This window comes from Anas platyrhynchos, chromosome 21 (assembly GCF_047663525.1).
Source record: "Anas platyrhynchos isolate ZD024472 breed Pekin duck chromosome 21, IASCAAS_PekinDuck_T2T, whole genome shotgun sequence".
Taxonomy (NCBI): Eukaryota; Metazoa; Chordata; class Aves; order Anseriformes; family Anatidae; genus Anas; species Anas platyrhynchos.
Genome location: NC_092607.1, coordinates 17,280,322 through 17,540,416, shown reverse-complemented (window position 1 = coordinate 17,540,416; position 260,095 = coordinate 17,280,322). Strand labels below are relative to the sequence as shown.

General features: G+C 60.0%; 26 protein-coding genes and 2 long non-coding RNA genes across 67 annotated transcripts in view; 9 read left to right on the top strand and 19 right to left on the bottom strand.

Moving 5' to 3' along the window:
- Positions 1-2,152, bottom strand: part of TBC1D20 (TBC1 domain family member 20) — a 7,563-nt gene extending 5,411 nt beyond the window's left edge. The window contains exons 1-3 of one of the 2 annotated variants that reach the window (XM_038166197.2): positions 1,976-2,152; positions 992-1,177; positions 144-224 (exon numbers count right to left, since the gene is read on the bottom strand). In XM_038166197.2, the coding sequence (XP_038022125.1) occupies positions 144-224; positions 992-1,177; positions 1,976-2,018 (310 nt within the window). In that variant the 5' untranslated portion in view covers positions 2,019-2,152. Of the gene's footprint in view, positions 1-143; positions 228-991; positions 1,178-1,975 lie in introns of both variants that reach the window. The other variant, XM_072026382.1, reaches the window with a different exon arrangement.
- Positions 2,153-2,385: 233 nt separating this feature from the next.
- CSNK2A1 (casein kinase 2 alpha 1) lies at positions 2,386-21,167 on the bottom strand. Its single transcript, XM_027473009.3, has 13 exons — positions 21,022-21,167; positions 11,793-12,004; positions 10,698-10,809; positions 9,684-9,785; positions 9,241-9,291; positions 8,588-8,647; positions 7,862-7,945; positions 7,390-7,500; positions 6,552-6,653; positions 5,886-5,986; positions 5,062-5,210; positions 4,172-4,258; positions 2,386-3,682 (listed from the first exon to the last, which is right to left on the bottom strand). The coding sequence occupies exons 2-13, from the start codon at positions 11,891-11,893 to the stop codon at positions 3,567-3,569; spliced, it is 1,176 nt and encodes a 391-aa protein (XP_027328810.1). The 5' UTR covers positions 11,894-12,004; positions 21,022-21,167; the 3' UTR covers positions 2,386-3,566.
- A 6,897-nt stretch (positions 21,168-28,064) lies between these two features.
- On the bottom strand, positions 28,065-32,081 carry TCF15 (transcription factor 15). The gene is made up of 2 exons (XM_027473326.3): positions 30,470-32,081; positions 28,065-28,500 (listed from the first exon to the last, which is right to left on the bottom strand). The coding sequence occupies exons 1-2, from the start codon at positions 31,253-31,255 to the stop codon at positions 28,426-28,428; spliced, it is 861 nt and encodes a 286-aa protein (XP_027329127.3). The 5' UTR covers positions 31,256-32,081; the 3' UTR covers positions 28,065-28,425.
- A 3,726-nt stretch (positions 32,082-35,807) lies between these two features.
- LOC139999214 (uncharacterized) lies at positions 35,808-36,228 on the top strand. The gene is made up of 3 exons (XR_011804475.1): positions 35,808-35,892; positions 36,005-36,052; positions 36,149-36,228. It is a non-coding gene; the product is annotated as an uncharacterized lncRNA (long non-coding RNA).
- A 296-nt stretch (positions 36,229-36,524) lies between these two features.
- Positions 36,525-37,119, bottom strand: SRXN1 (sulfiredoxin 1). The gene is made up of 2 exons (XM_027473315.3): positions 36,896-37,119; positions 36,525-36,742 (listed from the first exon to the last, which is right to left on the bottom strand). The coding sequence occupies exons 1-2, from the start codon at positions 37,067-37,069 to the stop codon at positions 36,539-36,541; spliced, it is 378 nt and encodes a 125-aa protein (XP_027329116.1). The 5' UTR covers positions 37,070-37,119; the 3' UTR covers positions 36,525-36,538.
- A 612-nt stretch (positions 37,120-37,731) lies between these two features.
- On the bottom strand, positions 37,732-43,588 carry SCRT2 (scratch family transcriptional repressor 2). Its single transcript, XM_038166254.2, has 2 exons — positions 41,986-43,588; positions 37,732-39,880 (listed from the first exon to the last, which is right to left on the bottom strand). The coding sequence occupies exons 1-2, from the start codon at positions 42,971-42,973 to the stop codon at positions 39,165-39,167; spliced, it is 1,704 nt and encodes a 567-aa protein (XP_038022182.2). The 5' UTR covers positions 42,974-43,588; the 3' UTR covers positions 37,732-39,164.
- A 2,069-nt stretch (positions 43,589-45,657) lies between these two features.
- On the bottom strand, positions 45,658-53,610 carry SLC52A3 (solute carrier family 52 member 3). 7 transcript variants are annotated; one of them, XM_038166249.2, is made up of 5 exons: positions 53,470-53,610; positions 48,452-48,599; positions 46,249-47,315; positions 46,014-46,137; positions 45,658-45,917 (listed from the first exon to the last, which is right to left on the bottom strand). In XM_038166249.2, exons 3-5 carry the CDS (start codon positions 47,265-47,267, stop codon positions 45,705-45,707), a joined length of 1,356 nt encoding a protein of 451 aa, XP_038022177.1. In that variant the 5' UTR covers positions 47,268-47,315; positions 48,452-48,599; positions 53,470-53,610; the 3' UTR covers positions 45,658-45,704. The 7 variants fall into 7 exon arrangements, with proteins under 7 accessions (XP_038022177.1, XP_038022175.1, XP_038022176.1 ...); XM_038166247.2 differs by lacking the exon at positions 53,470-53,610 and adding an exon at positions 48,859-49,097; XM_038166248.2 differs by lacking the exons at positions 48,452-48,599; positions 53,470-53,610 and adding an exon at positions 48,293-48,445.
- FAM110A (family with sequence similarity 110 member A) lies at positions 51,472-56,508 on the top strand. 3 transcript variants are annotated; one of them, XM_027472777.3, is made up of 2 exons: positions 51,472-52,477; positions 54,730-56,508. In XM_027472777.3, exons 1-2 carry the CDS (start codon positions 52,169-52,171, stop codon positions 55,822-55,824), a joined length of 1,404 nt encoding a protein of 467 aa, XP_027328578.3. In that variant the 5' UTR covers positions 51,472-52,168; the 3' UTR covers positions 55,825-56,508. The 3 variants fall into 3 exon arrangements, with proteins under 3 accessions (XP_027328578.3, XP_071882420.1, XP_071882419.1); XM_072026319.1 differs by lacking the exon at positions 51,472-52,477 and adding an exon at positions 52,506-52,969; XM_072026318.1 differs by lacking the exon at positions 51,472-52,477 and adding an exon at positions 53,599-53,737.
- Positions 56,469-66,812, bottom strand: ANGPT4 (angiopoietin 4). Its single transcript, XM_027472766.3, has 9 exons — positions 66,311-66,812; positions 62,839-62,994; positions 62,581-62,702; positions 62,072-62,304; positions 61,448-61,563; positions 61,214-61,315; positions 60,970-61,136; positions 60,384-60,514; positions 56,469-60,288 (listed from the first exon to the last, which is right to left on the bottom strand). The coding sequence occupies exons 1-9, from the start codon at positions 66,605-66,607 to the stop codon at positions 60,128-60,130; spliced, it is 1,485 nt and encodes a 494-aa protein (XP_027328567.3). The 5' UTR covers positions 66,608-66,812; the 3' UTR covers positions 56,469-60,127.
- Positions 66,813-68,479: 1,667 nt separating this feature from the next.
- RSPO4 (R-spondin 4) lies at positions 68,480-75,811 on the bottom strand. Its single transcript, XM_072026456.1, has 5 exons — positions 75,391-75,811; positions 72,642-72,830; positions 72,323-72,466; positions 72,048-72,233; positions 68,480-69,505 (listed from the first exon to the last, which is right to left on the bottom strand). The coding sequence occupies exons 1-5, from the start codon at positions 75,662-75,664 to the stop codon at positions 69,432-69,434; spliced, it is 867 nt and encodes a 288-aa protein (XP_071882557.1). The 5' UTR covers positions 75,665-75,811; the 3' UTR covers positions 68,480-69,431.
- Positions 75,812-94,518: 18,707 nt separating this feature from the next.
- On the top strand, positions 94,519-100,853 carry PSMF1 (proteasome inhibitor subunit 1). The gene is made up of 7 exons (XM_027473279.3): positions 94,519-94,803; positions 95,543-95,695; positions 96,157-96,239; positions 96,722-96,904; positions 97,748-97,801; positions 99,481-99,639; positions 99,774-100,853. The coding sequence occupies exons 1-7, from the start codon at positions 94,675-94,677 to the stop codon at positions 99,823-99,825; spliced, it is 813 nt and encodes a 270-aa protein (XP_027329080.3). The 5' UTR covers positions 94,519-94,674; the 3' UTR covers positions 99,826-100,853.
- Positions 100,854-104,603: 3,750 nt separating this feature from the next.
- Positions 104,604-122,527, top strand: RAD21L1 (RAD21 cohesin complex component like 1). 11 transcript variants are annotated; one of them, XM_072026332.1, is made up of 15 exons: positions 104,604-104,743; positions 106,094-106,277; positions 109,408-109,778; positions 111,300-111,429; positions 112,780-112,879; positions 113,295-113,401; positions 113,778-113,963; positions 114,492-114,593; positions 115,451-115,564; positions 116,896-117,125; positions 118,456-118,558; positions 118,871-119,010; positions 119,684-119,770; positions 120,513-120,590; positions 121,843-122,527. In XM_072026332.1, exons 3-15 carry the CDS (start codon positions 109,635-109,637, stop codon positions 122,029-122,031), a joined length of 1,710 nt encoding a protein of 569 aa, XP_071882433.1. In that variant the 5' UTR covers positions 104,604-104,743; positions 106,094-106,277; positions 109,408-109,634; the 3' UTR covers positions 122,032-122,527. The 11 variants fall into 11 exon arrangements, with proteins under 11 accessions (XP_071882433.1, XP_071882432.1, XP_038022236.1 ...); XM_072026331.1 differs by having other exon boundaries at positions 104,607-104,743; positions 105,954-106,277; XM_072026330.1 differs by lacking the exon at positions 104,604-104,743 and adding an exon at positions 106,909-107,048 and having other exon boundaries at positions 105,269-106,277.
- Positions 122,528-124,769: 2,242 nt separating this feature from the next.
- SNPH (syntaphilin) lies at positions 124,770-137,604 on the top strand. Of its 6 annotated transcripts, none has more exons than XM_027473272.3 (6): positions 124,770-125,043; positions 125,156-125,213; positions 132,140-132,217; positions 133,007-133,207; positions 134,384-134,533; positions 135,155-137,604. In XM_027473272.3, the coding sequence occupies exons 3-6, from the start codon at positions 132,174-132,176 to the stop codon at positions 136,281-136,283; spliced, it is 1,524 nt and encodes a 507-aa protein (XP_027329073.3). In that variant the 5' UTR covers positions 124,770-125,043; positions 125,156-125,213; positions 132,140-132,173; the 3' UTR covers positions 136,284-137,604. The 6 variants fall into 6 exon arrangements, with proteins under 6 accessions (XP_027329073.3, XP_071882586.1, XP_071882585.1 ...); XM_072026484.1 differs by having other exon boundaries at positions 124,773-125,043; positions 133,106-133,207; XM_072026485.1 differs by lacking the exon at positions 133,007-133,207 and having other exon boundaries at positions 124,772-125,043.
- An 82-nt stretch (positions 137,605-137,686) lies between these two features.
- Positions 137,687-143,129, bottom strand: SDCBP2 (syndecan binding protein 2). 2 transcript variants are annotated; one of them, XM_027473267.3, is made up of 9 exons: positions 143,070-143,129; positions 140,944-141,024; positions 140,790-140,859; positions 140,401-140,504; positions 140,037-140,198; positions 138,903-139,078; positions 138,656-138,827; positions 138,252-138,343; positions 137,687-138,134 (listed from the first exon to the last, which is right to left on the bottom strand). In XM_027473267.3, exons 1-9 carry the CDS (start codon positions 143,112-143,114, stop codon positions 138,080-138,082), a joined length of 957 nt encoding a protein of 318 aa, XP_027329068.3. In that variant the 5' UTR covers positions 143,115-143,129; the 3' UTR covers positions 137,687-138,079. The 2 variants fall into 2 exon arrangements, with proteins under 2 accessions (XP_027329068.3, XP_071882587.1); XM_072026486.1 differs by lacking the exon at positions 143,070-143,129 and adding an exon at positions 141,688-141,749 and having other exon boundaries at positions 137,688-138,134.
- Positions 143,130-144,292: 1,163 nt separating this feature from the next.
- FKBP1A (FKBP prolyl isomerase 1A) lies at positions 144,293-152,501 on the bottom strand. 3 transcript variants are annotated; one of them, XM_027473270.3, is made up of 5 exons: positions 152,350-152,500; positions 152,158-152,205; positions 146,375-146,487; positions 145,475-145,627; positions 144,293-145,025 (listed from the first exon to the last, which is right to left on the bottom strand). In XM_027473270.3, the coding sequence occupies exons 1-4, from the start codon at positions 152,489-152,491 to the stop codon at positions 145,499-145,501; spliced, it is 432 nt and encodes a 143-aa protein (XP_027329071.3). In that variant the 5' UTR covers positions 152,492-152,500; the 3' UTR covers positions 144,293-145,025; positions 145,475-145,498. The 3 variants fall into 3 exon arrangements, with proteins under 3 accessions (XP_027329071.3, XP_038022250.2, XP_027329072.3); XM_038166322.2 differs by having other exon boundaries at positions 144,890-145,058; positions 152,350-152,501; XM_027473271.3 differs by having other exon boundaries at positions 144,890-145,021; positions 152,350-152,501.
- A 231-nt stretch (positions 152,502-152,732) lies between these two features.
- On the bottom strand, positions 152,733-161,178 carry LOC101804470 (sodium-dependent lysophosphatidylcholine symporter 1). 8 transcript variants are annotated; one of them, XM_072026378.1, is made up of 16 exons: positions 160,864-161,178; positions 160,410-160,497; positions 159,181-159,300; positions 158,741-158,889; positions 157,962-158,094; positions 157,553-157,631; positions 157,015-157,172; positions 156,847-156,937; positions 156,497-156,618; positions 156,316-156,399; positions 156,110-156,193; positions 155,747-155,859; positions 155,468-155,611; positions 155,050-155,226; positions 154,817-154,867; positions 153,491-153,889 (listed from the first exon to the last, which is right to left on the bottom strand). In XM_072026378.1, exons 2-15 carry the CDS (start codon positions 160,476-160,478, stop codon positions 154,822-154,824), a joined length of 1,569 nt encoding a protein of 522 aa, XP_071882479.1. In that variant the 5' UTR covers positions 160,479-160,497; positions 160,864-161,178; the 3' UTR covers positions 153,491-153,889; positions 154,817-154,821. The 8 variants fall into 8 exon arrangements, with proteins under 8 accessions (XP_071882476.1, XP_071882473.1, XP_071882479.1 ...); XM_072026375.1 differs by lacking the exons at positions 153,491-153,889; positions 160,410-160,497 and adding an exon at positions 152,733-153,367 and having other exon boundaries at positions 154,817-154,864; XM_072026372.1 differs by lacking the exons at positions 153,491-153,889; positions 160,410-160,497 and adding an exon at positions 152,735-153,367 and having other exon boundaries at positions 160,864-161,177.
- A 7,032-nt stretch (positions 161,179-168,210) lies between these two features.
- NSFL1C (NSFL1 cofactor) lies at positions 168,211-175,024 on the bottom strand. Its single transcript, XM_005025410.6, has 9 exons — positions 174,888-175,024; positions 174,446-174,543; positions 173,403-173,477; positions 172,140-172,305; positions 171,685-171,777; positions 170,896-171,005; positions 170,300-170,437; positions 169,629-169,793; positions 168,211-168,598 (listed from the first exon to the last, which is right to left on the bottom strand). The coding sequence occupies exons 1-9, from the start codon at positions 174,987-174,989 to the stop codon at positions 168,436-168,438; spliced, it is 1,110 nt and encodes a 369-aa protein (XP_005025467.2). The 5' UTR covers positions 174,990-175,024; the 3' UTR covers positions 168,211-168,435.
- Positions 175,025-175,219: 195 nt separating this feature from the next.
- Positions 175,220-180,850, bottom strand: LOC113839659 (signal-regulatory protein beta-1-like). Its single transcript, XM_027442883.3, has 8 exons — positions 180,125-180,850; positions 179,394-179,756; positions 178,228-178,334; positions 177,723-177,864; positions 177,004-177,351; positions 176,520-176,834; positions 176,081-176,413; positions 175,220-175,991 (listed from the first exon to the last, which is right to left on the bottom strand). The coding sequence occupies exons 1-8, from the start codon at positions 180,366-180,368 to the stop codon at positions 175,888-175,890; spliced, it is 1,956 nt and encodes a 651-aa protein (XP_027298684.2). The 5' UTR covers positions 180,369-180,850; the 3' UTR covers positions 175,220-175,887.
- Positions 180,851-182,232: 1,382 nt separating this feature from the next.
- LOC119712985 (signal-regulatory protein beta-1-like) lies at positions 182,233-184,825 on the bottom strand. Its single transcript, XM_038166029.2, has 5 exons — positions 184,559-184,825; positions 183,839-184,189; positions 183,355-183,669; positions 182,916-183,248; positions 182,233-182,841 (listed from the first exon to the last, which is right to left on the bottom strand). The coding sequence occupies exons 1-5, from the start codon at positions 184,623-184,625 to the stop codon at positions 182,738-182,740; spliced, it is 1,170 nt and encodes a 389-aa protein (XP_038021957.1). The 5' UTR covers positions 184,626-184,825; the 3' UTR covers positions 182,233-182,737.
- A 101-nt stretch (positions 184,826-184,926) lies between these two features.
- LOC101804301 (uncharacterized) lies at positions 184,927-192,367 on the bottom strand. The gene is made up of 10 exons (XM_027473257.3): positions 191,442-192,367; positions 190,727-191,074; positions 190,242-190,556; positions 189,823-190,152; positions 188,327-188,938; positions 187,615-187,959; positions 186,983-187,342; positions 186,498-186,812; positions 186,059-186,391; positions 184,927-185,984 (listed from the first exon to the last, which is right to left on the bottom strand). Exons 1-10 carry the CDS (start codon positions 191,683-191,685, stop codon positions 185,881-185,883), a joined length of 3,306 nt encoding a protein of 1,101 aa, XP_027329058.3. The 5' UTR covers positions 191,686-192,367; the 3' UTR covers positions 184,927-185,880.
- A 74-nt stretch (positions 192,368-192,441) lies between these two features.
- Positions 192,442-195,091, bottom strand: LOC119713019 (tyrosine-protein phosphatase non-receptor type substrate 1-like). The gene is given in 6 exon segments (XM_072026682.1): positions 192,442-192,863; positions 193,171-193,509; positions 193,616-193,930; positions 194,101-194,200; positions 194,202-194,452; positions 194,820-195,091. Coding segments are annotated over 6 exon segments (1,176 nt in total). The 5' UTR covers positions 194,887-195,091; the 3' UTR covers positions 192,442-192,759.
- Positions 195,092-197,107: 2,016 nt separating this feature from the next.
- Positions 197,108-199,719, bottom strand: LOC113845767 (signal-regulatory protein beta-1-like). Its single transcript, XM_027473262.3, has 6 exons — positions 199,579-199,719; positions 199,233-199,371; positions 198,514-198,864; positions 198,040-198,354; positions 197,604-197,933; positions 197,108-197,529 (listed from the first exon to the last, which is right to left on the bottom strand). The coding sequence occupies exons 1-6, from the start codon at positions 199,717-199,719 to the stop codon at positions 197,426-197,428; spliced, it is 1,380 nt and encodes a 459-aa protein (XP_027329063.1). The 3' UTR covers positions 197,108-197,425.
- A 131-nt stretch (positions 199,720-199,850) lies between these two features.
- Positions 199,851-202,669, top strand: LOC101803870 (signal-regulatory protein beta-1). 2 transcript variants are annotated; one of them, XM_072026683.1, is made up of 5 exons: positions 199,851-199,971; positions 200,684-201,040; positions 201,176-201,371; positions 201,779-201,818; positions 202,095-202,669. In XM_072026683.1, the coding sequence occupies exons 1-5, from the start codon at positions 199,893-199,895 to the stop codon at positions 202,215-202,217; spliced, it is 795 nt and encodes a 264-aa protein (XP_071882784.1). In that variant the 5' UTR covers positions 199,851-199,892; the 3' UTR covers positions 202,218-202,669. The 2 variants fall into 2 exon arrangements, with proteins under 2 accessions (XP_071882784.1, XP_027329070.1); XM_027473269.3 differs by having other exon boundaries at positions 201,776-201,818; positions 202,092-202,669.
- A 6,999-nt stretch (positions 202,670-209,668) lies between these two features.
- LOC101800841 (tyrosine-protein phosphatase non-receptor type substrate 1) lies at positions 209,669-223,426 on the top strand. Of its 2 annotated transcripts, none has more exons than XM_027473266.3 (9): positions 209,669-209,724; positions 213,396-213,481; positions 219,075-219,425; positions 219,596-219,910; positions 220,017-220,355; positions 220,589-220,690; positions 221,113-221,134; positions 221,245-221,284; positions 221,981-223,426. In XM_027473266.3, the coding sequence occupies exons 2-9, from the start codon at positions 213,409-213,411 to the stop codon at positions 222,233-222,235; spliced, it is 1,497 nt and encodes a 498-aa protein (XP_027329067.3). In that variant the 5' UTR covers positions 209,669-209,724; positions 213,396-213,408; the 3' UTR covers positions 222,236-223,426. The 2 variants fall into 2 exon arrangements, with proteins under 2 accessions (XP_027329067.3, XP_071882782.1); XM_072026681.1 differs by lacking the exon at positions 209,669-209,724 and adding an exon at positions 212,902-213,050.
- A 642-nt stretch (positions 223,427-224,068) lies between these two features.
- On the bottom strand, positions 224,069-229,191 carry PDYN (prodynorphin). 4 transcript variants are annotated; one of them, XM_072026684.1, is made up of 4 exons: positions 228,481-229,191; positions 227,238-227,316; positions 225,599-225,746; positions 224,069-225,383 (listed from the first exon to the last, which is right to left on the bottom strand). In XM_072026684.1, exons 2-4 carry the CDS (start codon positions 227,279-227,281, stop codon positions 224,820-224,822), a joined length of 756 nt encoding a protein of 251 aa, XP_071882785.1. In that variant the 5' UTR covers positions 227,282-227,316; positions 228,481-229,191; the 3' UTR covers positions 224,069-224,819. The 4 variants fall into 4 exon arrangements, with proteins under 4 accessions (XP_071882785.1, XP_071882786.1, XP_038022373.2 ...); XM_072026685.1 differs by having other exon boundaries at positions 227,238-227,288; XM_038166445.2 differs by lacking the exon at positions 227,238-227,316 and having other exon boundaries at positions 228,481-229,186.
- Positions 229,192-232,217: 3,026 nt separating this feature from the next.
- STK35 (serine/threonine kinase 35) lies at positions 232,218-244,969 on the top strand. The gene is made up of 3 exons (XM_038166444.2): positions 232,218-232,662; positions 236,778-237,528; positions 241,457-244,969. The coding sequence occupies exons 1-2, from the start codon at positions 232,233-232,235 to the stop codon at positions 237,491-237,493; spliced, it is 1,146 nt and encodes a 381-aa protein (XP_038022372.2). The 5' UTR covers positions 232,218-232,232; the 3' UTR covers positions 237,494-237,528; positions 241,457-244,969.
- Positions 244,970-245,529: 560 nt separating this feature from the next.
- LOC139999252 (uncharacterized) lies at positions 245,530-249,681 on the bottom strand. Its single transcript, XR_011804595.1, has 2 exons — positions 249,434-249,681; positions 245,530-247,750 (listed from the first exon to the last, which is right to left on the bottom strand). It is a non-coding gene; the product is annotated as an uncharacterized lncRNA (long non-coding RNA).
- Positions 249,682-253,719: 4,038 nt separating this feature from the next.
- On the top strand, positions 253,720-256,849 carry FNDC11 (fibronectin type III domain containing 11). The gene is made up of 3 exons (XM_072026464.1): positions 253,720-253,877; positions 255,254-255,384; positions 255,835-256,849. The coding sequence occupies exon 3, from the start codon at positions 255,864-255,866 to the stop codon at positions 256,824-256,826; it is 963 nt and encodes a 320-aa protein (XP_071882565.1). The 5' UTR covers positions 253,720-253,877; positions 255,254-255,384; positions 255,835-255,863; the 3' UTR covers positions 256,827-256,849.
- Positions 256,850-260,095: the final 3,246 nt, after the last annotated feature.

Here is a 260,095-nt window from a genome sequence, read left to right as displayed (position 1 = left end):
GAGGGAAACCCAACTCTGAGCCCGCTCTGAACCAAAATTTGCTCTGATCACCCAAACCACGGCTTCCTAGAAGCTCTAAAGCAGAATTTGCTCCGATCACCGCCCGCAGGCAGCCCCTCTGCCCCCCCGTGTGCCCCTCTCACCTGGGGGGAAGCGGCGCAGGGAGCGCCGCACGTCCAGCAGCACCTGCTGGTAATCCTTGTTGTCCTCTCGCAGCTCCTTTCCTGCTGGGAAGAAGAGGAAAATGGTTAACAGAGAGGGGAGAGGGAGCAGGGAGAAGCCTGCAGGAGCCAGGAGGACGAGGCCGTGCACATCCCCTTCTCCCCACGTCACGCCAGCCCTTGCTGCTGCACGAGAAGCACTCAGTGTGAGGAAACCAAACCATTATTTTGTGAAATAACACAGGTTAGGACACTTGGACACCGCTCCCAGAGCCCCTGGAAGCATTCTGGCTCCAGGTTCCCAGCAGCGAGGCACACCATGGGGAATGCTTTGCTAAAAGAAGAAATCCAGGGGAAAAAAAAAAAAAAAACAACTGGTAGCTGCGATGGCTACAACAGAAGGGAAAAGAATTTGCTGGCGTTCCAAGTTACCTCTGCTGGCATAAAAATGAAACAAAATGAAATTAAATTCTCTTCTGACCAAACGCCACGCAAGCTTGGTGCAAACTCTTTCAGCTACGCCTGGCAGAGACCCCTCGGGGTATCCCGGCCCGCCTCGGGGCTGGAAGGACAGAAATTAAGTCTGATACTTTCCACAAGAACCCCATCGAGAGCAAATTTGTCTCCAGCGCCGTCCCTGCAGATAACAAGGCCCCCGCAGGGTTGTTTTAGGAAGCTGAGCACCTCCTGCTCAGCCCTTTAGGTAGGACACGGAGCGTGTGAGGCTGCGGTGCTCGTTCTACAGCACAAATCCCCTTCCCACGTGGGTTCAGGGGGGGAAATACACGCGGGGGGGAGGTGAGGGAGAGCCTCTGAGCCCCGCTCCGTACCTGGCAGCGGGGGCAGCTCGTCCGTGTTGACGCTGAGCAGCTTCGGCCACACTTTGCAGCGGATCTCATCCGTCAGGAGCCCCCCCTCGCTGATGGCCATGCGCCTGAGGGCGGCCACGTCGATGGGGTCGCTGTTCAGGGCCTGGTAGATCTCCGCCACTTTCCTCTTCTTTTTGGCGTCAAAATCTGCGAGGAGAGAACGGGGAGGGGGTCAGCATGGGGGAAGGGACAGAGGGGGGGGACACACCAGGGGGGGAGGTGGGCACAGGGACACAGCGGGACGGGCCCTGGCTGCCCCCCAGACCCCGTACCGGGACCCAAAGGGACAAGGACCTCAATGGGGGGTGGGGGGATCGGGACGAGCCCTGGGGTTTTTTGGGGGGGGTCCCATCGGTGCCCGCTGCCACCCGGTGCTCTGCTGGGTGGCACCGGGGGCAGGGTCCAAGCCTGCCGTCCTGCCCCCAAAATGGCCATTTTTAGGCACTTTTTGGGTGAAAACCACCCAAAGCAGCTTGCTGCAGCCAACAGGTGCCGGTGCAGCCCCGGGGACACCCCCAGCCCCCGGTGCGCCCCCTCCCCCCCAGCAGAAGCCCCGGGAGCACGAATCAGCCCCGGTAGTGGGGGGGGGGGGGGTCCCGTTACCGGGCTGGGGGCAGCCCCGGGGGGGTCTCCCGGTAAAACGGCGGCCGGGCCCGGCCCTCAGCCCATTAACGGCGGTCGGTACGGGCCTCAAGGCCTCGGGGGGGGGCCTCGGGGGGGGGGGGGTCGGGCCTCAGGCCCCCTGTCCCGGGGCTCGGCGGGGGCCGGGCCCGGTCCCACCCCCGGTACCGGGCGCTGCCCACGGTACCGGGTTCCCCCCAGGCCCCCTCCCCCCCATCCCCTCCCTGTCAGCCCCGTGCCCCCCTCACACACACACCGCCCCCCCCCCACCCCCCCTCCGGTATTACCGGTACCGGAACCACCAAGGCCCAGCCCGGCCCCTACCGTGTCCGCCGCCCCCGTTCCGAGGCGGGCTCCTTCGGGCCATATCCCTGGGCTCATACCGGGCCGGGCCGGGCCCAGCACCGGGACCGGGACCGGGACCGGGACCAGGCCGGGGCCTCTCCCGGTGCTCCCGCCCCCCACCCCCGCCCCTCCGCCACCGGCGCGCGGCCTCGCGTCACGGGGCGGCACCGCGCATGCGCCGCCGCGTGGCGCCGCGCTCTGCGCATGCGCAGTGCCCACCCCGCGCAAGCCCCGCCCCCTCCCTTCTCCCTCCCCCCTCCCCCCTCCCCCCTCCAAACTCCCCTCATGAGGCGACCGCGCCCCCCCCCCCCCCCCACCCCTCACCTCAGTGTTTGTGTGTGACGGGAGCCGCCCCCGAGACAGGGAGCCGCCAATGTGACCTCGATAAATAAAACCAAATGTTTATTTACACCAAAATTCCAACACTGGAGCTTTCACATATGAAGGACAAAGAGATTATATACACAGCGGGGCCGGGATAAAGGGGGGGGGGGTTACTGAGGGACCCCCACCCAGGGCACCCGGTGGCTGCTGCTGGCTCCTGGCCCCCCGGGCACCGTGAGGGGACTGAAAGGGGACACTGAGGGGACACCCAGGGCACCGGTGGCCTCCACCCGTGGCACAGGCTGGGATGGGGGCGAACAATTTGGGGGTGCAGAATTTGGGGGGGTTTGGGTCTGACCCCGGGTGCTGCAGCTCTCAGGTAGCCACGGGTTCAAAACCTAGAGAAATGGCTTAAAAATGAGATTTGTTGAGAAGAAATGGGGAGCTTGAGGGGTAGGAAAGGTCCTGGGGGGGGGGGGGAAAGGAGCAGAGCAGGGCGCTGCCTCCTCCCCCCGAGCAGCAGTGGGATGAGGAGCGTGGTGGTTGAGGAACCTCCTGGTTCGTAATTCCGTGGTTTTAAGACTAAAATTACATGCAAAGGGGTGAGGCGGCACCGTGGGGGAGCCAGGAGTCAATCTTTTAGAGGTTTAGAGGCATCTTTTAGACTTAAGCCACCTCTCTGTGCACCGGGGGTGTCTCCTCAGCGGGCCCCGAGCAAAACCGGGGTGCAGGAGCCCCCCCCTCCTGCCTCACAGAGACCTGGGGTGGGGGGCTCCGGGCAGCACGAGCCCCCAGGGCCTTAGGCTGGTGGAGGAGGAATGTGGGAAGGTGGAGAGATTTCCAGCAGGATGCAAGAGCTGGGAAATGCTGTCGATTCGGCTTTGTTCTTAAATGAGGAGTTTTTTGTGTTTTTTTGTGTGTTTTTTTTTTTTTTTAAGGGGGGAGGGGAGTGGGTGAGGTGGGGTGGGGTGGGAAACTGTCCAAGAAATATTCCATCTGTAGGTATTTTCAGGGAATCCCCTGAGTTACGAAAAGTTCAAGTAAAAAAAAAAAAAAAAAAAGAAAAAAATCAGCCTATAATAATTTTGTATATAATGACTGAACTACTATAAATCCACAAGCAACAGTTCAGACACGGTGCCTCCAAAGCGTTCATCCCCTCCCTTCCCCTGCCAGGCACGAGCTGCGTCCTGAGGAGAGGCGGAGGGGGAAACCTCTTCCCCACCTGACTCGGCAGAGCCCATCACTACTGCTGAGCGCCGGCAGCAGCTGGAACGGGCATCCCCAGCGTGGTGGTGGCAGAAATGACGGGCGAGCCTGCTAGAGGTCCAAGGGGCGAAGGTGTTGGCACTGAGGAAATCCCTGGAACAGAGACAGGTAAGGAAGAATTAGAGGGAAACCGGCGCGTGGCATCAGGACGGGCTCAGCTTCCCAAAGGCTGGTGGCTTTGGAGGTCAGTTTGGTGGCACTTGGTTGTATTTTCAGAGCTTCCAAAATTAGCAGAGATTAAAAGATCTTTTACTGCTCTCTGCAGCTCAGATTTGTGTACGGTCAAGCGTCACAAAGGGCAGATGTGGCCCTGCGTGGCAGGATCACTGCCCTTCAAGCTACTGCCAGAACATCCACCTGCAAAGCACTTTTTACAAGCAAGACCAGAAAAGCAGGTCAGGCTGCGGTGAGCCCTCATTTCTCTCTCCCACCTGCTACTTCACGGCCCTCCTTGCCCTCGTCCCGAGTCCCAGGAGCTCAGCCCCAGCTGCAGAACTCACCCTCTTGGATCCCTCCACCCACACAGCTCGTACGAAGGCTTTAACACGCCACGCACCAGGAAGAGTCAATGGCAGAACTGACCTGACATCATACTCGCACTGCTGACAGGAGTGCTGCCACCCGGCATGTTGGAGGAGCTCATCCGAGCCTGGTCTTTCACAATGGGATCTAGGAAGAGCACACCAACCACCCTTAGGTGCCGCCTTGCCAGACAGCAGCTGAAGCACCCTGCCCGTGAGCTCGGCGCACAGCCAGGGCTGGCAAGCTGCCTACATCAAGTAACACCAACCGTCATCAACCCCTTTCCCCTCCCAAAACCACTGGAGCAGATGAGGGAATTTCGGATGTGTCCTTCCCCATACTGAGTTCAGTACACCCTGCATCTGTATTTTGACAAATTCAGCTGTTTCTCCAACTCTCACTTTCAAAGCTTTCAGCTGAACCGAGCAAATGTTCATACTGGCATTGCTCCACAGCTGTTCCCAGAAAGCCGCATCTTGAGATTTGTGAGGAATCGGCAAACATTTGAACGTGTTTACCAGTGCAAGTTTCATTTTCACATGCAAAAGCAAGATCTCGATACACCATCCACTAAGATGCATATTTAGCCACAAAGTGAATTAACAAGGCCTGTTTTTCAAACCAGAGCTACCTGGTTTTATCCAACACAGGAGTCGGTACGCCCAGACACCTGCTGAAATTAGCACGGGCTTAGCACCAAGGAGTTTTTAACACCGTGCTGCTGATTCACTGGCCTGACACAGGCACATCACAGTTTCCTCAGCAGCTGCAGGTGGCAGTGGCCTACTTTGCCCACCACAGAATCAAGTAGTTTCAGCTCCATCACAATTATTCACAAAGCCCAGGCTTATTATGTTGCCCTTCTTGGCTCTTATCTGCACAACTGACTGGAATGGAGATTTCCCAGAGGCAGAGGAGGAGCTGTTTGCACAGTAAGAGCTGCTACTTACAGAAGTAGGGGTGTTCCATGGCTTCTCTTGCTGTGAGTCGTGACTGGTGATCATATCGCAACAGCTTATCTAAGAAATCCAGAGCTTCTGGACTCACCAGGTGCTGGTTCTCGCTATGAACAAAGCGCTCCCATCGCTTACGGGAGTGTCTGCAGGAAAACAAACGGATACCCGAATGAAACCAGGCAGAGGACTTCACTTTCGAAAAGCAAGGACTGCACCAGCTGCCCACCTCCCAGACGGGAGCTGCTTGGTGTGGCAGCAAGGGGGCAGAGGCAGGGAACAGCAGAGCAGCAGTACGCTGTGTCACCACGCGGCGGCACAGCGCCACAGCTGTGGCAGCACGGGAAACCTTTAGAATGAAATTATAAGCCTGAAGTCTCAGGTTCTGCTCTTTTATAACCCCCCAACATTTGTTCCTTGCAGTTTTGCCACATGTCACAAGGAAAAAGATATAGAAATGCTACCAGCAGCAACTGGTTTTCTGTACCGCAGTCCCGAGAAACATAAATTTCTCTTATTTTTTCTGCTGCAATTCTGAAAGTAGTGTTTGCTCGTCATGGTCCATACTCTGGCACGTCCATTATTACCTAGATGATATTTTAAAATCTTTCCTCAAGCGCATCTGCAGCTAAAGGCCCACAGGCAGCACTGGCAAAAGGGACTGAAGGCACAAAGTACCAGGCCTTAAGGGTCCTGGCTCCAAGTTCTCCCTTCAGCAGAAGTTTTTTTTTGTTTCCTTCAAGCTCTGCTGACAAAGCAGCAGATGTCCAGGTCTAATTAAGAACTCACAAGGATTTAGGCTACTTCAGAATTTGGCTCACCTGCCCAGGATGTCATTGAAACGTGGATCCAGTTCGACGTTGTATTTATCAATGTAGTCATAGAGGTCTTCTGTGCCCAGCACTTTGGCTATCCTCACCAGCTAGGAGCAAACAGAAACGAGTCACTGCTGTGAGGGAACGCCAGAGCCAGCATGAAGACACTGCAGCACATTCCCCTGGAGCTTGAATGCGGTCTCAGTGGTCCCAGCCAGCAGCCACGGGGTCATCTCGTGGCTCCGACTGCTCCAGCAAAGCAGTCACAGGCACCAGAAACACGGCTCCGCTCAGCTGGGGCTCAGGAAGCCAAGGCAGCCAGGAGGGAGCTGAGTTCTCTGGACACTAAAGCTTAAAGGTGGACAGGGCAGGGGCTTTTCACGTAATATGTGACCTCAGGAGGAGCAGGTCTATATACCAGAACACACCAGCCTTAATATAACTACGGTTATAACTTTTCCAGATACCTACTGAGTTCATAAATACAACACAAATCTATTTCTATTTACTGGATTAGACAATATCACATGCTTTTAAGAAGGAACGTGGCTTCAAACCGAGCAAAAAAGCCATTAGAGAAATACTTAAATTCTTCTTTGGATCCCCTGATAGAAGCACGAGCAGAAAACCTTCCTTCCCAGAGAACAGAGATTGAACATGACCAGCTCTCACCTGATCATAGTTGTCATGGCCATGGAAAAATGGCTCCTTTCGGAATATCATACTAGCCAACATGCAACCCAAGCTCCACATATCCAGACTGTAATCATACATCTGTACAAAACCAGAAGGACAATTCAATTTCTAATGAATTAAGCAGAAAAGACTTCCAATACTAACAGCCCCCCCTCCCTCCCCAGTGGTACAAACGTGGCATGTGACACTGGGAACAGACTGACACATGTTTATCACCAGACCTCTGCTCAGCTCGCTTTCCCAGTCACTCAAACTGGGATTACAGCAATTAGCAGAACCACAGGGATCCCATTTCCATCATTCTCCATAAAGATATCAAAGACCCCGTGCCTCTTCCTGCTCTCAAGTGCAGCCTTCAAATGTTATCAATCACTGAGAGACACGGGCGGAGAAGGGAAGCCTAATGGCAAGCACCAGAAAGTGCTGACTCCACAAGGTCTAACACTAACACTGACATTTCCAGCCCACAGCATTTCCATAATGCAAGCTGCCATCAGATTATGGGATGTTTTTATAGCTTTACAAGTTCACACAGCAGTAGCTATTCTCCCGAGGACTTTGTTTCATTCCTGTCACTTACTGCAAAAGCGGCCTTGATAAAAAAAAAAAAATCCAACAGTTGTATTCCAGGATCCATGACAACAGTTCTGCAGTTCGTCCTCATATAATTCACTGGTTTCTTTAATCAGTGGCTCTAAAGCCTTTTAAATATATTTTAGAATAGGTCTCTAAATATCTGAATTTCTCGTTCACTGCCTTGAAATGGCACGGGCTTTCTGTACACACGTCGGTGATAAATGCTGATAATTCTTACCTGATAATCTACCAGGAGCTCAGGTCCTTTGAAATATCTGGAAGCCACTCTGACATTATACTCTTGGCCAGGGTGATAGAATTCAGCCAAACCCCAGTCTATTAGTCTAAGCTAGAAACAGCAGAAGAAAACAAAGAAAAATGGCTCAAGGGATGCACCAGCTCTCCATTTTCTGAACCACACTACAAATGAGTTTAGCTGGAAGCTTCATTTACAAGTTTTCTATTTTCGGTTACTTTAAAGCAGATTGGAATCTCTCTTTAGGTATTCTCCCCACACCAACATCAACTGGTCTAAATAAAATTCCTCTCCTTACCAGCCCTCTAGAAATCCATTACAGGATTTAAGTTTTTTCACATGATAGAAGCGCAGTCTCCCTTGAATTTATCTGCTAGTACCTCTACACAGCAGTACCCAAAACGAAGCCCTGGTCTCCCCAGAGAAAAAGCAGGACCCCTCCCTGCCCCGTTACCTTTCTGTGCTCATGGTCAATCATGACGTTGTGAGGTTTCACATCTCTGTGCATGATTCCCATGCTATGGCAGTAATCTAGAGCCTGTAAGTGAAAGCAAAGGACTTGAATAGCAAGAACCTTGCAGGTTCCATCGTATTCAGAAGTGAATGTTCCACATATATCAAGGCTAACTAGGTAGCACGACTCTGCTGCCCAGGGTTACATCCTTGACTAGACTCACAGACAATACCTCTAAAGCCCCCTCTCAAAATTAAGCACCAGCAACAGACGCGTTTGGCTTCACCTCATCTGCTTCCTCATAAAAATGGAATTCCAGAGCCTCTAATAGGCCCTAGTGAAAAAAAAAAGCATCCCCTTCCCCAGACTCCTAAGAGGAAAATAATTACTTCAGAGGAACAAATATACCCGACCCACATGACATTAAAGCAAAAACCCAGCCAGTTACAGTTTACAGTTTTCTGTTTTCAGAGGCTTTTGATTTAGGATCCAGAGTTATCTCAGTGTATCCAAACAACAATTTCCTATCCTCAAAAGAGGACTAGAATTTGTTGCAGAAACAAGGCTAAACAATTGATATTTGACTCGATGTAGATTTTTCTATGCAATTCTTCCATAGGCTCTCTTCCCTTTCCCCCATTAGTGTGACAACACAACCATCCCTATAGGATTAGCTGAGTACAAATCCTAAAAACAACCCGTTGAAGCAGCAAAACACCAACTTACCTTCAAAATCTCATACATGTAGAATCGAATATCATAATCTGTTAATGTCTGGTATAATTGCTGTGGGAAACAAACACATTACATCAGCGCTCAACACTGAGGACAAACACCACGTCCGTGCCAATCCAGAAAAACCCAGCCCTGTTCTCTGCTGCTGCAGTCCTCCAAGCCCACTTGAATGGCCAGTAAACATTTCCCCCAGTTACCCTGATCCCACAGACGTTCAGTCTGTTCCTCTCTCCTTACAAATCACATACACAGCTTACTTCCCTCGGGCTGCACTTGCCCACCAGCAGCACGAGGCATTGAGCCTGCAGACGGGGTCTCAAAAAAAGCCAAGGGTGCTCTCAGCCCGAGTAAAGCTACGACAGGCACCGGCGGGCCATGAGGTAACAGGAATTTGCTCCAAGGGTTACAATACCACTTGGAATCCGGATTCTCATCGTGTAACTTCTGTGGCAAAATGGTGCTAAGGGACTAATTACAAACTTCTACTTTACTTCCCAAGTAAATTCATCTTTAAAGACAGCTGGTATGGCGGAAGGAAGTGAGTAAAGAACTTGCCTGCCCCCTACGTACTTGCCTCTTCCCAGAACAAGATTACAAGTGGCTTTCGAATGGAAAATATTAGAAGTGCACAACCCATACCGTACCTTAAAGTCTGTGTTGTTTACATGTTCAAAAACCAAAGCAGGGGTCCGAGACTGAAACAGAAAAAAAGTCTTGTTGAGATAAATTGCTTTCATTTAGGATAATTCAATCATTTTTACTCTAAAACCCCCCTCTGCCTCAGACATGGTTGCAATTGCCCTCAGATAGGGGGAACAGAGCCAAAGCCTGCAGCAGTACTGCCTGCAGAACAAATGAACATGTCTCAGTTCACTGGTACCTCCTCCTTACAGAGCGAGGGGCTAAAGTGACCCACAGGGGAAGGGCCTCTACAAGGAGTTAATCAGATTAAGGGGTGATCTGATTACGGGATTCAAAAGCACGATTTAAGAGCAGGAGAAAACAAAAAGCCAAATCAGAGCTGAAGCCAAACACAGCAACTTCACCCATGACCCCAAGGAACCCTCTGGGTTCCTTCCATACTCACCACAGGGTCTTTTACTATATCTGCAAGAGTGATTATATTGGGACCGCCTCGCAAGTTTTCTAAGATCTTGATTTCACGCTTGATTTTCTTCTTTTTAACAGGCTGAAGAATAGAAACCCAAAGCATAAGACAAAGTGTCCCAGTAAAGTGAGGCAAATAGCTCAACATCTAGATGGCAAAGGTATGTGAACGTAAGGTCACAAAATACATCAGAAGCTTTGCAAATTAAGTTCAAACAGCTGGATTTGTTACCTGACTATGCATCATTCCAGTAAGGGCTCAAGCATCTGCAGTCTCTTTTCTTATGATACATTCTTGACAGCCAGAAACATCAGTTTCATGTGAAAAAGGGTTATGAATTTGGCTTTTTAATTTTTTTAAAAAAAGAAAAGTTGTCTGAACATGATCCAATAGTCAAAAACTTGTTAACTGGCGTGTGGTAAATGTCTAACTCTGAGAAGTCCTCCAGCTACCTGAGGGCCACTAAACGAAGGCATTTCACCAATCCCGTCTGTGGAACAACCCGTTTCCAGGAGACCCTAACTCAGTCTGGAAAGATATTACGGCTACAACGGAACGTGCAGAGCAGAAATGAAAAATTTCAGGTTAGCAGTCAGTGAGTTTAATCGCTGGCTTTAAAGGACAACGATCCCCTTAGCTCAGAGGCCTCCATCCACCTGAAAGCACGCCAGGGCACTGGTGGTTGGAGGAGGTGAGAATTCTCTGGTCAGCTCTTGAAGACTTTTCTAGCTCCAAGTAAAAATGTGTTGCACATCAGGGCTTCTTTACGATAAAGGCTAATTCCTTGCAGGCAGAAATTTAACTCAGTAACGGAGCACAGGGTTTCTTATTAGGAGGTTAAAATAACAGCCCGTTTCACCGAACGAGGCTCCGAAGCCAGACTTTAAGGATTTCAGTTTTAGAACATAAAAGCATTTTAGACCAAATGCTGTATTTTCTGACCAACCAAACACCTCAAGACAGACTCCACGTTTTGCCCAAATCCCTGCTCACCTTCAGAATTTTAACAACTACTTTTTCATTATTTGTTATGTTGATGGCTTCAAATACTTCACTGTATTTGCCCCGGCCTAACTTGCGAACTAGCTGGTAGTCATCTTGATTCCTGCGGAGATAAAAAGGTAAAGTTCCCAAGAGTTCATCATTTGCATCAGAGTTCACATGGCACTCCTCAATCACTGACTCACCTTGCAGACAAGGTGGCTTAACGAGCACCTGAAATCGGAATGTGATGATTAAGAATTAAGAAACAGGCAGCTTCTCTTTGCCCAAGTCAGATTCAATCCACAAACTGTTTCTTTTGCAGTAAGGGACACGAGCCCATCTGCATTTCAGCAAACTTGAGCCATGCCTTTCAGCAGTCCGTAGATTTGGAAGCTACGTTTTCCCTAACACAACGTTAAAATATCAATAAAGCCATTAAGGCCAAAACTTCAGGGCTGGCCCACTTAGAAAGAGACTGGGCACGAGGCACCACAACACTCAGAAGCCAGCTCGCACTTCAGGAAAGTGGAACTGCAGCAAAGCTGAGGCCAGGCCTCAGCCCGAGCCCTGCTGCACAAAGCAGGAGCACAGAGCTAGGAAACTGGCAGCGCTGCCATCTGATTCTTGGACGGTTCAGTCATGAGATCAATTTAGACGCCTCCTTCCTTTAAGGAGGAGCGTACGTATGTCTTTTGTAGTCACTTGCAGAGAGCAGAGCAATAAGTGAAAAAACACCATGACCTAATTCAGTTTGCTGAGCCTCTTCACTCCTCCAAGTCAGAAAAAAAACCTTTTCACTTCTTTTCGGCCCTACACCCAGGACCATTTAGTGTGTTTCAGAGAAAAAAAGACTTCTTTCCCTCTGGGAGGACAAGTTTCCTGGCTACCTGGCAAAAACTCCTCAAACCAATCTCTCAAGGGAGATGCTAAAAATGCTTTCACACTGCTGGGGATCTAAAATTTTGACAAGAAACACTCTCAGGTACGCAACAGGTTATTCTACCATCTGCGATCCCAAAGAAAAGCTGAGATCCCAACACGTGCCACGCACACACGGCGTCTGCCAGAGAGCACGAAAGAGCCCGGTGCAGCCCCGGGACTTACCCCCACTCAACAACATGCGACTCGTAGTCCCAGTACTCCCGGGGTCTGTGTGTGTTCACATCCGTGTAAACCCTGGCCCTGCTCGGCACGGGTCCCGACATATCAGACAGGTTGGCAGGTGGGAGTGAGGAGATGTCTGAAACCAGGGGCTACCCGAATTCCGAGGCTGGACAGGGGAGAAAGGCCTCAGGCAGGCCTCAAGATTCTTCCAACTGCAGAGAGAAAAATAAAAAAACCAAAGGTTAAAATCTCAAGATACTATAAAAATACTGAAGTTAATCATTAAAAGCTGCTGAAAAGGAGAAGCTGGAGCCCAGCCACAGGTCTGGGATCGTTCGTCGGGCCCTGGAAGCCGCCTGCCTGCCCCCCCTCACACAGCACAGCACCGCTGGGCCCCTCCAGGAGCAGTAACACCCCGCGCACATCTCGCCACTTTTGGGCACCGAGTTCCTGGCTTATGGCTGCAGAGATAACTTCCCCCAGGGGAAGGAGCGCGGCGTGCTCCCTATCAGCTCAGGGCCTCCTCCCCTCGGCCCCGCAGCGAGGGCTCCTCCCGCAGCGCGTGGGGCAGAACTTCCACGACCCGTGGCCCCTCGCACGGCGCTAGCCATCGCCGCTGCGAACAGCTGACGGATTTACAAGGTCACCCGTGCGGCCTAAATTAAGCACATCCCCAAGTCTCGATTTCTGGAAGCACCACTTTGCGTTTAAAGCAGAGCCCTGGGAGTCAGCTTGGCTCCCCTGCTATCCCCACGTTCATTTTTTTGTTAAAAATTCAACAATCGGAGCTCAGGACCCTGGGAAGATCTCACCGAGGTCATTACAAACCATTTGGGGCCTGAAGACGCTCGGAGGACTTTTTGGCAGAGGCAGCCAGGAGCTGTGCTGGTGCTCCCCGTGTGACAAAGAAACGCCCCAGTTTGTGCCCATTTAAGACTGGGACGCACTGGAAGGACACCGGTCACAGAGCAGCTCTCTGCTGGGCCTCCCCAAGACCAGGCTGGTGTCAGTTGTTGAGGCTGCACCACCCATTTAAGCCTCCTACTTTTTATAAATCCAGCCTAGCTACCAAAAGCACGCTTGCCATCACTGGTAAAGTCAATAAAGCCCACTGAAAACGGGGCAAGATGTCTGATTTTTTAGGGCAGACAGCCCCACACTTCAACAAACGGTGCTGAGAGCTCTGATCTCGTCCCAGAGGCACTGCCCTGCCTGACAGCAGGTCCCTCACACCCCTCAAATCCCCCACCAGATGTGGAAGCTGACACGGGCATAAAACATTTAAATACAAGGCTGTCAGCTGCCAAATCCACTCGTGAGGAAGGAAGCCGTGCTGCGGGGTGGAGGAGCTCGGTTGGGGTCTGGCAGGGCCGTGCAGGGGGCAGAGCTGGAACCGAAATCCCCGGGGATGGTTTGCTGGAGGAAGTAACAGCACCATTCATCAGAAATTAATCAGAGAGAGCTGGAAATGGACTCGGAGCGGCTCGTTGAGGCTATCGGGATGTACTGCATGAGAAAATTCCAGGAGAATCCTGCTGGTGGCAGCTTCCTGCTGGTCCCTTTGGTGCCTGCTGCAAGGACCCCGGTGAGAGCTGCTGGTTACGAGGGCAGGGGGTGACCCAGGGGCATGGCTCTGACGTCCTTCCCCATTTCACGCTGCTCCCCCAGCAGCTGGTCCCGCATCCGGACGCAGAAACATTCCCATTTCTCTTCCTGGCACGGACTAAGCCTCCTCTAGTGGCACAAAGCCTGGTAACGGGGCTCATTTTGTGACCGAGTGACAGGCAAATCTTTCGAGGGCGGCTCCAGGTGGGGCAGGGCAGCAGGAATCCAGCCCTGGGGGCACGAAGGGACACAAAATCCACAGGGACGGGACTGGGGTGAGCACAGCAACGCACGGGACGCTTCAGCCAGGCGGTGGGCAAGCAAAGAACATGAAATATTAGTAAAAATCAATTCCCAAAGCATTATTCCCCTAAAAAGACACGTTCCTGAAGATGAGGCAATCACCAAAGACCTCGCAGCATTTGTGTCCACGACTCGGATGCCCAGGAGGCAGCCGGACACCCAACAGCCACCCGTGGAGGGCAGCAGAAGGGGCACCTTTACCAAAACACTCCCGATTTCAACATTTCATCCTGGTTTTGTTTTTCCTCGTCCCTTGTGCTTCCAGCTCGCTCTTTCATCTGCCCAGTGCTCGGGTGGGAAGTAAGGGAGGCCACGCACGCCTCAGATGACTTGGCAGTTTTGCCTTCTGAGCGTGATTCGGTATCCAGAAAGCACACGGCTGCTCCGCGTCGTTCTGCTGAGAAAGATCATTGTTTCAGCAGGGGGAAAAAAAAAAAAAAGGAGAAATCAATCTCATTATCTAAAGATAGATCAAACTTCAGAGCGGATATTTTCTTGTCATGGAGCTGCAGCCTCGCACAAGCTCCGTGCTGTAACAGACAGCTCAGAGAGGGTTTTTTTGTTTTTTTTTTTCAGGAAATCATCGACTGGAGCTTCTAAGAATGGCACCCAGCGCCCCTGAAGGCAGGTATCGCCGTCTGCTGCTCCTGACGGGGAAAGAGGAAAGAATCTGCAGAGAGGATTTGGGTTTGAAGCCGTTACTGCCATGCACAAACTTCCTGGCCTCACAACTTTCCACTTCGTCTACTCCAAGTGCTAAGGAACCGATTCTGCTCTCACTGCCCCTGCAGGGGGATGATTTTGTAGTGGATCCCAGCTCTCTGAGATGAAGGACAGCTGAGGACGAGTATCAGGTACAGGTGTGGTCACACAACGTCAGTTCAGCTTGCAGATTTCAGGCCAAAAATCTACAGTAGGAGTGGCAACTACACCTGAACAAACCGAGTGTCCTGGGCACATTAAAGGGTCAGCTGTGCTGCTGCGGTCAGAAGCTGGAGAGAAGAGGTCATTTATTAATTCCTGCATAAATGACAGCATCAGAGGATAAGTTACGGTGGCAGGGACTGCTCCAAGCTGCTCGGCAGCACCACGGCACCCGCTGCACCCAGCCAGGAGCCGTGCTGCACCCACACGCAGCTCAGGTGCCACCAAGGGGCTGCCACCAGGAGATGCCCCAGCGTTTGGGGTGATGTGGAGCCAAGCTGAAGTGTTCAAGGCTCAGGGGAACACAACATGCCTCTGAAAATCATCCTCTCTCTCTGGCAAAGTGCTCCGCTGAGGAATAGGACCACGAGTGCTACACGGCAGGGAGCAGCGAGGACAAAGCCCTCGGTCACCCGCCTGGCACCACCAGGGCACGGAGCAGCTCCTCTGCTCGGGGTGATGCCCCTGGGCACACCAAAGATGTTTCTGGGTGGCTCCTGGCGGCAGCTCTGCCACATGAGTTCATGCAGGAGGTGCTGGGGGTGGTTTAACTCAGACCTGTCATTAGAGAGGCTTCGAAGGATCAGCGTGAGCTCGTTACCAGACCACGGGCAGTCAGCAGCCAGGGCATTTTGGGCAAAACCTCCCCAGGCAGCCCGGAACCAAGGGAATATTCCTGCCCCTCACCTCTCACAGAAACAGCCCAAATCCAGGCTCTGAAATAATAATTACACAACGTGCTTCGTTAGTGGGGAACGTTCCAGTTACCAGCCATGCAGCCCGCTGATCCCTCGCCTATGAAGCCACCCAGGGACGGCGTGCTCGCTTCTGCAGCGCTCAGAGAACCTCAAACCAGGCAGGTGCCCCTGAAATTAAAAGCTCAGGACATGTTTCAACACTCACAGTGCAGCCGACCAGCAGCCAGCATCAAGCAAATCCCGCGTTAACCGTAAAGGAAGAAGCAACAGTAACAGACTTCAGCAAAAACCTGTGCTCTGTCTCGCAACAGAAACCCAATTCCTGCATTTTCCTAACGCTGGATCTGCAGCACGACGAGCACGGAGCAGATGACCTCCAGAAGTCCCTCGCAGCCTATATTTTTCTACGATTTTATAGCCGAAATAGAAACAAGCCTGGATTAACAGAGCTGACATTTTACATCCTTTCCCGAAACCCATTTACCTACTAAAGGGACAGCATCAGTCGAGAAGCAGATTTTAAAAACCTAATGGAGCTGAAAAAAAAGCTGAGGTTCGAGACCAAACTTTTCTCTTGATATTTTCTGGAACGGCGCTGTCTGCTCCAACTCTGTTTTTTCCACCAAAATTATTTTCCAGATTTCTTTTAAATAGCTGCCTGTGTCCGGCTGCGGAGAAATAATAAAGGCTAATGCAGAAAAACCTCAAATTTTCCCTTAAAAAAAAGAGACAGAAAGAGTTGCTTCTGAGTTGAAAGGAAGACACGATCAGGAATTGAGGAGAAGAGCTGACAGGCTGAGAAACATCTTGGAGCAATTCTGTGCTAGCGAGCGCGGCGCTTCCCCTACCCGCGTTTCTAATTCCTCCCCCAAATTCCTCGCGGCGCCTGCCAACGACGAAGTCACCCCTTGTAGGGGGGGCCACGAGCTGAGGGGAGCCACAGGACCATGAAAATGTTTTTACTTTAACTCCACGTTTGATGGCAACGCCGCAGAGCTGGGTGAAACTCAGCTCTGCTGCTCCACAAACCCGGCAGCAGCTCAGCCCCAACCTTCCCGCTCTGAGCTCCACCAGCTCCGTTTTAGGGGAGCTCCCAGGGATCCCCCACAGGTTCCCGGAGTCCCAGCCGAGCTGGACAGCCATCCCCAAAAATTCCTCACATTTCCAGAGCTCTGGGGCTGCACGAGTACCTGGGCCAGGCGGCCGGGGTGTCCTCCAGCAACAGGAGGCTGCCAGGGATGGGGAGTTTCCTCGCCGCATCTCCTCGGGGTTATTTGTAGCTGGGCAGCCCTGAAGCTCTTTTCTTCCCTCCCTCCCATAAAATCATGACCTCTCCCTCATATCTGAGCACCAACCCAGCTCACAGACCCAGGGAAAGCTTTTCCTGACACACTGTGACCGAGGCTTGCCTGACACCGGGCCCTTGAGGCTCCCAGCCCCTCAGAGCAGGGGGCTTCGGCACTGCCACCACGCCAGAATTGTTCCACAAGCAAAGAAAAACGGCTAAAAAACCAGCTGGGAACAGCCAACAAATAAAAACGGCATAGCCAGGAGTGGCCAAACGGTGCTGCTGGCAGCCCTCTGCCCTCGGGGGCTCCACCTGGGGCAGGCAGAGCACCCTGATCAACTTCTCTTTAAGTTTTAAGCACACCACAGCAAGCTGCCTTGCGAGAATTTGAGCGTGGAGAGAGGCAGTTCCCTTCCTTCCCAGCACAGTGCTGAAAACCAGAGCCCCCACTGCTGGGGGCAGCGTTTTCCCAAGCAGAATCACCAAACCCACTGTCTGCGGGACGCCAGCAGCACCGGGCAGCTCCTCCTGCCACACCGGGAATGGTTCGGCCTCAGCGCAGGCTCCGACACGGGGTGAGCTGGCAGCAGCCTCTGGAAAGTTCAACCTTTGTAATTAGTGGGGGGTTGTTTCCCCTCCCTAATTAGCACGGGGAGTTCTGCCAGCCCCATGGCTCAGCTGACTGAGCCCCGTGGCTCCTGGGCGCTGTGATGGAGCAAAAAACTCTGTTCGGCCAGCCCGGTTAGAGGTTGGACTCGATGATCTTGAGGTCTCTTCCAACCTAGAAATTCTGTGATTCTGTGATTTTGTGGCCGTGCCGTGCCCGGAGGCAGAAGTTCCTGAGGCTGGAGGATAAAAACGGGGCTGTGCTGCGTGGAGCTGCTTCAAGAAATCCTCAGATCCGCTGTGCCCACCATGCAGGCACCGTTCTGCGTCCCTGCACCCCGCAGGCTCAGGAGGAATCGCTCAGAGAAGCCCCCGGGCAGCATCCAGAGGTGGCTCAGGAGGAGGATGCGTCTTTGTGGCTTGCTGGATGCACTCACAGCTTCTGAAATGCCCCAAATTTGTGGTTTTTTAGTTTGCAGCTTGCTTGGTGCTGATGTAGGCTCCACACAACTCCATCAGTGAGCGAGGGGAGCTCCTGGCAGGTCACTCGGGTGGTGTACACTGCACGAGGCAGGGCTGAAACGTCACGGGGAGAGAAATCTGGCGAGGCTGTAAGAAAACGAGCAGTTCCCGAGCTTTTCCTTCCCACACCTGAGGTTCCTTGGCCGTGCTCATCCTCCTCCGGCCCACGGAGAAGCCCCAGTGGTGGCTGCAGCACCCCCAAAGCACAGCCACCTCCCAGCCCAGCACTTCCCAGCTCCATCCCTGCCCCTTTACTGGTCGCTACTGGTGAATAATTCATTTAAAAAAGGGAGAAATCGGCTGTAAGGTCATAACCTACCGCTCAAACAACAAAATTCTGTGGGAAATTACTGAAATCTCCCCTCCCCAGTAGGAACCTGAGTCAGTGTTGGCTGCACAGAGCCCCGAGGGGGCCCCTCAGCTCCCCACAGCAGCCTGGACAAGGGGGCAGGCACACGGCGGGCTCACTTTGGGGCTGAAAAGCAGAAATCCTTGCCCCTACAGATGCACAGAGAACCCCATTTCTCCTCAATCCTTCCTGCTGACGGGTCTGGCACCTCGACGGAGCCCAGGACCCATCCCCAAGGCTGGGGTCGCTCTGTTTGCAGCGCCAGGACCACCGCCAGCTGCGGGCGGCCGCCGCCTCCTCTTCCAAGCAGCTTCCCCGGATCCCAAAGCAGCTCGCCAGCCCTGCAGTCGGGTTCTGCAAATTCCAGGCAAGTCAGCTCTTGGAAAGCCCTGGAAGGAGATACCCAAGCTGAGGAGAGTTATCCAAGAGGCGTCTCGTGCTCACAGACAACGTTTGCAGCCAGCCCGGGGCACAGCAGCCCCTGCTGACCCTAAAACCCGTGGGGTTATTCTCGCAGGACCAGCAAACCCAAACAGCTTTGGGGTTTTCTCACCCCTCCAGACCCCAAAGTTGATGCCTCAGGGCACGGGGCTCAAAAATGATGATCCGTGGAGGGGGTGGGTCCGGTAACCCACAAACAGTCCCTGCCCCGCCAGCGATGTGGCACGAATGGAGCCCGGCTGCCACAATGTCACCCACACGCTTCTGTCTTCCTCCCGTGTTCCTCGGGGGACGCCAGGGAAGGCAGGAAGAGAAAACGAGCTCTGTGAGGAGAGAACGCAGCAAAACCTCGGCTGGAAGGCGTGAGGAGACCGAATTCAACAAGGTTGGGAGGAGTTACCTCCCCGTGCCCCTCACCGCTTCGGAAATGGTTTTCTGTTAACATTTCCCTGTCCAAATTCCCCAAATTCCCCCCAGGAACCCGTTCCACACCCCCTGAGCGGCACTACCTGGAAGCCACCTGAAATCTCACTCTTTTTCTCAAAAACAGGAGCTTCATCACCCCCCCTGCACAGGTCCCACCTCCAGGACATTTCCCAGAACGCCCCTTGAGCCGTTTTCCTTCACATTTTCCAGAATTTGGTGCCAGTTTCACCGTCCCTGGTGCAGAGCTGTACCCCCAGACCCTGCCCGCCGGGCTCCCGAGCGCAGCCCCCCCTCCCCGAGCACCAACTTTGCCATTTTCTGCACCGTGCCCACGCCAACAGCACTCGGGGGGAGCAATTTTTCTCTTCCTACGTGCCCTACACCCCAAACCATGCTGGCAGACTCACACCCAACACCTAAACCGACCAGCAATACAGCACAGACCCCAACCCTGCAAAAAAAACCCAATATTTTCCGCAACTATTGCACTTTTAAGGAGCCTCCTGAGCACCAGGAGCTGCTGCCTGCCCCGACACAGCACCACGGCTCCCTCTGCATGCCTGGAGCAGCCCCCAAAGCCCCTCCACAAACGGTGCTGCCACCCCCAGCAGGGTCTGACCCCAAAACCACACACCCAACCCCCCAGGCAGGTCACAAAGCACCCCGAGGACCAAACTGCCGTGACCCAGGGGGCCCCTCCGAGCCCCCAGCACCCCACAGAGGGTGGCTCTGCTCCCCGACACGGCTCAGGACCCGCAGCAGGGACTCAGCAGCCCTCGCGAGCTCTGCCCAGCCCCACCGCTGCCGTCAGCAGAAAGCCCAGCAGCGGCTGTTTGTAATCCAAACTTCACGGGTCGGGCCCCGAGCCCTCGCTAAGGAAGCGTAATCTGCCGGGCGGCACGCACGGGGTTTCATAATCCGAGCTGCCCTTTCCTTTACAGAGCCCATTTCACCCGCAGCCTGCTGCCCCGGGGCACAAGGCGCTGGATTACAGCACTGGGGGGGCACCGACCCCCCCCCGGGGGATTTAGGAGAGGGGTGGCTGTGTGATCACCCCCCGCCATCAGCCCCAAGCCTCTCCTCGCCCCTCGATTTAGGGTAAAAAGGGGGGAGCCCCGCCGGGGGCAGGCAGGGGAGGGGAAGCCCCGAGGGTGAGGAACGCTGAGAGGGCCCCTCGGAGGGCTGGGGGAGGGGAAAGCTGCCTGGGGCCTCCCTGTGGAGATAAGGGGGAGCCTTGGGACTGACCCCATAAGCAGCCTCATAGCCTATCCCACAGCCTGGCCTACAGCCGGCACCATGGGCAGCCCTACAACCAGCCCCATAGACTACCCTACAACCAGCCCCATGAGCAGCCCCATAGGCAGCCCTATAACCTGCCCTACAACCAGCCCCATGGGCAGCCCTACAACCAGCCCCATAGACTACCCAGAACCAGCCCCATGAGCAGCCCCATAGGCGGCCCTACAACCGGCCCCAAAGCCTTCCCTATGGGCAGCCCTATAGCCTGCCCTACAACCGGCCCCATAAGCAGCCCTATAACCTGCCCCATAAGCAGCCCTATAACCTGCCCCATAAGCAGCCCTATAACCTGCCCCATAAGCAGCCCTATAACCTGCCCCATAAGCAGCCCTATAACCGGCCCCATAAGCAGCCCTATAACCGGCCCCATAAGCAGCCCTATAACCGGCCCCATAAGCAGCCCTATAACCGGCCCCATAAGCAGCCCTATAACCGGCCCCATAAGCAGCCCTATAACCGGCCCCCGGCCAGCCCCACTCCCCCAATGCCCTCATCCCCTCCCAGCTCACCCCCCAGCCCCCCCCTTCCCCCCTCCCCCCCCAACTTTCCCTCACACCCCACCCCCACCCCCTCATCCCCCCTCCCCCCCCCCCTCAGCTCCTCCTGAGGCGCTCCCCCCCCCAGGCCCGGCCCCACGGCGCGGCCCGTGCGAAGCGGGGAGCGCGGCGGCGGCTCCTCCCCCCTCTCCCCTATGGAGCCGGAGAAGTTCGGGGCGAGCCTCGGAGCCTTTCGGGGGCCGGGCCGGGCCCCAGCGGGCCCCGCCGGTACCTGCCGGAGCCGCCGCCCGCCGGGCGCACACAGACAATATGGCGGAGGCACAAGGCTCGGCCGCCAGCCGCAGGGACCAGAGCGAGGCAGCGCCGGAAGCGGAAGTTACCATAGAGAGGAGCTGGGCGGGAACGGAGGGGGTGCGCCGCGGGGGATTCTGGGGGTTGTAGTTCTCAGAGTGGGATTTTGGGGGGGGGCTAAAAGGGGAGGCCGAGATGAGCCAAAGGGGGTGGGGGGGGTGAGGGGGGTCCCGAGGGGGTGAGGGGGTGAGGAGTGGGGGGGACAAGTGGAGGGCTGGGTGTGAGGCGCGGCCTGTGCGCGGGGCCCGCCGCCAGGGGGCAACTGAGGCCTGTGAGGCCTGAGGGGGGGCCCGGGAACGGCCTCGGGCCTGCTCCGGGCACGGGCGGGGCCTCCCGGGGAGCACCGGGCAGGGGGGGGGGGCTGCGGGCACGGGGCTGGGGTGGGGGAGCCATGGGGGGGTGCTGAGGGGTGAGGGGTGGGGGGTGGGGGAGGCAGCGGGGGGGCACAGCCACAGGGTCATGGAAACGCGGAGTGACGGTCCCAGAGTCATAAAACCGAAAAATCCCAAAATCACAAAAATGCAGAGTCCCAGAATGACAGAAGCACAAAATCACGGAATGACAGGCACAGAATCCCAGAACCACAGAAACACAGAGTCACAGAAACACAGAATGACAGAATCCCAGAATCACAAAATCCCAGAATCCCAGAGTAACAGATTCCCGAAATCACAAAATCCCAGAAGCACAAAATCCCAGAATGACAGAATCACAAAATCACCGAATGACAGAAACACAGAACGACAGAATCCCAGAAGCACAGAATCACAAAATCCCAGAATCCCGGAATCACAAAATGACAGAATCCCATAATCCTATAATCCCAGAATCCCAGAACCATAGAACCCCATAATCACAGAAACACGGAATGACAGAATCCGAGAAACACAAAATGACAGAATCCCAAAATCACAGAATCACAAAATCACAGAATGACAGAATCCCATAATCCCAGAACCACAGAATCACCTAATCACAGAAACCTGGAATGACAGAACCTGGAATCCCAGTATCACAGTATCACAGAACGACAGAATCTTATTTTCACAGAATGACAGAATTCCAGAACCACAGAATTCCAGAACCACAGTATGACAGAATCCCAGAATCCCAGAACGACAGAATCCTATAATCACAGAGTCACGGAATCCCAAAATCCCATAATCCCAGTATGACAGAATCCCCAAATCCCATAATCCCAGCACCACCTAGGCCAGAAGACGCCTCCCACCTCACCCCGTCCCACCACCCTCACACCAACCCCTCCACACCTTAAACCCAGCCTGGCCCCCTCCAAAACCACCCCGAGCCCCCCCCACACCCCCACCCTTATAGGGCCGCACCCCAACTCCTGTCCCCTCCTTGGGGGGACACGCGTGGCCTTGTGCTGGAGCACACCACGGAGCCCACCTGGCAGCCATCTTATGGGGCCGGGGGGCTCGTGCTCAGCCTCACCCCCAACCCCCTGCCCTTAGGACCCCCCCACTTGGCCCTACCCCGTGTCCTCGTGGCGGGCCGCACACCCCCGGGTGTCCCCCCCTCCCGCAGCCCCCCTCAGCCCCGGGGTCAGTGCCATTAGGTAAAGGAGCAGCTCGTTTTGGCGGGGGTATCTCCCTCGTGTGCTTTCCTTGTATTGTACGGCTTTAGGGTCATCGAGGAAATCTTACGGGGCCTTCTGCTGCCGAGAGCTCACGGGGGGAAGCCCGGCCCCCTTCCCCCCATTGTCAGCGGCCGGGCTGTATCCTCGCTCCGAGCCCCGGCCCCTAAAAATAACCTAAAAATAACCCTTTGTCAGGCGATTGTTCCGACACCTTCGCGGCCGCATTGACGTGGGCCGGAGCGGGAGAGAGATGGGGTAGGTGGAGGGGAAGGGCTGGAGGTGCCCCATGGGACCGCTCCGGGTCGTCGCCGCTGATAACGGCTCCTGGCAGGGAAAAAGGGGGGCGGGAGGGGGCCGAAAACGGGCTCCAGTGCCCCAGGGCTCCATAACGCCACTGCCCTGCTGCTCACCTCTCCCCCACCTGCCCCAACCACGTTTTGGGGTCACCCCGGGTGGGCCGGTGGTGGCCGAAAAGGGGACACCTTGCTTGGGGGGTCACAGAATCAAAGCACCCCACGGGATCCCATAGCACAGTGCCAGACCCCATTTGGGGGCCAGCCCAACACCCCCAAACCATCGCCACGATTTGGCCAAGCCAACCCCGGCCCCACAGCGCTCTCCCTGCCCCCTGACCCCACAAGAAGCCCCTCGTGGTTCCCCACCCAGCTCCTGGCCCAGCACGCTGCATTTGGGGTGCCCACAGCTCCTGGGGCTGGGGTCCAAGGGGTCCCTTACACCCTGGGGGACCCCCACCCTATTACCCGTCCTCACCCCGCTCGCCATCAGCTGGAGGTGCCCGAGCCCCCCGGGGGCCCACCCCAGCTGTAGGAACGGGGCTTTTATTTCCCATGAGCTGCAGCAGGTCTGGATTAAAATAACCCGCTTGGCCCCGATCCCTTTTCTCGTGCCTGCACCACCCCGAACCTCGACCCCGGGCCCCACACGGGACCCCTCGGTACCCTTAGGGACCCCCAACCCCCTTCTACCTTCCCATTTTGGCCAGCCCCAAACCCAACCGAACCCTTTGGGGCCGTGGTGCGGGGGCACGGGGGCCAGCCTCTCTCTGATTACCCCCCCGAGCTCTCTTTTTCCTTTTTTCTCCCTTAATTTACCCAGGGTTAAATCCAAATATTACAACTTCCCCTCCTCGCCGCTGCTTTACGCAGGCGGCCCCCGGCCCGGGCATTGTCTTATTGTTTGCGGAGGGAAGCTCCAGCGGGACATTAACCTGGCGTTCACCCCACAGAGCCTTCACACCCTGTCCCTGCTTGAGGGGGGGGGGACGGGGGGGGACACGAGCCCCCTGGGGAGCACGGGGGGCACGGGGGGACACGGGGACAGGGAGCCACGGGGAGGCTGAAGAGGGGGAGGTGCGGGGTTTGGGGGATTTGGGGGGTTTGGGGGGGTTTGGGGGATGCAGGGAGTTTTGGGGGATGCGGGGGATTTGGGGGATGTGGGAGATTTGGGGGATGCAGGGGGTTTTGGGGGATGCGGGGGATGCAGGGGGATGAGGGGTTTTTGGGGGATGCAGGGGGATTTGGGGGATGTGGGGGGCTTGGGGGATGCGGGGGGTTTGGGGGATGTGGGCGTTTGGGGGATGCAGGGGATGTGGGGGATTTGGGGGATGTGGGGGTTTGGGGGATGCGGGGGGCTTGGGGGATGTGGGGGATGCGGGGGATGTGGGGGGCTTGGGGGATGCGGGGGGTTTGGGGGATTTGGGGGGTTTTGGGGGATGAGGGGGTTTGGGAGTGTGGGGGTTTGGGGGATGTGGGGGGCTTGGGGGATGAGGGGGTTTGGGGGATTTGGGGGATGAGGGGGGTTGGGGGATGTGGGGGATTTGGGGGATTTGGGGGATGCAGGGGGTTTTGGGGGATTTGGGGGATTTGGGGGATTTGGGGGATATGGGAGATTTGGGGGATGTGGGGGGTTTGGGGGATTTGGGGGGTTTGGGGGATATGGGGGATTTGGGGGATATGGGGGATTTGGGGATGTGGGGGATTTGGGGGATGTGAGGGATTTGGGGGGTTTGGGGGATGTGGGGGATTTGGGGGATGAGGGGGGTTTGGGGGACAGGGGCTGTGGGGTGGGTATCCCATCCCATCCCATCCCATCCCATCCCACCCACCCACCCCTCATCCTCGCCCCCCGTTCCCCTCCCCACCACCCCCCGGGGACCCTTTTATGGGGCCGTTTGCCCCCAGGCCCCACTCGGGCCGTGGCTGCGGCTGCTGCTATGGGGACGATTTCGGAGCGAGGCAGCTTCGCTCTGGGGCCATTTAGGACACGATTGGGGGCTGAATCCTAAAACCTCTGCTCCGGGCAGAGCACAGGGGGGCTGCCAGGACACAGGGCGTGAGGAGGGATGGATCCTGGGGGTGGATCCCAGGGGTGGATCCTGGGGATAAGCCCTTGTGGATGGATCCTGGGGGTGAAATCTGGGGATGGGTCCTGGGGGTGGATCCTGGGGTGGATCCTGGGGACAGATCCCAGATCTCGATCCTGGGGATGGATCCCAGGGCTCGATCTTGGGGCTGGGTCTTGGGGCTAGAATCTGGGGGAGATCCTGGGGACAAATCCCAAATATCGATCCTGGGTGGGGCTGGATCCCAGTGCGTGATCCCAGGGATGGATCCCAGGGCTGGATCCCAGTGCTTGATCCCAGGGCTGGATCCTGGGGTTGGATCCTGGGGCTGGATCCCAGATCTGGATCCCAGGGGTGGATCCCAGCCCCTTCCAGCAGCCCCCCCGGCCGCAGCCCCGCTGCATTCCTGCCTCTCCAGCCCAGCAAGGTTCAAGCGCCGAAACAGAGGCAGAAATATTTGGGAGGGGAACGGAGCAAGGGAAAATAATAAAAAAAAAAAAAAAAAAAAAAGAGAGAGACATCTATAAAAAGCCCGTTTAAAAACACGAGTTTAAAAAAAATAAAAAAAAAAATAAAAAACCCTAAAAAAAAAATCCCAGCAGCAGGCGCGGCGGCGTGCAGCTGCGCTCCCGCTTCCAGTTCCCAGGTGATGTCAGGCCTGGAGCGCCTCCAGCCCCGGCCCCTCGGAGACGGCGTTTTTGGGTTCAGCGCTGAGTGTTTTTCCTTCCTGAGCCTCGGGGACACCTTCCTGCCCCACAGCGAGCGGCCAAAAATCCCAAAAAAACCATTCTGAGAGGGGTCCGTGCTCAGGAAGAGGGAGAGGATGGGAGGGGGGCGCGGCGCGGGGCTGGTGGCACCCATGGGTGCCCCCCGCTTGGTCCCCAGGGCGAGCACCCGGCTCCCGTCAGAGCCTCTGAGTCACCGGTTCCCTCTGGTTGTACTGGGAGGGGTTGGAATGCACTGGGACGGGCGGGCTGCTGGCACTGGGACGTGCTGGGAGCCGTGGTTGGGTACTGGGAGGTGCACAGCTCCTGAACTGGGAACTGCTGGCGCCCCAGTGCTTGGCACTGAGAGGTGCTGGGACATACTGGGATATGTGGCACTGGCACTGGGATGTGCTGGGACATACTGGGATACATGGCCCTGGCACTGGGATGTGCTGGGATGTGCAGATTTTGCACTGGGAGACACTGGGACCCAAGGACCCAGCACTGGGACATGCTGGGATGTGCAGATCTTGCACTGGGACCCAAGGCCCTGGCACTGGGACGTACTGGTATGCGCTGATCCTGCACTGGGACTTGCTGGGATCTGAGACCCTGACACTGGGACATGCTGGGATGCCCAGATCCTGCACTGGGACACACTGGGACCCAAGGCCCTGACACTGGGACGTACTGGGATGAGCTGATCCTGCACTGGGACACACTGGGACCCAAGCCCCTGGCAGTGGGACATACTGGTTCCCAAACCCCAATCCCTGAGAGCCACTGGGACGCTCGTGCTCAGCCCTGACACCCACCGGCCCCAGTACTGGGGACACACTGGGACCAGTGCTCATGCTGCTGGGACCCCCGGGACCCCCGGGACCCCCACCCTCAGCACGGGGACATTGGGGGGGGGGCACAGCGGGACCAGCCCCGAGCTCAACACCGCAGGGACCGGGGGGGGCTCACGGGGGGGGGTCCTGGGGACCGAACCCTTTCATCTCCGGGGCTGTTTGCAGAGCGTGGCCCCCCCCCCCCCCCTTTGCCCTTGCCCCCTGCCCCCCGATAAAGCCGAGGGCAGGGATTTTGTGTCCGGGGGCTGTTTGGAGAATCTCACGGCTGTTTTTTTTGGGGTCTGGGACGCATTAGACACGCTGAGAACAAACCTCTCCCACCCACCCCGCTCCCCGCCTGGGACTTCGCTCTCGCAGCTGCGCCGCGCTGTCAGCTCCATAAATCAAACCCTTGGGGGGGGGGGGGAGAGGGGAAAAAAAAGGGGGGGGTCACAGCCAGCCCGGCTGCACGGGGGGCTGAGGGGTGCCCGTGGGCTCCCACCGGCACCCCAAACCTAAAGCAAGACCCTCGGGGGGATCCCCGATCCTCTCCTGCACCGGGGTCGTGCCCGGGGGACCCCCGGTGTCTCCAAGCCCCCGTCCGCAGCTGCTTCGGCTCCGTGGGATGTGGGGTCCCTGGGGGCTGCGTGCCCCCAAACCCGGTGTTGTTCCCAGGCTCAGCTCCCCGTGGTGAGCAGGGTCTTTTTTGGGGGGAGTTGGGGAGCAGGCTGGGAACCCCCCCCCCAGTGTCCCCGCCTGACCCCGTGTAGGTGCTGCTGCTGCTGCGGTGGTGGTGGTCCCAAAAAGAGGAAGGGGTGTCCCAAAAAGCAGTGAGATGAGCCCCAATGCGTCGCCTGGGCACCACGGGGCTGGAGCAGAGCCGTGGCACAGCCATGGGTCCCACGCATCCCAAATGTCCCACGCATCCCAAATGTCCCACGCATCCCAAATGCACCACGCATCCCATGCGCACAATGTGTTCCACGCATCCCCTGCATCCCACGCGCCCCAAATGCCCCATTCATCCCATGCATCCCATATATCCTATTCATCCCATGCACCCCATGCATTTCATGCATCCCATGCACCCCATATATCCCATTCATCCTATTTATCCCATACAACCCATGCACCCCATGCACCCCATGCACCCAATGCGCCCAATGCGCCCCATGCGCCCCATATGTCCCCTCCATCCCCTCCATCCCATGCATCCCACGGCACAGCCCGGTGTTGCCCACCTTGGGCCTCTCCATAACCCAAACCCTTTTAGGATCAGAGCCATCTGCAGGGTTTGGGGCCACGGGGACGGCTGTGCCGGGGGTCTCACACCCCCAGGACCACGGGGACAGCGCGTGGCTGCGCCCTACCCACGGCACAGAGTCACGGAGCTGCTCTGGGCGCAGGACTTTGGGGCCGTGGCCGTTTTGGGAACCGGGGCAGCAGGCAGGCAGCATCCCATCAGAAAAATAAGAGATTTTGTTTATTTTCCAAGCTGCTGCGTGTGCACACAGAGCGCCCGCGGGGCCGCGCCGCCGTCCCCCCTTCTCCCCGAGCGCATCGCCACCACCGTCCACGCCACGGGCTGCTCGTTGAGCCGGGTCCCCCTCCCCTTTTCCTTTAACCCCAGGGGTTTTGGGACCAAACAACCCCCCCCCAACAAGTTCTCTCCCGGCCACGGTGCCGGTGCCGGTGCCGGTGCCGGCGTTGGTGCGGTGCCAACCCGCGGCCCCGCCGGGCTCCGTCGCCTCCCTCCCCGCTGCGGTCTCTTGGGGCTTGGCTGTGCCACCGCTGTCTCCGGTGGGGTGCCCGCGGCCCCGCTTCATCTCCGTGCCACCCGCAGCGGGGGCACCCCCCGAACCTTCAGGCAGTTGCCCCCGAGGTCCCTGCGGCCACCCTGCGGAGAGAGGAGGGGAGAGCTGCGGGGCGCCGGGGCAGCGGGGTGCCCGGGGGTCCCTGGGGAGGGGGGTGGATTTAGGGGAGGGGGGGTGTAGGGATTGGGATTGGGGTGCACGGCTCCGGGGAAGGGGGGGGCACCGTGGAGGAATTGAGTTGAAGTGGTTGGGGGGGACGCGTGCCAAAGAATTTGGGGAGGAACCGTGCCAAAACGCTGCCTGGGATGGGCATGGGTGGACGGACGGACGGACGTGGTGGTGCCCGGTGAGCAGCCGTGGGGTCGGGGTCCCAGGAAGGTCCCCACGTCCCCATCACCCACAGGGACACGGCCCCAATGGGGTGAGGGCTTGGCCCCGGCCAGCTTGACCAGCACAGACCAGCATGGCCCAGTATCACCCAGTACTGCCCAGTAGCCCCAGCACAGCTCAGTATGCCCCAGCACATCCCAGCATCACCCAGCACGGCCCAGTGTCCCCCAGTTCCGCCCAGTATCACCCAGCACAACTCAGTAGCCCCCAGCATATCCCAGTATCCCCCAGCACAACCCATCAAAGCCCAGTATGGCCCCAGCACGGCTCAGCCCAGCACCACCCAGCATGGCCCAGCCCATTTCCAGCCCAGCCCAACCCATTTCCAGCCCAGCCCAGTACAGCCCATTCCCAGCCCAGTACAGCCCATTCCCAGCCCATTTCCAGCCCTGCCCCAGCGCCAGGAGGTGCAGAGCGGGGGGACCTTGGGGACCCTTGGTGACCTTGTCCCCAAGGTCCTGGGTGCCACCAGAGCTCCCAGCCCTTGCAGGGGATCCCAGGACAGCGGGGGGACACCCAGGACAGCCTGGGGGGGCTGTGGGGTCCAGCCAAATGGGGGGGGGGAAGGGGAAAGGGGACAGGAATGGGAAAAATAATTAAAAAGGGAGCAGCAGAAAATGAAAGGGCCCTGATGGCCGCTGCTCCGGGTGACCCGAGGGGACAACGAGGGTCCCGTGGGGACGGTGACAGGTCCATGGCCCCTGCCCCGGGGCTCAGCAACCCCCCCACACTGCCTGGGGGTGTCCTGGGGGCTGTGGGGGGGCACCAGCAGCAGGGGAATGGTGTGGGTGGCAGGGTGGGCTCTGCATGGGGACGGTGCCCGCACCCATGGGTGCCAGCTGGGGACAGCACCGGGGTCACCCTGCAGCCCCCGGCCCCGTGCTGCTGTGCTCATGGGGGGGGCACCGAGCCCCCTGCAGGGGCGTTCAGGGCGCCCTGAGCTCTGCTCCATCACCGCGACCAGGAGGGGCTGGAGGGGCGTGGGGATGGGGATAAAATGGGGATGGGGATGGGGAGGGGATGGGGATGGGGTTAAAAAGGGGTTGGGGATTAAACGGGGATGGGGATGGGGACAGGGATAAAAAGGGGATGGGGATGGGGAGGGGATGGGGACGGGGATAAAATGGGGAAGGGGATGGGGTTAAAAAGGGGATGGGGATAAAATGGGGATGGGGATGGGGAGGAGATGAAGACGGGGTTAAAAAGAGGATGGGGAGGAGACGGGGATGGGGATAAAACGGGGATGGGGACGGGGATAAAAAGGGGATGAGAATAAATAAAACGGGGACAGGGCCAGGGATGAGACGGGGACGGGGACTGGGATAAAACAAGGATGGGGACGGTGCTGAGCCGGGCACAGCCCCCCAGCCCCACGCTCCCATCCCACCCCATCCCATCCCACCCCATCCTCGTGCCCCCAGCCCCGGGGTGACTTTAACCCCCCGAGACCCCCGTGGCCTGGCCGGAGGTGTGGGAGCAGCCTCAGCCCTCTGACGCCAGCGGGAGCTGTGGGCGTGCGGCTCCGATTTGGCCGCGAGCTCCGGCGGGGGCTGGAGAACCGGAGGCACCGAGCCTCCCTCCCTCCCTCCATCCTCTCCCTCTCAGCCCCCTTTTTGGGGATGGGGGGGCCGTGCCGAGCCCCTAAACCCCCCCCCAGCTCACCCCTTTGCGCTGGTTGCTGAGGCAGAAGGTGCAGATGCTGCGGGGCTGCTTGCTCTCCAGCTCGCCCTTGGCACCGTAGATGGCACTGAAGCAGGGCTGCCCGTCCTCGCAGCCCTCGCCCAGCAGCAGCACGTTGGCCAGGTGCGAGATGTAGCTGGAAGCCAGGCGCAAGGTCTCGATTTTGGACAGCTTGCGGTCCACGGGCTCGGTGGGGATGAGGGTGCGCAGGGCGGTGAAAGCCGTGTTGACGCTTTGGGTCCGGTCCCGTTCGCGGGCGTTGGCCGCCTGCCTCTGCTTCACCATCACCACCGGCCCCGCTTTTCGGGCCACTTTTCGGCGCGCTTCCACGGCCTCGTAGCACCCCAACGACTGCTCCGAGGTGTCGCTCTCGCTGCGGTTCTCCTCGTCCTCCGACAGCATGGCCAGGTCCGGGTAGAGCACGCGGGCGGCCACGGGGCGCAGCATGGTGAAAGCCATGACCGGAGCCCCCCGCCCCGTTGGGGGCAACCCCCGAAACCGCGGGGAGCCCTCGTCCCCCGCCGGCACGGCCGCCTCTCCGCCAGCTGCTGCGTCCAAGCGGGGCTGGGACGGCCGGCCGTGGGGGGAACCGGCATTTATATGGCTGGGGAGGGGCTGCAGATGGAGCCCACCCCCAGCCAGCCCCCAGCTGGCCGCCGGACCAGGCAGGAGGCCAGCGTCCTCCTCGCCCCGGCTGGCCGGAGCCAAGCGTTGGCCGTGGCCACTGCGCCCTGGCCCTGCTCCGTCTCGCCGCGGTGCCACGCTCATGGTTGTGCCATGGGGGGGCACCGGACCCCGATCCCGGACCCCCTGGGGGTCTGCGGGGTGGTGCCTTGATCAGGGTCCCCCCTGGTCCTTGCTCAAGGTGTCCCCTGCCAGCAGCGGGGTGGCACCAGGGCGCGGGAGCTGGGATGGGGCTCAACCGGGAGGATTGGCAGCGGGTTCCTTCACCAGGGGGACATCAACCGGGGGGGGCACAGCCCACGGGGACAGGTTTGTGCCCTGGGGACGTGAGGTGAGGCTGAGCCCCGCAGCCCCTCGCCCTCTGTGTCCCCAGGGCTGGCACCACGCGTGCCGAGCGGGACAGGGACGAGGTCCCCTTGGACCCCGCACCCTGCCAGGCGCACGGGCAGCGGAGCTTTTTCTCCTGTTGGCTCTGGGAAAACCAAATCCTGAGCTCCGGGGGGGCAGCAAGAGGGGGGAGGCAAAAGGGGAGAAGGGCCCGGCCCTGGGCAAATGGCCCTGGGCTGCTGGGGACGTGGCTGCAGGAGCTGCTGGGCTGGGATCGGGGCCGCAGAGCTGCCCTCTGCGAGCCGTGCTCCCCGTCTGGCCTCCAGCCCCGTGGAGGAACGAGGCAAAAAGGGGGAACTCCGGGAGCTGCTGGGGGCTGGGGGCACAGAGAACAGGCTGAAAATACCCAAGGAGAAAGGGATTTGGGGGGGGGGGTCCTGGCACCCGGAGCCAGGGGACGAGGTGACACCACGTCCCGCTGCGCCCCACGGCCAAAGCCCTAAGGATCAGGACAGGAGCTTGTGGGGCAGCAGGGTCCCCTCCGGGCTGTCCCCACGTGTGCTGGGGGGGCTGCGCTGTGTGTCCCCCCCCCCCATGGCAGCAAACGGCCCCTCTGCCCCCCGCGGGGTGCGGGCAGCCCCTCGCCGTGGGGCCCCAGCCCTGTTTTCCTTCACCATTTGTCCGCCTGCGCAGAGCCTGTAAATCACGCTGTGGGGGGGGGGCGAGGGCCACATCGGGGGGCTGGGAGGGCTGGGGGGGGGGCGTGCAGACTGATTTGGGTTTCTATGGGGGCACGGGGACGTTGCCCTTGCCAGCTCCATGCCCTACAGCCCCTCATGGGGCATGGGGAGCGGGCAGGTGCCTGCACGGGGCAGGGAGACTGGGGTGGATGGATCAGGGGGGGGGCTGAAAATAATCCCTGGGGGGCTGCAGCCTCCTGCAACGGGGGGGGGGACACAGCTCTGGCTGTGGCTCCTCTTGAGCAGAGCATGGAGAGAAAGACCCCACAGACCCCTCAGAAGCCCCCATCTCCATGCCCACCCCCCGACCCCCCCCGGGCGCCCTGCCTGCACCCCGCTGGGTGTGAGCTGGGGCCCCCCCGCCCCGGCCCTGACAGCGCCAAGACGGATGGCAGGGGCTGTGTACTCAGGTGCGGCCGCCCACACATGGCCACCAGCTGACGGGGGGGGCAACAAGGGGGGACGACCCTGAGCCCCCCAAACCCCGCCGGGTGCCCCCGGGGGCACGGCCACGCGCGGGGTGCCGGTGGCCGGGAGCGGCCTCGGCGGATGGGGCACGTGGGGACACGGGGAGGGAGGGAGCAAAAGGTTTTGGGGCGGCTCCGTGTGCAAGGGGGGCAGTGTTTGAGCGTGCACGAGTGTGCACGAGTGTGCACAAGTGTGTGTGAGTGTGCATGGCACGGGTAAGTGGCCGTACACGCATGTGTGCGCGCGCACAATGGTGCACGGACGTGTGCGCACGGGTATGTGAGCGCGTGCCCGTGTGTGTGTGCACTTACACGCCGCGTGTGCGTGCGTGTGCACGGCTCTGGGTGCACACCCGCAGCCCCACGCACGCTTCCGAGCCCCGCAGCCCCCCCGGTTGCTGGTTTTGGGGTGTCCCAAAAGGCCAAGGGGCCGGCAACCCCGAGGGTTGGGTGCCCCCTGCGCTCGCTGGGAAGTGCCCCCTGCCCTCCCCGCTCTGGGGAGTGTTTATCCGGGAGGTGATAGTTAAGTGGAGGAAAATAAACAGGGAGCAGATGGCACGGGGGGGCCGGGGCTGCCCCCCGCCCCACCGGGCTGCTCCAGCCCTGCTGGGAAAACACCGCTGCCGGCGAGGCAAATGGATTCCAGACCCCGCGGCCGCGCCGAGCATGTGGCTGCCAGGATGCTGCTGTGCCTGGTCCTGCTGAGGGATGGAGGAGCAGCAGCCAACCTGCCCCATCCCATCCCAAACCTCCCCATCCCACCCCAAACCTCCCCATCCCATCCCCAAACCTTCCCATCCCATCCCCAACCTGCCCCATCCCACCCCAAACCTCCCCATCCCATCCCCAACCTGCCCCGTCCCACCCCAAACCTCCCCATCCCATCCCATCCCATCCCATCCCCATCCCCATCCCATCCCATCCCATCCCATCCCATCCCATCCCACACACCCCGAGCACCCCGTGAGCCCCCCCTGCAGCAGGGGGTGCCCAGGACCGACCCCTCTGCCTGTTCCCGTGCCCCTTTTCCCCAATTTAGGGCCCAAACTGGGCAGTGCAGGGCAGCGAGGGCCGGGGTCTCACCAAGGGGACGCTGCCCCTGCTTGTGAACAGGGGGACACCTCAGCGGGTGAATCCGTGGGTCCTTGGAGACCCCATGGGTGGACAGAGGAGATGGGGACACTGGGATGGGGATACGGAGATGGGGACACGGGGATGGGAACACTGGGATGGGAACACTGGGATGGGGACACTGGGATGGGGACACGGGGATGGGGACACTGGGATGGGGACACTGGGATAGGGACACGGGGATGGGGACACTGGGATGGGGACACGGGGATGGGGATATGGGGATGGGGACACTGGGATGGGGACACTGGGATAGGGACACGGGGATGGGGACACTGGGATGGGGACACGGGGATGGGGACATGGGGATGGGGACACAGGGATGGGGACACTGGGATAGGGACACTGGGATAGGGACACGGGGATGGGGCTGCTGCTGGTGGCAGCGGTTCCCAGCAGGTCCCCAAGCCGGTGGCCGTGCCCGGGGCAGCACGGGGTGCCCTGTCCCCCACCCGTACCTGCGGGTGGGTCTGGAAGGCATTACACGGCTGTCGTGCGGGGAAGTCTGTCCCAGTTCCGGAGCCGGGACCCTTCCCCAGCATGGCCCAGAGACGGAGCGGGAGGGGAGCCCCCACAAAGCGCCTTTGTTCCTGCCCTGGAACGAATGGATTGGAGGCAGCCGGGATCGGCTGTCAGCCGGCGACACCGGAGCCCTCCTGGAGGGTCAGGCAGAGGGAAAAGGGGGGACAGGTGGAGGGACGGATGGACAGACGGACGGACAGACAGACGGAGACACTGCGGGGATGGCAGCCCCAGGGCTGATCCATGCTCCCCGCACCGAGCGGTGCCACCGGGCACCCTCTGGCCTGGCAGGAGAGGGTCCTGAGGGGGGGCTTCCAGCTTGGAGAAGCCCCCGTGGGGTGCAGGATTTTTGTTTTTTTTTTTTTTTTGGGGTCGCAGCTCTGAGCTCTGCCCCCCACCCCGCTGCCACTTGCGCAGGGCGCAGCTCCTCGTGCCGGGTGAGCAGAGCCCCCACCAGACGCCCCGGGTGCTGGGCGAGGACCCCTCCCCACCCACCCTGGGGGTCTCATTTCAGCAGGTTGGGGACACCCCATATCCACCCCATATCCACCTCCTGCGCTACCAACGGAGCTGCCACCTCGTGTCCCGTCCCCCCCCCTTGCGATCTAAGGAGAGGAAACTTTTTAGCACGCCACAATTCTTCGGAGAAATTTATAGCCCATGAGGGACCCCCAGCCCAGGGCTGCTCTCGGCGCGAGCGCTTGCAGGGCTTCCTCCCGGCGGGGGCGGCTTTGATACGGCGCATGCAGCCCGGCCGTGCCCTGGCCCCCCCCCCACATTGACCCAGGCCCTTGCCCTCGTGCAGCCCCCAGCCCACCCTGCCCTTCCTCCCCAGGGGCTCCTGCGGAAACGCAAAGCGTGCCCTGCACCATGGGGCAGCGCTGCCCTGCCCGTGTCCCCCCCCCACCGCTGCCAGGCTCATTTTGTGCCCCGGGGGGGGCAGGATCCGGCCGGTCAAGGGGGCAGAGCGAGGGCAGAGGCGTCCGGACGCGGTTCCTGTCCCAGCGCCGCGGCTGAGTCACGGCACGGGGGGGGGACTCAGTGGCCTTTCCCCTCCCTGGACCACGGCTCCCGGCTCGGAGGGATGCCGAGGTGCCCCCGGGATGCTCGCAGCGGCTCCTCCAGCCTGCACGGGGGGGGCAAAGAGGTGGTTGCAGAACCCACAGCATCCCGGCCCCCAGCTCAGCCCCCGTCCCCGTTCCCAAGCCATCAGCTGCCTGCTGTCACCGGTGCCACTCCTGCCCCGTGTCCCCGCTGCCCCGTGCCATCCCATACCTGCTCCTGCCCCCCGCTGCCCCCCAGCACCATCCCACAGAGCCACGAGGCTTTGAGCACCTTTATTCCCAGAGCACGAGTGGGGGGGTCCCCAAACGCTGCTCGGAGATGCGCCCCATGGGGAAGGGGGCGCAGGATGCGTCCGAGGATGGGGCAGGCGGATGAGGGGGGCAGGCTCAGCGCAGGCTCTTGTGGGGTCAGCCCGGAGCTGTAGGGTGAAGCTTGGGGACGTGGTTTGGCTGTGCTATGGCACAGCTCGGTCCTGGTTTGGTGATGCCCCGATTTGGTGAGGTCCTGGTTTGGTGAGGTCCTGGTTTGGAGAGGTCCTGGTTTGGTGATGCCCCAATTTGGAGAGGTCCTGGTTTGGTGAGGTCCTGGTTTGGTGACGCCCCAATTTGGTGAGGTCCTGGTTTGGTGAGGTCTTGGTTTGGTGATGCCCCAATTTGGTGAGGTCCTGGTTTGGTGAGGTCCTGGTTTGGTGAGGTCTTGGTTTGGTGATGCCCCGATTTGGTGAGGTCCTGGTTTGGTGAGGTCCTGGTTTGGTGAGGTCCTGGTTTGGTGATGCCCCAATTTGGTGAGGTCCTGGTTTGGTGAGGTCCTGGCTCGGTGTTGTCCCATTTCGGATCTGTCCCATTTCGGAGCTGTCCCGGTTGCGCCCCACCCGGCCCCATTCCCGCAGCACAACGCCGCCACCTGCCGGCCTTCCCCCGGAGCCAGGACCCCCCCCCGTGCGCCCTACCGGGACTGGGGGTGCGCCCACCCCGACCCCATCCCACCCTGACCCCATCCCACCCCCCCCAGCAGGGACAGGACCGGGGACGCTCACCGCGGCTCGGACGCACGGGGGGGACCTCAGGGGACCCCCATGGGAAGGGTCCCGGATTTTTGGGGTGGGGGGGGTCCCGTTAGAGCAGCTGCGGCGTGGAGGAGCCCAGGTAGGTGCGGAGGTCGCTGAGCGTTGTCGGGATGATCTTGGCGGGGATGGTGTCCCGGTTGAGCTCCCGGTGGGCGGCGTAGCGGTGGCACCCCCCGAAGGAGTAGAAATAATCCCCCCCCTGGCTGCCCTTCACCCACAGCACATCGATGGGGGGCACCCGCTCGGGATCCTCCTGGGGATGGAGAAATGGGAAGGGGGGGGGGGGACACACAGCCCCGTGGCCGTGAGCTTCCCCAGCAGTGCCCCGGCACCCCCCCGGGAGGGGTATGGGGAGATGGGGAGGGGGGCTCAATGCGCCGTGCGCCCCCCCCACCCCGGTGCCCACCTGCAGGGTCTCCACCAGGCTCCGCACCTTGCCGGGGTCCAGCACGGAGGGGAGGGGGCGGATCAGGACCCCCATGGGCACGTTGTGCACGGCCGCGATGTGCTGCGTGTGGATGCTCCCGGTATCGATCCCGGTATCGATCCCGATCCCGGTCCCGGTGCCGGTCTCAGCCATGGTCCCGCTGCCCCCCCCCCCCCCGGTGCCTCTCAGCCGCTTCCTGGCCCCGCCGCTCCGCCCCGGCCGCTCCCCTCCGCCCCCCCCCGGGGTTTTGCAGAGTCACCGTGAAGCGGCAGCACCGGGAGCACCGGGGGCACCGGGCCCCCCCCCCCCCCGGCCGCTCGTCCTGCTGGGGTCCCATCCCCTGTCTGCGCCCCCCCCCCCCCCCCGCCACCTCCAAATATTCCGAGCTGGACGCCCCCCCCCCAGGATCTCCAGGTCCTGCTCCCGGCTGCGACGTCTGAGGGCGTTTTTTTGGGGGGGTTCTGCAGCACTGTGCCCCCCCCCGGGGGGGTGAGACCCCAGGTGCCCCCCGGTTCTGCAGCCCCTGCCCAGCTCCTGGGGGCCACCAGCCCCAGCACCAACTGGGGGGGGGGCTTCTGCCCACTGGGGGGGGGCTGCTGGTGATGGGGAAGGGTTTGAGGGGCTCTGGGGGGGGCCCTTCACTGCTTGGGTGCTGCCGGGGTTCCCCCCAGGACTGACCCCCCCCCCTCTCTGCTTTCTGCTGCTCCTCCCCAGCCGGGTGCTGTCGGCTGCTCTGGGGGCTCACCTCGACCCCTGCCCCCCCCAGCTCCCCTGTTGCCCCCCAGCCCCGTACAGACGGCCCGAAACACCCCCGGTAGTGGCAGAAATCCCTTTTATATCCCTGAATTGCATTACAAGTAACACCGCGGGCGGCATGGAGCTCGGTCGGGCTCGCCTCGCCGCGGCCGCCCGAATCCAAAAAACCGGGCAGAAAAAAAAATAAAATAAATAAAAAAATTAAAAAAAAAAATCAATCATGCACGGAAAATTATTGCTGTGGTGTCCGCTATGTACACACCGGGGACGGGCGGCACCACCCCAGGGGAAACCTCGAAACGATGTCCCCCTGCGTGGCACGCGGCACGTGGCCACCGTGCCCGCGGGGTGGCCACCGCGGTGCCCTCGGGACCCGCGGCCACGGTGAGAGGAAGACTACGTGGGGAGGAAGACGGCGTGGGGGGGGCACCCCGAAGGTATCGGGGGCCAGTAGGGGTTGGGGGGGCCGTGGCAGCTCGCGGCCCGAGGTAGGAAGCGGCTACCGGGGGGGGGTCCGCGGGGAGGTTGCATAGAATCGCTGGGGTGCCCCCGCGGCTCCGAGGAAGACGAAGGAGAGCGGTTTTGGCCTTGTTGGGGGGCTTGTGGGGTGTAGAGGGGGGGCTGCTCAGCCTCCTCGTGTCGCCCCCCGCCTCCGTGCCCGCTTTTCGGTGGCTCTCGGGGTCCCGTCCCCGTCCTTGTCCCCGCGGCTCGGTCCCGGGCACGGGGGCGCCGCTGCCTCCTGTGAGTTGTGCGGAAGGGCTGGTGGCCCCCCCCCCAAAGTCTTGGCAAATAAATAGTGAAAAGGGTAAGTAATAAATAATATAAATAAGAAGAGCAATTAAATAGACTCACCCGAGCTCTGCGGCACCACCGACCCGCTCCTCCTGGGGGGCTGGGGGGTGGCCGGGGGGGGGCCAGCAGTAGCCCCAGAAGGGGATGGGGGGGGTGTGGGGCCGCGATTCGGGTGCGGGTCCTGCCCCGGGGCTGCTCCTATGAGGGGGGGGGGACAGCAGGGGCCGAGGCAGGTGTCCGTCAGTCCTGCCGAGCCATCAGTCCTGGCTCTTCGGCCCACGGTCCCATCCCTGGTATGGACCAGGGGAGTTTTTTTTTGCTCCTGGGGGGGGGCGGAGGAGGGGGGAGCAGCGAGCGCCTTTCCTCCCCGGCGCTTCCCGGGAGGAGGAGAAGCAGCAGCTCTAAATAAATAATAGTAATAAATTAAATAAATAGCGGTGAGCGTCGGGAGCTGGGGGGGGGTGAGAGGGTCCGGGGCGAGTCCCCACAGAGAGACCCGCCTGGCTGTGGGGCACGGGGCTGGGGGGGCACGGGGGCGCAACCCAGCCCTTCCCGGGGATGTGGGGGCACCCTTCTCCTGGGGGTCCTGGGGGGCGGGGGAACTGGGAGCTGGCGGCACGCGTCCTGCAGCCACAGGACGGCACAGGGATGGGATGGGGTGGGTGGGGGTGCCGGGTTCGGGGTGGGGTGTCGGAGGTGGTTAGTTCCCTATTGCACAGCTGTGCTCGGAGCCCTTGAAGCAGGCGGACTCGTGGTGCTTGTTGAGGTACGACTTGAGGGCGAAGGTCTTCTCGCACTGCTTGCACTTGTAGTGCTTGAAGGCCGAGTGGGTCTGCATGTGGGCGCGCAGGTTGGAGCGGTCGGCGAACGCCTTCCCGCAGTGGGAACACCCAAAAGGTTTCTCCCCGGTGTGCGAGCGCATGTGGCCCTGCAGCAGCCAGGGCCGGCTGAACGCCTTGCCGCACACCTCGCACTTGTGCTTCAGGTTGTGGGTCAGGACGTGCATGGCCAGGGCGGGCATGGAGACGTACGCCTTGCCGCACGTCGGGCATTTCCTTGCCATCTTGCTGTCCAGGCTGCGGTGCGTCTGCTTGTGCCGGCTGAGGTTGGAGGAGGTGGCGTAGGTTTTGCCGCACTCCGGGCACGAGTGGCGGTGGCCACCGCGCCGTTGGCTCTCGCCGCGCCGCCGCCTCCTCGAGCGCCCGTCGGTGATGAAGAAGGCGTCCATGGAGTAGCTGTCCGTCACCGCCGCCTCGCCGTGGAAATAGCGGGCGGAGAAGCTGGATTGGGGGCTCTCGGGGTCGCTGTACTCCTCCTGCCCCGGGGCGTAAGCTGGGTCCGCTGGTGGTGCCGCCGGCAGCCCCCGCTTCTTGTCCGAGTCGTAGCTGGAGGGAGCCAGGCAGTGCTGGAGGTACCCTGAGGGGTGACAAAAAGGGGTCACCGTCCCCCCCAGGGAGAGGTTCTGCCCCTGTACCAGCCCTGCTTGGAGCCAAAAACACCCAACGGGGGTGCAAAAGGAGGTGCCCCCCACCAGGTTCCCCTGTCCTCATCTGGGGATGCCCCAAAGGAGTGGGGCTGGTGGGGTTTGGGTGCCCTGGGGGGGCTGCAGCCCCACACAGCCCCCAAGCCCCCAGCTCCATCAGCCTCTGAGGGCTGTCAGCCCCCATATCCACATCATCCCACTGGGGCAGGCAAGCACAAAAGGGCCTGGGGAGGTCACCCCCATGTCCCCCCATCTTCCCCATCATCGCCCCCAGGGCACGTGGCACTGGTGGCACCCGGAGGCTGCTGCGCCCTAACCCTGGGTTCCCCTGGGGACAGGGACCCCCAGCCCGCTCCCAGGGCTGGGGGGGCTCCGTGTCACCCCGTCTGGCACTGCTGCACGTGCAGGTGCCACTTTCCCCGTGCCACAGCAGGCGCCACGTGGATGTCCCCATCCCCCTGCTGCCAGCACACCGTGGGCACCGCGCCGCGCGCTCCGGGGGGCTCCCTGCTGGGCCAGTGGCTAAGGACGAGGGGGGGGGACACAGCTGCCACCCTGGGGTCCCTATCTCGGTCCTGGCAGTCACCTGCATTGTGTGCAGGGCCAGCTGCAGCCCTGCTGCTGGGGACAGCGGGCTCTGCCATGGGCAGGGGCTCGGTGCCGATGTGTGCCACCAGGGCACCGTGCATGCCCCCCCTCTGTGACCCTGCAAACCACTCCTGATCCCGGCCCCCTCCTGCCCGTGGGACCCCCCCATCGCGGCTGCTTCATCCCCTGGATGCTGGGGGTCCCCGTGCTGCGGTGGGGAGGGGTCCGTGAGGCAGCCCCCCCCCCCTTCTCTCTCCCCGCGCCGTGCTGACAGTGCGCTCGCAGGGGCTGTGCAGAAAGCGCTCAGCTCAGCAATTTCTCCCGCTGCCTCCGAGCATGCAGCAAGGTTATTTCCAGGAGAGCAGCGTCGGCAGCTTCTGCCCAGCTGCAGAGCATCCCTCCCCCCACCAGCTTCGGGCTCCCCACCGGGCTGGGGGGGAGCTGAGGACCCCCCCCCTTTTCTGGGTGAACATCGCGCCCCTGCCCTGGTGGCTGAAGTCCCTTTTTTGGGGAGCAGCGAGCAGCAGAAAGGGGGGGGCTCAGCAGCCCTGCATGGCAGGATCAGGCCCAGCCGTGCATCCAGAGGGTCCCCGAGCAGTTGTGGGACCAGGGGGCATGGCCTGGGATGGGATTCCCTGGTCCCTGCTCCCAGGACAGACCCCGGGGCTGCCCCTCTGGGGGGGCTCTGCCAAGCACCGGTGGCTCCCAGAGCCCCCTGCCCGGTGTCACCTCGCAGGTCGGGGTTTTGGGGACCCTCTGGGGACTCAGCACCCCTCCCAGTGTGCTGGGTGTGTGTGTGTGTGTGGGGGGGGTGCTGCCCCCTCCCCACACCCCCCCCTTTTCCCGCTGTGCGCCCCGGGAGGTGCCAGCCTGCTCCGAGCTCTCCGAGGGGCTGGGGGCACCGCCGCGAACAATGAAAGCCGCAGGCAATGCGAGCAGCCTGCTCCCAGCCCCCTGCACACCCCCGGCTGCTTTGTGCCCCCCCCCCAAAAAAAAAATAAATAACTTGAGGTGCGAAGGAACCAGTCCCACAGCCCCCCAAATGTGGGGGGAGCCGGGTCCAGCCAGGGGTGCCCCCCAAGGTGCCGCTGTCACCGAGGGGACGCGTCCCCAAGGACCAACTTGGGGGGGTGACCCCTGGCCAGGGCTGGGGGGGGGGCACAAACCCATCAGGACCGAGCCCCCCCGATGCTGTCACACTGCCCCCTGCCCCCCCCCGACCCCCTCCCGGCTCCCACCCTCGGCACACAGCGGGGGGACCCCCTCCCGTCACGCCCCCATCACCCTGACCCTGCCGTGCGTCCCCGCGCCCCGGAGCCCCCCCAAAACCCCAAAACCACCCCCGGCACCCCCCGACCCCCTCGTCTCGCCTTCCCCTCTGCCTCACACAATAGCACGGGGAGGGGTGGGGGAGCAGCCCCGGAGCCCCCCCCCCCGGCCCCGCACTCACCATCACCGGCGGCGGGGCCGGGCAGCGCGTAGGGGGGCTCCAGGGGGGCGTAGGGGGGCGCGGGGACCCCGGCGATGGGGAAGGCGTCCGCCTTCAGCTTCTTCACCAGGAAGGAGCGGGGCATGGCGGGGCCGGGCCGGGAGCCTTCAGCACCGGACAGCACCGGGAACCGGCACCGGGACCGGCACCGGGACCGGGGGCGGGGGGGGGCTCCGTGCGCCCCGCTCCGCGCCGGGCGTGCGGGAGGCGAGGAGCGGGGAACCGAGTGCGAGGGGAGGGAGGCGAGAGGAGGAGGAGGAGGAGGAGGAGGAAGAGGAGGAGGAGGAGGAGGGGGAGGAAGGCAGGCAGCGGGGGGGGGGTGGGTGGGGAGGGGGCCGCTCCGCCCGGCCGCGCCCCGAGCCCCTCCGAGCGCCCCCCCCCCCCTCCAGGGTGCGCCGGGCGCTTTGGCACCAAAAAGGGGGGGGGGGTACGAGGGAGAGGGGGGGGGGTCCCCGGTCTCCGCCTCCCCCCCGTCGCGGACAATGGGGACACGCGGGGCCGTGGGGGGGGGGGGGCGGGGGGCGGCTGCCTCCTGCCGCCTTTGTCTCCCCGCCGCCAGCCCCCGGGGCTTGCAAAGGACACGGGTTGGAGATGGGGGGGGGGATGCGGGGGCGTCCCCGTCGCTGTCCCCGTCCCCGTTCCCTGTCCCGGTTCCCGTCCCTTGTCCCCATCCCCGTTCCCTGCTCCTAACCCTGTTCCCTGTCCCCGTTCCTGTCCCTGTCCCCCCCCCGTGACCCCTTTCCCTTTTCCCCATCCTGGTCCCTGTCCCCATTCCCCCCTCCCAGCCCCTCGCCCCTTTCCCCTGTCCCCATCCCTTTTCCCCATCCCTTTTCCCACCTTCTGCCCCTTCCCCATGCCCCTGTCCCCATCCCTGTCCCCATTGTCCCCCCCCGAGCCCCCCGAGCCCCCACTCGCTGCGCCCCCCCCGGCGCAGGATGAGGCTCTCCATCGGGTGACACGGGGGGACCCTGCTGGAGGGGTTCTGCCCCCCATTGTGCCCCCCCACCCCAGACCACCCTGAGCCCCCCCAAGCTCCCCAGTGAGCCCCCGGAGCGTCCCCAGGGCTTCTGCACCAGCTGGAGGTGGCCAAGGGGGCACGTCCAGGCCCCGCTGGTGGCCCCCCCGGAGCCCTTTGGCTGGGGACACGGTGTCGGGGGGACCTTCACCTGTGCCAGGAGCTGGGGGCAGCTCTGAACCTGCTTTGTGTGGCACCCCATAACCCAGGGCATCCCCTAGCCTGGTATTGCCCCATATGGTGCAGCATCCCATAGCTCAGAGCACCCCACATTATCCCACAGCCCTTGGCACCCCATAGCCTGCAGCATCCCATAGCTCAGGGCACCCCATTTCCTGCGGCACCCCATACCCTGCAACATCCCATAGCCCAGGGCACCCCATAACCCACAGCATCCCATAGCCTAGGGCACCCCATAGCCCTGGGCACCCCATAACCCACAGCTTCCCATAGCCTAGGGCACCCCACGACCCTGAGCACCCCATAACCCACAGCATCCCATAGCTCAGAGCACCCCATAACCCACAGCATCCCATATCCCAGAGCACCCCACGACCCTGAGCACCCCATAACCCACAGCATCCCATAGCCCAAGGCACCCCATAGCCCTGGGCACCCCATAACCCACAGCATCCCATAGCCCAAGGCACCCCATAGCCCTGGGCACCCCATAACCCACAGCATCCCATATCCCACAGCACCCCACAACCCTGAGCACCCCATACCCCGCAGCACCCCACAACCCAACACCTCCAAAGCCACCCCACTCCCCCCACAGCCCCAGGGCTGTCTCCCCTCGGCAGCCTGACCCCATTTGGCCCCGTGCACCAAGTCCAAGGTCCCATTTCCCCGAGGCGCAGCCCCGGCCCCGCTGCGCCCCGATTTATTTCCCCTTTCCTCGCAGGCACGGACGGGCGATTACTTACGCCCTAGTTGGGCCCGCCAGCCCGCTGCCCTCCCATTTTTTATATATTTTTTTTCTCTCTCTCTCCAGGCCGGGGTGTAATAAGGGAGGTAATTAAGTGTAAAAGACCAGGGGGGGGGTGGAGAAACGGGGAGGGGGGGTTGGATAGGAACCGGCTCCTTTCAGAGGCAGGGGACTGAGATAATGTATGGTAATAACCCGCAATCAGCCCCGCGGAGCTGTGCTAATATTGCTGACTGCAGCACGCCTGGGGCCCCCCCGGCCTGCCCCCACCACGATTTTTTTTTCTTTTTTTTTTTCTTTTTTTTTTTGGGGGGGGGGGAGAAGCCAAGAAGAAAGGGCTCGGGCGCACTCCTGGAGCGCGCGCCTGGGTGGTGAGGGTTGAAGCCGTCCCTTCCCGAGCAGCTGTATGGAAATAATCCTGCGAGCTCGGGGGGCTGGGGGGGGGACTGATCCCCCCTGGAGATGGGGGGGGGGAAGGATGGAAGGAGGGGGGGGCAGGGGGTCCGATGGGCGAGGGTCTCCGAGGGGTCCTGGTTGTGGGGTTGGGCTGCGCAGGAGCATCCCCAGGGGGGTGCGGGGTACAGGGAGGGGGCTGGACCCCCCCCACCCCGTCAGCTCCTTGCACCCAGCTCCCAGGACGGGACGAGCCCCCCCCTCCCCGAAGTGCCCCCACACCTCCTGCTGCTCCTCAGCCCCCTCCTCAGTTTCCTCACCCCCCCTCTCCGTGCCCACGGGGCCGGATCCTGAAGGCCACACGGAGCTGGGAGGGGGGGGGGGGCTGCGGGACCCCCCCCCCCCCCCGGGTGGGCAATTATCAATTCCAGCCTCGTCCTTCTCGCAGCCGGGGGGGGGCCGGGAGCTGGGATCTGCATGGTTAAGGCACAGCGGAGCGGGGGTCCCGGGGGGAGCAGATTGCCAGACAAAGAGCCGGGGACAAAGGCCCGGCTGCCTCGTGCCCCGGGGAAGGGGCGCACGCGCGTGCCGCCCGGTGTCCCCCCCCCCAATCTCCCCTCCTCGGTGCCCCCCTCCCGGTTTCCCCCGTTAACGGGGTCTGGGTGCAGCCGGGCACCGGGTGGCACGGCCCTGGCGTCCCCGGCCGTGAGGGCCCCCAGCTGTCCTTTGCCTCGCTCTGTGCCCCCCCCCGCCCCGTGGTGCCCGTCTGGGTGCAGGGGGGGTGCTGGGGGTGCTGGGGGGTGCAGGGTGATGGGGGGTGATGGGGGGCATGGTGGGACCCCAGCAGAGGATGGAAACCCCTGGGCAGCTCATCCCGACCTGCTTTGGTGCCCCCCGGTGCCATAAAAGCTGCTGTCTGCCCCCCCCCGACAGCAAATCTCCTGGTCTCTATGTCCCCGGGGGGGGCACATTTATCCCTGCTCTCCTCAGCCCTCTGCAGCCCCCCCCCATCCTGGGAATGGGGACGGGAATAGTGCCGGGGACAGAGCCGATGGCACAAAGGGTGCACGGGGTGGGCACCCTGGGGGGGGCACCGTGCCAAACACCACCCAGACCCCCCAGGGAAGGGACGAGCGGTGACCCCAACACCTCTTCACACCCAACACCCCCCTGCTGATTTAGGGGAGCACCCGAGAACCCTAGGGGGGGTGGCACATCCTGGGGAGCCCCAAGGTGCGCAGGGTCCCGGTGCCGCGGTGCGCTCCGGGGGGCGTCAGGGGGGGTTCAGAGGCCAAAATACTGAGCAATCTCCTTCTATTTGAACCCGAGAAGAGGACGAGGAGCTCAGGCCGGGCACTGCAGGCTGCAGTAGTCGGCGGAGGTGAAGAAACCGTAGATGTTGACGAGGGGGAACATGAGCAGGGCGCCCAGCAGGGACCCCAACTGCTCCAGCGCCCCGTACCACACCAGCGCGCTGTGGCTGCGGCTCCGCAGGATCACCCCGGCCATCACCTTCACGTAGGACAGCGTCCCGGTGAACAGCACCCAGGAGAGGACCTGGTGGCACAGGGGAGAGCGGTCAGCCGGGGGGTCGTGGGGTGGGGTGGTCCCCCCCGAGAGCTCTCCAGGGTTGAGGGACCCCAAAGGACTTACGATGACGACGTCGCCCCACTGGGACTGCTGCAGGAGCGGGCAGGGGCTCATCACGGCGATGGCCATGTTGTAGGCACCAAAAGCTGTCCCTGCCAAGGTGAGGGCGCCCAGCAGGACCAGGGACCTGCAAGGGACAGGCGGGTGACACCGGGGAGCACCAGCCCAGCTCGGGGAGGAGGCACCTTTTCTCCCCTAGAACCCCCAAAAAGGGGCATTTTTGGGGCTCCGTACCCACCTGCTGGGCAGGAACATGGCCACGATGCAGGCGAGGGGGTTGGCCATGGAGCTGAGCGTGGCCGAGAGGTGGTAGGCGGTGTTGCCGTAGGGCAGGCAGGAGTAGGATTGCACCGACGGCAGGACCCCGTTGGTCAGGGAGCTCACCCAGGCGATCAGGAGGTAGATGAAGGCGAGCTTGGCCAGCGGGTGGGACGCCGTCTCCAGGGGGTCCTCCATGGGCCGCTTGGTTTTCTTTGGGCACGGGTAGCCACCGCCTCGCCCCGAGCCGGCTGCGTCCTCGGGGATCTGGTCGAAGGAACTGAGGATGATGGTGCTGGGGACGAGCTGCTGCTGGGACAGTTCCCAAACTTTAGGCTGCCTGGCGAGGAAGAAGAAGGCCACCAGGCAGGCCACCATCATCCCAGTCATGAGGAGGAAGAAGAGGAGGGTGGAGAAATTGGCCGGCAAGTAGCGAGTCTCCATCTGGAAGCCGGGGCTCCCCGTCGTGTTGGTGACGTTGTCCGGGAGGGTGACGTTGACGCAGCTGGAGATGCCGGAGCCCTGGCCCAGGGCGATGAGAGCGGGGATCAACCCGCTGAGCCCTTCCCCGATGAAGAAGGTGGTGAGGTACTGGGGCTCCAGCTGCATCATGAAGGGCAGGAACGTGACGGAGGAGGTGCAGTCCACCAAGGCCAGGAAGAAGGTGAGGATGAGGAAGGCGGTGCTGTGGGGCGTCCCCGCGATGAGGGATGTCTGGTTCCAGAGGAAGGCCAGCAGCAGGCAGGCCACGACGCCCAGGGACACCACCACGTAGATGACGGCCACCTCCTTCAGCGAGCCGGGCCAGAAGCGGTGCATGAGGGTGACGAAGAGGGGCCCCACGTTGGCCATCTGGATGATGATGGTGATGTAGGAGGGCAGGTCCCACTGCTCCGGCAGCACCCTCACCAGCAGGGGCAGCTCGACCCACAGCCCGTTGATGGCCACCCAGGACCCCGTGCCAAAAACGCAGGCCAGGAGGTGGGTGAGCAGCGCCATGGCTCAGCAGCGCCCGGCGCCCCCCCACTCCAGGGCGATGCCGCCGTGCTGTGGGGAGAGGCTGGGCTCAGCGACACGGCTCAGGACCCCCCCGGACCCCTATCCCGACCCCCCCTGCCCGTGTCACCCCCCTGCCCGTGTCACCCCCCTGCCGCTCCTCTTTTATTGCCAGGACGCAGGGAGTGGCACGGCGCAGCCCGGCACCCCCCTGTCCCAGGGGTGAGACCCCCCCCAGCACCTCGGGACCCCCTCCTGCTGCCCGCAGCTGGTGCCACGGGACCCCCCCTTTGCCCTGCCTGCGGCACCTGCCCTGTGTTGGGTTGGGCCCCGTTCCGGAGAGCCAAGGCCACGCCGCGCCAGGCACGGAGCCAGGATGGGGACCTGGCAAGGTGTTGGACCTGGCCCTGCTTATGGCACAGCCGGGCACGGCACGGCACAGGAGGCACGGGAGGCACGTGGATCTCACCTGGGGGCTGTGGGGCTTGTGCAGCCTCTCTCCTGGGACCCCAGACCCCGTCCTTCCCACCGCACCCGCGGGCAACGCCGAGCGGCGCCCGTCTCCTCCCCGCCGGTGCCGTACGAGCCCGGCAGGCTCCCCGGTGGCCCCGGGGGAGAGGGGGCCCCACGGCCTCACCCGCAAAACTGGCCCTGGCTCATACCAGCCAAGCTGAGTCAGCCCCACACCTCATCCCCTGCCCACCCCGGCACCTGCTGCCCTTCCGTGCGCCCAGGCTCCTGCGCCCGCTCCCCACCGGCTTCCTGGAGACGTTGGGGGACCCCCCAAAATCCGTGCCCCCGAGCCTCGGGGAGGGCAGGGGGGTGCAGGATGAGCGGCCACAACTTCAGGGCGGAAGGATCCTGGTGTCCAGGGGCTGAACCCAGGCAGGGTAACGGCCCACAAACGGCCTCATCCTGGCCGGGAAGTGTTGGGGACGTTGGGAGGGAGCGGAGGTGAGGAAGAGTCGGGTTCCTGACCTGAGATGTCCCCGGGGAACCTCCGGGGAACCTCCCCTGGGGAAACTCACTGTGCTTTTTGGGAACCGGAGGCAGCACGCTGGCTGGCGGCAGCGAGTCCTTGCTGCCTGCCGGGGGCCGTGACGTGAGCCGGGCACGTCACTGCCTCCGGATGCAGATGGGTGGCAGCACGGTGAGCTCCTGCTCCTGCTCCCAGCGGGCAGACTCACCCCTGGCTCGGGGAGCAGCTGGCGGGGGGTCCCGCGGGTCTCCTGCCTCCCGCTCGGCTCCAACGCCGCGTTTTCAGGGCACCTGCCCCAGGTCGGGGGGGCGCAGGAGGTCCCAGGGGGGCTCACGAGCCATGGGGACGGTCGGGTGCTGGTGCAGGGCGAGGTGAGACACAAAGCAGAGGAGAGGATGAGGGAGAATCGCGGTGGTCCTCGGAGAGACGAGTGCCCGGGGGGGGCAGGGGGATCAAATCCCACCCTGCCCACCCACCCCAGGGACCCCTGCCCACCCTGAAGGAATGGGAACAGCCAGAGGGGGCTGGGGCTCAGGGACCCCTTTCCTTCTCCCCCCATCCGGCATTTTTGGGTCCCCTGGGCCACCACGGCACCGGCCACCGGGTCCCCCTCACCTCCGTGCCACCGAGCCCAGCTCGCCCCACGCAGCCTCTCGGGGGCCTTTAAGCTCCAAACCCAGCCCCGGTGGCCAAAGTCCAGCTGTGTCCCCTCCTAACCCTGTCCCTGGCGGCTCGGGGACAGCCCAGCCCTCGTCCTGCCCCCGTGGGCAGCTGTCCCCTCGTGTCCCCACGTGCTGCCAGGGCCAGCCCCGTGCTCGCCGCCTGCCCCCGCGCACCCTTGCCTGGTGCCGGTGATTATTCCTGGATGTGTCACACGCTTTGCCCTTGTCCCCAGTTGAATGGTGTCCCACCTATTTCGGGCGTGCAAATGTCACCGAGAGGTGGCTGGGATGGCAGCAGGGCCACGGGCTGGGCCGGGTGGCTTGGGGACACCGAGCACGGCCACCACGGAGCCGTCCTTGCAAGGGGGTGCGTGGCCGGGATGTGGCCGTCCCACGGGGCGCACGCCACCCATAAATGCTCCTCTGGCACCTCCACCTCACCCTGGGGACCCTGGGGACCCTGCGGGATGTGACCACGAGCTGTTGGATGAGATGCTCGCATCACCCAGGAGCTGGAGGGGTGCAGGGGACAGAAGCCAGTTGGTTTTTTTTGGCAACCTGGCGCTGGCTCGTCCCAGCACCCAGCTCCCCGGGACCCCTCGCTCCAGCTCTTCCCCCAGCACCCACAGGGTGTCGCTGGGCGAGCGGGCTGCAGCAGGCTGCAAATACCTTGTGCAATGCCCTGCCTGGCCCCTGCCTGTCCCCTGCCTGTCCCTTGCCCATCCCCTGCCTGCTCTGCCCATGCCCAGCCCCGCTGGGGTCCTCACCAACCCCTGCACCAAGCTCAATCCTGCCTCCACCATCCCCATGTGGGATCCAGGAGCGGTGGGGGCCCTTTTTTTGGGGTTCCCATGGTCTCTTGGCCACGTTTTGGGGGTGGCAGCTCCAGGATGATGCGCGAGGGCTTGTGCTGGCGCAGCTGAGCCCCCAGCTCCCGGTGGGGCCGGCGATTGTCCTGGGTTAATTCGGCAGCACAAAGGAGCCGCGCAGCCTCCGCCAGCCTTTCCCCAGGGCTAATTGGCTTCGTCGCAGGGGCTCGGAGGGGGGGCACAAAGGGGGTGACAGGCGTGGGACCGAGCTCCGCACCGCTGCTCCGTGCCTCTCGCCCAAAATCCTGCCGGCACGTGCCGCCTGCCGTGCCTGGGGAGGGGTGGGGGCTGTCCCCCCCACCCCGTGCCGTGCAGCAGCTGAGCCCCAGCCCCAGCCCCGGCCCCCTCTGCACCCCCAGCAGATGCGAGCGAAGGCCCCGGAGGCAGATGGCAACATTTGGTCACCGAGACGTCCTCCACGGGACTTCACCGGGCTCGGGCAGGCCCACCGGGAAGCCCCCTCCATTTCCCCACGTGCCCCCCATGGGTGAAATGGCACCGGAGGGTGCAGCGGGGTGCCGTGGATGTGGGTGATGGGGAGGAGGAGCCAGGGAGAGTTTTGGGTCTGTCCTTGAGCCCCAGGACCCCCCGCACCCCAGGGACCCCCGATTCCCCCAGGATATCGCGTGCACCCAGCGGTGCCCCAGTTCTCCCAGTCCAAGGGTCCAGTTGGATGGGCACTGGGGGAGCCCAGGGGGGGCGCAGGGACCTGCTGGCGGGTCACCACCCATGGTCCCTTCCTCCCCTCCATCCTCCTCCTCCTCCTCTCAGCTCCCCGTCCCCATTTGCATCCCATTTCCATGTGAATGGAGCAGGTCAAGTTGAAAGTTGAAAGCTGGCGCGGGGGGCGCCTGGGGAAGGGGGCCTCTGCCCGAGGTGAGAGCCCAACAAAAGGGGGCCGCATCCCCAGGGCACGGCGCTCGCCAGCCCTCGGCCACGGCCCCGGCCCCGTTGCAGCCCAGCCACCATCTGCGGGCCTGGAGCTGCTCAGACAAAAGCCTCGCACCCGGCACGGCCCCATCTGGCGGGGCCCCCGCACCCGGGCACGAGCCTGGCTGCGGGGAGCGATGCGCAGAGCCGGGCAGCATCCAGCCCTCAGGGTGATGGGGAGCGAGGCTGTGACCGTGGGACCCCCCCCTACCAGCCCCGCAGCCCCCCAGGCAGCTCCCTGCGCCCACCCTGGGCAGGGATGGGAGTGGGGAAACTGAGGCAGGGAGCAGGGGGTGGCTGGCACGGGGCCGCTGCGCGATGCCGGGTCCCTTTCCCAGCTCCAGAGCTGTTTGTAGCCTGGTCTGGGTGAGTGGCTGTAATTAACCGCCAGCAATTAGCACGTGCCAGGTGAGCGTGGCAGCGGAAGGAAGGTCCCGTGGGGGGCACAGACGAGGAGCCCAAACCCCTCCCCGGATCCGGGGGCTGAGCCGGGCCCCGTGCCAGGCACCCGCCGCCCCGCGGGGCGATGCCAGGCACCCGCAGCCACCTCCACCCAGCTCCTACAGGGAGGATTTGGCCTCTGAGCCCTCTTTATTCTTATTTTTTTGGCTCTTTCATGGCTGCCTTTCACTCCTGGGGGGTCCTGGAAGCTGCACGTGCAGGGACCCAGCCCCGAGCGCCCGTGGGAGGCGAGCACGGAGCCAGCACCGGCACCCACCCACCCCTGCCCCATCCCTGCCCGCTGCGGAGCCGCGGGACGGGCGGTGAATGGGGCGCTCAGGGCATGCTCCTGCATTGGGCTGCCCTCCCCAAATCCATCCCCGGTTTCCCCCCGGGGGGAGGGCGAGGCAGCGGGGCGCTGTCTGGCTGCAACGCCCTGCTCCGAAAGCACCCGGCGTGCCCGGGCAGCTGCCTGCAGCCGCCTCCTGCAGCCCTCGTGGGTGCTTTTGGCACGGGGACGGGGGGGGGACACGCAGCCTGGTTGCTCCCACCGGGCAGATGCCCAGGGCTCTGCCCCCACCTGTGGCACCCGGCGGTGCTTTTCCGCGGGGACACGCCGGGAGCTGCGGGGACACCGCTCTGGGCGCAGGCCAGCAGCTCCCTGTGGCCCCAGGCTCGGTGTCCTTGTCACCTGGCTGAGCCGCTTTGTTTGGAGGCACAGAAACCTGCTGGACTTTGGGGACTTTTGGACTGTGGGGGCCAGGGGCTGACCGTGGTGGCAGTGACCTGGGGGCCGGCACGGGCACAGGGGACCCGTCCCTGCGGAGGCAGCGGGTGCCCACGCACACCCTGTGGGGCTTTGGGGAGGGTCCGAGCCCTGCCTGGGCGAGGGCAGGGGGTGGTTTGGGGACGTTTTAGCTCGGGTTGCAGAGCTGTGGTGGGGCCCTTCCCTCCTCCCCGACCAAACCACGAGCGTGCTCCTGCATCCACGCTGCCCAACCGGCACTGCCACGGCCACGCTCCATGACGCAGCCGCAATTAAAGCCTGGCCTGGCGTGGAGGAAAACCCCGTGCCTCCGCGGGCACGCTGGCAAGGAGAGGTGTTTTCAATCCCTTCCGAGCACCACCGAGCTGCCTCGGAGGGCGTCTTCTTCTCCCGGCGGTGACTCAGAGGGAGCCGTGAGCCACCTCGCCAAGGGCAGACCCGCTCCAGTGCCGCCCCGCAGGGAGCAGGAGAGGCCACGGTGTGGGGACGCAGCAAACACGGGGCCACCGAGCCACCAGGGGACAAGCACGGGTCAGGGAGGCTCCGACGGCGCAGGGCAGATCCAGGTAGGTGGCGGAGGTGGTGCCGTCCCGTGCCGGTCCCGTGCCACCAGCACGGGGCTGGGTCACCGTGGCCGGGCATAAGTTGGGTGGCCAGCTTCTGTGCCGGGGTGGCCACGCTCCATTTAGGTTGGGGATAACCTGGTTTTGTTTTCCGGGCCGTTTGGAGGGTGGCTCGGCTCAGTTTGGGGCGGCTGTGCCAGGCTGGCAGCTCCCCATCGCCAGGAATGCGGAGCAGCAGGTCGTGCCCGGCCGGGCCGTCCGTGCCAGCAGGGAAATGGGAGCCCACGGTGGGCACGGCAAGTTTGCTGGGGATCCAGACCCTGCGTGCTCGTCCCTTCACCCATCAGGAGCTCCCCAGGGTGCTCCCAGTCCCTGGCACAGGTTGAGGGGCAGCAGGGGGGGCTGCTGGCAGGGTGGTGCGGGACACGAGGGGTGCTGCGGCACGGGCACCCCACTGACAGCTTCTCCCCGCAGCCTGGAAAGCACCCAGAGGGGGTGAGTCAGGCTCTCGTGTCCCTTCTCCACCAGGGCTGGGTGACGCAGGGCCTCGGGGGAGCCTGGTGGTGATTTCCTCCCAGCGGGGTTCGCCCCTGGGCATCTCCCCTCTGGGCTTCGGTGCCCCCGCTCCCTGCAATTAGCCCCGTTTTGCCATGGGGTGTGTGGGCAAGGGGGGACACCAAAATCCTTGCCCAGCGAGGATTTCGGTGCCTGGCACTGCTGGGGAGGAGCGCTGGGCTCCCCGTGGAGGGGTGCAGAAAGCCCCCCCTGGATCCGTGCTGGTGCAGGGGCTCTCCCCAGCTGCCCATGTGCCTGCCCAGTCCCCACGGACACTTTTTGGGTCAGGCAGCAGTGCCCCCCCTGGGGCAGGAGACGGGAACAGGGGCAAGCAGTGACCCCCATGGTGCAGGAGACGGGGACAGGGACAGGAACGGGGACAAGGTCGGGGACAAGGACGGGGACAAGGACGGGGACACCACCCTCCCCTGGCTGCTCACCCATCGCGGCGCACCCGGGGGCTGCACCAGGGACCCTCGTAGGGCCGGGGGGTCAGGCTGGTGGGCTCGGGCTGGCGGCCACCGTGGGGCCGTGGGGCTTTGGGGCTTTTGGGCCGGTTCCTGCCGCCCGCAGCCGCTGTGCCGTGGGGCTGTACCCAGGAAGTTGTGCAAGCAGGTGAGCGGCCACAGGTGAGGCAGCCAGCTCGGGGCCGCTGGGGGAGGAGGAAGCGGGGCCGTGCTGGCCCCACTGTGCCCCCCTCCTGCACTGGTGAGTGCCTCGGCTCGCCCACAGCTCCCCCAGGCTTGATTGTGCCCAAAACCAGGCCCTGTGGGGCTGGGGGGGCTCGGTGTCAGGGGGGGTGCAGCCAACTTGGTGCTCGGCCGGGTTGGAGCGTTGCCTGGGGGGGCGGATGGCAGAGCCCCAAATTGCAAGGGGGGGACCCCGGGGGATTCTTGGAGCAGCTGGGGAAGGGTTGGAGGGTGCCAGGGCTGCTCGTGGCTGCGGGGTGGGAGGGCTTGGGGAGGGTGTGGGGGGCACGGGACAGGCTGTGCCCCCCCTCCTATGGGTGGGGAAGCTGCCTCAGTGCAACCGTTGGGGCAGGCGGGTGCTTGCTGTGCCTGGCGGGCTCCCAAGGGTGCGGGGTTCACGGGCCTCCAGCGCGGCTTTTGGCAGGGGAAATGTGGCTGGGAACCCCCCCTGGGCTTTTTTGGGGGGGGGCTCACAATGGGGAGCTCCTTGCTCCCCATAAACTCCTTTCAAAGAGGAAATAGGGGCAGGGGGATAGGATAAGGGGGGGCTCTGCAGTGGGGCTGAGCACCGGGGGTGCTGCAAAGAGCGGGGACCCCCAGGTTCCCAGCCCGGTGGGGTGCTGGGCGCACGGAGCCAGCGGTACCCCCCGGCAGGGTGATGCCCCCCCAGCACGGCCATCACCGAGGGGCTGCTCTCCCTTCCGGGGCTCCCCTTGTGCCGATGTCGGGGCGCCCTCCCCGCGGCCCCATTGGCCATGGTGCCGTTTGAAGCAGGCTTTGCTCCGCGGATTGGCCGGGTTTCCTTGCGTTTCGGGGACGCCAGCCGGAGGCGTGGTCCCTTGCCTTGAAATAGGAAGCTCGGCGCAGCCGGAGCAGACAGCGCGGCACCGCACAGCCCCGCGCAGCCGCTCGGGCCTTTGTCCGCCCGCGGATCCCCCCCACCCCGGGGGCACGGGCAGGAGGCCCCCAGCGCCCCGCCGACAACCCCTCACCCTGGTCCCTTCCTTGCAGGTCGCGGCGCGTGCCCCCCGCGCCCCCCGAAGCCCCCCGCAACCCGCCCGGACGATGCCCGTCGAGGCGCTGAGCGCCGGCGATGCCACCAAGGGGGCGGCGGTGGCGGCGCCCTTCACCTCGGCCATGCCCATCCGCATCCTCAACAAGGGCCCCGAATATTTCCGACGGCGCCTGGAGCCCGGCGCGCGGAAACCCAGCGCCGTGGAGAGGCTGGAGGCCGACAAGGCCAAGTACGTGAAGAGCCAGCAGGTCGCCAGCACCAAGCAGGAGCCGGTGAAGCCGCCGCTGCTCAAGCAGCCCCTCTTCGCGCCGGCCGTGCGCCGAGCCATGCTCACCCCGAGCCGTAAGACGCCGCCGGGACCACGCCGCTCGGAGGCCGGCGCGACGAAGACCTCCCTCAACCTGGAGATCCTCAACAACCTCATCAACATCTGCGACAGCCCCTTCCCCAAGGCGGAGAGCCCGCGGGGCCGGGAGTGGCAGTGCAAAGCGGAGGCGCCCAGCGCCGTGGCGGAGGGGGCCGGCAAGGCACCGGAGAGCCCCGCCGCCACCAAGCCCCCCAGCACCGTGGCCGTGCGCAGGGTGGACGTGCGGCCCTGCGGGGCTCTGCCCTCTAGGGTGGCACCCACCGGCCAGGTGACACCGGTGGCCTTGTCACCCGCCCCGGGCAGGCTGCCTACGGCGGCGGCGACGGCGGCGGCGGCGCTGAGCTCGCCCAACCGCCCGGAGAGCGCCCGGCGGCAAACCCTGCTGCACCGCTCCAAGTCGGACCTGAGCGACCGCTTCTCGCGGGCCACCGCCGACCTGGAGCGCTTCTTCAATTACTGCGGCCTCGACCCAGAGGAGGTTCGGGACATGGGCGCCGAGCATTTTGCCCGCGCCAGCTCCGACATCGTGTCCGTCAAGTTTCACAGCGTCAGCACCGCCAGCTCCGAGGGCGGCCGCTCGCCCCGCAGCGCGGCCACGCCGGAGGGCCGGCCGGCCGAGCGCATGCCCTACGGCATCTCGGTGGTGGAGCGCAACGCCCGCGTTATCAAGTGGCTCTACGGGCTGCGCCAAGCCCGCGAGCCCCAGCAGGTCTCCAACGTGTAGCGCCGCTGCGCGCCGGCGCACGGTGCCGATGCCGGAGCGGTGGGGACATCCGGGACCCTCGGACTCGGGCGCCGTGCCTCGTCCCTGCTGCTCTTTGGTACTTCGCCTCCTGATGGAGCTGGCTCTGGGGGGGCCCCAAAAGCAGCAGCCAGGTCCCCGTCAGCCCGCGGAGGGCTGGGGGTGAGGCTGAGCCTGCTGGCATCCTGCTGGTCGGGGCTGTGGGGTGCACGGCCGGTGCCACCCGCACAGAGGGGGCATCCCGGCTGCACCCATGGGTGCCAGCGTGCAGGAGCGCACGGGAGCCCTGAGGGGCACTGCTGGGGACCTTGCATGTGGCCAGGGGGTGAGGATGCATGCGGCTGGGGGGGTGGTCACAGGCGGCCCCCATCCTAACGTCCTGGTGAGTGTCCTGGAGGAGCTGGGTGCTCTGCCAGGGGGGCCAGAACCGAGCTCCCCTCGGAGCAGCCCGGGTCTCGGTGTGTGCGTGCGTGTGTTTGTGTCTCCCTTTTTGTCTGTCAGCAAGAAAGCCCAGGCATGCTGTGCCCTCTTATTTATGAAGACGGTTTTATCGGTCTCCTCCTCGTTTCTACTGGTTTTCCTGATGCGTGATCTGTAAAAGAAAAAAAAAAAGAAAAGACAAGTGATAACAACGGAGAAGGTTTTATTAAATTTCTCAGCTTTGGATGCCGCGTGTGTGGCTGTCTCTGGATGTGGTGGGGAAGGACAGCCCTGCTGCTGCCTAAGGGCCTGGCCGGGGAATTACCCGGGCAGAAAGGGGCCAGGAGAAGGGCTGGGCCTTGGTGCTGGAGGAATTCATGCGTTTGGGCATCCCCAGAGCGCTGGGGACCGGGGAGAAGAGGGTCACAACGTGCCCCTTCCCTGCAAACCTCTCCTGGAGTCACCAGCACGAGGCGCGCTGCCTCTGGCCCTGGTGGTGCCAAGCCAAGGGGTGCCAGGCAGTGTGCGTGCCGTGCCGTGCCGTGCCGTGCCGTGCCAGCGCGGGGCCCGGAGGGTGCGGCGGGGTGGTATTTGGGTCTGGCAGGTCCCGGCAGAGCCCGGCTGCGGGATTCCCCTCGGCACCGCAGTCAGCGCCGCGCCAAGCGCGCAGCCCTGCCGGGCGCTGCCTTCGCGCCCTCTGCAGCGAAACTCCTCGGAGCTTGGCCGTGTCCTCGCTGCTCCGGGGTTGCGAGATGAGGAGGAGATAGCGGAGACCTCCCAGGCACCGGGGAGGCGAGGGGATGAAAGGCGGCGCAGGGAGAGCTTTGAAGATGAAAGCGCCCCGCGTGTTCTCCCCGGGCAGCCTCGCGCGGCTGCGGGCTCCTGCAGCCCCGGGTTCCTCGCGGGAGGAGAGGCAGGAGGGGGTCCTGGTGCCGTGCTGCTGGGGAAGGGGGCTCCAAGGGCACCCAGGGAGCCCCCACTTGGGACACGGGGGGCGCGGGAGGGCTGCGGGATGCTCGCAGGAAGCAGGGATTTGTGCCGCGCACAGCACGTGGCGGCGGGGCTGCAGCAGCTCCCGGCCCAACCCCGCTCCCTGCAGGGTGCCCAGAGCCCCCACCCCACACACAGAACCCGCTCGGCTCCTCCAAAAGAGGCCGGGCAGGTTTGGGAGAACCCCACCCAGGGCCGTGCTGGCCACGCAGGGATTTGGGGACAGGATGTGGCCGGTGAGTCAGGGCGGCCGGCTGGGGAGGCAGCGCGCACCCAAGGGATCCTGGAATAATGATGGTTTGTGGGGTGCTGGGGGCTCCCCAGGGAGCCGGACATGGGGCTGCCACCCCCCCAGGGGAAGCTCTGCGGGATCCACGTCCCCGTTCCAGGCTGAATCCGGCTGTGCTGCCGAATTCCTCAGCCCGGCGTGTCCCTTGAGCTAAATTTACCACGGAGAAGCCCCCCCCTGGTCGACCCTCTTCTGGGGAGCGGGGCCGAGCACCCCCTGGCACAGCCGTGGCGAGGCGACGCGTGGCCCCCCAGGGGTGCCCCCCTGTCTGTGTGTCCCTGTGGGGGACAGGAGGACAGCCCCAGCCCCCCACTGCCCTGGGGGACAGGGGGACAGGGGGCCAGCCCTGCCCCACGCTCCCCACGCTCCCGATCACTTTCCCTGGCAGCTGCCTCCCCGTCGGCTCCGGTTTCGGAGCGGAGCCACAGCTGAGCCCACCGGGTATTTATAGCGGGGAGTAATAATGGGGGGGGTCTCCGTGGCCCCCACCCTGCCTGTTCCCGTGTCTCACATCCCACATCTCGGGGAATTGCCCCCCAACCCCATGGATGCCCCGGGGGGAGAGCGAGGGAATGGCAGCACCAAGGTTTGGGAAGGGGCACAGGGGGGCACAGGGGGGCATGGGGGGAGCACGGGGGGGGGGTTGTAGGGCTTGCAGCCAGGATGCTTGCAGCCCGCAGAGCCTCCGGGCGGCCCCATTTGCATTCTCCATTTTTTAATTATCACGCACGGCCCCACTGATGAGCACCTTGTGGGAAGTGGCAGCTGCACCGCCTGTTTTAATCAGTGTTAATTAGCGAAGGCCTTGAGAGTGGGGTTGGGGGCAGGCCCGGGGGGGGGGGGGAGCTGCCCGCGGGCTGGGTGCTGCGGGGGCAGTGGGGTCAGGGAGGGGGGTCAGGGGGGTCCCTGCTCTGCAGCTGCCACCACCGCTGGTCCCCAGGGCTTTGGGGGCACCGGTGTCACCCCTGTCCCCTACAGATGATGCTGTGGGGTGGTCCCCGAGCTGTAGGGCCGAGGGGGATGGGGCTGGGCACCAATTTGGGCACCAGGCTGGGCTCTGAGCCCGCAGCACCCAGCCTCATCCATGCACCGAGCTGCCCGGCCTCAGCGGGGCACGAGGGGGACGAATGGGGCTGGGAGGAGCAGTCCCTTCCCCAGCTGGGTGTGATGGGGCTGGGGGCGCATTTGGGGTCTCGTTCCTCCCCAAATGACCCAGGCGTCACGAGGAGGCTGCTGAAAGCTCCCTTTATGTGGAGTCCGTACGTGCGGTGCACGAGGGGCCGAGGCAGCACCGCGCTGTCCCCAGCGGTGACCCCAATAAATTTAATTTTTAAATTTTTTTTTACTGGGGTAATTTAAAAAATACCCCAGTAAATTTAGCTCAGGGGACACCCCACCGACTGCTCGCTCCTGCTCCTGCTCCTGCCCAAATTGCTGAACCAGGGGCAGCACGGACACCCCCCCGCACACACCACGGGTCCGGGGACGCCTCGCTCCTGGGCAGGGCTGGTGCTGGGGGGGCGGGGGGGACACGGGTGCTGCCCGGCGCAGCTCTGGGACAATAAATATCTCTTCGTACAAAAATAAAAACGTCTCCGTGCCAAGCTCCAGGGCGCGGGGGCTCCTCCCAGCGGATGGAGACCCGGCTGCGTTTCGCCCCGCGCTTTCCAAGCCGCCTCCAAACCCGTCTCCAAATTTGGGTTTGCCACGTGCACACAACCACAGGGGCTGGAGCTGGCAGCACGGGGGGGGGGGGCTCGGCCCTGCCAACACCCCCCTTCCCCTCCCTCTGACCCCTGCCCCAGCCCTGAGCCACCCCCAGCCTCCAGCCCCCTTCTGCTACCCCCCAGCCCCTCTCTCCATGTGCCACCCCCAGCCCCATCCCACCCCTTCCTGGCTGCTGCCCCCCACCAGCACCCCCCAGCCCCCAGAACCAGACCCAGGTCCCCTGTGCCTCGAGGGACGCCCCTGTCCCTTCCCACCAGCCCCATCCCGCGAGGAGCAGTGCCCAGCGTGCACGGCTGGCACGGGGATGGCACACGCGGGAGGGGACACGCAGGGGACAGCCGTGTCCCTTGGCACAGAGATGCCACCAGTGCCTCGAGCTCCCGGGGCACTCGCACGCCGGCTCTGCTGAACCCGCGGGGAAAGCAAAACGGTGGCAAAAAAGCAAAATGCAATGCCCTAAAACACAGAGAAAAGGCAGAGCCCGGGCTGTCTGCCCCTCCGGGCTGAGCGCACAAGGAGGTGCCGGGGCTCCCAGACCCCTGTCCCTGCTCAACGTGGCCAGAAACCCCACTGACATGGGGGGACGGTGAGAATTTGGGCTGGGAAAGGATGGGTTACGCACACCAAAGCTCAGATGGAGCAGAGCCCCCATGGGTCCCACATCCCCGAGCTCCTCGGCACGGCGAGCGCCTCCCTCGCGGCCCCGCTGCCGCTCCGCACGGGCTCCCAGGGGGCGAGAGGAACAAGAGTGAGGAATAATAACTGGGGGAAAAGCTTCCCTGCAGCTCCCTTGCCGGGCGGCTCAGTTCCATCGGGGTCTGGCACGGGTTTGGGGCCGGCACGGGGTCCGGCAGCGCGCTAGAAGCCCGCGGGCCGTATCAGCATGCGGGTGCCCTTCAGCGAGTAGCTGGGACCCTGGAAATAGTGCCAGCGGATGCCGTTGAGCTTGCGGATGTTGTGCCGGGCCGGGTAGTAGATCCCGTTCAGGTTGGAGAGCCCGCAGGCGTCGAACCACCAGCCTGCGGGAGGAGGGAGCGGGGCGGGAGCGTGCTGCGGGGCTGGGCACCGGGTTGGGGGGGTGATTTCAGGACCCCAGCCCCAGCTCCCCGCTCACCTCCCGACAGCATCTGGGCGCATTTGCAGAGGCAGTTGTCGTTGTCGGCGTCGCGGGTGCTGAAGTTGGTGCCCTGCAGGGCCAAGCCGCTCTGCTGCCCGGCCGTGCCGCTGTAGTCCTGCAGCGAGAGCCTGCGGCCGAGGGTGACGCACCGGGTGTGCCATCAGCACCCCCTAGATGCTTTGGGGAGGGGGTTAAAAAGCCCCCCAGGCCCTGTGCTGTCCCCCAGGCCCTGTCCCTGGCACCACAAGGGTTTGGCATCCCCGCGAGGACACGGATGCAGCACCCTGGGGACGAGCCCTTTTGGAGAGGAGCGGTGAGCCAGTGCGCCGGCTGCCTGCTGGGGTGGGAAATCCCTCGGTTTTAACGCAACTTCAGGCATCAAAATCCACTTTGGGATTTCGAGAACCAGGGGGAAGAAGGAGCAGGCAGCACAGCCACATCCCCGGGGAGGAAATCCACTGAGAACCCCAGCAAAAACCCCACCAGGAACCCTGCAACCTCCTGGGCACCCACAGCGAGCCGTGCCAGTCCTGGGGGCTGGGGGCTGCGGGGGGCCAGGGATAATTCGCCGCCGTTCTCCTACCTGTAGAGCTGCCTCTCGCTGCCCAGCTGGAACTTCCCGTAGTGGGCATAGACCTGGCTGCCCTCCCAGTCCCGCAGCTCCACGCGCAGGGCGTAGGGCGCCCGGCTCGTCAGCAAGTGCACGGCTTCGTTGCCCAGCCAGTGCTCGCCCGCCGCGTCCCCAAAACCCTGGGGGAGCCACGGGGAGGGTGGGTGCGGGCGGTGGGCACAGGGGTGCCCCAATTCATCCCTGTCCCCGCACAGACCTGCTTGTACTCCCTCCAGCTCCTCTGGAAGCTGAGGCTGCCGTTGGCACGGAGCTGGATGACCGTCCAGCCCCCGCCGTCCGTCTCCATGTCACAAAAAACCTGCAGCGGGGAGCAGAGGGGCTCAGCCCATGGCTCGGGGGGTGCCCGAGGACTCCCCATCCTTGGGCTTGGTGCAGCCACTGGTATGGGGTTTGCATGCATGAGCAGGAGCCCCCCCCGGGCTGCGCTCACCTTTTTGGGCTCGCTGAGGTTGGCGATGTGCAGGGTGTAGACCCCGCTGGTGTGGAAGCCGGCTCGGCGCAGCTCGGCGCAGTCCTGGAAGAGCTGCTCCTCCCCGGGCAGCGAGGCTGGGGGCAGGGGGGAGGCATTAACACCGAGGGGGGGGACACCGGGGGTGCAGCCTGTCCCAGCCCCACACCACGCAGGTGGATGTGCAGGGCCCTGGGGTGCCCTCCCCACCTCGCCGTGGGGTGCGCCGGTGGCACCGGGGCTTCCCACCGTGCGAGAGGGCAGCGGGGATTTCAGAGCCCCCCCTGGTCCCGCAGCCCTGCCTGGTTTTTCTGCTTTTCCCCTCTCCCTTCGGATGCTTTTTTGTGTCCCCTGGTTTTCCTTTTTTTTGTGACATTTCTGTGCGTCTGGGTGAGGGGGTGGCCACGCTGCCACCAAACCAAATCCCCCGGCTGGTGTGCGCCCTAAAGTGGGTGCCAGCCCTTCCCATGCGGGCACGAGGCTGAGCTTCTCTTGGGATTCTTCATTTTTGGGGTGAAATCACCCCTGTGTGAGCCGGGCATCTGCCACCCCAGGGTCCCCAGCCCCCTCAAACCCCCTCCAGTCCCTCTGCCTCTCCCCGCTCACCTCTGCCCTGAGCCACCAGGCGCACCAAGCCCTGCACCGCCTCCAGGAGCTGCAGCTGCTGCCTCTGGAGCAGGCTGGAGTTGGCGCTGGCCGCCAGCAGCGACTTCTCCAAGTCCTCGATGGTGCCGCTCTGCCGGCTCACCACGACCTGCAGCCTCTCCTTCTCCGAGCGCAGCCCCGCCAGCTCCGCCTGGTGCTTCGCCTCCATCTCCAGCACCCGCACCTCCAGGATGCTGAAGGGGACACGTGGCGGTGACACGGGCTGAGCGGGGAGCAGAGCAGCCCCAAAACCTGGCTGTGGATCCCCAGCACCCCTGCGAGCTGTCCCCATCCCCGGGGACACCTGGCAATTCTCAACCTCGTGGGTGCCCTTAGTGAGGGAGGGTGAAGGTGAAGGAGGAACCGAGCTCAAAGGGGCTGTGATGGGGCTGTGCAACCCGCAGGGCCCCCAGCGAGCCCTGGAGGGGCTCCAGCCCTCCCAGAGAGCAGCCGGAGCCCCGGACCCTTACTTGTTCCTGCTCTGCAGCTTGTGGATCTCGTTGGTCTGCACCAGCAGCTGCTTCTCCAGCTTGTTGGTGGACAGCGAGCTCTCCAGCAGCTGCATCTCGATGCGCGACGTCTGGTTCAGCACCTGCCCGGGAGCAGGGGGAGCTTTGGGGTGGGCAGCGGGGTCCCCAGCCACCAGCGGCAGCCCCCTGGGCGCACAAAACCTGCCCCTGGGGCGGTCCTGGGGGCAGCACCGAGTGCCCCACGTCGCTGCCACCTACCTGGGCCTCCACGTCGGTGAGTTTTCGGGTCTGCTCGGCGCTCTGGTTGAGGAGGGAGCTGCCGATCTCCAGCATGGTGGCCGTCTGGTTCTGCACCGCCGTCTGCTGCAGCTGCGCCATCTCCGGCTTCACGCTGCTCTGGATGTAGCTCTCCAGCTGCGGACGGCAGCGAGGACAGGACGGGTCAGTCGGGGAGCTCACCCCAAACCCAGCCTCACCACGGCCCCCATCCTCCAAATTGGCACAGCCCGGGAAGGTTTCAGCATGGCACGACCCCTCCTGGGTGCTTCGAGGCAGCCTGCGTGGCTTTGGCACCAGATTTGGCATCAGCATTGGGCTCGGCACCAGCTTTGGCATCGGCACCAGCATTGTCCCAGCTGTCCCAGTTTCCCAAGCCTGGTGGCATCTCCCTGCCATCGTCCCCAGCCCTGGTGACAGCAGCTTTTCCGGCACACGGTGCTGCCCCACGGCGGGGCAGCGCTCGGGGCTGGGAAGCAGCCGGCTGCGGACACGGCTCCGAAACATCTTCCGCTTTCCCAGCCCGCGGGGGACGGGCGCTTCCCAGAGGGGTTTCTATTTCTGGCGTCCTCGCCGTGAGCTTTCCATTCGGCCCCTCTCCGGGGTGACAGCCTCGCCGAGGGCTGCAGCCCCCGGCCGCCCCACGGGGGCCGTGGGGAGCGGAAGGGACGCGCTGCCGCCCACGCTGGGAACGCGGCCCTGCACCGGGGCTGCCCAACCCGACCCCTTTCCCACCCCGAGGGTCCCGAGCTGCCCGCGCCCCCGCATCCAGGTGGCTCCTGCCCCCCCCGGTGAGCTGGTGCAAGGAAAGCCCCCGGTCCCGGTGCTTGTGGCATGGCGGTGCCGGGGCACCCAGCCCCTTGCCGCACTTGTTAGTGCAAGGTGAAGTGAAATCGCCTCTCTTCGAGCACTTGGGGGGCTGATGGCGCAGAAAAAATAATGGTGTAACCCCCCCAGTGGCTGGAAGGTAAAGCTGGGGGGGGAAGGAGCATCCCAGCGTGGGCACCTCGGGCTGCGCCCAGGTCCCCGGGGGCTTCCCTCGCAGGGAGGAAGCGGGGAGCGTCTGAGAGCCGGGTCTGGAAAACATTTCCCCAGCTGAGTGATTGCTGGAGAGTTTCCCTTTAACCACGTCGTTAATCTTGCTGCTTCTCAGGGCTCGGGGAGGCCTCCTCTCCCTCTCGATCTTGCCTTTTTTTTTTTTTTTTTTTTCAAAACAAACATCCCTCTGAGCGCGGGGCAGTACATACCCGTGGAAAAGGTCAGGCTGGCACTTGGGGGGGGGCTGAGAAAGAGCCTGGCTCCAGCCCCAGCCCCAGCCCCGGCTGCTCCCTGCGATCTGCCTCTTTTGGGGGTCCCTGCCCCTTCTGGGGGAGCCCCCGAACCATGGCTCTGCCTAAGGAAAAGGAACTGAAGAGGGGCTGGGGTCACCCCAGGAGGGGGCTGCGGGGCTGCGGGTGACCCCAAAAGGCTCCCTAGACAGGGCCAGCGCCAGGAATGTGTCCTGAGTCCCTCTCAAGCCTGGTGCAGGGAGACCAAGATCGGGCACTGCCCAAAATTCGCAGCCTGAACAAAAATTTCTGCCCAGCAGCAAAACCAAGCAGAGAGCAACCACCGGCCGGGAGTGCAGCACGGCCACCCCGCTGTCCCCACGCTGGGGACACATCGCCAAAAGGGCAGCCACTGGGGACAGTCCCCGCAGGGTCTCAGCCCCGTGGTCAGGTTGGTGGCACCGACAGGCACCCAGTGCCCACGTCCTCGGCCAGTGCCACCAGTCTGCGTGCCACGTCCTCACTGGTGTCCCCGGCTGTCCCCCCTGGGCTGCGCTCGGCTGCGTGGAGAGGGTGACCCCGCACCCAGTGTCCCCAGTGGGGGCTGTGGTGGCAGAGGAGGGGGCTGGCGGGGTGGGGAGCCCTGCAAGGGGCTGGGGGGGGTCCTGCCAGAGCCACGGGCCAGGGCACAGCGTGAATCTGCCCCGCTGGCAGACGGGGATTTGGCGTTGTTTACAAGCCGTCCCCGAACCCCGGTGCCTCCTTCGAGCCCAGTTTGTTTGTTCAGGCCTGGAGTCCAACCAAAACAAGCCTCCTTGCGCAGTCCCAGTTAAATAAGGAAAGCAAAGAAACAGAAAAAGAAAGCAAAAAGCAAAAAAAAAAAAGCAAAAAAAAGAAATAAAAATCTGCCTGTGCTGGAGGGGCTGTGCTGCGGGAGGGGACGGGCACTGGCCGCTGCCCCCTGCTCCTGGGCTGTGATTTTGGGCACCTCTGCCCAGAGCTGCCCAGGTGTGAGGCTTCATCCTGCCTGCTCCGGGGCTGAGCAGCACCCAGTGGGGCTGAGCAGCACCCAGAGGACCCCATGGCAGCACCCTAGGGTGCAGGGACCCCGGGATTGCGCGGAGCTGAGGTGCGCAAACGCCGCTGGAGCAGCGTCCCCGCAGCGGGGGGCATTGGTCACCGCCAGCCTGGCCTCGCCGCTCCCTCTGCAGCACCCACAGCTGGCTTTGAGAGGAGTTGGGGCAAATTTGAGGAATTTGGGGTCTGAGGCAGCTGAGGAGGGGACAGGGACAGCCCTGGGTGTCCCCACGGGTGCCCGCTGCTGCTCTCCGCGTCCCCGGCGGTGCCGCTCGGCTCGGGGGCGGGTGGCACTTGGGGACGAGCCTCTTGCCCCGTCCCCATCGTGGGCACCGCGGGGACGTGGCCCCGGGGGGAGCCTCCCGGGAGCTCTTCCCGGGTGTGACGCAGGCGGCCGCTCGCTCGGCTGCAGATGCGGGGTCAGGAGGCACCGAGCGAGACCTCGGAAAGGAAAAACCTCTTCCTGCCTCGCGCCAAGGGGCCGGGGCTGGGGGGCGCAGCAGCACCCAGGACGGGGGTCCCCAAGGTGGGTGGGGGTCCCCGTGACGCAGGGGTCCCCTCCTGCTGCCCGCAGACCCCCCTTTTGGACCCCACAGCCCCTCCGGTGAGGCTCCCCGTGCCCCGTTGGGGCTGGCCGGCTGGGATCTGTGATTCCCACGCAGAGCCTCAGGCGGTGCCAGGAGTTTTTGTGAAGCCCATAACGGGGAGAAGGATGAAGCTGGAGAGGTTTCGCTGGCCCCTGCCCTTGGGTTCCTGGCTCTGCTGCCCTCCCAGCGGGGCCACATCCTGAGCCGGGATGGGGAGAGCTCAGCCCCACGGGGTGCCCGGCACCGCTGCTGCGGTGGGCACCAGGAGGGGACCCGTGGTGGGGGATGCAGGGCGGTGAGAACTGCTGATAAGTGGCATCCGTGGCACCCTCTCCATCCCCTCTGGTGACAAAATTGGGGCAGGATCTGTCCCTGGGGCTGAGCCCAGCGGGGAAGGCGCAGAGCTGACCGCAGCAAGCGGCATCGGCGGGTGTAGGGCAGCTGCGGGGGGCACCCCCTTACCCACCACCCTCCTCACCGCCTCCCCTCACCCCCTGGCACCCCACCACCGCCTCCTCCTACCTTCAGCAGCCACTGGGTGCTGTTCTCCAGGATCCTCTCGAGGTGCTGCAGGCGCTGGGCGGCCCCGCGGGTGGCGTGCGCGGTGCCGGCCGGCGAGTCCCGCTGCAGGAGTGCGTTGGAGGGGCCGGGGGCGACGCTGGGAGGGCAGGGAGCGGGGTCAGCCTCGGGCAGCACGAAGGTGTAGCTGCAGTGCCCGTGCTGCACGCGGTGGAAACGCCGCCGGCCGCCCCCATCCAGCACCCGCCGCTGGGCTGTGACCGCGCACAGAGCCGCCAGGACGAGGCCGAGCGCCCGCATGGCACGGGCACGGCACGGGGAGCCCCCCCTTTTCCTCCTCCCCCAGGCACCCAAGGGTGCTGCGGGTGCGAGGAGTCGGTCAGTGGGTGCTGAGCGCCCAGCCCCGGCGCTGCGCCCTCGGCATTTCCTCCCGGCGCGCTCTGAGCGGGTTTGCGGCCGCCCCCGGCCTCCTTTTATCGCTCGCTAGGCTGGGTCTTGCAAGGAAAAAAAAAAAAAAAAAAAAAAAAGGAAAAAGAAAAACAAAAGGGGAAAAAAAAAAATCTGTTTAAAAACAATACTTCTATCTTTTTTTCTCTCCTCCGAGCCCGCTGCGGGGAGATCAAGTTTCACACGTGATCTTTCCATGTCTCACGCACACAGAGTCCGGCCACCCCTGGCCCCCCGGCCCCCCACGTCCCCACTGTGCCCTCCCCAGCCCCGAGCCCCTCGTCCCTTTCCCATAGGGTCCCCCCCATCCGCCCTCGCTGCCCCCTGTCACCCTTGGGACCCCCGGGCCGTGCTCCCCCCGCCTGCAGCTATTTATATCAGGGGAGGAAGCCGAGCGCTGCCTTCGGCTGCTGCGGCCGTGGGACGAGCCCGCGGGGACCGTGGGGACCCGGCGGAGGGTGGTGGGACCCGGTTGGATCCCGTGTGGGGTTTGGGGCTCAGCCAGCGTTTTCCTCCTGCCCCCAGGGGGCTTGGGCTGCCCTTTTAGGGTTTAGGATTTGGATGCAGACCCCGGCCCCGCAGAGCGAGGAGCAGCTGCTGCGGTGGCCAAGCTGCATGGGACGGGGACATCGTTGGATATCCCATCTCCCCCAGCCTCACGGGGGTAATTTCAGTGTCGGGGGGCCGACCCCAAACACACACCATGCCCCCATTCCACTTGTGATCTACCAAATCCGTGCGCATGCTGCCCACGGTGCCAAAGGGACGTCCCCGCCAGCCCCAGGAGGTGCCGTGCAGACCCCGGTGACCCCCACCTCCGCCTGCCCCATGGATATGGGGTGGCCTGGGGACACCCCAAACCCACCCCGGGGTGTGGGATAAAACAAAATGCCCCTGCAACCCTGGCTGTGCCGTGCGCCCACGCGGGGCGGCGCAGCCATCCCATGGCCAGCACGGGGCCCCAGTGCCTGGCGCGGAGCCCACGGGGGCCAGGCTACGTGCCGGGCTATTTCTAAGCTGTCCCAGGAGATTTGGGGCTGGCCGTGGGGACGGGCTGGCATGGCAGAACAAAAATCCCTCGGCACAGGAACACCCCGGCACCTTCCCAGGGTTTTCCGCCCGGTTACGCAGCTCCGGGGGGGCTGTGGTGGGCACGGGGTGCTCCGGCCCCTCTGGATAGCGGGGACCCCACCAGGTTTTAAGGGGCAGCCAAAATCCCCTTTTCCATGCCCTGGTGTCCTGCTGGTGCTGCCCCGTCCCAGCATCTCCTCAGCACCCCAGCAGCTCCAGGGCAACCTCGGGAGCCCCCAGGCATCCCCCTGCCGGCCTCTGGGGTGGCTCGGAGCAGCCCCAAGCCCCCAAATCCCTCCTGCACCCCCTCCCCAGGAGCAGGACCCCAAGAGCCAGCCCCGGAGGGGTCCCATGGGCTGGGCTCAAAGCAGCACCCGGGGACGGGGCAGGGTCCTGGGGACGTTTCTTCCCCTTCTGCTGGCTCAGACGCCGCGAGATGCTGCTGCTGCTCCAAATAGAAACGCCAAAACAAGATCTTTCCCCAGGGACCCCCCCAGTTCCTGAGGGCCTGGGCAATTCGGAGGGGTCCGAGGCCGACCCAGGCAGCCGGTGGCCGCTTTTTACCCCACCGCTTTTGGGGTGGAGGCGTGGGGCTGGGGTTTAATGCCTCGTGGAAACCATTTCTGCGGCGCAGGGAAGCCGCGAGGCGACGGATGCCGGAGGCTTCAACATTTTTTATTCGACAGAAAGCAAACGGAGGAGCTGCCCCGTGCCTGCGAGCGAGGCTCCGGGGCTGGCTCGATGCTGACACCAAGCGCTCCCGTCCTGGAAAGGCCCCGCAGCCCCCATAACCCCCAAAATCCCGTGCTGGGAGCAGGGATGGGGCAGCCAGACCCGGGATATTCACAGAGGTGCCCCCGGGGAGGGCAGCAGTTCCAGCAAAACGCGTTTGAAACGTGCCGAGGTGCTTCTCTACGGGCCACACACGCGTCCTGCGTGGTTTTTTTGGGCGATGCGCACACGGTGGCTGGGTCAGAGGGATGGGGACGGGGTCAGCACCCACGGGAGGGGGCCACGATGCTGATCCTGGTGGCGTGGCGCTGGTGGCTCCGGGGTGCGTGGGCAGGGCCACCCCCAAATCCTGCGCCCACGCCTGGCACGGAGCTCGTCCGGCTCTCCACAGGCTGTGAGCACGAGGCCAGCAGGATTTGGCCCATGGATGTGCCACAAGGGACCAAAGAGATGCTGAGGACCAGGCTGGGCTGCTGTGAGGTCCCCGGCACCCCAGCGCAGTCGGGATCCCATGGGGACGGACATCTCCCTGCCCAGGGGACGTGCTGGGGCAGGATCGAACCCCCCCTCCCCGGCCCCATTTCACCCGGCTGCAGTGAGGGAAGGGGCCGAGCAGGCAGGGGGAGAGGGAAAAACAACAACAACAAAAAAAAGGGAGCCACCCCCTCCCCGAGCCCCGAGGCATTGCTTTGGACACTGCAAATTAGATTTTCTGAAAAGGAAATGTTTTACAGGCCATAAATTGCCTGAAAAGAAAGGGGGAGGGGGGCGAAAGGGGGAGAGAGAGAAAATTGTGCAATTTTCTGTGGCTGGGAAGCCGGGGCGACGCGGGCAGGGCAGCACAGGGGGAGCTCGCCTCGCCGTGCCCGCGCCGCTAGGTGCCCGCGTCCGGCTCTGTCTTCTGCTTCTTCTGCCGCTTTTTGCCTTTGTTTTTGGGTTTGGTTTTCTCTGGAAGAGAAGAGAAGGAGAAAAGGAGGGCTCGCTCGCTGGGGCCGGGCAGCGGGGAGCCTCCTGATGTGAGGCTGGGGGTTACGGCCAGCTCTGCCCCCAGCCACAGCGGGTGCTGCCCGGAGAGACCCCGACCTCTCCGTGAGCAGGAGCAGGACAACAGCCACCCCAAAGCCCCAAATCCCCAAATTCCCAAGGCCCCAAAGCCCCAAAACCCCGCACAGCACAGCCCCCAGCTGGACCATGAAGGGTTGAGGCTTGGTGGGACGTGGCTGGCCTCTGGGTGCAGCCACCCCTCTCCAAGCACCCCTCCAGCTCCCAGCTCCGATGGGGACGGCGCTGAGACACCGAAACAAACCAGGACATGGGGCAGGACTGTGGGCTCTGATGGACCCCATGCCTTGGAGTGGGTTGGGTACCCCCAAACCAGGCAGCTTCTGCCCCTGTGTCCATCCTAGAGCCGGGGGGCGCAGGGGGCGCGGAGCACGAGGGCGGCAGGAGCCGGCGCTGCTGACGCTGGTTCTTTGCGAGGGCTCCATCTCTTTTCCTGCCCTGTTTTTCTGCTCTGATCTCCCAGACAATTGCCACCCACAAAGGAAAGGGCACGGCACGAATGCCAGGCGTCTGGAGAGCGCGGCAGGAACACAAGGCAGATTTACAGCAGCGTGAGCGGTTTTGTGCCGTGGCCAAGCGCAGATGCTTCTCGCTTCCAGCTGCCCGGGGACGGCTCAGAAGTGGTAGCACAAAATCTCTCATCACACAGCCCGGGCTGGGGCCGAGGCAGAGCCTTCCTCCGGCTCTCCGGGTCTTGGGGTGTCTTGGCTGCATCAAGTGAACTCGTTGTCCTCCAGCATCTGGATCCCATAAGCGAGCACTCGGCCGGTCGGGACAGGAGCCTGGGAGCGAGGGCAGGCGCACGCTCCGCCGCGGCGGGGACGCCGAGCAGGCTGCCCAGGGCTGGGCTGCCAGACACGAAGGGGCTGCTCCTGCCCTGCTTACGGGGAGGCCGCTGCCTCCAGCCACACCACGCTGCGGGGGGATTTCCCTTGGGTGTTTTTGGGGAGAAACCCGGCTCTGGAGCCGATCCCCACCCAAGCGAGGAGCCCTGCGGTGCCCCCCATCCCCGCAGCCTCGGGGCTCACAGAGGGCAGGAGAGGGTGCCCAGGTGGCCCCGTGAGATGCGGTGCACCCCAAAAACTGTGATCCCCACGGGTGCAGGGGGGTGGCTGTGGTGGCACCGAGCTCCGGGCAGGCTGTGTGCGGGCACGGTGCCGCAGGCACACGCCGTCAGCCGCCCGGCAGCGCGCCGAGCTCCAGAGCAGCCCGTCCTCGTGCACCACCGCCAAGCTGGCCGCATCAACCTGTCACCAGCTTCAAGAGCCCAGGGGCTGCAGAGCCAAGGAGGGAGCCAAATTCCCCCGAAATCGTTGCCACCTGGCGCCCCAAAGCTGCGAGTCAGGGCCTGAGCAGGAAAGGAAATCAGCTCCGCCGCGCTGTCAGCACCCAACCGTTATTTATGATGGATGGTGCCCAGATGAGGACGCTCCCCTGGCTCCGCAGCCCCAGCACACCCAGCTTTTGTTGTTCCCACCTTCCTCCAACCCGTCTCTCCTCTCCCCTTCGCACCCCTCTCCTCGGTCGCGCCCTCCCTGCCGCTGCCGTGTGGATACAGAGCGAACCCACGGCTCCGCACCGCAAAGCTGTCCAGCGCCGAGGCCGGGGGCTCAGATCTCCTTCCAAGGCCCACAGATCGGTATCTCATGCAATCTGTCTTTCTGCCAGTTATTAAGCAGAGATTTATTAGAACAGCTTCAGCCCAGCCGCTCGCATCCAAAAATGACATCAGGCTCCTCCTGGTTCCCATCGCCAGCCCCGCGCCCGTGCCCGCGCCGCCGGCTGGGCGCTGAGAGGGGGCACCGGGGAGCCCCCACGCCGCAGCCCCCAGCCAGGGAGCCCCGAGCCAGGGAACTGCGGTGCCACAGCAACGGGAGGGCCCCCGGGGACGAGGGCTGGGGACAACGTCAGGGAGAGCCACCGGGGAGGACAGGATGGTGCCCAGCCCTGGGGACGGATCCCGGGGTGGGCTGGGGACCTTGGGCATTGCAAATCCCCCCGGGTGATGCCCTCCGGCTCCATGTGGCTTTCTGGGATTTTGCGGATTTTTGCAGGTATTTCCCCCCGAGGAACTCACTCCTCTCTGTTTGCAATTGCCAAGCAGAAAACCTGGGCCCTGCCTCTCCCTTCGCAGGCGGGCAGGACAGCAGCCGGTGCCAGGGGCTGTGGCTCAAAACAGGGCAGGGGGAGCCTCGTCCCTGCCGGCGCCAGCACCGGGGCTGCTCAGCACATGTGCCTGGGAAGGCAGCTTTCTCCAGAACTTCACGGTTACAGCCACCGGCCTCCAAATGCTTGGGAGATGAGCTCCAGGCTGGCCGGCCACAACCCCGCAGGACCCCCCGCCACCGCGGGGCTCCTCGCTTTTAGGCAGAGCGGCGGCGGGGCGCCAAGCCGGGAGGCTGCGGGGGGCAGGAGGGGCTGCGCTCACCTCCTGGGCAGTGCTTCCTCAGGCGGCACTTTCGGGTCTCCAGCAGCGCGGGGCACGAAGCCCCCTCCTCTCGCGGGGCGCCCAGGACCTCGCGCACCCGCGTCTCCAAGCCCCACTTGCAGCCGCAGGTCCGGCCCTCGTGGGTGCAGGCGCTCCACTCGCCCCAGGGCCCCGGCTCGCACGTCTCTGGGGGGAAAAAAGGGGCACGGGGAGGGGGATGGTGGCCACACCACGCTGGCATGACCCGTGGGGTGCGGGGAGCGGGCGCCGCTTACCTTGGCACTCGCGGGTGCCGGGCTGCGCCGCGGTGCCGGGCGGGCACTGCCGGAAGCACTGGCCCTTGTGCAGGTAAAACTTCTCCTTGCACTTCATGCAGAAGTCTTTGCTGAAGCAGCTCTCGCAGCTGGGTGACCTGCACTCTGCCGGGAAGGGGTGCCGTGAGCTGGGGGCGAGCTCCGAGCCTCCAGCCCCGGTGCGCAAAGGGACCCGGAGCCCTTCCCAAACGCAGCTCCGGGTTGGGAGAGGAGCCGCGGGGCAGCGAGGGGACCCCGGGGCGCTCGGAGGCGCAGGGACCCCGGCGCACACACCACGTACTTGTGCATCTGTTGACCTCCAGACCCCTCACGCCGAAGTAGCCGGGGGGGCAGGTGTGGACGCACATCCCGTACTGGCGGATGCCGTCCCTCCAGATGAGCAGGAAGAGCCGGTGGTGGCAGGTGATGCAGCCGTTGTCCTCCGAGCACAGGACGCAGCCCGTGCAGTTCTCAAAGAGGCCGGCGCTCACTGCGGAGACAAGCGGGGCAGAGGGGCTGCGGCGGGGGGCACGGTGGGGCCGGGGATCCCTCCGTGCTGCGCCCAGCTCCGGGTGCCAGCCCGGGCACCTCGGGCATCTGACAGGGCGCTGACCCCCGGAGCAGCCGGCGGGTAGAAACGAGCCCTGACCCCGGTTAATTGGCTGCTGCCTGTTATACGTCAAGGGAACAAAGAGCGTTTCGGAAACGTTCAAGTGGAGCCGCGATAAGGATCTGTCTGGTGGCTCAAGAGCCGCCGCCGCCGCCTCCCCGGCTGCTCCCGCCGCGCTCCGACCTGCACGGGGGGCAGCGGGTCCCGGGGGGGTCTGCTCCCAGGGACAAGGACACGGGGACAAGGAGCGGGGAGGTGCCCTGGAGGTGCCCCCATGTCCCTAGAGCCAGCTTCCCCCACCAGAGTCACAGCCCAAGGAGATGCTCGTGGCCCGGGGGCATTTCAGGAGCTGGTGACTGAGCCCGGAGCACCAGGGCAGCCGCTGGTTTCGCTGCCCACCCACACAGCGGGGTCCTTCTGCACCCCCAGAATAGTGGGGGTGTCTCCAAAAAGGGCCCCCCCAGGCTCCTCTGCTCGACCAGCGAGGCGCCTGCTGCACCCGCTGGCGTTTGGAAGAGTTTGTTTGGCTTTTCTGGGACAGAAAGCTCGCTTCTAACACCCCCGAGCAACAGCTCGTGCTGTACAGCCAGCGACAGTGCCAGGAACACGGGTGGTGCGTGCTCGGGGCCCAGGCTGGCTGCTAGCAGGTCTCACAGTGTTAAGATTTTGTTGTTTTGTTGTTTTTTTTTTTTTGCACATAGCAAAGGCTGAAGGAGGAGGCTGCCCTGGGCAGAGCAGAGCTCTGGAGGCTGCGGTGACCGGAGCCTGGTGCACAGCCCTGGGTAAGGGCCCGCAGCCACCGCCTTCCCCTGCATGGGGGTGAGCCCTATGAGGGACTGGATCCCACTGGGAGCAAACTGGGGCCAGCCTCTGGGACGTGCCAGGGTGCCGAGAACACGAGCAAGGAGCAGCAACTTTGACGTGGTCTCGGACCCCTTGGAAAGGCAGCGGGCGAGGGAGGGAGCTCAGGGCTGGGGACACAGCAGGGAGACGCACTCAGGGGACACCCCACAGCTCCGGCACGGCGTTCCCAGGTGCTGCTTGTGCCACGCAGCCACCCCCGAGCCCGATCGTCCCGGTCCCCTCTCCCCTGGAGGCCAGGGGCTTGCTCAGCGCGGCGGCACGGCGCAGCGCGGCTCGCTGCGGCCAGGAGGCTGCGTGTGCTGGGAGCCCGCTAACGAAGCACCTTGGATCCATTAAGTTGTTATGGTCTCCGTTACATATTTACCAAACGCTGACAACATTTGTGTTCCTGGCTGCAGCTGGAGCAGCTTCCCAGGAGACCCAGGGATTTACGAGCGTCTTTTCCCTTCCCTGATTCTTTTTGATGATTTTTTTTTTATTATTTTTTTTCCTGCTCTCTCTCCAACACCCAGCTGGGGCAGGGAAGGTGCAGAGCCCCACCGTGGGATGGGACGAGCTGTGGCAGCGACATCCGTGTCACCGTCTTTAAAACCAGCTCCAGGGAGGGCTCTGGGCAGCTTTTTAGCCCTCTCCCTGCCTGCTGCTCCCAGCCCTTCTTCTCCTCCTGTCTCTCTCCTGCCACCGGCAGCGGTGCCGGGGAGCCGGCGGAGCGCTGCGCTTGGCACCGGCACGGGGCCCCCACCCAGAGCATGGGAGCAGGGAAATGAGGGGGCCAGCTCCTGGCTTCACCTCCCCGGGCACGGTGGCAGCTGCTGGGCACGGGGCTGAGCTGGGACGGGCACGGGGCAGGAGCTGAGCAGCCAGCAGAGCCCGAACAGGGGGGAGACACCGCAAATTTGAGGCGCAGACCCATGGGTGCCGCGAGGACCCGAGGCCCTCACTCATCCCGTAGCATCTTACAGCAACGTCCAACAGATTTGGGGAAAGTTGTCCAGGAGCCCGAGGCCTCCAAAGGCTCACAAGATCCCATCCCTGCTCCAGCACCAGTTACAAAAGGGAGCCCTGGTCCCGCACTGCGCAGAGCCCAGGCTGCGGTGGCACCACCCGACGGAGGGGACACGAGCCCGTGCCCCCCGGCACAGCCTCGGGACACCCAAGCAGCAGCTCGGGGGCGAAGGATGGGGCAGGGGACAGCACCTCCGAGCATCCTCCCAGGACGTTTTGCACCCAAGGCATGGAGCAGAAGCACCGGCACAGCGCTGCGCCCTGCGCCCACCACCCACACCCTGCCCCGGGGGGCTGTGATTTTGGTCCCCGTGCCACCAGCTGTCCCCTGTCCCCTGCCACCCCAAGTGGGACAACGTTGGCACAAGGCAGGTGATGCCGCTGGGGCTGAGCCTTGCCCTCTCCATGCACAGATGTAGGAAACAGCCCCGGGGGGCTCTCCGTGGATGAAGCAGCCCCGGGGGCTTGGTGACCCCCGTGGCACCCCCTCCTGCTCCACGTTGGGGACCCGAAGCCACCCACGGGTGGCACCTGGGCAGGACGAGGTAGCCCCGCTCAGCGTGCGCCCTACCTTGCTTCTTCCAGCGGTTCTGCGCGAGCATTTCCACGGAGCTGATGAATAGCAGCACCATGAGGGTTATCCACTGCATCTGGGCAGCCGGGGTTGAGGGCGGGCGAGAAATCTCAGAGCATCCGAGCGGCTGCCGGGCTCGCCTCCCGCCCCGGCGGTGGAAAAAAAGGAAGGGAAGGAGGGAAGGGAAAGGAAGGGAAAGGAAAACCGGGAGGAGAGCGGCGCGGAGCGGGGCGGGGGGGCTCACACCACCCCAGCCGCGGGTGGGGGGCATGCCCCGGGCCGCCAGGGCAGGGCAGCGCTCATGGTGCCGGGCAAGCGGCGGCTGCTCGGGGGAGCGCTGCCTTTATAGCCGCTGCCAGCCCCCCGCCGCCCCCCCCCCCGACCCCCCCCCGGCAAGCCCCGGCGATGACAAAACGGCCCCGGCCCCGGCCCCGCGCCCCGCAAACGGCCGGGCCGCGACCCCCGGCCCCAGCGCCACCGCCGCAGCCTCGGAGCGGGCGCGCCCCCCGCCCGCCGCCTCCATCCCGCTGCGGGGGCACGGAGAAGCCCCCGGCACGGCTCGGCACGGCTCGGCACGGCACGGCACGGGAGGGGCCAGGCCGGGGGGGACACGCCCAGGAGCGGGCGGGGGGCGGCGGGGGGATCGGGGAGCCGGGGGGGGGGAGGCTGGCTTCGGTGCGCAGAGAGATGAGGGAACGGGGCCGAGCCGTGCCAAGGCGAGCCGTGCCGAGCTGTGCTGTGCCGAGCCGTGCCGAGCGCTGCGGGAGTGTGCTGAGTTGTACCGTGTAGATCAGAGCCGTGCCGAGCCGTGCCAAGCCGTGCCAAACCGTGCCAAGCGCTGTGGGACCGTGCCAAGCCGTGCCGAGCCGTGCCAAGCCGTGCCAAACCGTGCCAAGCACTGTGGGACTCTGTCGAGCCGTGCCAAACCGTGCCAAGCCGTGCCAAGCGCTTCGGGACCGTGCCGTGCCGTGCCAAGCCGTGCCAAGCCCTGTGGGACCGTGTCGAGCCGTGCCAAACCGTGCCAAGCCGATCCAACCCAAGCCGAGCTTCCTAAGCCGAGCTGAGCCGTGCTGAGCCAAACTCAGCCAAGCTGAGCTGAGCTGAGCTGAGCTGAGCCGAGCCAAGCCGAGCCGTGCCTCGCAGCACCTGGCTCCCAGGCAGCTCCCTGCGCCCCTCGCCCCCCAAATGCCCCCAGAGGGGGTCTCAGCGTGCCCAGGGGAGGGCACAGGGCTGCAGGATGGGGGGTGGCCAGGGCTGTGGTGCAGAAACTCAGGTCCCCCCCTGCCCCTGCCCTGCCCCATGGGAGCTCAGGACAGAACAAAACCTTCCAGGGGCAACTGCGTCCCTCCGAGCCCCCCGTGGGGTGCACGTGGCCCCCACATGGCTTCGGAGGGTGACCATGGCCTCACGAGGGGCTCCTGCGCTGCTCTGTGTCCATCCCAGGAGCTCCGTGCCCTCCTCCAGCCACGAGGACCCGCGTGCCAGCCCCGTGCCAGGGGCCGTGCTTCCCAGCGGCCTGGTGGCCCACGGTGACAACCCCGATGGCTGCCCCTGGCCGTGCGCCCACCCCCGGCACCAGCAAGCTCAAAGCAGCAGGGCGAGCTGCTCTCCTCCCCCCGGAGAGGGAAATCCTGCCCAGGGCACGCAGGACCCTTGGGAGGGATGCTGAGCCACCTTCCCATCCCGCATCCCAACCAGAAAAGGGCCGAGTGTTTTCCCCTACCTTTTTTTTTGGGTAAATCCAGCCTTTCTGGAGCAGCTGGCTGTGCCCAGGTGGCTCTGCGAGCGCTCTGCATCCTCTCTCGCCCCACAAAGAGATTTGGGTTTGGAGCTGGGAGGCTCAGGGTGCTGCTGAGCCCCGGCTCTCCCACCCGCACCCGCTCCCCGGTGCCTGCAGCGGCCGTGGGGCTGCTGCGGATCCGGCACGGTGCTGCCCGTCCCGACGGCTTCCAGCCGCCCGCAGGAGAGTTTCTGTCTGGTTCCCTCTCGCAGATGCACCAGTTTTAATGGGATTTGCTCACATCCTGCAGACAAGGCTGAAGGCAGCTGGAGCGGGTTAATTCCCACCCCCTGCACATGTCTGCGCGCCGCATCTGCACGCGGGATGCTCGGCGCTTCCCGACGCAGGTGCCGGTCCCACCAGGTTCCCTCCAGCCCAGCCTGCCCCGTACCCAAAACCTGGGGCCTGGGATGCCGTGGGGCAGCTCCACCTTGGGGGGGATAAATGTTTTTTTGGGACCAATGAGCACCAGCAAACTCATTGCACTGGGGAGCGGTGCCTGTGGGGCCGTGGTGGATGTGTCTGATGGGGTTGATGGGGCCGCTGTTGCCCCAAATCTGAGCAGCTCTGGGGGCGATTGGGGACACGAGGAGGTAGGGAGGAGGCGGCTGCCCCGGCTGCTGTGCTCCCTCCTGCCCCTGCAGCCCTGCCCAGGGAGGGCTCGTCGGGGCTGCTCTCCGTTTCCCACCTGAATTTCTCCCTCCTGCTCCCCTTTTCTCCCCCCACCCCCCTTAAAGGTTTCTCTCTGCCTCTCCCGTTCGGCACCACGGCGTTTCATTCCCAAGGAGTTAACGATTCAGACAACAAAGGAGCCGTTTCAGACCCCTTTGGCCTTGCCATAGGAAACCAGGAGTAATAATGGTTGGGATCGCTTTAGTTTTGTTGTTCTTTTTTTTTTTTTTCTAATGCCAATGTGAAATAAATTGAAAAATTACCCATAAAATGCAGGTTTTCAGCATCTGGCTCGGCATTACTTTCCATAAACAAACATGCCTGCAATAATGCGCCCCCGTCGCGGATCCACGTGGGCTGGCGGGGGCCCCACGCTTGCGCGTGCGTGGCGGTGCGCAGCAGACGTGCGCGGGACCGGGAGGGCACCCGGGGCTCTGCTCCGAGCTCATCCCGAATCCTCATCCTGCTCCCACCACCGGGCACCTCGTGTTTGGGTCCACAACCCCGGGCACTGGCTGGGGTCACGGTGCCGGGGCTCGGCAGCTGCGAACCGTCCCCTCTGCGTGCTCGTCGCGGGGAGCTTCTGCATGAATAAGCCCCGGTTCCTCGGCGGCACAGGGAAACCCAAGAAGTGCCGAGCAGCCAGCTGCCTGCTTCGTTGCACGGCGTGTGCTCGCCCCGTCTGGGAGCGTGGAGAGCTCCGAGGGTGCCTGGCAGCGGGTCAGACAAAGCCCGTGCCCGTCCACGTGGACGCTCACCGTGGTGTGGGGGATTGGAGATGCAAACCCCAAAAACCGAGAGCCGGCCTGTGCAGGAAAGCACTTTTGGAGAGGGACAAGTTCAGGTGGCCACGGCGGCGCAACAAGGGGACTTTGGGACGATGCTCCACCTTCACGTTAGCCAAAAGCAGCAGCGTGGAGAGAAAGAAGAGTATGGATGAGTTTTGTGGGGTTTGCTGCGGGTTTAGAGGTGACAGACATCACCGAGGGCAGCCCCAGCTTCAGCTCGGCTCGCACCCTGGCCACTGGCAGCTCCTCGCCCCAGCCTAGCTCCCGGCAGGCTGATTTCAATTCTCCTCGTCTGGGGCTGGAAGGGAGGCGATGTGAAAGGGCCAGGAGAGGGCCCCTTCCCCGGGTAACACTTTATTTCTTCCAGCATGGGCGAGTGGAGCCCAAGCCAGCGGCATCTCCCAGGCTGGCTGTTTGGCACGGTGCAGAGCCAGCACCGTGCCCAGGCACCGCTCCTCCAAGGAGCCACTCAGTTTGCCTGTAAATAACACATTTTATGTATTAAAACCCAAAACCCCGTGGCCAGCAGCCCCTACCTGCCAGGCATGGCACAGCCCCGCTGGCCACAGCAGCGGGGAGATGGGGAAGGGCGAGGGGCTGAGCCGGGTTCCTGACACCCGCGCCCTGGCCGCAGCATCGCCGCCCTGCTCCCGGCCTCCGAGGCCATGCCCTGTGCTGCATCCCGCTAATTAGGTAGCTCTCGTTAGCAATGGGTCCTCGGGGACGGCACGCCGGGAGTCATTCAGCTCATCACTCTGGCCGTACAATAGCACCAGGAGGCTTTGCCAACCAAAGCAGTGCTACTGTGCCGGCTGCGCGCTTTGCTGCTAACGAGCCCGCGATGGGTGCTGAGTGTCCACGAAGGAGCAGATAAATCCCGTCATTTGCCTTAATTTGCCTATTTATGACTACTCCTCTGAAAATTGCAGTGGGAAGGGATGATTTGTTGTCCGCTAATTAATCAGGCGCCTGTTACCTCTTTGTTCTCCGGAGGCGTTTTGGGGCTGCCGGGGCGAGGTGCCCGGCCGGGGCCCCGGCCAGAGCGGCTGGGCTGACTCACAGATGATACCGGCGAGGAACAAAGGCTGAGCCCGCGGGCGCCGCTGGCAGCGAGCAGCTCCCTCATGCAGCTCCTCACCATGCCAGCGCGGAGGGAATGAAATGTTCCTCCACCGTCTTCCAAAGCACCAGGGAGAAAATGTCCAGCAAGATAATTTGGAAAGTTTGTTTGACACTTGAGCACGCTTTCATCTTTGGAAAATCTTGGTGGCCCTCCAAGGCAGCACCGCCTGCTTCCCCGCGTGGCCCAGAGGCACGCGCACACCGGGGCCGTGGCGCACGTGCCTGCCGCCGTGCCGGACGGGTGATTTTGGGATGCTGGGGCTCCAAGAGGGGACGGTGGATCAGCCGGGGACACTGGCACCGGGCACGCACCCAGCCGAGGCAGCGGAGTGGCGAAGAGTCCTGGTGGGGCCGGCTGGAAACGAGGGCAGGAGCTCCTCGGAGGGGTGGAGGGACGTGGGCGAGGCGTCGCCGTCTCCCCAGGTTTCCAGCCGTGCGTGCGGGGCTGGCTGCAGGGAGGGACGGCTCGCTGAAAGCAGAGGCCCTCGTGCATCCAAAGCGATGAATATGGGTTTGATCAGGGGAGGATTTCAACGGATGGTAGTGGATAAGGAAGAAAAATATTTGGCATTCTTCTCCCATCATAACAACCCCAGATGCTTGGACGGTGGCAGCCCACTTCCCACAGGAATGGAAATTCACAGCCGCTCCCTGCGCCAGCTCGGCAGAGGCCCTTTCCCCAGCGCTTACGAAACGCCGGCTCCACCTCGCGCCGCACCGCGGCCTCGCCGGGCATCCCACGGCACCGCCACCTCCTGCGGACCTCCAGCCTCCCCCGGGGCTCTGCCCGGTCGTCCCGCACCACCACGAACCTGCACGGGGATGGCTGAGCGCTGCGCCCTGCAGATGCGCAGAGAAACGTGCCGGGAAAGGCCGAGCTGCGGGTTTATTGCCCTTACATGAGCGGCATATTGGGAACACCTGGGCTGGCGAGACCCAGGGAGGGAGGAGAGCGTGGCCGGGGTGGGAAGCAGCTCCCGATCAAAGCCCCTTGCTGTGGGCTTGGGCAAGCGAAGCCGTTGAGATGCTCGCAGCCCTCTGGGAGAAGTCATCTGTCCCAGCAGGGCGTGAGCGCAGCTTGACCGCAGCACCGACGCCGTGAGTCAGCCGAGCGTGTGGAGCAGCTCGCCGCAGCCCCACGGCACGCTCTCCTCCTCCTCCTCCTCCTCCATGCCCCAACCAGGGCCAGGCCCCATTCCTGCATCCCACTGGTCCCTCTGGGGACACCAAACCATCAGGTCCGGAGCTTGGATGGGTCCTGGGGGCCCGGTTTCCACCTCAGCTCCCGCTCCCCTCCTGCCAGCCCGCGGCTCGGCCAGCTCTGCTCGCTCCTGGCCGCTGATGCGGCTGCACAATCTCCGAGCAGCCCGGCTGCCAAAACAGAAGCGAATCCAAGAGATGGAATTGGTCTTGAGAGGTGATGAAGGCAGAGGGGCAGCGGGAGGAGAAGGGAAACGGGAGGAGGAAAGCGAAGGAGAACGGAGAGGTGGGAGCGAAGGTTTGGTGTCGAAACCAAATTCCTCCTCCTTGCCAGCGGAGCAGATTTCCAGTGTTTATTTTATCTCTTTAGTTTAGCCCCTTTGAGGCAGAATATATTAAATGGCTTGACTTTATATAATGGAAATAATTGAAACAATACTCCTGCTTCCCAGCCGCAACTTGTCGTGATTTGAGCCAAGAGTGGCCAGCCTCCTCTAGGTGGTGGGGACAGACGCCGCCTTCGGCGCTTGTTCGCTGGTTATTGTTGACACATGTCAGCGTCGCCTTCCAATTTCCGTACAGCTGTCAGAATGGGAAAAACATGACGGCGGCTGGCGCGGGCCGGGCTCGGCGCCGGGTGGCACCGGCGGGCTCGGGGAAGGGCACGGCCGGCGCTGGGCTCACCTGCTGCCGTGCCACCGGGCGTCCCCGCGGAGAGGTGGCACCGGGGCAGATCCCGGTGGCACGGGGATGGCCGCACGGGGTGGGTGCCGGCGGGATGTGGTGCAGGGTTTGGAGACGTCTTGCCACGAGCAGGTGGAAGAGGGAGGTGGACGGGAGGGCTGGGAGCTGGGGGTGGTTTGGTTCTGAGGAGCGGGAGAGCGTCGGCGCTGGGGGCCCCGCGGAAAGCGCCCCCGGTCCCCGGCGTTTCCACAAGTGATCGCACGCCAAGGCCGGCTCACAGCCGATAGCAATCTCCTTCCCACATGTGCTACTGAAATCCTGCAAGCTCTGCTTGGAAGTCGAGAAGCCGCCAAGCTGGCTGGACGAAGTAAAGACCAGCTCGGTGTGGGAAGTGCCCCGCGCCGACCCGGACCACAAACCCATCTCCCGGCTCGGCGATTGCCTGAGGGTTTTTTGGGAGAGCTGAGCGGAGATGAAGCTAAATGAGAAAGGCAGAGGAGAGCTTCGGGGAACTGAAGACTGCAAAAAAAAATGGTCAGAAAGCTCCTCCTGTTGCAGCAATTCCTGCCTCCCCAGCCATACCGTGACTCCGGGAAGGCTCTGAGAAGAAGGGAAATGGGCTCCGGGGAGCAGGATGGGGCCCCGGGGGCACTTCCCGCAGCAGGTCTGGCTTTGGGCAGCCTGGAAATGCAGGGACATGGTGGGACAGGGCCAGCTGCAGGGACACGGGGATGTTGGAGTGTGCTGCAGGTGGCTTTGCTGCTGCTGCTCCCCGGAGTGCCCTTTGCCTGTGCTGCTCACACACGGGCGCGATGTTCTGTGCCACAAAGCTGAATCTCAGCGGCCACGGAGCATCCTCCTCTCTGCCAGGCACGGCCAGGAGCTGCCTCTGGCTTTCCTAGCAGCGAAAATCATGTGTTTGTAACTGGAAGGGAGCAAGCCAGTGGTATTTTAGCAGCTGGCCCTCTTCTGGTCTCCTAAGAACCATTTATGCCAAATTCCAGTTGAATTTCTCTTAATATTTATGCTATTTAAGGAAACTATTGGGAAAGACAGATGGAGGCATCAGTCAGATGAGTGTTCCTGGCTCCACGTGATTCAACACTCAGAAGCCCGATCCCTTTTCAAATAATTCGAATGTGACTCCGCAGCTCTCGCTCGCACATCATTCCCCAGGAGGGCAAATCCTCTGACTCCAGCGGATGACTCTCGCAAGGAGGAATTCAGCAGAAGACAAAAGCTTTGGGCAGGATCGTGGTCCTGGATGCTGAAATCCCCCCCCCCAGACACTGCAGAGCCTGGGGGGGGGTGGCAGAAGCAGCTGCTGTGCTCGTGGTCCCCACACCCAGGGCTCTCCTGGCCGCACCAGGGCTTGTGGCACGTGCCGGTGGCCGGGGGGCTCGGTGCGGTGCCGGGACCGGCAGCTCTGCCTGTGGGTGCCCGAGGGAAGGCAAACCCTGACAGCCCAACGTGCATGAGGGCTCAGAGCCTTGGCTGGTGCTCGGATCCCAAAAGCCCACCCCACAAAGGCAGCACCGGGGGGGCCACCGGGGCTGCTGCTGCCCCTGTGGCTCGAAGCGCGCACGGCCGCGTGGCTCCACTCCCGGCAAACCCGATACGGCGCAGGGAGCAGGATCCAATTTGTAGCAGGACCAGCGCTAATGGCTCCTTGCTTCCTCTCCTCCTGCCTGCCCTGGCCCCAAACTGAAGGAATTTGGCCATGCTTTTGGGCAGGGAGCTGGAAGGAAACGGCGCGCCCTGAGGGCCCGCCACCAGCCAGCCCTCGGATCGGCCGCGTGCCGCTGGCAGAAGGATGCGCAGCGCACGGCCCACGGCCAGCCACGGGGCTGGGTGCTGCCCCGGGGGGCTAGTCCAGGCTGACCCCACGCAGCCCCTGCCCTGCCGTGCCCCCAGGTGTGTCCCCTCCTGGTCCTTGTCCCTTGCTCCCAAGCTCACCGAGTCCCCCTTGGGCTGTCCTGCGCCCCATCCATGGGAAATGGGGAGTTTGGTCCCCCTTGGGGATGCAGGTTCCTCCTCTGGTGTCCCCAAACCCTTCATCCATCCTCCCCCCGTGGACATCCCGTCCCCAGGCCATGCTCCCCGTGGCTGCGGTGGCTGCCGGTGCCGCAGGGATTTGGGGACACGAGCCCGTCACCCCCGAGGGGGCCGGCGGCACGGCGCAGCGGGGCGGCACCGTGAGTCACGGTGACCCGTGAGGGCTTTTCTCAGAATTAATAACAGGAGGGACACAAGCTTTAATATTTCTGAAGTGAAAATAGAGTGATAATTATATTTAGGCGATGTTCAGGAAAATTGTTACCACCTGGCAGTTGGCCCCGCTCGCGGCTGACGTCAGGGAGCACCACCAACCAACGGGAATTTGGGGAGGAAAAAAAAAAAAAAGGAAAGTGTGTAAATCACGAAGGGAAGACCTTTGTTTTACTAAAACCCGGAGCGCCAGGAGCAGCCCCGGCACGCTGGATGGAGCCAGCCCCCCAGGGCCCTGATCCGGCTGAGCATCCCCGGGGCTAGTGGTAGAGCCCATCTTCGTATTTTGGGGTGAAAATAAATAAATCCACCACTGATCCCTCTCCCACTGATGGGGGAGGAAGGATAAGCGGGCTGGGAATGTCTTCAAAGCCCCTGTGCAATGGGGAGCAGAGCTCATTTGGGCAGCTGGGCTGCAGGTGGCCGCATCCTGCCCCCCCGCGCTCCATCCTAAAGCTGTCCGAGATTTTTTGGCCAAGGGGGGCTCAGCCCGGAGGGTGCTGCAGGTCCCGGGGCAGGGCTGTGGTGCTGGGTGGCTGCGGGCTTTGGTGACCGAGGGACCCAGCCCAAGTGCTGGCACCGGGACTGCTCCTGCTGAACCTCCCCAACCCTGCGCTGGCACCGGGGAGTCCAAATCCCAACCCAAAATGAAGGCAAGGAGAAAGGGAGCGAGGGAGCAGGGTCTGCTCACGATTAGGAATGGGATTTTAATAACGAACAGGAGTGATGTGGTCCCCACAGGTCGCTTCCTCCATCGCAGGGAAAGCCACGGAGAAAAGCGCTTCCCACTCTCTCTTTTTTTTATATATTTTCTTCTCCTTTTCAGCCCTTTATATCCTGTTTATGCCACTAACAAATTCAATTTTCGGGAGCTGGAATAGAAACAAAGCTCGCTTTAATACTCCTGATTTGTTTAAAACGCCGTTCCTCTGCGGGCAGCTCCTCTCTCCGGGCGCGCAGCAGAGGCTCAGCGCCGTCACCAGCCCCCGAAACGCCGAAACCACAGCAGGGGGAGGAAAGGGCCGGGGCTGGCGAGCGCCTCGGCCAACGCACGGCGCGGGAAGGTGGCACAGGGCCACGGGTGTCCCCGACCTCGCCACGAGTGTCACGGGAGGGAGGCGTGGAGGGGACGCGGTGGCACAAGCCCTTGGCGGGTCCCTGGTGCCCACGGTGCTCCGGGAGCGGAGCTGCTCCAGCAAGCTCTAGTTGATGGAAAGAATTCTCCGCTTGGGAATCCGAGCAAAAAAAAAAGATTAAATGAAGGCAAAATGTCTGCCAGGAGGAGTACGTTTCCACAAATCCCCACCCTCCTCCCTGCCACGCACTCACTCCGGGCGCTCTTAGCGTGCCATCCGGCCTCCCCGCGGTATTTGGGGTTTTTACGGCTCCCCACCTGGGGGGACAGCGGGGATGGTGGCAGAGAGGGACGGTGTCACCCAGTGCCCTTGTCCCGGCCTTTCCTTGCAGTTCTCAGCAGGATTTATCTGATGGTTCAGCTCCCGAGATTCCCGCGTGCACCTGGGCACCCTGGGGTGCACTGGGGCACCTATGGGAAACCTGGGGCTGAGGTCCCGCTGCCACGGGGTCCTAGCACCGCTCAGGGCTGAGACAATTGGTAGGGATGGGGATAGGATGGGATGGGGATGGGGATGGGGATGGGGATGGGGATATGGGATGGGATGGGATGGGATGGGGATGGGATGGGATGGACGGGATGGGATGGGATGGGGATATGGGATATGGGATATGGGATATGGGATATGGGATATGGGATATGGGATATGGGATATGGGATGGGATGGAATGGGATGGGAATGAGGATGGGGATGGAATGGGGACAGGGACCAACCTCACACCACCTCGTTGCAAAGGCAGGGGCATTTCCATGCAGGCCCGTGCTTTGGTTCAGCTGTGTCAGCCCTTCCCCAAAGCGGGGTCCCATTGGGGGGGCGACGGTGCCCCTGGGGGGTCTCGGGGTGGCGGCGTGGAGCAGGGCCGCGCTGCGGGAGCTCGGCTGGTTCCAATCAGCAGCGCTGGGGGAAAATCCCATCACACTGCGATGAAAGGGTGATGTGTGGCACGGCCTCCCCCGGGTGCAAAACGCCTCCTCCCGCGAGGAGAGGGGATAATTAGAGGTTACCGATGTTGTCTGCTCTTTAACAATGCTGTTTGCCTGATCTGAGCCCCCCTCGGAAGACCACACAGCAAAAACCCTTCGCTCCCATCCTCTGCCACCGAACCCCCGTGGGGTGAAGCCTCTGGGCTGCCCGTGGGGGCACGGGGTGGGCAGCGGGGCCGGGGGCACCCAGGTTCATTGCCATCCCTTCAGGGCCGTGCACAGACTGCAGGCGCCCCGGCAGCACCGCGTTGAGCTCCAGACGAAAACAAACACGGCTGGAGACCACTGAGACCACAAAGAAGTAAATAGGTTTTGATTTCATTTTTAAAAAATATTTTATTCCCGAACAAAAAAAAAAAAAAAAAAAAAAAAAAAAAAAGGAGAACTCATATTTCTTGCTCATGAGAAAGGAATTTGCCTGCGCGTGGCGGGGAGAGCGATGGTTGGGGTCCCTGGTCCCGGACGAGCCACCACCCTGTGACCCCAGTGATAAACGGGGCCAGGGCACCCCCAAAGGTGCAGCCGACCCCTGGCAAGGCTCCAGCTCCCCAGAGCAGGCTCCTGGGGTGTGCTCCGATTGCGCATTCTTTTTCCCAAAGCTGGAGCTCGTGGCAGCAGCACTGGGGATGGGCAGAGCAAGGTGGTGAGCACCCCGCGCTGCCCTGTCCCAGAGGAAACGCCGGGCAGGATGATGCGGGCAGGGTGGGACTCGGTCCCCAGCGTCACCAGGGTCTGAATGTCACTGCGGGGCAGAGGGATGTGGTGGTCAGAGGGAACATCGTGTTGGGCCTTCCCTTCCCTTCCCTTCCCTTCCCTTCCCTTCCCTTCCCTTCCCTTCCCTTCCCTTCCCTTCCCTTCCCTTCCCTTCCCTTCCCTTCCCTTCCCTTCCCTTCCCTTCCCTTCCCTTCCCTTCCCTTCCCTTCCCTTCCCTTCCCTTCCCTTCCCTTCCCTTCCCTTTCCCACCAAACCGGACAATTTGGCTGCGCGCAGACCTGGCATTTTCTCTCTCCTGATTTAAGTTATGCATTCACTGAATTCTTCCTTTCCCTCATTATTAACGGAGAGTTCCTGATGTCCTCCTTAGCCACCAGCTCGTCCCGCACAGCTGGAGGTGCAGCACGATCCCCTCCCTCCTGGTGCGGGGAAGCACACGGTGACAATTCTGGACGGGGAGCAGGGATCAGGGAAGGGGACGCATGTCCCCGGTGCCCCGGGCGCAGGGATGCTGCTGCCGTGGCTCAGAAGCTCCCAGGGAAGCGGTGGCAGGAGGATGGTGCTGTCCCTGTCCCCATCCCAGTCCCTGTCCCCATCCTGTCCCCATCCCTGTCTCCGGCGCGGGGCCCTTTGCGCATCCCGGGGGCGAGGGCGGCTGCCGGCTGGAGCGGAGCAGCAGCGTCAGTGGACGGCCAGTTCCCAATTTGCACCAGCCCGAAACAATGACGATGACAGTCGCAGAAATAAAGAGATGAAAAATGTGTCTGCGATTTTAATAAGCTGGAAACACCCAGCGCAAGGGGACGCGAGGGCCAGGAGGGTGGCACGGCTGCGCCACCGCCGCCGCCGCCGTGCGCCCCGGCAGCGAAAGGGCTCGGGAGCACTTCCAGGAGGTGCAGCCCGGCCGGGCGCCCTCCTGGCTCCCTGCAGCTCGGGGAACTGGGGCATTGTCGCGTGGAAAGGGCTCCCGGGGGACGCAGATCCCACCACGGCGGGTGCTGGGGCTGCCGGCTTCGTCCCACCGAGCCCCAACGCATCGCCAACCCCGCAGGGAAGACGAAGGGAGGCTGGTGCTGGTGCTGGTGGCAGCAGTGGCTGCTCCCAGCTCTGGCCTGGTCACCTTCCCAGGAGCTTCTCCTTCCCTCCCTGGTATGCCTACTTCTTTTTTCATTTTATCCTTTTTTCCTCTTTTTTTTTTTTTTGGTGAATTTTTCATAGTCTTTTAAAAGCCCGTAAAAAATTTAATACAAAGGAAATTAAAAAACCCAGAGGAACTATTCTCATAATAATTTCACAATCCGCACATATCCCTCAGCAAATTTAATTTGTAGGAAATAAAGAACAAAATACGACAATAAAAGGCTTCTAAACAAATCCTAATGCTTTACATGTGTAAGTGCAAAATGCTGCAGGCACCCGGTGTAGGTGGGCGGGGGGGCCGGGGGCCACGGCCCTGTTACCCCCAGCCTCGCCGGGGGGCTCCCTGCGCCCCTGGGGCTGGGTGCAGGAGCTGGGGGCTTTTTGCAGCCCCAGCACCCCCAGACCCCATGGATCCTCTCATCCCCAGAGGTCGGTGATGCCAGGAGTGCTCCTGCTTCAGCAGCCCCCGCTGGGGCGGTTTCCTACCAGTTAAAAAAAGGGAAAACTGGGACAGATTTGGATGAGCCATGCCAGGATGTCAGCCCCGCAGGGGATGCTCTGGGCACACGGAGGAGCAGGGGGCCTCCTGCCTCGCTGTGATGCCCGGGGCACAGCCACCCACTGCCCCCCAGTGCCTGGGACCCCACAGCCACCATCACTGGGGTCCCCGGAGGTCCCCAAAGGTGCTGTGCAGGTGAGGGATGCAGGTGCTGCATCCCCCATCCCCGCTGTGTCTCCGCTGTGCTGGCACAGCCCAACCTCCCTGGCATTTCCCTCCCCTCGTGCCCTTTTTCCAGCTCACAGCCCTCCCTCGCCGCCTGTTGCTCTCCCCCTTCTTTTAATATACCTGGCACCTTGAGGAGAAGTTTCCCTTTAAGCACACAGCCCAGCATTATAATAACTTTTATTCTATGTCTTAATTAGTGAGCTGGAAAAGACATCAGTTGCTGCACACCATCCGTGAGCCTGCGCCCCAGGCTGCAGAGGGGCGAGCTTTGGTCCCAGGGTGTTGCAGACTCAGCTCCCCGTGCGCACGGGGAGGGCGAAACCCGGTGGGCACAGGCAGTGGGGCTGCTCCCTCCTGCTGGGGGGGCACGGGCAGGGTCTCCCCATCCCCTTGCTAATGTGGACATCGGGGATATTTAGGGTTTTGCACCAAAATTGCCGTGGCACTGCTGCACCCACCGCTCGGGGTGTTGGGGTGCCGTGCCCTGTGCCCCGTGTGGTTACCCCGACCCCATTCTGAGCCCCCAGCGGGCCCTTTCCACCTGGGGCCGTTTGCCACCAGCTCCCCCGAAGAAATGCGAGCGATTGCCCAAGAGCACGGCGCGGGCAAGCTGATACTCCCCGAGCACGCTGCCTCATACCATCCGTGCGTGCCTGAGACGGAGAGAGAAATGCTGGGGAGCTGCAGGCGCCATCCCAAACCGAATGTACTGTCTGCAGCAGCGCCGGGCAGAGCCGCAGGAAGCAACCACCGTGTGTCATGGAAGAAACTGCGAAGGGAAGGCTGTGCTGAGGGGAGCGGGGGCCTTCACGTGGCGTCCAAAGCACTCCGGGACGAGCTCGACGGCAGCCCGGGGTTGAGGCCGGCTCTTCCTCCGCACGCAGCACCTCTGCCCGCAGCCTCCTCCTCCTCACCCTGGCAGAGGGAAGGGGCAGACAGCAGGATTTGCTCCCCAGCAGCATCCTCCGTGCCTTTGATGCTGTCCCCAAGCGAGGTGGCCTCGGGCATCCCCCGCCGTGCCGAGCAGGCGCTGGTTTTGCACCCCGGTGCCCGGCGTGGCCGCGGGGCAGAGGCGGCGCGGGGAGCGCAGGCGGCAGCTGGCGGGCAGGGCACTGCCCTCCGGGGCCGCTTTGATGCGGGGGGTCCCCGGCTGTGCACAATGGGAGCCGGCCCTGCCTGCGGGCTGGGGCTGCAGTGAAGCAAGGGTGATTGATGGCCTTGTTTTCCTCCTCCAAAGCCCGTCCCGAGCCGTGCGGATCTATGGCCGAGGTCCCCAGAGAGCTGGAGGAGGACGGCGGCGGCTGCCCGGGCTGCAGGCGGAGGTGTCGGGGGGGCTGAGGTTGCTGCTGCCCTCCAGGCTGATGGGTCAGGTGCTGGAAGAGCGCCGTGCCTCAGTTTCCCCATCCCTGTTGCCCCTCAGAAGGGGTGTCGGTATCTCTGGGTGACACAAATCCCACAAAACTGCCCCGGCTCCTCTCAGGTGTGTGGGGCATCCCTAGAATTAAGGCAAGCACAGGGAGCACAGGAGCCCCATCTGGGATAACGCTCCAGCCAGTTAACCTCCCGAAAACCGAGCTCAGTTCCAGCTGATGAGTCAGGGCTGTGTTTGCGCGATGCGCTCCCTGCAAGCAAGGTTTCCACCGCAGAGCTAACAGCCTTTTCTGGGAAGCACTGGGGCTCTGGGCTTCCTAATTATTTTCAAAGCCTATTGGCAGCATCCCTCAGACAGGGATTATGCCTGCCTGAAACGCAGCACTCGAGCATGTTCAGAGTCCTGAAAGTGCTAATTGACTTTACGTTTCACATCGCTGTCAAGAGCCTGCTCTCCCGCAGCCTGGTCCCTCCTCCTGCTCCTGCGGCGAACCCGCCCGCATGTGGTTTGAATTTCTTCCGCAAGAGAAAAAGCTCCTTTCTCCTGCCTCGGTGTCATCTTTCCCTGGAATTTGGGGGAAACAGAGAGGAGGACAAATTTTCACGGAGCGACTACCTCCCCTCTCAAGGAAACGAAGGAAGAAAGTGAAGGGCGAAACTAATTCCAGGAGCACGAGCCACCGGTGCCCCGTCCCACCCTCAGCCCTTTGGCACGGTGATTTTGGCCACCTTCTGGTGGCTCCTTTCGTGCCAGTAGGTGATGGGTGGCTGAGCAGAGCTGCGTGAAGGAGGGCCGAACAGTGGAGCAGGCTCAGGAGTGGGGATCCCATCCCTCGGGCTGCTTGCCAGGGAGGCTCCGTGCGCACAGAGCCACGTGTGGGCACCCGGCAGGAGCCACCCCCCAGCACCCAGCCCTGCTCGGCCTCAGCCAGGTGATGTGCAGTGGTTTCCCCATCCGCAGAAAGGATAAACAGCGCGCCGACCCAAGGGCGGGCCGATGCTCTCAAATGACAGCAGCTCCCGACGCCTGCGGAGCCGCCGCGGCTGCTCGCAGGAATCCCAGCCAGGAATTGGCCGTGGCCCCTCGCTGCCTTCTCCTGCCCGGCTCCGTGCCACGGCTGGTGCACGTGGCCCAGCGTGGTGCAGCGTGGCACGGCACGGCACGGCACGGCATGGCACAGCATGGCACGGCATGGCACGGCATGGCACGGCACGGCATGGCATGGCACGGCACAGCACGGCACAGCACACCGGTGAGCCAGCCGCCCTGGCCCTGCTGGCTGCCATTCCCAGCACGGAGGGCTCACGGGCTGCAGGCGATTGAGAAATCGGTTTCCTCTCCTCCTCCTTACGACATTGCAGTGGGCGCATCCACCGGGAGCAGTGAGGCAGTGGGAAAGTATGAAGGTCAGGGGAGGCTGTGGTTTGTGTGACGGAGGTGAGCCCCGGCTGATGCATCCCTCCACCTGCCGGCGCCCGGCCGGCTCCTGCCTCCTCTCTCTCCACCACGAGGCCCAAATCCTGCCGCTCTCCTGGGTTAGAGAGGGAGGAGAAGGGCCACACGAGGCTCCTCTGCATTTCCAGCACCAGGAGCAGAAGGGTTGCTACTGGTTCCTTCCAGATCCAGCAGTGGATCCTGAGGAACCCGTGTGATGTGCGCAGGGCGCTGGCTGCTCCGGGGGCTTCACGTGGCTCCCTCCACGTCACTCCTGCCCCCGGCTCTGCTCCACCAGCCCACAAAGAGGATGCGGTGCGGAGCTGCCGGCCACCTCGCCTGCTGTCCAACGCCAGCCCCAGCGTTTGCGGCGGCCGCCGTGACGCGCTTGCCTTGCAGCACTAACGAGCCGGCTCTGCAATCCTCATCACCTCATTAACGACTTGGCTGCCGCATCCCGGCCCAGGCTGTGCCGTCCGCTGCCTCCCACGTAGCTTGCAGGCTGCGAGACTGGCGTTAGGGGAGCCACTTTCATGTGGCCAGAGGTTTTCATCATCAGCGAGCTGCAGTGAGCCAGGAGCTGGGGCAAAGGAGGGACGAGGGGGGACAGGCACCATGGGCTCGGCAGGGGCAGCTCTGATTTAGCGGCAGCCAGCCCCGGGCATGGGGGATGCAGCCCTGGGGAGGGGATGCACGGAGGGCATCCCGCTGTACCCCATCAGAGGGGTGCTTGGGGGTCTCAGCCCTGCTCCTGCAGCCCCCCAGGACACCCCCAGTCACCCCTCGTGTGTGGTTCAGTACGGCTGGCACCCGTGGGGATGCAGGAGGCCGTGCCCCAGGTTGGTGTGAGGGTGGAGAGGATCTCAGCCTTCATCCCCGCTAGAAGATCTGCTGGATAAAACGGAGCCAGAAAGTCTTTTAATGTCTGCATGTGCCCAGCTGGCCTCCATCAGCACGGAGGCACCAACCTGGGGACTGGCGGGCAGCTCCAGGTCCCCATCCTGGCCGTGAATCACAGGCCCCGCAATGGAAAAGCCCCGGCTCCAGCATTTCCTGGTGTTCTCATCGAATCCTGATCAGATGAAGCAGACACATCCGTGGGACTGCATTTCTCGAGCCACCCCCAGAAGGATTCAGCCTGCCCAGGAGAGCCCCGAGCCCCCAGGAGCTGCCCACCCTCCAGACCCTGTTCCCAGAGCAAGGGGCAGAGATGTCCAGCTGCACCGAGCCTGTGTCCCTGTGTCCCCGTGTCCCCGTGTCCCCCAGTCCATTGCGCCCACCACCCCGTGAGGCTCTCCAGGGTTCAGGACAGGGCTCCTGCAGCTCCTGCCCAGCTCATACAGGCACCGGGACCATATGAGTCTGACAGCCCCACAAAACACATCCTGTTCCCCACACTCCCCCCATAACCTCACAAATGAGCAAAGCAGGAGCTGAGTCCCACATTCCTATTGCGAAGCCCTGGCTCTGTGGAAATCGGTGCTAATTTCCTGCCCATTCCCACCTGGCCAGCTCGGCTCTCTTGGCTTCCATGCCACGGGTGTCTTCTGCGGAGCTGGGACTGATGGGGGCATTAGCAAGAGGTGCAACATTTCCACAGCCACCAGGGAAATGATTCACGGGAACGGGCAGCGCTGAGCAGTGAGGACGGTCTGTGGTCAATTGTTCAGCTTCAGTGACTTCTTGAGGGGGAAATGGAAAGAGCGGACAGTGTGAGTTAATTAATAGACGCATAATGAAGTCAAGATGAATCAGAGCATCCCCAAAGGAGCTAGATCTCAGATTGGGAAAGCAGCAGATGATGGCTTTCCCTGGCATGAGGCTGCTTTATCCAGGACCACTCCAGCCCCAGCCTCCTGCCACCCGCATTGAGGACACGCCAGAGACACCGGCTCCAGCCCCAGGCCACAGCGGGGCCAGGAAACAGAGCCCCTGACTACAGCTCAGTGGCAACTTTAAGCAGAACTCAAGTGTTATAAACAGGGAAAGGAGATGTGGAAAGAACCAGAATAACATTGTCATTAGCTGATCGCACTTTTGGTCCCTTTGGGTGCCGAGGGAAATACTCAATAGGGATGCGCACGTGAGCACAGCCACAGGTTCTTCCAGATTTTTAATAACTGGATCAGCAAATGGTTTGGTCACAGGCTGATCCTTGGTGAGGAAGAGCCCGGGGTTAGGGAGCAGGAACCAGGCAAAATTCCCAACTACGTGGCTGCTTTGGGCACCTCTTGCTCACAGCAGGCGGTGAGGTTGGTACCACCACATGGAGCCCCCTTGGAGCCCTGCCACGTCCACAGCCTCGAGAGGCAGCAACGACACAGACCTGGCATGCAGTAGTGCTAAATTTTTTGGGGGAATAAAAACCCTAGCCTCCCTGCAATCTGAGAGCAGCCCTGCACAGAGGGACTTTGGGCTACCGATGGGTGAAAAATTGGTTATGAGGCAGCAGTGTGCACTTGTAGGCCAAAAAGCCAGCTGTGTTTTGGGCTGCATCACAAGGAACCTGGCCAGCAGGTCGAGGGAGGTGATCCTCCTCTGCTCCGCTTTCCACCTGGAGTTCTGCATCCAGGTTGGGGACCCAGTACAAGACAGACACGGACCTGGACCTGATAGAGGAGGTCTGGAGGAGGCCATGAACATGGAGAAAAGACTGACGAGAGTTGGGGTTGTTTGGCCGGGAGATGAGCAGTCTCCAGGCTGACGTTATTGCAGCCTTCCAACATACAGAGGGGGCATGTACGGAAGAGAGAGTAAGACTTTACCAGGTCCTGAAATAACAGGACAAGGGGTTTTGATGCAAAAGAGGGCAGATTTAGGTTGGGTATATGGAAGAAACTACACTCTGAAGGGGGTGAGATGCTGGAACAGGGCAGCTGTGGATCCTGAAGGGCTCACAGTCTGGTTAGAGGGAGTTTTGCACACCCGACAGAGGGGCAGATGCCCCTGATCACGGCAGGGGTGGTCTTAACAATATTAATCTTAATAATTAACAACGTCTGCCCCTTTCCAGCCCAAACCACGCCGTGATCCCCCAGCAGGGGGGCCGGCCCTGGAGCACCGCTGCCCCTCGCTCCCTGCGGCTTCCATTTCCCCCCAACCCCGGGGCTTAAAGCAGGGGACGGGGGCCCCCTAGTGAGGCTCGGCCCGGTCCGCTTTGACTCTCCCCGACCCGATTCGGGCTCTCCCCGGGGATCTCAGCCCCGGCCCGGCCCGGCGGAGGGCGGGGGCCCGGCCCGGCCGCGCCTCCTCGGTGCGGCCATGGCGGGGCTGGAGGCGCTGTACGCCTCGGCCCGGGCCGCCGTGTCCCGGCCGCAGGATGCGCTGCTCTGCGGCCTCCATTGGGAGCTGGTTCGGCACGGCTACCGCTGCCTCGGTGCTGGGGAGCAGGTACGGGTCGGGCATGGCCGGGCCGGGCCTCCTGTTCCCGGCCGACCGCTGCGCTAGGCCCCGCTAGGCCCCGCCGAGCCTCGGACTTTCCTAGCGCCGCTCCCCGCCCACGCTCGGCCGTGGCCGGCCGCCGCGCTCGGGGAGGGCGCTGGGGGGGGGTGCGGGTAGCGGAGGGGTCTGGAGCTTTGGGAGTCGAGGGGGGAGGCTCCCGGGTGTTGTTGGGGGGTGTCCCGGTGGTGGGGGGGGGGCCCATTGGTGAAGGTGGGGGTTTGGTGTAGTGTTGGGGGGGGACGGGGCTGGAGGGGTTTGCTGTTGGGTTTGGGGGGACCCAGTGGGAAGCCAGGGAAGGGGGCAGTGTGGTGCTGGGGGGGAGGAATATTGCTGTGGGTGTCTTGATGGTGAGGAGGGGGATATGGGGTCAGGAGCCTGGTTTTGGGGGTTGCTAGGAGGGCACCTGATGTGGTACGGGGGGCAGTGGCACTGGTTTGGCAGAGAAGCCCCCCACTACCTCGGGAGGGGACAGTTTGGGGGCAGTGCCATCCTCCAGCTGCTCTGCTGTGGGGCTGGGACAAACAAGGTGACAGCCACGCAACGCTGGGGAGCTGCAGGGTGCCAGGAGACAAAGAGCATCATCCACCAGTCTGGGTCTTTGTTGGTTCCTGCTCAACAAGGGGTGGTTTTGCCCCCTTCTGTTCTGCCTGGTGGGCAGGGTCTCAGCAGCATGTCTGTCCTGTTGTAGCCACGTCCTGATGAACGAAAGTCGGAGCTGCTGCCTGCTGGCTGGGAAGCCAACAAGGAGGTGTACACGCTGCGCTACAAGTCCACAGATGATGCCCGTGAGCTGCTGCTTAAGGCCATCATGGTGGAGGACAGTATGATCGTTAATGTCATGGTGAGTACCCGGGCTGGTTGCTGCGGGAATTGGCAGGTGTGGTAGGGACCTTAAAGATTATCTAATTCCACCTCCCCTACCATGGGCAGGGACTGACTCTGGCCTGGGAGTTGCCCCTTCTGCGTCCCTTTTCCAACTGGGGATGTGTTTGTAAACCCCTTCCCAACCAGCACATGCCCAGGATGGTTTTGCCCCATGACACAGCTTCTTGTCTCTGACTGTGCTGTGAGATTTTGGTCTTTCACCTTTGCAATCCGGGCTGGGGGAGCAAGCAGGGAGAGCCTTGCTGTACGCTGCAGTTTGTTTGCTCCTGGGTTTCAGGCACTGCACAGGGATGTGGACAGAAAAAAGGCAAGCTCATTCCTCATGTCCTGAGCCCCTGTCTGTGGCTGTACCTGCTCCCTGCCCTAGGCCCAGCTTTGCCTGGCTGCTGACACCTTCCTTCCCCTGTCTTTTGCCAGGATCGCACTTCTCAGAAGGTGGCAGATGTGACCTTGGCGGTGGCCGACTACATCAACCCAGAGTACCTGGATGATTTCCACAAGTAATCGCAGTTCCCTGGCATTTTCTGCAGGAGAAAAAGTCCCAGCAGTGTAGGGAGGGGGGCAGATGGAATCAGAGACCAGGCTAGGAAGAGCCTGGAGGACTTTTCTGTCCTGTACAAATCCAGAGGCAGAGCAAGAGAGATTCAGGAGACAGTGGGGTCCTGATCATAGCCCAGGGGACAGCCACGCCACCTGTGAACGGGCTGTGGCCAGCCTGGTGCTTTTATTTCCAGAGCACTGCCTGCCTGGCTGTGCTGGGTGGAGGCACCTCCGCCCTCTCAAATGGGGCTGGGGCCTCAGAGCTGCTGTGTGCTGTTGCCCCTTCCCATCCCCTCCGTGCTGCCAGCTGGGGGCACGTTTTGTGCCAGGGACGCTTCAGGCATGTCCATCCCCTCACCTCTCCCCTCACAGCCCATCCAGCACCCTCACCCCCGGGTGCCGTGGCCTCCCCATCCCACTGCCTCCCCTCTCCTCCCTTCAGGGTGTACAAGAACATGGAGGAGCTGAGGGCAAAGATCTCTTCAGGTATCATCGCCCCCCTCGGAGGCCCTGCAGAAAAGGAGAAGGAGCCCAAGGCAGAGAAGGAAGACCCTGTCTTGCCCAGGGATTACGACCCCCTCATGGCCCCTCCTCGGCAGCCTGCGGGCACGAGAGCGCCGTCCTGGTGAGTTTCTCTTTCCTCTGGCAAAGCTGAGGACAGGGGACACACACAACCCACTCCATCATCCCTCCTTGGCCCCTTTGTGCCCAGCCATGTCTCGTGTGTGCCGGGCAGGTTCCCCCCTCTCTTCCCTCACAAGCTGTAATCCTTTTTGGCCGCAAGTCAGAGACGCTGCGGTGGCTCCGCTGTCCCTGGGGAGCCGGCTGTGGCTTCTACCCTGTACGGCACCTCTTGTTTCTTCGGCCCCGCTGCTGTCTGCTGGTGCTCAGGGTGCAAGCTGCTCCTTGGGGAGGCCCCGCACGCCCGTGGGCAGACAGGCTGGAGCTGGGCATGGCTCTGAAACCGCGTTATTGGCACATAGTGCTGGCAAGGAGTTGTGACAGCTGGCTGCAGGCTCGCCACCCCAAAACCTCCACGCTCCTGGAAGCGGGACTGTCATTGTGTGGCTGCCTGGGACGCGCTGGAGAGCCTGGCACTGCTCAGGGAGCCCCTGGCATGGAAACTGCCAGCATCCACAGCTGCAGCCCGGAGCGGTGGGAGCAGCAGGGCTCCCTTCATCTCTGCAAGCTTCCCGCGAGCCTGCCGTGCGCACCGACATCCCCACCCGGCTGCACCCCGGAGCAGGGAATTGCTGTGTCTGGGCACAGAGCAGCTCCCAGAGCCCGCTCGGTCCCACTGGTCCCAAGACTTTTTGGGTCCTGCTGTGCAGAGCTGTTGCTCTTGCTGTCGGGAAGGCTCCCGTAAGCACACAGCAGCACCAAACACGCTGCCTGCTCGCTCCTGGTGGCTCCATGGGGCCGGTCAGCCCCTCACCGACCTCCTCGCTCACTCTGTGCTCTGTTTCAGGCCTCGTCCCCTGAACCCCTTTGCTGTCGGTGGGGAAGACCTGGACCCTTTCGGGTGAGTGTGGCTGGGAGAAGCGGTGCTTCGCGTGCCTAAGAAGAGGAGCGTCCCCTGCTCTGCCCTGGGGAAGGGTGGGGAGGTTGGGGCTGCTCCTCAGACAGCCGGGGTCCGCCTGGCTCAGGCATCCCGTGAAGTGTCTCCGAGGGCGGGCGGCAGCAGGACGGTTCCTCAGCGCAGAGCGGTTGGACGGACGGTTTCTAAACCTCAATGTGGTTCTAATATTGTAACAGGATCCCGTCGCTTGCATAGATGATAGGTTGCAATCTGCGTCTGTTTAATAATCAGCCTGTATTCATTTACCATGCACTAATTCCTTCAGTAAATCAAAGCTGAATACGTCGTTAAGTGGATGTAAGCCTCTAATTCAAAATGTTACCAGCTGCTGCGTCTACAGCCCAGCAGTCTGGAGAAGGGGAGGCTTAAATCCACAGATTGCCGAGTCCTGCTTGGGAGCCTCCAGGCTCTTCTGAGGCACTCGAGAGCGGGGATGCTGGAGGAAGCCCTGCTTCCACCCAGGCTGTCTGGGGGACTCGTCTTCACAGATCCCTCTCTGGGTCTTTGGTTTGGGTGGGCGAGGAGAACCTGTCATCCGTCAATCCAGTTAAAAGCACAGCCTCAGACAGAAAACAGTCCTTGGAATTGTTGCAAAGTGCCCTGCAGCCCAGGGGAGTCCTCTCTGGAACCACGCTCCTGTGGGGATCGCATTTTTTCCCCTCTTGCAAGACTCGCTTCTCCGCGGGTTTGGCTAGAAAAGGGCCAGCTCGAAACGTCCTGCCCTGCTGGAGGGAGAGGCCTGGAGCCTGGGTGGCTGGAAGGAAACCCGATAGCATGAGGAGAGGGGGTTCAGTTGTGGGGGGGGACCCTGCTCTCGCCGCCTCCAGCCCTTCATCAGAAGTTTCTCTGTAAAAGGACAAAAAAGACGGTAAATGGAAGCAGATTTGTGTGCTGACACCTGCCAGCGCTGGGGCTGGAGACCCAGACTCCCAGGCATATGCTCGTGGGGCCTGGCTGTCCCGGGGCTCTCTGGGCAGCCAGCCTGGCGTAATGGAACTCATTAGCGCAGTTGTTAATGACTTGTATGATGGCAGCGGTGTCCAGAGGCTCCAGCTGAGTTTGCACAAAGCCGCCTATGAGGAATGGCACTCGCAGCGTGGGGCAGCTCCGAGGAGCCGCCGTGGTCAGCAAATGACTTCCAGGCAGAGCTCTGGAGAGGCTGGCGGCAGCCCCGGATGGCTCTGCGAGCCCTTGCAGCGCTGCACAAAGGGCCAGCAGCTCCTCGGGGACTCCTCAGCCACTGTCACTGCCCTGACGCTCCTCGAAGGAGCTGGGGGAAGAGGGAAGCTGCCCCTCCACGGCTGCAGCCCCCTCTCGCAGCAGCTGGGGGACACGCAGGGAAACCTGAGCGTTTCTTTTGGCAGGCAGGCACGCGCTGTTGCTTCCCTCTGCGTGTTTCCATGAGGGGTCGCTGGCACAGCGCTGCCTTGGACCTGGTGCTTGCTGGTGCTCCAGTTTGGGCTTGTGTGCAAGCCTCCACCTTGGCGTGATGCTGAGTTTGGGTTCGCATCCTGGGTCTGCCCCCGAGCACTGCTCGTGGCACAGCGTGGGGCAGGGCCGCAGGAGGAGCGCTTTGCTCTTTGTTCAGCTCATCTCCCTCTCTGCTATTTTCCTCTCCCCAGAGGTCGGAGCGGGGGAATGATCCTCGATCCTCTCCGGTCTGGGTTCCGGCAGCCGGGCATTGACCCATCGACAGGTCTGCCCAGCCGCCTTCCCCCAGGAGCAGTCCCACCAGGAGCCAGATTCGACCCCTTTGGCCCCGTGGGGGCTGGCAGGGGCAGGTAGGTGCTCGCTGACACCTGGGCAGCCGCTGCAGTTCCTCAGCACGCTCTCTGCAGTTTGCCCTTAGCTCTCCTCCTCCTCCCAGGGTTGTGCTCTCGCTCCTGCTCTGACTCTGCTCCCAATTCCTTTCCAGGCCAGATCCTGACCACCTCCCCCCTCCGGGCTACGACGACATGTTCATGTGAGGACTCACCGAGTGGTTTCTCAGCTGGCTGCAGCCCGAGCGGTCTCCCGGGGAGCAGGAGCACTTTCCCCTCTTCGCTTCCCTCTTTGTTGGACTTTGATGTTTTCAGCAGCGTTTTTCCTCTCCTCACTCGGGGCCACGTTCCTGGGCTTCAGACCGGCCGTAAAGGTTTCCATATGTTCAGAACAGAAGAGGGGGCAGTAGGTTTATTTCTTTCTCTGCTCCTCTGAGGGTACCCAGCAGTGGGCACGCAGCAAACGTGGGCCTGCCCCATGCGAGGGCAGCGTGGGGAGCAGTGGGGCGTGCTGAGAGCAACCCTGGGCTGCCAGGTTCCCTCTGTTTCTTTGGGGTGGCATCGCTTTCGCTGCTGGGGTTAAACGTGCAGGTGGTGCTGGGGAGGGAGCAGGTTCCCCATGCAGAGGTGTTTTTTTTCTCATGCTTTTTATCCGAGCAAAGAGCTGATGATCACAAAAAGCTAAAGCCTGTCCCAGGGGGTCTCTGTGTCATCAGCTTTGCATGGCCATGCCCGCTGGATGTGAAGGCCACCAACACCAAGCTGTTAATGTGCATGAGAAGAGAGAGAGATGGGATTTCTGGCCCTACAGCCACGCTGTCCTTCAGTCCCGGGGCTGCACATCAAACCTGCAGGCAGGCAGCACGGAGGGTGCCCGTTTGGCACCGTGGCAAGGAGGAGGTTTGGTGCTGGCATGGCCACCGGGACCAGCGTTGGCTGTCTGGGCCTGGCAGAGCTGAAGGATTTGGGATTTGCTCTGCTGCAGGGCTGTACAGGAACACCATTCCCTGCTGTCAGTCCCGTGGCGTGAGGCTGGTGAGGTTCTGCTTGGAGGGTCTCTGCTGCCCCTCACCAGACAGCGCAGGGAGGTCTGCACAGCTCGGGATCCGCAGCTCTTTCTGGAGCCCACCCCGTGTCGGGTAGTTTGGGGGCTGCAGTTTACTGGGTTCATGCTTTGTTCTCGTGGTTTGGTTTCTTGGAAGGATGTTGGAGTTTGAAATAAAAACCTGACGACAGTGTTGTGTTAGCACTTGCTGAGGGGTCACCCCCCTGCCCCAGCTGGCCTCCCCCTTTTTCCCCCCATGAGAAGAGGAGCCCCAAAGGTGCCCCCGGGAGCTCTGCCCCGGCTGTGCCTGCTCTCCCTGGGGTGCTGGGTTCACGCTGGGAGCCCGCTTTGTTCCTTCCCCTGAGCAGCAGCGTTTTTCCGAGACGAGTAGACTGTATTTAGTAAATTAAGTGGAGAATGGCCCAGCCCTCGTTCCGGCTGCTCTCCTGGTGGTAATTGGCTCTCCGGGGTATTGAACGCCGTTGTTGCGCTGCGTGCAGCTGCAGAGGCATAAATAAAAACGGGGGAGTGCTCCCCTCTGTCTCTCCCTTTTCCCCAAAGGCTTTTCCTTTTAAACTGCCTTTGCCTCCAAACACAGCTGATAACAGCTCAGTTGCAGCGTTTTCCACCCCGGGCTGTGTGCAGGTGGGAGCGGGGAGGGAACCGGCTGCAGAAATTTGGCACTGGGGGAACTGGAGCATCCCCTGCATCTCCCCAGGGCTCACATCAGCAGGAGCTGCTGCGTCCCTGCTGTGTCCCTGCTGCTCTCCCAGCTCCTGGGGCAGCCTGAGCCTGCCCACAGCTTCCCCCCCAGGAGAAGGAGCCCCAACCTTGTTGTGGGGGGGCCGAGATGCTCGGTGCTGCGGCTGTGGCCTTATCAGAGGGGCTCCCCTCTGCGGGAGGCGGCTGCTTTCCGCCGCCTGCATTAATCATGCGCTGCAACCTTTCAGGAGGGAGAGACACAGCCTGCTTTGATGGGGGCTAATTAAAACGAGCCAGCTCCGGGGAGAGGCTGCGTCGGGTCCTGATAAACAATCTTTTGTCTGCAGCGCTTAACCCCAGCGGGTTCGTGGGGCCGTGCAGCTGAGGGGGAGCAGGTGGGAGAGGAGAGGCTTTGAGGAGAGGGCGAGCACCCTGCATTGAGCCGGGGTGGGTGCAGGCTCGTGCCTCAGCCTTGGGGTTTTGGGGGGCTCTGATACCCATGCTCCACAGAGGAGAGGTGGAGGGAGATGTGTGTGCTCTGCAGGACAAAGAAATGGGACAGGAGAACAACTGCAGCCCGCTCAGCTCAGCTCCCACCATACAGCAGAGGTGGCTAACGCGCCTTGGGTGAATTTTAGAGGGCTGCAAAGAGCATCAGGGGCTGGAGTGTGCGATGCTGGCACGGCCCCAGCCCTCCCTCCTCGCCTGGGCGCCGAGGAGGTGCTTCCACAGCAGGTTTGAAGAAAGAGGCTGGGTTATTGGCGATGGCTTGCCATCCCTGGAGAGCCCTTCAGGCCATCTGCCGTCCCGCCCAGCCCGCGGCACCTGCGCTGCACGCTCCCCAACGCAGAGCCCTCGGCGCTGCTAATTTACCCTGCAGCCATGCTCTGTCCCCGGCATCCTGCGTGCCCCGAGGATGGTGTGAGGGAGGAGGAACCAGGGGATGTTACACAGACGGGGAAAACAAAGCAGCTCCTGCTACAGCAGCTCATTGCTACCAGCCTCCCGCCGCGCGCAATGGGGTCCCCACCACCGCCCCGGTGCCAAATCACTCTCCAGTCCTAGAGATCTCGCTGGGGGAGGCTCTTTAATGGCATTCCTTCCTCGACACACTTTGTTCACCTTAAATATTTTATATTTCAATCACGAGGGTTTTCCTCCAGCCCTCCAGGCCCAGTTAAGGGACAGCACAGCACGGCGCTACGCAGCAGTGGCAGCCTCCTTCCAGTCCAGCCTTTTGGGTAGCCCCCCTGGAATAACGAGGAGGATTTCTGTGCTCACACAACGCGAAGGTGTCCAGCAGAACCTCCACCAGGTTCAGCCTCTCATCCCGTGAAGACCCCTCACTCCTTATTCAAAGTGACCAAGCCTCCCCCGGGGGCCTCCTCGCAGCCCCCAACCCTGGGGCACCCACGGGAACCTCCCTGCCCTGGTGCTGGGACCAGCCCTCGGTGACACCCTCGGTGGCATCTGCCCCCTGACCCTTTTTGTGCACCCAGACCCCGCAGGTTTTCTCCCCCCGTGGCACACGGGGATGTGATGTGTGGTTGTGCCTGGCTCAGGGCAGCCGTGTTCTGCTCCAGCCTCTGCTGGAGCCCAGGGAAAGGGGCCCGGGCACTTGTGTGACATGAAGTGCCTACACAAAGCCATTCAGGGCTAATTCCCGAGACCCTACAATAAATACAGAGCACGGGCAGGTGACACGGTGACAGGGAGAGGGACACAGCAACAGGAGGAAGCGGCTGTGAGGGCTGGAGGACAAATGCTGGGCAGAGGATGAGAAGGGGGGCACGGGCTGCGGGCTGCCCCCAGCCATCGGGGGGATGCTCTGGAAGCCCCCAACCACAATCAGACCCTGGCAATGGCACCGCATGTAAAAATGACTTTCCTCTTGTGTCGGGCTGTCTGGAGGGATTTGTCTCCACGTGGAAACATTTGAAGCAAGTGATTTACGGGCTGGATTAAAAACCGGCAGCACTTCATGACAAATACCACCTTTTGTGGGGCTGCATTTTCCTATGGGATAATTCTGTCCCTTTCTCAGCACCCCGCTCGTACCGATTTCTCTTCCCACAGGACGCCGTGCTTTAATGAGGCTTCACGTTTAATTCCCGAGATGCAATTTTTGCCTTCACGCCGCAGACAATGGCTCCGGCGAGCAACACAAAGGCTCGGGCACCCGGCGGGGCACAGCTGCTTCTGGAAACCAGGAGAAGAAGCACCATGTTGCTCCGAGGCGCCGTGCGTTATCCTCTCTCCCGCAGACAGAGCACCATGGGTTTTGGGGCCGTTGTGGGGTTGCTGGTGGGAGCGGGGTCCCAGCCTTCGCCCCGCTCTCCGCAGTGGGGCTGGGGGGTGGCGCAGAGGCAGGGGGCTGGTGGGGGCTGGCTGGTGCCACGCGGATATCGGTCACGCTGGCTGTCCCCAGAGCGGTGTGAGTGCCACCTCCACGCCACAGTTTTAGAAGAAACTATTGCTAAAAAAGGTCGCTGCTGGCAGAGGATTCGGCGCTACGGCCCAGCGAGGAGCAGCCCTGGCTGTCGGGAAGGAGCCGGCTGCTGCTGCCACGGGGAGCTCGGCCTCGTGTCCATGCCCGACCGTGGCGTGGGCATCCCACGGGTGTCTTGGTGGTGCCATCGTCCCGGTGCTGGTGGCAGGGGCCGTGTAGGCGAGCGGCGTGTCCCCAAGCCGTGTCACTCCGCTGCTGCCGGCCGGGACCCCCACCCCAGAAGGGGTCGAGGCGGCCAGGAGGGTGCCCGAAGCCTCACCGGGCTGTGACAGCACGGGGACCGGGGCGCTGCGGGGGGAGCCCCGCTTCTGCCGGCGGCTCGGGGGGCCCCGGGGAGGCGCGGGGCTACGAGCCCGGCCCCTCGGGGGGTTGGGGCGGGGGGCTGAGCTGGCTCTCCAGCAGTGCCTGAGCCCCCTCGGCCGACACCCTGCGCATCCTCAGGCGCACCGAGCCGTAGGTGCCCCCGGCGCGGCGAGCGGCTCGGGCTCGGCGGCGAGCGGCGGCGGCGGCCAGCAGGAGGGCGGCGAGCAGGAGCCCTCCCAGGGCCAGCAACGCCAAGCCGGCCACGGTGCAGCGATCGAGGCGTGCTCGGAGCCGAGCCGCCCGTGCCTCCAGCCTCTCCATCTGCCTCGCCGGTACGGCCGGGTCGGGGCGCGCCGCCCGCGGCACGGCCCCCGCCAGCACCACCAGAGCCGCGCCGCTCAGCGCACAGCCCAAAGCCAGAGCCAGCCCCGGGCCCGGGGCCGGGCCGAACCCCCCCGGACCCCCCCCGCCGCCTCCGTTCCCCGCTGTCGCCGCCGTCTCGACCGGGCTCCGCAGCTCCGCCGCCCGCGGGGCCGCCATGGAGCCGCCGCCCTGCGCGGAGAGAGGTGAGCGGCGCGCACGGAGCGGGTGGCGATGTCCCCGTCCCCGTTCCCCACCCCAAATCCTCCCTCCCCGAGCAGGCTGAGTGTCCCCGTCCCCCCCCCAACACCGAGCTGCTCCCTCCCTCCGAGCCCCGCTCACCCGCACCGGGCTCTGCCCCCTCCCTTGCCCCGTCCCCGCACCCGGGACCGCTCCCCCCGGTGGGACCCGGGTCCCCCAAACCGCGTTGCGCCTCCCCCCACGGGAGCCGTGTCCCTGTGCCCCCCACCCCACGTTGCTTTCCCCGAATCGGGCTGTGCCCCCCACCTTTCCCCACCCCGGACCTGCTTTCCCCGCTCCGATCTGTCCCCTCCGGTTCCCCGCTTCTCCGAGCCGTGCCGAGCCGTGCCAAGCCGCCTCCCCCCGCTCCCCGCACCGCGCTGGAGCCCCCGGTCCCCGCACCCAGCCCCGTTCCCTCTCCCTCACCCCCCGCTGCCTCCCCGATCCCTCCTCGGTTTGTCCCCCCCTCCCCAACCTTTTCCCGGCCGCCTACCCCCGCCGGCTGCCCGGTACCGGTGCCGGTGGCTCGGGATAGAGGGCGGCGGTGCCCCGAGCTGCCGGCCCCGCGGGGCTCCCGGCGCCGCACGCACACACACACACGCTCGCACACGTAGAGCCGCTGCCCCGGGGGGCTCACGGGCACACGCACACACACACGGTGCACACCAGCCCCGTTGTGCACCGGCACCGTCTCGGCAACGCTTCCCCACCCGCAGCAGGGACCCCTCCGTGCGCACCCTGGACGCACCGGGACACCCCCCCCTCGTGGGCACCCCAGGGTGGGCTGCGTGGGGAGGGGTGGGGATGGAAAGGGCAAAGCGGTGGAGAGGGGTCTGTGCCGTGAAGGGTGCGGGATGTGTCCCAGGGATGTGTCCCATGGGGTGTTGGCTGTGCGCCCCACAACCGTTTGGCCCTGCAGGGGGCACGGGGCAGAGGTGGGCTGGGGATGGGGGCTGCAGCAGGGAGGGCTCCAGCCCAGCCACCTGCTGAGAGCCCCTTCTAGGGCCAAACTTGACCCCAAATCCCCAGGGAAGCATTCAGGGCTTGGCCCAGGCTTTGAGCCAGGTGTGGGGTGCTCCAGCTTCAGATGGTGCCAGCCAGGAGAGGTGGCTGCAGTCCCGCAGCCCCCAGCTCCCCGCCACCCCGTCTCTCGCCGCGTTATCCCATTTTTCCCAGAGCACTCGTGTTGCCGAACACGCTCCGCTTCTCTTTGACCTGAAACTGGATCCGTGCCCGAGCCCCAGCAGTGACCTGCTGGCAGGAGCACGCTTTCAGCCCGTTTGTTAATAAGACATGTGCTATTTCTGCTTCTGGAGCCGTGCCTGGAGATGGTGGTGCGGACGTAAATCCCGAGTGATAGCGGGTGGGCTGCTGAGAGCTGCCGGGAAGATTTGTCCATCACGTTGCCATCCCCTTCAGCACATTCACATGCCTTCAGCGTCTTCAGCAGCTCGTGTGCGATCGCACCAGTTGATGTGTGGATGCCACTGCCAGCACCGGGTGAGCTCATGTGGCTGGCAGCCCCCACCCCAAGCCCCCCGTGTCCCATCCCCTCATACAAGTCCTGTGGCCACACTCGGCTCCACCCGTTTCATGAAACCGGTAGGCACTCTCTCTGGTCTGTGAAATTCACTTAAAACTGATCAAAAAGGTCCAAAGAGCTTAAGAGGATGAGCTTAGCCCAGCACATCGACTGCACACACCCACGTGCTGGCTCTGGCAAGAGGAGGCTTGGCTCCTGCCCTCGCTGCTCGCCAGGTTAATGACAGGTGACGACGTTATCCTTCCTTGAGCATCATCTGCATTAAACTCTAAAGTTTGTGTTAAAAATTGCCCCCTGGATAATTTTTACCTCTTTTCTTGCTTTTTTTTCCCCTCCCTTTATTTTCCTCCAAGGTGCCCTGCAAGGTTTTCTGCCTGCTTTAATTATTTGTGTAGTTCCACAACATGGCTTTACAGCTCCCCCCAGCTCCCTGCCCATTAGTGTTGCTGTTGCAGACCTGCACCACCCAAAAAGGGACCGAATCCGGCGCTCCAATACCTCCGACAGAGGAAAAAAGGGGGTCTGCTCACTCCCTTTTTCTGTGTCAGGGACATGGATACGCACAATTTTATTAATTTTTGTTTGCAGTGAGCGTTGTGTGGCTGCGACCCACCCGCTCGCTCCTCCTGTCTCCTCTCCCAGTGTCGAAAGGCACAGGCTTCCCAGCACAGCGTCCCCGGGGACGCATCCAGAACTGGGCTGAGAAAGAGGCAGAATTAAAAATAAATGTAAGTGCATCCTGACATGTTAACCACATTTAGAGCGGCTTCAGTGCCAACCCACTCGGCGGGAAGGCAGAAGATGCTCAGAGACAAGTAGGTCACGGGACACGGATTGTCCCGAATCAGCAGGAAAAGATGGATCTGGAGCAGGCGGGCACATTGTGCCACCAGACGGGCAGACGGCAGTGAGGACGGGAGGAGAGAGCGTCAGCACCGAGCTCTGCCACCTCGAACATTGCTGAATTTGGGAGAAAAAGCAGTGCCACCGGTGTGCTCCTGAGCAGAGCAATGCACGCCGTCATCCCCTGCATTTTGGGGTCCCCAAGCCCTGTGGTGCTGAAGCACCCGAATGTGCCCAGTCTGTACATGGACAGGGATGAGCCCACAAGTGCTGGAGCAGTGGTTTAGGACTGGGGTCTGCGCCCACTCTGCCATGGGGTCAATGTTTTAGGGCGCTGCTCCTGCACCCCAAACCCACAGCTATGCTCTCAAGGACACCGCTAATGGGTGAGGTAGAGCGATGTTCCTTGCACATTGCTGCTTCTGCTGAGCTGCTCCTGGATCTGCTGCATTTACTGGGTGGGTGCTGGACCTTTTCAGGGCTGGTGGGTTTTCAGGGCTGGTGGGAGCCCCAAACACTGCCCCGAGCCCACCCGGGGCTGGCAGGGCCACAGCATCCCCAGGGCGCTGGCACCAGGAAGGGGAGGAGAGAGGGAGACAGCCAAGATTGATGCTGCCAAGCGCAGGAGCACAGAGAGGAGGGAGACAGCCAAGGTCAGAGGCAGCACTGCCAAAACGCAGAGTGAATCTGCGAGAGAGCTGGAAATAAATAGAAAGAGGAGGGAGGGGAGGAGGCAGCCTGGGAGACGGAGCAGGGCGAGGGGGTGGGATGGGGCTGTGGAGACAGGGACAGGCCGCTGGGACAAAATGATTAAATCGGGATGAAGGGGACAGCAAGCTGGAGCCCCGGGAGGGCAGAGGACAAGAGGGAAAGGGACAAGAGGACAAGGATGGGGAGAGCCAGGAGGGCTGTGGATGCAGGTGTCCCCCTTTGGTCCCCTCCAGAACATCCCCTTGCAGCACAGCCCGGGTGATACTGGTCCTGCAGAGGCTCCTGACACCCACGGGCCCCGATCCAGCCCTGTAGAGGAGAATTTTTGTCCCTGCCTCTTGCTGCTTGCAGCATCCCTCGGTGGAACAGGGCTCAAGGTGACGCAGAGGACAGGGGCAGCAGCTGGGCAATTCGGGCACCAGCCGCTGGCTGCCACGCAGGTGGGGACACCCAGTGATTTAGGGGGACTGATTTATGGCCAGGGCTGGCTTCAGACCCAGGATTTTAAATCAATTTTGGCACTGGGAAGGCTGGAGCTGACACAGCCTGGATCCAGCACTGGCTGCAGGATGGGCAGCGCTGGGCGCCTGGGTAGGATTAATGGGTGTCACTGGTGTCCCCCATGTCCCCAGGGGGATGCCTGCCTCCAGGAGGGTTTTATGACAGAAAACCCTCTCCTGCCCTTCCTCCCAGCCCCTGATCCAGGCTGGGAAGGGGCTGCAAACACCCTGTGGTGACAACCGAGGTCTGATTTTTGTCAGCAAACAGCGAGGTGACGGGGGAGCCGCGGGCGCCTCACGATACAGCTGCGGCTGCCACGCTGGACTCAGGGCTCACGGGGCTGCCCCCGGCTGCAGAGCAAAGCCCCCCGGGACCCGGGGCAGGGGGTTTGAGGCTCGTTTGTGTCCCCCCTCAGCACCATCCCCGTTGTGCCGGGACCGGGCCGGGCTGTGGCCGCCGCCCGCCGCCCTCCCCTTTTGGCGGGAGCCGCCCTCAGGCCTCAGCCCCGGGTCCGCGGCCGCCCTCAGCGCCCTGCCGGGCACCGCCATCCCCTCGGGATCCCACTGAGGTCCCCCCGCTGTCCCCTCAGCGTCTCGCTGGGCACTGCCACCCCCTGGGGACCCTGCCGAGTCGTCTCCATCCCCTCAGTGCCCGGCTGGGTACCGCGGTCCCCTCAGGAATCCCCCTTCTCCTCAGCTCTCCTCAGCGTCCATCACCTCAGGACCAGGTTGGGTTCCTCCATCCCCTCAGCGCCACGCTAAGTCCCCACAGTCCCTGGCAGCCATTTGAAGCCCCCTCAGCACCCTACAGCCCCCCATGTCCCCAGCACCAGGCTAGGGACCCCCATCCCTGTCCCCATCCCCTCAGAGCCCCGCTAAGTCCCCTCATCCCCTCCACTCCCCAGGGCTTTCCCCATTCCACCTCCCGCCCTTCATTGCAGCCCCATCCCTCCCCAAACCCCGTCCTTTGTGCCCCCCAACAAGCCCCTCGCAGTCTGTTTGTCCCCCGTGACATCTCTCCTTGTGCCTGCAGGTGTGCTGCTCCTCTGCTGCTGTTTGCTCTGCCAGCTCCGACCCACAGCTCCAGCTCTCCTCGAGGCCCTGACGGACATTTTCCCTTGGAGCTTCACACCCTCTGCTCACCTGCTCTCCCCTCGTGCCCCAGGACCTTCCTCTGCTTCACCTGCAAGACAAGGGAAAAAAAGAAAAGCCCAGGAAAAGTGGCAGCAGAGGTGACCTGCGAGCCTCAGCCCCGACACCATGTTCTACATGCATTTGCTCGTGAACAAGCGTGGGCCGTTGGCCAAAATATGGCTTGCCGCCCACTGGGAGAAGAAGCTGACCAAAGCTCATATATTCGAGTGTAATTTAGAGACTACCGTTGAAAACATCATCTCACCAAAGGTAGGTTATTAAAGTGCCTTCTGGTAAGTTCTGGGGTAGAGCTGTAAATCTTCTGTAGGGAAGAGGACTTGCTGTTGTGAAGACTTAGTAAGACAAATTTGTGGCTGTTTCAAAACCAGTGTGAGAGATTCCTACTGTGATTTTATTCAGTTTTCACTCAGATAAAATCTCTGTTCCATTAAATTAAATTGATATAAATATTTTACTTGCTATTTAGCCCTTGGAGATCTGTGGAATATATTTAACTACAGTATAAGAAAAATTTTACCACAACATATTCAAACGTATTTTTTCTACATACTGATGGAGCTCCGGAGTGTGCTCTGTGGGCACAGCTGGCCACGGGATTGTGGTAAGTGGGTTTGAGCTACTGCATGAAACGAGACGAGCTTGTCAATATCATGTAGTAGCGCTGGTCTTTCTTCAGAGACTGAGTACTAGCTGCGGCTATGCAACATAGTTTGGGAACTGCCAAGTATTTGAGGAAATTTTCTCAAAAACAACAAAAAAAAAAAAGCCAGCTGCTTAACCAAAGTAAAGGGACTGAGAAAAATACCACAAAATTGTACACAAACCATTCAAGAAGAATGTGTTTTTCTGATCTTATGATAAATAACCTTTGACATATCACAACCATCCTTGAACTGTCAGTGGAATTCTTCCAGGCCCACCATTAGAGGCAGATAAATATATAATTAAGCGTAATTGGTGCTTATGACAGATTCTGTATTAATCCTCTGCGTACCACAGATAAGGTATGATTCAAACAAGCACAGATGCAAGCAGTCGAGTATCCATGACTCAGTCCTTGGCCTCTCTGTTGCAATTGCATCCAAGAGAACAGTAAGGAACATTTTGCACTGTCACTAATCGATGCCTAAGGAGATCCAAGGCATTCTGCTGGTGCAAGCAGGATTTTTATTTTTTTTCCCTGTGAAAATACCTGCTTGGCAATTGGTAGTCTGATTTTCATTGTCTGCCTTGCACGGGTTATGATTAATTGAACTTTGTCAAAACGATTTCAGTATTATTATTTGGAAGTGTTTTCAAATAGTTTGTAGTCTTCTCTTTGCGTGCTTCTGTCTAGCATTGGAATGGCCAAAGGGAGAGTTCTTGGTGCAGGAAGACTGCAGAAATAAGAGCATAGTTGGTACAATGTCCTCTCACTTGAATAAACAAAGTGGCAAATATTAGAATAAGTGCAGCTACTTTCCTTTTCAAGATGTGTTACACTGTTCACTGGTAGCCAGCTGAGACCTTGTCCATGAAACAAGAGCATTGATTGAGGGCTTAGGCTTCAGCACGGCAATGCTTCGGGACAGAAGCAACTAGAAGTTCCTAGCTCTGGAAATTTGTTTGTCTGTGATCCTCTATAACAGTACAAAGTCTTGTTGAATTTCTTAGAGTTCTCTATCAGTGTATTTTACTATAATTCTGTTACTGCTGTGTAATATTTTTTATTTTTATTTTTTGGCCAAAAATATTAACTCCTGAACAACTTTTTTGTTGTAAATGTCAAAGTTTACAATAGCTCTGCGCACCTCTGGACACTTACTCTTAGGAGTGGTGCGGATTTACCACAGGAAAGCAAAGTACCTCTTGGCAGACTGTACTGAAGCTTTGACAAAAATGAAGACAGCTTTTCGCCCAGGTAGGTACAGAATTCTGCATTTTTTTCCATCTGTGTCCTTTTCTGCTCTTATCTTAAAACTTAATTTTGGAAGCTTCTGTTAAATACAGCTTATTGATCCCAAAGGACATTGAATTTATTGGTGCCTACTGCCAAGGCTTAGTCTGGTTTATTTCAATGCAATTTCAGGTCTTTGACACCTTTAAAAGAAGCAGTATCTTAAACGGTCATACAAGAAGAAGCTTGGATTCAGCCCCCATTGCTAGATAATTAATTTTCCTGTCTAATGACACCAACAACATGTCTAACAATGTGTTAGTGCCAGATCTGACTGTGATTTGAGCTCTAGCCACAAAGCCAGCAAGAAATGAACCGAGATGACTGAATCCTTTTCAAAAAGGCTGCATGTTTGTTGTTTTAAGGCACAAATGGGGAGGCACTGTTGTCTAAAAAAAGATTGCAAACAGGACACTGGCCTCTATTGCCAGCCTTAATGTGCTTTGTGACCTAGCCTGTGTGCAGAATAGCAAATAACTACTCTACATGATTTTCAAGGATATGATGGAGATTAGTTAGGTAATGTTTGTAAACATTTGGAAAATGCTAGAAGAAACACTTGCAATAAATACATAGTATTGTTTTCAACAGTTACTATAGGAGCTGGTAGAGGACCACATAGCACAAGAACAAAAAACAATGGTCACAACTGCAGCAAGGCAAACTCCACCTAGATGTAATTGGGAAAAAGATCATACTTGAAATGGTAAAATGCTGAAACATGTTGTCCAGGGATGCAGTGGAAACTCCAGCATCAGAAATAGTCAAAAGTGACCTAGCTTAGAAATTAATTTTGTTTTGAGCCAAAGGTTGGATTAGGCGACCTTCAGAAATCCCTTCTAACCTGAATTGTTCCAGGATTTTCTGACTACTACGTATTTGCAGCCTGATTTTGTAATTATTTGATGCTGGTGAATAGTGTAATATAGACACAGGATAGAAAAATAAAACACTAATTCGTTTTAAATGGTATGAAAGACTCTAGACTGAATGTCAGCTGAGAATCTTTCAGTGACATTAATTAACTGTTCATAAACCCAGTGTATTTACAGCATTTCAGCACCTGTAGCAGTTTCCAACAGCAGCATACTCTTCTCTATCTGTCTATAAAAAATGTGGCTTCTAATAGATATGAAAATTGAGAATTTTAATTTCACTTTTGGGTCCTGTTAACAAACTGCCTAAACTTTACCTTTTTGTTCTTTATAAAGGCAGCATACCTTCCTGACGGCTTTATAGTCTTACTATATCTACTTGGGAGAATGTTACTTTTATTTTATTGATACTTACTGTGTTTTGTTTTGTTTCTTTTAGGACTTGTTGACCTTCCAGAAGAGAGCTTTGAAGCTGCTTATCAGTCCATTACATTACCTGAAGAATTTCATGATTTTGATACTCCACTACCTGATTTAAAGTAAGCTCTTCCCTACCTTTTATTCATTATTTTAGTATTTTAAGAAACAAAATATATCCTTACAGTTATCTGATCAAGACTTGTGCAGAATTGTTTTGATTTGGTAACTGATTTCTTCAAAACCCTGAGCCAAACTTTACAAGGCTACAGTCACAATAATTGTGTTTTTGTAGAGTTCCTCCAAGTCCATTTAATCAACAGACCCTTTACAATAAAATAATATTTTGAACTTATCCATCAAGATTTTCTCATTTAAAATTGTCTGAGTGAGCCCTGCAAACAACTTACTGACCTTGGGAGGAGATACAAAAGTTAGTATAAATACAGGCCCTAGTATTAATACTAGTTTAAATAGTGGCTTTCTGTTCATTCTAAATTTGTACAATGGTTTATGTTTGTTTGTTTTTTCCATCAGTGCCATTGATGTTGCAGAACATTTTACCTTGAATCGGAGCAGAGCTGAAGACATCACGCTTACAGAGGATTACGAAAGCAACATACTTCTCTGGGACAGAAACTTTGGTGAGAGAAGTTGAGAAATCAGAAATATTCTGTAAGGGAAAGTATGTTTTTTGCAAAATATTGTACAGTCTGAATAATTTCCCCATATGAAAAAGCTATTATTAAAAGAGTGCTTGTTTATGTTTGTGCTGATTGGCCTATCATATGGTCTCTAATTTTTGTGTAAGTAATATAGTATGATACTAGAGACTGAGAATCACACTCAACATTTGGTGGTTTTTACTGAGTTAGCTAAAGTTGACTTTTTTTTTAATTTAATTTGAGTTATGGGAAATCTTACAATCTTTTGAAAATTATTCGAAAAAATAGGAAATGGATAAATATGTTTCACATAAATTTATGCAGATGAAACATCAGAAATTCTGTATTTATTCAGATGAGGAACCAGAAACACTAAGAAAACAGAGCTCCTTTGATGGCAGCTTCTTAATGAGCAGCAACAATCTCATGGCTGATCATACCTCTGCGAGCATAAATGGAGACAAGTCTGCACTGCATGAAGATGTTTACTGTTTTGAGCAGGATTGTTTTGGAGATGAGGAGGCTGGTGCAGATATGATTGGTAGGCTTTGCCACAGATTAACAGAATTTTTGCTATTTATCACTACATGATCATTTAGACATTGCCAAGTAAAAATAAATTAGAGAAGGTAGTATTTTGTTTTATTTTTTATTTTTTTTAGAACTAAAAGCATTTGATTTATATTTAATTTTTAGTAATTTAGTTTATATTTTAAAGGGGGAAATGCTGCATCATTTTTTATCCTGGTTGTTGTAATAACAAAGGCAATGAAGTAGCTTCTACATGTTTATCGTTTAGGGTATTTATGTAAACTGTTATAAACTTATACCTTTTAAACAGTTTCAATACCATACTTTTCAAAGAAAAGATGGAAATCTCAAAATTAAGACTAATCATAGAATCAGTAAGGTTGGAAAAGACATCCAGGGTTATCTAGTCCAACTGTCCTCCTACCACCACCATTACCCATTAACCATGTCCCTAAATGTTCTCCTTTTCTTACTGTTGAAACTACTTCATGACTACTAAGACTTGGCATGATTTAAAACTATGTATTTTATATTTAAGAAATCCTGCTGAGGGATGAGCAAAATGGCCTAATTAATGACATTCTTGATATGGAGGAGGAACTTCCTTCACCACAAGATCTTCCAGAGAATACCACAGCCTGTGAGTTTGCAGTCTCTTCTCCTTGCTCACGTGAACTCTCTGTTCCTGCATTAAAGTTACTCGCATTCAGCTTTGTATGAATGGAATAACATCCCAAGTCTTTTGCCTTTGTTAATTTCTCTTCCTTTTTTCCTCATATATTTTTTTCACCATTTTAGGTATAATTTAATTTGGCCTAGAAATTCTAGATTTGTACCACAACATTGCTTAGAAACACTTTTATATGATATCCTGTGTTGGATATGCTTCAGATCCACTCCGCTGCTTAGGCAGTACGATATCACTTTGTAGAGGAGAGGAGACAGGATAAGGGTTTGTTGAATTTTGAACATTACCTACCAGCTTTTCTAACTTCATATTTCAGCTACAAATTACTTTTTAGTAGTTCATGCAGGTGCTCTTAGTCTTATTTTTATTGGACATTGGTGAATGATGCTGATGAAATATAAATTAATTTTTGAAAAGTGCTTCTGGAAAAAAATCTTTTTTTTAATTTAATTTTTATTTTATTTTATTTTTTAACTTTAAATCTTCAATCCTTATACCACCATTGCACAGTGACTTTAAAACTGAGTAATCTGGAACACCTTTAATGAGAAACAGTTTAGTTCTTCAGTCTGTTTCACTACCTGATTATACAGCTTCTTGTGTCAGCAAAAGGAAGTGCAGTGCAGGACATAAACAGCAGCAGTGTCAGACAGTACTCCTTAAAGTGATTGTGAGATTATGGACTCAACCATAGTTTTCTAATTCCAATCTTTTTTTTTTTTTTTTGTCTGGTATCAGCCTTATATGTCATGAGATTGAGAAATTATTCCATCTTTTTTTAATCAGGCTTTTTCTGGTTTTTCTTGTAGTTGAATCCAACTGCGAAGACACTGCGATTCAGACAGAAAGCCATCTAATGAACGAAACAATACTTTTGTCTAAAGAAGATGAAGGATTTGTGCTTGCACCAGTTGATTATACAGGTCAGAACTTGACTGTTTTTTTGCTGACAGACTGTTTTTTTGCACTGCTAGGTTTGTTTTTCTTCTTGTTACTGTAAATATTTGAAAAACAGATTATTCTCACTTTCATCTGCTGTCACAGTTCTATCTTATGGTATTTATTATACAAAAACAGTACCAGGTTGATCAGGATCATCTGATCTGCCCGTATCTCTGCTTACAGTTCCTTCCACATACCAAATCAAGTGTTACTGCTCCGCAGTTCTGCTAGCAGTGCAAGCCCAGCCTATTCATGAGTGCTACTGAAATTTCAGAACTTCTATTGCCAGTGACATGCCAGTGATCCTTTGGGTGTAAAATAATGACCTTAAAAATTTCAGACCTTTGTAAATTTTTGTTTCATGATCTTTTAACTTTATTAAGATGTAAAAAGAAAAATGTTCCTTTTCTCCTGTGAGTACATCTAAGCCTCACCTATTGTGTTGGTGGATGTTAGCAAGTAAACAAGATTGTATTGATATAGTTTTTAGAATACTATACTGGAATTTTCCAGTAAAAGAAGATTTTTCAGGAAACTATGGATATGCAACCAATTAGTGTCTCTATTTTGTGTTTACAATGTGCATCTTAATTTTATTGCGAAAGTATAAAGCTGACAAATACAGATATTAATTATGAGATAATGAAACCTGTTGAGTACATCAGCAATTGTTGGAATAATTAACTTCCTGATGGATTAAAGATAGCTCACTTGGGCTTGTTGGGATCTCATGTGTTCTCATTAAGTCATTGTGTTCCTGATTCTTTAGTACAATATTCATGCCTTCTGTAATTAAACATATGGCAGTTTCCTGTACAAGAATACAAAGGGCAAACTTTATGGAAACTTTTGGAGAAATGTTCCATCCACCTGTAGTTTAATTTTAAAGCCTGTGCAGCTATTTGGGAGGTCAGCAACCTGTCGATTAGACTCACAGTGGGTATTTTCATGCTTAAGTTTTCTGTGGACTAGACCTTATTTATGTATATTCACTGTGTAACAGCTATCAATGAAAAACAGGGCTAGATCAGAAATGGGAGGCTGAAACACTCCTTCTGAGTTTTGAATATTGTAATTCCAAACAATAAATACATGGCTAAAGGGGAGAATTCTGTAAGTTTCTTCAGTAGTACCCTTTCCTGCTAGGTAGTCCCTTCAGTGCTGAAATACATTACAGACAGGTATGTCAGTGAACTAAGTCACAGGATCAGGGATATATTGAGGTCAATACCTTTTATTTATTTATTTATTTATTTTTATTTTTATTTTTTAATATATATGTATATTTTTAATAAATGCTTGCTCTACTTAGCTTTCAACCAGAGGAAAAAAAAAAAAAGAAAGAGGAAGTTGTTGGTGGATGCAGACAAGGAGCTCAGCTGCAGTGTTATATACAACCAACTTAACAACTACGTAGACATCCTTGCTACGTTAGACCTTGCACCCCCAACAAAAAAGACAATGGCATGGAAAGAATCAGGAGGAGCGGACACACTCCTGTCCAACCCTACACAGTCTGTGGTTCATGCTGAGCTACAAATGGTAAAGTTTTATTCCTTGTAGGTTTTTATTCCACTGTGTAGATTATGGGATTGTTGCACTTCTAAGATCTAACTGTGAGAGATTTTGCAGTCTTGGTTTCATGTGAACTCCAAGGAAACTGACAATCATCATTGTAAGTATCATTTTGCAGTACAGTTCGGTTGGATACCTAATGATTATTTGTGTCCTCATCATTAATTACTTCAGCAGAAAGTCTACCTGTAGAGCTCCTGGCTCCAGTCTTCAGTGCTCCAACATCAAGTAGAAAATGACAAAGAAACTTGAGAATTGATACTTCATTTCACATACCAGCACCTGACTGACTGTACACTAACATACCTTTTTAAATGATTTCTGACAATTTTGTTCCTTTTTAAATTGTTCTTATTTTATTTTTTGTTTCTGCTCTGTGATTGATATGGCATCATGTCTTTCTTCTGCACTTACTTTAAAGGTACATAAGGCTTAAACTTTAATATTTTATCTTTAATTACTTTAGGAAAATGGTATGACAATCTGTTTTGTACTTTCCCAAATGGAGATTAAGCTTCCAGCTGGACAGCAGTCAGGAGACCTTGCCTTTCAGAAGGCCGAGAGGTTTCTGATCACTATATCCCTTGGGCTAGACGGGTGGGCCAGAACACCCTTACCTGTGGCTGTAGACCTTACTGCTCTTGTTGTGCAAGAAAGATAGATTTGTTTCATGGAAATATGATCTATCAAGCCTTTCATGTCCCCACATATTATCTGACAGATCATTCAAATAAGTTATATTTAGGAATAATGATAAGACAAAGAAAAGAGATCAGCTTGTACACAAGGTGATACAGAAAGTTACGCTGTAAACCATGCGCAGCAGCCTCGTGTTAATCGCGCTGTGTTTCTTCTGCTGTATAGCTGAGAGCTCAGAGACAGGTTCTCCAGGCAAACAGTTCTGCAGGTTCGTTAGAGCAGAGCAGCTTCACCTCTTAGAGTCGAGATGCAGAATTACAACTTGCTCTTTACGAGGAGGAAAAATACTCTCACACCGGTACATGTGGAGAGCAATCAAAACTCAGATAAATGTGGATATTTCCTTCTTTCTTCCCTCCTTACTGTCTAGCATCAGGGAAAAAATGATCCTAGCTGTTCCTAAGATGATTTTGTGGATTTCACTGCCAAAGTTGAAGCTGCAAAAGGCTATTACTTTAAAAAAATGCAGATTTAAATTCTCTAAATTCTGGGTTGCAGTAATTAATATCAGTCCATATTCATACCTTTGTTTTGGTGCTTGCAAATAATAATCCAACTTTATAGCCTGAAAGTAAAAAACAAAAATAATTCTTTCCAGTTTTTTGCAACATGCTTTGAGAGTCGTGGATTTAAGATGGCAAGAAATGTAATGCAGGTGGAGTCTGAAATGGAAGAAACAAGAAAAGAACAAGATACCTCAGGTAACAGTTTAATTCTAGTGCTGCAACATTATCTATTGACAAATATTATCTAGTTTATATGTTTCAGACACATGCACGGTGTGCACACACACTTTGTGTGCAGTATTCTATGAATCGTAGGCCAAATAAGTTGAAATGTTAATGAAATCGGCTATGTTAATTATAAAAAGAGAAGGTTGTGTAAGTATTTTTTTTTGTTATTATTATTTTTAAGGACAGAGATTAACAGTTGTTTCCTCTTAAGCCTTTGGGATTTTTTGTTGTTGTTTTTGTTTTTTCATCTTCTTTATTTATTTATTTTTGTTAATACAGAAATGCTGATAATAGAAGAACCAAGTTCCCTGCAGCAGTCAGCTCATTCAGAGACTGAGAGAAAAATTAGAAATGATTCATTTGTAATGACATCACAGAGTAACAGAAATGAAACTGATAATAACTTTGGCGAAATTCTAGTGAGCAGTTTCCATAAATTTTACAGACCTAAATGTATTTATTTTTTTCATTTTATGTTAGGATTCCATTTAAAAGAAATTAAGAATTTATTAATATATGTTTGAAAAGCCTGTTACAGAGACAGCCAGTATAGCATTAATTAGCTTGTGTTGGGAAAGTTTTATTTATAAGCACTTTGGCAGACTCTCACAATGAATGAACTGTTAATTAAAATATATATTAATCTGTATAGGTTACACTGAGTATAATTGGAACTTTAATATAAAATATAACCTGTTTGTACTGAAAATATATTTTATCATTTCTAAAGATGATTATTCTTTTCTTGTCTCAAGTTGAGAAAGAAACAATAAGAAATGATCTATTTCTGCCATCTTTATTTAGGCTAAAGAGAAGGGGGAGTTTTTAGAGAATAGAAGACTCTCCAAGGTTGACAAGGACTGACAAAACTGGCCCCAATGTCAACAGAAAATTTAAGGCCTGTGCCTGAACAGAGTCCATATTTGTAGGATAAATACTGTAGCAAAGACCTTTCCTATTTGAGAAAAGATGTGGTAGAAATCATTTTGGAAAACATTTATTATATATATATATATTTAAGCAGAATTATGTAATAGAGAATGATACTGTATGCAAAAATTGTAATGCCAATTGATCTTTCTGTTCTAACAGCAGGATGCAACGGCTTTATCTGAGAGCTCCTCATTTGTGAATAATTCACTGGGCCAGGAAGCTCCGACACAGCAAGCTGAGTTAAATGTATGTGCACTCAAAGCTGGTAGTTCTCACTTATTTCAGAACAGAACTACATTATCTCACAGAAACATTAAAAAAAAAAAAAAAAAAAAAAAAAAAAAAAGATTTCATGAATTTGCAGTGAATTGTGGTGTGCTCACAATCTTTAATACATATTTTGCCAGTCAAACATTTTAATAGCTTAGTAATCAGGGATGGATGTACTCTTATCTTCAGAGGTTACAGATTCAGTGAGGAAAACAGCTCCTTATTTAGAAACTTATTTAGAAACTGTGCTTCCATGTAAGAAGGAAACTTTCTGAACTTACTGACTGCGAGGATACTCAGACACTGAAAACTCTGGAGTCGTCTCCAGGCAACCGCAGAGGCTAAGTCCAAAACCTAAAGCTGAATTTTTGAACATCGTTTTTGACTCCTAACCACTACAAATCCTGTCAGAATCCCAGTTACACAGAGTGGTCTCTTATTGTGAAGCTGCCTACCTGGGGCTCACTGGGACCAGTTTCGTAGTGCATAATGTGGTTTTGCACCTGATATCTCTAGTTGTAGCAGAAAAAACATGGTTAACATTCTTTTCTCTCTGTTTCACAAAGCCTGCAGAGGTGTCAGAAGTCCCACATAATCTGTGTATGGCCATCAGAGTGCCCAGATTCAGCTGAATTTTCAATTAAGCTAGAACTCTTGTCCTTTTTTGGTGTTTGACTTTTTACTCATGCTGTCTAACTTTCTGTTTTATTTCCTACAGGATCTAGCAATGAAAAACAAAAACAAAGAAGAAATTAAGCAGAGCAAAAGAACTCTTCAGTTCTTAAAAACTTTACAGGTAACAGTAGTGGATTTTGTAATCAACACCAAACACAGCTATCGATTTCAGTTGGATGAAGTCAGAAAACCTCCTGCTTATACCGTTTAGCATATTCCTGCATGTCATGTGCAGTGTGTAGCTGGCTTTTATTGGCTGTTTATGCAGAAAACCAGGATTCTGAGTGCCTGACACGATGTCCACTCTCCCACAGCTGCTGGAATCACTAGAATTTTCTGAACTGTTGTTTTCACAGCAGCGTTTGCTGTACTGCTAAGCCCTTGTTTTCTTCCTTCTATGAGGTTGCTCTAGAGCATCGCTACAAAACCCAGTTTCTAGCTGCTCCCAGGTTTGCCAGATCTCTGCTATGCACTGCAGGGTGCCTTCATTTGGCTATTCATCTGCTTGAGTCGTTTCTGAGTTTAAGGCTATGGAAACGAGTGATAGTTATGCTACAAAGAAAGCTGGTAACCCCTTAAGAGAGCTTTTAATGCCCCAGTGCTTTCAAGGTGCTTCAAAATTATCAGGGAGGGTAGTCTTTGTGTCAGGGAGGCTTATTCTACCTTTCCTGCAGAAATCATTTCAAAAGTGGTGAAGCTGTAAGGAATGATTCAGTATCAGTAAGACATTAACAGGCACCTCGGAGGCAGCACTGTCTGGCCTGATGGTGAATGTTCAAACCCTCGCCCTGTCATCTCAGTGCTGAGCTTCTGCCAAAGCAAAATCCACCAAACTACGCTCCAAGCCCAGCTTTTCCCCAGTGCTAGAGTTCGACTCGGCAGCCTTCTTGTTCTTTTAATTATTCTATGTGAATATTTTTCAAAGGTTGAGTGCAACACCCACAAATAACTACTTACATATATATGCAGCCCTTAAAAACCAGGCAATAATAACAGCTAATTATCTGTGACTGAAATTGTCTATAGATGGTATTCCGAAGAGCAGGGTATGCAATGATTTTTATAGTTTTGAATCATGAAAACCATTACAGCTTGCATCGTATGCCTCGGTGCTGTTTCATTGAACTCAGTAGAACTGTGGGCATATGTAGATGTTAGTAACATATGTAGGTGCTAGCAATATTATGGCAATAAAATGTTAAGAGCCGCTATGTAAATGTAAATGCCAAGGTAAGATCCTGTTCTAGGCCTTCAACCAGGAAACCATCACTCTGAGCAACCCTCTTCAATTTAGACTTGATGAGATCCATTTAATTTTTTTTTCTAGCAGTTAAACTGACCCAACTGAATTTCTTTTTTTCTTCCTTCCGCAGCACCTGAACAAATCAGGAGTGAATTCCTTCAGCTTACGGGAGCTCTGTCAGAAAAATAACCGGAAAGAAGCTGCGGCCAAGTTCTACATCTTCCTCGTTCTGAAGAAACAGCTCGTTATCGAGCTCGCTCAGAGCGCTCCATTCGCAGACATTACAGCCACTGCCGGCCGAATGTTCAATGCTTACTGAAATCACACAGTGTTCAGATAAGCTAACAGAAATACGTTTTTTTTTTTAGAAAATACTTTTCGTGATGAAAAAATTAAAGTCCTGTCAAACCACGGTGAACTCAGCAGAGCTTCCCCTCATTTATGTGACCTCTCAGGACTGCAAAATAACTAGCTTGGGCAGGCGTGCTGCTGCAGCATTGGGTACCCAGGTGGTCACTAGAACCTTTACTCTTACATACGTGTTTCTAAAATGAGCAGTTACTTACTGTTAATATTAGATAGCAAAAATACGTATTCCACATAAGACATCTACATTATGAAGGGCTTCATGGAAGTTCTTTAAAGCCTTTCTTAGAGTCCGGCTTTGGAAACTAAATTATTTTTTTTGCAGGGCTCATGTGTGTTAATTGTCTTACTCCATCAGTAAGAGAAAAGAAATCTGTCAAACTATATTTATCAAAATCTTTAGTCTATTTAAAATTATTTATTTCAAATAAATAACTTATTTCAAAGAATGTTCAGTCTTTGATATTTTGATATTTTAAGGTCTAACAAGCTACTGTCTCCAGCATTATCTTCATGTCTTGAAATAGACAACTATGTTGTCCTTGAAGTCATGCAAGCATCAGGAAGAAATCCTACTTCCTAGAAATCCTGCAATTTTGGATTTTGTGGAGCAAATTTACATAAAGACTAACAGTTTTATTTATGTGTAGATAGACCTATTTAAAAAAAGATGTTGAACTGAAATATTATTAATCCTTGGCATTTTAATCTAATTTATGGGGAGTTTTAACACCTTTACTGTCATTTTGTAAAGATAACATTTTTCCTGTGGTGAAGGCAGGTTAACGGAGCCTGCTCAGCATGGAATGCTTTGTACGTTCGGTGCTCCACGCAAAGTGTCACAGTGCTTTGGGTATGTTGACGTCTCTTTATATGAAATCAATAAAAATCAAACAAAGATGTTTCCTTAGCTCACTGGTGTTTGTTCTGAAGGCTCAGCCACCTAGCTGTTGTTCGGGTTCCCCTTCTCAGCGTTTGCTGTGATGTTCTTAAAATTCAAACGGGCGGATGCTGTTGTCCTCCTGACTTTCCAGATGTGTGTTTTGGTTCCACCCCGGTGTGTCTAGTCATGCTAACATGTGGCATTCCCTGCCGTGCGCTGATTTGTTTGTATATGTGGGGTTTAGGGAATAGGAGGAAGAGCAGCCCTCACTGATTTCAATGTCTCTATTTACAGGGATAAAAAAAATAAGCTTTAAAATTACTTAAGATTTGCCCTGGGCAGGAAGGGATGAGCTGGGGTGTTTGGTTGGCTGATGGAGGGATGTTGGTCCAGCTTTTTTTATTTTTTTCCATTTTAGACTATTCGACAAAATAAGTAATAAAAAAACCTTCGCTGCTGTTTTGTCATGGGTTATTTTTATGGGTGCAAGGGAGGGAAAAATGAGCCGGTTTGGGGAAACTTTCCCATTCTCTGTGAAAGAAACCAAATTTTCCTTTTCTGACTTAACAGTATTCAAGTTCTGCTCTGCTCTTTAACACCTCAGAAATCAGTGCAGCATTTTTCCCCCCCAGAAGGAATCTGAAATGAACGTGCACCTTACACACCAGAGCTGCTGCCATTGCCACGATAGTGAGAGGAGCTCTGGTGGCAGCAGATGTGATAATTCGTTAATTTTGTCTTTCGGGGGGCCAGGCTGTGCATGGCATTCAGTGGGAAACACAGAAACAAAAGGAGGTTGGAGGCGAGCAGACGGAACAAACAAGAGACAGGTTGTCAGGACGTACACGCATTGAAAGCAGCCTGTATGGCAGAATAAATGAGGTACAAACCTTGCTGGAAACAGTACCTGAAGAAAGACTGGAGTGGATTCACAAAACAGGTTTGTCAGAATTCCAAAATAACCGGCTGGGACTTCCAAATGGAGGCTGCAAAGGCAGAGGAAGCGCAAGGAGCTGGTGAGCAGCTGGCTCCGAGACTTTGTGCGTGGCTGGGACCTGGGACTCGGGTTTTTATTCTTGGCCAAGCGTGCTCAGGTGCTGGACTCTGACCCAGTGCAGGAGCCAGTTCTCCGGCGTTGCTGTCACACCAACAGTTTCCCTCCCTAAATCCTCTGGCACACACATGTGGGCTGTCAGATGTTGGTGTGTAAGAGCGGTGTGGGCACGGGGACACCCCCCTGCTCTCCCGCTCCCTGCAGCCACCCTGGGGCACTTGTGGGGCCGCAGAGGAGAGCTGGAGGCCAAACCAGGCCCTGATGCCGACCTCAGGAAGCCTCACACTAGAGTCCCAGGAGGCACGGAGCAGCCTCACCCTCTCCGGTCACTCTCTGAATAATTTGGGAGGTTTATCTGGCTCTCCATGGAAGGCAGCGGGTGGTAGCACCAGGAGCCACCGGACCGTGCCGGAGAGCTTCGGCTCCGTGCCAGCGGCCACCAGCACGCACCCACCTCTCCCAAGGGGAGCTCTCCTTCCTTCCCCGGGGGGCTGCTCCCCAGCCCTGCTGCTGCTTTTTGCTGCTCGCCCCAGCGCCCAGCTCCAGCCCCGGCTCGGGTGAGGCGCAGATTTTTGTGGTTTCGCTGCTCCTTGGCCCCAGTGCGCCATCAGCGAGCCCCGGGCGCATCCAGGGCTGGGGCGGAGAGGGCAGAGCCGGGGGACGGGGGGGCGAGGATGGGGCCCCGCCGCTGCCAGCTGGGTGGGTGGGTGGGGGGGCGAGCGAGACCCCCGGGCTGGGTTTTTTTGGGGAGTTGCCATAGAAACGGAGGGGAAACCCCCGCGGGGGGGCACCCGCGCCGCCGTCGCTTTAAGAGCGCAGAGGAGCGAGGCAAATTACGCAGCTGCAAGGCTCATCCCTCCCTCCCTGCCTGCCTCCATCCCCGTCCCTGCCTCCATCCCTGCCTCCCTCCATCCCTCCCTGCCTCCCTCCATCCCTCCCTGCCTCCCTCCCTGCCTCCATCCCCATCCCTGCCTCCATCGCCGCCGAGGAGCCGAGCCGCCCCGCCGCACCCATGGAGGCCGGCGCAGGTGATGGAGGCTGGGGAGGGCGCGGGGCAAGGGCGCGGGGGGGGGTCCCTAAATTCTCCTCCCCTCCCCGCGCAGCCCCCGCTCACCGCCCGCTCTCTCCCTTCCCCACCAGGTCGCTGAGGCCGCTGGCTGGCCCTGCCGCCCCCACCTCGCCGGGGGGCTCCGTGCAGGTGAGCGGGGTGGGGGGCACCTGGGGACCCTCCTGGCTCCGGGATTGGGGATGGGGATGGGGACCCGCACCCCGGGGGCTGCCAGCGCCCCTCTCCGCAATGAGGGGGGGCTCAAAAAGGGGGGGTGTTAAGGGCAGAGGATGCTTGGGGTGGGTCACGCGTCGGGCCCGCAGCACACCCGCATCGCATGCAGCAGACCCCGCGGCACGCACCGGACACACGTCACGCTCAGCGGACCCGCACTGCCTCCTGCACCAGCACCCCGGGGTGGGCACCAGCACCCCGGGGTGGGCACCAGAGCCGTGGCGCACGCACCGGACCCACAGCCTCTGCAGCAGACACACTGCACACACCCACGGCACGCCACTGGCCCCGCATCGCAAAGACTGGACCCGTGCGGCATCCACCAGACCCCCACGGCATGCATCAGACCCATGTCATGGTCACCAGACCTTCACCAGACCCATATGGCGTGCACCAGACCCCCATCACCTGCACCAGACCCCCACCCCACTCACCAGACCCACCCTGCACCCCCCAGCCATACGGCACACCCCGGACCCCCACCGCACGCACTGGACACACCCTGCATGCACCAGACCCTCCCCGTGCGCACCGGCCCCGCATCTGCTCCCTACAGAGCCCAAACGTTTCTCCCAGCTCTGCGGGGCATTGCAGGAGCTGGAGCTGCTGGGCGATGGCGATTTTATTGCTTAATGGCCTGTAGCTCCGTCTCCGAAGGGATACAGAAAACAAACGGGGTGATGGATGAGCCCTGCGCTCCTTTTCTCTCCTCCCCGCAAGGTCAGTGCTGCCCGCCCGGAGGAGCCCGCTGCTGTGCGTTTGTTGTGCCTGGGAAGTGTCAGTGCGCCCACCCCCGCTAGGAAACGTCTGGGTTTTGTCGTGACCTTGTGCGAGGAGGGGAAAATGATGGTTTGCAGGGCTCCGGGGGTCCCTGAGCTGCGAGCTTCTCCGCCTGGGCTCAGAGGGGGGCAGTGCCCGCGCTGGGGGGGTGTCGGTGGCGGAATGCGTTGCAGCTGGCTGGGGTGGTCCAAGCGGCGTGCCATTAAATGTGCCATTAAATGTGCCGTTAAATGTGCCATTAAATGTGCTGTTAAATGGGCCGGGACCTCATCCTCCACCACCACCGCTGCCTTTCCCAGCCCCGATTCGAGGTGGATCGTGGCTAGGGCAGGCGTCCCTTCCGCCACGCCGAGGCTGCGTGTGCGCAGAGGGGAGGAGGAGCTGAATTTCTCTCCCATATCGCTGCCTCCCTACCCCGAAGGAGAGCTCTCTTCTCTCTGCTTGCTGGTCCTCAGCTCGGCTCCAAACACAGGAGGGGCTGAGAGCTGTAACTGCCCCCCCCCCGCCTGCTGTCCTGCCAGTCTGAGCTGAGACTGGAGGGCCTGGGTGCCAGGCACCCTGCTCCTGCCCTCGGTGCGGTCGCTGCCACCGTGGGGTTTGTGCCAGGCTCTTTTCCCTTTCCTTCTGGGGGTGCAGCTCAGGACAAACCTGGTCCCATGGCTCAGGCCCCGTGGGGCTCCCTCAGGGAGCCAGGAGGTGCCGCGAGTGCCCCCGTGGCCGTGCTGGGTTGGAGAGCCTGGGAAAAGGGGTGAGGAGGGGAGCGCACGGGGGCTCAGCACAGCACGGGAAGGTCAGCTGGAAAAGTGGTGAGCTGCATGACCCGGCCTCTAATGGTCTCTATTTTCCTGTAATCTCTGGGTGTAAGCTCAGCATTTTATAACAAAACAAGAGAATAAAAGGAAATACGGCCGTGTTTCGTGGCGCGCTATAACAACTCTTAGCAGGATGGATTTTTCGGTGGTGTTGCATAAACCTCCCGTGCATTTTGCCCTCTGCATCTGCCCTGTGCGGCCACCAGGTGAGGGTCTGCCTGCTTTGGGACCCAGGTCCCTGCTGGAGCAGGTTTCCAAGCCCCCAGGGACCTCGCTGCCCCCCTGCAAGCTGCCAAGCAGGAGCGAAGCAGCCCCTAACCCTGACGGAGGTGGCGAGGGAGCGCGGCACAAAGTGGGCACCGGGGTGGCCTTGGCTTTTACAATTTACTCGGTGAATTTCCTCCGGTGTCTCTGTCCCCAAAAGCACCCCTGGGGCTGGAGCAGGAGCGCGGTCGTGGTCCCAGCCGTGCACCAGGCTGTGGTTCTGGGGGTCCCCTGGGGACCCCTCCCTGCCCATACACCTCATCATCAGCCCTGATGGCCTCATCCTGCTTCTCTCCACAGCCGCCCAGACAGGTCCCAGTCCCCTTTTACAAACCAAAGGATTCTGGCCCCACTGCTGTTTTCTGGGCCGCAGCACCCACTTTGTCCCAAACGCAGCTCATGGCTGTTTATTTCGTGCTTTGTTTATTTGTAGCGTGAGGGAAAAGCAAAGCCAGAGAGGGCTCCTCACGATGCTTTTCCTGCTCCTTGGGAAGCCGAAGCTGTGCTTTGCCTTCCCTCTCGGCTCGCTGCTTTGGATGGGGTTGTCTCGGGGAGGCTGGAAACGCCGCAGCAGCCCCCAGCCCCGGGTGCCCGCAGGGTGCCACAGGGTGCTCGGTGCCCCCGCGGCAGAGCAGGGCGAGGAAACCAAGGAAACGTGCGGCACAGGCAGCGGAGGAGCGACACCAAACCCTTCTCGTGTGGCTTTGGAGAGGCCTGGTGAGGTGTCTGGGCACCCCCCCAGCCCAAACACGTCCTTTTGCCTCGCCGCAACGCGGATCTGCGCCGACAGCCGGGGTGCCGTGCGTGCGCTGCATCCGTCTGGGGCTCGGCCAGCCCCGTTTAGGGCCGTTTTTGCAGCTATTTCGAGCCCTGCGTGGGTGGCACGCGGCAGAGGCAGCCTGCTAGCACCGCGCTGAGGAAAATCCGACGTCTGTCCCGGTTCGCCGGGAGCAGCGAGGCGAGCAGGGAGCATATTCACCCCGCGGGGGGGGGTGACAAAAGAAGCAGCAGGCGAGAAAACCGGGGAAAGCCGAGCAGCGGCTGGCGAGGCACCGCGCCGGGAGGCAGCCACCGCAGCGCCAGGGCTGGGATTAGGGCTGCGAAACGAGCCCGCCCGCCCCTGCGTGCCCACCACACGTTCCCCGGGGAGGACAGGATGAGCTGGTGGGGCAGCTCGGGGCAGGGCAGCAGCCGGTCTTACTGCGGGCGTGCAGAAATGGAGAGAGGCGAGGTGTCTCCGGAGCTGGCAGGAGTCAACTCGGGAGCCTGCGATAGCGAAAGCCCTGGGGGAATGAGCTGAGGAGCCTTCAGAGGTCTCACCGGGGTTCCTTGGCACCGTTTGCCGTGCAGGAAGGAATGTAGGAGGGAGAGTGAAGCTGGTCCAGCCCCGTCTTTCCATTGCTGGCTCAGCGGGGAACCAGCCTGGCATGGGGAGGTGGCAGCGGTCGAGCCAAAGAGGTTTCCCTGCAGGGCAGCAGCTGCGAAGTGAAGGCTGAGCCGCTCATCCCGGGGAAATCCTCCTCAGAGCTTCAGCTCGCCCTTCCCAGCACTCTGCCACCCTCCTCCCTTTGCATCGTCATCACTGCGTGGTTTTTAGGTCGGTGGTGGTGGGAGCCTGCATCCCTGCGCGATGTCCCTGCAGTGCCCGGAGCCCCCTGGGGGGGGACCTTGGCCCTGGGAAGCCACAGGGGGGGCTCTTATGGGTGCCCTGCGCTTTTGGGGAGATGATTTGTGCAGTGTCCTGGGGTGCTGGTGCCTGGCACCGCTACCGGTGCAGGCGTCAGCACCAGCAGCCCCCTGAGCCCTGCCTGCTGCTGACCGCAGCAGTTTGGGGATGCGCTCGCAACGCGGTCACAGCCAGAAATTGGGGAGGACGGCGGTGACGGCCACGGGCACAGAGGCTGTGAGCATCTGGGCAGCAGGCGGAGGTCGCTGGGTGCTGCAGGATCCCCACGGGGGCACCAGCACCCATTTCTTGTGGTGCTGCCACCACCCAGGCTCGCGGGGTCAGGCTGGGAGGTTTATGGGGAGCTTTGCTCTTGGTTGGCTCTGGGAGGCAGGATTGGAGCTTGCAGCAGGCAGCGCTCATCCTGCTGCTCCCCCAAGTCCCATTTTGGCCCGGGCAGCAGCTCCGGCTCCTCCACACAAGGATTTGCCAGCACGCCCCGAATCTCATTCCCGTTGTGGGGCTCAGGTGCAGCTTTGTGGTGCCGGGGGAGAGCTGCTCGGGGTCTGCGCCGCGGGCACGTCTCTGCTGGGGCACGACCCGCTGCCTCCAGCTCTGTGAGCAGCATCCCACCAGCGAGGGATCCTCCCGTGGTTTGTCTGTGCCCTGCTAGGCGTTCCTCCTGTTCCTCCTGCTGCAAAAAAAAAAATGGAAATAAGGTGGAGGACATCAGGTCCCCCAGAGGTTCTTGGTCAAGGAGGTCTCGAGCTCCATTGCGCAGCCGAGCACGGTGAAGCTTCGCTGGGTCCCGCTCTGGGTTCACCCCTTGCACGACTCGGGCTGTGCAGCCGGCTGCAGCACAACATCCTGCAGGGCCCTTTGTCTCCTTTCCCACTGCCCAGGCTCCTGATGCTCATTTCTGTTTCTTTTTGGGGTGCAGAGCCGCTGCTGGAGCTGCCTGGTGGCGCAGGACCCTCTGCCCCCTGTGCTTCTGACATGGAGAAACGAACCCGCCCATCCCCTGCCCTAGCATGGGTTGCCTTCCACCCCGATGTTTTTATGGGATTTCTTCTCTCCTGCAGCTTTGCTCTGACTCCTTCCAGAAGCCTCCTGCCTTGGATGATTTGGGATTGCTGTGACCTGCTCTCCATCACCCCGCTGCGTTTCCTGGCCCTCCCCGCGGCCGCTCGCGGCTGCCATTGTCTTCCTTGCTGGCGAGCGCGCAGCGCGCTCGGGGCCTCGCTCATTTATCTTTGAACACTTTCCATTTCCTCTCTGTGCATTTCTCCTAAATGCCTAATGGACGAGCCGCCGCCGCAGAGAGCCAGAGCCGCTGTGCACGGGCTGCTTGCCACGGCGGCGCTGGGAAAGCTCTCACCCAGGCTGCCACCAGCGGCACGCGGCGTTTCGGCTCCAGGCTGGCTGGGGCGATGGCTCTGCCCCTAAAAATCCCCTCCTGGGTGCTGGGCAGCTGCCCAGCGGAGCACAGAGCGGACAGGCTCAGTCCCTGTGTCAATTTTCCCCCTGAAAAGCCCCGGCTGGGGTTGCAGCAGAGCTCCCTGCGCTCTTGCCGTGCTGGGGAGCTGCAGCGGGGTCCTTGCTTCTTGTGCCTTTCTCACACTCAGAGCGCTGGGATTGTCCCGTGCTGCCACGGCAAGGCTCGCTCCTCACCGTAGGTCCTCGCCCTGCTTCCCACAGTTGTTTTAATTCTGCCTGCAGACAGTAATTACCTCGGCCCTCAGAGGCAGGGCATTACCACAACCACGTGGGATCGGTGCGGTGGCTTTGGCCCCGAGTCTGCCAAACCTGCCTGACCTCGGCAGCTTGTGGGCACTCGCCGGAGCCCCACTGCGGACCCAGCCCGTGCCACGAGGGTGCTGAGTGCCACACGGAGGGCTCCCTTCCGAGCAGAGCCTCGTCGTGCACCCGAAACCTCGCAGTGGAGCAGGAGGCAGCGGCACTGCCGGGTGCTGCTCGGCCGCCGTGAGCCAGCGCACGCTGCTCGGGGCTGCGAGAGGGCCAGGAGTTAATCTGTGCGGCTGCAAATCCCCACAAAGCCCTGCCCGGGGGCTGCTCAGAGGATCGGGGTGACATGAGAGGAGCAGGGACAGGCTGTGCCCGTGCTGCAGTGCGCGGCGCTGCCGGAGGGCCAGGCTCTGCTGGATGCTGATTCACGCTGCTGCAGCAGCACAGCCCCGCGGCCGCGCACGCTGCCGGTCCCGGAGCTCTGACCCAGAGGGGCTCAGCACCACTGCTCCTGCCCCAGGACTCCCCCCCATGCACATCCAGGACCCCCAAATCCTCTGGGGCTGGACCCCTGGGTGCTGAGCGGGGGGCTCGCCACGGCTGCGCGCTGCCAGCCCTTCTGCTGCAGCTCCCTGAGCCCGTCGGAGCCCTGCTTTGGGGAGCAGGTAGCAGCAAACCCTGGGGAGAAACGTGGGGGGGAGCTCGGTTTTGGGCAGGAATTAACCTGGGAGAGAAAATCTGGGATTGCCAACGCCAAAGGCCACATCGGGTGCGAGCTGGCAGGGTGCCCTCCTTTCCTCCAGCCTCTCCCCCCTCTCTCTCCCTGCTTTTCTCTCTCCCCGTGAGCGGAGCCCAAGCAGCACTCAGCGCTCCCAACCCATCGATTTCCAGCTCCCATCGCTGGGGCTGCTCGGGGCTGAAGCTGCCAAAATCTGGGACAGATGCCGGCAGCTTGAATATGCCGGGGGTTGGGGGTCCCACGTGGTGCCCCCCCGCTGTCCCCAGCAGCCCGCGAGCACGGGATCCAGCCGATAGCTCCGGACCCCTGGGTCTGCCCTATTTATTGACAGGCAAAGATCTGGGGTTCTCACGGGTTTAGGGCTGCTGCTGCATCATGCAGGGATCCTTACCTGCTTTCCCTGCTGATCCTGGCTTAATTAATGACGAGAAATAAATGTTCCAGCCCGCAGCAGGGACAGCAGCGTGCCACGGTCACCGGTGGGGTGGGACATGGCGAGGTGCAGGGCTGGGCATCAGGACCACGAGGTTTCATCCCATTTCTGCCCAGGAACACTCGGGTGGGCGTCTGGGCTGCTTCTGCTTGGCCTTGCAATGCAGAAAGCCCCCACCCCAGCTGTGGTGCCGGGGCAGGACCCCGTGCACGCAGCATCCCCGCGTTTGTGAGCCGTGAGAGGCTGGCAGAGAGCAGAGCTGGGATGTGCACGGGATGCAGCCCACGTCCGTCCCCATAAAGGTGACCCCAAGGCTTAAATCAATGCCCTCGTGCTGGGGCTGACCTCTGCGTGGGTTTTTCCCCACCCTGACCTCCTCTCTCTGTTGCGTTTACCCCGCAGTTCCCCTGCGCACAGGACCCGCGGCACCGTGGCCATGTCTCTGCCGGGGAGCAGACGCTCGTCCACCGGATCCCGAAGGTGAATATGCTTCAGCCTCTCGTCCCCGGAGCCCGGCCGGCTCTCCTCGTGGTTAGCAGCAGGGCAGGAGCCCCCCCGTCCTCCCGTGCACCCACCTCGGGGCTGCTGCTCCACGGCACGGCCGCCCAAACCTGGGTTGGGGGCGCCGCATGGCACCGCTGCACCGCGTCCCCGTCTCCGCATGGAGCACCCCCAGCACCGCACCCCCGTCCCTCTCTGTGTGTCTCTGACCCCCCCATGTCATCGATAACTTGGTCCTGGGATCAATCCTTGGTCCCAGGATCAGCTCTTTGGGCTCTGGGTCGAGTTCTTGGTCCCGTCTGCCAAAGGCAGGTGCCGGTGGGGGCCCCGTCCCCAGCCAGCGGCGCGAGGGCGCTGGGGACAGGCGGTGACGCCGGGAGGTGCCCACCCCTGGGAAGGTCCCTCCTTGGGCTCCAGTGATAGAAAGCAAAAGGGAAAAAGTGGTTAAAAAAAAGGCATTTATTCCCCTCTGAATATTTCCACATCCTGGGCTGCAGGTTTGGAGCGAGGGGCTGCAGCCAGCGCCGGCACCAAAAGGCAGCGTGGGCACCGCAGCAAAGCTCTGCCCCCGGGGGGGGGCTCCTGGTGCCGGTCCCTGGGGTCTGGGGGTGCCGTGCTGGTGCCCAGGGGGGTGCCACATTATGGGGGGGAGTGGGTGGGCAGCCCCCCCGCCCTGCCTTTGCGCCCGTCAGCGTGTCCGTGCCATTTTGATCCCCGCTGTTTGTTTTGTCCTTTTGTCTTGTGCGCCCTCGGCGTGGTGGTTGGCAGTCGCGGGCTTTATGGACGGAGTGGCTTGGCCTCCTTCTTTAAGTCTTCGGCGCCCTCAGCCACTCGGCCTGAGACACAGCCTCTTCTCCCTGCCTCCAGGCGCCCCTCGCCCCCCGGGAGGGACACCTACGGCACCTCCTCGCTGAGCAGCAGCAGCAATTCTGGCTCCTGCAAGGGCAGCGACAGCAGCCCCACCCCAAGGTAACCCATCGCCCGCAGCCCCCCCATGGCGGGGGGGACAGCACCCATGGGAGCTCTGCCCCCAAGTGCTGCCGGAGCCCAAACCAGGGGCAGGGGCCGCAGAGCGAGGCTGTGCTGCTGCCGTGGCGGCTGGGCGAGCTGCCCGTGGGGCTGCGAGCCCCCCGTCGCCCTCCCCAGCACCCCCCCGCTGCCGTTGTTGTGTCTCCTTTCCCTCCCGTCCTTCCCGTGGCTGTGGCTTGCGCACTGCTCGCATCCCCCCCGCTGCGCCCCGGCTCACTTTGGGACAGTGTCAGGGCTTTGTTTCATCCCCTTCGTGCTGTGGGGCAGGGTTTGGGGCTGCCTGTGCCTTGCACCAAGCTGGGGTGCCCCCACCAGCCCCCAGCCACATTCCAGCTCCCGGAGGAGGTGGCACCAAATCTGGGAGGCAGTGACGGGCCTGGGGGCAAGCTGGGGAACGGAGACGGTGCCAGAGCACGGATGGGGTGGCCACGGGTATTGCGAGGCCCCGTTCTGCCTGGCTGCCCCTAACGGAGCTGCTGCGATGGGCAGGGGGCTAAGACCACCCCACTGCGACCTGGGGGGGCTTTGGTTCACCCTGCTGCACCGTGAGAGCTCCTCGTGCTGCCCGCAGGTCCCTGCGCCTCCCCCTGCTCCTCTCGTGCACCCACGGAGCTGCAGCCGCTCCCCATCCCCTCCTACTCCTGGCCTCCCCCTGCTTGCCCCGGGCTTTAAACCAGTGCCACCAGCCTCATCTGTCCTGGTGGCAATGCAAGAAGGTCCCCAAGGTGCTGTGCCACGTGCTGGGTGCCCCGGCTTGCTCTCCACGGGCTCTCCAAACCTGCTCCATCCTGAGCCATCCCATTGCGCATCCTTCAGACCCTCATCCGACGGCCCTGATCCCACCCTGGGGTCCCCACCCTCATTGTGCATTCCCCAGCAAGCTTGCTCGGGGCCCCCAGCACCACCAGCCCCCCGCTCTGCTCGTGCAGGGCCTCGGAGAGCCACCGCCGAGCGGTGCCCAGGGTGGCACAGCCGCCTTGCCACCCGCATCCCTTCCCCTCCCACCCGTGGGGCTCTTTTGGGGTGCTTGACGGGGCTGGCACCACCCTACAAAAGAGACATCAGCCTCTCCACCGAGCCCCACGCTGGCGGTGGGTGACGGCCGTGTCCCCGCAGGCGCTCGGCCAAGTACAACCTGTGCAGCGACAACCACGGCATAAAGCCGCCCACGCCGGAGCAGTACCTGACACCCCTCCAGCAGAAGGAGGTTTGCATCCGGCACCTCAAAGCTCGCCTGAAGGACACGCAGGAGCGGCTGCAGGACAGGTGAGCCCCGCGCCGTCACCCCCAGTGCGCTGCAGGACCCGGCTGCCCGTGTCCCCTCGGTGTCACCTCGCCCTCGGGTTTGTGCCCGCTTTGCTCCTGAGGAGCACCACGGTGCTGCAGGGCATCGCGGGCACAGCTCCCCCCCTGTTCTCTTCCCATGCAATCCGAATTCACTGCCAACCCGGCGAGCAGATTTTGGGGCTGCAGAACTTGTAAATCTCACCGGAGGTGACTGTGCCTCTTCCCTTCGCCGCCGGTTTTTCCCTCCCACAGTTTTTTCTGACGGAGTGGCTGAGCTCCATCTGCTCCTCGCTGCCTCCCCAGCTGCCGTGCGCCCGCCTTGGGCACCTGCCTGGCCCCACGCAGCCCTCTGCAGCCCCTCCGGGAAGGGGTCAGACACCTCTCCCAGGGGTCCCTGAGCCTCTGGACCCCACCCTGGGTCCCAACCGTGTTTTTTTCAGGGTGTTCTCACCCCAAATCACTGCTCCAAGCACCCACGGTAATGGCTGGGCACGTGAACGCTCGGCTCCGTGGCATCCCCAGCGCTGTCGCGGTGCCCTGGCACATCAGGGACCTTGGTCACCCGCTGCGTGCCCACGCACCCACCCCTGTCTCTTGCAGGGATGCTGAGATCGAGGACCTGAAAACGCAGCTGTCGAGGATGCAGGAGGACTGGATCGAGGAGGAGTGCCACCGCGTGGAGGCCCAGCTGGCGCTGAAGGAGGCGCGCAAGGAGATCAAGCAGCTGAAGCAGGTGATCGACACGGTGAAGAACAACCTGATGGAGAAGGACAAGGGCCTCCAGAAGTACTTCGTGGACATCAACATCCAGAACAAGAAGCTGGAGACGCTGCTGCACAGCATGGAGATCGCGCAGAACGGGGCGCTGAAGGAGGAGGGGGCCGGCGAGTCGGCGGGGGGGTCCCCAGCCCGTTCCCTCACCCGCAGCTCCACCTACACCAAGCTGAGCGACCAGGCGGCCGGGGACCGCAACGTGGGCGGCTCGCAGACCATCTCGGTGGACGAGGGGGCCGACAGCGGCTTCGCGGGGGCGGACGAAGCCCCCGGCCGCCCGGACTTGCTGGAGGGGGGGGAACCGTGCGCCCGGCTGCCCCCCAGCTCCACCTACGAGAAGCTGCTGGGGCTGCGGGGCGGCGTGGAGGCGGGCGTGCAGGCCAGCTGCATGCAGGAGCGAGCCATCCAGACGGACTTTGCGCACTGCCAGCCCGACCTGGACACCCTCCTGGAGAAGGTGATCAAGTCCCAAGCTTGCAGTTTGGGCAGCCCCACCTCCGCCTGGGTCTCCGAGTTGGAAGACGGCTGCGAGCAACCCAACCCCGCCGGCACCATGGACCTGGTGGCCGCGGACCCCGAAACCGTGCCGGCGGAGACGGGGACCCCCCACAACAACCCCACGGTGCAGCAACCCCACGGCACCGGCTCGTCCGTGGCCATCACCTGCGTGGCGGCGGCGGCGACGGAGGTGGAGGAGGAGGCGACGGAGGCGAGCTGCGACGCCGCAGCCCCGGCCAAGAGCTACTGGAGCCGCCACTTCCTCGTGGATCTGCTGGCCGTGGTGGTGCCGGCGGTGCCCACGGTGGCGTGGTTGTGCCGCTCGCAGCGCCGGCAGGGCCAACCCATCTACAACATCAGCTCGCTGCTGCGGGGCTGCTGCACCGTGGCCCTGCACTCCATCCGCAGGATGGGCTGCCACGCCGTCGGCACCCCCGGGGGGAGCGCCCAGCCCTGACCCCCACCCACCCCGTCCTCCCCAAATCGCCGCCGCCGCCCCCTTGCCCGCCCCCACGGACCCGACCGCTGATTGTAAAGCCCCCGTGCCGGCGTTGCCCCCGCTCCCCCGGGGTTGGGGGCACCTCGTCTCCTCCGGCTCCTTATGCAACCCCAAGGAGGGGGCAAAAAGGGGCGCGGGGTGGGGTTTGGGGGGGTTCTGCTGCTGCTCTGACACCTCTGTCCCAAAGGATGCCGAGGACCATTCGTGGAGGGGTGGTGACACACGGGATGGCCAAACCCTGTGCCACCCCCCGGCATGGCTTTGGGGGTGCCACCCTGCTGGGGGGGTCACTTCATTGCACTTGGTTTCTTTTCGGATGTCCCCACGTGGCCCAGGGGACAGCTCTCTGATGGCAAGGAGCCGTCGGGCACCGGGGGGGCCAGCATGGGGCCGTGGTGGATCCCCCCCACCCCATGGGCACCTTCCTTGCGCCGGGTGCAGCTCCGCACAGCGACGGCAAATTGCGGCTGCTGGCGGGGGGACAGCGGGGAACCCCCGGATAACTGAGATGGAATCGGATGGAATCGGATGGAATTGGGTGAAATCGGACAGAATTGGGTGAAATTGGGTGGAACTGGCGATACCATTGGATATACCTCACGCGTCAGAGCAAGGCTGAGCCGCCCGCGGCGCCGTCGGTCCCGTACCGCTCGTTCGTTTGCTTTGCACTAGGGTCACTTTTTTTTTTCTTCTGGTAAGGACAAAAACCCCGGGGTGGGGGCCCAGGTGGTGGTGGGGGGGTGAGGATGAGCCGACCCCTTGCTGGCAGCCTCCAGAAAATGCCTTTTTTTTCTTTTTTTCTTTCTTTTTTTTTTTTTTTTTTGAAAAGCAAAGACAGCAAAGGTTGGTCAGCGGGGGCCGGCGAGGCACCAGACTTCAGGCTCCCTCCTGGGTGTGCCGAGGGGCACGGGCCCCGGCCCCCACCACGAATGTCTGCGGCTCCTTCGTGACTTGAATTAACGATGTGTTCCCCCCCCTCGCCCCCCAGCTCCGCTCTAGCACCCATGGGTGCTGCAGGAGCTGGCGACGCTCATGGGGCCCCGGCTGCTGCCCACTCGCCTTGGCCCCCCGCCGTGTCCTGCATGCCCCGAGCCTCCCCGCGCCCCCCAGTCCGTGGGGCCGGGGGGGGCACCGTGTAAAATATTCGGGGAGAAGCAGTGGGAACGCAGCCGGGATATCAGCCTCTCGTGCAATGTAGTTGTGGATCCGTGTACGCGTCTGTCCGACTATCCAAAGCTTTGCCAAGAAATAAATGTAACGACTATATTTGAAAGACAAATCTATATAATATATTTTTTAAATACAGAAGTGAAAAAAAAAAAAAAAGCTGTAACCTCCCCCCCCCCCGCCCCAATCCCCCTCTTCTCTCGTTCTCCACTGTCCTGTACTCGCTGTCTGTGGTGGATGTAATAAACGTCGCTGGGTCTGTGTCTGCTTTCGCTGGAGCCAGCTTTTGGCATCTGCCCCGAGAGGCCACAGGGGACACGAGGGGACCTGGGGGGGGACCCTGGGACAAGGGGAGGCAGCGTGGAGGTGGGGGCACCTTCCCCATCCCCGCTGCTGAGAGCGAGGATGCGGGACGGCGCTGCGCTGCCCTGCGCTGCCCTGCAGCCCCAGGCGTTTTATGGGTTTCTGTGCTACAACAGCTACTTTGGGGGGCTGCAGGGGTCCCTTCTAGGGCCCCTCTGAGCCCCCCCACTTCCAGGCTCAGCCGGGGGGGTGCCCACACCGGTGGCGGGACGGCGGCGATCGCATCAGAGGTCGGGGATGGAGTGGTCCATGGACGACTTCACCAGCCCCGCCGACAGCCTGGGCGCAGGGGAGGTGCTCAGGGGAGAGCCCCCGGGTCCCCATGGGGGTAACCCTGGAGCTTTTTTTGGGGGGGGGGAACAAGGGGCAGGGGGTGCAGGCACCCCCCGGTCTCACCGTTTGACCATGTGCTCGTAGATCACGGCGGGGATGATGGTGAGCGTGACGACGTTCCCTGCGTCCGCCAGCACCTCCGTGAGCTGCTTATCCTGGGGGTGAGAGGGTGGTGGGAGGTGAGCGGTGACCCCCATGTCCCCCCCCCCGGCACAGCAGCTCGCAGTGCCTGCCCTGGCCGCATCCTGGTGTGTTTTGCACAGATGGTTGTGCAAAAACTAAAAACTAACAGGGATAAAACCGCGGGGGTGCAACAACCCAACCTCCCCAACCCACACCTCCCCCGGGGTGGCACCACCCTGGTGGCTCCGAGTCTTTAAATCCTGCTGTTTGAACCCAAAAAAGACCCTACAAAAGGCCGCAGGGGCGGCGCCTCACAGCCGGCAGCCACATTTTGGGGTCCCTACCTTCATGCCGATGACGTTCTGGCCGTTGACCTCGCAGATGTAGTGGTGGGTCAGGAGGCCGTTGCGGGCGGCCGAGCTGTCCTTGGCCAGCGAGACGATTTTCCCCTTCTTCACCACGACGCCCACGTGGCCGGTGCTGTCCTTGTGCACCGTGACCGTGCGCTGGAACGGCCTGAGGGGACAGCGGGCTCAACGCCAGCCCCGTGCGTGGCACCGTGCGCCCGGGGTCCCCCCCTGAGCCGCTCACCTGTCCCTCACCACCATGACGATTTTCTCCGGGGACGCTTTCTTCAGCGCCCGGTGCGCCTTGTCGCTGCTCCAGCCCGTGCAGTTCTTGCCGTCGATCTGCAGGATCTGGTCGCCGAAACGCAGCCCCACCAGCGAGGCCGGCGAGTTGGCCTTCACCAGCTGCACGAAGATGCCCTGGGGACGAGCGGGGAGCGATGGCACGGGGTTGGCACCGGGTGGCCGTGCCGTGCTGCGGTGTGCCAGGCTGTGCGGCGGGGCACCGTGCCATGTCGTGCTGTGCCGTGCAATGGTGCAGCCCACCGTGCTGTGCCATGCCATGGAGCACCGTGCTGTGCCGTGCCATGCCCTGCCATGCTATGCTGTGCCATGGAGCACTGTGCCATCCCATGGAGCATCACACCGTGGAGCACCACACCGTGCCGTGCCGTGCCGTGCCATGCCGTGGAACACCGTGCTGTGCCATACCATGCTGTGCCATGCCATAGAGCACCATGCCATGGAGCACCACACCGTGCCGTGCTGTGCCATGCCATGGAGCACCGCCCTGTGCCGTGCCATGCCATGCCATGCCGTGCCATGGAGCACTGTGCCATGCCATGGAGCACCATGCTGTGCCATGCCATGCTGTGCCATGCCGTGGAGCACCATGCTGTGCCGTGCCATGCCATGCCGTGCCATGGAGCACCACAACATGCCATGCTATGCCATACCATGCCGTGCCGTGCCGTGGAGCACTGTGCCATGCCATGGAGCATCGTGCCATGCTGTGCCATGCCGTGGAGCACTGTGCCGTGCCATGCTATGCCATGCCATGCCATGCCACGCCATGCCGTGCCGTGCCGTGGAGCACTGTGCTGTGCCATGCTATGCCATGCCATGCCATGGAGCTCCACACCGTGCCGTGCTGTGCTATGCCATGCCATGCTGTGGAGCACCGTGCCGTGCCATACCTTGCCATGCCATGCCATAGAGCACCGTGCCATGCCATGGAGCACTGTGCCATGCCATGCTGTGCCATGCCATGCCATAGAGCACCATGCCATGCCATGGAGCACTGTGCCATGCCGTGCGATGCCATGCCATGGAGCACCACACCATGCCGTGCCCAGCCCCTACCAGCCCAGCCCCTCACCTGGTCGATGTTTCTCAGCTGCAGCCCCGTTTTGCCCTTCTCGTCCTTGCAGAGGTGAATCTCCCGCACGCCCGGCTTGATCTCCGCCCGCCGCAGCCCCGCGTTGTTCCCGCTCAGGGGGGCGACCAGCTGGCCTGGCAGGGGGCCGGCGGGGGTCAGCGCCTGCGTGGGAGCCAGGTTTAGGGGGGCCAGCAGGGGCGCGGGGCCCTGCGATGTCCCCAACCTCACATCAAACCCTCTGGGGACACCATGCCCCTGCCCCGGGCAAGATGTGGCTGCGGGAGGGGACCCCCCCAGGAGGTGTTTGCTGTGTTTGGGGGGGTCCTGGAACAGGGCAGGTGGGGGCCCCAGCCCGGACACCTACGGTGCTGCTGTCCGGGAAGAGTTTTTTCTGGATCTCTTCGCTGGAGAGCGCGAGTCCCATGTAGTCCTCCAGCTCCGCCAGGTTTGGGTACAGCATGGGCGGTGCTGTGGGGCACAGCGAGGGTGGCTTTAGTGGGGGGGGGTCCCCAGTTTATAGCTACCCCCCCCGCACACATCTGGGAGCCCCCCAGGACCAGGAGCCAGCAACTGGCACAAGGGGCATGGAGAGAGCCCCCTCGGGATGAGCCAAAGGGGAGAAACCCCCAAACCCCATCCCCTACCCCTGCGCCAAGCTGTGGGGGGGTCTCCGCTGAGCCCCCCGCCCGTGGTGGGTGACCCCCCAACCCAAAGAGCCCCTCAACACCGGGGGCTGATCGCAGCCCACGTTACCAGAGGGGAGCTTCGGCTTCTCCGTGAGCACCGTCGTGGCGGGGGTGCCGACACCAGCGGCTGCCTGCGCCTGGCGAGAGAGGGGGGGTGCTCAGGGTGAGCCCCTTGGGGTCAATCCCTCCCCACCCCATAGGGACGCTGATCTGACACCAACCTGCAGGACCTGGTGGCCTTTCATGTCCTCCAGCGAGGGGTAGAGCGTTGCCATCGCTGCTGCTGCTGCTGCGCCCGTGTCCTGGGACAGGAACGGGGACGGGGTTGGGGCAGTTTGGGGACGGGGGTGCCTCTCCCCGAGCATCCCTCGTGGCCCCACGGGGATGGCACCAGGAACAGGAGCCAGCCCCAGCCCCAGCCCCAGCTGCTGCCCCCACAAAGCTGGGGCTCGCCCTGCTCCCTGCGTGCCTGGCTCCGTGCCCAGGCTGTCACCCACGAGCTCTGGAGTGACTCAGGGCCGTGTCACCGCCTCCGTCACCTCCCGGGGATGGGACACGGGTGGCCGCGTGCCGGGCACGAGCACGGGCACGAGCGTCCCGGTGGCTGCTGCTCCATGGGGAACAGACCCCGCTGTCCCCCGGTACCCATCGGGGCTGTGCCAACATCCCCAAACGTGGCAGGGAGACGTCCCCAAGGGCGGTGTCCCCGTGGGCAAAGCCCTCCCGTCACTGCCTTTCCCCCCTTCCCCCAGCCCCCTCCACCCCAATGTCCCCGCGCGGTGCCCCCAAAAGCATCCCCAAAACCTCGGTGCATGGGGGGGACAAACCCAGACCCCGCTCTGACCCCTTGACCCCCGTGGGAGCCGGGCAGGGTCCTGCCCGGCAGTGGCACCCCCAAGATGTGGGCAAGCCCCCCCCCAGGACCCAACCCAGCTCCCCCCAAGCCCAAATCACCCCGACCTCACCTGTGATCAGCTCCGGCTCCTGCGCCCTGCCCCGTGCCTGGCCCTGGGGCTTTATAGCAGTGCCTGGCCCGGGGAGGGGCCTGGTGGCTTCAGCTGACTGCCACCACCCCCAGGTGGGGCACAGGTGAGGAGGAGGAGCAGGAAGATGAAGGCAACGCAGCCTGGAGAACCGATATTATGGGGGTTTCGGGGGGTGCTGACCCCCATCCAAAAGCACACGGGGATGGGGACGGGGACGGGGGCAGCTTTCCGTGGTTCCAGCCATGCTGGGTGCTGCAGATTTGGGGCTGTGCACCCCTACACCCACCACGGAGACCCCCACCCCCCCTGGCATCGCCACCCCAGGTGCCCCCAGTACCCAGCTGGGTGCCACCACGGTCACCGTGCCCCTACCCGGGGCCACCACGGCTCCGTGCCCCCGGGGTGGGCGCAGGGGGGTGCCCGTGCCAGGAGCCCCGCGTGGGCGGCCGCCTCCCGTGACCCCAGTTTGGGGCGCGTGGGGCTGACGTGCCCCGTCCCGCACCCTTCCAGCCAGCCACCAGGCCCCGTGGGCACGTCCCAGAGCTGGGAACACCGAAGCAGTGCCACGCTGGGTGAGTCAGGGCGCAGGCGGAGGGTGTCCCGCTGCCGTGGGACATCGCCGCGTCACCACGGTCCCCAATCCATGTGGCACCGAGCCACACGATGCCATCGTGTCCCCAAGTCCTCGGGGAGCAGAAATGGGGTCCCAAAGGTGCCCAGAACCGGTGGCACCAGCCTGGGATCGGGGCCAACAGGAGCCGGGCACGTCCCAGCCCTGCCCGCCGGGCCAGGAGGAAGCGATTTATTTACTGGCGGTGGTTTTTTATTTATTTACTGGAGGTATTTTTAGCTTGGCCGTGCCCAGGACGGGAGTGGCCCCACAGCTGAGAAAACGGGGCCAGGAGCAAGCGCCAGGGGAGGGAGGCAGAGCCAGGAACCCTCCTGGAAGGGACGGCTCCGCGGGCAGGAGGCTGCGCCTGCCCCGGACACCGCATGGGGATGGGTCTGGGGGGGTCCTGGTGGAGGCTGCAGCTTCGGGGGGGCACGGGGAGAGCCCAGGGACACGCTGCTGGTGGCACACACACCGTGTGCGCTCACACTCGCTCACTCTTGCACACACACAACTCCTCCTCCGTGTCCCCGGGGCCACCTCTCCAAGGAGGCCACCAGCCCTGGCCACGCAGCCCCTTGGACAGCCGGCCAGGAGCAGCAGGACAGGAGGACAGGGACAGCCCCAAGCAGCCCCCCCCAAGCCCCTTCCTCCTCGGTGCTGCCTTATCTCTGCTCCCAGCGCCTCGGCACAGCCTGGCACCGGTTAATAATTAAGGCAAAAGGCTGCAGGAAGAGAAACCCGAGCTCACCAGGAGTTTCCGCCCAGGTGCGGTCACCAGGACGCTTGGGAACATCCATCCCGAGGCACCCAGACAAAAACGTTCCCAAATTGGGTGCTGCGGGCACCAGGAGCCCAGAGGGTGGCAGCCCAGCCTGCAGGCTCTGCGTCTTCTCCCAAGGCACCAGCTCCCTCCAGCGCCTTTTCCAGCCGCCCCGCAGCCCCCCTAAAACACAAACGTGGCTCCCGCAGCCCCGCTGCAGCTCGGGGACTCGCCCCGGCCGCGTTATTGATCGTGGCAAACGGAGCAAAGGCCAACCCTGGGGACCTTGAGCCTTGAATTCGATGCTCAGCCCGTGCCCTGTGGGCTCCTCGGCCCCGACACAGGCAGCGAGAGCAGCAGCACCCCCGCCCCGAGCCCCCAAATGTTTCCCCACCACCGAGCGTGCAAGGTTCTGCAAGAAAAGACCAAAAAAAGAGGGGCTGCGAGCCCTGTCCTGCAGGTGGGAACCACAGCATCGCCCCAGCCACCCCCTGGAGCAAAGCCCCTGCCAAAGCAGGCGGGCAGGAGTGCTATTTCCAGCCCCCAAAAGACCCAAAAATGGGCAAAATAAGACTTCCCTGGGGAAGGGAGCACCCATCGGGGCGTCGCAGCCCTAAGGCCGGATGCTGAGGGCGATGCTCAGCGGGGTTGTGGCGAGGAGATGATGCAAAGCCAGCAGGACACCGCTTCATTATCTGTGCCAAATAATTATTGGGGGGGGGGGCAAATTATTCCCTCTGCCACCCCAGGGCAGGAGGCCGGCCCTCCCCAGCGCCCCGCGAGCCGGAAAAACCTGGGAGACACAGGGCTGAGAAAAGCCAGCATAAAGCGTTTTTATTGCAATAATAAAACTTGATACCTTTAGGCGGTGGAGAAGGAAGTGAACGGCGGCAATTTTCTCTCACCAAATCACTACGCGGGGCAGAGGGAGGGGGCAGGAGGACAGCAGCTGGGGGGGGGCAGGGGGGGGAAGCTACGCGGCGCAGGAGACCAGACAAAGCGGCGATGACCAGCATCAGGTGGCAGGAGAGAAGGGCCGGGGGGGCTCAGACCGGGGATAATCGGGGTCTGATTTTTCCTTCCCAAAAGGGAGAGGAGGAGGGGACACACACACACACGCACACACACACATGGGGGGGGTGTTTCCTTACGAGCTGACCCCCTCCAGCCCCCCGCCACCTCCCCTGCCGATTTTTGTGGTTTTATTAAAAAAAAAAAAAAAAAAACTCAATGTAAATTTTGAATTTCTAGGGCGCAGCGGAGCTCCCACGGGCACCCCGTCTCCGCAAACCCAAAACGGGGGTTTGGGGACGGACCCACTGAGCTGGGAGGGGGGCGCGGGGGGAAAACAGCCCCCGGCGATGCTGCGCTGGCCCCCGGGGAGCAGGGGGAGGACTCGCTGCTTCCTCGGGGGCCCCGGGTGCAGGGGGGGGTGACCACACACCATCCTAGCACTGCTGCGCTCTCCGCATCCGTTCCGCCTCGCCAGCCTCACCCTGCTATGGCTTTTTTTTTTTTCTTTTTTTTTTTTTTTTTTGCAGCAGCAATTTTCTGGTTTGAGAACACCACAAGAGATCTGCGCACCCAGACAAGTAACCCGCGGGTTTTCCTCGCCTTCAAACGACTCCTAGCTAAAAGGTCAGCCCGTCTGCGTGCTACCGGTCAAAACTACACCTGGAACGAAAATAAAATGAAGGACTTGACCCCCCCCCCCAAAAATAAAAATAATAAAAAGAGTTGAGGTTGACGGCGTATAGTTTAAAAAGACATAAAAACACGATACGAGGAGGAAGAGTCAGACGCAAAGCTTAGTGACCAAAGGCATTCAATCAAGGTGTAAGGTTATACAATGAGTGTAGTGGACTATCAGGAAAAGCTCCGTACGAAGTCATGTGCACTCTTCTTGAAGCTGAGATTCTGGATTCCTCCATGTGCCAAACCTGTCTGGGGGAAGAGAGGAGGCACCGTGACAAAGCCCTGCAGGGGGAAGGAGCACGCTCAGCGAGAGTGGCTCTCGCTGCAAACCGCAGGGTTTGCTCAAAGCAGAAGTGGAGCCCTGGTGACGAGAGGGGGGGGAGCTGGCTCAGAGAGCACGGCCCCATCCTGCCTGCACCGTGGGACCCACGTGGGGGTGAAAAAGAGGTGCAAGGGGCAGCGGGGACACAACGTGAAGGAATTGAGGCAAAATCACCCAGCACCAGAATGTCCCCGAGGTATGAACTTGCTGGGAACTGCCTGTGTCACCAGAGGGGTCCCCAAATCACCAAGCCTCCCCCAGCCAGAATCCTGCCCCATCCTTCTCACAGCCCCAGCCACCATCACCTCCATCCCCCCCTGCCCAGATGGGGGGGCCTCGAGTCTTCCCCCAGCCCCCCTGCAACCCCCCTCCTTACCCGAGGACAGGGCGTTGGGGTAGGTCATTCCAATTTCATGAGCTCCACGTCGAAAATTAGAGTGGCGTTGGGTGGGATGATCCCCGGGTGGCCGGTAGAGCCGTAGGCGTAATCTGGGGAGATGGTCATCTTCGCCCGCTGACCAACGCTCATCTGGGGGCAGGGAAAGGGACAGGGATGTCAGGAGATGTGCAAATATTGTGAGAGTGGCAGCAGGAGGGACACAGGAGGGCCTCAGCTCCTCTCCCTGTGCTGGGAAGGAGCGAGGACAGAAGAGGAACGGGAAAACCATCAGAAGGGGAAGGCTGCGAAAGGAGCAGGGCTGCCACAGACGGAGCCGGGCTAGAGCCACGTCCTTCACGCACGTGTTTTTTGGGGCCAGGCAGGGACTGCCAGACCGTTCCCTCCAGATGGCAGCATCCTCGTGCTGCGTGCGGCGTGGGCGCCGGCTCCCAGCCGCAGTCACGCACCGTGCCGAGAAGCCTCCCTCCATCCCTCCCTCCATCCCTCTTTTCATCCCTCCATCCTTCCCTTCATCCCTCCATCCCTCCCTGCCTGCCTCCCTCCATCCCTCCCAGCCTCTGCGTGGGTTTTGCAGCCCGGGAGCCGTCGCTGCCGGGAGCTGGGGGCCCCCCAAGTGCTCCCCGCGGAGCTCGCTCGGAGCTGACTCAGTGGAGAAATGTCACCGCTGAGTCACCGGCGTGTGCCGTAGGTGTTCCTCAGGCCCGGCCCTGCTCTCTCCGTTCCTGCCATCTGGCAGGTGGCAAACGCAGGAGGTGATGATATTCACGCCCACGCCTCCCGTGGCGGAGGGGGCGGAAAGCACGGAACGAGGGGGGGCGAGATAAAAGAGCTGCACGCAGCCGTCCCCATGCGCGCGCGGAGAGAGGCGGCGGGTACCTGGGCGACTCCTTCCTCCCAGCCCCGGATCACCTCCTGCTTGCCCATCACGAACTTGAAGGGTTTGTTCCTGTCGCGGGAGGAATCGAACTTCTTCCCGTCCTCCAGCATACCTGGGGAGAGAAAAGAGGGAGGAGAGGAGGGGAGGGATGAGGCTCGTCACCAGGAACGGAGCCACGCGAACGCACCCGGGTGCCGGGTCAGGTTGTCACCTGGAGGTGACGGTCGCCCCGGTGGAGCTCACGTGGCCCTGAGTCAAAGGGGATTTGCAGCAGCTTCATTTTCCAGCCTGGGGGTGAGCCCCCCCCCTTCACCAGCACCTCCTGTTGCAGCAGAACGGGGCTGGGGGAGCACCCTGGGGTGGGCAGGATGGGACCCCCGGCACCGGCTGCTCCCCATGGCACGGCACGAGCCACCCGGGCACGTTTCCATCCTCGCTCACTGCTGGCCCCACAGGAGCCAAACCGTGCCCAGGAGTGCCGGGGAGGGGGGAGAAGACGGTGCCACGTGCCCTGGGCAGCCCCCATCCTGCAGCCCCCACCACGTAGCGCAGGCTCCACGGCTCCGGCTGATACCCCAGGGCTAAATATAACTCCCCCCGGCACGGCACGAGCGAGGGAGGAATTTCCTCCCTTCGCCGCAGTCCCTCCCTTGCTCCCTGCGTGACCTTCTTGGGGAATCTCGCAGCCGGAGCTGCCTCATAGGAGCGGAGGCTTTGCTGGGAGAATTTTGGCTGCTGGACAGGCGACAGCCACGCCGGGAGCTTTGCACGGGCACCAAGAGCCCGGAGAAGCTGGTTTTGTACCTGGGGTGTCCACACCGCTGGCACACGGAGCTCAGAGAGGGCTGTGGGCACAGGAACCAGAGCTGAGGGCTCACAGACCCCAAAAGCAGCAGCTCCGAGGGCTCTGGTGTTGCTGCAGCAGCGTTGGGATGGAGCCTGCAGAGCCACGTCTGGGGTTGTGGGGTCCTGAGGCTGCTGCCAGCTCCCCCGTGCCCAGGAACAGCCACGTCCCTCTCTCCTGAGGCTGCCACGGCCATAAAAAGGCAGAGCCCGTGCCTGCGGCAGCTGCTGACGAGCAGCACCCAAGGGTTTGAAATCTAAGAGCAACCATCGGCTGCTGCAAACGTTTCTCGCTTCTCGACTTCCCCAAAAAAGCCCGGAACTTGTTGTTTTTGTTTTTTTTTTTCTGGCTTAAAACCACCCCGGTCTCTCGAGAAACAAACCTGTCGCCTCGTCCAGCAGCGCACGGGCCGCGGTGATTTCCCCAAACCCGTGAGTCACTGCCCACAGGCGAGGGAAAACGCAAAACAGGGCACCTGCACGGAGGGCAGGAGGTGACAGCACGGGTACAGGACACCCACAGCCCCCGGGGACGGGGCCAGCACCCCCCTGAGCCCACCCAGGGCAGGATTTTCACCAGCAGCTCGTCACAGCAGGCTGCTGCACATCCCCCAGAGCAGCCTGTCCCCATTTAGCACCGCGCCACGGCACAGGGGACCCTGCTGCCCCGTTTATTTTGGGGAGGGGAGGGGAGATTTGAGCTCCACAGAAAGCAAAAAGCTCCCCGCCGGGGCCCCAAGCTCCGAGAGCATCAGCAGCAGCTCAGCCGCTCACCCCTATTGTAGCCCTGGACTTTGGAACAACAAATCTGGCTTTTTCTCGTTTCCTCCTTCCAGGACAAACCTCGCGGTGATGAAAATGAGCACAGCCAGCTACTGCCTTCACCCTGCCTGCAGAAAGCAGAGGCCACGCTCTCCCCTCAGCCCCTCCACGCTTCGGTTCCGTGCCCAAAGCCCCCCGGGACCGGGCGGCAGCCAAAAATCCTCTTGTATGGGTATGGGAAACCCTTGGGGCACCTGCTTCCTGCAGCAGCATCGAATGAGCCAGCTCAGAGCGAACCCAAAAGCACCGCTGGTGCTGTGGGAGTCACCAGGCAGCCTTTGGCACAGGTCTCACCTTCCCAAAACCTGGTTTCGGGGAGAATTTCCAAGCGGGCAGCTCCCTGCCCGCAGGACGGAGGGGTTACCCCATGGAGCTGCTTGCGCCAGCCCAGAGGATCCAACCCCGAGCCAGGAAGGTGCTGGTTGCACGTGGGGCTCACCCTGCTCCGTGTTATGGGGCCGTGGGACGCCCCCCACCACCACCACCACGGCAGCGGTGAAACAAAAAAAAGGCTGCAGCCCTTCGGAGGTGGCATCCTCATCTCCGGCACATCCTCCAGCCGGAGAGGCTCCCAGGAGATTTCTTCCTCCAGCCTCCGCCGAGTATGAGCAACCATTTCCTCATCCCTGCCGGCCCCGAGCGAGGCGATAATGAGATCTCAAAGCCATTAGGAAGGCAGAAGCATCCTCTGGATGCAGGCAGAGCCCCAAAACTCCGCGGGCAGCCAGCAGCAGGAGATGACCCAGGCCACGTCCCGGCTCGTCGCGGTGACGCCGCCTTGGGGACCCCACAGCGGGGCCACCACGGCTCCTGGAGACACCCCAAAGACACCGAGGGGCTCGGAGGAGACGAAGAAAAGGGGAGAGCACGGAGATTTTGGCCAAGACAGGCTACTGCCGTCACACCGGGGGCTCTGGGGAGCAGCGGCGGCGCTGCCAGGTCTCTGCCACACTTGGCACGCTGCGGCCGGGAGCAACGCACGGCTTGGCCCTGCTGCTCCAGCTGGAGGAAGGGACGGCACGAAAAACCCTTCCCACCGAAATCGAGGGTCCTGGGACACCTGAGGAGTGACCAGGACCCGCTCCAGCCCCGTGCCAGGAGGTTGAAGCTCGCCCCTGCTCCGTGCAGCGCTTTGGGTTTTGAGCTTTGGGGTTGGAGCTGCTCGCAGCCGCTTCGAAGCCACAACCCAGCACGTTCCTACAGCTGGAGGGGGAAGAGGCTCTGCAGGAGGACGGGACCCCACACACGGCTTGGGGACAGGCATTTTGGGTTCCTGCGAGCACCGGGCAGCTGCTCACCCCCCCGTAGGAAACATCTCGCGACCGCAGGCTGCTGCTGGGCGAGCGTGGCAGCGCGCGAGGTGCTGCGCAAACAGGAAGAGCCCCGAGCCCTGCTCAGCCCTCACAGCAATTCTGGGGACAGATCCTGCTCCTTCTGCGCCCACCCTGCCAAAAAAAAATAAATCAGAGCTCTCCAGCATCAATCCCTGCTCTGAGCCCAGCTCCCTCCGAGGTGCTGCTTTGCCCACCCGGGACAGTCCCGGTGCTCCCCCAGCTCCTCTCCTCTCTTCCACCCTGCTCCCAGCACCAGGAGGGCTGAACCCCCAGGTTTTGGGGGTGCTGAGTGCCCCCACTCTGCCAGCAAAGCCCCCCATGAGCCCCCCGAGGAGCCCGATCCAGGTAGGATCAGGGTTGCAGCCACCAGCCACGCGCTCCCCACGATCCCCACGACCCTCCCACCCCACTGCCGTCGCTCCTCAGAGCACATCAGAGGACTTTACCCTCAATTTCGTTTCCTTAACAGCCTCCTGGAGCAGATTTCACATCAAAAGCTCTTTCGAAAGCCCCGCTGTGCCAGCTCCTCCATTCCCCTGCAGGCTCCACTCCAACCGAGCGGCAGAGCTGGCTCCCCGCTGCCCACCCCACGGGGACCTCCCAAATCCCCGATTCCCTCAGCCCAGCGCTGCTGGAGCAGCTTTTCTCCCTTCCTGACCTGAAACCAGAGGAAAGGGACAAGGTTCAGCTGCCCCAAATCCCCCCACGTGGCTCTGCAGCTGCTGGGACAATCCCAGCACGAGGGGTTGGTGGCTCCTGAGCTGAAAAGCACGAGGATGCTGTGCTCTCCGCATCCTTCCCTGAGCATTGCCCTGTCTGTCCGTTCATCCCTCACAAACCTGGGATGAAAAAACTGCTCTCACCCATGCAGAGGAGCTGCAAAAAAAAACGGGTTCTGGGGCGAGGGGACAACAGCCCTGCCCTAAATTAAGCAATCAGCCACGAAGCACCCGGGGGTGCAAAGGATGGGAAAAGCCGGCTCCCCGTAATCCCCCCTCCTCCCTCAGCTCCCCGGCTTTTTTTTATTTATTTATTTTTTTCCCAAGATGGATTTTAATCAAGTGACTGCAAATCTATAGCTCAGGGAGGGAGAGCGGAGGCGCTGCACGCCCAGCAGGGCTCGTGGTGCCCAACGCTCCCTGTGGGTTTCTGCATAGGGACAGCCACCGATGTGTCCCTACTGCTGCCCCTGTGCTGCTCAGGGCTTGATAAATGTCACAGCGAGCCACAGGGCTGAGGAAATCAACCATTTCCCCATATTTATGGGAAGCTAAACTCACTTCTCTGCTCTCGGGGATGCGGGGAGCATCCAGCGACAGCACGGTGGCCTGAGGGCACCACGCGTGGTGGACTGGGGGTCAGGGAGCTGTCTGCAGGGGGGATAAACGCCAAAAGGAGACGACGGTAACAACAAAAAATACCTAAAAATGAAACGGAGAACCGCTCCCAAGCCCAGCTTATCACCTGCTGCTGCCGGGAAGGGGCTGGCAGGAGAGCTGGGGGCCGCGGGGGCTGGCAGGAGGCAGGGCTGGCCCACCGAGAGCCACTTGACTGCCTGCCAGCATCCCTTTGTTCTTCCCCCGGCAGAGGAAACGGGGGCTCCGAGCTGCTTCCTTCTCCTCCCGAGCAGGGAATTAAAACCTTAAAACCGAGGCAGGGTGGGGTGGGGTGTTGGGGGGAGAAGGAAGAGAAGCAGATGGGCCCGGACGGTGAGCTCAGACAGCCCCCGCGGGAGCTTTGGGGGGCTTACAGAGCCCTCCTGCTCCTCTGTAGGGCTTCGCTGTGCACGGCCCGGCACCATCATCATCATCATCCTCATCTTCCTCCTGCCCGGGGGGGGGGGGGGGGCAGGAATTAGCAGAGCCAGATGGGCCGAGCCCTGCTCATCGCGGGGCTCAGGGGCTGACACGCTGAGCTGGAGCTGCAGGAGGAGAGGCGAGACCCCCTTTGGGGAGGAGAGACCCCCTTTGGGGGAGGAGAGACCCCTCTCCATTTGGGGCATTTTCCAGGCTGGCGACGTCGATTTATTCCCAAAATCCACAGAAACCGTCGAAGTGCAGCGCGTGGAACGTCGCCCACCTCGGCTATGGGGCTGCCCTCCACCAAAAACCCCACAGGAGATCCCTCAGGGGGGGGATCCCGCAGAGCTGGGGACACCCAGTGCGCCCCCACCCCAAATCCATCCTGGGCTGGGCTGGGGGTCCCCGGTTGCACCCCACAAGATAACCCCTGGGGGAATATTGGGGAGGGGGCCACGGGGACGGCAGCGCTCCCCTACTCCCCGGGGACCCCCCCCCAAGTAGCAGGAGGCTCCCATGGGGGGCTCACCGAGCACCGGGGGTCTCATCCCGACCCCTCACAGCCCCCCGAGAGGGGGGTCTCCTACCCCAAAACCCCCCCGGTGCCACGGGGAAGGGTCCCCCTCGTGCTCAAATCAACTCCCACAGGGACAACCGGGGGCACCCCCCCCGGCCCTAAAACCAACCGGGGGCACCCCAGGGCCCCCCACCCCCGCCGGGGGCCGCCCCTCGCCCACCCCAAGCCCCTCACGGGGCCGCCCCGGGGCCCCCCCCGCCCCATTCCCTCGGGGAGCGCCGCGGCCCAGCCCGGCCGCCCACACGCCCGGGGGTCCCCGCAGGCTCCCGGGATGATTTTGGGGGGGATAGGGGGGCACATCCCGGTGGGGGCCGTTCTCCTATATCGCGACTTTTTGTCGCGGGGCCGACACGAATCGCGATACCCCCCCCCTTCCCCGGTACCGGCAGCGGGGGGGGGGCACTCACCCGTGTAATGCACCACGCAGGTCTGGCCGCGTTTAGGGAATGTCCGCCCTACGGGGAGAAACACACACACACCATCAGCCAACCGGGCCCGGTACCGGCACCAAACACCGGAGCACCTGGCCGAGAACGGGGAGAAGAAGGGCGAATAAAAATAAAAAAAGAAGCCATAAAAATCCCCGGGCACCGACTCACCGTCGCCGGGGGCGATGGTTTCCACGTGCACACCCATCCCGGTGCCGGTGCTGCCGCCGGTGCCGCTCGTCGCGCACCCGCAGCGGCCGCAGCCCGAGGAAGGAGGGGCCCGGGGCTGCGCAGCCGCCGCCACAGCCGCCATGGAGCCCGCCCGCCAGCCCGCCCCGCCCCGCCGCCATCTTGCCCGCTTCCCCCCCCCCCTCCTCCTTCCTGCCCGGCCCTCGGCCGCCATCTTGGCACCGCGCGGTTGCCGGGGAAACCGGAGCCGGGCTCGGTGCAGCCCCCCCCCCCCCCATTCCCCGTTTTTTTCCCTCTTATCTCTGTAATAAATGTTTCAGGGTTCAAAATAGGACTATGAATGTGTCTCACATCCCGGTGTGCCCCCTCCCCGTTCCTGCGCCCTCAAGAGTTTTGGGTGTCCCCGGGGTTGGAAGCGCAGTGTGGGGTTTGGGCAATTCCACGTTAAAAAGGGCGGTTTTGGGCAATTCAGAGGGTTTTCTAACGGGAAGAGAAACTGCTTCTTCTTTTTATTATTATTTAGCTCATAAAACTCCTCTGTCCAGGCGCAGGTTTCGCTTCAGAGTGGCCTCATTTCTCTCTCTGAGCAGCCCCAGGGGAGCAGAAGTGCCAAGGACGGGCAGGAGGTGAATAAAAACCCAGGATTTTCTGCAAGTGCGTGAAAATGGGACACGAGGAGACACTCAAAACCTGCTTCATCCCATTATCTGTTACTTTAATTGCTTCTCTTCCTTGCCTGCATTCTTTTAAATACCAAAATACCCAATTGTGTGTGTCTTTTTTTCCCTTCTTTAAGCTGCAGCATTATTATTTTACATTAAAGGTGTAAGGTGCAGCTCCTGCCTGTGGTCTGTGACTTTCCTTGAGCACCACCAGGGCAGAAAATAAACGAGGGTGGAAGAAAATAAACGAGGAGGAGAAGGGGCAGACCGCAGCCCCTGGGTCTGACCTGCCCTGGTCCGGAGCAAGGGAGGGCTCAGCTCAGGTTCTGGTGTCCAAACTGTGGGGAAAAACACAACATCCCCCCAAAAAAATAAATAAATTCTGCTCCAAGATCTCCCTGCCCTTTGGATCAGCTGCTGGCAGAACACAGAACACGCAGAGGAATAAAGACCAGGAGGGAAAAGCGTGATCGCTCAGATTTAATAGCATAAAAAACAAATGAGATTATTATTATATATATATATATTTTGGTGTATAGAAATATCTCCCCGTGTAACAGGCACCACAGAGGCCAGCAGCCACCCCGTGCTGCAGGAGCCTGGAGCCCACTGCCCACACGTGCTGCGGGGTGGGAGCCCCTGCTCAGCCCCTGCCTCTGGCCCGATTAATATGTGCCTTCGAACATAATTAATGCTTGCTTCGGGGCATTAAAACCCCAGGAAGCGAGGTGTTGCCTCGTGGTTCGAAGGCTCTTGCTCGTTCCTAAACCCGCGGGCAGCGAGGCTGAAAAGCGAGGTGGTGGCGGCGGGCAGCACATCCCAGCGCCCGGCCGTGGACTCGGGCACTCGCAAGAAACATCCTTCACAAACCAAAAAATAAAACAAAAAAAAAGTAAAAAAAGTAAAAGGGCAAAAAAAAAAAAAAAAAGGAAGCACTTTCTGTTTCTGAGAAATTACTCTGAAGCTGGGCTGTTGCGATGATCCTGCAGATGCCCTGATGTGTCTCTAAAGCACGATCTCCCCCCGCCCGTGGCGAAGCTGTGCCGCGAGGCTTCAAATTAATTCAGCGCCCAACCGGGGAGTAATTTGCTCAGATCCTGCCAGTGTGCACCGGACCGGAGAGCTGCAAGGTCAGCCAGCGGTCAGACGCAGCCCTAGCCCTAAAAATCCCCGGCCTCTCCCGCTGCCTCGGCGCGGTGCTGAGCGGAGCCGTGGTGCTGGTGGCTGGGGGGCTGATTCTGCTCTCCCCCTGCTGCCAGGAGGGACGTGGGGGTGCCGAGAAGCACCGGGGGAGATGTGGCCGTGGGCTGCGATTTAAAAGCCACTCAGCTGCTCCTGACTGAGCTGCTCCCCCAATTTCACCGCTCCTGCACGAGCTTTATGCTCCTGGCTGGAACTTCACCCACGCTCAAAGAAATTGTAAACCTCTTTCCTATAAAAAGGCAGCCTAAGCACAGAGAGACGCACTATCCAGGTGGTATTTTCCCTAAAAAATCGAGTTTCTGTCAATAACAACCCCCGTGGATTTTGTGCATCCCACATGTTTAGGTGCCACCTCCTCACTGCAGCGCATTTGAGCATCGTGGTGAGGCTGGCAGGGCCCCTTCTCCCCTGCACAGCACAGATCTTGCCCAGATCTGTTGGGACCTGCAGGAATCGAGGCTGAGGACCCCTGCCAGGCTGGCCTTTCGGGCATGGAAATGGGAAACAAGAAGAAACGAGGGCTGTCCCCGACCCCAGCACATCCTGAAAGCACAACAAACCCAAGCCCATCCCGCTGAACTCACCCGGGTCAGCCCTGGTGGTGCTCCGAGCTGCCACGCCGCGCCTGACGCCTGCTAAAAGGAACACAAGCGCTCGTGAAACCTGGAAGCAGCCCCCAAAATAACCCAAAAACCCTTGGGAAAGGCATCCCCAGAGATCTGGGCACACGCAGTCCTTCCCCTGCGCCCAATTTCTGCGGGGCTGGGACTGACGCAGGCACCCAGCGCCACAGCTCCGTCGGGGAGCTTGCATTTACCCCATCGCCTCCAGCTCCGTCCTCATCTGCTTCCTCCGCTCCTCGTTGATGGGATGGAGGCAGAAGAGGGTGATGGCAATGAGCAGCAGGGTGATCGGGACTGGGGCCATGAGAAGCTTCAGGGCCAGGGTGACGGAGGGGTTGTACGTGCAGTCTCCGGCGCGGTAACCTGCAAAACTAAAGAACATTTCTCCTTCCCCACCAGCCCCCTGCACAAAGGCAAGCAGGCACCTCCATCTCTCTCCTCTAGAGGCTGTATTTGGGGAATTCCCTCTCCTTTCTGCTCCTTTCCTATGTTGGAAAGGCAAATTTGGGTACCCCTGCAATTCATTCCAGCATCTCCACTCGGATACTCCAGAAAATTGTGCTGGGCTGCCAAAGCTGGGGGGGAGGGAGGTAGTGCTCGGTGGGGGCTTACTGTAAACCCAGCGTCGATATCCCCACGGCAAGGCCGCCTGCGAACTTGTTGAAGAAGACGTAGAAGGAGTAGAAGAGAGCCTCCAGGTTGAGGCAGCTGGGGTTCCTCAGCATGAAGTCATCCACTGCGTCGGGCAGCATGGACCTGGGCGCAGAGAGCCCCGTGGGCATGGTGAAACCCGTGTTGGTGCTGCCTGGGCTCGGCCACCGCTGCTCCCAGAGCTTTCCAGGCAGCAGAAAGAGAAATCCCTTGCAGAAGCCTGGAGGTGTCCCCGCTCACCAGGGCAGGAGGTAGAGCACGGCCATGCTGCAGCCCGCCACCATCATCAGGAGGATGAAGGCCAGGAAGTTGTGGCTCACCTGGGTGATGGCCACCAGGGCTGGGATGATCAGCTGGGGAAGCGAGAGGAAGAGGAGAAACAAAAGCACTCGGGCGCTTTCTGCTGCTCTTTTCGCCCTGCCAAATTGCAAGCTGTGCTGCCCCTTCCCTGCAGAGCCAGGCAGCAGCTGGGATGTGCCTGACGAGCAGGATGCCTCCTGCCACTGCTGTGCCTGGTGTGCAACCCCGTCCCCTTTTTGTCCCCCCCACGGGCAGCTGGGGCACGGCTCCTCAACCCACAGCCACAACCGGGGGCAAACTCACCGCCAGGCCCACCGTCACTGCCGTTTTCTTCCCAAATCTCCCCAAAAACCACTGCCAGAAGGGGATAGAGAGGGAAGCCGTGACCTGAGGAGGAACCAAAGGAGCTCAGCAATGTCCCCCAGGACTGCTGGTCTCTGCCCCGGGGACGTCCTTGCGGGTTGGCAGCGGTGCCGAAGGGTTTTGGGGTGACGCTGGCGCCCACTCACCAGCATGACGAGCACCAAATGCTGGAATTTCCCGGCCAGCCCCACGGCGTGGGTACAGAAGAAAGCAAAAATCCCCTGCATGACCTGGGAAGGTGACACGGGGACATTCGTAGGGTCCCGAATAGCGTGCGGGGTCACCTCCCCCCCCCGAGCTCTCCTCCTGCCGAGGCAGCTCTCGCACCTGGAAGGCCAGGGAGGCGAAAAGGAAGCCACAGAGCAGCTGGGTGTAGGGCTTGTGTCCCACGATCATCCTCAGGCAGCGGGTGAAGGGCAGCCCAGCCTTCCCCAGGGGGCTGAGGGGCCCTGGGGAGAGACAGCGGGGTCACAGGGGCGGCGATGGGAGGCACAGGGGGACGGTGCCGCCGTGTCTGGGTGCAGCTCAGCTGGGCGAGGAGCTGGAGTTTGACATCTCGGCGCGGAGATGACCACAGAGGTGCCAGCTGCGTGCAGGATTTTGCTTCTCCGCAGGCTGTACCCACAAAACCCCTGCAACCCCACCCTTGCCACCCAGCTGCGCCCGCACGGACTTACCCGGCTGCTCCCTGACCCCGAAAACCAGAACCAGACAGGAGAGGCAGTAGATGGAGCCCAGCACCAGGGAGGCAGACACGTAGGCTCTGCGCTGGAAAGCGAGAGGCACTGTGGTGGCACCGCGGGTACCGTGGGCAGCCCCTGCCCCACATCGGGACCTGTCCTTACCGTGCCCTCCAGCCAGCCCGCGAGGCTGGGGGTGCTGCTGTTGGGCAGGGTCCCGTTCCCCAGCGAGCAGCTGTGCGTCAGGCGGCCGTGGGATGCGCCCACCATCTGCCCCTGGATTCCCGAGCCGAGTAACGTGCTGAACACCTCCAGCCCCATCCCTGCCGGGCGGCCGGGAGAGGAACCTCAGCCCCACAGCCCCCCCGGCTGCTGGGACGCAGCCCTCAGGACCACGGAGCAGCTTTGGGGGTGGAATTGGAGGCACCAACATCCACAGCTGTCCCAGGAGGAGAAGAGACCTGCTGTTTCTACCTGCTCTCATTCTTTTTTTTTTTTTTTTCCCCTTTCGCTCCAGCAGTGACCGCTGGGATGCATTTAGGATTCCTAATAATGCATCTGGGCCCTATGCCCTGCAGAAGACCACGCTGGTCTCATGGCATCCTGCTTCACCCCACCTGCTTTGTGGCTTGTTCAAAGCTGAGGAACTCCTTCCCCCCTGCTCTGGGGAGGGTCTCCAGGGTGCGGGGACACAGGCACTTACTGTAGGCAGTGGCCGAGTCTCGGTCCCTCTGGGTTCCACCCAGGAACATCGTCAGGGACGAGTAGGGCACGTGGTAGCACTGGGGAGAGCACCGAGCACTCAGCTCCAGCTGCTGCTCCCCTGCTCCACCACCACAACCCACCCTGTCCCCACTCCCCTGCTCTCAGGTGGCTTTTTGCCCTCTTTTTATTTTTTTTTTTTTGCTTTTCCAACAGAGCAGCGATGGAGAGGTTTGTATCACCGTAGACAGGCTGCCCAGCACTAAAATTCACCACTCCATCTCCCCATCCCCTGCTCCCCATCTCCCAGACCCAGCTCCAGCTCCCTCGCAGCAGGGGCTGTGGCCGGGACACCCCGGCAGCAGAGGATGATGAACACGACAGCCCCGGGAAGGAACCGTGTCCCTTACAGTCATGCAAATCTGGAAGAAGTTGTAGGTGAAGAGGTACCACAGGAATTTCAGGGAGGCGGGGGCGCCGTCCGCGAGGGTGGACCACAACAGGCAGTAGCAGAGCACCCCGAATGGCGTGGAGCACGCAATCCTGGGGAGGAAGCAGAGCTGGTCAGATGTGCCTCCGGATAAGCGGGCAGACTTCCCATTGCACAAGCTGCAGCCTCGTCCCCAGCTTCCAAACCGCAGCCCGGCTGTGAGATGGGGATCTGAGAGGGGCAGCTCCGCTCGAGGGCAGCTCCATCACTCGGGCTGGGAGGAGAAAGGGGGGTGAAAACAAAAGCAATGCCAAAAAAAAGTCATTCCCGAGTTGTTCACAGCTTCTTATTCTGCTGAAACACCCGAAGTCCTCGCTCGCCCTGCAGCAGAAAGCTGGGGGCGTTCTGTGGGCAATATCTGCTCATGGAGAGCGCCTGGTGGAGAGCTCCTGGCACAGCCCGAGTGCCAAAACCTGCGTGTGCCCCCGCAGGGCTCCAGGACACCAAACCCCACGGCCTGAAACACGGGAGGCCTCGGGGAATCAGCAAGCACCCAGGTGTGCAGCACACTCCTCCTGCCACTGCAGCGACACACAGACCCGCCGCAAGGTGTGTTACCTTCAGGGCCTGGGGATGTTCGGTTTTCGTAGTTCCCTTAAGCCACAACCACCTCAAACTCTCAGAGCAGCATCCCTGCTGCCTCCTTGGAAGGTTTTTGAGCCCAAAACCTCACCCCTGAGGCGCTGCATGGACGCTCACCATGGGATCAGCTTGCCGAATTTTCTCCTGGGGCTCTTGCTGACCAGGAAGCCAACAGCAGGGTCAGTAACTGCGTCCCAGGCTCTTCCGAGGAAAAGGATCAGAGAGGCGTGGAACGGCTCCAGCTGGAGGGCAACCAGAAAGCACGGCTCGAAAGAGAAAAAAAAATCCTGGTGAAAGCTGCGAGCAGTCAGCACGACGCAGCTGGCTCCAGCCAGCATCCCCTGGAGACCGCTTCAGGCACCAAAATGGCCTGGAGACACCTCCCGTGTGCCCACCGGCGGTGTTTGCATCGAGAAATTGTGATTTGGAGTGAACAACTCATTCCGGAGAGCATTTCCAGGGGCTTTGGACACCTTTGTTGAACTCCACCCCTGCGCCAGCCTGCTGGGTTTACGCTGAGCCCCTTGGTGGAGAACCACACCGTGCGCGGCGCTCACCTGCACCACGTCCAGCAGGAAAATCTGGAGGAAAAACCCCAGGGCGTTGCCCGTCATCTGGTAGGGGATGCCCCCGACGGCGTAGCAGAGCTTCCTGCACAGCGGCAGTCCTGGCTTCTCCTGCAAGGGAGACGTGGGGAGGAAGCCCACCCGAGCACGACACATCCCTGGTGCCCCTTACCGCTGCTCCCCCCAACCCGCTGGGCCCCCCGAGGCCACGTCCTAGCCCCCGTCCTAGCCTGACACCGTCCTTTCCTCTCCTGTTGAGCCACAGTTTCGTGGTTTGAATTCTTTAACACGAAGCACAAATGGTACCACGCTGCCAGCCGCTGTGGCAGAGGCCATCCACGCGGAGATCCAGGATCCGGGGATCCCCATGGGTGATCCGGGGAAGCACAGGGAAGGTTTCAGTGCGTGGCAAAAGGGCAGATGGCAAAGCCTCTGTTTTATTTGGCCGTGGTGAGCGTCAGTAAATACCGCACCAAGCCTCAAGGACCTGGCAAGCTCCCAGCAGCAGCCTCCAGCCCCGACGTGGAGCCGCTGCCTGGTGCCGTGCGCTCTGCACTGTGGGGAGCACGCGGTGGGACATGGGGTGACACCACGGGGAGCACACAGAGGGACATGGGGTGACCCCACAGGGAGCAGGTGGCCAGCCCAGGCTCAGCTTTCTGCTCGGATCTCATGAGCAAATTGCCACCGTTATGCCCAGGGGAGCAGCGCAGGCGCCCGTGCCGACCTCCAGCCCCACCGCAGGCTGTCTTGGGGGGAGCACACTCATCAGGACCTCAGGTCCCAGGATGACAACACGTTTTGGGCTTTCCCAAGGCACCGAGCAGCTCCAGTGTTGTCGGGGAGGTGCTGGCCTTGTCCAGCCGTGGCTATAAAAGGCCACGGGCTCCTGCAGCAGGAGCTGAGCAGAAGAGCAGAGCGTGACAAGGGCCGAGAGCTTGGCTCAGAGGCAGCTGGATGGAGCAGCAGACCGTGGGTCACGCCAACAGCAGGGTCAGAGGGAAATGGAGCCAGGGATCGCTTCGTTCCCATGTGCCCTCAGACCCTGCAGGGTCCCAAGTGCCTTCCCTTTGTGCAACAATTAGCAGCAGCTCCTCTGCAGCCCGTGCCATGGAAAAACCACCGGCACCGCTGTGCCTGCCGGGGTACCGGCCCCTTCCTGCACCCGCTGGCCCTTGTGGGCCCCACTCCCTGCCCAAATCGCCAGGCTCCAGCCTCACCCCACGGGGACGGCTGCAGCACGAGGCTTGCAGCACCGCCGAGCAGCACTTGCTCCTACACCACACCATTTCCGCAGCAGCTCAGCGTCTGAAACCACGGAGGCATTTCTCTCGGTTATTTCTCTCCGTTCCGCGGCAGCTTTTGTTGCCTTGACGCTCTCCGCAGCTCGCAGGGCGCCCCGCACGCCTCTGCCCCTTTCTCCTGAGAGGCAGCAGCAGCAGCAGCAGCAGCAGCAGGCAGAGCTTTGCTCTAACAACATCTTCCCCAGCTTGAGTCATAAAAATGCTTCGAAACACCCCCGCAGCCTGTGCCTGCTCGAGCCGTGCGGCGCTGCGGGGGTGCCTGCGCTCGCGAGGCTTGGTGCGCACGTGTGAGACGCGCTCCTGTGCGTGAGGCCACAGCACCCCAAAGGCCACAGCACCCCGAAGGCCACAGCACCCCAAAAGCTCCTACCTCGCCCTGGGACGCTCTCCCCTGCGGGTCTGCTCCCTCCTGGCCCTCAGCATCTCCGTGAGCGCCACGAAGCATGACCGCGTCCTTCGCCCGCGCGTGGCAGCGGCGGCGCAGAGGCTTTCCTCGCGCAGGGAGAGGAAGAAGGCGGCGAGGAGCGGCACCGCAGGCACTGATCAGAGCGAGATGGAGGTTTGGCAAGGGAAGATGCAACATCTGAGAGGCCCCCGGGGCGGGGAGGGGGGGGCTGATGGAGGAGAAGTGAGAGGCACCGAGGGAGGAGCGTGGCCGGAGCCTGCCCACGCGGCGGCGGCGGGATGGGAGCTCCAGGATTTCGGCAGCCATATGGAGAAACGTGGGGCTCTTCAACTGTCAGACTGGGTCTGGCACCTTCTCCCTGTCCCAGGGCTGCTGCCACACCAGGATCTCAGGGTACGGAGGAGGAGGCGCTTGCCCAAGCTCCAAGCCATCCCAGGAGCAGCTCCAGCCACAGCAGCAGCGAGCACCAGTGCGCAAAGCCCAGCACAAGCAAGGAAAGCACGGAGAGCACAGCAGGACCAGGGAGGTTCTCGCCCCAGGTTGCTCCCCAGCAAAGCTCCTCTCCCCCGGGGGCTCCAGCAAGAGCAGGAGCCCAGCTCTGGCTTCTTATCCGGGGCTGCACAACCCTCAGCCCCTCTCTTTGCCCTCTCCTTAACGGGTGCGAGACGTCGGCGCTGCCCTAGCCCAGAGCAGAGCAGGAGGCGTGGGATGTGAGCTCAGTAATTACCAGCCTCTTTCAGCCTGCGCTCCCGAGAGATCTCCCACGGCAAGGCAGACCCCACACGGCATAATTGGAGCCCAGCGAGGAGAAATTTGCTTTTCTTCGGCACCTTTCACAGCCCAGCAGTGGAGCCCAGCAGTCTCGGTGCCACAGCCAAAAAAATTACCCCTGCATTAGGAGCGGCAGGAGCCCGGGGGCTGCGTGGGAGAGCTCACGGCACGCAGCCTGGCAGGAGAAGGCAGAAATCAGCTCGAGGAGGCGGGCAGGAGTGGGGGGGGGTCCTTCCACACGCCACCCCCTAGCCTTGTGCTCGGCCACCCGCTCGCTGCAGTCAGCTCTTTACAAATGCTGCTCCAAATCAGTCGCAGGAGCCTCACCCTGCTCCTGGCCAGGGCACCAAGAGCCAGTCCCAAGGGGCACCCTTTCTGCAAGGCTGATCAACACACCGGTAAAAAAAATAATTAATTAAAAAGCATCATCTCCAGCTCAGCCTTGCCTTGTCCAGCGGGGGTTAATCTAAAAAAAAAAAACACCCAAATTTTGCAGGCTGAGTCAGAACTTGGTTAATAAGCCGCAGCACAACTGAGTCAGCGGCATCTCTTTTCACTGCTATTTTTCTGACATCTCAGATAACAAATATCGCTGGCGCTGGACCACAGCCAGTGCCGTGGGAGCCAAATCGCTGTCTCCCACCAGCATATCTGAGCTCGCATCTCCATAAGAAAGCGCAATGCATCCCTACCCACCCGAGAGGAAAGGGGAAACTCAGAAGGAAGCATAAAAGCCTGGATTTTATTATTTTATTCTTTTTTTTTTTCTAGGCCATTTTGTACCCGCTCAGTATGCAAACCTACATCGGGGCAGAGACAAGGCACCTTTTGCAATTGTACTCGGCACTTAAAATCCGGCTCCTCGGCACTCATTTACTCCCCAGGTGCAAATAGCTGCATTTTCTGCGTATGCACCAGAAATCCAGCAGCCGACCGAGCCACCTCCCAGAGTAGCTGCCTCTATTGCTCCCTGGCTGTGTCAGAGCACAATTCTCGTCGACGCAGGCGGGGAAGCTTTATTTTTGCTCTGCTCAGATCCTCCCCAAGCCCTTTTTCCTGTTGCTCGGTGCCTTGTGCAAGACGGCGTTACCCGTCTCGTCTAGACAGCACGTCCTGGTCGCTGGTGCAGCGCGGGGAGCTCTCATCCTGCCTCTGCGTGACAGCGTGGCTCAGCTTTGTGCCAGAGGGACAGATTTCGGAGCACGCTCCCCCCGGGGAGTTCAGTTGTACCCAAAGGTTTCCTTTGGGGGCACTTTTTGATCAAAAAAAAAAAAAAAAGCACCCACCTCCCCGGCTGCTAACGGGCTGCTGCAGGCAGTAAGCTCCCCAACAACGCCGTGCACCAAAGCCCCAAACCTGACCCAGCGAGCTCACCACGCACAGCACAGGTCCTGGAGCGAAAGGACGATGCCTTTTCCATCTCCACCCCGACTTTTTGCTGTCAGATGCTTAGGAATAGGCTTTGAACGAGGAGGGAGAGAAGGCAGCGGTGCTGCAGCTGCACAAAAACTCTGAGCCTTGTGCCGAGGGAAGCCAGAGCTCTGCTGCTAAAGGAACGGGGTCGTGCTGGAAGTTACTCACTGCATGGGCAAGGTCCCTTCCCCAGAACCCTGTTCCCTGCTGCAGAAGCACGAGATCTTATCTCCGAGCCCGGGGCCCAGGAACGTGTGATTCAGACAACCCCAAGCCGTGCCGGTTCCACAGCTTTTCGCAGGGTGCCGTGACCTGGAGAGGGGCTGCTCAGGCAAGGCAGCCCCACTGGAAAAAATAAATAAAATAATAAATAAATAAATAAATAAAGGAATAAATAAAGGAATAAATAAATAAAAAAGGCTGAAGCCAGTCCCATCTGGAACCTATTCAGGAGCTCCCTGCACTGCGAGGCAGGCTCGGCGCAGACAAGGCAGCGCGGCGAGTAAGGTAAGCATTTAGGAATGCAGTAAATAAGTCAGGAAAAAAAAAGGCTAAATCGGTAAATCGAGAGGTGCTTGACACGGGAGCTCCTCAGCTGCCGAAGACGTGGGCCTGTTGCATGATTTGCAATACACTGCTCTCCGCAGAAGTGCGTAATTGGGAAACGTGGGATTCGTGTGGCAAACCTTCCACCAGCAGGTTCTGAGGACGGGTCTCCCCTCCCGGCTCTGTGGGCTCCTGCTGCCAGCCCCAGCACCCCAAAGCAGCTCCCTTGCTTCGGGCAGCTCGGGTTTGCTTCCTCTTGTGGCCGGCGCAGTGGCAAGAACCCCGTGGGCACAGAAGCCCCCAGGGGGGCACCCCACAACGAGACGCTCCCGGAGCCGTTTTGCCCTGCGGAGCAGCGCACACCTGAGTTACCGGAGCAAGAACAGGAGCTGCAACCAAACCCTCAGCTAAAGCCGACTAACCTCAGGCTTTTCTCCTTCCTGAAGTGAACTGAAACTGCCCCAAAAAGCCCCAAAGCCGGCAGGAACGGCCTCGCCTCGTTAACAAGAGCGCCCTGTTCCGCACCATTTGGCAAGCACGTGCAAGAGCTCGCCCCCCCTGAGAGCTCACACCTTCATTGCCGCTGTACCTGCAGGATGGAAAGCGAAGTGTGTGGCTCTGAGAAGCCTGGATTGAGGCTTAAAGCACGAGAGGAGCTGAAGGGCTGTCCCCATCCCCTGGGGACACAGCTGGGGTGGCAGGGAACCATGGGCTCGGCTGGCAGCGCCTGCTTGGGTGGCACCAGGTGCTTACGGTACGAGCGCCGGTGGGAGCGCATGGCCTGGTAAGAAAAATAACCTCGTTGCCTAATTAGAGCTGTCACTTAAAATTACCAGCCTCCATCCGTCAATGTTCTGGTTCAGGATCAGAAATGAGACCGTTCAGAGGCTGCGAGGGGGCAGCGCTGTCCTCTCCCCAAAGAGGTTCTTGGCACTGGTGTGCCTGGAGCAGCGAACTGGAACAGCAGCTCCTGCCCAAGGCCCTAACGGAGCCATCGCAGCCTCCCCCTGCGGTGGAAGCTTTGGAGAAAGCCACACGTGTCGTGTTTTGTGTGACAACGACACCAATCCCCCAAGCCACTTTTCCACTCTAAGCGCAGAGGCAGAAGAAACGTTGCCGCGCGGTCATTTTTCTGGACAACAGAGGATGCGCAGAGCAGTGCTGCTTTCAGTAGAAAATGCTCCTGACCAAGCATCCAAAAACATCCCGGGAGCAGGCTGAGATCCTTTCAGCCACTCCACCAAACAAACACATCGGGGAGCTGAAGACCCCCCCGGGAATAGGGCATCACATCAAGGTCACCTCCCTCCTCCTGGAATCGTTTAGCGTTGTCCAGCAACGGGGAGCAAAGATAAAAATTAGGCTATAACAACCAGAACCAGCCCCAAAAATAGGCCAGAACGTGCAGCCATCCTCTGCCAGCTGCAGGTGCACCCACTGGGATTTTTTGCTCCCTATCTCATTGCTGCTGCCTTTCGCCTGCCAGCTGAGCCAGTTGGTTTGTGCCGTGATCTTCACGTTTTTACCCAAACGAGCACCCGAAGGCGCAGCTGTACCTAGAAGCTGGTGCAGCTACACCAAAATTTTTGGCCAGAGGTGCTGGGACAGAAGCTCCGAGGCAGGAAACACGGACCAGGAAACGTCCGACAGCGACAGCAGCGCTGCAGAGAGCAGGCAGCGTTCCCAGGAAATTGTGCAAAGCGGGCTTCGGGGAGGAAACGCTATCAGAAAACACAGGAACTAAATCTTAGCAACACCGACGTGAAAAGGAAGAGGAGGAAACAATGAGCTGGGTATGGAGGAAAAAAAAAAAACAACAACAAGGAAATCCTACAGCTGCCAGGCTGAGGAAGGGAAAACAGCACTCTAAAAACCACAGGGACAGGCATCGGCTGCAGTCAGGACAGCTCAATTATAAAACCGAGCTGCCTCTTACGCAGAAATTGAAATTTTTTACTTTAGAAATTGAGGTCTGCCTTAGCATGTGTGTGAAAGACCAGGAAGATGGGCAAAACTCCCTCGTGGAGGGAATAATTAGAGGAAAAAAAATCCCAAAGTGGAAAAGTTGTTGGTGCAAAAGACAAAGAATCGCTTCTTCACAGGCGCAAACGTCGGTTTTAGGAGAGCCGAATCTCAGCCAACGACTGTTAAAATAAAGAAAAAAAATGTTATGAAGGAGATATCCCCATCGTGGCTGCTGATACCATGTCGGCGTCCTTCAGATAGCCCTGTGGCCGGACAAAGCCGACCCTGCTCACCAGCAGATAAGGGCAGCTCACTACTCACCAAAACTAAACCCCAAAACCAGAGGAAGGTCACCCAGGAGCGTAACCCTAACCCTAACCCCACAGGCAGCGGGGTGCGTGCAGTCGGAGCCGTGCTGGGGAACTGCGGCTTCTCTGCAGCACTGCCACCCTCCGGCTCTGGGGGAGAAATTCCATTTATTTATTATTTTTTTTAGGAGGAGAAACAGCTGACAGCCCACAGTCCATCTGAATTTACCGCTTTAGCCCGCTGGCAGAGAGAAGCCAGAGGAAACCTGGCCGTGAACCTCCCCAGCGTGGAGCAGAAGCCGAAAATCCTCGGTGGGACCCGAGCTGCTGCCTGGCTGCCAACCCCATTTCTTTTGGGGTCAAGACCCAAGAGCCCAAAGGCCAGCTTGCCTTCACTCCAGCCCTCCCATGGCACCAGTAACGGAGGCAGAAACGGGGATCGAGCAATTCGTACTCGCTTCCCTCTTGGCTCCGTGTCCAGGACTCGAAGGCGTTGACCCACGTCCCCAAAACAGCCCTCGTGGGGATCGGGACAACTCTGACGACGAGCAATTAAAGATGAGCGCCTTGCCACGAGGCAATTACGGCTATATTTAGCTGGGAGGGAAACACCCTGAATTCCCTTGTGCTGGTTCACAGAGATGGCTGAGTGGTGATAACACGGAGCGCCAAGTGACGCAGGTGGGCAAACCCCGAGCTCACCCCTTGGAAAAGAGCTTTAGCAGCGCTGCCCAGATTTTTTCTCTCATTTAGCTGAAGACATCTCAGCACTGGGAAGCCTGCAAGCAGGGCAACCCCAAGCAGTAAGAGCAGACGTCAGCATAGACATCATCCAGAACGGGAGAACAGATGGCAGCCGTTATTAGAAAGGGTCAAACGACGTTTTCCTATTTCGCGGGCTTTAATGATCATTTTCACAATTTACAAATATGCTGTTACGCACGTTATATACCCACTCGGTAACGAAAACTGTAAGTTAATTCAGCTCTCAGCTGAGAAACTGCTATTGAAATGCCCCTGCTAAGGTCTGGTCCTCCTGCAGCTTTGCATTAATGCATCCAGCCAAGCGGGTTCCTCGTGCTCAACCTGCCCAACCCGCTGGCCCTCCCCAGGCTGCACGCACCCACAGCTCGTCCTCTGCTCCGCCAAGGCGAGGACCTGGAAGTTCAGAGCACGAAGGGTTGGAGCTGCAGAGCTCCAGGGTGACTAAGGCAGGAGGAGTGTGTGCTGTAACACTTGGCGTGGCTGCAAGCCAGCCCCTTTCATACGATACCGCTGGTGTCAGCGCAGCTCCCAGTCGGCTGACGTCAGGATACCGGTGACGTTTGGGTACCTACGGTTCAGCTTGACTCCAAATCCTGGGGCTAGGACAGTAAGCATGCTTTGGATCAGTGAAAAGTGCTGTGGCACGACGCTAGATGGCAACTCGCACATGTGATGCTATCTATGCCAGAGCTACCAGCCCCTTGTCTAACAGCAATGAATTGACCCGCAGGATTCTGGTCAAAGAAAAGAAAAAAAATGGGGACTTGAGCCCAAAACACAACCAGTGGACAGACTAAAGCTGGAAAATTCCAGGTGTTTGGCTGTGTGGTCCTCAGCAGATGAAAGGAAATAAACCAAAGGGTAATACAGCCTTGAGCTTTTCACCTGAAAAGTTTCCAACACAATAATTCATCTTAAAATAAAATTTGCTTTCCAGTAAGACCGACTGTTTGCCTTGTACTTTCAGTCACTTCAAGCTGATTCAGCTTTGTGCCTTCTCTGAAATAATTAAAAAAAATCAGCAGCAAGTTGGATTTCTCAAAGAAATGCAATACAGCAAATTAAAGCTGCAGTCGGTCTGGACTGCAGGAGGAAGTGCAGGCAGAGCAGGTGGGTGCTGCAGCGAACACCCCTAAGAGTTCTGCTGAGGACAGGAAAGTCAGGATTTTCTCTTCAGAAAAGGCCAGGAATAGTGCTAACTTTTGCACCTGCACACGGGCAGAGCTTTTTCCACGTTGAGCAGTAACTGTTTCACAAACATTTCCCCCACAGTGCTTTTTTACAGCAGCGTAACCATCATCCTGACAATAAGATCACCCATTCTTGTGCAGTTTATATTTAATGTGCAAAAATAAAGGGAGTACTTTGCAGCAGGCCCTGGAGGAGAGTAACAGATTGTGATGAGCAGTCGATTGGCATGGAAGGAAACTGCTCTGAGAGCTCCCTTGCCCCCAGTACCTTCCTCCCCTCTAAAAAGCACAGAAACGCAACACAAAGGTAACTCAACTCTCCTGGGAGAACATGTGGCACAACAGGCTGCAGCTCCTTTCAAAACGGGTTCGTTTCGTTTATTTATTTTAAAGTCCACTGATCATCACCAAAAAAAAAACGAAAACAGAACAAAACAAATGGGAAACGCAACTAAAGAGAAAAGAGTCCAACCAAGACCTAAGAACCCAGAGCTATGAGTAGATGTGAGCCTGTGTTTGCACGGCGCAGGCGCACGCACGCGCACTGCGAGCAGGCGTGTGGCGAGAGGTGGGTTCCTTTATGTTAACCGCTGAACGATGACAGCGTTGAGCAGGTTGGCTTCCTTCAGGGTTTGGTTCTCATCAGTCAGCTCTTTATTTGGGAAGGTGGTCATCAGGACAAAGCTGGTCGCAGCCATCGCTGGCCGGGCATCGACTATGAAGAGCCGGATGTCACGGATCCTGTGCAGAGGGATCAAACACAGAAGGGCAATCCTGTTATTGAGCATCCCGGAGAATTGCACAACAAAAGCCTAAATTCACCCTTTCCAGAGTCTGCAACCCTGCACTCATGGCTCTTGCTTTCCAGGTAACAATAGAGACCACAGCCACACAATTCTATGATTTAAGATACTTCTCTACAGGCTCCTGTTTAATGAAATAAGCTGCTTTAGAGGTTAGAGATTCTCAGCAAGATGTTCTTTTACACTGCCCATCTTCTGTGGTTTTGAAACTGAAGGGTTCGATGCCCTCAAGATGAACAGATTAATAAATTGCTTGATGCTAAGCTGCTATAAGCAGCTGTGCCCATCACTCACAGCATAACCTAGATGATTTCAGCTCCCAAGAGCAGTCACAACAGTGACACTGGATCTATTTCCTGCACCTGATCCCAGAGGAAGGTTTCTGTAACTTTCTGAAAAGTACTTGATTCTCTTATGGAGATAAGAAGAACAAGTACGGACAAACAGCCACGTTCTCCAAAATCAGGTAGGTGAGAAGGACTTTAAGACAGAACTTGAACAAATCAGTAGGGTATGTCAGCCAGCTTGACAAGCAAACCAAGCTGTTTAAGAGCACACCTTGGTGCTACAATCAATACAGGGGAAAGCCCAGCAGAAGTATGAACTGACAGTCAGAATAACAAAACCAATTCCTCATTATCTGATAGATTCTAAAGCCCTCTGAATAGTTTTAGCTTTTCTTACAGCTGACATTAACAAAAGTTCTGCTGTTCATACTGAAGCTCCTAGACACAGCATCGCTGCCTACAATCCATCACTATTTGGAAAGCAAACCCTATCCTTCCAACAGTCAGCATCTGCCTTAAAACCCCACAATAATTTTATTCCTATTCACCTATACAGAAGGATCCCCAGAGCTCCCTTTAGCAGGCTAGTCAGGATTCTAACATCTGCTCCATCTGTGCACAGTTCGCAGTGTCATTCAGGCCTTCCCAGTTAGTAACCTGTGTTTCCTGTTGCCTTTGTACCTGTGATTATGATTAAATTTCTGGACCAGTCGGCCACCATCAGCGAGCCGGATTTGGATGTTGGTGACGGGCTCCGACTCATCAATAGTGATGGCAGAACTGGCTTTGGCTTCATTCTCTGCCTGCTGGGCTGGCGAGCTGGTGCCCAACACCTGAGGTGCAGTGCTGAGAACAGGAAGACACAAAGAGAGCTGTTAAAAACCAAACCACTCACCTGGCTGCAGGGTGCCACGAATCAGGCAGTGAGCTTATCACCTGCCGGGCCCAACTACTAGGGCTCCTAAGCAAGAGATGCCAGTGAAGGTTGGAAATGAGAATTCAGGATTCAGTGAGCACTTGGCTGTAATTTTGCCCCTACCAGCATCTGTTACAGCACCACAGCTTGGTTCTGCACAGCCACACAGAACAGCAGCATCATAACGAGCATGCCCTGTTTCTACACGACACACCGTAGTGGTTCCAGACTGGAGAACTGCCTCCTGCCACTAAAAGAGCCCACAGCACACATGGCCAAGCCCCATTTTCTGCTAGAGGAATACCTCACATACCACAGGCACCGAGTACCTTCTCTTCAGGAAGACAAGTCAGTAGGCTCATCCCACAAAAAATCTGAAGTGACTTTCTCACATCACACACACACACAGAGCAAAAAAGCACTGCTGTTTCCTCACCTGCCCAGTTTTTGTCCTTCTCCAGTAAAAGCTTTGAAGACACTTTTAGGTTTCACATACTCCTCATCACGGTGATCCTCCATATCCAGGTTCACCTGTCCGCCTCGTGCTAACCTGCGCAGCTCTGCTGGGACTTCCCTGCAACGACAGTGTCCAATAAAATTGTCCTGAAAAAGCAAGTCAGGAACAGCACCTGCCACAGAACCCAATACAACCACAGATGTCTGGAATTTCAGGAATTACTGTGTATTCCTGCTAACTAACAAAGCAGGTGCACACTTCCCCACTGACAGACACAAGCTAAAGGTTACTTTTCCCTGACCCTTACCAGGAATGACACAACGTATCAGAAATTCTCAGCCCAAACATGAAAGTGTTTGTTCACTTCAAAACCTCAAGGCCCCATATAAACCAGCGCCACTTCCCAGTTCATTTGAAGTAGATCTTCAAGTCTGCCCTCCCTTCGTTTACACATTAAGAATCTAGCCCTTGTAAGAAAGCTCAGGACAAATGCACCATTAATTAAGCAACCTGGATTCCACGAACAACTGTGTTTCAAAATACAGCTCTTCTTTCACTGCCCTCTTGCTACATACCCTCTGCGGATGTCATCAAGAAACTGGGCATTGGATGGATCCTGGTAGCTCCTCAGTTCTCCGCTGTCCAGGCTGAATCCACTCTTCCAGAGCTTCAGTACAACATGCACCTGCAGCAGTCCCCAAACAACAATCAGCCTCACTAAGCATCATACTAAGAATAACTGGACGCAAAGAGAAAAGCTGCTGACTGGCAGGGAATTTCAAGCTGCAGAAAACATTCCAGCAAGGTTCGTCTTGATCAGTACATTCAGCAGCAAGGAAAAAATCTGAAGCATTGGCCATGGATTGGTCATGCATCAGCTCCTAGAAGGTGACAACACAGACCCCTTTGCTGATGAATACGGCTGAAAAGCCCAAGGTATGTCAGACAACGAGCCCAAACCAAACTCTCACCAAGGATATTTGCTCACAACCCAAGCACAGGAGGATTGTGTACTGATGTTGTCAGCTCTGCGTCTCTTCAATGAATAAAGCAGCTTTACTGTGCAGTGCTCTTTGCACAGCACTTTTCACAATCCATATAATCACAGTACAGAGGCTGAGAAAAGATCCCCATGCTTCTAAGGAACACGCAAATTCTTAACCAGAAGTTCACCAGAACACTGCTTACCCAAGTCTCAAGCATGGGCTATTTTTTTTCCCCCAATCAGAAATCCCACAAGAAGTGGGGTTTACCATCCTCCTGAATTGCTGTCAAGCTTTATATTCTCTGGCTCACAAGCTTTGTAGCTATAGAAGAGAAATCCCCCCGGTGACATCTACAAAACAGAACAGAGAGCTACTCACATCCTGAACAGAGCTCTGCCTCCTCTCCCCTGCCACATAGGCAGACTCTTCCTCTGGAGTAGCCCCAAGGCGATATCCTCCCCCTGCAAAAGGCTGTAAGAGAGACAGGCAAAGAGGTTACAGGGTGACACAGACCCAGCACAGCTTGCTTCTCCTTCCCCAACACCGTTCTGAAGGAACGGGGAGGCCCTCAGGGTAGCAGCAACATCTGCTACTCTGCGGGCACAGTGACCAGCTCGGAACAGTCAGTAAATATGGCTCAAAGTGACTTTTCTTGCCACTTCGACACATGAACTAGAGCTGCACTAACAGCCAAACCCAGACTTCACTTTCTTTTAAAATAGTTTCAGGACTCCACAGTACCCAACAGCTGCCACAGTGGGAGCCACACACAGATGATTACAACATAAAACAACTGAAAGAGGGGAAAAAAAAAGAAACTCAGCACTCCTCACTTTAGGCTTGCTGCTCTCGCCGCTGCTTTTGGCTGTCCGATCAACCGCCACAGCACCGTGCTCCTTCGCTCCTTTGAACAGATCTTCCACCAGCTCGTTGGGACTCTTCTTCCTTGGAGGACCAACGATCTGCTGTCCACTTCTCTCTGAGCCACCAGCATAAAACCTAGGCAGAAAGCACACCGCTGCTGGGTAAGACTGGACCACAGCTTCTCCAGGATTCAGCAGTTTTATATCAGGAATTAGGTGTACACTTTTGTGCAGCTTAATGAAACAGTTTGAATCCACAAATATTAGTAATGACCACTGTATCTGCCACTTAAAGTAACTGATATAAATAAAAAAAAGCCTGTGTGCCTCAGGAAATTGTAAAGTTACCCACTGATCAGCAGTCATGAAATGATAACGACTCTCTCAGACCTAGAAAGAGATACAGTCTAGCACTGGAAGAGCTTTATCAGTCTAGTCCCAGCCAGGCTACTGACTTCACACAAGACTTTTAGCAGGTCTCTGACCTCTCAGATGGAAGAAGGCAGGCAATGACTACAGGAAACGTCCTCACTCACTGAGGAAATAACTGGTACTTGGAGGGAAGGTATTAATACTGTGCTGAAAGTTCAGAGCACATGGGACAGGACTGAGCAGAAAGCAATGAACACACACTCAATGAAGTGCAATTAAACACTTCTGGAAGATTGGGTTGATTAGATTCCAGCTGGTTTCCAACACATACACAGCTCACAGCTGAGTGCAGAAGACCAGGTGGCCTACCTATACCTTAAGTGTTTGCAACTACTTGCAGCTGACACAGGGGAAGACTTCTCTGCTAGTGGGCCACGTCCCCACTGAAAAAAGGGACCTACATTTTTCCTTTCCACCTCCACATTCCATTACATTCTCCTTAAGCAGCACTTCAAGCCACACAGACAAGCAAAACGAAAAACAGTCCCTGCGTTATTCCCATATTTGTGTTCTCCAGGGACACAAGTGATGATTTGGGTTTTTTCCCCAAGGGCTCCCACATCCTACCTCAGACTTTCTCTCAGCAGCACAAATGAGAGATGAAAAAAGGTGTTTATACAGCAACATGGAGCATGTGCTCACACACAGAATTTACACTGACCAAAGTTTGGGTCAGACCTGAGATTTTTCTGCACAGGAATGACGTATCTGCTTAAATCTGCTTTTGAACAATAATCTGTACGCATGCAGCAAGCCATAAAAAAAAAAGACAGGGTTTTAATTCTTTAACTGAAAACTCACCGCTGTCCCTCTTCCTCTTCGTCATCATCCTCCTGTGCATGAACAAGGTCTCTAAACGATGTTACTCGATGGTCACTGCAAAAGTCAATCAAAGCACGTCAGCCCCATGACACAGCTCAAACACGTGCGCAGAAGCTGCTGAGCACGGCACGTTGGGTTTGACTCTGCTCTACTTTTAGGATCTGAATGAGATCACAGGTCAGCGCTGGTGTAACCAAGCAGTGAACAAAGTTCTTGGGCATCTGTAGCAATCACCGCAACCAAAAACAACAGCGAGAGCACCCGAGGAGGCTCGGAAGGTGGCTGCAGGCCCAGCAGATGAGGTAACTCCTCAGTCATCTTCCCTGTCACGTAATGGATTCGGTTGCCTCTTTCAGAGGGCAGTCATTTCCAAACCTGTACAGACACAGGTTGCTCTGCCAGGCCCCGGTAAAGGCCAGCCTCCAACAACGCTCCTGTGGTCTGAGGCAAAATAATGGTTCTTCAGCAGTATGGAATTTACTCAAAGCCTGAAATACGAGCGCTTTGTCCTCGCCATACAGCCAGTAACCCCTTCTCTTTAAAAGTAGCATTCCCCTGAGAGATTGAGAAATCCAGTCTGAGAACTCCTAGCATAGGAATTCGGCAGGGACAAATTATTTAACTTATTTTTGTAAAACTCTTAACCTGGTTAGATAAGGTGCAACACAAAATCCGAAAATATTGTTCCTGTGGATATACAACCTGCTTAAATACAAGTGTTACCGACTGCCTGATTGTCTTCTAACCTCAAAACACTATTTTTTTCCTGAGCAATGAAGCGAATTACTCTAACTGGCCTATAGATCAGCTGTGGAATAACACCCGTGCTCGTGATGTAGAAAAGTGGATATTTTCACAATTTCTGGAGTCATATAGAGTGAATTAAATCTAAAAGCACTGCGGAGTTTCCGAATAAATATCTAGCGCCCGTGCTTTAGACAGAGCACGGGTTTTGATGGGATTAATCGCCGTGAGGTTTTAAAAAGCCTCAGTGAACACCTCAGCCGGAGCTCCCCCCTCACCTGGCCGCGGTGCCTCTGGACACGGCGCTGGGTGCCGGCTGGGGAAGGGTCAGGATGTCCTCGTCGCCCCCGTCCTCGTAGAAACTGGCGAGCGCGATCTGCAAAGAAACACCCAGAGAATCATCCGGGATCCGAGAATCACCTCAAACACAAGGCAATAATAACACATCTCCTGAGGGACGCCATCGCTGAAGCCGTTTTATGGGATTTGGAAGCCCAGGCAATGCTTGGGCTCTGTTAACACAAGGGCAGCCACCACCATGGCTCATCCCTGCCCCCAAAACAGCGGCCTGGCAGCACCCAAAGGCGGCCTGGCAGCACCCATGGGTGCTGAGGGGGCTCCTTGGGGGGGTGAGGTCGGGCACCCCCAAGGGGGTCGCGGAGCCCTCCCTTCAGCGGGGAGCCTTCAGCCAAGCCCCGAGGTGCCGGGCCCGGGGGCTACCTGCAGATCCCAGCCGGCCGACTCGAGGAAGAAGCGGGCCCGCTCCTCCTCGGCGCCCGTCACGGCCACGAACTCCCTCAGCGCCTCCTCCCTGGCCGCCATCTTACGGCGCTGCCGGGACCCGCCCCGGTACGGCTCGGCTCGGCCCGGCCCGGCACGGCTCGGCACGGCTGGCAAAGAGCTCCGGATGGGAAACCTGGGGCCCAGAGCCCCGCACCGGTCACAGCTCCCCCCGGCGGACCGGCGGAGTCGGTCCCGTGCCGAGCCGAGCCGTGCCGAGCCGTGCCGAGCCGTGCTGACCCGTGCCAAACTGTGCCGTGCCACCCCATGCCACCCCATGCCATGCCGTGCCATCCCATACCATGCTGTGCCACCCCATGCCATGCCGTGCCGAGCCGTGCTGCCCCGTGCCATGCCACGCTGCCCTGTTCTGAGCCGTGCCCCACGTTCCCCGTACAGGCAGCACACCACGGCCCCTTCCCCCGGTGAGGAAGAAGAGGCTGAGGCCGAGGAGCCCAGGAGGGAACAGTGGGGACCAGGGGGGAACAGTGGGGACCAGGGGGGGCCCTGCCTGGAATTGGCCCTTTATGGGAAGCGTTCTCCTGGAAGAAGATGCCATGAAGGTTCTTTTTGCAAGGATTTGTATTGATGGTGATAATCAAGTGTGGAGGAATGCAGCAAAAGGATGGGAACAGTGGGGGGACGGGGACAGGCAGCAGGGGACAGGGACAGCCAGGAGAGGATGGGGATGGCCAGGGGGGTCTGGGACCCTCAGCCCAGGGAGCTGCCAAGGGATGCGGCAACAGTGCAGGCCGAGGAGGCAGAGGGGGGAGGCAGCAGGGGGGGGTGGTGCATGGCCCCCAAAAGAAGCAGCGGGTCTGCTCGTGCAGCACCACCATCCCGAGCCTGGCACGCTCGGCTTGGAGGTGACGGAGCTCTGACAACGCTCTCCTGCGTCTCTCCCGTCTCGGTGGCCTCGCTGTGCCGCGCTGGCCTCTCTTCAGGCCTGCCAGCGCTTGAAGAGGAAGAAGAGCACGAGGCCGAGGATCGCCTTGTCAAGCAGCATGCAGAGCCACAGGCCGGGGCTGGACAGGAGATGGGCACCTGCAGGAACAGAGGAGTGAGCGCGGGCTGTGGGGAACGCAGCCCCCAGCCCCACAGCCCCCAGCCCCACAGCCCCCGGGTGCCGGTACCTCCCGAGCTGCATCCCTGCTGGCCTGAGGCATCGACCCACAGCGTGGCGCTGCTGCTGAGGGGGTCCTGGCCCTCATGCACCGCCCGGCAGGTGAACACAGATATGTTCTTCTCCGGCACGGCTTGCACCACCACCGTGCTCCTCAGCTCGAACAAGCCCTCGGGCGTCTCAATAGGCCTGGGGGTGCTCGCCGTCTTTATCTCCTTCCCATTCTCCAGCCAGGTGACGGTCACGCTTCCCGGGTAGAAGCCCTGCACGTAGCAGGTGAAGCTCACCGTCTCGTTCAGCCCCACGGGGCCTAGAGGCTGAACCACAACCTTGCTGGGGGGAACTGGGAAGAGAAGCAGCGGCTGGAACTGGTGTCCCCCGACCCCATGCCCATGGGGGCCCTGTCCCAGCCCCGGGGCCGTGAGCACTGGTCCCCACCGAGCCCTCACCTCGCAGGATCTGCCTCAGATGGTAACTCCTCGTCAGCGGGGCCGTCAGCGTGGTGTGCAGCACCTGGCAGGTGAGCTCTGAGCGGATGTCGTCCTTCTGCAGCGTCACCGTCACGGTGCTGGACATGTTGTAGGTGAACTTTGATGGCCCAGGGGTGACATTGGGCAGCTGAGGCTGAATCAGGGTCTTGTCCTTGTACCACTTCACATTGATGTCACTGGGGAAGAACCCCCAGGTCTTGCAGGTGAAGGATGCCTTCTTCCCCGGCTGCACTCGGTATTTGGGCCTGGTCAGAGTCGGGTTGGAGGGTCTGGCTGTGGGAGAAGCGCGGGTCCATCAGCCGTGCTGTGGCCCCTGGACCCGGGACCCTCTCCCTGGGTCAGCTCCTGAGCCCCTGCCCCAGAGCAGAGCCCAGGGCACGGGACGGGGACTGACCCGGCAGGGCTGGCTCCTGCTGGGAGCTGTACTGGGAGCCCCACTCACCCTGCACCAACACCACCGTGCCATTGCCACGCCGATACAACTCATCACCGGTGGCTGTTTTGCGAAACTTCACACAGTAATAGGTGCCGGCATCCTTGGGGTGGACGTCTTTGATGAGGATGGTGAAGTCTGTGCTGGAATCATTCACTGCCCTCATCCCCCGGGATGAGGGGTCTTTTTGGTCATAAATGGTCTCATTGCCACTGCCCCAGATCTTCAGCCACTTCACAGGGCCAAGGGGACCCCCTTCAGTCACGGTGCAGCTCAGGGTCAGTGTCTCCCCCGGCATCACTGATATCTTCTGGGGCTGGTGCAGCTCAAAGCCCTGACCCGCCTGGGCATCGGCACCTGGGGACAGCGAGAGGAGGGTTTGGGGCTGCTGAGGGGCCCTGGAGCCAGGGCACAGCATGGGGCCTTCCCAGAACACCCCCAGCACAAAGCTGGGGGCAGTGACATCCCTGTCCCTTGCCCTCCAGGGCAGACAGCTCTGTGCTGGCTCTGCCCCCGGGCTGCAGTGCATGAAGGAGAAAGCAGGGACCTGGAGATGCTCAAATAAAGCAAAAATAAAGCAAAGCTTTGAGCAGGGGATAAAAGCAAGCTGGAAGAGGGCAGGGAAGAGCCGCAGATCCCTGTGGGCAGAGGGAAGGGTTGCTCTGCCAGCAGCAGGGGGGAGCAGGCCCTGGCAAAGGCGCCGGGGCTGTGCAGGGCTGGGCACTCACCCGGGGCACTGCCCAGCAGCAGCAGCAGCAGGCAGGCAAGAGGCAGCGCCTGTGTCACCGGAGCCATGGCGAGTGGCTTCATCGTCCTCCAAGGTGCGGCTTGGTGTGCCTCAAGTTGGTGGGGCTCTGCGAACCCTTCCTGCTAAAAGGGAAGGAAGCGGTTTGGGTTTTGCCTCTGGCTGAGCTCCTCTACGTAGCCCTGCACAAGCCCAGAGGCTTCCCACTCCCTCGGTGTTTGTGCCATCGTGAGCCTGAGATTGGGTCCAGCACAGACTTCACCATCCTCATCAGAGATGTCTGCCCTGAGGACGCCGGCACCTATTGCTGTGTGAAGTTTCGCAAAGCAGCCACCAGTGAAGAGTTGTATTGGCGTGGTGAGGGCACGGTGGTACTCGTGCTGCAGGGTGAGTGGGGCTCCCAGTACAGCCCAGCACGACCCCACTGTGACCAGCCCAGCTTGGCCCCAGCCCTGCCTGCGGCCAGACCCACGCTGCCCCGTGCCCACCACCCTCTCCACGCTCCACCTTGTGTCTTCACAGGGACTTCTCCATTTCCCTGCGTGGAGGTTGCAGCTGCCGTGCTCTTCTTCCTCCTCCTTATCTTCATCCTCATCTGCGTGTACCACAAGAAGTGTCGGGGTGAGGGGCAGAGCCAGGGTGCAGCTGGGGCACGATGCTCACCCATCCCCATCCTGTCCTGTGCATGGAGCCCAGGGACCTCCTTGCCCCCAGCAGTGATGTCCGGGATGCAGAGACCCCGAGGCCACCCCAGCAGGTAGGAGCGAGCTGTGGGTACAGGGCAGGGCCCCCAGCCCCGATGCCCCGACGTGGGCGAGCTGCTGGGCACCTGCGCCTTTGGCCGGGAGCCCCGGGGATGAAGCAGCCCCGGGGCCAGGGCAGGCGCTGGGCGAGCAGAGGCTGCTGCAGGGGGGCTGTGTGTTGTGGGGAGGGGTGTACATGGGGCTGTGGCATGGCCGAGCCAGTACGAAGATGCCGTGGGGGAGCTTTTTCAAAGGATTTGTATTTTTGGTGATAACCATGTGCGCAGCAGCACAGTGAGGGGATGGGGACGGGGGGGGGTCCGGGACCTCTGGCCTAGTGAGTTGCCAAAGGACGGGGCCTCGCCGGGTGCTGAGGAGGCAGAAGAACGAGGCAGCAGGGGTGGTGGTGCAGGACCCCCGAAAGAAGCAGCGGCTCTGCTCGTGTAGCACCACAGGGCCCGAGCCTGACAGATGGAGGTGACGGAGGTGACGGAGGTGACGGAGCTCTGACAACGCTCTCCTGCGTCTCTCCTGTCTCGGTGGCCTCGCTGTTCCGCCCTGGCCTCTCTTCAGGCCTGCCAGCGCTTGAAGAGGAAGAAGAGCACGAGGCCGAGGATCGCCTTGTCAAGCAGCATGCAGAGCCACAGGCCGGGGCTGGACAGGAGATGGGCACCTGCAGGAGCAGAGGAGTGAGCGCGGGCTGTGGGGAACGCAGCCCCCAGCCCCACAGCCCTCCTGAAGCGCGGGTCCATCAGCCGGGCTGTGCCCCCCTGGCCCCGGGACCCTCTCCCTGGGCCGGCTCCTGAGCCCCTGTCCCAGAGCAGAGCCCAGGGGATGGGACGGGGACTGACCCGGCAGGGCTGGCTCCTGCTGGGAGCTGTACTGGGAGCTGTACTGGGAGCCCCACTCACCCTGCACCACCACCACCACCACCTCCGTGCCCTCGCCACGCTGATACAACTCAACATCATCGCTGGCTGTTTTGCGAAACTTCACACAGTAATAGGTGCCGGCGTCCTCGGGGCGAACGTCCCTGATGAGGATGGTGAAGTCTGTGTTGGACTCATTCACTGCCCTCGTCACACGGGATGAGGAGCCTTTTTGGTCATAAATGGTCTCACTGCCACTGCCCCAGCCCTTCAGCCACTTCACGGGGCCAAGGGGACCCCCTCCAGTCACGGTGCAGATCAGGGTCAGCGTCTCCCCTGCCATCACCGACACCTCCTTCTGGGGCTGGTGCAGCTGAAAGCCCTGAACCGCCTGGGCATCCGCACCTGGGGACAGCGAGAGGAGGGTTTGGGGCTGCTGAGGGGCCCTAGAGCCAGGGCACAGCATGGGGCCTCCCCCGACCCCCAGCACAAAGCTGAGGGCAGTGACATCCCTGTCCCTTGCCCCCCAGGGCAGACAGCTCTGTGCTGGCTCTGCCCCCGGGCTGCAGTGCGGGAAGGAGAAAGCAGGGACCTGGAGATGCTCGAGTAAAGCAAAAATAAAGCAAAGCTTTGAGCTGGGGATAAAAGCAAGCTGGAAGAGGGCAGGGAAGAGCCCCAGATCCCTGTGGGCAGAGGGAAGGGTTGCTCTGCCAGCAGCAGGGGGGAGCAGGCCCTGGCAAAGGCGCCGGGGCTGTGCAGGGCTGGGCACTCACCCGGGGCACTGCCCAGCAGCAGCAGCAGCAGGCAGGCAAGAGGCAGCGCCTGTGTCACCGGAGCCATGGCGAGTGGCTTCATCGTCCTCCAAGCTGTGTCTCGGTGTGCCTCAAGTTGGTGGGGCCCTGGGAACCCTTTCTGCCAAAGGGGAAGGAAACGGTTTGGGTTTTGCCTCTCTCCGTACTCCTCTGCATTGCCCTGCGCAAGCCCAGAGGCTTCCCACTCCCTCGGTGTTTGTGCCATCGTGAGCCTGAGATTGGGTCCAGCACAGACTTCAGCATCCTCGTCAGAGATGTCTGCCCCGAGGAGGCCGGCACCTATTATAGTGTGAAGTTTCTCAAAACAGCCACCAGTGAAGAGTTGTATCGGCGTGGTGAGGGCACGGTGGTACTCGTGGTGCAGGGTGAGTGGGGCTCCCAGTACAGCCCAGCACGACCCCACTGTGACCAGCCCAGCTTGGCCCCAGCCCTGCCTGCGGCCAGACCCACGCTGCCCCGCGCCCACCACCCTCTCCGCGCTCCACCTTGTGTCTTCACAAGGACTTCTCCATTTCTTAGCGTGGAGGTTGCAGCTGCTGTGCTGTTCTTCCTTGTCTCTTCTTTCATCCTGTTATATATGGAGTGGTAATTCCTGTCAAGAAAATGGTTGATATTAATAAAGAAGGGGAAATTTGGGGATGTGGCCATGGGGGCTGGAAAACCCCATGATTGAGATAACATTAAACTCTTAACGACAAAGACATCAGGAATATAAAAGAGTTTAGAGGGAACAAAGAAGGGTGATTCAGGAGACTCCATGCAGTCTCTGGTTTCTTGTTCTCCAGTCATTAAGGCATGGATGTTTCTGGGTGTTTGCTGATGTTGTTGCACTCAAAGATGTTTGACCAATGAAAAGTTGTTTTGAAAAGAACTGCTGTGGGGAGAAGGATGTAAGAGTGGAGCCTGCCCTCAAGATAAAAAAGGCAGCACGATGAAGTTACATCAATAAAGAAGCAGGAAAAAGAAGTGAATAGGAACAGGCTGGCAGAATGGAGACCAGGACAGGAACAGGCACTTTGATTGCCTCATGAAGATCGGTTCGGCCAGACTCAGCAAACTGCTCAGAGCTCATACAGAAAGTCGCTGGGAATAGGCACTGGAGCTGGAGAGAAGCTCGAGCTGAGAGAAGCGGACCCAGCACACAACTGCCCCTCGCTGGTCAGCAGTTGCGCATTATGGGGAATTGTACGTCCTTAGGAACAAAGACTGTCCTGGTAACCTTACAGCTTATTCTTCTTAGCAGTCGGACAGTTTATGAGCCTGAAATATGGGACCAAACTGAAGTCACGATGTGGGACTCTGCCACTAAAAATGACAAGGTTGCAGTGGGATTGCTCAGCAACTGGCGAGCAATCTCTAAGGCCTTGAAGAGCCCTGTGGAGCCACAATCACAAACGTGTGGCTTGCCAGACAGTGAGGGAGCTGGAGCTCCTTTACTGATCCTTCTGCTACACCATGGATCCCTAAGCTGCTACACCCATCGAAGGCTTTTGCTGTTTTGCCCCCTGATGACCTGGACGTGCCTTTGGACCCAGGCCTCATTGGCCTTCACAAGGAGATGGATCTGCTTTTCTTCGATCTGGGAAGAACGGGATACATCAGGCCTGAAGAATGGAAAATGGAGACTGTTAAGTTATGGAACTTAAAGGATTGTTTGTTACCTATCCTGATTGTGTGTATGTATAGGCATACTCGGGTTATTATGTAAAGCAATGTTCTGTATGCATGTATTTAGAATGTTTGATGTGTGTGTGTGCGTGTTGGTGGAGCGTAGACTCCCTGCACACCCAGCACTGTTTACTTACCTTTTATACATTTTAGAAATATTTGTTTTATAAATATTACAAAATTCAGATTGAATTGAGACCTCATTTATAACAATCCTCATCTTCTGCGTGTACCACACGAAGTGTCGGGGTGAGGGGCAGAGCCAGGGTGCAGCCAGGGCACCCGCAGGCAGCTGCTCACCCATCCCCATCCCGTGCTGTGCATGGAGCCCAGGGACCTCCTTGCCCCTAGCAGTGATGTCCGGGCTGCAGAGACCCCAAGGACGCCCCAGCAGGTAGGAGTGAGCTGTGGGTACAGGGCAGGGCCCCCAGCCCCGATGCCCCGACGTGGGCGAGCTGCTGGGCACCTGCGCCTTTGGCCGGGAGCCTTGGGGATGCCACGGCCCCGGGGCCAGGGCAGGCGCTGGGCGAGCAGCAGCTGCTGCAGGGGGCATGGCCGACACATTATGAAGATGCCGCGAGCGTGCTTTTTCCAAGGATTTGTATTTATTGTGATAACCACGTGTGGAGCAGCGCAACGAGGGGATGGGGACAATGGGGGGGGACTGGGACCCTCAGTCCAGAGAGCTGCCAAAGGACAGGGCCTTGCCGGGGACCAAGCAGGCAGAGGGGGGAGGCAGCAGGGGAGGTGGTGCAGGACCCCTGAAAGAAGCAGCGGGTCTGCTCGTGCAGCACCACCATCCCGAGCCTGGCACGCTTGGCTCGGAGGAGACGCAGGAGAGCTCTGACAACGCTCTCCTGCGTCTCTCCCATCTCGGTGGCCTCGCTGTGCCGCGCTGGCCTCTCTTCAGGCCTGCCAGCGCTTGAAGAGGAAGAAGAGCACGAGGCCGAGGATCGCCTTGTCAAGCAGCATGCAGAGCCACAGGCCGGGGCTGGACAGGAGATGGGCACCTGCAGGAGCAGAGGAGTGAGCGCGGGGTGTGGGGAACGCAGCCCCCAGCCCCACAGCCCCCGGGTGCCGGTACCTCCCGAGCTGCATCCCTGCTGGCCTGAGGCATCGACCCACAGCGTGGCGCTGCTGCTGAGGGGGTCCTGGCCCTCGTGCACCACCCGGCAGGTGAACACAGATATGTTCTTCTCCGGCACGGCTTCCACCGCCACCGTGCTCCTCAGCTCGAACAAGCCCTCGGGCGTCTCAATAGGCCTGGGGGTGCTCGCCGTCTTTATCTCCTTCCCATTCTCCAGCCAGGTGACGGTCACGCTTCCCGGGTAGAAGCCCTGCACGTAGCAGGTGAAGCTCACCGTCTCGTTCAGCCCCACGGGGCCTAGAGGCTGAACCACAACCTTGCTGGGGGGAACTGGGAAGAGAAGCAGCGGCTGGAACTGGTGTCCCCCGACCCCGTGCCCATGGGGGCTCTGTCCCAGCCCCGGGGCCGTGAGCACTGGTCCCCACCGAGCCCTCACCTCGCAGGATCTGCCTCAGATGGTAACTCCTCGTCAGCGGGGCCGTCAGCGTGGTGTGCCCCACCTGGCAGGTGAGCTCTGAGCGGATGTCGTCCTTCTGCAGCGTCACCGTCACGGTGCTGGACATGTTGTAGGTGAACTTTGATGGCCCAGGGGTGACATTGGGCAGCTGAGGCTGAATCAGGGTCTTGTCCTTGTACCACTTCACATTGATGTCACTGGGGAAGAACCCCCAGGTCTTGCAGGTGAAGGATGCCTTCTTCCCCGGCTGCACTCGGTATTTGGGCCTGGTCAGAGTCGGGTTGGAGGGTCTGGCTGTGGGAGAAGCGCGGGTCCATCAGCCGTGCTGTGGCCCCTGGACCCGGGACCCTCTCCCTGGGTCAGCTCCTGAGCCCCTGCCCCAGAGCAGAGCCCAGGGCACGGGACGGGGACTGACCCGGCAGGGCTGGCTCCTGCTGGGAGCTGTACTGGGAGCCCCACTCACCCTGCACCAACACCACCGTGCCATTGCCACGCCGATACAACTCATTATTGCCGGTGGCTGTTTTGCGAAACTTCACACAGTAATAGGTGCCGGCATCCTTGGGGTGGATGTCTTTGATGAGGATGGTGAAGTCTGTGCTGGAATCATTCACTGCCCTCATCCCCCGGGATGAGGGGTCTTTTTGGTCATAAATGGTCTCATTGCCACTGCCCCAGATCTTCAGCCACTTCACAGGGCCAAGGGGACCCCCTTCAGTCACGGTGCAGCTCAGGGTCAGTGTCTCCCCCGGCATCACTGATATCTTCTGGGGCTGGTGCAGCTCAAAGCCCTGACCCGCCTGGGCATCGGCACCTGGGGACAGCGAGAGGAGGGTTTGGGGCTGCTGAGGGGCCCTAGAGCCAGGGCACAGCATGGGGCCTCTCCTGACCCCCAGCACAAATGCTGGGGGCAGTGACATCCCTGTCCCTTGCCCCCCAGGGCAGACAGCTCTGTGCTGGCTCTGCCCCCGGGCTGCAGTGCGGGATGGAGAAAGCAGGGGGCTGGAGATGCTCGAGTAAAGCAAAAATAAAGCAAACCATTGAGCAGGGGATAAAAGCAAGCTGGAAGAGGGCAGGGAAGAGCCGCAGATCCCTGTGGGCAGAGGGAAGGGTTGCTCTGCCAGCAGCAGGGGGGAGCAGGCCCTGGCAAAGGCGCCGGGGCTGTGCAGGGCTGGGCACTCACCCGGGGAACTGCCCAGCAGCAGCAGCAGCAGGCAGGCAAGAGGCAGCGCCTGTGTCACCGGAGCCATGGCGAGTGGCTTCGTCCCCCTCCAAGCTGTGTCTCGGTGTGGCTCAAGTTGGTGGGGCCCTGGGAACCCTTCCTGCTAAAAGGGAAGGAAGCGGTTTGGGTTTTGCCTCTGGCCAAGCTCCTCTACGTAGCCCTGCACAAGCCCAGAGGCTTCCCACTCCCTCGGTGTTTGTGCCATCGTGAGACTGAGATTGGGTCCAGCACAGACTTCAGCATCCTCGTCAGAGATGTCTGCCCCGAGGAGGCCGGCACCTATTATAGTGTGAAGTTTCTCAAAACAGCCACCAGTGAAGAGTTGTATCGGCGTGGTGAGGGCACGGTGGTACTCGTGGTGCAGGGTGAGTGGGGCTCCCAGTACAGCCCAGCACGACCCCACTGTGACCAGCCCAGCTTGGCCCCAGCCCTGCCTGCGGCCAGACCCACGCTGCCCCGCGCCCACCACCCTCTCCACGCTCCGCCTTGTGTCTTCACAGGGACTTCTCCATTTCCCTGTGTGGAGGTTGCAGCTGCCGTGCTCTTCTTCCTCCTCGTCACCTTCATCCTCATCTTCTGCGTGTACCACAAGAAGTGTCGGGGTGAGGGGCAGAGCCTGGATGCAGCCGGGGCACGATGCTCACCCATCCCCATCCCGTGCTGTGCAGGGAGCCCAGGGACCTCCTTGCCCCCAGCAGCAATGTCCGGGATGCAGAGACCCCGAGGCAGCCCCAGCAGGTAGGAGCGAGCTGTGGGTACAGGGCAGGGCCCCCAGCCCCGATGCCCCGACGTGGGCGAGCTGCTGGGCACCTGCGCCTTTGGCCGGGAGCCCCGGGGATGAAGCAGCCCCAGGGCCAGGGCAGGCGCTGGGTGAGCAGCAGCTGCTGCAGGGGGGCTGTGTGTTGTGGGGAGGGGTGTACATGGGGCTGTGGCATGGCCGAGCCAGTATGAAGATGCTGTGAGGGAGCTTTTTCAAAGGATTTGTATTTTTGGTGATAACCATGTGCGCAGCAGCGCAGTGAGGGGATGGGGACGGGGGGGGGGTCCGGGACCTCTGGCCTAGTGAGTTGCCAAGGGACGGGGCCTCGCCGGGTGGTGAGGAGGCAGAAGAACGAGGCAGCAGGGGTGGTGGTGCAGGACCCCTGAAAGAAGCAGCGGGTCTGCTCGTGCAGCACCACAGGGCCCGAGCCTGGCACGCTCGGCTTGGAGGTGACGGAGCTCTGACAACGCTCTCCTGCGTCTCTCCCGTCTCGGTGGCCTCGCTGTGCCGCGCTGGCCTCTCTTCAGGCCTGCCAGCGCTTGAAGAGGAAGAAGAGCACGAGGCCGAGGATCGCCTTGTCAAGCAGCATGCAGAGCCACAGGCCGGGGCTGGACAGGAGATGGGCACCTGCAGGAGCAGAGGAGTGAGTGTGGGGCGTGGGGAACGCAGCCCCCAGCCCCACAGCCCCCGGGTGCTGGTACCGCCTGAGCTGTTCCCCTGCTGTCCTGAGGCAGCGACCCACAGCGTGGTGCTGCTGCTGAGGGATTCCTGGCCCTCGTGCAGCACCCGGCAGGTGAACACGGAGCCGTTCTTCTCCGGCACGGCTTGCACTGACACCGTGCTCCTCAGCTCGAACAAGCCCTCGGGGGTCTCAATAGGCCTGGGGGTGCACCCCGTGTTCATCTCCGTCCCATTCTCCAGCCAGGTGACGGTCACGCTTCCCGGGTAGAAGCCCTGCACGTAGCAGGTGAAGCTCACCGTCTCGTTCAGCCCCACGGGGCGCAGAGGCTGAACCACAACCGTGCTGGGGGGAACTGGGAAGAGAAGCAGCGGCTGGAGACCGCGTCCCCCAACCCCGTGCCCACGGGGGCTCTGTCCCAGCCCCGGGGCCGTGAGCACCGGTCCCCACCGAGCCCTCACCTCGCAGGATCTGGCTCAGATGGTAACTCCTCGTCAGCGGGGCCGTCAGCGTGGTGTGCAGCACCTGGCAGGTGAGCTCTGAGCGGATGTCGTCCTTCTGCAGCGTCACCGTCACGGTGCTGGACATGTTGTAGGTGAACTTTGATGGCCCAGGGGTGACTTTACGCAGCTGAGACTGAATCAGGGTCTTGTCCTTGAACCACTTCACATTGATGTCACTGGGGAAGAACCCCCAGGTCTTGCAGGTGAAGGATGCCTTCTTCCCCGGCTGCACTCGGTATTTGGGCCTGGTCAGAATCGGGTTGGAGGGTCTGGCTGTGGGAGAAGCGCGGGTCCATCAGCCGGGCTGTGCCTCCCTGGCCCCGGGACCCTCTCCCTGGGCCGGCTCCTGAGCCCCTGCCCCAGAGCAGAGCCCAGGGGATGGGACAGGGGCTGACCCGGCAGGGCTGGCTCCTGCTGGGAGCTGTACTGGGAGCCCCACTCACCCTGCACCGCCAACACCACCACCTCCGTGCCATCGCCATGCCGATACAACTCTTCACCGGTGGCTCTTTTGAGAAACTTCACACAGTAATAGGTGCCGGCATCCTCGGGGCGGACGTCGCTGATGAGGATGGTGAAGTCTGTGTTGGAAACAGCCACTGCCCTCATCCCCCGGGTTGAGGAGTCTTTTTGGTCATAAATGGTCTCACTGCCACTGCCCCAGCCCTTCAGCCACTTCACGGGGCCAACGGGACCCCCTTCAGTCACGATGCAGCTCAGGGTCAGCGTCTCCCCCACTCTCACCGACACCTCCTTCTGGGGCTGGTGTAGCTCGAAGCCCTGACCCGCCCGGGCATCCGCACCTGGGGACAGCGACAGCACAGCAGGGGCTGAGCTCCTGAAGGAGGCGAGAGCTTGCTCTGATCCCCCTGCCCGGCACAGGCACAGCACCCGCAGCTTGCTCAGCGCTTTAGCCCAGAAATAGTGCAGGGTGTGGGGGAGAAAGCAGCACTAAACGGGAGCGGTGGAAGCCAACTTCAAAACGAGCAGAAATGAGCAGAGCCCAGGGGACGGGACAGGGGCTGACCCGGCAGGGCTGGCTCCTGCTGGGAGCTGTACTGGGAGCCCCACTCACCCTGCACCAACACCACCGTGCCCTCGCCACGCCGATACAACTCTTTACTGATGCCTGTTTTGCGAAACTTCACACAGTAATAGGTGCCGGTGTCCTCAGGGCGGACATCTTTGATGAGGATGGTGAAGTCTGTGTTGGAATCAATCACTGCCCTCATCACACGGGATGAGTGGTCTAATTGGTCATAAATGGCCTCACTGCGACTGCCCCAGCCCTTCAACCAATTCACAGGGCCGATGGGACTCCCTCCAGTCACGGTGCAGCTCAGGGTCAGCGTCTCCCCCACTCTCACAAACACCTCCTTCTGGGGCTGGTGCAGCTCAAAGCCTGCCTGGGCATCCGCACCTGGGGACAGCGAGAGGAGGGTTTGGGGCTGCTGAGGGGCCCTGGAGCCAGGGCACAGCATGGGGCCTCCCCAACCCCCAGCACAAAGGTGGTGGCAGTGACATCCCTGTCCCTTGCCCCCCAGGGCAGACAGCTCTGTGCTGGCTCTGCCCCCGGGCTGCAGTGCGGGATGGAGAAAGCAGGGGGCTGGAGATGCTCGAGTAAAGCAAAAATAAAGCAAAGCTTTGAGCTGGGGATAAAAGCAAGCTGGAAGAGGGCAGGGAAGAGCCCCAGATCCCTGTGGGCAGAGGGAAGGGTTGCTCTGCCAGCAGCAGGGGGGAGCAGGCCCTGGCAAAGGCGCCGGGGCTGTGCAGGGCTGGGCACTCACCCGGGGCACTGCCCAGCAGCAGCAGCAGCAGGCAGGCAAGAGGCAGCGCCTGTGTCAGCGGAGCCATGGCGAGTGGCTTCGTCCCCCTCCAAGCTGTGTCTCGGTGTGGCTCAACTTGGTGGGGCCCTGGGAACCCTTCCTGCCAAAGGGGAAGGAAGCGGTTTGGGTTTTGCCTCTGGCCGAGCTCCTCTACGTAGCCCTGCACAAGCCCAGAGGGTTCCCACTCCCTCGGTGTTTGTGCCATCGTGAGCCTGAGATTGGGTCCAGCACAGACTTCACCATCCTCATCAGAGATGTCTGCCCTGAGGACGCCGGCACCTATTGCTGTGTGAAGTTTCGCAAAGCAGCCACCAGTGAAGAGTTGTATCGGCGTGGCGATGGCACGGTGGTGGTGGTGCAGGGTGAGTGGGGCTCCCAGTACAGCCCAGCACGACCCCACTGTGACCAGCCCAGCTTGGCCCCAGCCCTGCCTGCGGCCAGACCCACGCTGCCCCGCGCCCACCACCCTCTCCATGCTCCGCCTTGTGTCTTCACAGGGACTTCTCCATTTCCCTGTGTGGAGGTTGCAGCTGCCGTGCTCTTCTTCCTCCTCCTTATCTTCATCCTCATCTTCTGTGTATACCACAAGAAGTGTCGGGGTGAGGGGCAGAGCCAGGGTGCAGCCGGGGCACGATGCTCACCCATCCCCATCCCGTGCTGTGCATGGAGCCCAGGGACCTCCTTGCCCCTAGCAGTGATGTCCGGGCTGCAGAGACCCCGAGGCCGCCCCAGCAGGTAGGAGCGAGCTGTGGGTACAGGGCAGGGCCCCCAGCCCCGATGCCCCGACGTGGGCGAGCTGCTGGGCACCTGCGCCTTTGGCCGGGAGCCCCGGGGATGAAGCAGCCCCGGGGCCAGGGCAGGCGCTGGGCGAGCAGCAGCTGCTGCAGGGGGGCTGTGTGTTGTGGGGAGGGGTGTACATGGGGCTGTGGCATGGCCGAGCCAGTATGAAGATGCCGTGAGGGAGCTTTTTCAAAGGATTTGTATTTTTGGTGATAACCACGTGCGCAGCAGCGCAGTGAGGGGATGGGGACCGGGGGGGGGACCGGGACGCTCAGTTCAGGGAGCTGCCAAGGGACGGGGCCTCGCCGGGTGGTGAGGAGGCAGAAGAACGAGGCAGCAGGGGGGGTGGTGCAGGACCCCCGAAAGAAGCAGCGGCTCTGCTCGTGCAGCACCACCATCCCGAGCCTGGCACGCTCGGCTCGGAGGTGACGGAGCTCTGACAACGCTCTCCTGCGTCTCTCCCGTCTCGGTGGCCTCGCTGTGCTGCCCTGGCCTCTCTTCAGGCCTGCCAGCGCTTGAAGAGGAAGAAGAGCACGAGGCCGAGGATCGCCTTGTCAAGCAGCATGCAGAGCCACAGGCCGGGGCTGGACAGGAGATGGGCACCTGCAGGAACAGGGCAGTGAGCGCGGGGCGTGGGGAACGCAGCCCCCAGCCCCACAGCCCCTGGTTGCCGGTACCTCCCGAGCTGCATCCCTGCTGGCCTGAGGCATCGACCCACAGCGTGGCGCTGCTGCTGAGGGGGTCCTGGCCCTCGTGCACCACCCGGCAGGTGAACACGGAGCCGTTCTTCTCCGGCACGGCTTGCACCGCCACCGTGCTCCTCAGCTTGAACAAGCCCTCGGGGGTCTCAATAGGCCTGGGGGTGCTCCCCGTGTTCATCTCCTTCCCATTCTCCAGCCAGGTGACGGTCACGCTTCCCGGGTAGAAGCCCTGCACGTCGCAGGTGAAGCTCACTGTCTCGTTCAGCCCCACGGGGCCCAGAGGCTCCAGGACCACTTTGGGGGGAACTGGGAAGAGAAGCAGTGGCTGGAACTGGTGTCCCCTGGCCCTGTCCCAGCCCCGGGGCCGTGAGCACCAGTCCCCACCGAGCCCTCACCTCGCAGGATCTGGCTCAGATGGTAACTCCTGTTCAGCGGGGCCGTCAGCGTGGTGTGCAGCACCTGGCAGGTGAGCTCTGAGCGGATGTCGTCCTTCTGCAGCGTCACCGTCACCGTGCTGGACAGCCTGTAGGTGAAGTTCGATGGCCCAGGGGTGACTTTACGCAGCTGAGACTGAATCGGGGTCTTGTCCTTGAACCACTTCACGCTTATGTTACAGGGGAAGAACCCCCAGGAGTTGCAGGTGAAGGATACCGTATACCCTGGCTGCACGCGGTAACTGGGCCCGGACACGATTGGTTTGGAAGGTTTGGCTGTGGGAGAAGCGTGGGTCCATCAGCCGGGCTGTGCCCACTTGGCCCTGGGACCGTCTCCCTGGGCCGGCTCCTGAGCCCCTGCCCCAGAGCAGAGCCCAGGGAACAGGACGGGGGCTGACCCGGCAGGGCTGGCTCCTGCTGGGAGCTGTACTGGGAGCCCCACTCACCCTGCACCGACACCACTGTGCCATCGCCATGCCGATACAACTCATCATCACCGGTGGCTGCTTTGCGAAACTTCACACAGTAATAGGTGCCGGTGTCCTCGGGGCGGACGTCCCTGATGAGGATGGTGAAGTTTGTGTTGGACCCATTCACTGCTTTCTTCCCCCAGGTTGAGGGGTCTTTTTGGTCATAAATGGTCTTGTTGTCACTGCCCCAGCCCTTCAGCCACTTCACAGGGCCAAGGGGACCCCCTGCAGTCACGGTGCAGATCAGGGTCAGCGTCTCCCCCACTCTCACAAACACCTCCTTCTGGGGCTGGTGCAGCTCAAAGCCTGCCTGGGCATCCGCACCTGGGGACAGCGAGAGGAGGGTTTGGGGCTGCTGAGGGGCCCTGGAGCCAGGGCACAGCATGGGGCCTCCCCAACCCCCAGCACAAAGGTGGTGGCAGTGACATCCCTGTCCCTTGCCCCCCAGGGCAGACAGCTCTGTGCTGGCTCTGCCCCCGGGCTGCAGTGCGGGATGGAGAAAGCAGGGGGCTGGAGATGCTCGAGTAAAGCAAAAATAAAGCAAAGCTTTGAGCTGGGGATAAAAGCAAGCTGGAAGAGGGCAGGGAAGAGCCCCAGATCCCTGTGGGCAGAGGGAAGGGTTGCTCTGCCAGCAGCAGGGGGGAGCAGGCCCTGGCAAAGGCGCCGGGGCTGTGCAGGGCTGGGCACTCACCCGGGGCACTGCCCAGCAGCAGCAGCAGCAGGCAGGCAAGAGGCAGCGCCTGTGTCACCGGAGCCATGGCGAGTGGCTTCATCGTCCTCCAAGCTGTGTCTCGGTGTGGCTCAACTTGGTGGGGCCCTGGGAACCCTTCCTGCCAAAGGGGAAGGAAGCGGTTTGGGTTTTGCCTCTGGCCGAGCTCCTCTGCATTGCCCTGCGCAAGCCCAGAGGCTTCCCACTCCCTCGGTGTTTGTGCCATCGTGAGACTGAGATTGGGTCCAGCACAGACTTCACCATCCTCATCAGAGATGTCTGCCCCGAGGAGGCTGGCACCTATTATAGTGTGAAGTATTGCAAAACAGCCACCGGTGAAGAGTTGTATCGGCGTGGCGAGGGCACGGTGGTGTCAGTGCAGGTGAGTGGGGCTCCCAGTACAGCCCAGCACGACCCCACTGTGACCAGCCCAGCTTGGCCCCAGCCCTGCCTGCGGCCAGACCCACGCTGCCCCGCGCCCACCACCCTCTCCATGCTCCGCCTTGTGTCTTCACAGGGACTTCTCCATTTCCCAGCGTGGAGGTTGCAGCTGCCGTACTCTTCTTCCTCCTCGTCACCTTCATCCTCATCTTCTGCGTGTACCACAAGAAGTGTCAGGGTGAGGGGCAGAGCCAGGGTGCAGCCGGGGCACGATGCTCACCCATCCCCATCCCGTGCTGTGCAGGGAGCCCAGGGACCTCCTTACCCCCAGCAGCAATGTCCGGGCTGCAGAGACCCCGAGGTCACCCCAGCAGGTAGGAGCGAGCTGTGGGTACAGGGCAGGGCCCCCAGCCCCGATGCCCCGACGTGGGCGAGCTGCTGGGCACCTGCGCCTTTGGCCGGGAGCCCCGGGGATGAAGCAGCCCCAGGGCCAGGGCAGGCGCTGGGCAAGCAGCAGCTGCTGGAGGGGGGCTGTGTGTTGTGGGGAGGGGCATCCATGGGGCTGTGGCATGGCCGACACATTATGAAGATGCCGTGAGCGTGCTTTTTCCAAGGATTTGTATTTATGGTGATAACCACGTGTGGAGCAGCGCAACGAGGGGATGGGGACAGTGGGGGGGGACTGGGACCCTCAGTCCAGAGAGCTGCCAAAGGACAGGGCCTTGCTGGGGACCAAGCAGGCAGAGGGGGGAGGCAGCAGGGGTGGTGGTGCAGGACCCCTGAAAGAAGCAGTGGGTCTGCTCGTGCAGCACCACCATCCCGAGCCTGGCACGCTCAGCTCGGAGGTGACGGAGCTCTGACAACGCTCTCCTGCGTCTCTCCCGTCTCGGTGGCCTCGCTGTGCCGCGCTGGCCTCTCTTCAGGCCTGCCAGCGCTTGAAGAGGAAGAAGAGCACGAGGCCGAGGATCGCCTTCTCAAGCGGCATGCAGAGCCACAGGCCGGGGCTGGACAGGAGATGGGCACCTGCAGGAACAGAGGAGTGAGTGCGTGGCGTGGGGAACGCAGCCCCCAGCCCCACAGCCCCCAGCCCCACAGCCCCCGGGTGCCGGTACCTCCCGAGCTGGGTCGGCACCACAGCACCCTGCAGCCTTGCAGCTGGGGTGGGGGCAGAGACGCTCTAAGCAGCAGGGACAGGATTTGGGTTCCCAGCAGCACCCCCCAAGGACACAAAGACCTTGGTCTGTATTCTGGTGGGCCTTTGAGCTCTCCCAGGGGGGTGACATCCCACAGCCTTCCCCTCAGGGCACCCATCGCACAGGCTCTCACTCACCATTTGTGTAGGGGGAGTTGGATTCCTTCTGGCCTGAGGCGGCGACCCACAGCGTGGCATTCCTGCTCAGGAGTTCCTGGCCCTCGTGCAGCACCCGGCAGGTGAACACGGAGCCGTTCTTCTCCGGCACGGCTTGCACTGACACCGTGCTCCTCAGCTCGAACAAGCCCTCGGGGGTCTCAATAGGCCCGGGGGTGCTCCCCGTGTTCATCTCCTTCCCATTCTCCAGCCAGGTGACGGTCACGCTTCCCGGGTAGAAGCCCTGCACGTCGCAGGTGAAGCTCACCGTCTCGTTCAGCCCCACGGGGCCCGGAGGCTCCAGGACCACTTTGGGGGGAACTGGGAAGAGAAGCAGCGGATGGAACTGGAGTCACCTGGCCCCGTGCCCACGGGGGCTCTGTCCCAGCCCCAGGGCCATGAGCACCGGTCCCCACCGAGCCCTCACCTCGCAGGATCTGGCTCAGATGGTAACTCCTCATCAGCGGGGCCGTCAGCGTGGTGTGCCGCACCTGGCAGGTGAGCTCTGAGCGGATGTCGTCCTTCTGCAGCGTCACCGTCACGGTGCTGGACATGTTGTAGGTGAATTTTGATGGCCCAGGGGTAACACTGGGCATCTGAGACTGAATCGGGGTCCTGTCCTTGAACCACTTCACACTGATATCACTGGGGAAGAACCCCCCAGACTTGCAGGTGAAGGATGCCATCTTCCCCGGCTCCACGCGGTCACTGGGCCCGGACACAGTGGGGTTGGAGGGTCTGGCTGTGGGAGAAGCGCGGGTCCATCAGCCGGGCTGTGCCCCCCTGGCCCCTCGACCCTCTCCCTGGGCCGGCTCCTGAGCCCCTGCCCCAGAGCAGAGCCCAGGGGATGGGACGGGGGCTGACCCGGCAGGGCTGGCTCCTGCTGGGAACTGTACTGGGAGCCGCACTCACCCTGCACCACCACCTCCGTGCCATTGCCACGCCGATACAACTCATCACCAGTTGCTATTTTGCGAAACTTCACACAGTAATAGGTGCCGGCTTTTTTGGGCCTCGACGTCCCTGATGAGGATGGTGAAGTCTGTGTTGGACTCATATACTACCCTCTTCCCCCAGGATGAGGGGTCTTTTTGGTCATAAATGGTCTCACTGCCACTGCCCCAGCCCTTCAGCCACTTCACAGGGCCAAGGGGACCCCCTGCAGTCACGGTGCAGCTCAGGGTCACTTTCTCCCCCGCAATCACTGACACCTCCTTCTGGGGCTGTTGCAGCTGAAAGCCCTGACCCGCCTGGGCATCAATACCTGGGGACAGCGAGAGGAGGGTTTGGGGCTGCTGAGGGGCTCCAGAGCCAGGGCACAGCATGGGGCCTCCCCAACCCCCAGCACAAAGGTGGTGGCAGTGACATCCCTGTCCCTTGCCCCCCAGGGCAGACAGCTCTGTGCTGGCTCTGCCCCCGGGCTGCAGTGCGGGATGGAGAAAGCAGGGGGCTGGAGATGCTCGAGTAAAGCAAAAATAAAGCAAAGCTTTGAGCTGGGGATAAAAGCAAGCTGGAAGAGGGCAGGGAAGAGCCGCAGATCCCTGTGGGCAGAGGGAAGGGTTGCTCTGCCAGCAGCAGGGGGGAGCAGGCCCTGGCAAAGGCGCCGGGGCTGTGCAGGGCTGGGCACTCACCCGGGGCACTGCCCAGCAGCAGCAGCAGCAGGCAGGCAAGAGGCAGCGCCTGTGTCACCGCAGCCATGGCGAGTGGCTTCGTCCCCCTCCAAGCTGTGTCTCAGTGTGCCTCAACTTGGTGGGGCCCTGGGAACCCTTTCTGCTAAAGGGGAAGGAAGCGGTTTGGGTTTTGCCTCTGGCTGAGCTCCTCTGCATTGTCCTGCGCAAGCCCAGAGGCTTCCCACTCCCTCGGTGTTTGTGCCATTGTGAGACTGAGATTGGGTCCAACACAGACTTCACCATCCTCGTCAGAGATGTCTGCCCTGAGGATGCCGTCACCTATTGCTGTGTGAAGTTTCGCAAAACAGCCACCAGTGAAGAGTTGTATCGGCGTGGCGAGGGCACGGTGGTGTCAGTGCTGGTGAGTGGGGCTCCCAGTACAGCCCAGCACGACCCCACTGTGACCAGCCCAGCTTGGCCCCAGCCCTGCCTGCGGCCAGACCCACGCTGCCCCGCGCCCACCACCCTCTCCGCGCTCCTCCTTGTGTCTTCACAGGGACTTCTCCATTTCCCTGCGTGGAGGTTGCAGCTGCTGTGCTCTTCTTCCTTGTCTCTTTATTCATCCTGTTATATATGGAGTGGTAATTCCTGTCGAGAAAATGGTTGATATTAATAAAGAAGGGGAAATTTGGGGTTGTGGCCATGGGGGTTAGAAAACCCCATGATTGAGATAACATTAAACTCTTAACGACAAGGACATCAGGAATATAAAAGAGTTTAGAGGGAACAAAGAAGGGTGATTCAGGAGACTCCATGCAGTCTCCAGTTTCTTGTTCTCCAGCCGTTAAGGCATGGATGTTTCTGGGTGTTTGCTGTTGTTGTTATATTCAAAGTTGTTTGACCAATGAAAAGTTGTTTTGAAAAGAACTGCTGTGGAGAGAAGGGTATAAGAGGGGAGCCTGCCCTCAAGATAAAAAAGGCAGCACGATGAAGTTACATCAATAAAGAAGCAGGAAAAAGAAGTGAAGAGGAACACGCTGGCAGAATGGAGACCAGGACGGGAACAGGCACTTTGATTGCCTCATGAAGATAGGTTTGGCCAGACTCAGCAAACTGCTCAGAGCTCATACAGAAAGTCGCTGGGAATAGGTGCACTGGAGCTGGAGAGAAGCTCGAGCTGAGAGAAGCGGACCCAGCACACAACTGCCCCTCACTGGTCAGCAGCTGCGCATTATGGGGAATTGTACGTCCTTAGGAACAAAGACTGTCCTGGTAACCTTACAGCTTATTCTTCTTAGCAGTCGGACAGTTTATGAGCCTGAAATATGGGACCAAACTGAAGTCACGATGTGGGACTCTGCCACTAAAAATGACAAGGTTGCAGTGGGATTGCTCAGCAACTGGCGAGCAGTCTCTAAGGCCTTGAAGAGCCGTGTGGAGCCACAATCACAAACGTGTGGCTTGCCAGACAGTGAGGGAGCTGGAGCTCCTTTACTGATCTGACTGCTACGCCATGGGCCCCTCTGCTGCTACACCCATCGAAGGCTTTTGCTGTTTTGCCCCCTGCTGACCTGGACGTGCCTTTGGACCCAGGCCTCATTGGCCTTCAGAAGGAGATGGATCTGCTTTTCTTTGATCTGGGAAGAACGGGATACATCAGGCCTGAAGAATGGAAAATGGAGACTGTTAAGTTATGGAACTTAAAGGATTGTTTGTTACCTATCCTGATTGTGTGTATGTATAGGCATACTCGGGTTATTATGTAAAGCAATGTTCTGTATGCATGTATTTAGAATGTTTGATGTGTGTGTGTGCGTGTTGGTGGAGCGTAGACTCCCTGCACACCCAGCGCTGTTTACTTACCTTTTATACATTTTAGAAATATTTGTTTTATAAATATTACAAAATTCAGATTGAATTGAGACCTCATTTATAACAATCCTCATCTTCTGCGTGTACCACACGAAGTGTCGGGGTGAGGGGCAGAGCCAGGGTGCAGCCAGGGCACCCGCAGGCAGCTGCTCACCCATCCCCATCCCGTGCTGTGCATGGAGCCCAGGGACCTCCTTGCCCCTAGCAGTGATGTCCGGGCTGCAGAGACCCCGAGGCCGCCCCAGCAGGTAGGAGTGAGCTGTGGGTACAGGGCAGGGCCCCCAGCCCCGATGCCCCGACGTGGGCGAGCTGCTGGGCACCTGCGCCTTTGGCCGGGAGCCCCGGGGATGAAGCAGCCCCAGGGCCAGGGCAGGCGCTGGGCGAGCAGCAGCTGCTGCAGGGGGCATGGCCGACACATTATGAAGATGCCGCGAGCGTGCTTTTTCCAAGGATTTGTATTTATCGTGATAACCACGTGTGGAGCAGCGCAACGAGGGGATGGGGACAGTGGGGGGGGACTGGGACCCTCAGTCCAGAGAGCTGCCAAAGGACAGGGCCTTGCCGGGGACCAAGCAGGCAGAGGGGGGAGGCAGCAGGGGAGGTGGTGCAGGACCCCTGAAAGAAGCAGCAGGTCTGCTCGTGCAGCACCACCATCCCAAGCCTGGCACGCTTGGCTCGGAGGTGATGGAGCTCTGACAACGCTCTCCTGCGTCTCTCCTGTCTCGGTGGCCTCGCTGTGCCGCGCTGGCCTCTCTTCAGGCCTGCCAGCGCTTGAAGAGGAAGAAGAGCACGAGGCCGAGGATCGCCTTGTCAAGCAGCATGCAGAGCCACAGGCCGGGGCTGGACAGGAGATGGGCACCTGCAGGAGCAGAGGAGTGAGCGTGGGGTGTGGGGAACGCAGCCCCCAGCCCCACAGCCCCCGGGTGCCGGTACCTCCTGAGCTGCGTCCCTGCTGGCCTGAGGCGGCGACCCACAGCGTGGCGCTGCTGCTGAGGGGGTCCTGGCCCTCGTGCAGCACCCGGCAGGTGAACACGGAGCCATTCTTCTCCTGCAAGGTTTGCACCAACACCGTGCTCCTCAGCTCGAACAAGCCCTCGGGGGTCTTTGTTGGCCGGAGGCTGCTCCCCGTGTTCATCTCCTTCCCATTCTCCAGCCAGGTGACGGTCACGTTTCCCGGGTAGAAGCCCTGCACGTCGCAGGTGAAGCTCACCGTCTCGTTCAGCCCCACGAGACCTGGAGGCTCCATGACCACTTTGGGGGGAACTGGGAAGAGAAGCAGTGGCTGGAGACCGCGTCCCCCGGCCCCGTGCCCGCAGGGGCCCTGTCCCAGCCCCGGGGCCGTGAGCACCGGTCCCCACCGAGCCCTCACCTCGCAGGATCTGGCTCAGATGGTAACTCCTCGTCAGCGGGGCTGTCAGCGTGGTGTGCAGCACCTGGCAGGTGAGCTCTGAGCGGATGTCGTCCTTCTGCAGCGTCACCATCAAGGTGCTGGACAGCCTGTAGGTGAAGTTCGATGGCCCAGGGGTGACGTGGGTTGGCTGAGGCTGAATCAGGGTCTTGTCCTTGAACCACTTCACACTGATGTCACTGGGGAAGAACCCCCAGGAGTTGCAGGTGAAGGATGCCACATTCCCAGGCTCCATGCGGTAACTGGGCCCGGACACAGTGGGGTTGGAGGGTCTGGCTGTGGGAGAAGCGCGGGTCCATCAGCCGGGCTGTGCCCCCCTGGTCCCGGGACCCTCTCCCTGGGCCGGCTCCTGAGCCCCTGCCCCAGAGCAGAGCCCAGGGGGCTGACCCGGCAGGGCTGGCTGCTGCTGGGAGCTGTACTGGGAGCCCCACTCACCCTGCACCAACACCACCGTGCCATCGCCTCGCCGATACAACTCATCACCGGTGGGTACTTTGCGAAACTTCACACAGTAATAGGTGCCGGTGTCCTCGGGGCGGACGTCCCTGATGAGGATGGTGAAGTCTGTGCTGGACACTACCACTGCCCTCGTCCCCCGGGATGAGAGGTATTTTTGGTCATAAATGGTCTCACTGCCACTGCCCCAGCCCTTCAGCCACTTCACGGGGCCAAGGGGACCCCCTCCAGTCACGGTGCAGCTCAGGGTCAGCGTCTCCCCCACTCTCACAAACACCTCCTTCTGGGGCTGGTGCAGCTCAAAGCCAGAACCCATCTGGGCATCCGCACCTGGGGACAGCGAGAGGAGGGTTTGGGGCTGCTGAGGGGCCCTGGAGCCAGGGCACAGCATGGGGCCTCCCCAGACCCACAGCACAAAGCTGGGGGCAGTGACATCCCTGTCCCTTGCCCCCCAGGGCAGACGGCTCTGTGCTGGCTCTGCCCCCGGGCTGCAGTGCGGGAAGGAGAAAGCAGGGACCTGGAGATGCTCGAGTAAAGCAAAAATAAAGCAAACCTCTGAGCAGGGGATAAAAGCAAGCTGGAAGAGGGCAGGGAAGAGCCGCAGATCCCTGTGGGCAGAGGGAAGGGTTGCTCTGCCAGCAGCAGGGGGGAGCAGGCCCTGGCAAAGGCGCCGGGGCTGTGCAGGGCTGGGCACTCACCCGGGGCACTGCCCAGCAGCAGCAGCAGCAGGCAGGCAAGAGGCAGCGCCTGTGTCACCGGAGCCATGGCGAGTGGCTTCGTCCCCCTCCAAGCTGTGTCTCGGTGTGGCTCAAGTTGGTGGGGCCCTGGGAACCCTTCCTGGCAAAGGGGAAGGAAACGGTTTGGGTTTTGCCTCTCTCCGTACTCCTCTGCGTTGCCCTGCGCAAGCCCAGAGCTTCCCACTCCCTCGGTGTTTGTGCCATCGTGAGGTTGTTCCTCACCAGCCATGGCAGCCCACAGATGGGCGGCACTGCCACGACCACCGGCACGGGGCAGCAGGAGCGAGGGGCCCGAATCCGCACCCACCCTGTGTTTCCTCGGAGCCTCCCTGCAGCCGGGGCTGTCCTGCTGAAACCAGGGGCACCCCGTGCCCACCGCAGCCCCTCCGTGCCATGGCTCTGCGCAGGCATCGGGGTGAGCGCATGGGGGCTGCCAGCCGGGACGCATTTTAGGGGTTAAGTCCCGCTGTGCTCCTGCCCGGCTCAGCCTCCCACTGCCTGCCCTGTCCGTCCGGCAGAGGGGCAGGCAGCAGAAGCGTTAACAGCACGCGCCCGTGTCCATTTCCTGTGCAGCTTCTCGTTTTCCTTCTGCAGTTGGAGCCCAGATTTTCGGCAGCGCCGATGGCTGCGCTCCGCACCGCGCTGCTGCTGGCTCGGCTCCTGCTGGGGCAGCTCATCCTCGTCCCGGCGTGGCTCTCGGGTGAGTATGGGGCAGCGGCACGGCAGGGGCCATGGATGGGTGTCCTGCTTCCCAGCCCCGCTGCCTGGTTGCTGCCTATCGGGGGGCCGGGGTGGGCGACTTGGCCACCACCGCAAACCGCTGCCACGTGCACGGCTGCAGAAACCTTCCCCGTGCGGGGGTTTTCCTCCTCCGACCACCTCCGGGCTGGTGTGGGGCTGTCCGGGGCACGGTTGTCTCCTGACGTGCCCGCCGCCTGCTCGGGAGCCCCTTGGCCACTTCCCCCAGCACCGGGACGTGGCGCTGGGCCCCGGGGATGTGCCCGACGGTGAGGGGTGTGCGAGGTGCTGGGTGCTGCGCTTTGCTGCCCTGGGGGGAGCTCGTGTGGAAAGGCAGCCGGGGGCTTTGGGCAGGAGGGACCCCGGGGCAGGATTCGGGCTCCTGTTGCACAAGTTTCGCAGCACTGGAGAGGTTTTCCTGCCTGGAATTCCCCCGTCTCCCTCTGGCGCCTCGCGTCAGTGTCAGAGTGGGAAGGGATCTCTCCCATTGCCCGTTTTGAAGTTGGCTTCCACCGCTCCCGTTTAGTGCTGCTTTCTCCCCCACACCCTGCACTATTTCTGGGCTAAAGTGCTGAGCAAGCTGTGGGTGCTGTGCCTGTGCCGGGCAGGGGGATCAGAGCAAGCTCTCGCCTCCTTCGGGAGCTCAGCCCCTGCTGTGCTGTCACTGTCCCCAGGTGCAGATGCCCAGGCGGGTCAGGGCTTCAAGGTGCACCAGCCCCAGAAGGAGGTGTCGGTGAGAGTGGGGGAGACGTTGACCCTGATCTGCACCGTGACTGGAGGGGGTCCCCTTGGCCCTGTGAAGTGGCTGAAGGGCTGGGGCAGTGGCAGTGAGACCATTTATGACCAAAAAGAACACTCCTCATTCCGTGGGACGAGGGCAGTGAATGAGTCCAACACAGACTTCACCATCCTCATCAGGGACGTCCGCCCCGAGGACACCGGCACCTATTACTGTGTGAAGTTTCGCAAAATAACCGCCAGCGATGATGAGTTGCATCAGCGTGGCGATGGCACGGTGGTGTCAGTGCTCGGTGAGTGGGGCTCCCAGTACAGCCCAACACGACCCCACTGTGACCACCCCAGCTTGGCCCCAGCCCTGCCTGCGGCCAGACCCACGCTGCCCCGCGCCCACCACCCTCTCCGCGCTCCGCCTTGTGTCTTCACAGGGACTTCTCCATTTCCCAGCGTGGAGGTTGCAACTGCCGTGCTCTTCTTCCTCCTCCTTATCTTCATCCTCATCTTCTGCGTGTACCACAAGAAGTGTCGGGGTGAGGGGCAGAGCCAGGGTGCAGCCGGGGCACCCGCAGGTGGCTGCTCACCCATCCCCGTCCTGTCCTGTGCAGGGAGCCCGGGGACCCCCAGGTTGGTACCCCCACCTCCTTACTCTGCACGCTGAAGGCAAGCAAACAGCCTCACACCTCTGCCTCCTGCTTTCTGCTCCCCCCAGAGCACTGATTTGACCCAGAAAAGATCTTTATTAATTCAGTGGTGCCTTGCTGCGCTGCACTGCATCCCTCATGTCCGTGGCCGGCTGGTGTTTTGTGCCCCAGTCCCTGCAGGGCCTGAGGCCAGCCCAGGCACTGGGAGCATGCCAGCCCTCTGCTACACGTCCAGTATGGGCACGGTGCAGCTGTGTGCTGGGGAGTTGAGCTGAAATTCGGGCGAGAAATCGTGCCCTTCTGTACTGTCCGTGCGTGCTGTGTGCCGTGGGCGCAGTGGGGAGGGCGGCTGGCTGGCCCTGGCTCTAACATCCTCCTTTCTCCCAGCAGCAATGTCCGGGATGCAGAGACCCCGAGGCCACCCCAGCAGGTAGGAGCGAGCTGTGGGTACAGGGCAGGGCCCCCAGCCCCGATGCCCCGACGTGGGCGAGCTGCTGGGCACCTGCGCCTTTGGCCGGGAGCCTTGGGGATGAAGCAGCCCCGGGGCCAGGGCAGGCGCTCGGTGAGCAGCAGCTGCTGCAGGGGGGCTGCTCCTCGTGGTGAGGGGCATCTGTGGGGCTGTGGCATGGCTGACCCAATATTAAGGTGCTGTGAGGGTGCTTTTTCCAAGGTTCCCTACTGATGCCTTTAACCGTTTGCACAGCAGAGCAGCGAGCAGAAGGACATCCACTACGCCGACCTGCAGCCCCTGCGCGAGGCGCCACAGCGCAGCCAGAGCCCTGGCACCGACCGCTCCGAGTACGCCAGCATCAGGGCAGCTGCCAAGTGACGCACGGCCCCGCCACGGCCCCGCCGGGGGCTGAGGAGCCAGCGCCAGGGGAGGAAACCGAGAGGTCCCTGAAGGGCACCAGAAAGAAGAAGTGTATCTGTCTGCACAGCACAGCCGGCCCAAGATCGGCATCTGAACCTCAAAGCTCTCCTAATTCATTCCCATCTCGGTGGCTGTGCCATGCAGGGGGAGGCTCGGTGCCCGAGCTGCCCTGTCCGGGCTCACAGCAGCCACCCCGAGGGCCAGCAGCCACCTCGAGTGCAGGATCAGGGCCCCGTGCTGGGCAGCTCTGCCTCGTGCGAGCCGTGTGGTGCCGATGGCTCCGCGAGGACTTCGTGCACACCAAACTCTGCCAGAACAGGCCACTGGAACTTGCCCTGCTCGGCAGATTCATGATTTGTGTAGTGTCTGAGCCCGTCCTCATTAAAGCCTGCTAGCAGCCGTGCTGCCCAGTCCTGCCGTGTGAGAGTGAGAGCGATGCGCCTGGCCTGCGGGGTCCGGGGAGATGTGGGGCTCCCGCAGCCCTGTGCCCACTCACTGCTGTCAGCTTTGTGCCGAGCTGCCACCACCCCGAGCCCCCCTGGGGGCAGCTCCCAAGCCCAGCAGGGTTGGGACAAAACGGAGCAAGCTGGGGGTGAAGAGCAGGACCCCAGCTCTGCTCCAACCTGCGCCCCAAGTGCCCGGCTGCTGGGCGAGGGGCAGGCTGGACACCCCGACCCCACAACCCCAGCGCTTGTGATGCTGATTCCTCAACCCACTCCTTCCCTATTCTTAGCCATTTTTAACCTCCTTCTTCTGACCACGCGCCAGGAGAAGGAGGACGGGGTGAAGCGAGGCAGGAAGCCGCGTGGCGAGCGCTCCGTGGCGCAGCTGCAGCAGCCGGGGGTGTGCCTTGGCACGGATCCCCCAGGCGCAGGCACCCCGCCTCAAACACTGGGGTTAGGGGCTCAACACACTCCTCCCGCAGAGAAATCATCGCTGCTGCCTCTCCGGCCCTGAGATCTGTTCGCAGTTGCCAGCTTCCAACTCCCTTTATCTGTTGTTCTCTGTGAAATTAAAAAAAAAAAAGGAGAACCGAAAGAGGACAGCGCAACGTGTCTGCGAGCCTGGGTGCACGGGGGAGCCTTATCGGCACAGAGCTCCTGTCAAGGGGCAAGTTGTGGTGGGGGGAGAGAAGCCACTTGTGAAATGAATTTGCATGGCTGAAGCAACATCCCGTGCACCAGGGGACATGCTTTGGGGGACAGTTTGAGGACGTTTCTTTCAGGAGCACTGCTGGAGGCACTCAGCACCCAGCACCGAGCGCCCAGGGCACGGTTTGGGGGGATTTTACCAGGCAGGGGGCTGCCACCAGCACAGCCCCCTCTGCCCAAGCCCCCGGGGGACTCGGGGCCGTGGCACCGGGTGAGTGGGGAGCCAGGGCTGGGAGAGCTGCCTGGTCCCCTGCTCGGGGAGAACCCGCAGCCTCTGCGCAGGGACGGTGCTGAGAGTCCCGAAAACGATCGCGAGCAGGAGTATGTAAAACGTGTGGGTGAGACTGAAACCGGGGAGAGACCTCGCAGACAAGGGGAAATGAAATCTGAGGGCACACAGGGCTTTTGAAGCACTGGGCTGGGCCGGGAGGGGGGGAAATCCAGTTTGACTCGAGCATATGTGAGGCGGCGAGGAGCACGGCGCCGCGGAGAGCCGTGCACCTAGGAAAGGCCCAGGTCTGCGGCTTACAGCCCAGGAGAGGGATTTGGTGGTTATTATAGGAAAATCCTTTAAGCCAGCAGCCTGGGGTGTGCCGGCAGTGAAAGCACAAACAAGCACCCGAGCGTGGCACCAAGGTAGGACCGCGCTGGGCAGCGCCTCGGGGGGCGGCAGCGGGGGTCCGGCGCTGTCGGTGGTGACACGGGGAGGGGGACACGAGGGACTTGTTGCTCATCCTTCCTCCGTTTGGTTCGTGGTGCCGCCGGGTGTCACGTCCTGCTGGGTCACACGCTGGGCGCTGGGGTGAGAAACGCAGGTGCTGGAGCCGGCCCCGAGAGCTGCCGGGGGCTGACGCAGCTCGGAGGGTGCAGGCGGTGCCGGAGGGGGGGGATGAGAGGAGGCAGAGCAGAAACGCTGGCTGGGTGCAGGGGGGGAGCAGCTCCCCCAGACCCAGCTTGGGGTTGTGCTGTGTTGGGGTGAGGGTACGGGGGGGGACGGGAGGCCTGGTCATGGCCCCACCACGTGTGTGCGCTTCAGCTGAGGTTGGGGAGCACGGGAGCGCAGCGCGGGGCTGTCTGCGGGGAGGTAAAGCCCAGCAGAGGGGCTGAGGAGAGGCTGAGTCATGGGGAGGGGTCTGCAGAGCCCCCCGCTCGGAGGAGAAGCAGAAAGCAGCAGTCAGAGAAGGGCCAAGGGGTGCTCAGGGGCTGCCCCAGCATCTGCTCCGCGCCTGTGCCGAAACCAGCAGGGAGCACGGGCCTCGGGCAGCAAGCGTGCAAAGACAGCGAGTGGGCTGGGGGAGAGCTGATGGACGAGGATGGTCCAGCACCCAAAGCCACAGGGTGCCCTGCCATGGGGTCCCAGAGGTGTTTTGGGGTCCCAGTGCTGTTCTGGGGACCCTGCGGTGCCACGGGGACCCTGCGGTGCTCTGGCATTGCTGTGCCAGGACACCGACGGGGAGCAGCACCAGGAGCTGGAGGAATGCCTGGGGTACCCTGAGGGAAAAGGAAAGGGCACCAAGATCTCAGGGACATTTCAAAGGGCTCCAGGAAAAACCACGCGGGTCTCGTTTGTGCCTGCTGCCTCTCCGGGGCCATGCTGCTGCCGGGAGAAGCGCGGTGATGCTGCATGGCCAGCACCCTGCACACATCGAAGTCCACGGGATGTTTTGGGGTGCCAAAACTTGCTGGGGAGCAGGAGCTGGCTGCCCACCAGGACGCATTCAAGCCTTGGCTCCTTTTTGGGGCCAGGCTGGCAAGAAGAGGCAGGTGGGAGCGACGCTGGGAGCAGGGCTGGGATCCAGCCCGGGGCTCAGCGCCGACGATGCCGAGCGCAGGCTGCCCAGGCGTGCCTTCGTGTGACGCCGCTGCCTGTCCCCACGCACCCGCCGGGCTCCGTTCCTGCCGTCTCAGGGGGCAGAGCAACTCGAAACCCCGCCAGCTCGCCATTTATCAGGGCAGCATTTTAATTGGAAAGCGAGGGCTGGAGCAGGAGGAAAGCGGTGACACGCTTTGTGCTGTTCCTGATTTATTTCGCGTCTTACTTATTGAATCTTATTCCCCAGTTTCATGGTTATTGTGGATTTTTATTAAAGGGGATAAACAGGGCTGGGATTTGGGGTTGTCATAGGAACCGCTTCCGTGCCGCAGCCTCGGTGCCAGCTCCATCCTTCCCCCCAATTTCCTGAGACAGGGGGGGGCTCGGCTCTCTCCAGCACACCAGATATTTTTCCAGCCCCTAAGCTCAGCCTCATCCATGGGGACATCAGAGGGACCCCAGGGCTGCGAGCTGAGCAGAAGCGTCCCGTGGATGCTGCTCATCCCTGTGGATTCTCCGGTGTCTGATAGGAGGCTGTGCCATCGCAGCTATCGCTGCTGGGAACCTCCCTGCCCTACCTGCTCGCAGTTTTTGTGACACCCCTGGGGACAGCACGGGGTGGGCTGGGTTCTGCCCTTCTGGCCGTTCTCCGTCTTTCCTGCCACGGGCACGAGGGGACAGAGAGTGAAAACGAAAGCTGTCAAACCCATTTAAATCCAGCGATGGAAGGAAATCCTTCACACCCAGCGCTCGTTTAGCCCGCTGCTGCTTCGCCGTAGGATGTCGGTGAGGCCACGAAGTTGGCAAGGATTACGGAGGGATTTCCAGGGCCGTGGGACGAACAGGAACATCCAGTGCCGAGGGAAAACTCGCTTTGTGCTCTCGGCATCTGACGGGCCGCTGCTCAGGGACCGCTGCCAGCCAGAGCCGGCACGGGGAGCGCAGCCCCTGCATGGGGCTGGCGCCCACGGGGGTGTCAGGGTGGGCAGGGGGTGTCCCGCCAGCTCCAGTGGTGCCCCTCGTGTCAGATCAGCTGAAGGTGGCACAATGCTGTGGTCCTTGTCCCCCCCCCAGCACCCCCACATGCATCGTGCCCCAAAGGAGCCGCGCACAGGGGCTCGGCTCAGCTCAGCCTCCCGGGGATGCTCCGGTGGGGCTGCAGCACCGTGAGCAGGATTTACGCAGGGAAAAGAGCCCAGGGCTGCTGCTCGGACTGGGGAGATGTTTTTGGGTCACCCACAGCGAGGGCAGGGTGAGGGGGGGACTCCAGAACCCAGCTCCTCCTGGCACAGAGCGACCTTAAAGCTCGGCCGCGCTTGGCCACGGCTGCGGTGCTGGCAGCGCCCCGAGCCCAACACAAGTGCCCCTCTCAGGAGAAGTGCAAGGGGAAGAAAAAAAAATATTTAGAGAGGCAGGAGAGCTGCGGGAGGCAGCCAAGGCACAGGCTGAAAGCGTTTTCTCAGCGGCAGCGGCCACCCTGGCCAGGATGCTCTTGGCTGTGGATGTGCCCGGGGGTGCTGCCAGCCCCCAGGGGCCGTGCTGGCGCCGGCAGCTCCCAGCACGGTGCCGGTGGATGAGCTCGGTGGCGCCTGGACCCAGGGATGCAGGAAGAGCATCGTGGGCAGGATGCGGCCCCGAAGGGCCCTGGGTGGGGAGCGTGGCCCTGCTGGGGCTGGGAAAGCAAGGCGCCCTGTAAAATAATTGCTCCTGACAGATCCGTTTCTTCGGCGAGGCTCGGGCTTAATTTTATCATGGTATCCGTAACCATGGCGACGTGTAAAAATAACGGCTCCCCGAGCAAGGCGAATTCCCCATAAACATCGCCCGTTTCCAGGAGCCACGGGAGCGTGGATGGGGGACTCCCGGCCCTGGGGTCAGCACAGCATCGCCCAAAATCCACCACCACCATCACCGTGCCCCCATGGGTGGCAGCACCCCGGGAACGGCCCCGCTCCGGCCTCCCCGGCTGCTGGGATGGGTTCAGTGTTTGGGTGAGGGATTCACTCGCTGACTAATTAACGGTGTTAACCGCTTACGCCTCTCGATGATGATTTCATTTGCTAATCCTTCGGGCTACCCGGGGCTCGCAGCGGCTAATTGGGTGGATGTCATTAACGCTCGCGGTCAGGAGCGGCTGCTGAAGGGCTGCGCTGCGATGAGCACCGGAGCGCTTCGTCGTGCTGCACACAAGTGGATTTCGCTCCCCGGGACTGAGCTCAGTGCCCTGGTGATGTCCCTCTTGTCCCCACAGAGGGGAGAGGACCCCAAGGTGCTGAGCAGGGCATGCAAGGCCCGGATCCTGCATCGACACCAAAAGACACCCCCTGGTGCCTCTCTCCAGCCGTGCCGTGCGCCTCGGTGCTGAGCTCTGGGCAGGACGGTGGTGCTGTGCTGTGCAGCTCCTGCCTCGGACCCCCAGGACCACCGCAGCCACCAGGAGAGTGGAACACATCGCAGAGCTGGAATTGATCCTGGTGCGCTTTTGGTTGCCCTTTGGCTCTGGGGAAAGAAAAACAACAAAAAAAAAAGACCAAACAAACCAAAGCCTTGCAGCAGCATTTTCCTCATGCTCCCGGCAGCAGCAGGGACGTGCCTGGTGTCTCTAGGGCCAAAGCAAACAGCCCCGAGCTGCAAGGCCACTGTGGGGACATCGACCGCGGGGACGGTGAGCGCAGGGACAGCGGTGCCAGGGCTGATGGCAGTGCTGGTGGTGCCAGGGGGGGGGGGCACAGCGGGTCTCCAGCCCCTCACCAGCTCCCCATCGTGGCCGGAGCTGCCCCCTAAACCTCCACCAGCACAAATCCACCACCAAGCCCAGCTCCGAGTCCTGCAGCAGTCCCGGCACCTCCAGTGAGGGCTCTGCCGAGCAGGAAGCGATGGGCTGAGATAGCCCAAGGTGATCAATCCCCCAGCGTTCGCAGTTTTTTTTTTCCTCTGAGGGATTTTGCCAGGCAGCCCAGCCAGCAAGGAGTTACAGCAGCCGTGCCTGGGAGCGCGCTGAGCGTTATCTGCCGCTGCAGCCTCGGATGCGCTCTCACGATAACAATTTGCAATCAACAAAGAACTTTGAGAGGATACAGAAACAAAAAAGGCAGAAGAAAATCAAGATAATATTGCTCCTCCCTCGGCCGCATCCTCACCCTGTGGCGGATATTGTGCCACCAAGGGGGGACCAAGGTCTTCTCCAGCATCTCTCCAAGTGGCAGTGGGCTCAGGGACCCCCAATATCCCCATGGGCACCCCGTCTGCACCCCATCCACCCACCCACAGCACCCAGGAGCCTTCGGCCTCACAGTCTGACCTTTTGGCATCCCCAGGGGGTCTCAAGACCATCCCTGGATGCAGACACCCCCAACATCTTTCCATACCCCCCTGAGCCTTGCAGCCGAGGGGTGCAGGATTGGGGCCCCCCTGTGCCCTCCCTGCGAGCTGCCCTGGCTTTATGGGATGCAGGCAGGGCTCTGTGGGATCGCAGCACCCCCAGCCAGCGAGCAAAACTTCCTCCGGAGCAAGGGGCAGGATCCTGCCCGCAATGACCGAGGGCTCCCGGCAGCCGGCCAGGCAGCGAGTGTTTTTCCCACCGTGTCAGCATTTCCACCCCGAAACCCTGCGTCCCTCTGTCCAGCTCCCGGCCCTATCGCCTGCAGGTCCGGCCGGGGGGGGGCAAGCTGCCAGGCCAGGCACAGGATATAAAACCACCTTTCCTGCCGTGACACAGCCTGGCAGGAATTCCCCGTAGGAACCGTGCCTGGGCTGCGTTAAGGACGCTCGGTGGAATTACCCGGCTCCGGCACCCACTGGGTGCTGCTCAGCATCCCGTGGGGGCTGCATTGCCTGGGACTGGGTGAGCCCCAGCACGGCACTGGGACACGGGAGCCCTGCTCCCCCTGCTCGCAGCCAGCAGTGGGGGTGATCCATCATTTCTCCGCATGGGGTGAAGGCGAATAAACCCCACAAATGCTCTCAGAGCATCGCTCCCAGCACCGGCATCCCTCCCTCCTTCCCTCTTTCTCCCGGCGCAGAGAGCAGCAGGAATCAATCAGAGCTAAACTGGTCCATAAACGGCATTTTATGGGTTTCAAGGGCACCCCCTGGTCCTGGCAGAGCGCTCAAGCTGCACTATAATTAAGTGGGTTCTCATCTAAGTGATGAGAAACGTGCCCCGGCCCCGCTGGGCTGCGAGAGCGCTCAGCCCCAGCACCACCACGGCCCCTCGGCGCAGGGAGCTCGGGCTGTGAGGTCCCAGCTGAGCCCTAAATCACACCCTAAAAGTTTAACCAAAGCAGGAGCAGCTCCTGCAAGGCCCCTGAGATGATTTTTGGGCACAGTCAGGCTCTTGGCACTGGGAGGAAGCCGCCCCTGGACTCCACAGCTGTTCCCGGGGTCCTAACGAGGCACCTGCAGCTAATTGCCCCCGGGATAAGGGGGTGCCTGGGGGGCTCTCCCCTCCTTTTTGCAGCAGTGTGGTGCTGGTGCTGGATGCTGCAGCAGGAGCAGGCAGGTACGATGCTCCCTTCATCCCTTATATGATGTTTGTGGGGTTGGGGTGCTTCCCCCACCACTTCTGCTGCCTTTGTCCCTTCCCCGTGGTCCAGCTCGGTGGGGTCTGTGTCCGTGGTGCCCCGTGAAGCTGGCTGCAGGTCGCTTCTTTCCACCCCTGTGTTGGCATATTGCTCGTTAGAAGTTAACATCGGCTAAACTAATTTAAGCTCTTTCTGTACTGGATGTCTTGGGCTAAGTTGGCAGGGTACCTAATGAAGCTGAAGCTCCATTTGTTGTGCTGGAAAGCCCTAAATATCAGCGGTGTAATTGGAGCTACCTACTTTAGAAGCCATTTGGGTGTTTTTTCTTCCAAGCTGGAAGCCCGGGGAGGGTGCTGGATCCGAGGCTTGGGGGGTCTGCAGGACGTGCACCCTGCCTGGTGGGCTGGAAGGGGCTCGATTTTGGGTGCTGGAGCTGGAGGACAGCGGTGCTGAGCGTGCTGCGGGGTGGCTGAGCTCCTCGTTTTGCAGCAGGAGCACGAGGCGGTGCCGTGGCATGGTCGGGTCATTGTAGGGCTGGGATGTGATGGAGCAGGCAGGGTCCCTGCAACCTTCAGCACCTTGCTGGAGGGAGATGTGTGTGTTATCAGTGGCTGTCACCTGTTTGGGGACAGTTCTGAGCCCACACCCTGCTGCTGGATGTTTGCTCAAGGTGTTTTCTAATGGTCTGCTGCCACCTCCACCGTCAGCCTTGCTACCAAGCCCGTGTTTGGCACACATTTGGGAACTAAAACCTCTCCCACCCCGGTCACCTTGGAATTCCCCTCCAGCCAGGCGAGCTGCTGCCGTGCAGACAGAGCAGAGGGGATCAGACAGGCTGATGGGCGAATAAAAGAGCCTGGGCAAAACCAGCGCTGCAAAACCTTTGTCTGGGACTGCCCCGTTTGGGTGCTGCCGGGCTCTGATTCACCATCTGCCCCAAACCCTCCCCGCCAGGCGCTGCCGCCCAGCTGTGGCTCACCTCAACCCACGCAGCCCTTTGAGGAAGCCACCCGCTGCCTCGAAGCCCCAGAAGAGCACCGATCCCCCCCAAAAAAGCCCTGCTCAAACCCTTCCCCAGCTCTCCACCCAGCTCCGGGGTGGGATGCTGGAGCAGGGGCTTCGCCTGGAGGCGCACGGGCGCTGGCGTGGGTGCTGGAGCAGACGGAGCTGTGCGTGATGGTGCCGTGCATCCGACACATCCTGCTCCTGCTCCTCTCCCCTCGCTGCAGGACGGGGGCTGCCCACCCGGGGTGGCTCCTTCCAGGCCCCCCAGCAGCGAGCGGAGGGGCCGTGGGCAGGAGGCGAGGGGGTGGGGGGGCAGCGCAGCCTGCCCATATGCTCCCTGATGGGGAGCACTAGCAGCTCTTCCCGGGAAGCTCGCGCTGCGCCATCTGCTCTGCCTCGGTGCCTTCTTCTCGCGGAGCTTTTTTTAAGCCCCAACTTCTCCTTCCCCGGCGCTCCGTGGTGGCGGCTGCCTGCGCGCGGGCTGTCTGCGCTCTGCCATCGCCTCCCAACAGGTTGTCTGAACCCTCGGCGCCGGGCTGAAACCCAGCAGGCCTCCAAGAGCTCTATTTAAAAATAACCTGGAAAGCACTGAAGGGCTGCGGGGCATCCGGACAGCACCTTCTCTCTGGGTTCCTGCTCCCAGAGGTGGTTTGGGAGGGATGCGCGGTGCTGCAGGGTTTCCACAAACCGCAGCTAATCCCGTGTCCTCTCCCCGTGCAAAGCCATTATTTATCCCCCCCCACGCCTCGCTGCCTGTGCAGCAAGCCAAAGGCCAAACCAAATGGTTCCTCCGGGCCCATGCTGCTCGCTCACGTGCTCGCCAGATGTGGGAAGGGGAAATAAAAGCAGCAGCTGCCCTGGGCTCCTGGGGACGGCAGTGGCCACGTGTTATCTCTCTCCTGGGCTCCCTGGGAATTGCAGTGGCCAGAGCAAAGGAGCGCAACCCCCAGCTGCTCCGGGGAGGTCCCTGGGGTCTGTCCTGGCTCCTAACTGAGTTAAATCAGGGCTGGATGCAACATGTGGGTGTAGCTGCACCCGGCAGGGCTGATGGGGAAGCTTGTAGGGACGGGGACGAGAACGCGCCTGGGCTGAGACGTGCGCAGATTGACGGTGCCAAGTCACTTCAGCTATCTTTGCTGTTTGTTTATGGGAAGCTCTAAATAAAGCCGACAGCCCCAGCGGCTGCCGGGGAAGGAGGCAGGAGCTGCTGGTGCCTGTAGTGGTCCTGGCACGGCCCCGGCTGCTGCCCTTGGGTCGAGCTTGGGGTGGGAGAGCCCTCGGCTGTGATGGGTGCTGCGGTGTGGGTGGGTGCTGCTGCTCAGCTCCTGCCTGCAGAGCTCGTACCTGTCCCGGGGGGGCTGAATTATCTTCAGGACCTGCTGCGGCTCCTGCTTGGAGCTGCCAGTGTCGTGTGTGGCTGCCCAAGGTGCTGAGGACCGAGCTGGTCCCCGGGTCCCCGGCCTTGCCGAAGCACCCACGGGTGCTGGGAGAAGCTGCGGCAGGAGCAGGCTGTGGAGGACGTGTCCTTGTGCCTCCCCTGGGAGGGACTTTGTGCTGGTTGAAGCAGGGAGCTGCAGGGACACGCATCCTGGGGATGCTCACGTCCAGGCGCCCTCTTCCTTTGCTCCCTCCCTCGTCTCCATTTCCCATCGCTGCCGCTCCATCCTCAGGCTCCCATCAACTGGGCTCATCCTGCTCACCCCATTTCCCCGCTGGGGGGTCCTGGGGGGGCTGTCCCGCTGTTCCTAGGAGCCCTGCAGGGCTGGCTGCAGGCATCTCCAGGAGGGTCCCCATCCTGACCCCAATGCGCTGACCTCCACGTGGCACCTCCGGACCCCCACTCGTGCACCTGCAGCGGGTCCTGTGCGACCCCTTCGGAGCCCCCAGACCCCTCGTGCAGCCCCCAGGGGCTTTTCCCCCTCAATTCTACCCTGGGCTGCGTGTTGAGGGTGGGGGGGCTTCAGCCACCGACCCCCGATCCTGGATGAGCGCCCCTGGTTCTTCCCGTGCGCCTTGGCCAGGGGGGCTCCGGGGGGGGGTCGGATCCTTCCGTAGCCCACCTTAAGAGGGCGGCGTGCACCCGGGCTGCCCCCTGCAACTTCTCCGGGAGCCAGGCGGGGCCGGGCAGCTCGGAGCCCCCCCCTCCCCAATCCTCCACCACCGGGGCCGGCCCCAGTCCCGGTGCCAAGCAACGGAGGCGGCGCCGCGGCGGGGCAGGGGCGGAACGGGCTCGGCACGGCTCGGAGCGGCTCGGCACGGAACGGAACGGCCCGGGGGGGGTGGGGGGGGGCTCGGCCAGGTCGGTGTCCGTGGCTGGGGGGGGTTTGGATACCGGGAAGGGGGGGTACAGGGGTTGGAGGGGGGTGGGTGCTGCGTGGGCGCAAGCCGGCCGTGCGCCTGCAGCGGAGCGGGGAGGGAAAGGGGGGGGGGGGGGGCGCACGGCCATCCTTCCTCATTTTGGGGCTGCGAAGTGCAATTTCCTTCTCCATCTGCGATTCTGCATTTTAAAGGGGGAAGGAGAGAAAAAAAAAAGGAAGAAAAAAAAAAAAAGACAACGAATAAAAACCAAAACCAATCAACGAAAGCCAAGCCCCGGGGGTGCGCGCTCTGAAACCTTCTCGTGTCTGTTCCCCCCCCCTCCCAGGAAGAGCCCGGCCATGGAGCTCCTGCCCCGCCGCCCTGCCTGGCCGCTGACCTGCCTGGTGCTGCTCAGCCTGCGCCCCTGGCCAGGTAAGGTGCTGGGCCTGCTCCCTGCTGCTTTTTCCCTGCGTCCTGCCGGGTGCTGCCCGCTCCCTGCTCCCCAACCTTCCCCGCCGTGTGCCGTGCGCTCCCCGCGCCGGCTTTGACCTTTTTCTTGGGTGACCTAGAGCGTGCCGATGGCGAGCGAACTTGCGGGGAGAGCGTGGTTGCTTTTTTTTTTTTTTTCCCCTTCCTGGGAAAAAGATGCGGGGAAGAGGCATGGTGTTCCCAGCCATTTGCCAGCACCCCCCTTGCCAGCCGTGGGAGAGGCGAATCTCGGCGAGCAGCCGGCGCTGCTGCTGCTCCCAGGCCACCCCGAGCGGCACAGCAGCACGGTGGAGGTGCTGGGGAGGCTCCACGCTCATTTTCCTCCCCAGCTCATTTTCCCTGCTGCCCCCCAGGCTCCCCTCCCCATGGCTGCGTGCACCTCCTACTGCGCTCTGCCCAAGCGTTGAGCACCGGGGTGGCAGGATTGTGCCATGCCGGGCACCCCACGCCTCCCAGCCCTCCTTCCTGGGCCACCTTTGGGTGCCCCCAGGCTCCTGCTGCCTGCCTGGGGGTGTCTCTGCCCTCCCCAGGCACCGCAAGTCCCTGGGAGAAGCTCGGGGCTGCAGCAAGGGAAGGGCCAGCAGAGAAGAGCTCGTGCCGCTCCCTGGCTCTTTCTCTTCCCTCGTGCAAGTGGGAAGTTTCTTGTCCTGCCAGGAGGAAGCCCTGTGGTGGAGGCTGCTTTCAAGGATGTTTCATTTCTAGAATATTTAATTTCAGTGCTGTTTATCTCGAGCGAAACTGCTGAGGAATCGCTCTCCCGGCCCGGTGTTTTCTGCCCCTCTGGGGAGGAACGGGGCATTTTGTGCGAACCTCGTGGGGCGAGAGCAGTGCGCCGTGTTCAGGAGCGTCTCCCCAGTGGGCGTTTTGCCTGCTCCATCCAAATTTTTGCACCCCTCAGCTGGAGCCCCCTGCGAATTGCCCACCTCCAGCTGGGCTGAAACCCCTCGGTGCTGTGCGGGGGGAGCTCCCCAGGGCCTGTTGGAGACGTTTGCTGTCGGAGCTTCGCTTCGGCGGGGAGTTGAGCGCAAACTCGAACAGAAAGCAAATGCTTTCGCCACAGCGCTGCTTGTTTGCTCAATTGCCTGATCACAACTGAGGAGTGTTGGCCCTAAGCTGGAAACTCCTGGTTGCTGAAAGCCAGCGAGGCTCTGGCTGTGAGCTCCGCTCCAGTGAACCGCTGTGATTTCCTGCCACAAATGAATGGCTCAAGCGAAGCTGTCGAGCTTAATCAAATGTCGCCCCGGAGGGAGAACCCCTTTTTTCCAAGCCAGTGGTAGGAAAAAAAAAAAACCATCCTGGCCTCCCAACAGGGCAAAAGGTGCTGGGTTGCCAGCTGGTGAAGAGAGGTGGTTTGTGTGAATGGTTTTGGGTTCAGGCATGCAAATCTCTTTCCACGTGGGTTCGGTGGAGACGCTGCAGGGAGCTCTCCTGCCCCCGTGGTCAAACCCAGCCTGACCTCGAGGAGCTGGCACGGGCTCCTGCTGCTGCAGGAAGCCATCGCCGAGCAAAAGGGAAAAGAGATGAGGCTGCAGGATGCCTTTCTGTAGGGCAGAGGGGAGCGATGTGCTGGAAAACCCAACTGCAAAGCCCCCTCGTGAAACCTCCGCTGCTCCCAGCCCTTGGCTGCAGGCTCTGCTCAACGAAGGGCTTTGGGGGCGCTTCCCGGAGGCTCCGAGGAGGAGGAAATCTGTTCGGTCGCGGGGCTCTGGCTTGAGATCTGTTAAATTTCTGTTAACGCTGTAGGAGGGAAGCTCGCAAGTGGTGGCTGTGCGTGATCCGAGGCTTCCTCTGATGTCATTCTGTAAAATATAGCCCTACTACGGCGATCCGCGCGGCGCTGGGTGACTATCTCGCTCCCTTTTTCTTCCCCCAAACTGCAGCTTCCAGGCTCTTTTTATAGCCGGCACCTGTTAGTTTCCCCAGCAGCCTCCCTGCTGCAGGTGAAATTCCAGGAGGATTATTTTGGGGTGCCTCTGCCCATCCGCGCCCGGATGCCGGCGGCCAGCTGCACGGCGCCCTCCCCTCGCCATCCCCAAACTCCTTCCCCGGCGCCTTCAGAAGAAAATCTATTTTTACCAGGACTCATTCGAGCGCTCTCGCTCGAATTCAAACCCTGGCCTCTTACAATCTGTGCGCTAGCAAATACTTCAAAAAGGTGGAGTTAGAGGGGAAAAAAAATGTGTCACCGAGATGGAAAACTTTCACCGCAGCAGGAGAGCGAGGTGGTGGTGCGCTCTTGATTGAAATCAAATAAAGGACGAGGGCTCCAGCAGCCCGGGCAGCACGGTGCCTGTGCTCCTGCCCTCTCCTTGGGCCTGAAAAAAGCCCTTTGGTAATTCAGGAGTGTAGGGCAGAGCAGGTCACAAGGGCACAGAGCACCTGAACTCCCCTTGACCTTGGTGGCGAGAGGGAGAGGGCTGCGCTCCCTCCCCAGGAGGTTTGGGGTCTGGCTTGTCTGTCCTCTAAGAAAAGAGCTTTATGGGGTGGCACTGCGGGATGTGGCAGGTGGGAAGCTGGCTTTGCTGAGCTGCTGCTCGTTGTGGGGCAAAACACGGTGGGGAGAAGTAAAGGCACGGGGTGGCACGTGCCGCCAGCGGGTGCCTGCTCGGGGAGGGCTGCGCTCGGCTCTGGAACGAGGAAGGGGAGATGTGAAAGTCTGAGGTCTCGTACGTGGTGCGAGGGGAAGCTGCCCTCAGGGGGAGGGAGAGAAGGAGCCTCGGTGGAAACTTTGCATTTTTCAAGCTTGCATGTTCTGGGGTTTTCAATCAACTTCCCCTTTGTGATTTCCCATCACGAGGAGGGTGGGGGCATGGCTCCGTGGGGTGCTGCCGATGTTGGGAACTGCTTGTGCCCGGCCGGGGGACGTGGGGCAATGAGCAGGGGATGTGGGGAAGCCTGCACGGCGCCTCGAGGGGCTGCCGGGGGCTCCCAGCACCTCGTTAGGGCAGTGTGGTGTTAACACGACGTTATCATGGCTGAAGCTCATGGATAATAAATCTCCTGCGAATCCCGAATGTGGCGATCCGAGCAGAGCTGCGTGAAAAATCTCTGAATTAGCACAGTGCCTCACAGCAGAACTCACGGGGGAAAAATAGCCAAAAAGCCTCGTCTCAGCCCGATCAGAGGGGCTATTTTGGAGCCGTGAAACGTTTTATGTAACGACCAAGACCGAAAGCTGCTGGCAGCACAGAGCCCCGTGCTCCCTGGCTGCTTTTGGGTGCCGGGGCCAGCAGCAGCCCCTCGCCTCGCTGCCCAGCGAGGAGGCAAAACAGAGAAATACTCTCAGCAGCTGAGCGATGCTTGTGCCTTGACCCTGTTCTGAAACCCCTCTCAGAGACCCCAAAGCGGGGTGTTCTTCCCCCACCGCCTTCCTCCCCTCCGGGCACGACGCGTGCCTCGCCGAGAGCTCGACAGATGGAGAGAGGGAGGATGCAGAGGGAGCGCGTGGCTCCGCGCGGGCTGTGCTGGTCCCCTGGAGCTGGGCAGCTCCTGCAGCGCACGGGGCCCTCCGGGTGCCCATGGGGATGAGGATGGGGGGGGAGCCCTGCCCCGCTGCTCGGATGCTTTTAGGCAGGATCGCAGCAAGGAGGAGCGAGCAAAGCTTTTGTCACGCGGCGCAGAGGGGGCCCAGCTCCGGTCCCCGCTTCCCACAGCCACCCACGGGTGTGCCCGGCCCTTTTTGCAGCACCCCGTGCTGATGAGCCACGGGGCAACGTGGGTGTTGGTGGCCAGATGGAGCAGGAAGCAGATAGCAGAACGCATCCTGCAGCCAGGAGGCTGCCCTGGGTCTGAAAAGGGGTCATGGGTTTGTGCTGGGGGTGGTGATCCCGGTGCCTGGAGCTGCTCCGTCCCTGCTCCACTGGAGGCTTTCCAACTTCTGTGCCATGCTCAGATGCTCTCAGGAGGAGCTGCACCAGAAGTTGTGCCGCATGTTGGCCCTCTCTGGGTTCAGGGTCTCTGCTCTGGGGCTGCTCCCCCCCTCCCCAGCCACGCATCACCCCAAAATCTCAGGCTCTGCTTGCAGAAGCCCAGCCCGTTGTGCGCAGGCAGGAAATGGAGGCTCAGCCTGAAGGGCGCGCTCAGGTGTGACACAAACCTGTTTTCCACCTTTCCACGCCTGTCTTTTGGCACAAGCCTGTTTTGGCATCGCGTGCTGCTACCACGCTGGCTTTGCTGTGGCTCGGAAGGGAAATGCTGAGGCCTCAAGCTTTTGGCTGCGAGCATCGGCCCGTGCAGGGCTGCAGCGAGCTGCTGCCCTGGCCAAAAAGCCTCAAAGATGAGATCTCCATGCCTGTCTCTCCCTGTGGCTTGGCGTGGAGCTGCCCCCGAGTGGGACCGAGGTGCGTGGGGCTGTGGGGTGCGTGGGCAGCCTCACGGGAGCCCCTGCCCTGGGATTTTCTGGTTCAAGAGTTGTGGCGCAGCCGCAACCCAAACGGAGCTGAGGAGCAGGCTGGGCTGATTGCACCACAGCTCGTACAAAGTCCTTTCTGCAGTCCTGTGGCCTTCATCCGTGTGCTCCCAGTGCTGGGAGCTGCAGCAGGAGCTGCCCGCCCAGGTCTTGCAGCCTTTGCGCAGCCGTGGCACTGCTCCTGCGCCCCGCTCACCAACCCCGGGGTTACGGTGTGGTCAGCAGCACCCTTATCAGCAGGGGAATTCAGGCAGTGCTCCCACCTCCGCGCTGCTTAAAAACCTTCCCTCAGGCACTCATTGAGTTCAGGTGCAGTAAATACAGCTGTACGACAAGCATCACCAAAATTACTAGGTGGTGGAGCCGCGGGGGGCTCTGCCTGCGGTGCTGCGGCTCCCTCGCCCCATGGGGAGCGGGGACGTGGCCGGCTCCTGCTGGGCTGAGCTGTGTGTGCTGTGGTCACTGCCCGGCCGTGGGGAAGAGCAGAGCTTCTGCCCTTCCCCTGGAGCCCTCGGGGATTTTGCCCTGCTGAGGGTGCGTGCGGGAAGGGGCACGGGGTCGGCTGCGTCAGGGCGCCGTGGTGCGGAGCCGCTTGGAAGGCGACGGGTTTCCTCTGCCGGTGGCGAGGAGGAACAGCGGCTGCCTCCTGGGCTTCAGCTAACAGCTGGGCTCTGCTGGGGCGAGTCGGGGCTGGAATTTGGTGCACACGGAGATGTTCAGTGCAGAATGTGGTGGTACATCCCCAATCTGCAAGGGGAGACCGCGGCTTGGCGTTTGGCATTGCGTGCCCTTGAGTCCTCTTGGCTGATGGCAGCGAGATGCGCCAGGAGGGGGAGGCAGCGGGGCTCGGCTCGAGGTTTGGGCTGTGCAGAGCGTGAAATGCGTTCGTGCAGCTGGGCTCTGGTTGGCTCCCCAGCTGAGACCTGCAGGCACGGGCTGTGCCTGCTCCTGACCTTCTGCCTCTTGTCCTCGGGGTGCCGGTGCAGAGCTGCCCATGAGTCCTGTGCCGTGGGGACAGGCACGGAGCCTGGGCAGTGCTGCGCTGCCAGAGGTACAGGCACTGGGATGGGGGCCACGGGGCTGTTTCTGCAGTTGGAAGGGACCTGATGGAGTTTGGTTTGTCCCCAGGTGCGGATGCTCAGGCGGGTCAGGGCTTTCAGCTGCACCAGCCCCAGAAGGAGGTGTCGGTGATTGCGGGGGAGACGCTGACCCTGATCTGCACCGTGACTGAAGGTGGTCCCCCCGGCCCTGTGAAGTGGCTGAAGGGCTGGGGCAGTGGCAGTGAGACCATTTATGACCAAAAAGACCCCTCAACCTGGGGGGTGAGGGCAATGAATGGGTCCAACACAAACTTCACCATCCTCATCAAAGACGTCCGCCCCAAGGACGCCGGCACCTATTACTGTGTGAAGTTTCGCAAAGGACCCACCGGTGATGAGTTGTATCAGCGTGGCGATGGCACGGCAGTGTCGGTGCAGGGTGAGTGGGGCTCCCAGTACAGCTCCCAGCAGGAGCCAGCCCTGCCGGGTCAGCCCCCGTCCCGTCCCCTGGGCTCTGCTCTGGGGCAGGGGCTCAGGAGCCAGCCCAGGGAGAGGGTCCCGGGGCCAGGGGGGCACAGCCCGGCTGATGGACCCGCGCTTCTCCCACAGCCAGACCCTCCAACCCCACTGTGTCCGGGCCCAGTGACCGAGTGGAGCCGGGGAATGTGGCATCCTTCACCTGCAAGTCTGGGGGGTTCTTCCCCAGTGACATCAATGTGAATTGGTTCAAAGACAAGACCATGATGCAGTCTCAGCTGCGTAATGTCACCCCTGGGCCATCGAACTTCACCTACAACATGTCCAGCACCGTGACGGTGACGCTGCAGAAGGACGACATCCGCTCAGAGCTCACCTGCCAGGTGGGGCACACCACGCTGACGGCCCCGCTGACGGGGAGTTACCATCTGAGCCAGATCCTGCGAGGTGAGGGCTCGGTGGGGACCGGTGCTCACGGCCCTGGGTCTGGGACAGGACCCCCGTGGGCACGGGGCCGGGGGACACCAGTTCCAGCCACTGCTTCTCTTCCCAGTTCCCCCCAAAGTGGTCATGGAGCCTCCGGGCCCCGTGGGGCTGAACGAGACGGTGAGCTTCACCTGCGACGTGCAGGGCTTCTACCCGGGAAGCGTCACCGTCACCTGGCTGGAGAATGGGAAGGAGATGAACACGGGGAGCACTCCTCAGCCGACGGAGACCTCCAAGGGTTTGTTCAATCTGAGGAGCACGGTGTTGGTGCAAGCCGTGCTGGAGAAGAACGGCTCCGTGTTTGCCTGCCGGGTGGTGCACGAGGGCCAGGACCCCCTCAGCAGGAATGCCACGCTGTGGGTCGCCGCCTCAGGCCAGAAGGAATCCAACTCCCCCTACACAAACGGTGCGTGTGGCCCCTGAGGGCAAGGCTGCGGGATGTCACCCCCTGGGAGAGCTCAAAGTCCCACCAGAATTCGGTCCAAGGTCTTTGTGTCCTTGGGGGAGTGCTGCTGGGAACCCAAATCCTGTCCTTGGTGCTTAGAGCATCTCTGCACCGACCCCAGCTGCAGGGGCTCGTGGTGCTGCCATTGCCTCTGGGCCCATGGTGATATTTTTGACCTGTGATTCACGTTTTAGGCAGTTCGCTCTTCATCTACGTTGCGGTGGGAGTGGTCTGCACCGTGCTGGCACTGCTGGTGGTTGCAATTCTCTACCTCATCCGGGTGAAGCAGAGCAAGGGTAAGGAAAACCACGTGCCTGGCAGGGGAAGCAGCTGCCTCCAGCCCCTTCTTCTCGAGCATCGGAGCTTTGATGCTGAAATTCATGGCTGCAGCTCCTGCAGAAAGGGGAGGACAGAGCAGAACTCGCAGGGTGTTTGCAGGCTGTGGGGAAAGCTCTGCCTGGTGCAGAACCAAAAGCGCTCAGTTCTCCTTGTGCCCAAAACACCTGATGCCACCCTGCATCTCCTGCTCGGCACCAGGAAAAGTCCTGCACCAAATGAAGCCAAACTTCTGAAAAATGCAGCCGCTTGTCTCTAGGAAAATGTGCATCTGCTCTTGATTTATTATTTTTTTTGTGCGTGTGGGCTAGCATTCCTTGGGAAGTGGGGGTTACTTCGTTTCCTGAACCATTTCTTTCCTAACCTATTTCTCTTCTGGCAGGTAAAAGCTCGCCATCTGCTAGGTAAGTGCAGATCTTCTCCCCTCACTGAGTCACCCATCGCCTGCTCCATCTCTAGAGAAGAGGCAAACGGGGTGCTCGGTCGGTCTGACCCGTCTCCTTTCCCCTTCCAGGTTACATGAGCCGGAGAAGAGCAGCGGGACAACCACCCAGGTGTGTCCCTTACCTGTGGGACCCGGGGAGGGGCGAGTAGCAGATGTGGGAGCAGAGGTGGTGGTGGTGGCTCCCGCATGAAGCATCTCAGTGTCTCCACACTATGGCCAAAGAGGGAGAGGGAGGAGAAGCTGCCCTGGGGATGGATGCTGGCTTCCCAGCATCTCTTCTTCTGCCTTTGCCTCTTTTCCTTCTCCTCCTGGGAGAGGTTGGGTTGCAATGACTGGAACCAACTGCGCGGTGGCGAAGGAGGCTCTTCGTGGAGGAGTTCTGTGTGTGGTGACGTGGTTGTGTGCGATGTCGTGATCAGCAGCAATCTGTCCGTCCCAGCCAGCCTGTGCTGGCTCCCGTGTGGGCAGCGTGCAGCTGGTGTCATTAGAAGGGTTGGGGGCTGCTGCGTGAGGCCCTGACCAGGATGGTGGTGACGGGGATGGCAGCAGCAGAGGACCCCCTGGGAGATGTCCCTGCAGGCCTGGTGGTGGCTCTTGGCACCTGCTGGCTCTGAGCCATGTCAGTGGCCACTGGTTTGAAGGCATGGGATGAAAACGTTGCTGCAGGGTTGTCCCAGCTGGCTGCTGGCATAGCTCCTGCTGCTTGAGTAGGGGCTGAGCTGTCCCGGGGCAAGCAGCAGTGGGGTGGGCACAGGGGAATCCTCGCTTGTGCCCTCAGAAGAAAACCTTTTGGTATCTCGCGCAGGACTCCGACCCCAACAACATGACCTACGCTGACCTGAACTTCACCAAAGAGAAGAAGAACGTCCAGCGGGTCATCGAGGTGAGCCAGCAGTCGGAGTACGCCTGCATCCAGGGCAGCCAGGCGCCCGCCAGCAACGACAACCTCACCTATGCAGACCTGGACATGGTGCACCTCAGCAAGGCGCCCCGGCGGCCCGCCCCGTGCCCCGAGGAGACCACCTCCGAGTACGCCAGCGTCCAGATCCAGCGGCAGTGAGCGGGGCTGCACCGGCTGGGGCTCGCGGGGTCCAGGTCCTCCCCAGGGGGAGGATTTTTCGGCAGCACCGACTGCTATGGTACCTGCGGTTTGGGATGGAAGCGCAGCCTTTGGCACCGCGGCCGCTCCTGGGGGCTGACTTCTGTCCGCAGAGACTTGGTTTTTGGGGCAGCGTTGGGGACTCCTTGCCTGTGGGACTCTCCCTTGGCCGAGAGGGCCCCTGAGCTGTGGTGTGTTGGGTTTGCTTACAAAACCCAAGGATTCATCGCTGGAAAGCACTGCAGCTCGTCTGGCTGGGCTTAGGGGGGGGACCAGGACAGTGCCTCCGAGCCAGATGCTGTGGGGATGCTGCTGCCACAGCTTCCCGCAGCTGGGGGGGCCCCTGCTCTGCCTTTGGGGGCTCTACTGCCTGGAAAAACTCTGGCTTTAAAGGAAGGACGTGAGCGTCCGCCTCTCTCTTCCCAAGTGTCTCTTTTGCGGGCTCTCACGCCGCGGCCCCTGAGGCTGGGGAGGTGTGCGAGGCGAGCTGGGGCTGTGCTGGCTTTCCCATATCGTGCTGCCCGGGGCACTGCAGCTCCTCAGCACCAAGCATCTTCCTCCTCCTCCTCTTCCTTGGCCTTGCCCTGCTCCAGGACCGAGCCGTGCTCCCTCTGCAGCCACGCAGCCCCAGCCGGGCCTGGAGGCCGCAGCAAGGCCCCGCTCCCCCTCCCTGGTTACAGCTCCCCCCCCCAGGCACTGTTTAACATGTTTTGACTGTTCGACATGTAACTCTTAATTTTTCGAGCTTCAAACCCAATGTTTCTTGTGTCGTACGTGGGTGTACTGCCGTGTTATGTAGCACTAGAATAAGATGTGCAAAAATTAAGGACGAGGCCTACGTAAAAAAAAACAAACCCTAAACCCTGTAGAGCTTCAGCGTCTCACATGCCCACTTCCACCACCCCCAGGCTTGGCTGGGGGGCCAGGCCAGCTCCCTGCAGCCAGGGGCAGGGGGGACACACGTATTTTTGTGTCCCCCACACCCCAGGACATGGTGTGGGGACACCCCCCCCATGGTGCCCGCGTGAGGCATCGGGGAGCCTCGCCGCTGCTTCGGGATCTGTGTGACCGCTTGTACTGACCACGACTTGTTTCTCTTTTTCTTTTTGCTTGCGAGATATTTTTATAATAAAAGTGAAAAGTCCTGCGCTGGCCCTGCGTAGCAGCAGGTCTCTGTGCTTGGGGGGGTCACCGTGTCACCTCCGGGGGGGGTACGTGGTGGGCTGGGGGTCACAGTGGGCCTGCCATGAGGGGCAAGGCCTCATCCAGCACCATGAGGAGAGGAGCTTGGGGTCAGGGTGCTTGGTGTTAGGGCCCTGGGCACTGTGAGGAGGGGGCAGCTCTGCATGTGGCCCCCCGATGTCTTTAGGTGCTCTGCAGCCCCAGGAGGGGACATGGGGTGGTTCTGTGCTGGGGACGAGCTTCTGCCATGGGGCCTCTCCCCCCCAACCCAAGAGTTTGGGGCTTGGCTGGGGCTGGTGGTGTCCTGCTTGGAACAGGGGCTGAGATGTTCAAAAGGCTGTTTGCTGCCTGGCTTTGGCTTTCCTGGCACGGAGCTGCTGCCAGCAGGGTCATGCTGTCCTGGAAGCACAAGCAGCAAAGGGAAGGCTTCACAGGCAGGAGCAGCAGCAGTGGGGTTTGGGGGCACCCATGGTGTGCTATGGTGTGTGGAGTACATCAGGTGCTGCCTGCAGGCACTCGTGGCCCCCCTGGCCCTGTTTTGGGGTACACGATCACCTCGTGCTAAGGGCTGGATCCATGTGGAGGAAGCAGAGGCTCGGCACCGGGCACGACTTCGTTGGCATCTGCCTTTTATTGGCTGCGGGGGGAGCAGGGGGCCGGGGAAGCAGGACTGACCCCTGCGAGCAAACCTCGAGGGTGTTCTCAGGACGGGGAAGGTGACGGGGCTGGGTGGGTGCTGGGATGAGGGGACACAACGAGCAGCTCCAGGAGGGGATGGGGTGCTCGGCCAAGCACAGCAGCCTGCCCCCATGGCAGGGATATGGTGTGAGCCCTCCCCAGCTGCCTCTCCCCATGGATGTCTGCAGCCCCCATGGGACCTGCTGGTTGTATGGCCATATCCCAGCCTATAGGGCCTGATCCTGCTCCGGCTCATCCTTCTCAGCCCTCAGGAGCTGTTGTACCATACGTCAGCTGTGATGGTTTCCAGACCCTGCTGTGCTTCTGCAGCCACAGGAGGGCAGGGGATGCGTCCCCAGTGGGGTTGCCCCCATGTTATGGGGAGCACGGGGGCTGCACCACCAGCAGCCGGAGGAGTGACAACATCCCCTGGGTGCACGGGGTCCTGGAGGAGAGGACAGAGGAGCTGGAGAGGAACAAATGGGGACGGAGACAGGGCCGCCTCCATCGGGTGTACTGGGCTGGGGCTGGGGGTGGCAGATCCCAGCCCGTGCCCCGTGGTGGGGACGAGGTGGGGACGATGCCAGCCGTGCCGGGCTGGGCAGGGGACAGGGGTTGGGGGGTGATGGCATCATCTGGGCTGTAGGCGTGGGGCCCCGCGGGGTCTCCTGTCCCATGCTGGGCTCTATAGGTCTAAGACCTCCGCTGAGTAGGCACTGGGGTCCTCGTCCGACCGCGTGGTCACCTTGAACTGCCGCCGCAGGAAGCCCCCGTAGCGCTTCTGATTGTCCCACTTCAGCTTGGGCCGGATCCGGCGCATGAAGCCGCCGTAGCGCTTGTGCAGCTCCGCCAGCTCCTGCCCCTCGGCCCCCGGCCCTGCGGACTCCTCGCTGCCCACGTCCCCCGGCCCCGGGTAGTCCTCGGGGGCCGCCCGCTCCCCCGGTTTGCGGCTGAAGCCCCCGAACTTCTTGCTGAGGCCGCCCTTGCTGTGGGCGTTCTCGCGCAGCAGGGCCAGCAGCTTCCCCTTGGCCAGCTTCTTCATGAAGCCCCCGTAGCGCTTGGCCGGTGCCAGCGGCAGCTCCCCGGGGCTGAGCTCCTGCTCCGGCTCTGCCTCGTCCTCTGCCTCCGCAGGGGACGGGTCTGTCCCTTCGGCCAGGGCCACCAGCGGGGCCAGCAGCGCCAGCGCCTTCCTGCAGGTCTCCCACTCGGCACCAGGCGGCGAGGAGCCCTGGCACTCCCGCAGGCACATCTGCAAGACACGGCGCCCGCTGGCATCACCCAGCGCTCGGGGCCAAAGCTTGTGCACCCCCAGCACCCTTGGGTGCCTGCAACCACCCATACGAGCCCCCAGCTTGACCACGCACCATCACCGTGCGACGTCCCTGAGCGTGTCCAGCAACCCCCCGACCCTTGGTATTTTCCCTCCCTGCTAAATTCGGGGGGCTGCTCGGGACCAGCACTCACCAGGGGCCGCACGCTGCTCTCGCTGCCCCGTCCCTGGCCGGCGCACAGGGAGCACTGGGTCACGCAGTCGGCGGAGGCTGCCGCAGCCAGGAAGAGGCAGAGCACCAGCACCAGCGCCCTCCGTGCCATCCTGCCCCGCAGCTGCTGCCTGGGGAGGACGAGACAGCACAGGGACCGTCACCTCCCCGTGGCCAGCACCCAAAACCCTCACCCCACCGTGCCCGGAGCCCCTGGTCACCCCATAGTATGGAGCGAGCCACCTGCTGCTTCCACCCGCTCCTGGGGACGTGTGCCCTCACCACTCACCTCTGGGAGCTGCTCCTGGGCACCAGGGGGGACAGGAGTGACCCATGGGGACACCGCAGGACGCCGGGACGCTGCACTGCCTGCAGCCTGGCCCTTTGCACAAGCCTCGAGGACCCGAGTCCCACCCCGAGCCCCCCATCACCTCTCGTGCGTTGTCTGTGAGGACGGTCCCTTTTCCTTTTAGCGTCACATTGCTCTGCAACACCGCGAGCGTGCGTTTGCGCGGCGTGGAGGGGATGAATCAGCGCCGCTCCCCTTGGCCTTGGGGATGAACAACGCCCAGCCGCGGAGCCGCCAGCAGAAGGGGCTGGGGGAGCCGTGGGCAGAATTGGGAGCTGGGTTGTCCTCTGGCAGTACGGCCTCACCCCGCTGCTCCAACCCACGCTGCTTCTGCGTGGGGAGTACAACGCGAGGGAGGGAGGGAGGGGAAAAAGCTGATTTGGGGATGGAGCCTACCTGCCAGCCGTGATTGCCATCCACCAGCCTACCGAGAGCCCTGCTGGGGTGTCTCACCTCCGGGGATGTGGCCAGGAGGGCTGGGTGCTCCGTGCCATGGCTCGGAGAGGGGCCCGGTGCCACCCCTGAACCCCCCGGAGATGCTGGAGGGGCTGGTGGTTGGCAGCAGTGGCAGCAGCTGGGAACGGTGGTGACTTTGGGCCCTCAATGGCCCTGGGAGGGAGAGCTGAACCCAAAGGGGCGCGTTGGCAGCAAGCACCCTCCTGCCTCCGTGGCTGCTTTTATCTGGGGTGGAAAGGCATGACCCAGAGGGATCTGTATCACGTTAATGACGCATGTCAGAGACTATTGTATTCTCCGGCAGCGCCCGCTAATGTACTGTAATTGGCACTGATGAAGAAATGTTAATGCCACGGTATTAATTCACGCTAAATTAAATTTTAATTTGAATTATCTGCACCATCCTGTGTCAAGCGAGCTGCATTCCTCGGCTGCGCCCACCGCACGCCGGCTCCGCCACCACTCGCCCCGGCAGAGCGGTGGGCACGGGGCTGGCGGCCCCCCAAGGTGGGCACGGGCACGGAGAGGGGCACAACGGGATGGGCTGCCCTGCCCCACACCGCCGAGACCCCACAGGGTGTCCCTTATCACCTCCCTGCCACCGAGACGGGGCTGAGAGAGGAGTCCCCAGCCACCGAGGTAAGCGCGAGCCGCGGTACCGGGGGAAACGAAGCTCACTAATTGCATCCGTCGGCTGCACGGCAGCGCTGCTGCTGGGATCCTCGCTGGCATCCCCTGAGCAGCCCGGGGAATTCGCCCCACACCTGTCTGGAAGCAGGGAAGAAGCTGCAGCCCCCCAGCACCGCTGCGAACCTACCTTGTCCCCGCACTGCCACCAAGGTCCCCACGGCGCTCTGCCATGCTCCTGCTGCGGGAGGGAGGAGAGACGGGCAGGGCTGGGGCAGGGGAACGGGGGGAAAAAACGCAGAGCTGAAGGCAAAAGTGAAAAGAAGGAGCACGCAAAGGGCAGAGGCAAAGGGAGGATGGAGAGCAGCGGGGTTAGAGCGTGACACTGCGGCACCTGGGGGCACCCCGAGGTTGGGGATCTCTGCTCGGGCTCGTGTCCCGGGGCCACGTCCCGTCCACACGATCTCAGCCACCTCTAGAAGTGCCCCTGCTGGCTCCGGGTTCCTGCATCCACCCTCAGCACACCCGAGCTGTGTCCTGTGTGCCCCGCAGGGCCCCTCCATCCCTGCCCCTTTTTCTGCTCAGGGTTTTGATGCCCACCTGGGCTTTGCTCGTGCGGAAAAGCCCCGAGAGCATCCTTGTACCACGGGGCTGGGTTAGGATCTCGGCTGTACCGGCACCGGAGGGATGGGGAACAGGCACCAGGCAGGCAGCAGGTGACAGAGACCGGCAGCACGGCCAGGGGGAGGCTTTGCTCCCTGCCACCACCCCCGTAACCGTGAGCATTTCTAGCGCAGAGACATCCCCAGCCCTCACGCAGCTCCTCAGGCACGCTCCGTGCACCCAGGCTTGCAGCTTTCTCCTCCTGGGGAAGTCTAACCCGGCCAGCTTGGGACCCTACAGGTGTGTGGTGGAGAGGCAGAACCACCTTCCAGCAGCTCCCTGCCTCTCCGTTTTAAAAATCACCCGACGACAAGTTCAGGCCAACGTTTCTCCAAAAAAAAACCCAATGACTTTTGGACCAGAATCGTGGCAAAACCCAGCAACGCCGCGGCGCAGCGGGGTCTGGCCGAGGGCGCACAGCCAGAGGCACCCTGAGGGCATTTCCCCAGCTGTCCTCAGCTCTGTCCCAGGCTGCGAGCTCTCCACGTGGGCAGGTGGCTGCAGCACCAGCATGGAAACGAGCCCCAGGGAGGTGAGGGATGAGCGGAGCACCTGCGCCGAGGAGCCCCGGCCACGCTTCCGAGCCCCAATAACGCAAGGAGCGCAAGGTGCTCCCGGCACAGCAGCTCGGGAGATGGTTTTTAAACACCCTGAGTCACGCTCCTGCAAGCAGAAGCGGTGCCCAGCTGCAGCGAGGGGACGATGGTGAGGGAAGGGGAGCGAGGCGGCGACCCAAACCCCAAATCCGCGGCCGTGCGCCCTGGCCCTACCTGCTGGCGCTGCCCGTCCCGCCGAGCTCTCCCCCTTGGCCAAACCCTGCGGAGCTGGGGGGCACGCGGAGCCCCTCGCCCGGGGCTTTCTGGAAGCTCTCCCTCGTCAAGCTGAGCCGGGCATCGGCGGCGAGGCTGGGCTGGAGGCCGTGGAGCTCCCGGGTGCCCGCTGGACTCGCCGCCCCGTCGGCTCCCAAGCCCGCTTTTATGGCCACCGAGTCTCCTCCTGCTGCGGGGCCCGGCTCCGCTCAGCGCCGCGGAGCCAATCGGGGTGAGGGAAGCTGTGAATAATCAGCCCCGCAGCATCCCCGCCACCTCCCGAGCAGGCTCTCCCGCCTCGCCACGGCCTCGCCAAGAGCCCTGGGGACCGGCTGCGAGCCCCCCAGCCGGCACCAAAACCCCTGCATCCCCCCTGGGACTTCCAACGGGGTGGGAACGTGGGTCCCCAGCACGGTGGGCGGCAGGCGGGGGTCTCTGAGCTGCATGGGTGTGAACCTCGCCAGGGTGTTCATGCGAACCGTGCCCGAGATGCAGGGCAGCTCGGGGAGCCCCCGGTGCTGCACCCCGTTATGGGGGCTCCGGAGAAGCCCCGAACTCGTGGTGGTGCCGGGGAGAGGACGGAGCCCACCCGAAGGCACCGGGGAGGGCGAGGGGGTGGGTTTGCGCCCCCAGAGAGGCCGAGGAGCCGCTTGGGGCTGGCTCCCCCCACCCAGCCTGGCTGCAATCAGGCAGCAAAGACCTCGCAGAGACCCCCCCACACACCGCTGACCCCCCGTCTTCCCCCACCGCCCTCCCCTCGCGCCCTCCTCCTCCCGGGAACAAACCCAAAATGCCGAGCCTGAAGGGGCTGAGGGGGCAGGTGAAGGCAAGGCAGAGCCCCCCTGCACCCCCTGCTTGGCTCTGCCCCCCTGCCACCCATTTCCAAGCCCAGTTTGGGGCTGGGCAGCACTGGGACACCCCATAAAGCCGTGCCAAACCGTGCCCCACATCCTGACGCCCCCCAACATCCCCCCCCCTTGCCGGGGCCCGGCTGCCCCATCCCCAGCAGCTCCAGCCTTGAAGATGGAGCTATTTTTATCGGTGCTCAAGAGGGATGTTTCCCAGCAACCCGACTTTTCTCCCCAGCTTCAGCACCAGCTGCCGGACCCGGTGCCTGTGCTCAGCCCTCCCGGTGCCGGTGAGGGGCGCGGGGGGGCCGTCGGCACGGCTGGGACCCTCCGGAGCTGGGCAATGAGGCACCGGTTGCCCACGGTCCCATGGCACCAGTGCCGCCTTCTTCACTGGCCTCCTCGTTTGGGGCACCCGTGGAGATTTTATGGGGTGGGGTTTGGGGCAGCCAAGCCGGGGGTGAACCCATGTGGGGGGACCGAGGGAGCAGGGAAAAGGGGGGGGGAAGCAAGGATGGAGCACCCTGGGGCTGGTGGAGAGGACTGGAGGGGACTGGGGGACACTGGGGGAGACTGGAGGGGACTGGAGGGGACTGGAGGGGATGTCCCGTGTGGGATCCATGCTGGGAGATGGCAGCAGAACATCGGGGAGTGGGGGGGGTCCCCAGAGGGAACGAGCAGAGGCTGCTTCGCCCTCCTCCATCCCCGGCGCTCCCGCTGGCACGGCAGGAGAGAACAAAGCGGAGAACAAAAAAAAAAAGCAGCTGCAAACCCACAGCCGGCACCCTCAGCCCTGCTGAGGTTTACCCCGTGCTGCCGGAGCCCTGCGGGAAGCACGAGGCTTTTCTCACCCCAAAACCACCCCGTCTCTCAGCTCGCCCTCCCAAAATCGCCGAGCGCGGCGCCAAAACCCCCTGGTTTCGCCCCGCTGCCGCTCGCTCGGAGCCCCTCTGGGTTGGTGGCTGCTTGGGGAGCGGGGAAGGGGAACGGTGCGGGGCTGCACCCCAAAATTTGAGCTGCCCCAGACCTCATCACATGCTGGGACCCAAAAGGGCTCAAAGCCAGCACCAAAAACAGCCCCGCAGCAACGTGAGCCCAGCGCAGGACCCCGGCACCTATTGCTCAGCACCACACCACGACCCCAAAGGGCACCAGCCCCCCACCAAACCCCGGTGTCTGCCGAGCCCCAGGAGGGGAACGGAGCCGCCCTGACCCCAAAAACGCCCCCGTTTGGCACCAGGGTGCAGCCACCTCGCCGCGGGGTAATTGCACCGCGGGGACAGGATTTTGGGGAGCCCCCGAGCACGGGGACGGGATGGGGGTAACGAGGTCGGATTTCTCCCAAATCCAAGCTGCAAAAAGGCCGGGTCCCAGGGCTGATCCCAACCCCGGGTGGGCGCGGGGGTGCCGGGGTCCTTTTGGGAAAGGCGCTGCCAGCGAGCCCACCCACCAGCGCCTTTAATTAACCACCAGCGCCTTTAATTAACCACCAGCGCCTTTAATTAACGCTCATCTCGTCGCTTCCTAACGGGGGAACCGAGCCTCTGAGTCACGCTGACGTTGCCCTGGGATGGTAACGAAGCGGCTGGGTGAGGGATGTGCCGCAACGGGGAACTTTTCCCAACTCCTGCCCTAAAAAGCGGCTTCGCGGGGGGGGACGGGGATGGGGACGGGGACGGGTGTGCGCAGCGATGCTCATGGCACGTGGGAGAGAGATAACAGAGATAATAGATAGCGATAGCTGATAACAGATAGCGATAGCTGATAACGTCAGCCAGCCCCTGTAGGCACCGGGGGGCTCCGCCACCCCCCGACCCCAATCTCTGGGGGTCCTCTGAGCCCCCCGGCAGCAGCGGGTGCCGGTGGTGGGGAGGTTGATGGCAGCTTTGGGATCATGGGGGAGGTGATAGCCCAAATTTGGGACCAGTCGGCAGTGGTGGAGGTGATGTCCTAATTTTGGGACCGGTTGGCAGCGGTGATGTCCCAAATTTGGGGATGGAGTGGGGCAGGGAGTTTGGGGCAGGGTCTTGGTGAGCTTCGTGCCCCGTGCATGGGGCTGGAATGGGAACGGGACTGGGATCGGGACCGGGACCAGTACAGGGACTGGGACTGGGACAGGGACCGGGATTGGGACCAGGACCTGGCCCCGCCCCCCTCGGCCCGGCCCCGCCCACTCCGCCCAGGCCCCGCCCACCCCACGCTGGCCCCGCCCACCCCCACCCCTGGCCCCGCCCACCTCACACTGGCCCCGCCCACCCCGGTGCCCGGCCCCGCCCCTCCCGGCTGCACGTCACCGGGCTCAGCCCCTCCCCTCCCCTAAACCCCGCCCCCTTCCCCCTAAACCCCGCCCCTTTACCCTTAAACCCCGCCCCCTCACCCTAAACCCCGCCCCTTTACTCTAAAACCCCGCCCCCTCCCTCTAAACCCCGCCCCTTTAGCCTCAAACCCCGCCCCCTCCTCAAACCCCGCCCCTCCCGCTCTGTTTACACCAGCCCGGCCCATACCAACCCACCGCGCGGGAGGGGGGGGATTAGATCCCACAACCAATCCCACCCCCCCACACCCCATTACCCCCAACCCCCTCCACCCCACCTCCCTCCCCTTAACCCCATTCAACCTCCCCACCTCCCCCATCCCCTCCCAGTCCCTCCGGCGACCTTATTCCCCCCTCCCCATTTTCCCCCCACCCCCCCGCGCCTATCCGCAATGGTTCGCCCCGCCGCTCTCTGATTGGCCAATTCCTTAAAGGGGCCGGCAGCGCGCGCTTTCCCCCCCCCTCCCCCCCCCCCACCTCCAACCGGGGGGGAGCGCGCGCAACCCCCTCCCCCCCCCCCCCTTTTTAAACCCCCCAACGGGGGCGTTGCCATGGAGACGCCGGACGGTGGCCGCCGAGGGACACAAAGGGCCGCGAGGCGGCGGCGGGCGGCGAGGCGCGGGGCCATGGCGGCGGCGGCGGGGCCGGGAGGTGCCGGTGGTGGTGGGGGGGGTCCCGGTGGGGTCCCCCGGTACCGGTTGCTGGCTGAGATCGGCCGCGGGGCTTACGGCGTGGTGTACGAGGCGGTGTCGGGCCTGAGCGGTGCCCGCCTGGCCGTGAAACGGATCCGTTGCGACGCCCCCGAGAACGTGGAGCTGGCCCTGGCCGAGTTCTGGGCCCTCACCAGCCTGAGGAGGCAGCACCCCAACGTGGTGCGCTTCGAGGAGTGCGTGCTGCAGCGCCACGGCCTGGGGCAGCGCATGAGCCACGGCAACAAGCGCAGCCAGCTCTACCTGCGCCTCGTCGAGACCTCCCTCAAAGGTACGGACCCCCCCTACACCCCCCCCGGTACCGGCACTGCACCCCCTGGGCACCCCCAGGCCATCCCCGGTACCGGTACGGCATCCTCAGGGCCCCCCCAGTACCGGTACAGGCTCCTCAGGGCCCCCCCGGTACCGGCTTGGCCTCCCCTGACCCCCCCCAGGTACCGACACCGCACCCCCGGGCACCCCTGGGCCATCTCCGGTACCGGTACGGGCTCCCCAGAGCTCCCCCGGTACCGGCATGGCATCCTCAGGGCCCCCCCGGTACCAGCACCACAACCCCTGGGCACCCCCAAGCCATCCCCGGTACCGGTACGGGCTCCCCAGGGCCCCCCTGGTACCGGCACGGCACCCCTGGTACCAGCACAGCATCTCCAGGGCACCCCCAGGCCATCCCCGGTACCGGCACGCCCCCCTCTAGACCCCCCCAGTACCTGTATGGACCCCTCCTGTACCGGCATGGCCCCCCCAGTACCTGTACAGCCCCCCCCTGGTACTGGCATAGCACCCCTGGATCCCCCCTGGTCCCCCCCTGCCTCCTTCCTTCCCTCCCCCCCACCTCTGAGCTCCCCGGACCCCCCCCAGGTATCTCCATGGAGCCCCCAGCCCCTTCTCTGATCCCCCCCCAGTGCCCTCTCCCCTTAGGGAGCAGCCCTGTCCCCCCCCTTATCTCTCCCCCCTCTTTATTCACCTCCCTGCCCTTCCCATATAACCCCGGCTCACCCCAGTGCCCCCCTGCTTGTCTCAGTCCCCCCCCATAAGCTGTGCCCCCCCACCACTGACACCCACCCCGATCACCCCCATGGGACCCCGCACGCACCCAGCCCGCTGTCACCTCCCCTGGCCCCTCTGCTGCCCCCCCATCCCCTCCCCTCTGCCCCCTTCCTCATTGGGACCCCCCCCCAACCCCGTGCCCCCCTCCCAGGGGTCCCCTTGCTGTTACCCCAGGCTCAGGTGCCCCCTGGGGACGTCCCCAAATGCTGCCCCCAGCCCTCCCCTGCGTGTGCCTTCTCCAGCACACCCCAATTCCCAGCTGCTTGCCCCCTGCGCCCCCCCCCTGCAGCCCTAACACCCCCCCCCACAGCATGCCAGCACCCCTGGGGACCCCCCCCCTATGCCCAGTCCAATCCCTGAGCAGCCCCTCTCCTGTGATGCTGGGGGTTCTCACACTTTTGGGGCCAGGGGAGCACAAAGAACAGCCTCAATTTCCACCCCCCACCACCCCGCAGGGGTCCCTCGCAGCATCGTGGAGCTGTTGGGGTCACCAGGATGCTGATGACATCCCCCAAAACGCTCCCTTGGCCGCCTGTCAGGCCCCTTTTTGGCAACGTGCTCTGGAGATGTGGAAAAACACCAAATCTGTGAGGTGCCAGGACCCCCCCCACACCCCTCGCGGGGCTCGGTCTCCCCGTTTTGCTCTGCACCCGTGCAGCCTTTTTCCTCCAGACCCCCGTGGCGAGCTGTGGGGCCGTTCCCCGAGCAGATCATCAGCTCCCAAAACCCATAGGGACATGGCTGGGCATGTGGGGCTGTCCCCACACGGCCCTAATGCTGGTTTCCCTCCTCTCCCCGTGCTCAACCCCTGGAGGCAGCATCCTGCAGGAGGACAGGGACCAATTTCCCAATTTCCTCCTGTTTTTGGGGTGCCCAGCCGCAGCGAGGAGACCCCCCGCACAGAGAGCTCTGCCCGCCCTGGCCCTGCTGCCTCCTCCAGCCCCGATTTTGATGCCGTACTGATAAATATTTATTTATTTTTTTTAAAATCAGAGCTGAGCTGCGTCCCCGAGGTGCCGGCGTGTGGCCGTGCCGCTCCGCACGACCGCAGCGCGGCTATTTACGGGCTGCACAGATGCCGTGCCAGGGCACAGGGTGGGGGGGGGATTAATCACAGGCTCTTTCAGAATCGGGGGCATAACTGCCTGGATGCCGGGCTGTGCCAGGTCGCCCTCATTTTAAATTTATCATTCTACATCTCAATTTTGGGCAGGGTGCAGAAGGAAGCCTCGAGGAGAGGTGGGCACGTGAGCGGTGCGCTCGGTGCCCCGATGCGCACGCACCTCCAGGGCTTGTGCCCTGTTTTTTACTCCTGACCCATGGGAGATGGGCAGAGCTGCCCCTCTCGGTGAGGGTCGCTTCCTAGCACCCCTTTTTCCGAGCCACCGACCCCCACCGTGCTTGTGGGTGCCCGGGCATCACCCGTGGGGTCCAAGCACCCGGCTCTGCGCCGCCGGCACCGCTCTCCAGCGCAGCCTCCTTGCACGGAGGGACTCAGGATGCTGCTGCTGCTGTCATTATGCTGCTCCCTGCGATGCTGGGCGAGTCAGCGAGCTGGTAATGAGCTCCCAGGACGGGCTGCAGGGATATAGAAGGGTTTGGCAGAGGATTGGGGCCGGCAGCACAGGGATGCCCGCTTGGTGAGGAGGTGCTCGGAGGCCAGGTTTGGCCTCTCCTGCATCCCTTCAGCTCCTGGCAGCCCGACTGGCTACAAATCTCATCCTTTGGAAGCGCCGTGCCAGCTCTTTATGTTTTAAAGCTGTTTGTTTTGAAGGCAGGAAGATGATTTAAGAGCTAAAACACTTTGAGATTATAGGAAGAAAATGAGGAAATGTTACTCTTGGCTTCGGGCTCCCCCAGCAGCGCTCCACCCAAGGCGAAGCACGGCTACTGCCGGGTCAGCGGCGTCCTCCAGAGGGTCGGGGGCCAGGTTTTAGCTCAGAGCCTTCGTTCCAACACCAAGCCTCTCGTTGGAGCCAGCGGGACCTCGTCCCATGAGAACAGCACAAAGAACGAGCTCCGTGCCCTGCTGCTGGGCTTCAGCATGCCCTGGGTGTGAGCTGGGACGAGCAGCTTCTGCCTCAGCTCCCCGCTGGCACGTCCTCACCCCGGAGGGAGCTGCAGATTTCTGTCCTGCAGAGCTCAGCTGCCCTTTGCCTCTCCCCATGACACAGGACCAAGGCGTCACCCCCTCATCCACCCCTTGAGGTGCCCCTACACCACGTCCCCACCCCATTGATGCTCCCCCGTGCCCTGGCCCTATCCCTGGACCCTGCTGAGGGCAGGGAGGTGCAGCCAGCCCCCGGTGTTTTGCCGTGTTTCATCTCCATAGCAGTAGCCATGGCTACAGACTGTTTGTGCAAATAACCCCAATTCCTCCCCCATTCCCACCCCATTCCCACCCGCTCCCACCGCTGACCGCTGCGCGCCCGGGTGCCAGGGTTGGTGGCCTTGATAGTCCTCGGCTCTACCTGCTGCTGGAAGGTGGCTTTCCCTGGTGGTCTCTAGGGCTTTGCTTTTAAAAAAAAAAACCCACAACACGACTTTGTCAGGCGAGTGGAGTGAGTTAACTGGCCTCAGATCGCATTTGTCTGGGCTGTGCTCGCTGTGGCAGAGCGAGCGGCGTCCCTGCTGCCTCTCCCTGTGGTCCTCGAGGGAAAACCAATTCCTGGAGCAAAGCAAAGCTTGTGGTTTGTGTTTTCAGGCTCCTGCAGTCCTGGGGGCACGGTTTGTGTCCCGAAATGGCAGCGCCAGCAGCTGGCGGGCTCAGGGAGAGGTCTGGTGAAGGGAGAAGTTGGTCGGGCCATGATAAATAGCGGTGGCACTGCTCAGCAGGTGTGCCCGTGGGCATGGCTGAGATGGCATTTCAGCCTCCAGCTTCCTCTTCGAAGCCTCGCTGACACTTAACCAGCGCTGTGTGAGGTGGCAGAGCCCCCCGAGCACAAACCCAGTGCTCCCAGTCAACGTTTCCAGCCTGAGAGCCGCCAGCAGGGCCGTGACACCGGCGTGTCTCCGTGCAGCACAGCTTGGGTGGCTATTGGGGTGATTTATGGCCCCATGGCAGCCACACTAATAAAACACAAGTCTATCACCAACCTCTGCCTGCTGTAAAGCTCAGTGGTGGAGCCGGAGTCCACCTGGAAATAGTTTTCCCCTAGATTTGCCACTGAACCCCCTGTGCTTTCCTCCCCTGGGCTGCTTTGGCTTTCGGAGCCTGAAGCACATTGCCCCGTGGCAAGTTCCTGGGCCCCCGACTTTGTGAGCCTTGCTGAGCTCACCTGGGTGCTTTGCAACATTCCTGAAAAACTCACTCTTCTTTTTTTCCCCCTTTTTGGTAAGGCGAGAGGATCCTGGGCTACGCAGAGGAGCCGTGCTACCTCTGGTTCGTGATGGAGTTCTGCGAGGGGGGGGACCTCAACCAGTACGTGCTGTCGCGACGGCCCGACCCGGCCACCAACAGGAGCTTCATGCTGCAGCTGACCAGCGCCATCGCCTTCCTGCACAAAAACCACATCGTCCACCGCGACCTCAAACCGGACAACATCCTCATCACCGAGAAATCCGGCACCCCTGTTCTCAAAGTGGCCGATTTCGGGCTCAGCAAGGTTTGCGCCGGCCTCGGGGCTCGGGGCAAGAAAGGGGGGGGCCAGGAGAACAGGAACGTGAACGTGAACAAGTACTGGCTGTCCTCGGCTTGTGGCTCTGATTTCTACATGGCCCCCGAGGTTTGGGAGGGACACTACACGGCCAAGGCTGACATCTTCGCCCTCGGCATCATCATCTGGGCCATGATCGAGAGGATCACCTTCATCGACGCCGAGACCAAGAAGGAGCTGCTGGGGACCTACATCAAGCAGGGGACTGAGATTGTGCCCGTTGGGGAAGCGCTGCTAGAAAACCCAAAGATGGAGCTGCACATCCCTCAGAAACGCAGGACTTCCATGTCTGAGGGGATCAAGCAGCTCCTGAAAGACATGTTGGCTGCTAACCCGCAGGATCGACCTGATGCCTTTGAGCTTGAAACCAGGATGGACCAGGTTACGTGTGCTGCTTAAATTCAGGGCAGGGCACCGCCGTGCTCTGCAGCTGGGTAAGTGATCGGACTTTTTTTTATTTTTTTTTATGTTATTCCGTCCGTTTTTGTGTTATTCCGGCCCTGTACCAACCCGTTAACGCACTTTGTGGTGACACAATGGAGTCTTTTATGTTCCCAAAGCTATTTCTACCGTGACTCATCAGAGCGCTGCTTCTGAGGGCTCTTTTTCCACCTATTCTATTGCAGAAATAAAGCAGAGGTGGGAAGCAGAATTAGCAGCTGGTGCAGCCCAAAGCCCCGGCACAGCCACGGGGCTGGCAGGAGCCCTGCTCCTTGGGGCCTGGCCAGGTTTTTGTGATGGGGGGGGACGTGTGAGCACCCCCTGACACCAGTTTTGGGTCCGTGCTGTGATTTGGGCTTCTCCTGGCCAAACGCTTCAATGAAATCAAAAAAAATCAGATCACGAGGGGTGAGGTTGGTGTTTTTCCAGCCCTGGTCCCTCACGAGCTGGCACAGCACCTCCAAGTCCTTGCCCAGACACCAAGCAGATCCCTCTGGATCAAAGTAAGCCACAGGTACAAGACAGCAAAGACCCAAAATTGCTGCTGTAGCCAGAAAAAACCTGGCTGGCAGCCTTGTGATGGATGGCTGCGTGCTGTTCCCGGGTGGATGTACCCTTTGGGGACAGGGGCTCTGGGATTTACCCAGCTCCTGGCACCCTGGGGGGCTCCCCAACTCCGTGTGTGCGCACAGCAAGTGTTTGATGCATCCCCCAAAGCGAAGCCCGAGGAGATAGGAACACAGGAATGGAAAAGCCCACTGGGTAGGTGTGGTGCTGTCACTGCTGGTTTGTCCAAACCGCTCCACGAGCCGTCCTCTTCGCATTCCTGGCACAAAATCTTTTGGCTCCCTTAAGCTCTCCTGCGCCAAATAACTGATGTGACCTGACAGCTTCTGCCAGGGGCTGGGGCTCGGCGCTGGTCCTGGGGCGAGCTTGGGCTGCGGATCAGGGCAGGGGAATGAGTCTGCAGGAACGTGAGTGCTTCAGGAGGGCATAAAAAAGCCCCCGGGGCCAGGGCAGGACACCTACTTCATGCCCTGGAGCGAGGGAGGAGGCGTTTCTGGGAGCTGCTGCTGCCTGGTGAGGGTCTGGGCTCGCCGCTGCTGCTGCCATCTGCTCGTGCCCAACACGATGCTGAGTTATGCAAGCAGCCCGTGCCCTCCGGGGGGAATTCATCCTGTGCATATCTGCAGAATAGGACATGCAGGGATAACAAACACGCAGGGGACAGTCCTACCCCGGGGCTGTTTGCATAAAACCCAGCTGCCTCCCCAGCCATCCTTCCCCTCCCCTCCGCAGTCAGCCTGCACCCGATTGTCTGCCGGTGACGCAGCTGCAGCGGCGATGCTGGGCTTATATAACGCAGCGTGGCCCAGATAGGAGCCCGGCCGTGTGTCCCTGCACACCCACAGCCTCACACGGCACGGCAGGAGCATCCCTCTGCTTCGTTCACGGGGCTGCAGAGCAGTAATTTTGCTCTCCTGGAGGGTTTTTTAATGCGCCCTGTCCGGGTGCGCTGGAACCAGCCTGGCTCCGGCTGCGCGGAGCTTTTGTTTAATGCAAATCTCAAATTTAAGCTTGAGAAGCTTAAAATTGGGATTTAGGGCAGGGCCTGAATTCTGCTCCCAGGTAATTTCAGCTGACTGGGAAACTCAGGTAACCTCCTGCCACTGGGCTGTGGCACCCGGGCGCAGGGACGTGCAGTTCCCCTTCCCTGAGAGCTGCTCAGGTTTGGTTCACGTCATAGCCTGGCAAACTCTAACCCTGATCCCGGCAATCAGATTTTCTCTTATCCTGTGCTCCGCCACTGACCTCTTTGTGCTCCACATCCCGGCAGCTCTGCCTTGCCTTCTGGTGCAGGTGCTGCCCAGTCGGCAGGCTCCGTACTCCGGTACCCTTCTAAAACACAGGCATTAAATTCAGTTCCCAGCCAGGAAAATGTTTCTGGCGTGGTTTCAGCTGAATGTTGGGGTGGAGACAAACCTGCTTATCACCTCCTTATCACCCTGTCATCCTCACCAGCAATTCCCGTGGCCCCAGGGGCAGCAGGTCCTGCAGAGGTGGGCAGCATCCCTTGGGGAAAGGGGTCCTGCCCTTCCCCAAACTGCTTCCCCGTGCCCTGCAGCAGGGGCTTAGGTAAATCCTGCCTTTGCTGCTCCAAAAACGTGCCTTCTGGGCAGAGGGTGCAGATCTAGTGCAGTTAGCAGCTGGATTGTGTCGGGTACCTGCTGATGGTCTCCTGATAGCGTGGTTTAAGCAGTATTTCACCCTCCTTACTGATACGGGAAGGCTTCCCCTATATCAGAAGGTTGTAAAGCAGCCGAATGTCGGCTTGTCCTGCTGTGCCTTGTGGCTCTGTTGCCTTCCTCAGCCCCCACAACCCCCTGGCCATGTCCCTTTCTGCCCTCCCTTCCTGTACGATGTCGGTGAGGCCTCCCCTGCAGGTGCTGCGCTCTCTTCTCCTGTTTCTGAAGCCCCTCAGCTCCCACCAGGACCTCGTTGCCACCTCCTGCCCGCCGTGCCCAGCGCGTCAGTGCCACCCTCATCAGGTGCTGGGCTGTCGGTCACATCCTGCTGGTGCCGGGCGAGCGTTCGAGCTGCTTAAAACCCCCCCAAATGGCGTCAGCGAAGGGATTAAAAGCTCTCCAGCAAGCCCCAGGAACAACGTGCGTCAGCGTGGTGAGCTCTCTCGTCTCCGAGCTCGGAGCTGCTCAGACAAGGAGCTTCCTGAAGCTGCTCCGGGGAACGCGGACGGCGGCGCTGCCCTACTTGCTGAGCGAGCTGTACCCCGGGAGAAATCTTCCAGCAAATTCCTCGCCCCTGCCCTGACGTCCCGGTGGCTCTCACAAGCCTGCCTCGTTCGGCAGAAAGGGTTTTTTCTCGCTGCAGCCCAGAAAGGGGGCGTTTTCAGGCAGCCTCCCCCAAAATGCAGCGTGCGCCTGGCCCCGGCTCCTGCTCCGAGCGGTGGAGGCAGCCCCGTCCTAAAACCTGCTCCGAGGTGTGGGCTTCTGTAAGATTTCCTAGAAATCTTAAATCCTAGCACTTAGGAATTGGGCTTGATGATCCTTATGGATCCCTTCCAGCTCGGGATGTTCAGTGATGCTGTGATTAAGGGATCGGAGCACTTGGCAGCAGCAGTTTTGTTTCAGCAGCTCTCTCCTGCTGCTGTTTGTGCCAGTGGGGACCTGAACCCCACTTTTACCCACAGAACTTGGCTCAGGGCTTACGTTTTAACTGCTGCTAACTGCAGGGAAATCACAGCACATGGTGCAAAGCACTGCGCTCCCCTTGCTCTGAGTTTTTTTTGGGGTTAAACTGGGGAAAGCCAGCTGCTGGATTTTGTTCCTCGATTCTTCCCCCAAACCCAGGCACCCAGCACCCCGGCGGGCAGCGCTTTGTGCCCATCCTGCTCAGCTCTTGGTCGTGCTGAAACGGGTTTTGACGGCCTCTTGCAGAGCCACTTGAGAGCCCGAGCTGCTGCTGACGCACGGGGCGAGAGGCTCCGAGCAGCTCCCAAGTCACGGCGTGTTCCACACCTCACGTGGGCCCTCAAGGACGGGCGCTGGCACCCCGAGTGCCCGGCCCTGTGGCAGCCGGGCTGTCACCACGAGCCCCGTTTTGGGGCTGCGGGATGCCTGCTCCGTGCTGGGCTCTCTGAGTCACTTCTAAGAAGAAAAAAAGAGGAAAAAATGACCACAAACTGAGGCTTGACCCCAGCAGCAGGGCTGGACTGATAACAAAAGAGGTAAAGGTGGAGACGTGGAGCTCTCAGCCCTTCCACCCAGCTGGGGGGCTCCAGCACAGCCCAGTTATCCCATCACCTCCTTCCTCCTAATTGGGATAAAACCACTGATGTACCTGATCACCAAAACCGACAGACCTGGTCATAATTTCTCCTTTCTTGTTTTTTTTTTCTTGCAGGTTTATCTACCAGGGACCGGTAATCTCCATTATTTACGTGCAACGGGGGATGTCAAAGATAAGGGAAGAAAGACGACGCAGCAGATCCCTGGTCTCTGCAGGATCTCTGGCAATGTGAATTTTTTGGGTGTTGCTTTTTGTTGGGAAAGAGGGGTTTTGGGGCGGTGGGGGAGGGCTGCAGGGGCCTGCAGAAGAGCACAGGCTGGGCAATCACCGTGCTCACTGCTCCTGAGCGAGACCCAGAGAGCAGAGCTGCCCCTGCCCAGCCCTCCCCACGTCCCCTGTGCTGCAGTTTGACTCGGTAGATGTTAATTAAGAAGATCTGGTGCCGTAAGGAGGTGGCAATCAGCTGCCGGGCACGAGCACTGAGCCCAGCTGGGCACGGTTTGGGGTTAAAAGCTCTCGTTTCCACCTCGGGAAACGGGAGCGAGGCGATTGCTGGGTTTGCACCGGGACTGCAATGCTTTAGGAAAGGTGAGGCTCTGGAGCTGGGTATTGCAAGCAGTAAAATGATGCCACAGCCACGCAGCCTCACACTGCTTGGGCTGCAGGTAGTTGGCGTTAGGATAGAGCAGCATGAACGAGCTGGAAAGGTGCTGGGGAAGGGAGATCTGCCCTGGTTGTGGGCAGACCTAGACAGAGGGTGATGGGGAGCCCCTAGGTACATTTTTAGGCAGACATTGTCTGCAGACAAGAGAAATAGAAAGCAATCCACTGCTCCGAACCATTTACTGCCAAACTTCAGTGGTGAGGAACACCTGGGAGAAGAGGTTTGGCCTAAACGGCTCGTGGGCTGGATTCCAGCCTCCTGCAGATCACTTCTTCGTGCTGGGTGACTGTCTCCAGACGGTAAAGGCGACGCTGCTGGTCGGCTCTGGTCACTGTTACAGTTCAGTACAGGGCAGGCAGGGAGATGGGAACCTCAGGCTGAGCAATCAGCCCTCCATCTCCTCCCCCCTGTAATTAGAGCAACACTAATAACGTTCTGGAGCTGCCCCTGGCTCGATGCTCTTTAGACTTTGCTCACTGTAAATGCAATGTACAGCACCACCTCTACCACGTCTCCTCCATCCTGCAGGCTCAGAGCTAACTAAAACGCTTCCTAGCAGCCTAAATCAGCTGGCACAGGTTTGGGGAGCAGGAGCGGGCACCTCCTTGTGCCCAGCGTGCTTTACTGACCTCCTGGGAAGAAATGGAAAAGGAGTAGGCTCCGTGGGGGCTAAGGCAGAGCGAAAATAGGGAAAGGGGAGGACAGAGCTGTTTTTTCTCCTCCATCCCTCTGCTACTGGGCGTAGCACTGAGGCTACTGCTGCGGGGAGGCCAACTCTTTAGGAAAACGATGCCAGCAGGATCCAGCCCCTCTGTGTTTTGGTTCTCCAGCAGCAGACCCTGCAGCAGCCCAGCCGAGAGCTGAAGCCCCTCGCTCACAGGTACAGCGTTAGTGCCCTGACCTCTGGCTCGTTGTTCCTCCACCCAGCAGAGCTTTTGCTCCGTACTGACTGTTACAACCTGCCCCTGGCTTGAGCTGGTGGCCGTGGGGGGCTTCACCCTCCTGCCCTGCGCACAGGTTTCCCTGCTGGAAGGGCTCCTCACTGGGTGTTAACGTGCCAGGAGAAGGGAGCTGCCCAGCAGGAGGCTTGTGTGCGGAGAGCAAGCCCCAAATTTAGGGCGTGGAGGTGGAAGGTGAGGGGCTGCCCTGCAGGAGCAAAGCTGAGAGCCCTGCTCCTCCCTGGGGGGCTGGCAAGCCTCAGAGCAGCTTGGTTGCCCCTCATGGCCCTCCCAGCTCCAAGCCACCTCCCAGCCACACGTCTCCACCTCAGCTTTTGCATTGCAGATGTGTTTTTAAAGCAGCTTGATGTTCGTGAGCTAGACCGTAGTGCCTTACTTAGGAGTTAGCAAACACTTCCAAGGACGAGTCCCAGGGCTGCTAGCCTTCGGCCAACGTGGCTGTTTCCCTGTTTAGTTTGTCCCTAAAAGCGTTTTTCCCCCTCCCCCCGATGATTTTTGCTGCTGTTCGTGCTCAACTCCCCCCAGCCGATAGACGAAGCTGCCTTGTGTTTACAGCTCCTAGCATCTCTCCTCCCAGGTACGTTGGCTCAGACCCCAAATTCTTGCTCCTCCGGAGCAAGGGTTGTGCTGGGAGCAGCTGAAAAACCTGCGGTCGCGCTGCTGGGAAATTCAAGCTAAGGAAAAGCAAACACTAAAAACCTGCAGCGCCTTGCCCAGCTCGGGGCCAGGCCATCTCCAGCTCTTGGAAGCATCCGTGGGGACTGGTGGTTTTCGGGGGGGGGGGGGGAGCCAAGTGCCCTCTCCCCAAATTTTACCACCCTGGAGGCTTGCGGAGCCCAGCCGGAGCCGTGCTGGGGGGCGATTGTATGAAACTGTTTACTTCTGACTCTGCTGTTTACAAGAGGGAAGCGGGGTGGGTGGGGAGGGGGGGGATAAGCCAAGCCTCAGGAGGATTGGGAAACGCGTTATCTGCACCAGCCTGCGCTGTTGTGGGACCTCCCGGGCAGCTGCAGGCCCTGGGGAGGAGAGAGCAGAGGTGGCTCTAGCCTGGAGGGGTTAGATTAGCTCCCCCTTGTCCCCGTGCTGCTGTGTGCCAGGTTCAGCGGTGCTAGTGACAGATAAGAGTTCCCCCTGTGGTCTTCCTTTACTCCTCAGGACCCGGCTCCTTCACATATCAGAGGCTCCCGGAGCCTTTTTTTGGAGCAATAAGACTTCAAAACGAGCGTTACCCATCGTCGTGGAAATCCTCCATCGCGCGCGTTGTGTGTCTTCTCTGTATGCAGTACCGGGTCTGGGTTTAAGCCTGTTAAATTTTTGGGGCAGTTGCTTACGGGGCACGCACTGGGACGCCTCTCCCTTTCAGCCTTGGCGTTGAAACAAAGCAAATTTTGCCAGATTCACCCATTTCTCTGCCATCTGCCCCAGGGCTTTGAGCTCCGAGGGTGACGCTCGGGCTGAGCTGCTGCGGGAGCACGCAGGGGCCATACAGGGGCTCTTGGTGTCCCCATCCTGGTGCCTGCCCCCTCTCCAGCAGCTCCCTGGGTCTCCTGCTCCCTCCTCCAGCAGAACCCAGCTGCTCTGCAGCACAGCCAGGTCCTGGCCACACCAGGAGGTGCTGGAGCCCCAACAGCAACGTGCGCACCGGGGGCACGGGGGCTGCCTGCCCCAGGACCCCCGCAGCCCTGCCCCAAGGTAGTGATGAGAGCACAAGGCTTAAACCCAGACTCCCAACTAAAGATAATGACGTTAGCGAATGAATCTGTATTTTTTTTTTTTTTTTGCACAGAAGCTGGTAATCTAGGACCTACGTGTGAACAACTTTATATAAATATTTTTTGTACTTGGTTTACTCGGGTTGGTATGATGAGATGTTCTATTTAAGTTCTTTGAACACTGTGGATGCCCTGATGTGAATGAGTGGCAGAGGCTTTGTAAATTAAGAGACGTTTGTGTGAATAAAGCTATGTGATGGGGTTGAAAAGCCACACACAATTTGAAACACGAGCCTTGTGTGTTTGTCCTCATTCCCCGAGCAGCACACTTTAAGGTCCTCGTCTGCATCAAGCCAGCTCCTCGCAGCCCCACGTGTTCTCACCACGGTGTAGAAACCAGGTATGGAGCCAACAGCACACATCTGTGCCTTTAGGCACATCACCGAGACCTCCTGAGCCAGCAGCCAGGTTTGGCAATGCCCTCTGAAAAGAAAACACTGAGCAGTTAAGATTTCCTGCTCCTTTCCCCTACCTAGAGCAGGATTAACACGAAGCACGTTTCTCTGCTTGATCTTTAATAAATCTGTGCGTGTCTCGTGGCCATGAAGGTACAGAAACCATCTGCACTGTCACAGCCACGGTCACACAGCCCCCTCGGTGCCGCGGTGACTCCTTCCAAGCCAGCTGAGCCTGGCATGGTGACACCTGTGAAGTGTCACGGGCTCCATCCCAAAGGTCCCAGCTGGGGGATTAGGGCACTGACCCAAGGCAGCTGTGGCCATTTATCTCACCCCACACTGGGACCAGCTCTGCTCTGGCTGCAGGCACCAGTGGGCCAAGTCACCGAGCGTCACAGCGATCAGCCAGACAGGTGAGCTCGGCCCCACTTCACCTGCTGCCTGCAGAAATCTTCCCCTGTCCCTCTGCTTCCCAGCAGCTCAGAAGGCAAAAAGGATGAGCAGCCTCTTGCCCAGCCTGCCTCCAGCTCCAGAGGTGGCTCCCAAACCCGACAAGGAAAATACCCCATAGAACTGAGGTTTAGGACCACAGGAACCGTCTCTCTTTGCACAAACACTTGAGATGCACAAGCCAAAAATCCCAGTGAGGATGAGCCACGTCCCGCAGTGACAAGAAATCTTCGTGCGGAGGAAGGCAGCCAGTGATGTCCTGAGTGCCAAGGACATGGGGCCGGTGTGGGACACAGGGTGTCCCGGCACACAGGGCCATGGAGCATCATCTGCCAGCCCTTGTGTAACAGCCCTGCACGACCCAAGGCAGCTGCAGTGCTGGGACGTGCTCGGGGCCATCCTCCCCTCCTGCTCCCCCCAGAACTGCCGGCAGCACAGCCACAAGCTCCCTGCATTCGCCCATCACCATTGTGCTCCGTAATTGCTGCCGACAGGGACCTAAAATGGAAGCTTTCAGCCCAGTGGGGCCGTCTTGGGGCTGGTTGGACCCAGCCCGAGCGATGCTATGGGGCTGGAGCTGCCTCGCTGCCCTCGCTGGGGTGGCTGAGCTGGGGAATCACGGGGCTGAAGGACACAGGCTGAACGTGGCACCCACCACGAGCACAGCCCTGGGTGCTCGGAGCCCCCCGGTCCTTCCCCAGAGCCCCTTTCCTGCAGGTGGGGAAGGGGCTAGAGCACTGGCAGTGGTTTGTACCTCCAGCCCCAGTGAGTTGCTTATCCAAAAGTGCACATGCAGCAAAGGGCAGCTCTGCTGGGCGAGGAGCACGAGGCCGTCCAGGGGCGCAGCTTCAGCAGCTGCTTTCAGAGCGCAGCTCTCAAAAAGCCCCCGCTTTGTGCGGTTTTGTTTCCTGGAACAATAGTCGGTCGGAAACAAAAGCCCACTCTGCCCGCCTGCGGCACGTGCCAGGTGAAAGCGGTCTCTAAGCAAAGCAGCCCCCCTCGTGCATGAGGATTTGGCTTGTTTCCCACCAAAAAAAGCCCCCACACATGGGATTTTGGTCCCAGGAGACACCAGCACCGCAGGGCAGCCCCCGCATCCCTCCACGGTGCCAGCCTCCAGGCTCACGGCACAACACGCTGGAGATGTGGCGTCCCCTCCGGCCCCTGCACACCCCGGTGCTGTTATCTCAGCCCCTGTAAATGTGATCAAGTTTTAAGTCCCCGGGAGCTCGGGGATGGCTCAGCCCGCACGTGTTGCCCCCGCGCTGCAGGAGCAGGCGACCGCGCCGCCGACAGCCAAAAAGCTTTTAACATCATTAGCAGAGTTTGGTGTCAGTCACCAGGAGAGATGTTTCGCTCCGGATTCGCTCTCTGGGGACCTATTTCATATGCAAAAGAGGGCTGCTATACTCCATAAAGACACTTCAATTGCTTGACAGCACACACAAAAAAATAAAATACCCTGGCAGCCATCCCCTGCGCCGGGAGGGCGCACGTGCGTCTGCAGGAGCTGCACGTGGCCAAGGCAGGGCCAGGGTGGGACAAGCACCTGCAAAAAAACCTACGGCCACTACAGCTCCACGGCCACCAACAGCCCCCGGTGCTGTCCGTGCAAGCCCCGACCTTCCCCCCCCCGAGGGATTTAATCCCTGAGGTGCTGCCCCCAGCGCTCCCCCTCTCCCCGGACCCGCTTTTGACACGTGCGCTGGAAACGTTTTCAAGAGCCTGCTCTCGGCAGAGGCTCTGGCACTGCTTTCGAGCCGGAGCATGAAGTCACCCCGCGCAAAGCACAGGTCCCTGTTTTCTTTCGAGATCTCTTGAGCTCCCCAGCAGCCAGCACTTCAGCGCTCCTCGCTGGAGCACTCCACCAGCAGCTGGCCCAGTGGGTAGGAGGGGAGCAAGGGCTGCGCTGCGGCACAGGACATCCATCTCGCCTCGTCCCCGCGCTGATGAATTGCTGGTTTACCCCGTGTCAGGCTCCGGGAAGCAGAGGATGAAGAGCCTGAAGCTTCAGCGAGCCCACACACTCCATTTAGCTGGGAGATGACTCACGCCAAGCTCTTCACGCAGGAGGAGGTGACGATGACACGCGAGGGCACTCTGGAAGGGGGATGGCTGAGCTCGCCCGGAGCCGGGACCTCCTCGTCCTGCACCCTCTGGTGCTGCTGTGGGACAAGCACAGGAGGCTCAGCACAGGGCCAGAGCAGGCTGTGGATGGTAATTAGCCAGCCCTCATTAGGTAACTCCGTCCCATCAGCCACAGCACGGCAGCACTTCTCCAGCACCAGCTCGGGCAGGAGCAGTGCAGTCCACGACAGCCACGGTCACCCTGTCTCCCCTCCCATAGCCCCAGAGAGGGAGCACAGGGAGAAACATCACCCAAAACACCTCCTGAACAAAGCCAAGGCTTCAGAAAAAGAAAGGTGGCCAGGTCAGGAAACCAAATGCATTTTCTGCCCGGCACCCATCCCATCGCACACTCGTGGAGGTGCGCGGGGTGCCCACACTCCCCTGCCCGTCCCCACACCAGCGACTTCTCTTCACATGCAACCACTTCAGGTCGGTCCCAGCTCCTCAAACAAAGCCACTTCTCATCCACAGTTCGTTTCCTGGCAGAATTAATGGCCTGCACTACTCTGGGGACCAAGAGAAGCGCTGGGAGGGAAGCAGCGAGGGAGCGAATTAAGACATTATTTCCTCTGCCAGAGAGGGATCTTTAAACAAGCTCTTCAGCCGAGAACTTTAATTTTTCTTTTTTTTTTTTTTTTTCTTTTTTTTTCTTTTTTTGTTGTCGTTAAGGTTTTGCAAAGGAATCTTGTTCTCCAGAATTACATCCGCCTCCAACCCCACTTAGAGCTGCCAAAGCCCGCGCGTCCCCAGGGACCGGCGTGTGAGCAGCGAGAGTTGGATGAGCTGACACGGGCATGACTTCACCTCCGCCGTCCTGCACCTCCGCCGGAGCCCTGCAGCATTCCCAGAGCAACGCCCCGGCCCCGCGGATCAGCCACAAGGACCCGGCTGCATGGTGCCGCTGCCAAGCAGCTGCCGCATCCCCGTGCCCAGTGGCAGGGCTGGATGAGCCCCCCGGGGTGAGCATCCCTGGGCGAAGCCCGGAGGACTCTGTGGGAACGGAGGCTTCAGGCTGATTTATGCAGCACTTCAGGGCTGCAGATTAACGTGGCAGCCCTGAGAGATGGAAGGGAGCGCCAGGAAGCTGGGCAGGTGATAAATTTCATGACGTGGGCTCCAGCTCTGCCCGCTGGTATTAAAGGTGCCACCGTGTTCCCAGCAGGATGAGTGCAGGGATGCTTTGTGCGCTGGGGAGAGCAGGGACCTTGCACGGGGCCATGGACACCACCTCTCTAGGAGCACCACATCCTGCTCCTTTGTGAGATTTTCATGGAAAAGGGGCACGCATGCTTCTTGGCTGACACGAGCCTGCCAGCACCAGCCATCCCATGGGGTCTGGGACGTGACAGCCTGCCTCGAGCTCGTGCTCAGGGATGGCTGCTCCGCAAGCTGCAGCGCAGCGCAAGGATGTCCAAACGGGGTTTTGATGAACTTACAGCAAGACAAATGAGCTCCCGTGACCCCGCTCCATCTCCCCGAGCTGGATGATCTGCAAACCAGCCTCTGCTGTAAGCCTGAAGCTCAGCCCAGCGTTCATCTCTCACGTCCACCACAAGTGTCTTAGATTAATGAGGTCTTAGATTAATGAGAAAACATTAATCAGTCACCAACTGGAGAAAGGAAGCTCTGCGTGCCCCTGGACTCCCCTTCAGAGCTGAAGAGCTGCCCAACCACCACCAAGTGAGGAAACGAGAGCCAGGAGACAAAAGCTTCCTTACCCGAGGAAATCCCAAGCTCTCAGCCCTGCCCGTAGCAGATCTCGTGGCTGAGCACTGAGCCAGGTCCAAACCAGGGCAACTTTTGCCCCAAATCACCTCCAGACCCAGCAAGCAGCAACACCCAGCTCCAGCACAGGCCACAGCCCTTGGCCTCCTCCCAGCTGTGGGCTCTTTCCCTGGGGGGTTGTCAGAGGGTGCAATTAGCTGGAGATAATTGGTGCCTTGAGGGTGCAATTAACTCCTTCCTGGCCTGGCCCAGCTGGGGTTCCCGTACCCCAGAAGAGCAGTTCTGCCCCCAGCTCCCCTCCTCCTCACCTCCCTTCTGAATCACCTGCTGAGCAAACCACGTTCGCTGCTGCGTGGTGATGATTTCGATCTGGGGACATAATATAGCTGGAATGTATAATTTATTTCAGGTATATGAGGCACCAGTGAAACTGGGGGGGTAGGAACAGTGAGTAAATCAGTCACACCCTTGTGATAAGGGGGCTTGAAGAAGCAGGGAGCAGCCAGCTGACAGGCAGCTCTGCTCTGCAAGGCACGCTCTTGGCTCTTGGCATCAGAGCTCTGTCCCCAGGACAGGGGCCGCGGTGCAGCAGGTGCTGCCCAAATTTCGGCTGGCATCCACCTTCACCCAGCAAGACCCTGTGTGAAAGCAGAGAGGAAGAGCGTGCACCTCCTCACCACGAAGCCCACCGTCCCCTCTGCTCCTGCAGAGGTTTCCTTCGCGGCAGATGACTATTTCATAATGCAATAGATGTGAAATATGAAGACAGAAATTGCCAGCGACTTTTAATTTGGATTCTGCCAATTTCTCTGTTCCAGCTATTGATTTTCCATAAAGATGAATTCCAGCTCCCAGCTCTCTCTGACAGGCATTATCTGGGTGTTTTGCTTGCTCCGGGAGTGGAAATATATGTTTTATTAAGTGTCAGAAGTCACTAATGAGAAGAAGGAGGAAAATCAATTGTCTGCTCATATCTTGATCCCAAAGACAGGGCTAACAAGTTCTTTATTTTGATGCTGTGGGCAGGAGGACAGGGCAGAATGACAAACGTGACAGACAACAGCTGTCAGCTCCTCTATAGGGACAGCTCAGATGATGAGAGGGGGGAAAAGGAGTGTATTGCGTTTGATTGCCTCAAACACGTCTGTATTTGCATTAATTCAAATAAATTCATGGAGTGCCAAAAAATCCTACAGCTGAATTGATCCCTGCGGTGAAGGTACTGAAAACACTAAAATTACAGCTTGAAGACCATCGGCAGGTTTATGCTCACATTCCTAACATCAGGACAGAAACTGGGCCAGCTGTTTAGGATAGGGGCAACCAGCAGAGTTCCGTTTCTCCATGCTAATTTGGGATGAAGATTAGCATTTATAACTATGAGAATCACAAGCTAACTGAGTATAGAAGTCTCTGCAGGACTTCAGCTATAAACCCAGTTTCAATCTCACATCATACCGTGCTCAGGTGGCTTCTACCCCTACCAAAAGGCAGAGCAACCCTGGCTAGGCCCAGGGCTTCACCTCTGCTGTTTGAAAAGCTCAGATATTTCATTATATTGTTATATAATGTTGTAATTTATTACAACATTAAATTGTAATGGTGTTATACTTTCATCTTATACCTCTGTAATTTTCAGGTCATTTCTGGGGTACAACCCCGCAATAGACCTCCTCATCTCAAAGGCAGGCTCTCCCCTGGGAGGTGTAAATACAAAGAGACCCCCACATATCCAGAAATCGCTGGATGGGGGGGTGCTGAGGGAACAGCACACAAAGCGTGAGCCCTGTTCTCAACTCTTCCCCAGCCACCTAGAGCAGGAGGAGAGGTGAGATGGACCCTCTGCAACTCTTCTTACGTCTTCAAGTCCCCAGACCGCCCAGGCTGAGGTCCAGTTCTGAGCACACTTTGCCCAAATGACAGGTTTCGGATCGATGACATGAGCATCTCAGTGCATTCGTTCCCTGCAGGAACTTGGCATACTTATCCCAGAAGTGATTTCTGTTAACCTCTTCCAAGCATGGACATCAACCTTCTTCCACTTACATTTGTTATCTTCTATGTCTGTTACAGAATCACAGCTGACAATTGTATGGTTAATCTCTTGGCAGCTGTGAAATGAAATGGTAAGCTCCGGCTGCCTGCAGAAGATGCATTGATTTCTTAAAATGACAGATCGTGTCCTCGCTCAATGCTCGAGCACAAGCTCAGGGCCGGGGTTATGGATCCTGACTCTCATTCAATTAAAAAAGCTTAGCGGAGACGCACCAGCTAAGCATACAAGGCAGCATTAAGGCTAAGCCCTGACCCAAAGACTTAATCACGGGGAGTATGAAAGCACCTTCAGACGCAGGACGCCTGTCCAGTTTGCTGATGAAAGCACCGGTCATGGTATCGAGCTTATTGCCATGAACCAGACGAGCCTGTCTCTTCTCTGTGATAAAACAGAGGTGACTGGCCAGACGGGTCCCTCAGCAAAGGAGAACAGGAAAATCCCTTTCTACCCAAAAGGAAGCTTGTATTGCTTAATGGAGCAGTTTATATCCTATTTCAACACATCTTTCTAATAAGGATTATGTGTTTAAGTTAACAAAACTCCTAGACGCTTTGTGAAAGAGCCTCAGTCTCCCTGCAGAGAGCAAAACGCTGCAGTAAGTCTGGCCACAGCCGTAAAACTGCCAGATTCACTGCTGGGAAGTGAAAATATCCACCACCCCACCCCGCAGCATGTCATAAAGCCCAGTGGATCCCACTGTTATCCCGAATCACCTGTGCTTTCCTGGGGAGTGGTAACATCTACAGAATAGCAAAAATCAGACCTGAAGCCTGTCTATGGATATCCCAAATCCCACTCTGGGCTCAGAGCAGGTGTTAAGCAGAGCAGCAGTGGGGTGCTGGCAGGTGATGTTCCACCATTCGGGGATTTAGGGCACAGTCATTCACAATCATCCTCCCAGAAACGTGCTGTTCTTTGGACTGGTCCATGCAGCTGGGGCTGAGAGGATTCACCAGACACAGGCAGATCCAAAGATTCAGGATGAGAATAACGTTGATAACACACCAGTGTTTAAGCTGCTGCTGAGCAGTGCTTACACCAAGTCAAGGACCTTTCAGCTCCTCACAACCCCCTGCCACTGAGGAGCCTGGGGGTGCACGAGGAGCTGGGAGGGGACAGAATGAGGACAGCTGCCCCAAAATGGCCAAGGGGAAGTCCCATCCCACATGGCATCATGCAGAAAATGAAGCTGGGGGAGTTGGCAGGGGAGGGTGGCCGTTGCTCAGGGATGGGCATCAGTCAGCAAGTGCAATTGCATTGTGCATTTGCTTTGTATACTCCTTTATAATAATAATTTTTTTTTCCTTTCCCTTTCTGTCCTATTAAACTGTGTTTATCTAAATCCATGTGTTTTACCTGTTTTTCCTTGATTCTCTCCCCCACTGGGGGCAGGAGGGAGGGAGTGAAAGGCTTTTTTGGCACTTAGCTGTCTGCCAGGTTAAACCACGACAGCCAGACTCCTCAGAACACAGTCCCTTCACCAGCTGAGCACTCCCATAGCCCACAGCAAGGGCACAAAATGGGAGGGAAACAGAACTTGCTTGTTACAGAGAAGGGCAGAAGGCAGGAGCCCTCACACTCCTGCTCTTTTCTTCAGTGCACTCCAGGAAACCAAGCTGGCAGCCCAGGACTCCTTGGCACAGCCCTTGGCGGTGGTGAGGGAGCACACAAAACCCAGCCCAAAGCCAGTTCCAAGTCCCTCAGCCCCAGGACTGATGCACCACGACACCAAGACAACCAGCCATTGTGCACCTGGCTTGTTAAAGCAACCTGAGATACTGCTTCCAGGGTGAAAATAAACACATTGAACAATTGAACAGGGAGAAACAAATGATTTGGAGAGGAATCCCTAATGCTACAGCCCTTGAGACAGCCAGGGTGTGACCCAAAACCCAACCCAGCCAAGCCAATGGGTGTGCTAGGAAAGGCACCTCTGTAAAAAGGGGATGCCTGGGGGAGACGTAGCAGGACCACATGCGTTTGGCCCCACCAGCAGAGATTGGAGATGGAAACCAGCTGCTACCCAGCTGTAGGGAATGGGAACAACTCCTGCACCCAGCCATGGGTTCCCTGCCACGGACATTGCTCTTCCTGCAGCCTGGGGACAGTGCATGGAGCAGTGCTTTGGGAGCATGCCACGTTTATTGCCACATCTGTTCAACCAACAACCTCCTCGCATTGCAATCCTCATCCTCATCCCACAACCCCAGCCGTGGGCATGGAACAGGCCCCGGAACAGCCCCCGTATGCCACAATGCACCACCATGGCAACCGCCACGGCCTACTGCGGACAGCCAGGCCGCGGGTGCAGGCCAGGCCAGGCTGGGACGGGGCCACTGGGGACTGAAGAAGTGGGACGGGACTCCTTGGGGCCGGTCAAGGTAAAGTGGACATCCCTGAGATAGGGCAAGGTGGGCCAGGGCTGCCCTGAGCTGGGCAACGTGATTTGGGGTTGTCCTAAGCAAGAGCCTTTGGCTGCTGCAGCCTTCCTGGGCTGGTGAGGGGGCTTTGGCCCTTGCTGAAGGGGTCAGGGCTTTCCCAGGGCTCGGTTTCAGCCATGGGGAAGGTGTTGGGGTGGCTCTACCTTCCTTTAGTTCCCCCTTTCCACCCCAGCCCTATCCTTGGGGTGCCCAGGGCCACACAGCCCCAAGCTGGTGCCTCTGCAGCCTCCGTGCTTGCAAGCATAGCGGTGCTACTGAAAAACAGGCATTTCTGGCAAGAAAAAAAGGATACGAAAACAGAAAGGAAAACAACTACAATCACATCTCTGTCTGTGGGCAAACAAACTGCACTAGACAGCCAAATTGCTCTGAAAGCGGGGTGGTGTAACCTGTTGCGTTTGTTGTCCCTGTTCCACTCCATACCGGGCTGCCAAGAACTGTCACTGCTTTGGTTTAGGGTATTTTTGTGGAAAGAACAAGTGAAAAGAAAATACAGCTTGTTTTTTAAGTTGACAGCTTTCTTGGAAAAAAAAAAAGAGGAGTTGCTGTGGATGAGTGAATTAGTATAAAATGCAGGGAGGCCAGTCATCTGAAAGGTTTACTAACTCCTGAAATTGCTGTGAGGAAGTATTATTAGTTCCTTTATCTATTTAGGGAAAGGGAGGCTAAGAAAAAACTATTTGTCAACTACATAACACCATCTAGCTTCTACAAGACATGTAGGGATTAAAATATCACAGTTAGATACTACAATAATTTATATACAACTAGACAGTTACGTAGAGCAAGTTGCTAGATCACATCATTGCAGTATGACTGGGGCCACAAAAGTTTGCTTTCAGAATTCCACATTTATTTCTCTTACAAATCAAGCGTGTTCAGTTTGTGAAAACCACATTCTCGGTATCAAGTTGGGCTCTACGGGAACATAAGAATTTAGCTAATTTCTGCCTATGATACATGAGCCAGAGATTCCTCAGCTCAGACACACTAGAGAAACACTTCCCACCTCAGCTCATCCGGCACCACCAAGGACACATCTTTGTCAGTAAACGAAACAGCTGAGACTAAGGGAGCAGATACAGACTTTTAAAAGACCATTACTGAAGCACCTTACCGGTGCTTTACATGAAATGTAAATAATGGTTCAAAGGTGCTTTACATGAAATTTCATCCTTTTATCATAAATTGCTTGTGGACTACCAGCGCCATGGCTCTAGAGGCAAGGGAAAATGAGTTGCTATGAGGGGCTGGGGTGATGATGTAAACTATAACCAAAGAAACGGGATGCAATACATCACTGTGCACGTTGCCAGGTTACGATTGTCCAGCAGCTGCTTAAAGCCGAGGCGCAAGGAGAAGTGTGGGCTTACCTCTTGAAAGCTGCCCTCAGAGCATCGCCTGGTTCTGCCTGCTGCATACCTGCTCACGTGGAGGAATCACCAAGGTGATTATGTAGCTTTAGGAACTGGCTTAGAAAATGGGGTTTAGAGGCTCTCAAACCTCAATAACCCAGCAGATTACAAGAGAATAATAGACATCTCCAGAGATGTAGAAGAATGGAATTGCTTACAGGAGTACAAACACATCTAATTAAAATGAAAACGAAGATAAAAAGATAGAGAACAAATTTGGTAGAGTATACTGGAGAATAATTCCTGACGGTTAATCTATTATACAGAGGTATAACCTCTATATAAAACATCATTAACGTACAAAACATTAGAAACTATACAACTATAAAGGAAAATTCCTTTAAAACTACATCTAGTCCAACAGGTCTTTCTCATCTATAAATTTATAAGCTAAGCTTTAGTTAAGAGAGGAGAGAAGAGTCACAGCCATGATTACGCTCCCTTCACAGTCGCTTTTCCTTTGGTTCTTAATTTTCTTATAGGTACTTTTTACACAGCAAATTTTGGAATCATGAATGTGAATCCAAATGAATTTGGAACCAGTTTGGAAAGCTCTGTGCGCAGCAAAGAGGAACAAGACAATGCTATCTTGAACATGTACATGGAGAGAAAAAGCCTTGTTCTACAATTCCTGCAATCTAACCTGAGCCCCCAGCTCCTTGAGCATCATCAGAAGAAACTTGAGCTTCTGAAGAAGTGTTACTACTATGTGGAGGTTATGCCCCCACACATAGTCATGAGAGACGAGAGCCGTGCATTGATTTCCACTGATGTCTTCCAAATAATCGACTCCTGGAGACTGGAGAGGATGAAGAAGGTCGCAAGAACCCAGACTGAAATCCAGCTGGTACTTTTAACTGAGCTGTTAGAACAGCTGCAACGAGGTCGGGAGGAGCTGGTCTGCTACATAGAGACAAGCGACGTGATAACTTTCCTCTCCAAGTGGGACTCGGTTATGCAGAAGATGTCAGTTCTCTCTAAGCTGATGAACAAAGTCCTTTCCCTGCAAGTCCCAGGAAAGCTCCACGCCAAGCACCGTTTGGTGTCACATGCAGACATCAGAGGTACCAGAATCCCAAACATTAAGCTTTCTCTCACTACAAAGATGCCAGTGGTGTTTGATCGAAAAGAATCGGTTGCTTACAAGAACTGGGCCCATCTCAAATGGTTTACTGAAAATCAGGAGTCATCCCCTGAGCAGTATGAGCTGCATTTTAGGTTACTGAAGCATGGAACTCAGACGGAATTGGGACAAAGGGGGATTGTTGCCATCAGCTCCAACACGTGTGTTGTCTTTGATCTGCTGCCTGACAGATCATACGAATTCACAATCAGAAGAGCAGAGACCTACACACTTGTCTATGAAACATGGCATGACACCATTACACTGACGACAGCGAGCTCAGCTGAAGACAGCAGCACCTGTGAACCAGAACTAGCTGACAAAAAGGGTTTACTCATTTTTTCCACTTGAAAAAGGTAAATGAGAAAATAAATTACTTAAATAAATAAATAAATAAATAAAACACTGCGTAAATCTGATTTTTTTTTCTGTTTTCATCAGCAACTTTGTAAATGCCTTCTGCAAATCCTTCCAGGTTAACAGTAAGCAATTCCAAATTTTGCAGAAAAAATAAATACCTTTTTTTTTTTTTTTTTTACTAAAAATGAAGTAAAAATAAATAAAATTTATTTTATTTTTTCAATGCTCACTTCCTACTGGCCACAGCTCCTAGGTGGATGTAGCTAGAAGCCGATAGGCAGCCTTGCAGGTCACCTCAGATGCAAAGCACAGGAGGTAGAAACATCTCTATCATCCAGTGCTTGCCTTCCACTGAAAGATGCCCAGTGCTGGCTTCTTGCAGTTCTGTGGGTTTTTTTTTGTTTTGTTTTGTTTTTGTTTTTTTTTTTGGTTGTTTGCTTGTTCATTTGTTTGTTTGTTTTCCCCAATTTCTTTTTCCCAGCATCCTTCCACCAGAACACCTGAACTGAATCTCAAACTCCTCAAATCACTCACCGCACCTTGTCACCGTCGCTGGCTCCTCTCCCCACTATGCCTTGTAATTACCTAATCATGATTTCATGCTCACCCCCTACAGAGCATGAAAAGTTCAGTCTGATTTTTAAAATTATCAAATAAAACAATCAGGAAAGGGTAATACATCCAGAAGACCAATATCTAGAAGGCAATCTTTTCTGCCATGTACTGCTGTCAATGCTCATTTTCTTTTTTTAACATTTGTTTCAGTCCAAATATAGGTGTTCCCACACAGGTTCAATTCAAACTGTCACACAAACAGACCTTTCAGTAATAAAATTTATTATTTAAATAAGTTCAAATCACTTTTACAATTATGGCTTGAATATCAAAAAAAAAAAAAAAAAAAGGAATGTTGAGGTTCATTCTTACAAACATTATAAGCAGGTAAAAATATTTGTATCCAAAGAGTCATCTGAGATCTTCTGCAAGTTACAGACATACAAAAAATAAAAACCTGCCACATTTAAAGTTCATTAATTTACACTTCATGACACTTAACATTTCATTTCTATTAAAAAAAAATAATAATTATTGCAGTAAATTGACCATTCTACACAGATCTGTCCAAATCCTCAGAAACAGTCCATGAGGCTTCTCCTTTGCCAGCTGGAGCCAAGGAGAGGTTTCCTAGCTCTGCACATCTGCAATTTCACTGCCAGTCGGAGCAGGACGCAAGGTGATTGTGGTAACCACGCAGACCGCTTACTGTGTGTGCTGGTTCCTGTTGTTGAAATCAGGCTCTAGCTCTAGTTAATGCAGGGGAAATTAAATCATCCTGCTGGACGCGTGTCCTGAAACAATGTTCTTGTGTCTGGGAGCTATGGAAAATCTAGAGCCTGTGATCCAGCAAAATACCCTGTGCACCGTGCTGCCAGTTGTTTCCTATTGGAATTAGCAAGGTGAGTTGTTTTGGTTTTTGTTTGGTTTTAAGAATATTTGCTTGAACATAAAATTAATTCAAAAGTAAATTAAAAGCTCTGTATGCAAATGAAACCAAACAACTTTCAATTTTTTTCCTATGCTAATTTCTATGATTCCTTCTATTCTTGAGCATAAGGACAAGAACATGATACTCAGCTATACCTAACAGTCTACAAAAAGTTTGATTAATTGCACTTTCTGCTAGCCCTGACTATTACAGCTACATGACCAACTCTACAGGTACCTGCTCACAGCACAAACAGCCAAAGCACCTGGGCTGGCTGTTACTGCTGCTTGGGTGATTTGCAGGAGCATTTTCTAAACACCAGTTACAAAATACATCTTCAGAGGAAAGAAAAAAATAAATCTATGTATTGTCTTGCAACACAGAGGTGACTTAAACAAAACATTTCAGTCTAGGCTTTACCCTCCAAGGCGTAGCAGTAAACATTTTTTTTTTTCCTCCTGGTGAGAGTAAAGGAAGTGCTTTGTGGGTCATTTTCTTGGTCTATACAAACACATGGCCAGACCCCACACAAGAGCATTGGACTAAGCCACTACACCTGAAGAGTCTCCTCTTTTGTGTTAGATGTAATGAACTAACCAGCAGAAATAACAGGGGAGAGACTCCTCAGTTACATCAGATAACAAAAACAAGGCCTGCTGGCTCTAAAGTGACCGAGATGAATTTGTTAGAATGATGCTGGCACCGAACAGTTCCAGCATCTTCTGCAATTCTCCAAATCATCTTTGAGATAGATGATTGCATTTCACTAGCTGACAAAGTTGTTCCTATATAAGTTTATTTTGGAATTGCAATATTTGCAAAATCAGGCTGGCATGGAATCGTTAATAACCAGGGTGGAATGACTTTGAGGAACGGAACTTCACGTCTTACCAACTTTAATCAAGCATCTTTAGAACCAGCAGGAGTTACTTCCTAAAGACTTTTGCCCCAGGTGGAATTGGCAGCCATAGGTCAGTTATTATGCTTCAGGAATACAACAGCAATCCTACGTGGTCTCTAACGTACAGATCAAACCCATCGAATGGGGAAGTGCAGGAAGGTAGTTTAAAACAAGGAAGAGAGGAAGGGAATTGCTCCATAAGTTCTTGAGTCAAGTCTATCAGAGTCAGAACATGAGAAGTAACACAGTGCCAAGTAAGAACCGACAGACACAAAGCTTTCTTATTGCACATTCCTTCACGCTGGGAAGAGCCACGCAGTGCTTTCAGTTGCAATCACAGGACAAAATTCATCCCTGCCATTGTGCTGTGAAGTCATAGAGACCCTTCACATATGCCAGGACAACTTGAGTCCCAGCACAATATAAACGTGGTGCAAAAACGCTGTGATTGCATCTTGGCTCCATCCCACGTGAACATCCAGAGACAACCAAACGTGTGGTCTCGGGGACAGCTGAGGCAGGCACTTCATACATTCAGAACTGAAATGAAGTAAAGACATTCTCCTTCAAAACTAACGTGCTTCAAAAGCAGCTCCATGATTCAGTAGAGAGCACCACTTCACCACTATATATCCATATCAGCCATAAGTTACTGTGCAAAATCAACCTTCTCTAGGAAAATGACAACTTCCAGTTCACAGCAGTTTGGCTACTTAAAATAAAAAAATACATCATACACACATATATTGTGATACATTTACCAAGTTTCCATCACTGCTCTTAAAAACTCAGGCCATAGACTGTGAAACAAACTCACAGATTTAAAAGTTAATAAATTAAAAGCAGCTTTAAAAAATAGAGAGTAGGAAAGAT

Coding starts and splice junctions, on each gene's coding strand:
- CSNK2A1 (XM_027473009.3), bottom strand. CDS start 11,893: ATGTCGGGACCCGTGCCGAGCAGGGCCAGGGTTTACACGGATGTGAAC. Junction 9,786..10,697: donor TAGTTGTTAAAATTCTGAAG/GTGAGCAGGGAT, acceptor TCTATTCTTCAG/CCTGTTAAAAAGAAGAAAAT. Junction 8,648..9,240: donor TAAACAACACAGACTTTAAG/GTACGGTATGGG, acceptor TGTTTCCCACAG/CAATTATACCAGACATTAAC.
- TCF15 (XM_027473326.3), bottom strand. CDS start 31,255: ATGAGCGTGGCACCGCGGCGAGACGGAGCAGGGCCAGGGCGCAGTGGC. Junction 28,501..30,469: donor TCAGCAACCAGCGCAAAGGG/GTGAGCTGGGGG, acceptor CTCTCTCCGCAG/GGTGGCCGCAGGGACCTCGG.
- SRXN1 (XM_027473315.3), bottom strand. CDS start 37,069: ATGGCTGAGACCGGCACCGGGACCGGGATCGGGATCGATACCGGGATC. Junction 36,743..36,895: donor GCCTGGTGGAGACCCTGCAG/GTGGGCACCGGG, acceptor CTCCATCCCCAG/GAGGATCCCGAGCGGGTGCC.
- SCRT2 (XM_038166254.2), bottom strand. CDS start 42,973: ATGGAGAGCCTCATCCTGCGCCGGGGGGGGCGCAGCGAGTGGGGGCTC. Junction 39,881..41,985: donor CGGCCCCGCCGCCGGTGATG/GTGAGTGCGGGG, acceptor GTCACCCCTCAG/GGTACCTCCAGCACTGCCTG.
- SLC52A3 (XM_038166249.2), bottom strand. CDS start 47,267: ATGGCGCTGCTCACCCACCTCCTGGCCTGCGTTTTTGGCACGGGGTCC. Junction 46,138..46,248: donor GCCATGTTCCTGCCCAGCAG/GTGGGTACGGAG, acceptor TGTCCCTTGCAG/GTCCCTGGTCCTGCTGGGCG. Junction 45,918..46,013: donor AGTGGGGCGACGTCGTCATC/GTAAGTCCTTTG, acceptor CTGTGCCACCAG/GTCCTCTCCTGGGTGCTGTT.
- FAM110A (XM_027472777.3), top strand. CDS start 52,169: ATGACGCAGCCGCAATTAAAGCCTGGCCTGGCGTGGAGGAAAACCCCG. Junction 52,478..54,729: donor ACGGCGCAGGGCAGATCCAG/GTAGGTGGCGGA, acceptor CCTTCCTTGCAG/GTCGCGGCGCGTGCCCCCCG.
- ANGPT4 (XM_027472766.3), bottom strand. CDS start 66,607: ATGCGGGCGCTCGGCCTCGTCCTGGCGGCTCTGTGCGCGGTCACAGCC. Junction 61,564..62,071: donor CCTGGTGGCTCAGGGCAGAG/GTGAGCGGGGAG, acceptor CCCTGCCCCCAG/CCTCGCTGCCCGGGGAGGAG. Junction 61,137..61,213: donor GCTGGAGGGAGTACAAGCAG/GTCTGTGCGGGG, acceptor TGGCTCCCCCAG/GGTTTTGGGGACGCGGCGGG.
- RSPO4 (XM_072026456.1), bottom strand. CDS start 75,664: ATGCCCCCCACCCGCGGCTGGGGTGGTGTGAGCCCCCCCGCCCCGCTC. Junction 72,467..72,641: donor GGAGGTCAACAGATGCACAA/GTACGTGGTGTG, acceptor CCTTCCCGGCAG/AGTGCAGGTCACCCAGCTGC. Junction 72,234..72,322: donor CGGCACCCGCGAGTGCCAAG/GTAAGCGGCGCC, acceptor TTTTCCCCCCAG/AGACGTGCGAGCCGGGGCCC.
- PSMF1 (XM_027473279.3), top strand. CDS start 94,675: ATGGCGGGGCTGGAGGCGCTGTACGCCTCGGCCCGGGCCGCCGTGTCC. Junction 94,804..95,542: donor GCCTCGGTGCTGGGGAGCAG/GTACGGGTCGGG, acceptor GTCCTGTTGTAG/CCACGTCCTGATGAACGAAA. Junction 95,696..96,156: donor GTATGATCGTTAATGTCATG/GTGAGTACCCGG, acceptor GTCTTTTGCCAG/GATCGCACTTCTCAGAAGGT.
- RAD21L1 (XM_072026332.1), top strand. CDS start 109,635: ATGTTCTACATGCATTTGCTCGTGAACAAGCGTGGGCCGTTGGCCAAA. Junction 112,880..113,294: donor ACTCCACTACCTGATTTAAA/GTAAGCTCTTCC, acceptor TTTTTCCATCAG/TGCCATTGATGTTGCAGAAC. Junction 119,011..119,683: donor ATAACTTTGGCGAAATTCTA/GTGAGCAGTTTC, acceptor CTGTTCTAACAG/CAGGATGCAACGGCTTTATC.
- SNPH (XM_027473272.3), top strand. CDS start 132,174: ATGTCTCTGCCGGGGAGCAGACGCTCGTCCACCGGATCCCGAAG. Junction 133,208..134,383: donor GACAGCAGCCCCACCCCAAG/GTAACCCATCGC, acceptor GTGTCCCCGCAG/GCGCTCGGCCAAGTACAACC. Junction 134,534..135,154: donor CAGGAGCGGCTGCAGGACAG/GTGAGCCCCGCG, acceptor TGTCTCTTGCAG/GGATGCTGAGATCGAGGACC.
- SDCBP2 (XM_027473267.3), bottom strand. CDS start 143,114: ATGTTCCCAAGCGTCCTGGTGACCGCACCTGGGCGGAAACTCCTG. Junction 139,079..140,036: donor AGCTGAGAAACATCGACCAG/GTGAGGGGCTGG, acceptor GCTCGTCCCCAG/GGCATCTTCGTGCAGCTGGT. Junction 138,135..138,251: donor TACGAGCACATGGTCAAACG/GTGAGACCGGGG, acceptor CCCTGCGCCCAG/GCTGTCGGCGGGGCTGGTGA.
- FKBP1A (XM_038166322.2), bottom strand. CDS start 152,491: ATGGCGGCTGTGGCGGCGGCTGCGCAGCCCCGGGCCCCTCCTTCCTCG. Junction 152,206..152,349: donor AACCATCGCCCCCGGCGACG/GTGAGTCGGTGC, acceptor TTCTCCCCGTAG/GGCGGACATTCCCTAAACGC. Junction 145,628..146,374: donor GGGAGGAAGGAGTCGCCCAG/GTACCCGCCGCC, acceptor CCCTGCCCCCAG/ATGAGCGTTGGTCAGCGGGC.
- LOC101804470 (XM_072026372.1), bottom strand. CDS start 161,076: ATGTTGCATCTTCCCTTGCCAAACCTCCATCTCGCTCTGATCAGTGCC. Junction 158,095..158,740: donor TTCGGCAAGCTGATCCCATG/GTGAGCGTCCAT, acceptor CTTCCTCCCCAG/GATTGCGTGCTCCACGCCAT. Junction 154,868..155,049: donor ACGGAGCTGGAGGCGATGGG/GTAAATGCAAGC, acceptor TGTTCCTTTTAG/CAGGCGTCAGGCGCGGCGTG.
- NSFL1C (XM_005025410.6), bottom strand. CDS start 174,989: ATGGCGGCCAGGGAGGAGGCGCTGAGGGAGTTCGTGGCCGTGACGGGC. Junction 173,478..174,445: donor TCCAGAGGCACCGCGGCCAG/GTGAGGGGGGAG, acceptor TGACTTTTGCAG/TGACCATCGAGTAACATCGT. Junction 170,438..170,895: donor CTTGATGACATCCGCAGAGG/GTATGTAGCAAG, acceptor CTGTCGTTGCAG/GGAAGTCCCAGCAGAGCTGC.
- LOC113839659 (XM_027442883.3), bottom strand. CDS start 180,368: ATGGCACAAACACCGAGGGAGTGGGAAGCCTCTGGGCTTGCGCAGGGC. Junction 179,757..180,124: donor GCTGCTGGGCAGTGCCCCGG/GTGAGTGCCCAG, acceptor CGCTGTCCCCAG/GTGCGGATGCCCAGGCGGTT. Junction 177,865..178,227: donor GGTGGAGCGTGGAGAGGGTG/GTGGGCACGGGG, acceptor CTTCCCTTTTAG/CAGGAAGGGTTCGCAGAGCC.
- LOC119712985 (XM_038166029.2), bottom strand. CDS start 184,625: ATGGCTCCGGTGACACAGGCGCTGCCTCTTGCCTGCCTGCTGCTGCTG. Junction 184,190..184,558: donor GCTGCTGGGCAGTTCCCCGG/GTGAGTGCCCAG, acceptor CGCTGTCCCCAG/GTGCCGATGCCCAGGCGGGT. Junction 182,842..182,915: donor GCAGGGATGCAGCTCGGGAG/GTACCGGCACCC, acceptor CTGCTCCTGCAG/GTGCCCATCTCCTGTCCAGC.
- LOC101804301 (XM_027473257.3), bottom strand. CDS start 191,685: ATGGCACAAACACCGAGGGAGTGGGAAGCCTCTGGGCTTGCGCAGGGC. Junction 187,343..187,614: donor CACGGTGGTGTTGGTGCAGG/GTGAGTGGGGCT, acceptor CGCTGTCCCCAG/GTGCGGATGCCCGGGCGGGT. Junction 185,985..186,058: donor GCAGGGGAACAGCTCAGGCG/GTACCAGCACCC, acceptor CTGCTCCTGCAG/GTGCCCATCTCCTGTCCAGC.
- LOC113845767 (XM_027473262.3), bottom strand. CDS start 199,719: ATGCGTCCCGGCTGGCAGCCCCCATGCGCTCACCCCGATGCCTGCGCA. Junction 199,372..199,578: donor AGGCTCCGAGGAAACACAGG/GTGGGTGCGGAT, acceptor CCCCTTTGCCAG/GAAGGGTTCCCAGGGCCCCA. Junction 198,865..199,232: donor GCTGCTGGGCAGTGCCCCGG/GTGAGTGCCCAG, acceptor CGCTGTCCCCAG/GTGCGGATGCCCAGATGGGT.
- LOC101803870 (XM_027473269.3), top strand. CDS start 199,893: ATGGCTGCGCTCCGCACCGCGCTGCTGCTGGCTCGGCTCCTGCTGGGG. Junction 199,972..200,683: donor CGTCCCGGCGTGGCTCTCGG/GTGAGTATGGGG, acceptor CACTGTCCCCAG/GTGCAGATGCCCAGGCGGGT. Junction 201,041..201,175: donor CACGGTGGTGTCAGTGCTCG/GTGAGTGGGGCT, acceptor GTGTCTTCACAG/GGACTTCTCCATTTCCCAGC.
- LOC101800841 (XM_027473266.3), top strand. CDS start 213,409: ATGGAGCTCCTGCCCCGCCGCCCTGCCTGGCCGCTGACCTGCCTGGTG. Junction 219,911..220,016: donor TCTGAGCCAGATCCTGCGAG/GTGAGGGCTCGG, acceptor TTCTCTTCCCAG/TTCCCCCCAAAGTGGTCATG. Junction 221,135..221,244: donor AAAAGCTCGCCATCTGCTAG/GTAAGTGCAGAT, acceptor TTCCCCTTCCAG/GTTACATGAGCCGGAGAAGA.
- PDYN (XM_072026684.1), bottom strand. CDS start 227,281: ATGGCAGAGCGCCGTGGGGACCTTGGTGGCAGTGCGGGGACAAG. Junction 225,747..227,237: donor GGTGGCAGTGCGGGGACAAG/GTAGGTTCGCAG, acceptor CGTCCTCCCCAG/GCAGCAGCTGCGGGGCAGGA. Junction 225,384..225,598: donor AGAGCAGCGTGCGGCCCCTG/GTGAGTGCTGGT, acceptor CGTGTCTTGCAG/ATGTGCCTGCGGGAGTGCCA.
- STK35 (XM_038166444.2), top strand. CDS start 232,233: ATGGAGACGCCGGACGGTGGCCGCCGAGGGACACAAAGGGCCGCGAGG. Junction 232,663..236,777: donor CGTCGAGACCTCCCTCAAAG/GTACGGACCCCC, acceptor CTTTTTGGTAAG/GCGAGAGGATCCTGGGCTAC.
- FNDC11 (XM_072026464.1), top strand. CDS start 255,864: ATGAATGTGAATCCAAATGAATTTGGAACCAGTTTGGAAAGCTCTGTG.